Raw genomic sequence first — 288358 nt, 5'->3', positions numbered from 1 at the left:
CGCTCTGGAGAACAACCTCACTGTTGGCTTTAGAACTTTTCTGAGATTTCAGCATGTGACTGTAGCGTTAGCCATATTATAAACTGTAAAGAATAAAAACTTCTATTAAAATAAAACCTAGCACAGAATCTTTAATAGATTTTGGGAGTGACTTTCCACGGCCAGTATGTTTACAACTATGGTTAAGACTGAGAAACAGTTTTTTTTCAGACAAACCATTTAACAATAAAGAGACTGACAGCTAGTCATTACAAAATCAGGTTATACATGACAGAGAGAAAAGGCTTTATCCCTCAACCCTGACTACATACTCAGTCTTCAGATTACATGGCTGAGTGTACGCTTTTTCTTTTTCAATGCATACATTTTAAAACTTTTCATAGCACAGATTACCTTATAACATCTTTGAGTAACTCCCTTCCCATACGTGGTCATGTGAACTACTCTCATTTATGTTACATGAGAGTATGGCAATAATTTATTTAGCTAATAATTAACACCTCCTCATGATAGACCTGATTATTCCTAACATTACCTTTTGTTCTTTACTGTATCTGCCACCCATACACATAAGACTATCATACATTTTGGCAAGAAGGACCAAACTTGGTGCTGTTTCTCATCTGCCCATATGAGTTACCCAATAGTTGTTAACTTAGCTACATAGCTATTAACTTCTTCTCCCTTCCAAATACAGAAACGAGTACGGTGCCTCCTGCTTTCACTCTAGACACCATATACTAAAGCAGGCATGGCTGCACTGCCCAAACCTCAGGAGACCTCAGCCCACTACTCCAGGAAACCCAAAAGAACATGCACACAATCACAGTCACGTTCTTTGTGGAGTAGCATACAGTTCATAGGGCATGGAAATTAGTTTTCTGTTGTCAACAGTATCATCTAGGTGGAACATTTCTGCAAAGTACATCAGAGACCTCACAATAAACCTTTTTACATAGATCACAACGTGAAGGATCACGGGCAGAGGCCATTTTCAGCATACAAAAATATATCTGCCTAAAGTGTTCTTTGTGAAAAATACAGCACTCGGATGTACTGTGAGATCACTTTGCCTACCAGGTAAATTAACCTTTGTTCAAGGACCGCCGACATGAATTAGCCTTTTTTTTTTTTTTTTTTTTTTTTTTTTTTAAAACAGCGCTTAAAGGGCAAATGTCACAAAAGTGAACACACTCGTGTAAGTACTATACACAAAGTGGTGGGAAATAACAGAAAAAAAGAAACGTTCTGCAGCTGAATTATTTGAAAATGATACTGAAAGGAATTCCAGTATCCAAGTGAACATCAACAAAATAAAAATTAAGAACACTTCAGCATTTTTCTTTTTATATTGACATTACTCTTTAAGAAATAACTTTTGCTCTGATTCTATAGCACCTCTGGGAAAAAAAGGGTACCCCAGGATGAACCGGCCTATACAAATATCCTGAAACCATCAGCTATGTAAAATAACAACATTATCACCATGAGATAACCATCTATCTTTAATCCTGCTGATTACTGGAATCCACTGCAAGAGGCATCTTACACTACCTACACTATAGATGTGGAAAATCTGATACACTTCCAAACTGTTCTTCTATCATCCGACAGAGATCAGCATAAAATAGAACTCGCATAGTCACCATAGTTCCAAAATCTTCCTTTTCCAAACACACTTTTGGCCTTTCACAATTACCCAGCTCAAGAAGCACCGCAGATTCCAGGTTCTACTAAGCAGACGTTCTGAACAAGAGTAGCACTGCAGCTCACTGCATCTTCTCTACAAAGCAGCTAAGAATTCAACCAATTATAGTGACTGACCCATAATCTAATACAAATGGTTACTCTACACTTCTGTTCTTAAACTACAGACCACAACCCACTTGTGCACCAAGCTCAGAAGTCCAAACAAGTGAGGCTGCAAGCATAAGGGTTTGGAACCATGTTTAGGAACATTGTCTTAGAGCTGAAGAACAGGAAGGTGGGAGGGGAATAACATGTTCAAGCGACATACACTTATATGGAGAAAGATTCTGAGGCAACAGTTCTGTCAGCCCAGCACATTTGTCCACACTAAACACAAATTTCATCTGTGAATAAGGGTTACAGAGCATGAAAAGGCATGGTGTAGCCATATTGTAATTGGGTACCAGCTCTAAAAATATATAAACTCCAAATGCCTTTGCTGTTCACTTTGTGCTCCAGAATCCTGCAGAATTCAAAGTCACAATCTATGTTTTCAGTCAGACTATATGAGCTGCATTTATTCCATAACTTGCACCCTTACTAGGCCTGTGTTGTTTCTCTGTGATTAGTATTTTGTAAAGAAACAAAACACAAGATTGACAGGCTCAGTAGGCATTTACCCAAATCAACCATGCTGTTCTTATAACATTACTGTCAAACTCTGGCAAAAGATAAGCATGTTTATGCAATTACAGAACAATCAAGCTAAGCTTACACTTTTGTGGCAATTGTATCTTTCTGTCATTTACAACTCTTAGCATTCCAATTTGGAGACAAAAATGGTGAAAGCTCAGATGCTTGCAAGATAGAGAACACTGCACTTCACTGGATCCTCTTAATCATACCTTGGAATATAGATACATGTTATCTTTCTAAAGCAGGTGGCAGACAACGGAAAAGCTTGCATGCTACAATATCTCCAGACACATCTCATCTCCCTAAACAGGACACAATAACATACTATGGTTCAGCAGACATGGAAATCTCTGCAGCTTGGATTATGGACTGATACACAAAACCTCCTTGCTGATGAGCCCTGCACAGAAGGGTGAAGCACCTTAATTTACAAGCAAGCAGCATAAGACACCCAGGCTATATCTTCAAAGGTATTTCTCTACTGCCATCTGCTGCTCAAGCAAAAGAAAATTTAAGAAAAAGTGGAAGAGTATTCATTTATACAGGGTAGGATGAGGGAAGTGCACATTTTGCTACCAGGGCAAAAAAAGGTATTACTATAAAAAAAACTTCAATAAATAAATCAAACAACAGAAAACAAAGGATTACAAAGGCATTTAGGGACCCCTTTTACTTACAAGCATCATTTTTAATTAGCCAGTACATTAATTAATTATATCGTGAAAAATACTTTTTAGTGACAAACATCAGTAAAGTTGTGTGAAACAGGGATTTCCTAAAGAAATTGAATGATACAAGGCTTTTTCTCTTTTTTAATTTCAGTTGGCCATTTTTGAAAATATCCAAAGCTAGGAAGTAGCAGCTCCCCCACCACTTCCCTCCAGTTATAAAATATCTAACACTTTTTTTTGTGGATGGATAACCTAACAAAACCTTTTTTTTTTTTTTTTTTTAGAGATTCAGATCTGCATAGAACTTAGCTCTGGTTTATAGAGAACTTAAAAAGACGGAGTCTACGTTTTCACCAAACTGTTTCCTTTAACATTTTAACACTCCTAGGTATTTAGTTCCTTAGTCTAGGAAAATACTAACAAATCTGTAAACTGATACAAGCTGGGAGTACACTGAGAAGTTCTTTCTGGACTGTGCCTCAGATCTTTACAGTATCTTCAAAAAATCATTAGCTTAACACTTCATACAGCTGAACTGACACCAGGATTCTGAAATCTTTGGCAACAAAGCGCTATGAACATAGGCAAAACGTTCTATAGTTTAAGGTTCAGCTTTTATGATTGCTCTCTGATAGCTCATAGGAAACGAATAAATTTGTGTAATTCCCTAAATAGACTTAAGTTTGTTCAAGGCAGCGCAGAGAAGAACAATGAGCTTGGGGGATCCAAACATGTTACAGTAGTGACACAACCCATAAAGAGTGCACGAACAGTTTATGAACAGCCAGAACACTTCCCTCCAGCAACCGCAACTTCAAACACTGCCGACGGCAAAACTCAAGTTTGCAAACCCAAGCACTGACTTGTATTGCAACAATACTTGTATAAATATTAAGGATTAAATAGACCATGAAAACAAAACTTTCTTCTTCCTGTCAAAAGCGGTTGCCTCAGGGTTGATGTGGTTAGTTCCCTGTTGACAGAGTTCAGGGCAGCTCACGCTAGAGATGAACTATATCACATCAGGCTAGGCCTGGGAGAATCCAGCAGCAGCTATCAATCCCTGTGCACAGAAGGGGCAGCATCCACTCAGCCTATTCTGTCCTGCATGGTCACACCTAAATAAATGTGAATATACCCTCCAGCACAGGTCAGAATTTTGCCCCGTTGCCGCACAGAATTTAAAGCGTTCTTCTACAATATTTAGAGTAGGACTAACTTCTGCTCTGATGGAAGTCATCAGAAGCAAGCTAGGCCTATACTAAGTATTTTGCCAAACTATTCTTAATGCAGTAATTTGTAGTGACATATTATTTGTCACTATTTGCCACATATGATTTGTATATCACTACATATTTGTAGTGATATAGCTTCTTTCATCCACGGGCTACCAAGTGCTTTATCGTTACTGTACAGAAAAGTGCCCCTTCCTCAAACAGAAAAAGGCTAAGGCAGATAAAGGATTACCAAATTGCCCAAGGTCACATAGCATTTTATGGGACAGAATCCAGGTCTCTTATGCTCTTGCTTCAACCAATAGCCAATACCACCTTCCAGTCCTCTCTTTTTCAACCTCCACTTTACACAATATTAGCATAACTACCATTACTACTAGAAGGTATAATATAAAGTGTAAATGGAGATGCATTGTAGGACTCTTTAAAGGAAAAAGTATTATTAAAAATTGTAACTATCGAAGTTTAAAGTTTTTCTTCTTCAGGAAGCATAGTACTTGTACATTACCTGTCTCCTCCAGAGAGCTCTTCAACACTTCCAAACCCAGGAGTCGGCATAGGACAACCCATATGCTTGAAGTGAGCGATGCGAGGTCTGGGAGCTGGAAATTTCCCACGAGACTTTTTGTGCTCCTGCTCCTCTTTGACTCGGGTATTCTCGCTGTCACAGATGAAACACTCAAAGCCATTCAGGTAATTGGGCAAAGTCATGTCATTCACACCCCACTCCCGCCTCTCCAAGCTCTCTAGCAAGAACTGGTTTTTGATTCCATCAGGTTTTTTATACTCTAGATATTTCATATATTCCTCTCCGTTCTTGTCCAGGAAGTCAAGATACTTTGCTAGCTCTTGAGGGCTGTCAAAGTCATCAATGAGAATGATGGAGAGGTTGTTTGGCATCCAGTCCCGCACAGCTGGGGAGCCTCGGTATACAGGGACAGCACCCAAATGCATTGGACGCCACAGTTTCTCTGTCATGTAGTCGTTACATATGGCGTTTTCCAAGGCCAGGTGAAACTTGTACCTGGCAATGAAGGTCATGAATTCAGAATCTTCTGTAGTGGCTGTAGAAGTGTCTTTCAGTCGCTCACTGGGAAGCTCACGGTTATGCAGGCATTTCCCATAGGAGTCAACCTAAAATAACAATAGTTATCTTTACAAAAGGGATTTATGTTTGCTTGGAGCTTGTTTTCAGAGCCTCTAGTTCTCTTAAAGCTCCTAGTTTTGAGCAGTTCCTAGTTATCCTAGGTTAGCCTCACTTTCACTCAGACCTCTTCTCATTTTGACAGTCAAATAAAAAAACTGTAGTATTTCTCAAATTAACCAGCACATTTTACTACATCATCATCTAAGCCTCAACCATTCCTCACTCCTCCTCAAGCCCCAGGTCTTCCTCAACAACTTTAGGGGAAACTGAATAGTCAGTGTCAAAACCGGCATAAACTATACAGACAAGGGGGGAAAAAAAGCATGGAGAAAGGAAGATTTCATAAAGAAATATATTTACTAGAGGACAACTCAGGAACAGACAGGTGAGGAAGGATATGAAATTCTGTTGATGTTAATTTATCTTTATACTTAATAGAGATTCAGTACTTTCCCAAACAGTGATTCTACACAGCTCCCTCCAATGTCAGCAGGCTGGCAAAGATATTTTCCTTTTTTTTTTGGGGGGGGGGGGGAGGGAGGGGGAAGATGCAGGGAGCTAAAAGAATACTGTCTAAAAATGAAAGGCGGTACACTTGATCCTGAGCCTGTTTCACACTTTTACAATATACAGCCACAATTTTAAAATGATTTTGTCTTAACTTCGTTACTGAGTATATGATGAACCCTCACAGAAATAGACTACTACAACGACAAAGAAAAGGAAGTTTTAGCTGCAGATTAAGAACAAATCACTTTTTCTCCCTCTACTGTCCTTCAGAGTTTTTAAGGAAAAAAGCATTAGATGTTTTTCCGCTTAAAAGACAATGTGTTATTTCAGCCTATGGGCTCTATCCATCAGCTGAGAGACATAGCAGTACCACCATGAAAGCAACACAGCCCTACTGCAACACAAGTAAGGAGTGGATTCTCAATAGAACACAGTAATTCATCTTTTTTTTTTTTTTTTTGCACACCCATGCTTATAAGCAGCAGTAAGGCTTATAAGCGGGCAGCTTTCCTTTACACTAAGTTACAAGGCTCCAGAGATTTCAGCAACTTGGTCCAGGAGATCAAGTCTATTGGGGTGTAGCCCAATCTCTGACTGATCCTGCAGTTTGGTCAACTCCATGACTAACAGCTACTGTGGGGCCTACCTACTGGCGTGCGGTGTAGTCTAGACCACGCTTTTGGAAGGAATGCAACTAGTTTTGCTGTCCAGCTTGTAGTCGATGCGCTTCCCGTTACAACTCTTGCCTTGGCTAAAAATAAGGACAAACAAACCCCGTTAAAAGGAGGACCTGCAGGTGGCAGGGGGGGCCAAGCAGGCCCGGCTCCCACCACTTCACAGCTTCCCCGCGCACCACACCCACCTGGATGTATTTCATGAGCTCCCGCACATATCGGTCCCTGTCCGAGGGGACATCGCAGTGGGACTGCATGTAGAGCACCGGGGCGTAGCCCTGCCGCCGCCACGCATCCTTCTCGGCCAGGGGCACCGCCGGGCCCCGCAGATACCCGGCGCCGGGCAGCCACTGCAGCGTGAGGGGGTAGTCGGACTCTCGGCGGAAGGTGGCCGTGTAGTTGAAGAGCCGGATGCCGGGCGAGTGCGAGAGCACGTAGTTGTTCATGGGGGACTCCTCGTGGAAGAGGGCCCAAGTCTGGTGCGGCAGGCGGGGCAGCGGCGCCTCGTAGGCCCTGAAGTCGGTGCCGTAGAAGATGAGGGCCTTGGTGCGGCGGTGCCGCGCCACCCGCCGGCTCCGGGTGGCCAGGCAGGAGCCGCGCGGGCAGTCGATGCGCTCCGTGTCGCCGGGGAAGTGCGGGAAGAGGCTGCCGCTCCACCACAGCAGGATGGGCAGCGCCTTGTTGGCCCGCGTGTCGTTGTTGCCGGGGCCGCGGTAGGACGCCGCGGCGACGGCGCCGAAGGCCGCGGCCGGCGGGACGGGAGCGTGCGGCCACCCCTCCGCCTCGGCCGCGCACGGCGCCTCCGCGCCCGCCAGCCCGGCCGCCCCCTCCGCCTCCCGCTGCCCCTCGGCGGCCGCCGCCGCCCCCCACGCCAGCGCCAGCGTCACCCAGAGGCGCGCGGGCCACAGCCCGCCGCCCCCCATGCCCGGCTCCTGCGCCGGCCCCGCCCGCCCGCGCGCACCGCCCCCCGAGAAACGCAACGCGCCGTCAACGGCCGCCCCGCCCCACCCCGCCCCGCGCGGCCAACGGCCCCAACGGCCGCAGCGGGGCCGCCCGCCTCGGCCTCGGGCGGGAGCCGGCTGAGTCTTACCGAGGGTGGGGGCGCGGGCGCGGCCAAACGCCGGTCGAGACTCGCTGGCTTGCCGCGGACGGAAGACTTCAGAGGAGAACAAAATACATGGAAAAGAGCATTGCCGGCGCTGGTGCAGTAAAGACACTGCCTTTTTCTCCCGTGCTGAGACGGAAGAGCAAACAGCACTTCTTAACCTCAGCCTAGATTAAAAGCAACTGATAGCGGCAGCGAACATAGCAGGGATTTGTTAAGACAAAAAACTGCACTTCCACTAGTTGCGCAGGCTTAAAACTGGTTTCAGTCTTCTCCCTGCCCCTGACACGCACACATTCACCTGCGAAGCCAATACAGCCAATTAACCTGCAACAGGACTGCCAAAAGCTAACAAAAGCAAATTATTTCACTGAGGTGTCGCATACCAAAAGCAAATACATTTGCAGATACACTGTTCCCCTTCCAAGCAAGCATTCTAGATAGGGCACGAAAACACACCAAGCGTATCCCCTGCCAAAGTCCACAACAAGAGGGAACAGAAAACATCTCTTAGTAGCTCAGCTTTGGTTTTTGTAGATCTACATGTAGGGTTAAAGTTCCCACCGGAGCTGCTTTTCTGTGCCAGCTTGCAGCAACTCCTCGGCTGTTGAAGCATTCTGTAAATGGGACGGATGTCTGCAAAGCGAGTTGGCGTTTCATTGCACAACTCTAACAGAAGAATTACCACTCAGTTACGGAATTGCTACAAACTTCAAATTCATGCCCTTGAGGGATAATTTAATCCCACAATACTTCCACTGCTTCATAATACATGAAGTAACATGGCCACAAGCAAAGTGCTCTCTATCCGTATAAGGAACAGGTTAAAATAGCAGAGGCTTTTTTTTTTTTTTTTTTTTTGCATTCCTTCAAGAAGGAAAGCCCAAGCCACCGCTCGGTCACGATGTGGAGCACAGTACAGATGTTGAAGGTACCCACGTGTCACTCCACTCACTCAACAGATCCCCAAATCCCAGCACAACACTGACACGCACCAGCTGGGCAAGGCAATTCCCACACACACGGAAAGGGGCACTACCACAGAAATTCCTGCAAGCACAATTTACTCCACACGATTAACATACAAGATGCACAAGGCCCATCATTATCGCAATGTATCAGTTCAGTAGTGGATTTTGGACATAACATAGGAACATTCTGTAGAAGAGATTCATCTCAAAAATATTCCATAGCAAACTAAATATTGTTGGATATTTAGCAATGATTGTCTTGTGCTTTCATACAGACCATTGTAAAGGTTATCAGTAAATCGTACAACAGCAATCTTCTAAGCTACAGTTAAGTAAATAACGGGATTTAAGTGCAAGACAAATTATGATTTTAACCTAGACTGGCCGAGTTACACTGCCGATAGCCACGTTCATTCTGAACTTTAATTTCGCAGTTAGCAAAAGACAGAGAGGGGAAAAAACAAAACACCTTTCCCTGCCACTTTAACTCTGAAATAGTATTCTATTTCTCTGAAAAATTAAAACTGCAAAAGTCTCTTTAGTCTAGATTTAACATTGCCTCAAGATAACTAGAACGCTTTTCAAAGCAGACAAAAAAGCAGTCAATTTGACCCAAGCTGTGTTAAAGAAAAGGGAAAAGCTCTTCGCAAAATCAAAGTTCAGCTGGGGCAGGAAGTTAAAAACGCTTAGCTAAACAAAATTAACACTGAGACTAAACAGCACCTTTTGTCTGTTGACACTTATTGAATTTCTTACCACCTCTCACTAAGAAAAAAGACTGAACTTAATCAGTAGAAGACTGGATTGTAAAGGATCACTCAAGCTAGGCTCCAGCCCTTCCCATTTCCTCCCTCCCGCAAAATACAGTGTTTGGAAAAATAAGCAGTGTTTATTTACTAGCAATGACATAAAATACATCTTAATATATTTTTATTTCTTTACAAATTAAAAGATGCATTGGAATAAACAAATGAAGAAAATGCAAGGTTCATTTATGATCTCATTTCCACCTCCCAATATTAATACTAGAAATTAGTATTGTGGAAGTCTCTGGTTGCCGAGCCTTATATTCCCGGGAAGCTGTTTTTTCTCTGGTTAAAAATCCTCTAGATTTTTTGGTTGGAGGCAGTCTATGGAGTAAAAAGTCAGCCACATTCATACAAAAACACAGAAGGTTCTGTCAACTACATCTTGAAAGAGTTTCTCCATTACAGTTTTCATAATCCCCTTTCTATGTAGTGATGGGAGGGAAGACAAACTAGCAGCATTAGAAGAAAAATGGATTTATATACACGCTACAAGATATGGGACTAAAACCACAGCCAGATATTTTTCTGAACTCAACAAGGACCTTCTTCTGAAATGCCAAGCCCAGATAACATGTTCTCTAATCCATCCACATTCTTCCTCCCACTTTAATGCCATCTCCAGCTCAAACTCCCAGGTATTGTAAGAACACTTGTTAAGTGTTCAAGCCAAAATATAAACCTCCTTTCGAAAGTGAATAAACAAAGCCCTTAGAATTCTGAATTTGATTTACACTCACTCCCTCTGTGCAGGAGTCTTCTCATCCACCCTTACAGAACAGAGCGGCAGAGTGGCCAAAGCAGATGGATTAATCTGTCTGAGGTATTTTAGTTTAACAAACAGGCTTATAAAAAGGTTTTGTGCAGGCTGATCAGTAAGTATAATGGGGGAGGGTATAAACATCCAGTGATGAAACTCTTCACCATATCCCAGATCCTTTCTAACAACTGAAACCAGGTACTAGCAATACCTAGCTACAGTGCAGTCTAAACCTTAGTTTTTTGTTTCCCCTGCTTGTATTCCAGGGTGCAAAGCAGCCTCAAATTTGCAACAGTAAAGCTCAGTTCTTGTTTCTTTGCTATGATTCGCGATGGTATGGTTGAAAATGGACACTTCCTTATCATCCATTTCCCATATAGCCCCACATTGCCTTGTTAAAAGTACTTTCCGCTTAACCTTAAGAGGCTTTTGTTCCCACCACCATCTGGATAGATAGGTAAGCTCTGCAGAAAAAGAGAGGCCATGAGACATGGACTGGGTAGGACAAAGTCACAGAGCTGTGCAATGAGAAGGAAAACAGTCACCACTCACGGCAACAGGAAGCACTGACCCTACCTCTATGCTATTCTGAAGCCACTGATTGTTGCTCACTGAGCAATTACTCCAGTACAGATCTGCACAGCAACACTTAATACAGAGAAGATAGCAGAAGGGAATTTGCCCTGCTACCTCCTGGCTTAACACTTATCTTTTTTTTAAGAATTTCTGGTCCAGAGGGCCATGCGATGTACTTGTGCTCTGCAACGTCATGTTTCCTGCTGAAAAAGAGAAGGAGGGAAACCATTTGGCTGCTCCAGCTCCCATCACCTGACCTGCTTATTGTCCTCCCCATCTGTGTCCTCTTCACACTTGGAGCATGCACACGCGCCCATACAAACACACAGCAACTACCAGAAGTTTTGAAGAGTTATCGCTTTTTCACCCAATGTTGAATCATGTACAGTGAACCGGAGGGAAAAAAAAAAAAAAAAAAAAGAAAACCCTACATTCATTATGACAGGATTAGCGAGCATGGGAGGGGAGGTGAACTCCTGCCAAGCACAGGAAACAATTTGGATACAAGTAAAAGACCTGGTATCAAAGGCCTTTTTCCAGCCCTCACCAGGAAAAATTTTCATCTCTCAAATGGGGCTGGGAGAGGTTGAAAGGATTTCTGCTTATGCAACGTGTATTAAAAATTATGGAATTGTACAGATTTCTATGTTGTCCTTTCAGAGGGCGCTGGGCCTTCTGATCAGGTGGTTAGCGGAGACCGAAATGTCACTGTTGAGTGTCAGCACCACTCTCCTCTAGCTCAGTAGCTGCCGAATCTCCTTGTGCATGTGACACAGGAAGTCCACATATGAAGCCCCCCCACAGAGGCTCTTGTCCTCCACAAGAAAGTGTTTGAACAGCATCTCCAGTTTATCTTCTTGCTTCACAATTATTAACTAAAAGAAAAAAAATATCAGTGAGTTAATATTAATTTTCTTGGAAAAATAAAGATCACAGCATAGTTTATGTACTTTCACTTCTATAACTATTCACCAGAAAAATACTAATGCACAAACCTTGGATATGGTATGTTACAATAGGTCTGAAAAATTCTATTTTTAGGCAAATGAGCAGAGTTATTGCACTCTCAGTCAACAGTGAACAGAAACATAAGTCTGGAGATTAGGGATCTGCCCCAGCTACTTTATGCCTAATTTCAAGTTGCATATTTAACATTACACCTTCTGTTTCCCCTTCTGGAAGGGCAAAAATGAACATCTGTTTTACTTCTGTGAAGCCCTGGGTCTAGAAGAAACAGGCAGTATGAGAAAAAATATAATAAAGGGAATTTATATTAGTTATCATGTGACTAAAAGTCCAAAAGTACACTAGATCATCTAAAAATCACAGAATCACAGAATCATTTAGGTTGGAAGGGACCTCTGGAGATCATCTAGTCCAAGCTCCCTGCTCAAGCAGGGTCACCTAGAGCAGATTGCCCAGGATCACATCCAGACGGGTTTTGAATATCTCCAGGGAAGGAGACTCCACTACCTCTCTGGGCAACCTGTTCCAGTGCCCAGTCACCCTCACAGTGAAGAAGTTTTTTCTCAGGTTTAGGTGGAACTTCCTGTGGTTCAGTTTCTGCCCGTTGCCTCTTGTCCTGTTGCTGGGCACCACGGAGAAGAGGCTGGCCTCATCCTCTTGACACTCCCCCTTCAGATACTTGTACACGTTGATGAGATCAATGTTCTCTCTGAACATTTTAAGGTCCTAATCAGCTAACCTGACAGCATCCATTACAGTGCTTTCCTAATACTGCAGAGATACTCTGCAAACCAGTCCTCTTCAGAGCATCTTTGCACCAATAGCTCATGTTTAGCTGTGTCATCAAAAACAGGTCCAGAGTGCTAATGCCCAAGAATAGTCTTAATACCACCTACTGCAACTTTCTGGTTTGAGAAATATGCGTTTGGTTTTCAAAAAGCTTTTAAAAAGCTTGCTGAGGCAAGGTTAGTTCATGAAGCCCCCAAACCACAATCTTAGCAGTAGGGGGTGCTAAGACCCCCTCACTAAGGGGGGGAGGCACACTGACCAACAGGAAAGCCTGTTTAATTTGCCCAAATTATCCTTTATGATACCCTCCCCTCTATTTTTCATCTTGAAAGTAGAGAAAAAATCTCTAGAATAGCTGAAAGTGCCCCGGCTGTGTCTAAATTGATGGTAGAAATTATGGTCCCCCCCTCCCCGCCAATGTGTAACTGTTATCCCTTCTCCAACTGCATAGCTTCAGAGGAATCATTGCTTCACTTATTCCACTCCTACCAGATGCATCCCAAAAACTTTCCTGAGAATTACAGGCATCGGAGCCATGTACCAGTTCTTTAAGTCTCATGGCACTGGGTAACAGGTCCTAGTCATGCTTGATTGGGAGCTGGTACAGGTGTTAAGAAAAAGATCCAGTCTACAGTGGCCATCTATAAATCCCTTCTGTCAATGGAAAAAAGCAACATTTATGCACAATAACAGCAACAAGAGTACTAAGCTAGGCATTGCAAAAAACACCCTGGAAAGACAAACGTGCTGAGGTAAGCACAGAAATCCAAGACTAGTAACTGAAGTCATTTCTGATCCTTAAAAACTTATAATATGTTTGAACCACAGTGACGAGATCAGGGAGAACAAGTTCAACATTACAGTTTATGAGTAAGACCACATTTATACCTTCATGTAGCGGGATCTCTGCACTTGAAGCATGTCAACAATAGATCGTACTTTCTTTGAAAAAGGGTTTTCCAAGACAGGCAGAGTACTCTAGAATGCAAGATAGCCAACCCTCATTACTCTCATAAACAAATAGAGCACCATTAAACGAAAAATTCAGTTTTGCTATATTACATACATTAAAAAATACATCTATCTCACTAGCAATCTCTTTGATGACCTCAACTAATTAAAACAGAAGATTACAAAACCGATCAGAATTACACACCAACTGTTAGTTCCATTTAAACATCAGGTGTTCTCCTTACTGTCAGTGAAATATGGCTTGTTGAATAAGCTAGGCAAAAGTGTGCCCAGCATGCCCAGATGAGGGGTGTTTGCACTTCAGAACGCTGCACAGAGTTCACCAGAAAATTAATTCTTTTATCGGCTTCTCCACTGTTCGTAGTATGAAAGTTTTAAAACCATTTTCTGAACTTGGTTTCTTATTCCTTTAAGCATTGGGTGACTATCACAGACATTAGCTCCTGCACTGCCATCCAGCTCACCAAAGCATTGCTGATCTGGCTGAAGGATGACACTCCAAAGAGGTTCTGGATCAGGCCTTGCTGCACATTCACTCCCACCCACACAAAGATGTTCAGCCCATTTTCCAGCAGATATATGTCACCCTTGGAGAGGCGTTCCTCTGAGTTCCGGATTGCTGCTGGCAAGGAGTCACTGTCAACATCTGCTTTGGTCTGTTTCACAGTGAAATTAAAAAATAAAAATAAAAGTCACAGTTATAAAGCAAGAGCATCTGAGGAAGTGAGGAAAACTTCTGCCTCTAAGACTCCAATGGACTACTGATTTGTAAGACTCACAGCTAGCTGCTAGCATGTTTTTTTGTAAACTGCAGAATCTGTAACGCTGCATTAGCTGTGACTGAAATATTGTTTTCCTTCGCTTACTTTTCCTATTTAACACAACATTAAAACAGATTGGAGAATATTTAGCAAAGGAGAACAGAAGGCTGTTGTGAAAGCATTCTGCAGTTCCAATACTGGCTCCTGGAGCAGCAATGTAATTAGCAGTCTGTGTTATTCGAGTAATCATGGTACTGAAAAGTCAGAATAGTAAGTGGAGTTTCCATGTGATTTAAATTATCACATAACATTACAAGAAGCTTTAGGATTTTTAAGATTACCAAAGAATCAAAAAAGTCTTCTTCACCACTGGTCACATGGAATAGGTCAGGGAAAATCCCCCAGCAAATTCACAAGATGCACTAATGCATCTGTCTCTAAGTGAAATTAAATGGAGCACCCAGATAGACGGCAGGTCCCAAATCCTTCTCAAATAGCTTTCCCTTGATGAGATATGAATATCAGTCCTTAGGGTAAGGCAAGACAACAGCAAGTCTCAAGTGGCAAGTGTATCCTGAATTACTCACCAGGGGCAAAAGCCTGGGATAAAAGAAAACGTTTGTTTCTGCCACATCCATGGATGTAACTAACTGACGAATGTAGGCGCGGTCATCTGTTGTGACCTCCGGACCAGGCTGAAGGACATCACTCTTCAACACACAGTTCAAGTACACAGGAAGCAGCTTCATGCATTCAGGGAGGATCAGCTACAAATCACAAGCAGAGCAAGCAGACAGAAGTTGATCACCTGTCTTGTTAAATAAAGCAATATTGCCTATGCTTAACAAAACAAGGCTTGCATGAGTCAACAAAGCGCAAGACAGATGTGAGGAGCGAACCCCGATACTCTAATTATATTTTGGACTTGCAGAAATAACATAAAAAGTTTCCCTGGAAGAGGTAACGATTTCTGGGCTCCCGATAGATGTCCAGGAAGCCATCCTCAGCTATGGTTTTACTTGCAGGCTCTCTACTTCCCTGAATCTTCTCTTTGCAAGTCTCTGCTGAACAACGCAATTCACTTATTTGAACAGGTTGGAAGTGATGAGAGCTTCCTCCTTCCTCTTTTAACACCTGAACCTGAAATTCAAATCAAAGCTGAATTTACCTGGCCAGCAGAGGAGGGACTAGCACAGTTCTTCCGATAGCAGGCCAGGATCTGGGCACACTGGTTAATCAGCGCATCTCGTACAGTCTTTACTGGACTGTTCAGAACTCCACGATATGCTGCAGAGAGGTGAACAGTTATCAACTTATTTATGCAACACTGCTCAAACAGGAAAAACAACAAAATTCCCACCACTTCCACAAATTAAACGACTATTATTTATGAAAGCTTGTTTTTCCTTCAAACTTCTGTGGGAAACATACATTCCTACTGAAGATCCAAAGAAGCTTCTCTCTCCTGTTTTACTACCTTTTCTTCAACTCTCTCTCCCATATACTTTAAAGTACAGTTAGCTGTACTTGAAAGCACAGGGTACTAGAAAAACTCCTTTTAGAGTCTGGCCACCTTTCTTTAATGATAAGGGATGTTTCTTAAGCTTTTCACCTATCTGTAGCTCTTGTCCTAAGCAACCATATTATCATTACAACTTTGCGCTCTTTCCTGGAAAGGACTGAATTATCAGGATTGCCACCTGACATTTGATACAAAGAGACTAAACAAGTGACACTTGAATTACAACAGGTATTTTAACAACAGTAAAAGGCTAGGACTCTTCACCATATTTAACCTTACCATATTTAGCCAAGTAATTGATGAGGGTGTCTGTCTCACAGTTTCGATAGAGGTCAGCCAGTTGCGTGCAACAGTTTAAGGAGAGGTTGTGAATGCGGAGTCGTCGCTGTCCTGCGCAACTTGTATATAATAGAGCACACTGTAGGAGACAAAAATGCCAAGATACAGAAGAATGAAGCCCTGGAACAATAAGAAAGCCTAGACTTGAATACACTTCCTTCAAAGGTAGGACTCAGTTGCCTAAGCAAATAAGAATTTTTAAAGGTTTTACACAATAAGCTAGCAGCATATGCTAAGAATTAGAGTTGATGAAAGATAACAAGCAGCAATGTCAGCAGTTTATAAAAAGGGAGCTGGTCTATGCGAGAAAGATTGCGGCTTGAAGCAGTCTCTGTCACCCTGAGAACGTGTTCCTGAAAGTTTACGGCCATAGTAAAGGGCAGGAGGGGAAAAAAACAGCAACAAAAAAACCACCACAATAAACCGCTCCCTATGGGAGCGTACAATTCAGCTTCAGAGCAACAGCTCCTTTCAGCTCTTTTGCAACTGGTGTTCTCTCCAGTTAAGATTTGGTTCACTTTGCACGTTTTTGTCTACAGTTCTGACAGCTTGCTTCTTCCTTCTGCAAAACTTCCCCCCTCTCACCTGAAGGAGTGCACCGCTGTCTTCACTCAGTTTGTCATCGTGCTTGAATTCCACTGTGATGGTTTTATCGCAGTCCAAACCTGCCATCTCCACATCAGTTGTGTTGCTCATATAGAAAGCTCCAAAAAAGTCAGTGGCTCGAATACCTACAAGAGAAAAAACGACCTCATTTTTCACCTAAAAGACCGCCTCGAGAGCCCCAAAAATCCTATCATCAGGGACACTTAATTATCTTGACAAATTCTCAGCAGGGATCTTTGTTCAGTCTTGACAAAATCCTTGCAATTTCAAAGCTTTAAGATAGCTTTTTGTATAGCCTTGCCTCAGGATGTTCTAGATTATGGAAACATCTGTTACTTCCCATATGCTATACTTGAAGTGGTCAGTTCATTAAGACTCAGGTCATGCTAAGACCCACCTGTGCTGGTACGCACTCTCATCACAGCATCAAACCCCACTTCTTTCTGGACATCTCTTCTCAAGTCATTCAGGAACCTATCCTGGTCTGTCTCCAGCTAAAACACAAGCAATAATTCAAATTTCACACTCCATAAGTCAGAGCTGTTCTACAGGCCATCAAGTAATTTAAAAACAAATATTTCCTGAAGCTTTACTCTAAAATCAGTTGCCATACAGGGCTCAGTGCCCTACTAATTCAATATCATACAAAAAGTTAACAGCATAGCATATTTTTTGTTAATAGTCATTTTGTCTAAAGACATAAAGCTAGCAGTTTAGTTTCAAAGGATTTGCTCGCTATGGTTCACACTATATGACAGACCTGGTAACTAAACAATAAGCCTTATTCAGATCAAACAACAGTCTAACTCCACGAGGCTCTTACCTGGAAATAAGCATACTTATAAATGGAGCCTCCTGTCTGGTAAGTTACTACCCCTAGCGTCGCCACATCCAAGTACTGGTTTGGAAATAGGAACAGATCCACACAGCAGCCCTGGGCCACGCAGTCCTTGGCCAAGTTGTTGTAGAAGCTTGTCTGGGGTTGAAACAAAGTCTGAAAAAGGAAGCCCGAGATCAGATCAAAAGTTGGTGGTAGGAAAAGGAAAGCAAGACCCAAGTAACAATCATAGTCAATACACTTTTATACGTTGAGTCTGCCTTCAAGGTATGTAGTCACTGAAATTCTTCCTGACCCTGCCTTTAAAGAACTGTGTAATGTCCTGAAAACTAAAATGCATTTTACTTTAATTACAAGCAAGTTCTGCATATTCATTTTGCAGATTTCTCCCATGTAAGACTCTTCACTTTCCTTGCTCTCCCATCAGAGCTGTCCTTACCATGTCATGCCTACTCAGCTTTGCTTGAGAGCAGAAGATAAATATGCAATATAAAAAATGACTATTAGCCACGATGGTTACATTACATACTACCTTTCTCGTTCTTTTGAGGTTATTTCAGAGTTATTTTATCCTATAAGGAGTATAACAAAGACCTGTACTATAAGCACTACACAAATCATTATTACCTTCTCCTTGTCTGTGTTGATTAGTTTCTTGTCATCCCTGTTCTTCAGCTTCCCTGGGGCCTCCGCAATGGGCAGAGAGGTGTGGAAAATGAAGAGCTTGCCAGCACACTCAGCTGCCTGCAGGAGAGGGAGTGAAATTGTTCAGATTAGAAACACTTATAAAAAATTTAAGGGAAACGGGAAATCAACAGCATCTGCATTTTCATTGCTTCATTTCTTTATGTCAGGCATAGAAGGCATTCTATCGCAGACACGTAGGCTCAGTAGCCACTTTGTTATATCAGTGGTACTCAACACGTGGAAGCACAGCTTACTGGTCAGTTACGGAGAAGCAAGTTTCAGTTCTACTGGACCTTTGCTAGTTCCATGGCAAAGAGAAAGGGCCTGGCTCCAAGGGGACACAAGGCAGTCAATTTTCCGAAGCAGGACTCAGCTACAAGAATTTTTGCACAAATGAGCTAAGGATTACTTTCTTCTCTGAATTACAGCTACTGAGTTTGTGGAAAAGGAAAACTCAAACACCAAAGGATTTTGGGACCTGAGCTTCAGCAGATAATTAAATCAACAACCTATGCGAATGCTAGTCAATATTTAGTAGGTTATTTTCTCTGACACATACACAGTGAACAAATGAAGTGATGAATTACTATTATTTCTTGATGTAACTGAACAGAAGGGACATCTGTCACAAGAACTAGGATTAAGAGAGCCTTCTAAGAACTCCTAGGACAGACAGACAAAGCAATACAAACAGGCTTGGGTAGCATCATACAGACAATGAATTCAATCAGCACATACAAGTTTTAGTTGGATCACACATGCAATTGCAATGATCTGTATGAAGTATTGGAATGGAAGACCCTTAGGAAAGATTTACTTGGTTAGCACATTGGTGTGGAGAACTTCAGATTGCATCTTCTCCTTTTATTTAAGTTTATACCAGAGCTCAAGCACAGGCCTAGAAATACACTGTTACAGTATTCTCTCAATGAGACGCAACAGAGTACAGCACCTGGGTTTAATGCCAGAGGGTCTTTTTTTGTAGATTCTGTAAACCGTCCAAAACAAAGTACAGCCAGGTCATTGAGATTAAATCATATGCCTTGTACTTTGAGTGAAAACGATTAAGCAAGTGGGTAGAGAACAGATAGCCAGCTACAAAGAATCAGAGGTACGTGCACTTGAAGAAATGGACCAAGTATTCCCTACATGTAAGCGCATCTACCACAAGGAGACTTATGAAATGCTTTAAAATTCTTATTGGTGTGTGTTGACAGAACATGAAATTCGGAGTACTCAGACTTCTAAAACAACTTGCCATGACAATGCATTTACAAACCTTCAGTGCCTCCAACCCTGCTTGGATCACAGGTGCAAAAACGGTTTCTGTTTCTCTTGTGTCTGCAAACATTTCTGGGATCTGGTCCAGCAAACTAGCAAAGAACAAGAAAAAGAAGGCAGTCAATAAGATTCAACTCCATTGGTAAACCCAGAGTTGCAGTCAGTGACCTATGAGACTGAGGTGGCTTAATCAGAAGCCCTTAATGCATCTGCTCATTCCATGGATTTCCACAATTTCTACAGTATATGGAATCTTTTTGCTTATCTATAAAAAAAATTGATGCTTTGTCATCCTTCACTGACTTCCCCCGTTTGCATTGACTTCTTCAGTGCTTATGTATAGGCTCAACTGATGCCTACTCTAATAGCTATTCTGTATTGTTTTTAATATATTTCAATGAACTGGTAAATAAACTCTTAGGGAAGACGAGTAACACTTTGCCTCTGTTTGCCAAACGCCCTGTGTACTACTCACAGACTAATGTCTTTAACCTACAATTTTGTATTTGTGCTTGTTAATGGATTATAAAATAGTCAAGAAACTTTCTTTAAAAACATGCTTTGCCCAGTCTAGTTCTCAAAACCTAGTTAGCTACACACCATGGTTTAGTTCCCGTTCAAGTATCCTGTTAAATAGTTAGCTCAAACCCTATGGATTTCTTCCCTTTCCTTCCAGATTTTATCTACTTTATCCCATTCAGTTAAGTTTCTTCACAGAACTAAAATTAGACACCATTGCTTTCTCAGTGTACAGTTATTTAGGCAGCTGCCCTAGAGACAATGATTCAGCACTCTTACAACTTCTGCTCTGCAAAAACATTCTAGATGTTTTTCTTTATCCAGAAAGGCCCTTCCTCACTAAATCATTTTATATACCCTTCCGCCAAGCTGGGCTGCCAAACACCCTTACCCATGAATGTTCCTATCTTCTTTTGCCAGTACCATCTCAAAACAGCAGAGGAAGTTAAAATACATGGAGTGACTTCTAGACATGTAACATGACAAATATACATGGATTGACTTCTAGACATGTAACATGACAAATAATCAACTAAGCACGTTACTTTTTAAACACAGCATTTGAATCTATCAAACGAGAACTTTACTGCATATGGCTTAATTCACTTCCTGTTACCTGGCAATAACTGTCCTGGACTCGTTCACATTCACAAGAAAACCATCAAGGAGTGGCACAAACATATCTGCCACATCTGAGACAACCATCATTTGCGGCTGGGCCAGTGAGCTCTTCACGTTATAGAAGTGTAACACTTTGTTGTAAGTGACAAATCCTACTCGAATGGCTGATTCTTCCATGTTGCCTTCCCTGTAAGAGACATACTTACACTTCGCATACAAGTGGACAGTGAAATCAGAGGCCCTCTTTGGGGCCAAAAGCCTGAGAGGGTCAAATAACTTAAATTTTTGGCACTTTAAAGGACAAAGTGACAGTCTTCCCCATTTTGACTAGCTACAACAACACACAATAAACCTACCTGGGCAGATAATCTAGAAGTGACTTTAATTCTTCACATATTAGCCTCACTAAGCCACTCTTCACAGCATTATAGGACACATCAATCATGAAAATGAAAGCAGGTGGACTGGGAAATTTGTTATTCTGTGGAAAGGGGGAAAAAAGTTATATTATGGCAACATGCAGCCCACAACAGCTCTGTAACATGGACAAAATGAATGCTGTTCAAAACTCTAATAGCCTGCATGCAGTTTCCACTCACAAGTCTCCACAAGGTCAGGTAACTTTCCCATTCCTGCCTAGCTAAAACAGGCACACAAAGCACACTAGGCTTGAAATGGATCAGTGCTAATGTGCCCCAGCTGCATTTTGGCATTGCTCAGTGAAGACAATGGCATCAACCATTTCTATGACTAGGCCAGACAGGGAAAGTAGAGAGGGAGGTTTCCTCACAGCTCTCAAGACTCTGGAATCTGACCAGACTTGTTTTACATGGTTTCTTGAATACAAAGCAAAAGATTTTCCTCTCTGAAAGATACCACCTTTTACTTCTCCCTAAATCTCAGGTTTGCTTTTGGGGGGCGGGGGAGGGGGAAGGGGAAGCTTCAGTCAACAGCTCTCTCTGCAGTCATATTGGAAGGACCGCACAGGACAAAAGCAAAACTGAAGAACTTCCAAAAACCTGGGAAGATCACATCTCATTTGTCTTAAAATGGATCTTAAGCTGTTATAATTGAGATGGTGGTTTTACCTTTACCTTAAACTAAACCTGAGGTGTCAGAAGGTAACTAGGATAAAGCTGCAACATTAGTCATCTATTTTCCCAGGGTGTATTTCAGCAAAGATATGAGTACTGATACACACTTTGTATCTATTTTTCCATTCCTCAGAAGTTCCATAGGATCTAAGTCTTCAATTTAAAGGTGAGCCAGCTCTGACAATACATATTTCCAGACTATTCCTGTAGTTTTAATCAGCATGGTTGTATCTGAAATTCAGTTTTGATACATAAAGCTTGTCTTATCCACCATATTATTTAGTCAGGATTGTAAACAAAGAGCTTTTTCCTTTTTTTTTTTTTTTTTTTTTTTTTTTTAACTCTGAACAATTAAAAACAATTAGAGGCAACTGAATCAAAGCAATATTGTGTGATGTGGGGTCAAGACTTCCTTTACTTTGATGAAGAAAACATGTAAGACAATGTCATTAATTATCTGCCAGCTAGAAGGCAGTCCCACAAAATTCACCCTGGTCTTACTTTAGGAAAGAGATTCTTTGTATTTAAAAAAACCAAAACAAATAAAATACAATCCAGTAATAAATGCACACTACTGTACCTTGCAGTAGTCTACTGTTGCCAGAAACTCATAAGACCCCAGTGATAATTCAGGGCGATCATAGAAGTCTACTCGCTTACCAGTATGATCCAAATGCTGGAAATAGTGAGGAGGTACTGAAGAAAGACAGACATCAAGTTCAGGGACACATCCACTATTAATACTTTCACTGTCTCTAGAGAGACAACATGACAACAGCTGGTTCAAATAAAACTGCAGGAAAGCTAGCTAGCGCTCTGTGCTATCACGCAAGCATTACCAAAAAAAAAAAAGGTCAAGCAAACTAAGAGTATCATTAAATCTAACAAATACAGACAAACTTCTTCCATTGCAAAGGTCACTGCAACATGCTCTTAGGATTCTTTAAGGATTTAGTCCAAAGGAAAGTAACTTAATCTTGTAAAAGTATTATCAAATGACCTACAGTGGAATTTGAGGTAAACTACTTGTTTCACCCTACATTCAGGCTTACCAAAAGATTAAGCTCCTCATTTTGCCAGTCAGGTGCTATAGGAGCTAGCTTTTTCTTTTCCTTCCTGTGCTGCGCAAGAGAGAAGCCTACTAAGAAATCTCAGGTGCAGAGGCTGCCATAGCCCTTTTGTCAGAATAGAGAGGGTACTTCGTGTAGCACATTAAGGAGGAGGACTTGAACTTATAACCACATGCCCTGCTCCCAGTACTGTTGTGCTTGTCCCAGCCATCAGTAGGTTATATAGGAGTTTTCAAATAAACTGCAGATATGCCAGTAAAGATGTCAGCAACACTGAGTTTTAAAGTTCAGGTGCGCAGGCAGAAGTGCTTGCCTGGATCCATATACACTTTTTAATAAGAATGAGAGTTAAACTAAGTTTTTGCCTACAAAAGTCAGTTGCAGAAACAAAGAAAACATTTGCCTTCTGCCCCAAGAACTATCATGAGAGTCCCTGCTTCAGAATTGCCAAGGTGGCAAAGTATATTCCAGAGTATAGCTACCCATATAGCTTCAGAAGAGTAGGTTAATCTGTAATAACAGGTTTTATGACCTTAAAACTATTCTAAACATTCAACAGTTCAAAAGAAAGGAAACAAAGCTATATTATTGAGACTATACAAGCAGTTATCACTCTCTTCTCTGAATACACATCCAGTAAAAGAAATTACCTTATTTTTTCTTTTCCCCACAGAAAACAGAAGTTGTTCTTTAGCATTGCATACAACTACACTCTAGTTTCACAAGCATTTCTTTCATCAGCAGTCCCTCAGAATCCCTCCTTTTTCCCTGCCTGCTGAGTTGTGCTGGCATAACCATTTGTACTGCTGCTCAGTGAGCATATATAGGGAATGCATGCAGGCTGGAAAAAAAAAAATCACTAAACAAGCAAACAAAAAAGTTCAAACAAACTGGTCATTTCTCACCCAGATCAGTTTCTCATTTTCATTTGTCATGGACTTATAAAAACTGCTGTGCAGCATAACTGAGGTGATGAGACTAAACAGTCCACAGGCAGCTGGCTATTTAAAAAACATCAGCACTGCCAAATGAAACACTCAAAACATCACCTGTAGTTTTTTGTACCTTGCATTGCTCTGTGCATGAAAAACAAATCCACGGATGACGTGACATGAGCAGCACAGTGAATAGTACTTGTGCTTAGGAGGGAGCGTGTTTTATACTGATTCAGAAGAGCAAATAAACTGGTATTATACTGAACATTACTGTTCAACTGTAGCTAATTTAGCTGTGATATCATCCCATCCCTTTGCAGCATCTAAGCAGGCCTTGTAAGCTGAAAAAAAATCTTAACTCGTGCTGCTGAGTAGATGTTCATTTATCACAGCCTATCACAGAAAGACATAAATCTGAAATACTCCAAGAAAGTAGCACAAATAATTTCTCAAAATACCATATTATGCTATGAGTACCTCACGTTAAAAATTGTTCAGTATGAGAACACTGCAATGCATAAGCACCTAAAAAACTTGAACATCACCATCTCAGAACTGAGCACTGAACATGTTTTATAGCAGTATTTTTAGAAAAACAAGCATACATTGAAGCACAGTGTATGCTATACATTACTTTCACGCGATTAAGTTAATTCCCTTGCATCTTGTTCAAAGATCATTCCAATGCCTACAAGCCAACTTCCAGGAGAAGCCTTACCCTCAGTGACGCAGCTGCAGAAACAACACTGGAACCTCCTTCCACCCTCAATGAACTGCATAAAAGGGCACATGTAGGCCTTGCACCTATTACACCGGACAGGACCAGATTCCCCATGGTCTACCAAATAAGGAAGGGCCTGTGGAAGCAGGAGGAAAAAAGAAAACAAAGGTCATGTGATGATGAAGAAATGACCACACATATTGCAGAGCTAAAAACTATCTCCTTGTACACTACACAGGACTTAGCATTTTGGAAGCTAGGGGGTGAGAGGGGAGAGGAAATCTGAACAAACATTTCATAGATGCTTTTCAATTCAAGCTCTTAACACAGGTGTTCTTCTGTGGGCTGCAGACATTAACAGGCTATCCTGTATAGATCCAAACAAGTATTCCTGGCATGGTGTTGCACTATCTTATTTAGCAGCCTGCTTGAGGAGTACAAGCTCTCGTAGGAGTACCATATTGCACAGATGCATCCCAAGGGAACTCAAAAGACTGAAGCCATGCAAAGAATGGCTGTGAGAGCCTGACGGGAGCAAATATATAGTTTGCATTTCATTACAGCTTTTTTTTTTTTTTTTAAAGCAGTTCTTTACCTCTTATATTTTCTCTTTGTACAAGCTTTTGACAAAATAATAAAAACTAGTCATTGCATTCCATATATTCAAGAACTTAAATCCAGATTGTCTTAAATTTCTACTGGTAAGTTTTACTTTTTAAAGCCCATCATGAAACAGAGTACATGCACAAGTTCTGCTTGTCTTGATCCGATAGTATAGCAAGGCCTCAAAACTGATATGTAGTTATATCATTTTTAAACTGTATACTAATAATACACTGACAGAACAGAATAGAGATGCTTAGCAACTTCTGCATTTTCTCAAACTCAGAAGGAGCAGGATGCAGTTTAGAATGATTAAGACAGAACTTTTGCAAGCTACAAGCTGTATTAATAGTTCAAAGCACCTTTTGTAACTGTAAGAACCTAGCTCAAAAGGAAATTCAACTACTGCTTTTAAACCTTCTCACATTAGAGATGTCAGATCATAATTCTCTCAGTAACCCTAAACTTCTGATCATGCTTAAGAGACAGCATATTCCTTGAGCAGGAGCTGAACAAGTGCCCCAGCCACTTTTTTCCCCCCTTTCTGCCCACAGATGTATCAAATCTTTCATTTGACCCCACTAGTCACTTACTGCAGTATAATGGTTTCATGGCCAATGTTTTTTCAGCTCCTACGCCATGCTGACCTGGTCCAAGGCAACAGAATTTCAGGTTTTCTGACCGTTAGGTGATGTTGGTATAGTGCTTTCACAGAATAAGCCTTTTTTCCTCTCAGCCTTTCCCCCAGTAGCATTCATGCAAACAAACTACCAGAGGTGCTGTAAACACGCACAGTACTACACATAACCTGTTACTAACCACTTACTCCCCGGTGGGGGTTCAAGTAAGAAGTATTACTGTGCCAAAGTTTGCTTTCTGAACTGTGCATTAACACAGAACAAAGGTCCTATATCTGGTCAGCAGGTGCTGAATTTTACAGATTCTAGATTTATCTTAATGTTGTATTTTCACCAGTCACATTTATCCTCTCATTTCTGATATTTTAAGCTTTAGCTCTACTTACAGAGTCGTACGGTTCTGAACAGCTGAGCCATCACCTGTTAGATGGCCCCTTACAAAGGGAGTTTACCCTTGCTATAGGGAACTTTCCAGTGCTGGAAGCTTACTGGTCTCCAGGACAGTTTTCTGATCTACCCTTGTTTGTACTGGCTATCAACAGTGTTTGTTCAATGCATAAACACACCAGGAGAGCTAACAACTAGATGTTTGTAACATTTCCTCTCTATGGATTTGCAGCTTACAAGCCTCCAAGTTTCTAAACTGAGACCACATTCTCTTGTTGTGCTCCTTTTAGACTCTAGCCACAACACAGGAACTAACTGCACAACTCAGTTTTATCACAATCAGATTCTCAAAATCCAAACTATAGTTTAGGGACATTAATAAAACATAAGAAACTTAAAAATCCAAACAGTCCCTTCCTCAGCAGATGCTAACGTTAAGTGTAACAGGGCACAGAGCACTGCCAGCGCACATATTCAAATTTCACAACAAGCACATTTGTCTTTTTGTCACTGCAGCAAGCAGGCCAGCCGTAAACTATAACCAGACTCTATTCAAAATACTTTTTATAGAATTTCTAGCTCTGTAGTACTCCAGAAGCTTTCATCTTCAACAACTAGATAGAGTATGTAAAAGACCAGCCACACATTCCACTCTGAAGGAAGTGCTGTACGCAGAAAGGGCAGAAACATAACAATAGTTCAGCAGTGCCTCGTACTCAGTCTTGTGCTCTCGCTCATCCCACACAGCGCTCTGCATGCGCATGCACGTTAGACAGCTTAACCAGAGCTGCCTGGTACAGTCTCATCTAATTCCACAGCTTGACCTCCTAAGAAAGATTTCATTTCAATGTTTAGTAACCATTTAAATACTGTAGGGTGAAAAAGAAAACAAGATGAACTGGAAGTACATGCCTTTGTTATCATTCCAGTACTTGGGTCATTTGGTCAGACTGCTTGACAAAGACCTCAAATGCAAGGGCTTACATTATCATAGCGATAAAATCTTAGGTATTTTGAACGCTATATTCTTCTGCCTAACAGATCTCTAACACCACGTGTGTCAGAACTAACGTTTGCTCAGTCTTCATTAGCTAAGCGTTTCTTCTGTCAAAATTCAAATGGTTTGTCTGCTAAATGCGGACATTTAACAGCATTCTCCTGAGGAGTTCAGTGCTTTAACTCCACATACAGTTCTTACCTCCTCTGGGGGTAGAGTAGCCAATGGTTTTATGACAGCAGCTAGGGGAACTTGGGATTGTTTGGCCATATCTGAGGTGCAGGGAATATTGTAAGATGTGCATCTTATGTAGCGGGGGCTTGCGTTACCTGGGGGGGGGGTGGGGGGAGAGGAGGGGAAAGAAAACAAAAACCAACAAAAATAACACATGCATTTCAGCACAAGTTAAGTTCATACGCAAGACAAAATAACTGAGGATACCTTTAATTCTATTAAAGCTGTAGATACTAAGTCATAAAGACAATCAGTTAATGTCAATCTAAGTAAAACTTGAATTCCATACAGAATATCGTCTCACGATTAACTACAGATAATCCAAAACAAGTCAACCTGCCCGACTCCATATAAGCTCAATCCTCTATAAGGCACGCGTGTTCCATTCTTTTTGCAGACTAAAACATACCACAGGCAGCAATCTGAACTCAAATGTTTCTAATGTTGGAGCACGTAATTCTAGTTGAAAAGAATAGGATTCTAAGGTTTTAAGGGAGCTTAAATTCACGGTAAATTGAGGCCGTGATTTTAGTAAATACTGACGCGATACAAAAAAAAAGATGAAATCCCCCTTTTCTTTGAAACCCATAGACCAAATGACATCTCACTCATGATTCAACAAAACACTATGTTTCCAGTCCAACATGATATTGCTAGTACATTTCAGTCCAAAACTATTGCAATGCAGCAATACACAAGAAGCTTCATTTATTGCTTCCCAATATCCCTGCTAATGTTGGTCCCAAGTACCTGCCTTAGAACACATCAGTTGTCTTTACTTGCTAATTGGTTACTAGTTGCCATTCAACAGAACCTAAGTTGAGATCAGATTAACAGAGGACTTGAAAATAAATTTCTCTTGGTAAACCACACATCCCCAGCCCCTGAAAACATTTCCCAAACTTTTCCAATTCCCCTTTTCCTTCTTTTTTTTTTTTTTTTAAACTAAAGATATAGACAGTTCTGTCACTGAGTCTTTGGGGTTTGCGTTTCATTTATTCACAAAAGGAACAATGTTTTACCTTGATCCTTGACCAAGAAATTTGTAGTAACAAGAGGTGGGACCTGCCCTCTCACTCCAGTGACAAATGGTTCTGATCCACGGTTACTTCTGTCATCTTCAATCACTTGAATCTATGATGGAAAATACCATGTTAACCTTTCAAGTCCTGGTTTCAAAGTACTGTAGAATACAAAATGTGTATCTATAAGGTAGTGAAAAAGGGACCTGAGACAAACATTACTAGCTCTAAAAACGAGAAGCCTAAAGCAATTAAGTTTTGCCAAGCAGTCACCTCTCAGTTTGATTTGGAATAATACAGAATGATTTTAACAATAAAAAAACCACAAGTCACAAATAGTAGTTTTTCCAAATATTTTGAGTAGTAACATATTCTGTTTTTTAAGGTCTGATCTGGATTCATAAAAGCTGAATTCAGATGAGGAAAAGAATTTTTGATAGTATTCCTCTGTTTACTGGCCCCCTGCTAAGTTAAAATCAGAAGCTTCTGTAAGCCTTAGGGCCTTCTGTAAGCCTGGACATGACATCTTTTCTTTTCCCTGCTTTTCCTCTGTTATGTTCCCAGAGTTTTCATATGCTGTCCAATGCAGCTTTGGCCTAAAGACATATGCCTGCAAGCTCAAGTGAAAGTGATCATTGCTTCCCAACGCCCAAGAGTTCATGCTTTTAAATCTGGGGATGTGAAAAGTGAAGCTGCAGCAGACTTAATGATTCAAGTTTAAACCTCACAAAACTAGTAAAAATATCTTAAATTTCTTAGTATTTCAACTTCTTCACTAACACAGACGTACTCAAGATCATTGAAATACATTAAACTGTTTTACTTGACTAAAATATCCACTGAACTTTGCATAAGAAGAGATTGTTGTTATACACTGTTTTAAACTACCTTTTCCATACCAATGCCCGAGTCAAAGCATTAAAGCTTGCAACCACTCTACTGATCGTATTTTGCTATCAAACATGCATGCCTTTACTCACAGTGTACTCTGAAACGCACGAGTTTGTATGGCAGAGTTTTTATCTTTCACATTACAAATTCCAAGTTGCCAGTAGAAAGCCTGCCACGGCATTGGATAGTTACCACTCTAAAATAAATGTAGTCCCATCTCAAAAATCTACACATTGACTGATGCTGGCACCACCACTACTGGTATCTGTAATGTGACCAACTCTGGCCAACTAAATGAGGAAGAAGTGATATGCAGGTAACAATTCTAATCCATTTTTCCCTTCCAACCCAAAAGGTAGCTGCTTTTTCCTTCTTTATTCTCTAGACATAACCATTATGTTTTCAAGTTCAAAATTTAATGATTATGTATGAGCACAGATAATGAAAGAATGTTTATAGCTTCCCATACCTCATATTAATCTACCAAAAAATTGGAACAGGAATTAACATCAAAACAAAATAGTTTCTTCTCATGTTGAGAACTTCAAAGCGTTAGCCTAGTACTGGCACATCAACAAGAACAGTAATCAAATTTTGCTCAAAATTGGTAGAACACATGACTACAAAAGTTCATGCTGTGCATATGTTAACACAGGACACATTGTATGGACAATTATATGATGGCTTACACTCTGAAAACGCCAATTGAAATTTGATGAAGGAGATACTTTAAGGATCAGACAAAGTGAAAGGGAAACATTCTTCATGATCTGTTTTTGAAACTATCTGCTTTATATTGCCCCACCATTCATCACAGAAGAGAAGACTTAACCTCTTGTGATGTTACGTTACACACTTTGATAAGGCAAGCAGAAGACAGCAAGGAAAGGAAAAAGGATTAATGATGAGGGTTAGTGAGGTGAGGTTTAGGTTTCAGGCATGCACAGATGGTCACCAACACAGACTACAGCAGACACATATATACAGCACTTACTGGACTAGGAATTGCATCTGGATCTATTCTGTGCCTGGGTTTCTGCTGAGGTGGCAGCTCATTAAGTTGCTTTTTTTTAAAAAAAAAAAAAAAAAAAAGAGTGCCACAAAAAAAAAGAGAGAGAATAATAAAACAAGAAGTAACAGTGTTACTTTTCTCTACCCAAATCCATAGCACTGGAATTAGATATCTACATTGGACATTGGTTCATGCAACAAAAGGAAAAGAAACACACCTGCTTCTGCAGCATACACTGATCCCAAAAATCAGTCTTGTCATAGTATTGGGCCTGGGATCTGAACACGTTGCTAACAGATGTAGTGGCTCACGTGCTTGTTTGTTAGAAATTGGAGATTTATGCTTCAAGAGCATGTTAAAACGAAGGCAAATGATACAAGCCATTTGAGATCTCATTTAGTGGAAGAGAAAAGAAGCAGCCAAGCATTTTAAAGATTTCTTATATTCCTTTAAAAAATAAGGTCATAAACATTATATAAACTTGGAGTCTAAAAATATAATCAATGAGTTTTTGAATCGCGCCAATTAAGATCTAAGTAATAATTCAAAACTAAATTATTTTTATGTAGTTTTACAGTGAACTGATTGTAAGCATTACCCTTGAAAAGTTTTATTGACATCAAATGATTGTGGCCTTTTGAAACGATGACAGAACAGCACTGGGATTAGCAGAAGGAGCAACGCAGCAGACTAGTAGCAATAATTCCACCAGTCTTAATATTACTCATCATGACTAACCATTACATATAACTACTTGTCCTTTCTCACAACCCTGCTTCAGAATAACCCCAATTTGAGGAGGTGTCCATATTTGTCTGAATTAGTAACATAATTTTAATGGCCCCAAAGCTAGCTAGCTTTTTGACAGATTATAAGATGAATAAGGGAAAGGAAAGGCAATAAAAGGAACCCTACTTTGAACTTATTCATAGATCATCCCCTCAAAACCAGAAATAAGTTCACTTTGGAAAGTCATGAAGCAAGAATCTGGAAATGGTGAAGCAAGCTTAATTAAAGCCCTCAAGGATTCCCAAAACATAAGGCAATACAGAAAAAAACCTGATGAATTAGAGCAGTAATTTGCATATGCAGTGCCTTTCTTTAGTCAAAAAACCCCAAAAACCAAAAAACCAAACCATCACACCCACACCAACACCCTGCTTCTTGAAGCAGGATACACAGAAAGGAAAACAATAAGGCAGACTGATGTTCCTTGGAAAAAGAAACTTACTTTCAGCTTTGATCTTTGTCAATTCTATTTTATGCAAAGATACTACGGAAGAGTTTACACTGGTAAGAGCAAAGTAAGCTTACAGGGCTAGGAATGGAATCTGGATCCAAGCGTTTTGGTGGAGGTGGTGGTCCAGGCTGGCTTCCATAATTTGGACTTCCTGGATAGGCTCCTCCATAGCTTGGTTGTGGACCCCTTGCCTGTCCAAAGGAACCTTACAAGAAAGGGACACTAGAATTAAGCAATGGCTAATACTAGGCATTTCCTCATTAGGCATTTCTCATTTTTTCCGGAAATCATCAAGAACACGAAATAGAAAGCTACTTGCTTTCGAGTTAATTAGGATTAAATAGATTTATCACAATGCTTAGCTTAGACCTGTATATCTCTATCAATGGTCCAATAAATAACTGACAGACACAATCCTCCTTAAAACCAGGCTTGAGAAATACTTATTTCAGGGAGGTATATATTTTTAGACTAATGTAACTATTTTTAGAATAATGTAACTAAAATTTGCATTAAGATCATGTGTAAATTGCACTATGAACATTCAGTTTAAATTGCAGAACTGCTTAACAAAGTGGAAACAAAACAGCCAAATAGCCAATAAATGGCTCAATTTCTTGAACTACATGCAAAGAGGTCTCTTGGGCAGTTTCGACTTATCTGAAATCACAGCAATAGTTTAATTTGTGATCATTTCTTTTGTTTTGTAATGGCCTGAAATTATTTCCTTCACACAATGTTAGTCTGTTATGGAATAACGGCATCATTCATCACACCAGTGTTTTTACAGTTTGTATTAATACGGACAGATGTTTTAAACAAGTAGTTCACCTGGCCGGTTGTGCTAAGCTGCATCAGGGACAGGATTCTTATTCCTGATCTTTATGGGTGATTATTTTCTCCTAGCTATTTATAAATATTGCTGATGAAAAACAGTCAAAACTGTTTATAATCCAGAAAGTTTAACTAGTATTCATTACTTTCACACATGAAGTGTGAAAGGTTCTACAAGGAGAAAAATGTACAGTTTTGTGATTTGTCTTGTTTTGTGAATTAAAGGAGAAGCAGCAACTCCTTTGCAATGTATCACAACTCCTTTCATTCGCATCGTACACACACGCCAGTCACAAATTAAAGAACAACAGAGATTGATGCTTTCAGGATTTCAAATCTCTACTCTTGAATAGATGAGATTGCAGATACCAAATTCATCGAAGTTCATACTACAATTCTGATCACAAATTCTTGTAGTATTATGGTACTAAATATCAAAAAACTTATTGATCAAGTAAGCTAGGATTCTTTTAGTTACATTGGTCCGATTAAAACCTATATAACAAGTAGCTTAGAATGACACATCCTACTGCTTGTTTTAGATTTGTCCTTTAGACAAAAGCAGAGCAAAGCTTAAATTGCAGCCAGGAGCCTACAAGGTACAAACCTGAACTATAGTTCTCAATCTGCAGCACACAAACATCTGACTTACAACCCCTATACTGAGAATACTCACCATTCTGCTGCATTTGGTATCCTGGCTGAGGAGGATGTGTGGGAGGAGGTGGTCCATGGAGGCCACTCATGGGAGGAGGCCCTGGGTGAGGCCCTGACATAGTTGAGGGAGGTGGTGGCGAGGATACATGATTAGGCTGGGATGCTGGTGGTCCAGCAACTGTCTGCCCAGGCAGTGGTGGGCCTTGCATGGGAGAAGGCCTTGGGGCGCCTGTGGTAGGAGGGTACAAGGAAGGTCCAATCCCTGTAGAAGAGGGAGGTGGGGCAAAACCAGGGACTTGAGTAGGAAGGCGCTGAGTTGACGTTGGCTGACCAGAAAAAGGAGGCTGTGCCAAAGGAAGACCCTGAGACACACTGGTAGGAGGGGGTCCTTGGCTCGAAGTGTAAGGTGTGTAGAGACCAGATCCTGTTGCAGTAAAGCTTCCTGAGACTGGGGGAACCGATGTTGGGGGACCTGATAAGAAGAAAAGAAGTTATTACTATCATTTGCTTCTATCCTCAAGACAGTTATTCCCAAACATGGTTCGGAAGACACAAAACCCATTTGCTCTAGAGCATCTAAACTAGCTCTACCACCTTCTCATCTTCAGATGGACATTCCAGTTTTCATAAAGACAAACCTTAAGTGAATGTTCCCTTAAATTGATTAGAGGGAACTGAACCTCCTACAAAGGATCTGGAACTTGATAGTTCCTTCGTCATTCCCTCCCAAACTCAGAGCGTCTTATTTTACATAAGCATGATAGATTTCAGGATTGAAGGCCAGAATAAAGAGGTAAAGCCAGAAGTATGCAAAACAAGAACAATCACATGACTGTCTAGTGATTTCTTGAACCAAACTAAGTTTAAATCTCAAACTCCACAATGAATTGGAGCCTGTAGTTCAACAACAGTTTTGAACTTTATGGCTTTAATACCATGGAATTATCATCTAGTATATTTACTCTGAACTGCTTCTGAGAAGAATTTTAGATAAATATATTGCTAAAGGCTGGAAAAATCTACATCTCCTACTCCTAATTTTCCTATAAATATAAAGTGTCTATGTTAGACAATGACAGATGCTTTTAAAAACTGTTTTAATAAAACAGTTCAAAAAAAATTAGAGTGTAGTAAGACTAGTTTACACACACTAAAGACAAATCTCTGGTCCTCACATTAAAAAAAAAAAAAAACATGTAATCTACAGTAGAGGGATTAGAACTAACCAAAGAGAACGAAGGGCCCAAATTCAGCTTATAATTGTATAAGCATGTTTCTTCCCAACTTCCAGCGAAACTCTCCACTGAATCATTCACAATTTCAACCCTTTGTGAATTACTGAACTCCTTTCCCTTTATTTGACTGGGCTGTTGCTGATACCTTACTTCAGGATAGACTGCTTCTGTGCTTCATGTAAAGATTAATCTAGTCAACTAATGAAAGAGTATATCAATATGCCTCCTTGGTACTGCCTGCATTACCCCCTACAAAAGTCTCAGTTCGGTTTCCCAGTGATGACCCTATTAGTCAAACAAAACTACCATTTACTACAGCAGATGTCAGTGTCCAGAGAATTACCATCACCATATGAAAAAGAGCAACTGCCCACCAAGAGCCGCTCTCTTATGAGATTACTAGCACAGATGAAAAGCAATAGCGTATCTATATAGCCAGAAAATCTCACCATAGCCCAGTCCAGCTGGGGGAGGAGCAGAAGTTGAAGTACTGCCAATTGTCATCCCTGCCATGTGATTGCTGAGCTGTTGTGCACTGGCTGGGGGGGGACCATATTGCTGGAACGTAGATGGCTGGCTGACAGGCGTGGGTGCTGAGCTGGGCAGAAATGGCTGAGAAGCAGGCGGCCTGCAAGGGAAGATGCGAAACTTCTCTGGATTCCTCGTTACACAAGCAGTTACAATTCTCCATGCCACTTAAATGCTAGCTGGGTAACAATTACTCACGTGAGATAAAAACTAAGCACCATAGCTCAGCTTCCGAAAAATAATTACACAAATCTGATTCTCTGTCATCAAAAAAGCCATTTGTTCTACAAGCACTGTATTTATAGCATGTTTTTTGTTAACTCTATTTTAGCGACTGCAACAAGTCAGAACTACTGCAGCAGAGACTAGAGGGTGAGAGCAACAGTCCAGCTTGCACAGTGATACAAGTCATCTCTCTTCCTCAAAGAATTCAGACACTCCACTTGATAGCGCTAAGCTTAGTCAAGAGGAAACAAGAGACAACCACTTTCCTCCCAGTCAAAGGGATAAGCACTATGCAACAAGGACTGCTGCCTCTTCCACCCCACTGGTCATGGCTGCGTCTTTCTGGAGAAGATGCCCAAGAGCTTTAGACGAAGACAACTCAGGGATCACTAGGGACAGACAAGAACGAAGGAGTTACTGAGTAACGACAGATAGTAACATGTTCCAAACAGAGACAGATTCACACTCCCAAGAAACCGAACACAACCACTACATGCACACGAATGTATTAAAACAAGACAGATTATCGAGTCTGGAAGTTCCGTACGGGAAAACGACCACTGCGAAGGAAAGCCAAGCCTTTGAAGGAGAAGTGGCTTTGATCAACCACAGTCACTAAAATCTGCTCACATCCTTCCATCTGCAGAGATCCATGTTTTCTAAAAGATATCCCTATGGCTAGGGATCCCTATCCCTGTTTCAAAACAGTAAGCAAGCAATAAAGAAACTTAACATCCACCACAGGAAAAACGAAGTATTTAGTTTTCTTAGATCCCCAGCGTATCAATGAACTTTTAACATTCAAAAACACAAAAACAGGCCATGAAAGTCCAGGGTTTATTGTATTTTACTAGTAATGTTCCTCAAATGGTAAAAATGACTGTTCAATAAGGCTGGCAAAGGGAACGGCATATCTGTAGCGACTAGTTTTCCATACTACTCTTGGACTGTCTATAACTGTGGATGGTAAGGTTCAAATGAGGTTGTCTGTAGGCAGTGACTGCATATAGCAATTGCCATTTTACAAAATAAAAATATTTAAGCAGAGTCAATGATGTACAGAACCTCCTTCAAATTTTGACAACTAATTATTAACATTTAAGACTGAACATTTAAGCAACCATGTTTTCAACTGGATGATTTCAGGTGGATCACCCGTCTAAGATAGCTTTATTCTAACCATATTCGTTTTATTTACTATGCACTGCAAACGCTCACCAGAAATAAAAGAGAGTTGAATTACCTATTAAGTTTGTCTTCATGAGCAACTCAGAACCCTCAGATGGATGGGACAGTAAGATATTCTGATAAGCAAGATTAGATTTTCAAAAAGCAGTATTACGATGGCATTAATAATTTGTGTTTCTGACAAACTTATCAAAAAGATCCCAGCTCATACCTAAGCAAGTAGAACTGACAAGGCTCACCATCTTTAAAACTATGATTGCTATTATTTCAACAGCTTCTTTTTGAAGCCTTTTTACAACCTGTGATAAAGGAGTCCAGAAAAAACAAAACAAAACAAAAAACTTAAAAAATAGAACAAGAAACCAAACAGATTTAAACTCCTTTACCCTTCTCCACGTCATGCTAATAGGGTAGGTCTACCAAGCTAGGCCTGTGTTACGGTTTGTTCTTTTTTTATGCACCTGTGCATCTGGGCTGCTGAGGCTGGAATCCCATTCTGCACATCTCCTTGTCCAAACTGACTGTATACTGGGTGTCCAGAAGAAAGAGATGCTCCAGAGGCTGGAGGGAGAGCTCCAGAGGCTGGAGGAGCTCTTAACAAACCTAGGAACATTAAAAAAAAAAAAATCATAATTACACTCAAAAGGCTTGAACTAGCAACCATGAAAAATTAAGGGAGGGGAAAAAAGCGTTCAAGAAGTTTAGCGATGGCCAAATCAACATATCAATACTCCACCAGTAGCAAATCATCCGTACAACTATATTATTAGTAGCAAAATTGAAAGTAAAAATATTTTTGGACAGCATCATTGGTCACATCTCCACAAAGATCAAGCAGAAAATAAGCATTGTGGAGGATCTTCAAAAGGCATTTTTATGTGAGCCTTTATCCCACTGTCAGTAAGATATTAAATGCCCCTCCTCACCAAGAGTGCAATTATTTTTAATCCAAAGCAAGGAAAGTATTCACATGGAATCTAATGTTCCTGGCAGGTCAGTTTTCACCACCTGCAGAGCAAGTAGGTTTTGCAAGTAGATACATAGTATTTTAGATTGCTTTCTACTACCTGATTCTGAACAATACGTAATGGGGGCCAATACAGACTTTTCCCCCCCAACCTCTCAAGGCTGGGGATTAACAGGAATATTTTCTCATTTTTCAGACTGAACTGGTTCAGTCACAGCACAGACATGTTTGCCTCGGAATCAAGTCTCTTCTCTTCCCAGAGGCTGCACAACATAATGCCAGCAGAGCAACTGCAGCATCTACTTCCAGAGTACAAACTACTATTTAAACATGATCATGTTAAAAAACACTGATAATTACAACCATACAACCATGCCATCTAACCACAAAGGAACATATTTGGTGTACGGGGTACAGTTAAATGCAGATGACTCCAGACATCGCAAGCCACCATATGAGATCCAGGCAGCATTCGGTGGCCTCTCTGAGGGAGGCCTGTGTATGACAAGTTTACGGGGGTCTCTGAAACTTTCTTGGGAGGAGCCATTACAAAATAGGAAGCACATAAGAGAAACCACTTCTCAATTCTACAGCACAATTTATACACGAGAACATCAGGCTTCAGCTTATGTATGTTTTTATCTTTTCTGCTATATTTAAGCCTTAGCAAGCTCACGGAAGTAAATTCAAAAAAGTAACTACACCCTGTGTGGATATCCAGTATTTCCTATTTCTTTTTAAAAAGTCCTTCTGAAACTCCTTTTGTTCTCTTCATGGAGACTTAGGACTTAATCATGTCCAAATAAATTTATTATTTTTTATATACCATCATCTTTTCACATCTTATCTTTTCTAAATTATTGTTATAACATCTTCTTGTTCCTGTGGCCAAGCATTTCCTCTTCTCTAACCATTTGTGTATTGTCTCTGTGGTATTTCTATTTCCGAATGTCTTTTGTGATTTTTTTTAAAGCTAATTTGATATACTTTCCTATTTTGGAATATTTTTCCTTTGATGGTACATATAAACTGTTTGGAATTGTTACCTTTTGAGTTTGAAAGCACTTTTAATCCAATTTCTGGAGGATTCCTAAATTTTTTTTTTTTTGTTTGTTTAACATTAAGTTTCTATAATTGTTTCAGCTTTAACAGGCATACAATTTACATCTGAAGAACATGGTCAATTCAGAAAAGGCTTCAGTAGTCTTTTTCTAGTCCTTATCACAAATATTTCTTTAATCATTTCCACAAATTGCTCAAAAAGTCATTGAAGAAATTCACTTGATCTAGTGGCTTATTATCTCAAGATTCATTACCCTTGAGGAATACTGAAGTTCCCCTTCAACGCCTTCAAGATACTGTTCTTACTCACGACAGACCTCAAAATGGAGGCAGATTACAGCATACTTGGAAACACCTGTGACTTTACTCAAAGCCTTGAGACTATCTCATCCACCATTAAACATGGACTTGGCCCAATTTTGACTCCCAACTGTTCTAAATGAACAGACACTACTGTAAACAGCTCTTGCAAAACACCACTACTTGGAAGGAAGGAAAAATACAATATGATTTCTTGCAGTGTTTCTAATTCTTGCATCTTAATTGCTAACTTCGCAAAAAAGATTTCCTCCTTCAAGCCACAGCTTCTGTAATCATAAATATTCCAAACATATACTGGGTTTCTATGCTCTATGCAAGAAAGCTAAAAAGTTTTTTTCTTTAAATGAAAACTAGAGTTAGCAAAACGTCATGACTTTCAAGACCAAAATCCTGGTACTTTGGAAGATTTTTCATTTCTTTGTTGCAATGCTTTAGAGAACGTTACAATTGTGTCAAACTTTGCATTCCAGTTCTCTCTCAGATGAGAGACTGCTTGCTTTTAAACTAGGGCTTCCCCCTGACAGAACCTGAATGGGCCAATTCAGGTTTTGAAATCAACGTTCGGAATACATTAGTCACAAATCAGTTTATCTACGAATCTGCAGGCATAAGGGTTTTCTACTAGGATTGTTTCTTCATATCCTATTTATGTTTTTGGAGCGCTGCCTACAGAGTGAGAAGTGTGCCACCCGCCTCCTCTGCCTGAATAATCAGGTACCCACACCTTTGAGATAAATATCCGTATTGAATGGTCACTTAGCACAAAAGCTGCTTAACACAACCACCCTCTTCCCCACAGCAGGAGCAGCACAGCACAAACACTCCCACAGAAAGGACACTATTTACCTACGAAATTAGGTGCAAGAGAAGAAGTGTCAGAGTTGAGAGAAACAGGAGAGCCCTTCGAAGGGAACCCCAAGGAAGGAAAGTAACCTGGAAAGACAGAATACACCAGTATATCAACCCTGAGAGATGGCATCAAGAGACAGTGTTCCCAGTGATGAGGGCATTCCACACAGCACAGAAAATACCATGTATGTACAAATCCATGTCACATTTGCTATTTATTCTTGATGCTCTACTCTCTCTCACTGTCCTACCACCCATAACATACGCTACCAATATACCAATACAACTGCATATTCTAACATGAACACAACTAGTATCATAAACTGAGTCTACATAAAATACACCAGAAGCAACTTTAGAGTCACTGGCATTCAGACAATTGCATAGTAGCACTTTCAACTGCAATGACCTTGTTAGAAGGAGAGCTGTCTCCTATAAAAGGATGGTAAAAAATCATCCAAATTCTTTTAACCTTTTGCTAGCAAGTAGCAGCTACTTTCAGCTAAGCACAGCACTCCACTTCTGTTCCCGAGTGAGGCTATTGTCACTGGCACAGCACTTTCACATTTCCATCAATTAGAAGTAAAGGTTTATCACCTAAGTCACATGTGAAAGCTGGACTTCTCCCTGCCTGAGGATGGTATCTGCTCCCAACACTTCTCCACTCAGGCCTCAAAGCCCTCTTTACTGTTATTTTTAAAATATGCCCCTAAGACAACTACTTTGAGGTCACAGAGTAGCATTGACCGCTCTCTCTTTAGCCCTCTGTGCTCATAAAATTCCTGTCAAACTCTGGTGCCTCTGGAATTAATTCTCTTCCCTCTACATCATGCAACCATAAGAAAGTCTCACTACAATAACCTGAAAAAAAAAACAAGAAGTGTTAGAGGGGTAGAAAGGATAACTGGCTTTGAAAAAAGGCAGGAACTCATCATCACCCAAGGAACATATGCACAACAGAGGGAAAAAGAAATCTCTGGGAGTCCCTTTCCATTCTTGACTCTTCTTTAGAGCTGCTTCCACCAAGAAAGCAATACTTGATCAGGTTTATGAGGTTCTTGATAATGGAACGCTTGTCAAAAGATTATATATAAAGACCTATTTTATGTTCCAGTAAAAGTTAAAATGCAGATCTGTACTAATTATAGTGCTTTCATGGTCCTTAAGTTCTCACTATCACTTCTCTGCTCTCTTTGGTAACGCGTTGCTTGTCTTCCACTCTTTCCCACCCAGATCTCATATTCAACAGTTACCAACAGATCAACTTCTGACTGCTGTACGCTAGTGCTCTGCATTTTATATTTCATTCTTCTAAAGACAAGGATCTTGAGTGTACAAGAACAACAGGTATGAAATGAGCAACATGGCAACTGAGATTTCCTCAGTACAGTCTACTAACAGAGCTTCTACTGCTAAGAAGGATGATCTCAGAAGAAAAGACGGAAGAGGAACCTCCTGCACAAACTATGACCAGCCTTTGCCTGACACATCAATAAAGTAAAAGAGATGTTTACAGCTAGTACAACACACTCCTGTTGCGATCCATCATGGCACCAGTGTGATACCAGCTTTTTCTTTTAGTTGCTATCGCCATGAACAAGATGTGAGTTTGCAATCCACTAACGTTTGTAGGTTTATGTGCCAGGCTAGCTACTGTCCTTACTCAACTGTCATTAATTAAATTTCTGTTGTTCTGAAACCTAAAAAAAGTCAAAATAGAAGAGTCAAAAAAAACATTTACTTCTCTTAAAAAGAAATGCCCTTTAGACTTGCAGACCACTTTTGAACTATCAGACAGAAAACGTTTAGCTATGCTTCTTTTCACAAACATCCTAAACAGTCACTAGAAGTTCTTCACGCTGATGACAGCTAGAAATCAAGTTGTTCTGTAAATAACAGCACTGATGAAAATTTTCCAACAAATCTGTAGTAATCTTTATCCTCCTTGAATCTCCTTCACTCCCTCAATGAAGTAAGTCCAGTTCCTCCCTGTTCCTTCCACGAACACGGAACACCAATCAGTCGGGCTATAGAAGCACTTGGCTGGCTGGGCCCGCAGCCAAATAGAGCACTCCATTACTGAGCTCTGCCTGCCTCTTCTACAGAAGCAAGGTTTCTTTCATCTGCCCAGTACTGATTTTCATTACTTCTATAAGAATTTAAAACCTCTGAAATTAGTTCAAAATTCACAGATTAAAAGTGCTGTTGGATGAAATTTATTGGGGGAAGGGAAGGAAGAGATTAAGGAAAGAAGAGGGAGACAGACAACTGAATAACCCATTCTTTAGTACACCACACTAACCCCTCTTCCACTCCACTCCTTTACCTGCTAACCCAAGATGGGGGGGGGGGGGGGGGGGGAACCCACACACAGCAGGATAACTGTTCAGCTCCTATTGGAATCTCTTTCTCAGGGACACAGATTTCAATCTCTCCCTTCTGCTAGTTTCAAGATAACTGTAGGTACTTCGCTTTTTCTACCGTTCTCATCAAGTTTGGTTTAAATTTCAAAAAGTTGCAAAAAAAAAATCAAAATTTACTTGGAGGGGGAAATGACACAGAGACCATCAGCATGATTAGCACATTTCTCATTGCCTTAGAAAACCAATCTGAAATCTAAACAAATATCTCAGAGTGAAAGTTTGTGTTCTTAACTCAGTCGCACTGAATTCATACAGATATTACCTACAAGGCAGAAACACTTCTACTCAGAACAACAGTATTCTCTCCTATACAATATTTCGGATATCGTCTTCCATCTCCCAAAACAATACAGGTATTCAAAAAACAGACTCCTCAGAGTTGCTTAGTAATGTTAAATAAGCCTTTATTTTGAAAGACATTAAAACAAAAATTGAATTACTTTGCAAAGAAAGAGATACAAGCTTAAACCTATTTTGCCTTTACAAAAGTGATATAACTGTGTAAAACTGAGAAAATTCTGAAACATACTAGCATGCCGCACATGTGTCTACACACTTTTTATTGGATTTAAAGACTTCAGAGAAACTAGCTCCACCAAACACGCTTTCCAGCTAGAGCTGTCTCTCTTAGTGTTTAGGACAGAGTGCGAGTCTTTCTATACATTAGTGTAACAGGTTTGTAACTGAGACTGCTTTACAAGTCCCTAACTGCCGTCCCTCAATACAACTTAATTAGGAAAATTGTTTTATTCAGGTTCTTCAGTACCACAGGGGCAGTGAAATACAGGAATAAAGAACGCTGTGCTTCTCAATATGTTAATTCTATAAGCTACAGAAGAAAAATAAACCATACAAAAATGGACAAATGACAGAGCAATACCCTCAGAACGTACAGAAAGAACATACTTTTTAACACCATGCATGCTATATACAAGAGCAAAGAGAAATACTACCACAAAATAAAAATTAGCAATAGGAGTCATCGCAAAAAACATTCTGTGAACGCAACAATTCACAGGTTATTAAATACAAAGTTTTGTGAAGTACCTTGTGGAGGGACTGGCTGTTGGTATCCTGGCATCGGACCGTTATAAGCTCCATATTGCGAGTGAGGAACCCCTGGCAATGGTTGTCCTCCATAGCCAGGCTGCTGGTATCCCTGATATCCAGGTTGAGGTTGCCCGTAAGGAGGCCCTGCGTGAGCTTGCTGGTTTACACTCATTGTATTCACATCCCCAAACTAATCTCACCTGCAAAAGAGGAGGAAAAATGGCTTTTAGCAGACATAAAACCAAACGGGCCAACTTCTCTACTGTTTTCACAGAAAAAGACCCTGAGATACTAGGGGAGATAATAGATTAGTAGTAAGTTACTCTTGCACAACAATTTTCCCAGTAAGATTAAAAAAATGCTTTAGAAAAGCTAGTTAAGGAACAATATGTACATAAACTATGCCTAACAATCAACTGACCAACTCTTCAGTACCGGTTAGACTTGTGATCACTTTCTTAGGAAAAAGAAATACACTCATAATTTGCCATTCTAAAACAGGTAGTTATCAAGCTTCCCAAAACGCCTTAAGAACTACTTCCAGCTCACAGATCAACAGACCAACGGAAAACAGATTTCATGACTCAGATGCAAGATTTCTTAACACTTCAGTAACACTCAACAAATTCAGCTTCCTGCTCTATGTTCTGTCTACTAGATCATGCATCCTTGCTAAAAGCAACACACTTTAGCATCCACAAAGGCTGCTTCTTGAAGCCTCCAGAAGATTCTAAACAAGGTCAAAACAGATTTTTTTTTTTTTTTTAAATAGTGGACACTTTAAAGTTCTCATTATCACAGAATGGCCAAGAATGGCTGGACATCATCTAGTCCAACCTCTCTGCTCCAGCAGGGTCACCTAGAGCACATTACTCAGGACCCTGTCGAGACGGCTTCTGAATATCTCCAAGGAAGGAGACTCCACAACCTCTCTGGGCAACCTGGTTCAGCACTCTGTCATCCTCACAATAAGGAAGTTTTTCCTTATGTTTAGATGCAACTGCCTGTGTTTCAGTTTGTGCTCATTGCCTCTTGTCCTGTTGCTGAGTGCCACTGAGAAGAGCCTGGCCCCTTCCTCTGACACCCTCCCTTCAGATACTTATACACACTGATCAGATTCCCCTTTCAGTCTTGTCTTCGCCAGGCTAAACAGGCCCAGCTCTCTCAGCTTTTCCTCAAATAAGAGGAAAAGAGGCTCCAGTCCCTTCAGCATCTTAGTAGCCCTATGCTGGACTCGCTCCAGGAGCTCCATGTCTCTCTTGTGCTGGGGAGCCCAGCACTGGACACAGTACTCCAGATGAGGCCTCACCAGAACTCAATAGAAGGGCAGGATCACCTCCCTTGACCTGCTGGAAACGCTCTTCCGAATGCAGCTCAGGATACCATTGACCTTCTTGGCCACAAGAGCACATTGCTGCCTCATGCTTAACTTGTTCTCCACCAGGACTCCCAGGTCCTTCTCTGCAGAGCTGCTCTCCAGCAAGATAGCCCCCAGCCTGTACTGGGGCATGGGGTTATTCCTCCTCAGATGCAGGACCCTGCACTTCCCTGTATTGAACTTCATGAAGTTCCTCTCCACCCAACTCTGCCCTCCCAGTTTTGGATCATCAGCAAACTTGCTGAGGGTGCACTCTGTCCCTTCATCCAGGTCACTGATGAATAAATTGAACAATATTGGACCCAGTCACCCTGGGGTCACTGCTAGCTACAGGCCTCCAACTAGACTTTGTGCCACTGATCACAATCCTCTGAGCTCTGCCATTCAGCCAGCTCTCAGTCCACCTCACTGTCCACTCATCCAGCCCACACTTCCTGAGCTTACCTATGAGGACGTTACAGGACACAGTGTTGAAAGCCTTGCTGAAATCAAGGTAGACAATTATACGCATAATTGTTTCAGGAAATTGAAAGATTCCAAATGCAGCAAGCTCACCCAAGAAAGATGTTAAAAAAAAGAAAAGCATCCCAGGCAAAGATGTCACCAACAGATTTATACAGAAGAAGGAGACGTGTCAGAGACAGGAGGAAAGTTTTCTGGAAAAGCCAAACACAAAGTGTTGCTTAACAGATGAATTCCTAATTCTTCTCTTTTGTACATATTACAGATTGACTAACTTTATAGAGAGAAAAATAAAAAAGACCATGGGAGACCCCAAAGCAAGCTGCCACTTCTTACAATATCACGGTCCCTAGCAGGCAGATATACCACAGACACCTCTCTAGCTGTGGAGAACCAAGGAGATCAGTTCAAGGGCAGGAGACTCCCTCATGGTCTATTTCTCAACCACACCCTGCATCCCCTGTTGTACTCCTTTAACTACATATAGCATTGTTTCCCTCCAACACAGCTCAGTCTGTATCTGTAGTAACATTGTAAACAAATGTGTGTTTGGAGAGCAAAAAAAACCTAAAGGCTGAGGTTTACATAAAAATACAGAGTTAAAATAAAGCAAATAACTTTAATTCTGCCCTCATATTTTGCGCCAAACCCTATGATGAACTTGTGCATTACAGAGATGCAGTAAATCCTAGCACAAACATGACAAACATTGCTGCAACAGCCATCAGCCTGTTGAGGTAAATACCAGCAAGGAATCTACACCTTAACTCAAGCAGTAACAAACGCATAAACTGTTTTGCCTATTCACTGATTTCAGTATGCCAACCAATGCTAATGTTTCTTATGCTATCAAAAACATAACCTCAAAGAATTATTTCAGCAATGGACACAACAGCTGTACAGAAAGGGTACTAAAATAACTATAGTTCTTTAAGAACCATCTACATAAAGACATTCTTGCAGAGCCATATATACATATTTTCCCTTGATATATCATAACAGAACAATCTAATAGCTTACAGAAGACAGTTTCCATTACATTAAGTTTCCATAGCTAATAAATACAACAAATGTGAATATAAAGCATGATAAAGCTTATTCAAAAATATCTAATTTTTAGATCTGAAGTAGGACTTAAAAGATTTTTGATGTGTATGTCACATTTTTTCAATCTTCATCTGCAGGTGACAACTCACATCAACATCAGCTCTACCACACATCTTTTAAACTTAATCTGAAAGGGAAAAAAAGCTTTGTATTTATTTTCTGCATGTTCTATTAAGGTAATGATAGGGATTTTGTTTCAAAATAAGAACTGTTCTATTAAATATTTAAAGTTAATTTACCCTTGGAAGTAACACAATGTTATTTGCAACAGCTTACAACAGTGTGACAGTGTGAATTTTTGATCAGCCTGTATTGTTTTAGAACACCTTCATACTGAGCCCGAGGGTCATTGCTAAAAATTTAGGTTTCCCACTCCACCTCTGACTTAATTCTGCAGAACAGTCTAACCTGGGCAGCCATGGGACCAAGAAATCTGGACTTTGGGAGCTGCTCCCCGCCCAGGTTCTCTTAAAGATTAACCTCTTTCTCCCCAGCTAGGCACTACCATCACATCGCAATCACAGACTTACCCCCTCCACTTTTCATTCAGTGCAAACAGCAAAGCAGGATAGTTCCTCCTGCAAGGTAGGAGCAAAGAGAAGGGAGAACATGGCAAGAGGACTGCTATATCTGAGCATCATGGGACATACAGGCAGCCGTTGCTGCTGAGGAAGAACTGCTGCTCGCTCGTTTCTTTTTTCTAAGTGCTGACTGCTGCTTATTAGACTGTGCACCCAAGGAGTTTGTTGGAGCAGTGACTAGAAGCCAAATAGCTCTCTTCCAGAAGAGCTGTAGACTAAGCAGGAGCATCCAGGAGGACACCTCCAGGACTACAATCATTAAGAGACTTCACAATTTACACCTACAAAATTCTACAGGAGTCACTGGAGATATCCCTGAACAGACCTGCTGTTTGCAGAAACAATTACTACAGGGCTAGAAAAGACCAATCAAGCCTTTTTTTTTTTTTTTAAATGGCAAGATGAGGGGGAAAAACCCTCAAAAGTATCCCTTGCAAACCATTTTTGACTTACTGATGAGCGTATATTTAGCTGGTGACCTTACCTGATGATCTTTTACTATTCTCTTTGTAGCCTTCACCTTCCCTCCCATGAATGTTATTCCCCACCTGAGTGGGTAGTAGCTGTTTGCTCCTCTTTCTCTCCTTAGCAATACTGAAACCAAGAGGCAAGCCTATTTAAGGCAAATCTAGAAGAACAAAGTTCTGAGAAAATAATTTCCTATGCTTTCTAGGTAAAAGTAGCTACATGAAGGAGATGTAGATAACAGAGAGAAGAGATAACTTAGCGCCCCCACTGAGAGAAAGTCAGGCCTTCACACATGCCATGTAGCAAGCAGCACACGCTAACCTCCAGCACAGCACAGGCTGATGCTTCCTCCAAAGTGGCGGAGGGTGAAAGAGGGAGGTGGAAAGGAGGAGGAAACACCTGAGATACCCAAGAAGCAGCCTGTGTCAAAGTTGGGGGAAAGGTTACTTTATTAGTTCAGTTGCTCAACTTGCTCTAAATGTAAAGCTAATGGCATGCTTGCTCATTACTGTTGCGGAGTATCACCGGGGCAAGACCAGAAGTATCCACATCAGAAGGCAAAAAACAGTTGTCACTGAATGAGTATCTGTTCCTTCTCCCTCAGGGAAGATAATTTTTAATCAAACAGCATTGAATTTTATTTGCCAAAAAAGATGCATTGAACTAGAAATTAGAACATGGTCATTTGAAGAGATATGGGAAGAAGAGAGATTTTATGCCCTATTTGCAATAACAAAAAAAAAAAAAAAAACAAGAACAGAAAGAACGTAATACGTATACTGGATAGGGAGAGGAGGAGTAAACGGTCACTTCTGCTTGATCAAAGTACTGAGGATATTTATTTGTAGGTGGTAACATGTTATTAAAACTGAGCTAAATGTAATATTAAAACATGCTGTTGAACATCACATTACTACACTCATCAGTTACAAAGTGTCAACAAATAAACAAAGCTCAAGTAAGTAGGACTGATACTAGTGTGAAAATATTATTACAACAAGCAGTCATCACTATAAATAACTGAAATCAGTTTCTGGCAAAACGTGAAGCAGTCACTCTCTACAGTTTTCTATTTCTCTGTACAAAAGGCAGTTGACCATGAAGGTTTTGTTCAAAATTGTGTTAGTGCAAATAGTTAAAATTTATACCAGGACACAGGTATGCAAGGCAGATAACTAGCGCTGATCAACACCAAACTGAAGGGGAAAAAAAAAGTTTATCGCTGGGACTAAATCTTTCACTTAGAATCTTTATAGGTTTTAGATTCCTCAGTACCCACACAAAAACAGACTGCAGTTCAGTTTTCATGCCCTGTTTTAAAAAACAGCAATTCATATGAATTTTTTCAATCAGATCTCCCAAATCACTAAAAATTGCATAGTCCTCACTTTTCTGGTTTGCATTCACTGTTAATTCCCTTTTGAAACTGAAAAGCTTGATCTCATCAGCTCTTGATCAGTTTCTGAAGGAAAAGCATACAGGAAAATGACTTTCCTTCAGAAGGATGCTAAATCTTTACTGGTCCCATAGAAATTAAAAGCCTTTTTTGTTTCAATTTTTTAGGAGAGCTATCCTTGGAAAAAAGCTGAGGACAGCATGGTCTGCTCTATTTTGCTGGAACTAAAGGAAATACATCTGTTTAATTTCTGAATACGGAAATCAAAGTCATTTCCAAAAGACGGGACAGAAGGGGATGATCAGCATCCTCAAAGACCGACTTAGCACATTACTTATAGTGCCTTTAATGTGCCTATTCTGCAATTCTATGTAGAAGTACCAAAATAACACCATTCTCATAAAGACCTAAATTCTGGAGCCAAGAACACTCTCCTGTTAGATGTCCTTGCCTTTGCTTCAGATACAGCATGGCAAAGTCTGCTACAACCATTCACAGAACACCTGGCTCTCTTTAGAGGCAAGAGGCTACTGTTTCACTTTTTTAAACAGAAATCCTGGAAGAGATGCTCATATCCTGAAAGTCAAAGACTGACAACTGATCTGGAACAGTTCAGGTCATTACAGCTGCATGCCTCCCATATATTTGTCCAAATTATTCCAAGTGACACCACTGGAACTGCCCTCCCCACCTGACAAATCCAGTTGTATTTTTGTGGAGCCCTGTCCTTCCAGCTGGGCAGATTCTCAGAACTTCTTATACCATAGGTAATATTTTCTTCATCTATGCATTTTGAGTCCAAAAGGATCTGTTCTAATGGTTCATCCAGAGCAAGACACCTACTTTTCAAAATGTAACTTCGCAATTTAACACCAATGAAGCCACAGTATTTGCACTAAAGACTTTTAGGAAAAGAAACGTTAGATTAACTGCTAAAACATCTTCTCTGGAGCAGAGTTTTGCTTTCATCATTTCTATATTCTTCTAAAGAAGGACCACTTTAAACCCTGTTTTGTTAGGCTGATCCATCAACTTGGGCAACGTCCAACACAACATACAAGTTGTAACAGTGTGAAAATGGTAAAAAATTGAATACAAAAGCCTTAGTCCGGACCTAACCTCAAACCTCCCATTATTTCCAGCCGCCTGCCCCATCCACTAGATTTTTGCTCTAACTCTAACAAAATACAGGCATCCCTCGGTGGACAACTATTTGACCAAAAGATTTCAAAACCACTCAGTTATGAGCACCGCTCCTGGAGGACAATCCTGTGGAGGCCAAGGTCAGAAAATATGACATCAACAAAATGACAGCGAAAGATTTTTCTCCTCCTTAGCTGCACCTGCAAATACCTGTTACAACCAGTGAAACCATCTGACTCACTTCAGTGAACTCTGCACAAGTATAATTGATTAGGAACAGTTACAAAGTAGTTTAAAGTTTAGAAAAGAGGCCAGAAGGAAGAACAGATAAGTAAGAATATGTGGAATAAGACTTGAAACTGTATTATAATGCTACACAAACTTTGTGCGCATACATTGTAACACTGCCCATCTTTCCTTCAAGATTTATGCTCTGCCTTCAAAAAATATGCATTATACAGTTTCCATCACTCACAAAAAATAAAGAAGCACAGAGTTAGTTTTTCCTAATGCAGCCCATCCAGTTTATACCGTTTATTCCGTTCCTAATAAAAATTTTCAAACCTAAAGAACCAGACATGTCCACCTTTTCTCTTTTGTGGAAACTGTTGTTGATTATTTTTAGTCAATCTTTGTACCTTGCCCTTCCTTAGCCAACCATCAATTATTTCTTGGATTTTTGACCCTGCTTCTGATAATAAGTGTTACAGGAAGAAAATACAATCCTACGGTATCAGAAGAAAACAACTGAAGGAGTACAACCATCAAATAACTCACTAAAGAAATAGTCCTTTAAACAGCTTTCACTGCTAGAGCTAGAACCCAGCTTTCAGCCAAGAAATTAGAACCTGTAGTGAATGTCCTACACATTAGGAAGAACTACTTCTTATATCCCTCTTCAGCTAGCATTCTGCCAAAATAATAAAGAGCTGAATGGTATATCTTCAAGCAGAGAGGTTCTTACTTAGGGAACTAGCCCTCTTTCACCCAAAAACGGATAGAAGCATTTGTATTTGCCGACAGTACACAATATGATTTAAGACAAGTTTCTTCTAAAGAGAGAGGCTCTGGGTTCTAAGCCACACAGTGCTGTGCCCTTCTCTCAATTAAAATAGCTATTCTATGACAAACAGGAACAAGTCAGAGTCAGAATTACTCAAATCCATCCAGGACAATTCCATATTAATGAACAGTAAAGACTTCAAGAGTAAATTCAGCAGCAAATCAAATTACTTTCTAGTGGTATGATTTTAACCTGTTCTTTAAAAAAAAAAAAAGAGAGAGAGAGAGAGAGAGAGAGAGAGAGAGAGAGAGAGAGAGCGCGCGCGCGCTCGTGCGCACGTGCAGCTTCTCTCCCTCTAACACGTGATGCTGGTGTAAACTAACCTATGTTCTAGCAACCACTTTCATCAGTCATGGCTACTGTAAGTTTAAATGGAGCTGAAACTACTATGAGACAGTTACCAGTGAGGCCCAGGTTGGATGTTTTTGCAAAATTTCCCTGTCAAAGACACAATTTCAGAGCTGACCAAGACAATACACAGGCTTTTCTGTGGTGGTACTGAAAAATGCTCAGGTACCTCTGTAGTATAAAAACAAGTGAAGTTAACTTTCTCCCTGTTCCAGAGGGTTTACCTCAGAAACAGTGAAAGTGAACTCCAGCCACACTAAACAAACAATTAAAGCACTACCTGCATGGAAATCATGATTTCATCTCACACGTTTACTATTTCAAGTCCACAGTCATGTATTGGTCATGCCATCTCCTTCCCTTTTTCCCATGCATTTCCCAAGTGAGCCATAGACAGCCAACTGCTAAATAAACTACTAAATCCAGAAATACACTGTCACCATGTCTCTGCATGGCATGACCGTCCTGTACAAGCTTTGAATGAATGCAAGCTTAAACAGCACAACACAGAACACTGGAGACCAGCACACGAGGATTACAAGACACCAGGGCTATTTCAGAGACCATCTCCCCTCACACACGCCTCGGGCAGAAAAAAGGCCCTCGGCTCTCCGGGAGGGAGCGACGGTCCCGCTGGGGGCAGCCCACGTCTCAGAGGAGAAGGCCCCGGCGCCAGGCAGGCCCGGGCCCGGCGGCTGCCACCCACCGGCCCGGCCGGGCGCGGCGCCGGGCGCTGCCGCCCGGACACGTTACCGGGGCCGGTCGCCGGCGAGGGCGCGACCGAGACGACGCCCTGCTCGGCGCCACCGCAGAGCCGCCGTCGCCAGGCCCCGGCCCCCGCGGCGGGGAGGGAGGCGGTGGCGCTGCCTCGGGCCCAGCCGGCCGAGCGGGTGGGAGCGGTGGCAGCCGCCCGCCGGCCCGGGGCGCCCGCTCGACCCCGCCGGGAAGCCCGACGCCCCCCGGAGCCGCCGCTCGGCCTCACTCACCGCGGCCACCGCTGCCCGCCGCCCCCGGCTCTGCTGCCGGGCCCGCTTCCGGTTCCCGGGCCTGCCGCTCCCACCGGAAGCGCCCCTCCCCCGCCGCTCTCTGCCACGTCCGCACTCCCCGCCAACCCCCGGCCGCCGCGCCGCCCCGATCCGCCCCGCCCGGGAGGGCCCGGATGCCGCGCAGGCGCCCTGTGGCGGGCAACGCGCCCCCGCCTCGCTCGTGGCGCTGACGTCAGCGCGGCGGGGATTGCGTGCCACGCCTGGGTGGGCTGGGGCAGGACCGTGACGTCGCCGGGGCGGTTGCCAGGAAGCGCGAGGACGCATAGCAACGGGGCGGGGGGGGCGGCTGCGGTGCGGCCTAGGCGGGCGGCAGCGCGGCGGCGGCGGCGGCGGCGGCGGCGTCGTCGTCCCCCGCCCCCTGCGGGGACAGCGGAGCCGTGAGCCGCGCAGCGGTGTGGCTGCAGGGCTGCGTCCGCTGGGGTGCCCGGTATGGGGGCTCCTGCCCGTCACGGAGCCGCAGCAAAGAGACGAGTTCTTCCTGGGCTCTGAACGGCAAATTACCTCCGAAGCCCTGTAGCAAGGGGAAACATGGAATTTCTCTCTTGTGTATATTGTATATGTTTCTTGTCTATACTTCTCGCGTGACGCCGAGGGATCGGGGTGCTTTGGGATAGCCGGAGGGCCCCGTCTGTCCGGCTCCTAGGCAGGAGGCAGCCAAGGACCTGGGTGCAGGGCCCTTCCCTCAGCCAGGGAGCTGCCCAGGCCCCCAGGGACCCCGCAGAGCAGCGTGAGATCCCGTCTGCGCGGCTGATCCCAGTTGTTCTCAGCCCCGTGTCAGGCAGGAGCGGCTGCGGGTTTTCGGGGCAGACTGAGGTAGTGCTGCTGTGTAGTAACACTAGCTGCACAGAGAAACGCAGCAAGCGGAGAGCGAGCGGCTTCCACGCTGATGGCGTTCAGTTTCTCAGGGCAAGGGTGCTATCGCCTGGTCTTGGTGCCTGTGTCATGTCCTTGCTCGAAACTGTCACGCTAGCGAATCCTGAGTGCTGGGTGACTGCAGGATTTGCAACTGGAATGGGAAGTGGAAATAAAATTTTTACTGAAATGCTTCCAGCTTTAAGGGGGGTCGGACAAAGCTGTGGAGAGACAGGAGGTGAGCTATTTTCAGCCACGCTTCAGTGAGAGATCCATGGTGGGTGTGTGTGCGGGGGGGTCACCGAGGGTGAGATTGACATGACACGTGTGCTGGACAACTCTGGCCCCTTACCAAGAGCAGAATCAAATGTCTAATTGTGGGCAGAGCAGCAGCTGAGAGTCCAGAAGAGCAGGGAAGGCTAGGCTTGACAGTCTCAACTCTCCTCTTGCGTGTGTGAACTTGAAGGAGAAAGTGAGAAGAGGGCCCTTTTGGGGACTCTGGAGTCGTGACGTGAATGTGAAGATGGGAATGGAAGACGCTGCCCCTTAAGAACTGGAGTTTATTTTGAAGTTGGGAAGAAGGTGCCACAGAAGACAAAATATCCAAAGCACAGAAATCATGGGAGCTGAAGAAGAAATGCTCATCACTCTGTCTGGAGGTGCCCCTTGGGGCTTCCGGCTGCAAGGGGGCTCTGAGCAGAAGAGACCCCTCCAGGTGTCGAAGGTAGGACCTCAGGATATGAACTGTGAGGGCAGGGTTGTTCCACTGAACTGAGATATCCCTAGTGAGTCAGGCATCTTCCGCTACTGTTAAGGAATGCAGGAACGCCTTACCAAGATAGCAGATCTGAAAAGGAAAACTTGGGTGGAATGGTCAGGCAGGGTCCTGGGGGGGATATGGATCCTGAAATGCATGCTATTGTGGTGGAAATAGATACACAAGCGTCAGGCGAAGACCTGCTTGCTTTCTCAGTGCAGGTTTGTGTATTTCACACCCTTTATAAATTGTACAGCTCTCCACTTATCAGCAGAGCTATAACATAGTGACAGTGCAGGAATAAGGGCTCGCAGTAGTTGCATAAGACATCCAACTAAATCAAAATTAATTAAAACCAAAGCAACAAAAGCCACTTCTCCAGTTAACATTTCATTACTACATTCCAGCTTTCAAAATAGATACACATTTCCTAGGATCTCTCCTGCTGGTGAAGCTTTGTGAATACTATCTGAAGTGAATATTTTGGATGCTCTAAGCAGCAAACACTGGTTTCATTTCAAGAAATGAAGAGAAGTAGAGATTGTTTGGGTGGGTGATGAAACAAGAAGGGAATAAACATGAACCTCGAGTTCCATTACTTTTGACCAGCAGCTGGTACAGTCCTCCTTTCAAAAAGATCATTGAGCAGGTTAAAAAGTAGGAAAAAAGCCTACTCTGTTGATTAAGCTCCTAACAGCTGCGTTAGCCTTGACGTAGTGATATCCAGGGATATCTCGCTGGAAAACACCCCGGGCAGCAGGAATGAACAAAAGCTCTGCCAAACTCCTCCTGTTTCCTTAAGAAGATTGTGCCTCTGACACAGAATTGTAAAATGAAATGTTCTGTGTCATTTGGCTCTTCCCACATCAAAGAGTGTTTGCCTGTAACTGTGGCCAAATGGTTTGGAATCCCATAGCTTCTTCCCAAAGTGGAGGTTTCTTACATGGAGAAAGATTATTTTTCTCCGGGAAAATAACTTCTGCACATATTCTTGGGCTTTAAAGAATCCATACCCGTGACACAAATATCTGGAATCAGTGGTTGCTAGCAAAATAGGATTTTCCATGGTCACATAAACTCTGCAGAGTCTAGAATTATTTTGACTCATTTTTATCCCCCAGTAGATAGGAAATTGGGATTGAAGAGGGAGGAGACACTATAACGATTACTCAGGAATGAACAGTAACAAGAACTAACCATTATCCAAGCTAAGTCGCACCTTAAGGTGAATAGAATATTGCTCAGGGATTAGTGACACTTCCAGAAAGGTATTAGTTAGAAGTAGCTCTCACTGAGAAGTGGGTGCCATTCCTTAGGACTAGCAATAAAAAAAAAATTTTTGGAGTACAATACTTGGCTTCTGCATACAAAAATAATTATGTAAAATATAATTGATACAAATGCATTAGAGGCTCAAAATATAAAGCATTGTTCAAGCAGGAATTTGATTTTATGATTATCACTTTGGGCTATTATTGTCCAGAATTTAATTGCAGTTTGGAATACAGGTGACCCCTCAATAGTCACTGTCTTAAATGCAACACTGTTTAAATAGCCTCCAAGCGAAGGATTTATGGATTCTTTCTGGGAACCTGAGAAGATCGTATCTGAATGTTAAATTTGAATGCTTAGAAGAGAATGAATCTCCAGGAGTCATGAAGTAATTTAATTGTCCTCCTCTGTTACCATGTAGGAGAGTAGAAGCTTGAAGTTTTGGGCTTTTTGTGATGGAAGATAAACTCTTCATTCTTCTGTAGTTAGGATTCTGCTACTGACATCAGTAGGATGAGGTCTGGGCCAAAATGCTGCCTGCAAAACATATGCCAAAACTCTAATATCGTTATCACTGTCTGTTTGGATATTTTAGGCTCCAAAGATGGGAATAGCCCCATTGCTAATAAGCCTGGCCAGGGATTATGGCCGCATGATATTGCACAGAGAAAGATGGCACTGTTGTGTGTTTCTCTGTTAGTTTCTTAGAGCTGGGACTCTTGCGGTGTAGATGAGTGATTTACTGTGTTTTGCCTCCATCGATGAGATCAGTGCCAACGGGCAGCACTGGGAAGTGTGGTCAGAGAGGGGGGTGTCACTGAGATCGAGCCTGGCTAGCAGAGGTAAGGTCAAACAACATGATGTTCGTTAGTACAGTGAAGAATGTGGTGCGCAAGCATGAAAAGACAGATTAGATAAATGAGAAGAGTCTATTAGTAAGCTGTCAAATACAGGACTCTGGGGAAGAAAGAGAAGTGTTTACACGAGACAAGGAAAAGTTGGCTTAACACAACAGAAATATTATTAGTGCTTGGGCTCTTAACAGCAAGTTCTATTCAAACAGAAAGGGGAAGGACAGAGTATGGATGAATCTGGAGAAGATGCTATAGGAAATACAGACATGAATATCCTACAGGCACCAGCAAATATTTGCGGTCTCAGGGGATTCCAGTGCTGTCATTTCAGGCAATTTCAACTTTCAGACTAGAAAAGTCTTAGTGGGAACACTAGAGAAAATATACATATCCTTGGATGTTGCATCAAATTGTTTCTATATACTATTCTTGGTAAAAAGAAGAGCTGAGCAGATAAAAAGCTAATTTGGGACTAATAAATGTAAGTGAATCAAGTATAACAAATAAGTTATGTATAAATGGTATACATTGTACTTATGGAGGGATGTTGGAATTGTCAGAAAAGACTAGGCTGATGATCAGTCCATCTCCTGCTTCCTGTTTCCTCCATGTTCCCTGCAAGGTTAATGTTTCAGAGGAAGTTGTAACCTTCAGCAACGCATCTAATTTGCTAGCACTGCAGTATGGAGGGAAATTCTTGCACTCCAGCATCAGCATGATCTATGAAGTAAATGAGAATTTACAGTCCTGGTATTTTCCCATATACATAGGCAGATGATGATTTGTGAACAGCTAGTGCTTTGCTTGTCTGACTAGAACCTAATACGGTTTCAATGAAGATTTGATGGCATCATGCAGCCAGGAGTTCCAAAGACTAAACATTGCATAAAGTAGGATTTCCTGCTCGAGTTGCACATACTGAATATTTTGTTCCATCCAATCACCTGCAGTGTCTATGTGCTAAAAATGTCTTGATGTGTACATGGAAGATTGGCAGTACCACAATTCAGTCTCAGAAAAACAGATATCATAGGAGCGGAGGGTGAGCAAAAAAAAAAAAGCAGCAGAGAATTTATTGGTGTCTGAGGTGATTTTTAACTTAGGGTTGTATTAAAAAATCAATTCAGTAATGAATAAGCTGAAAGGACAACAGACATTGATATGCTCAGCAGGCAAATACACAGCAGGATTAAAGATGAACAGAGGACATGAATAATTCTATAGAAATTAGGAAGAACTGGAATAGGGAGAGCTAGAGGAACAAAGGGAAAAATAAGATGGAAGAACCAAAAAGGAAAGGAAGCTCTCAATTTTATTCTTAGTTACAGCAATGTCCTTTTTGCTGAAAACAGTGGAACTACTGTGTGTTCACACTTGGCTTATTATCATTTGCAATGAGTCTTTTAACTCTTACCCAGTGAAGCAGATAAAGGATAGTGGGAATTTATGCTACCCCTTACCAAAATAAAGGTGTCTGTTGGTATAGCTCAGTAGCACACAGCAACATAGCAAATCTTTGGCCCAGAACAAATCAGCAGGAAAGACAGAAAACAAGCTTAAAAACAAGAAACGAAAAAGATCCGTAGATAGCAAGATTTTAATTTTAGAAAGACTAAGGGAAACATACATGGCCCTGATGCGTATAGCATTCCTCGCAAGAAGCTATAAATGATTAGAAGGCTCACCCATTCTAATGAGAGAGTACAATAAGGAGAATAATACCAACAGATTTCTGGAGGATTTCTTTGCAATAAGGACAGGGGCACCAAATATATTTGAAACCAAACAAAATGTAAAACAGCTAGTCTCAGAAAAGTCATAAGACAAGACGTAAGCATTAAGTGCACAATCAGCCAAACTAGAAACATAATGTGGAGCTATACTACAGAAATACTTTTTACCAAGATTAGCAGGACAGCTTTAAAGATGGTACAAGCTCATGCAAAGCTGTCTTTAGGGAGTCATTTGCAAAACAAGATTTATTCCACCAAAGAGAAACCCAGTTACTTTACAAACCAAGGAAGGCATTTGTACCTCCAGCATAGTCTGGTCCCACAACTAACAGTAAAAAAAATTAGTGGAAATTAGAGGCTCTTCAGCTGACTGTGATAGTGGAGGAGAAAGACTTGGGCATATTGATGTATCACAGGAGGATTATGAGCCAGCAAAATGATGCACCTCTGAAAAAAAGGCAAACAAACAAATGAGCTTCACTTGAACTGTTTCTGATAAAGAGAGAAGGCACTGATGTTACTATGTAATGCAAAAGTGAGAATTCTTTGGAAATACTCATACCTATGGATTCAGCTACATTTAAGAAAAATTAATTTAAGGTAGAGCTGCTATAGAAAAGGAGGGGAGAAGAGAAGCCTCATTTCACCTAGCGCAAAGGTTGAGAGGTACGATTGCTGTCCACAAATAGATGTTGGGCAAACAACAGCAGCACAGTTCAAATACAGGATAGATTTGTCACCAAACAAGCGTGCACAGAAAGGCCAGGAGTAACTAACCAGGGAAGTTCTGCAACAATTTTCCAATCTAGACAAACAACTGAAAACCTTTTAAAATCAGTTTATGAACAGGTGTAAATGTAGCATATGAAACAACTGGGGATTAGCCCTGATAACTCAAGAGGCTCTTTTCAGTCCCCTCTTCTGTACATCTACCCTGCAGCAACCAATGGATGTGTGGGGGGAAGCAGCGACACACAAGGATTATATAGCTACTTGCTTTTAAAAGCAAGAACTATTTTGTCGTTTAAGAACAGTTTGCCATCGTTTTTACCTCTTTCTTACGTATCTCCCCTTTCTCCTGTGTGTTTCTCCGCTGGCAGTCCACTGCTTCTCCTGTCCCCTCTGCCAGATTTCCCTGCCACCTGGACACCAGGCCATGCTGGTCCCTGCAACCTATGGCCTAGCTGCTCTGTCCTGTGCACCTTTGCTCGTGTGACTCTGTTCCTGCTGGAGGCTGCCAGCTCTAACCCAAACAAATATGATGGCTTGCAGATTTGCAAGCACTGCCTCTTCCTCTCCCCTTTCAGTGAAAGGCAGACGGGCTGCTCTTTTATCTGTTTTCACAGATGTCTAAAGTCCCACCTGAGAAAGTGCTGCTGGCGGCCTTGCATATAGCAGTCACTAGCGGTAGTCTCGCAGGTCCAAGTGTGCATTGGCCCTGTGGAAGGAGTGCCTCGAGCAGCTTTTGTAGCCTTCTTGGTCATGCTTTATGCCCTGTTAGTGCTCAGACAGGTGCCACAGTCAGGTTGTGGCGAGGGTACGCAGGATGCAGAGCTGGGGGAACTTTCTAAGAAGCAGCTGGGCCCTGCGGTTGCGGTGTGTTCGGAGGCTGCAAGCGCAGCCCAGCACAGGGACAGCAGTGAGTGAGGGGCACAGCTGGGAAGGTTGGCTCTCCTCCTCCCTGAGGAGATGTGTGGGTAGGACCTCCAGGACAACAATAAGCAGGGGGCCTAAACAGAAAATCATCTCCTCGCTGTTGCAAATCACCATTGCTGATTTGTAACAGCTAATGATCTGGTTCACAAGTTCTTGAGCGTCACCAGGGCTTTAAGCTAACTGCAAGAGAAGTAGCCTTACATAGGCACTGCTTCCCAAAACAAATGAGGAGAGCAGACTGTGTGGACAAACTGGATCAGTGGTTATGCCCTTCCCTCTAAACCGTCTTTCCTGTCAAGTTAGGGTCAGACCAAATAGGCTTTTATTCAGTGAAAGGACACAGTAAATGATAAATGGGAGTAGTAGTTCACTCTAAAACAGGACTAGAAGGACATCACAAATTGATCAAGTTCTACCAAGTAAGTGGATCTTTTTGTCACCGTAATGCTAATTGAAAGATTGCTCTAGATTCTGACTGGGAAGTCACTAATAGTTAGATACTTGATTTATAGTCTATGTTTACCCTTGGCTAATCTTTAACCATTTGTTAAACTACTCCTTTCTCACTGTCCAAGCCATTTCATTCTGTGTTTATTCCTTTTTCCCTGCCTGCCTTCCCTCCAAATGACACGAGGCAATCGTGCCCATGACAAAATGAGATTGTTGGCTCTTGGTCTCTCAGATATCATTGTCCTGAATGTTTTCTGCTCCCTCGTGTGACCACAACCATGCTGCCTCTTGCTTTTTCCTTTTACAAGTTGTCTAAAACTTCTTTACAAAGGACATTGCTAGAAAAGCTTCCCCTCTTGTTCCTGCAGAGGTGCAGAGTCTGGACAGTAGCTTGTTTATATTCTATTTGGCCATTAGCAGTCCTGGAAGCATCTCGGACAGATGACTACCAGCAGCTATGGTGAAACCGCACAAACTGCATCTACACCTAGCATATTAGCTGTGCCTGGGACCATTCTCTGGCACTGAGGCCAGTGCTGCAGAGAGGAGCCAAGCCCAACAGTTAAATTTTTCGGTTCTCCCAGATAGCATGGCCACATGCAAACTGCCCACTGGCAGTGGCTCTGGGAATGGCCTGTTCTAGCTCCCAAACCATGCCTGGGAATTGTTCAGGGGAGCATTAGCTAGCCTGGGATGAAGGTGTGCCAAGGACCATTTTAACAGTTTAACGCTACAGCCAATGGAGGTCCAGAGCCCAGGAACGTTTCCTTGCGTTATTCAACTTACTACTTACTAGAACTACTGAACAAAGCTGTAACAGCTGAGCCGCTTTCTCTTGTACAGTCATATACAGATGCCTAGAAAGAGGCTGCAAGGCCCATGAAGAGACATGTACCACTGTGAGGTGCGTGTGCCTGTACTGAAGCTCCCTGCAATCTTGCAGGTGTATGGGGTGTTTATCTATCTAAGTCATACCAGTGACGGATCCTATGCTTGCCCCGGTGCCACAGACCAACAGTGCGTATACTCCTCAGAAGGTTTCTAAGAGGCTCTCTTAGGGTTAATGGGTGCTATGTTTTGGTACAGTAACCCACACTTGCAGGTATGATGAATACTGTGTACAATGACTTTTTGTAAACATAAGTGCTTTTTGTCCTGGATTGTATCCTCATTCTATCAATAGACTAGTCATTCTATCAATGACTAGTAGTCCATAGTAGAGAGTCTTTGTTCTGAGCAAGGGTTTCACTCAAAGCTTGCTGCATTTTACAGTGTAGCATCAGGGTGTAGTGCTGAAGCTGAGAGTACCTTGTTCTGGGGGACTGAAATCATACTTCTGGATGACTCTGCCTTGTGTGCAAGGCTCCCCTCACTCCTGCCCCAGCTCAATGCTTCTCCCTGTTAAGAGACATTTTGGTGGTTAGATTTGCTTATGAGCTCTAATTGCCTTTGTTTTTGATCCTAAAACCTTTGATGTCAGAGAGAGCAAGGCTGAGCCTCTAGAAAGGGATCCACGTGGCATATGTATGGGCATGTTTCTTCTGAATATTCAATCTCTTTTGTCCTAGAAGCTAGATGTGGGCACAGGAGCTCTTGTTTTTTCACATATATGTCTGTTTCTTCTGAATCCTTGCTTCATAGAAAAAAGCGCTTGATATCTTGCTGTTTCATTCTGTTGAGAGTCCAACGCTTACCAAGTACTGTTATATCTATTCCAGTATATGTGGCATTATTCCTTGTCAATGGTATTGCCCTTCACTCACTCGCAGCTACTCTCACACCAAGTAATAAAAGGCCATGGAGATAAAGCCTCTTTTTACATACCTACAGCCAGCAGCAAGCTTTGTGCTAAGCTTTTTGCTTAGGCAAAGAAGGTGAATAGTTTGGGGTTGTTTTTCTTTTTTCCCTCCTTGTATTATCACTGCAAAATGCTCTTTTTAAGGTGTTTGGTTTCAACAGACAGAGAAAACTAACAACCCCTGATTGCTTGCATTTGTTTTATATAGTTTATACCCCCGGTACAAATTGAAATTAGGTCCAGTATACTGAATAAGTTGTTCTCCTGTCTTGCCAACACTGGGTTAGCAGCATCCCCCTTGCCAGTATGCTTGAGGTGTTTATGGATTACAGGAGTCTTTTATGCACTTAGCAGACTGACCAGCACCAGCATCTTCTGCCACTACCAGGTTTCATCTCCAGGCCTCCTCACCCAGAAGCCATGCAAATCTTCCCTTTTACTCAAGATTTTTTCTTTCACCACCCTTCCCTTGCTCCATTTACTGTCCCAGAAAATTTCTGTTCTCTCTCCTCTTTCTCTGTCTAGATGAGCACCCCCTAATTAGCTTTCACTGTGGAAAGCACAGACCTGTGAAATAGGTCCACAGGAACACTGGACTTAACTTTACCAAGAAACCAGTCACCCAGTGGCATTTCTTAAATGAGAATAAGGTGTTTGGGCAGGAAGTTACTGGAACAAAATAGATAAGTGTACTTGTAATGTGTGTAGTGTAATTATAATATATGAGAGTAAATATCTCATGTAAAATTGCCATGACATGTGACATTGTTCACATCCTTAATAGACAAGGCACAGAAAAAGTATCTTACTGGATCTCTGTGTTCAGGTGGGCAGCTGAGATATACAAAATTTAAGAGTCAGAGCAAAAGGCTGCTGAAAAACTTCCCGATTTTGTGGCTCCTGCCATCTGTGGCTCACAGTTTGAATGTTTTCTCCCAGGTCACGCAAAAGATCCAGGTCTCCTGAATCGCACTCTAGTGTTTTAACCACAAGGGCATCTTCCTTGCACAAGTGCAGATTAGGCGTTAACCAAAATGATGTGAACAGATGTTCAGAGAGAAGAGATGGTGAGGTTTGCTCCTGCTCTGGCAGCTAACAACTACTGCATTTGTGGTGTGGCTGAGCAGAAAGTCCTGGAAGAAGCAGACCCAAATGTTGCTTGGCTCTTGAGGTCCTACCTGAGTTCATTCCCTTTTGCTAATGCTTTATACTGCTTTATACTACACTGAGGCAATTCTTTTTTCTCTGAGGGAACTCTGTGGTAGGACTACATTTCACATAAGGCTGTGAATGAAACTTAAACACCCGCAGGTTACCATGAAGCAAATGCACCCCATGCCCTTGTAGCTGCTGAGAGAAGGGGGGAAGCTGTGTGATTTGACAGAGTCAGAGAGTAGAAGTGGGGATTGGATGGCAAGACCAATCGACCCACAACTCTGGCTTGGCCTGAGTTTGCTATGTTGCTGCTGGAAAGATGCGTTAGGTGGTTAGGGGAAAGCAGATAATGTAATTTGCCTTCCTACCTTGATTGAGCTCTGCTGATGAAAGAGAGGAGGTGTGAGGTACCTTGGGGAGGCAGTGGGGAAGAAAGCATGACCCTACTACAGCTTTTTCCTGAAAGGCACTGAAAGCCACTTCTAATTACCCACAAGATATTTCCTTTCTTAGGAAGAAGGAGTGCTGGCCAGCAGGGATGGTGGTTGCAAAGTTTCAAGATGGGTTCCCTGAGCTGTGCTCAGGCAAGACATGAAGCTACTGAGTTATAATCAGGATTACTCTATTCTTAGCATCCCAGTGTGCGTTCACCCCCCACATACCACTGTCTAAATATAGTGCATACTAAAGGACAGATGCTGCCAAATCGCATCTGACCCCTTCCTCCCTTGCATTCTGTTCCCAAAAGCTAGGCCGAAATCCCCCAAGACACGTCCAATAACCACCGCATCCTTTTGTCTCCCCAGGACTTTATAGGGAAAATTCTGTTAATGCCTCTTCCCAGGCCTGGCCTTCCTGGCCTCTCCTAGCACTGGCCTTCCCTTCAACACCTTTTCTGCTTCCTTTCCTCTTCATTTGTTGCCCTCAACCTTTTCCCCCTGTGCCAAATCCAGGGCTACCCCTTCTCAGCATCCTTCCGCCCTGCTTCTGACTCACACAAGAAAGTGCTCCAAGGATTTGCTACAGGAAGCAGAAGGGACTTCTCTTTAAAATGCTGCTTTTCCCATCCTTTCCTATCTCTTCAGAAGAGCTGCCAGGTGATACCTTTCTTCTTGTCTGCAGCCTAAGCAAAAGCTCCCTGTTAGCAACGCTGCGCGAGGCTTGCCAGGTGCCCAGGAGAGGGCATCTTTTGGGTATGGGGAGCAAGTGGTTGAGGTGAGGTCAGCCTGACCTTCAGGGTGGGCAGCGAGCCTGCCTGGCCCATGGCCTCAGAGTGCTCAGTGCTGCCCTCACTGCGAGTGAGACATGCAGGCCGTGGTTCCTCTTTAAAGGTCTCCATAGCCCTGTGCTGGGAGTCATACAAACTGGCAGGCTTGTACTGGTCTCCATCCAGAGGCTGTCCAGTCTCTGGCTGGCAGCACCCTGCTAACAGGGCTGTGGATTAACTCCTGTCCTTTCTGTGCAATATGCTTTTCCCCCCTCTCTCCCTGCAGAATCCTCTTCTGCCTTTAACCTCTTTGCTCTCCTCCCCTGGCAAATTCATTGGGGTTGGGATTTGTCATTAAAATGAAGCTGTGAATAGTGTGTTTCCCTCTGCCCCAGGAAGCAGATTTATAAATTCCTGGGGAGGGATTTATAAACCGGGGGGAGCTGAATGCCAGGAATACTTACATGCTATTTTCAGACTCTCTAGGTCTTTCCTGGGCTGGCCGCTGGTCCTCTTTTTGCAAGGAGGAGTGGAGACAGGGAGAAGCCCTTTCTTGTATCACCGGACTAGTTTGCGGGCTCCTGCAACAGCACTGAAGTAACTCTAGTTGCTTTAGAGCACAGGCCTTTTGCCTCCCTAGTAAAATCTGAGCACAGACCAGGCCAGAGTTGCTGGGTTGGCATCTTTGCCAACCACAGAAGAAATGTGTTGCCAGCTCATGTTACTGAGCCTGCGTGGGGCAGCTATCATGGTCCCACCAGCCTCCTCTGATGTGCAGGTCCCTGGAGCGGCAGCGGGCAGTGCATAAGCACAGCCTGGCCCTCCCTGCCTGGGAATCCCGATGCTTGCCAGCAGGGTCCTGCAGCGCCGAAGGACCAGCAGATCATAAGAAACCAGCTAGGCTTACTGCTGCTGGTCTGGGCCAGTTGGTTTCAGCTAGCACGGAGGAGTACGCTGTGATGTGAGGAACGCTCTGAGCACCTGCTGCCAACTTTTAATCCCCAGTTCCCTTGCTCCGTAATTGAGAGAGGTACTCAGCAAACATGTTCCCATCCAGGGCTGAGCACTGAGCACTTAGCCATGCAGCAGCTGTTGGCCTTTCAGGGAATACCATGGGGACACCTTCCTTTTAAACCACGCTTCAGCGTTCTCCCTCTGCGTTAGCTGCTATGTCAGTGGGTAGCAGTGCAAGATGTTTCTGCTTTTTCTTCTCGGTTAACAGCTATCCCCTTCCGAGTATCGGGAAGGAGCATTTGTACTATAACAGCAGCAAAGTGGTTCTTCACTGTTAGTTTATTGCAGCCCCACTGTTCTCATTTTAGGCTGCTTATATTAACAAGGAGGGAGATAAAGGGCTAAGATGACAGGGGCTGATGGATATGGCAGCTGGGATGAGCCAGGCCCTATTTTAAGCATGCTGGCAAAATCTGGGGGCAAGCTGGAGAGGCTACAAAGTGATAAAGCGCCAGTGAACACACAAACAACTCATAGGATAACCCACCCTCTTTCCACCCCAACACCTCTCAGCCCTGCTGGCAGGCTGACTAGGGAAGTATGCTGCTCCTGCCTGCTCAACTCTGGCCAGCAGGGTCGAGCCCTGGGCACACACACCACACAAGTGCCAAGTGCCTGGGCCCTCAGACCAGCCTGCTGTGCCAAAGGACCACCTCGGGGCTCCAGCTCTCTCCTTCCCTCCTTCCTGCCTGCCCTGCGGCAATGCTGATGGGATAGAAATATTCTCACTTCTGCTTCCCTTCCTGGGGCTGCTGTAGGGTGCAGGGCAAAGTGACTTGTGCGATTTCCCATATACTTGCACAGAATTATGGCCAAGCCTGGTCACTTGAGCAGCAAGACTAGAAGATATGGGTGAAGGTGTCCTGCTATGCATTACCTCTCTGCAGGGATCTGCCACAGTTGGTTTACTGGACACTGTTAAATACCTTGGCACTGATTTGTCTCTCACTCAGCAACACTGCAAGAGCTGAAGAAATTTGCCAGAAGCATTTACAAATGCACTGTATTACTACCTTGGGCCTGATTTGCTCTGGCCCTGTATTTTTGTCTGGCTACTCTTGCCTGTGCAAAATGAGTGCATTATGGGTCCTAAACTGTCCTACAAGAAGACTGTCCCATTGCTTATCTACATGGGAGAGGTCTCTGCTTTGGGCTGAGCTGGCATTTGCTTTGCTTGCTTGAGCTAACTGACAGAAAGGCTAGGCTGGGTCTCAGATACAGCAATGCATTTCCAGCACAGCTCCTGTTACGGCTAAAGATTTACTCCACGTTTACACTGGTGTAACAGGACACCATATAGCCTGACTCAGATGTCCAGAAATATAGTGGCCAAAGCCACGAGAGCAGGAATGCTTGACAGCAGGAAGTGCTGTGGAGCCCCCATCTCTTCCCAAGGTCGACTCCCCCGAGGAAGGTGCCTGCAGGGGCTCTGCCTGCATGTTGGGGGTCACGCCAAGGACACGCAGTAGGGGCAGACAGCAGGAAACGCTCATATACAGCCAGGTACGTGGATCATTTCCACATTCCATCATTCGTGGAAAGAGGTCCCGTTCCTTTTCAAAAACACAGACTCCCTTTGCAACTTAGGGGACAGGAAAAGAGCATGTAAATGCTCATTGCACTGAAAGACTCATCTGCACCAGATGGCGCTCAAGTCAGGCCTACACTTACCATTGTGACCCTTGGAATAACCAGGGATGCAGAGGCCCAGCAGCACAGCCAGGACTCATGCAAGAGCACTGGTGCTTCACTGGCAGCACAGTGGTCTTAGGCCTTATTTGGTTCCTTCAGGGATGGAGGAGTAATTGGGCCAGCAGAGAACAAGCAACTGAACTAAATAGTTGCCCTTCCTCCCTTCATCCCTGTCCTCTCTTTTCTGCTTTTCCAGATCCGAAAGAGAAGCAAAGCATGCCGTGGAGGCTTGTGGGAAAATGACGTGCTAGTATCCATCAATGGGAAGTCATGTGCTGGCCTCTCCCACGCTACTGCCATGCAGATCATTGACTCCTCCAATGGCACACTCAACATCCAGGTGAAAAGGTAATAACCGCTCCCAGTCGCCGGTGCTGGGGCAGCACAGGCAGCAGGGTAGATTCATCCAGCACAGCAGTTACCCACACCTAGCAGAGAGAAGGCAGGCAGGAAGCCTTTGGTTTCTCCATACTCTGATGCATACTAGGAGGAGTTCCCTATGGCTAATTTGTGGTCATCCAAAATTTCTGGACTGTCTCTGTGCTGCTCTCCAGAGTGAACTGACCCAAGATCTCCCTGCCCCTTAGGCTGTAGGAAAATCTGTTTCCAGTGTGAGGAATATGCTGCAAAGAATGTAGTCTCCTACCAAGTAGTTGCCATAGGGCAGTTCATCTCAGCAATTATTAGAGACTTCAGTTCATTATGGATAAATGATTATTCTGTAAAAATGGATTTGACTACACATTGGATAACTGAGCCAAGACAAAGAGTGAAGGAAAGATTACCCAGAACATTTGCTACAGCAGGTCATGGTAGTCTGTCCAGTGGGGTGTGAAAAGAGTTCCACAAAACTAAGAGATAGGTAGGTGAGTCCCTTTTTCCAGGAAGAATTATCTCTAGCAAAGTTTCTAGTCTACCAGAATATTGGACACGAGGCTCAGCTTTAAGCATGCAAACGGTCCCAGTGACTTCTCTGGTTCTACCTTTGCTGAAGTTAATCCTGTGCCTCAGTGCATGTTGGATGAGGCCCAAGCTGTAAATTAATCCTGTAAAGACAAGGGCAGCAAAGCTCTGTGAGGCCCCAGCTAATGCACACTACTCCCAAAACAGAAGTCGTTCTCAGGAAATAAGGCCTTGGAGAAGGGGCCTGGGAGATAAGATTTCTGCAGACCTGAGGAGACAGAGCAGTGGGTGAACAGTGGTGAGGGAGAGCCACCCTGGTTGATGGTGTCTCTAAAGCAGGGATGGAGGTGGGCAGCGCTCAGAGAAGGAAGGAAAATGCCAGTGTGAAGGATCCTTCCCCTCAGCTTCAGGGAACGTGTCCTTGTGTGTTCTGATGTGCTTATCCCATACCCGAGCTGCGATTAAGTGTGATGAGTGAGCCCTGCAGAAGATGGCCAAAATAGCACCTGGTCTCATGCCAAGGCCTTATCTCACCACATTGGAGCCTATCTGCAGCCAACAGGTGCCAGGGCAAATTCCACTGGGCCAAAATCAGCACACTTTGAATTAGCAAAGTGACAAAGGCAGGCCAAGGAGCCAATATCAGATGGCTTGGGAATAACATAACTAGTTGGTTTCATCTTGGGGTAGTGGAGGACTCATCAAATATTGCTCTCCGATCACAACTCTATTCCCACTTCATATTTATATTCCCAGGGAAAACAGCAATCAGTCCCCTTCAGATAGAAGAAGTAGCTGGATGACTCTGCAGTATCTAAGGTCATATGTGTATTTCCATTTGGGGTGGGATGTGTGTGAAAAGAGAGAGAGAGAGAGAGAGAGAGAGAGAGAGAGATTGTGATCTGAATGGACACAAATAGGCTTACAAGCAGTAATGCTTTTTTAATCTGGTCTAGTATTTAAAGAAAAGGAAGGACTTCTGTTTTGTTTGGGGAGCTTTGAGCTTGCTCCCCAGTGAGAGTCCATAATAGTAAACATTACTAAAAAAACAAACTGACCAAAAAAATGTACCCAGCCCTTAGTTTCCAACAAGGTTTGCATTTTTCATGAGCATGAGTTTTTCACACTTCATAGGCTAGATAAAAACAAATTGGGATCCAAGTCATGAACTCCATGGCTTTCCAGAGGCAGCACTCTGCCTGGCTCTGCAGCAGGCATGTTCAGAAAGCAATACTGGGGCTCCTTTATAACAACAAGCCTTGGTGGCTCTGGCAAGGGAAAGAAGTTCTCTGGCCTATCTGTATGGTCCAGGGTCAAACTGCCTTTGACATCCAGATTAGCTCCTGAGGAGGAGCAGAGCAGAGCTGGCTCTTTTTTGCTAGTGTAGCCAGTTCTCTCTCCGGCAGTCAGCAATGGGACTGACTGCCCATAGTCAGCCCTGCCCCAATGCTGGCACATCCTTCCTGCTGGCTTCTGGGCTAGAAGCTGTCTAAGCCAAGGGCAAGTGCCACCATGGAGCTACCTGGCTGGCATGAATGCAGTACAGACATCAAAACCCTGGCACTCTTGTAGCTCGCTTGTGAAGCAGTGCTGCAGTGAGCAGGCCAGCAGAGTCCTACTCCCAAAACCAGGTTGGGCCTTTTTCTCCTAAGTATTTCCTAGAATATAGAGGAAATGTAGATGGCAGGGCAAACACACAGCACCGACTCCTGCCTTTGGAGCCCACTGTAAACTAAGGCAGTTTTGGGGATGTCATGACCTGCACAGCTGACACAACTCTAAGATGCAATTCCAGCTGCCAGGAACATCTGGAGTGTGGTGTGATGGCTAAGACACCATCTCCCTGACATGCCTGGCAAGCTGCAGGCTGTGGCCCGGAGCAGCATGGTGCTCTGTACTGGAAGATGTTTGCTATGCAGAAATTCACCTCCTGAGGAGAAAGGCCTGGGGAGCTGATTAAGCTGGCTCTGTAGATTTTTATGCTCTCAAGGCATTCTGGTTTTCATGTGTTTTAACACCTGGTTCTCGAAGAGGTCATGAAGCAGAAAATCATTATGAAAGCATGTAGTTGATACCAGAGATGAATCTGGCCTTGGCCTCTGCACTTTAGGTACGTGTCCCCGACAGACTCCTAAAACTCTGGCTCAGAGTCCTTATCTCTCCCTCGCTGGTGGGCTCTCGCCTCACTTTCAGGGATTTCCTTCCAGCCCCCCATCATCCAGACCTCACTTGCCACTTTTCCTTCTCCCCACAGAATAGTTGGCGGTGACCAGACGGGCCCCCGGCTCCAGCGCTCCCCTTCCCCCGGGCAGCGAGTGCTCTCCCCACCATCCCCGCTCAGTCCCCCGGCACAGCTGCTCAGCCCCGAGCCAGAGGGAGCTGTGGCCCCAGCGCAGCCCCCGCAGCCACGGAGGCCACAGAGGCGCCTGGAGAGCCTGACCTCCCCCCCGGACAGTGAAGCCTACTATGGCGAGACAGACAGCGATGCCGACAACGTGGCTCAGGAGAAGCACCGCCGGGCCCGCAAGAAGAGCCCACGCTCCCCACCGGGCAGCACCACCAGCAAGGTGGAGGCACCTCAGGATGAGGTGTCCCTGTCTGAGCAGAGTGGCTATGAGAGCACCCCAGAGGCTGTCATGCAGGAGGGAGCCGAGGCGGCCGGCTCCGGTGGGGTAGCCAAGAGGGAGATTGCCTATTCGCCTGGCAGCCGTGCAGACACCCCATTCTCAGATAGTGAGGGGCAGCTGCGGCCATCCTCACTGGAGGGACAGGAGCTTTCTCCAGAGGCCCTGCTGCTGCCCCATGCCACTAAGGCTATCCGAGCGGAGCGCCATCTCATCCCCATGGTGGGGCCTGTGGAGCACCCCGTCGATGAAGACCTAACCACCACATATGCGGAGAAAGCCAAGCAGGCCAGTAAGTCCTCGGCATCCCGCCACTCACCCCTGCCTTCTTCCAGTGCAGGATCTCCTTCCAAAAGCCCCATTCCTGCAAGTGTCAAGGGGTTTATTTCCTCTAGCGTGGGACGAAGCCAAGCCAGGTCAGCCCCGTAGGGACTGGGGTTTCCAACTGCAGCTTTGGCACTGGGCCAAAAGCTAGTTCACCTAAGATGTCCCACACAACAAGTAAGAGAAAGGGTTCAGGGTCTAGGATTCTCTTTAGGCTGAAGAATATGCAGGAGAAATGATGCGGTCAGGGAAGAAATTGGGGTTTAAATTTCTTAGGCCTGGCCATTCAGTGATCTCAGTGACCTCCATTTGCTCTTTAGCTATCTGTCTCCATGCAGAGGGCCCAATCAGAGGGACCTCAGAGGAGCCCTGGTTCCTCTCATCCCTCCCTGGGCACAGAGGCTTACGGTGTTATACATAACTAAGGACCAAGTAAGGAGATGCTCTGCAGTCAGCCTAGTCCTACAGGAGTGCTGGCAGTAGCTCATTTATTTCTTTGGGACTGGTTCACTCTGTCAAGCTCAAGGAGGGGCTTGTCTACATCCACATTTGGAGGACGTTTTCTGCAGTCATTTGCTGCAGCAAGGGTGGTTATGTGTGGCAGCAGCAGTAGCTGCTGAGCTCTGGTACAACTGGTCTCTTTTAAGGTATCAGTAGCAGGAGGCTGCCAGCAAGGACAAGTAGGAGCAGGTAAATCAGTTAATTCTGACAGTTCCTTTCGGTGGGACCCCCGTTACCTGAGACCTTTCCAAGTGGAATAAAGCACTGAAAAATACTCTGTGGTACATGAGTCATGGACCTGAAGTGTCCTTAACTGTGAATATGTTTTCTGCTTTCTGCTACACGTGAGTTATTTCAAACCCAAACAAAAAGGCAGAGCATGACCCTATTTGATTTCACAGCTGTGATCTATCTGACCCTATTAAAAACAAGGTCATCAATAATTTATTTCATGAGTACCTCAGTGCACAGTATGATTGACTGTTTTACACTTCCCTGAGCCTAGAAATGAAGCAAATTTAAAAAAACTGACTTTACTGGGGAACTGAACTTGGAGGATCACTTGTGGGAGCCCCCATTACAGACTGGGAAACTCAGATACAGATAAGTTAATAGACATAATTAGAAATAAAATGCACAGACTCTAACTCTAGTTCTCTGCTCTAAATGCTAGACACGTTTTTCCAGAGCAAATAACATTGCAAGACAATTGTTAAGCCTCTCTTTTCTCTTTTCATTGGGCTGAACATTCCTCTATCTACTTTGCTTAAGGGATCCTTTGGAGGTTACTTTCAAATCTAGGTTCCTTCCTTCCTTCAGGTAAGGCACTGGCTTACTGCTCTGCCCTGTGCTGAGAGGACACACTCAGCTGGTTCCCGTAAATCAGGCCCTGCTAGGCAGTACAACTGACTTGGTGCCTCATGCTGTTCCCCAGCCTGTTTAGCATTCACTTCCCTTAGGAGAGCAAAGAAAGTAGCAATTTCAGCCTCCCTGAGGATGAAGCTATTTTTTCTCCTGCAAATAATGTACAAGCATGAGGCGAATGTTGAGAAAGGCATGTTCAGCTGCTTGCTGCCACCTGATAGTCCTAGCAGTGGATGAGCAATTGCTTTACCTCAAAGCTTATTTCCATGGACAGCGTCAGAAGAGAAGGCTCCCAGGAGAGCCACGTATTTAATGCAGAGCATTTCTAATGGCAAAGTAATATCCCATGGCAGAAGGTGATGCAACTCTATTGCCAGCTAGAGGGAGGGTTCCTAGAAGCATTGCAGAGTGAGATAATATTTTATTTTTCCTAATACCCTCCCCTCCTTTTGGATTATGTTTGACCATGGGTATTCTTATGTAAGAGTCATGGCATAGCTCTGCCATGGATGGACCTTCATGGCTATTCACATACCAGCTTGGCCTTTTCTTGGATTAGTAAGTAATGTCAAGGCAGATCTTTATGTCTTGGTTATGCTGGAGCACAGTAGCCATTACCAAAAAAAAAAAAAAAAGTCATGGTCATTAGCCACTAACTCTGGGAAGGAAGCAAACAAGCAAGAACAGAAAGAAGCGGAATGGAAGGCATTCATTATGGGGTGAGCACCCACCCTCCCACAGGCGGATGGGGGACTCCTGAGCTGCCTTGACTCCCAAGGGGAGGCTGCCTGCAGAGGAGTTATAGGCAAGGGAGGTGCATGGTGCTGCCTCTGGTGTGAGGAAGCTGTAGCCTTGGAAGGATATTTGGACACGCATTGATTTGGCTCCTCCAAGTTGCTTCAGGCTCTTTGGAGCCAGCAGAGTTTAAAGCTCTGCTTCCCTGCCTTTCCTTAGCAATACCCAAAGTACAATAGTCCCCACTGGGACAGGGGGACTCCTGGGCTTTGGTAAATGTGGAGGCAAAATCAAGCTTATGGTTTAGAAACTACGCAAGTTTTAAAAAACTGACTTAACTAGGGTAGAGGACTTGGAGGATCAGTGACAGGAGCCCAGAACTTGATGTATAGGCAGCAGGCACTTAGGGACCGTTCTTACTACCTAATCAAATCTCTGCCTTTTGCAGCACTACCTACCTCTCTAAACATATTCCCAGTGTACCTGCTCAGCAAACCCTCCTTACCACAGCCTTCATTACGGCGCCTGCCATTGCACCGTAAGAATGTGAATAACTTTTTTTTGTTGTTGGGACTGTTACCCAGATGGTTCCTTGCCTCTGCTTCCTAGAATGTATTCCTCCAGCTTTCTCATGCCTGCTGTGATGTTTGCTCTGAGTTTTGGAGAATTTTCCTTATCCTTTGTATTCATTCTAACTTTTCACTGTCATTCTTAAGTAACAGAGACCTTCTCCCTTTCCCATCTGCCCCTGCACCTCAAGCAAAGAGAATCACAGGTATAGTAGAGTTTCCCAGAAGCAACATTAAATCTACAGATGAACAGGTGAAATTGCTGTGCAGGAACAGAAATGCAGAAATACAGAAAAGTTCTTTTGTGCACCACCAAGAAGAGCAACTGACATCTTTTATAGTTCCATTGCCCTGCAAGGATCACAGTAAGACTGCTAGAGATTGTCAGCTCTTGGGCTTTCTCAGACTTCAGATCTGTAGCTCTGCTCTTTATTTTCTATCCCTAGAGCTTTTGTAGACCTTTCCTTTCTCAACATTCAGCTCATCGAATACTTTCCAGAGCTCTGAGCTTTCCAGATGATTTGTAAGTTGATGCCTCTTCTTTTTTGTATTACTTTCCTTCAGTTCTGGTGGTGTTAGCAAATCTGATCTGGGCTGATTGTATACTATCCTCAAGATCATCAATGAAACTATGAAATGCTTTTCATACTCCCCTGACGCTCTTTCCTACCTGCACCCTGATGGATGATCAGTCCTTATGATGTGATTGCTACTGATTCATCTTCTGGTAGTTTTCATCTTATTGACCCCTTTCAGTACACTTTTTTTTTTGGCATCAAAGCCACCATTTCCTGACAACTGCAGCTGCTTTCCCTGCCTTTGCTAAATCACACAGCAATTGCTAGGGGTAACACCTAACTGTTACACTGCCTAACACCTGCTTTGAACAGCGGTAACACTGGAGTGAACAGAACTCACTTACATTAGTCAAGGATTTGACTTCAGGAGCAGAACAGGGCAGGTGCATCCACTGTGTGGTGGCAAGTACAAGCAGCCCAGGAGGCAGCAGATTTGGCAAGATTTGGCAGCAGATGGGATGGAACAAAAGCAGCACAGGGAGGAGGGAGCACCCGCTGATGCCCTCTGGGCAGTCAGCTGCTGTGATGTGCCTCTCCTTCCCCAGCAAACACACAAGGGCTTAGAGCTCCTTAGAGAGGCAACAGCCCTTGCAGGGGGGTTTGGGCCTGTCTCCTCCAAAGTTCCCACCCTATCAGAGGTTGCGCATTGGTGCTGGCTCATCTCTCCAGCCTGTGGGATGAGCTCCTCCATCTGCCTGACCCTCCACAACTGCCAGAAGCTTGCTGGGATATGGCAGCTCAAACACGACTCAGGATCATTGCTAGGGCAGACTAGCAGGGCAGCGAGGAGCCACTCACCATCCAAGTATGAACTTGGGGAACAAGTAATAGGGACTTCAGTCTTCCTTGCTACCCAGTGGCTACTGTGCACGCTGTTGTTTTGCTCAGTGGGGCAAGAGAACAGCCAGCATACAGGGACTTTCTGCTCTATTTTAAATAAACTTCAGGAGGGCATTCATACCTGTGAATAGCCAGTATTTTAATAGTCAGTATTTTGCCTAGTTGTAAGAAACAAAAGTACAAACTCATTTCCTTTCCACTGTAACAGTCACTTGCTCTGTTTAAGGAGGTAATTTAATTCTTGGGGAAGGTGGGGGGCTTCAGGTTCCTAATTCATCATCACTGACAAGGGTCAAGCCATGTCCTCCCCAGCAGTGACTTTTGTGCTGCCTGGACAGTGCAGCAGGGAAGTAACAGGTAACAAGATGGAAAACAGAAATAAAAGAATCTGGCTGGGTTGCAGGAGGTTAGCAGAAAGCAGGGGCTTGTGGCAGGGAAAATCAGCCTATACCTGATACAAGTAATTGCTGTTGAGGTTCTCTGATTCCCCATAGCTCCATGATTGCTCTTGTGGTGTCCCCCCTCTGCACAAATGCTCACCCCACCCTGGGAGGCTTGGGATCCATCCGTAGCCAGGGCTGCTTCTCCTTAGCCGCGTGGGCACTCTAAGGTGTGCTGTAATTTCACCCCCATTCTAAATTGTCTCACATGTGGAATGGGATCAGGCTTTTTCACCAATTGGAAATACCAATTGCTGGCAGAAGAAAGGCATACCAGGACAGCAGTCTAGTCTTAACTTGCTATCACACTGTAGGAATTTGTGTCACTGCAAGAAGTGCTTCAAAATATCTCATTTTAAACTTATCCACTGGACTATTTTTAGTTCCTAGGACTCAAGAGCCTTTCCATGTATGGTGGGGGAAGGGAGCAAAAAATGGGTGGGGAAATTTCCTCCTCTGCTTTATATGGGCCTGGCTGCCTGTGCAGATTCATCAAAGTTACTACATTCCATATCAGAAAAGGAAATCCTTCTTGTTTAAAGCGGATGTACAGCAGCATCACTTGACGAGATAGGACGCTTATAAATAAGTGGCCTATTCATTAGAGGGTCATACAGATTTCCTCTTCCAAGAGTGACTGCAATCACACTTCTCTGCAAAGAGGGTGAGTGTAACAAGCCAACTATCAGCTTATTACAATAGGTGTAGGCCATAGTAGTTGTGAAGAAGATAAAGTACCTGAATGGCAGTTTGAACTTACTGTACCACATTTTTTACTTGGCTTTCAGCTTTGACAGCTGTGACTCTAATGATGAGTGTTAGGCTAGCTTAATGGTTTTGCCATCCTCTGCAGTCTAGAAGACCAAAGGGTTGAGGATAGTAGTCAAGTGTCCCCATCCTACCTGCTTTAAGGTAGAATAGAAAGGCATTCTGCATAGACCAGGAGGAGATCAAGATTCATCGCCTGAACTACTGATCTTATAGGAGGTCTGTTTTTAGCAGTATGAAGCAATGCTGAATAATCCTTGACCCTTGCTACTCAGTGAGCAGCCAACCACTAGGAGAACAAGGTGGTTGAATCACAGATGGAGAGTCTGATCTCACTTCAGCTCACATTGAAGTGGGAATTGCCTCCACCTGGGAAATGAAGAAAACTACATCAGTGTATGCAATCGAGTTGTACATCTTTGCTTAAGAATCTGCCACTTAGTATTAACAGTTTTGAATTCTCTGCAGCTTGGAAGGCATTAGTAATGAAGATAACAGTGAGATAAACACAGTGCATCTGGAGCACTCTCAGTCCAGTTTTAGGCTTGAATACAGTATACCTTTTGTCCTTATGCCTTTGGTTTATATTCTTCCTCTATTCAAAGCACAGGGGTGATATTTTCTGGCTGATGCTTGGGCAGACAGAGACTGTAGTATGGTAGTGTTGACTCTCTTGGTTAGTGTAGATTAATTTTTCCTTCTTTCTTGAGCAGTCTCAGAAATCGTCACAGCAACTGACTGTCCTCCTCAGGCGTTCTTGCTGGAGACACCCAGCATCCTTCCCTTTGGGCATCGCTCTTGCCCAGCATTTCAATGGAAGATGCTGTGGGTTGCAGCACTGTAAGTAAAGCTGATAGAGCTTTGCTCTGCTTCTCTCTGCTCAGTAACTCACCGCTGTCTTGCTGCCCAGAGCCTGACAGAGACAGGGTTTTAGGTGAACACGCGCTCACTCAACAAATCCGGTTGGATATAATGTTCTCAGGGAGGGAAAGATCTTTAGTATCTGAAGATGTTTGGAGGAGAGCTGTATCTGATACCTGAAGTGAAGAGGTATAATCACTTTTGTCCTAGTATTTCCAACTCTAGATGTTTTTTAGTGCTTTTTTAAATTATCAGTTAGCTCAGACATCACTTCTCTGTGCTGTTATTATCAGGGCAGGGACTCTGACTCTGCAGCGCAGTTCCTTAGATATAGCCAGATCTTGCTGATGGTGAAATGGTGACAGCAGCTCTTTCTCCTGAGATCACACTTCCATGGTCCTTGGAGGGCCCAGGTTAGAGATTTTTCAGAGTATGCTGCCATACACATTTAGCTAGCTTAGCCTGTCTCAATGTGTGCACTTGTGGAGTGACTTTGGTTAGCTAATGGCTGACAGGATGCATAAGGCTGATGGAGAGTAATAGCATTAAGCCAAATTGTTGCCAATAATTGGCAACATTCATGTGTATTTTAATTATGCAATGTGCTCAGATCTCAAGGTGATTAGAGCAATGAACACACAGAAACAATTATATAAAAAAACCCCAAAGGCTGTCTCGGCCAACCTGGTAGTTTCTAGGTTCCAGCATTTTCAGAGTTGAGCTGAAAGAAATCATAATGCAAATAGGCAACAGGAATCCCTCTCCCTGTCCAGAGCTGTTTCCATCAGGTCTGAAAGTGATATGGGACTTGCTGAAAAGGTTGGGATAAGTAGGCAAAACTACACAGAGACAACACTGAAATGATGAGACAAAGTGATAGTGACAGGGGAGGGAGAAACATAAAAAGGTGAGGCATAAAAGGACTTTGGCAAAGGGTAATTAAACAGCAGGGTCATTGCTCAACAAGAATGAGAGAAAATTGTGGCTAGGAAAGAGGAAATTGTCAACCTGACAAAAATAATTCTTCAGTTTCCATTCAATCCATCATAGGAAGAGAGATCAGTTTGTTGTGAAATCCGTAAATTTCACTGTTGTCAGGCTATCTACTGCTTATGTTAACCAAGGATTTGATCCTTAGCGTATAAGAAATAGGAGCAGGCACAGGGGTAAGTAGATTCAGCATGTCTGAATATACATGTACATGGACTATACTAAAAAGAAAAGGCTGAATCATATTCTCTCTAGAGGTTTAACGGAGGGAATTAGTGGAAATTTTGTCAGAACAGCCCTCAGTCATTGATAAATACTGTGGCATGATGGGAAGGGTCTCAGTGGAAAGAGACCAAGAATAGCACAGACACTGGCTCTGGGCATCACAAAAAAGTACGTTTAGCTTCAGTTAGGTGAATGAAATAGTTACTTTGAATGTACTTCATGAAAAGCAAGAAGATCGTGAAAACCAATATGGATTAATCAGAACTAAAATAAGAGACGCTTACTGACCTGTTTGATAAAATAACAGGCTTAGTAGCTAAAGAAATAAGGTGGACACAATATATGCTGACTTCTGTAAGATATCTGATATGGTTCCACATGACTTTTCCAACTAGAAAAATATGGATGAGGTGGGACTACTGTAAGGTGAGTGCACAATTAGCTAAGAATAGAACAGAGAACATAACTATTAATATCTCATGATGTCAAGTTAGCTAGTTGGCTAAGTTGGTAGTAGTGTTTCACTGTGCTTCTGAATCCAACAGGACTACCTCTATATTTTCACCATGGAGCTTTAAACACTAACATATGTCAATCAAATGTCCTCTCCACCTCAATGTTATGTGACTGGAGAAGAGACTAAAAATCCCAACCCTCCTCTCTTCTGTCAGTGGGTCTTGTGCTCTCGCTGCATCTAGACAGAGCAGGGAGTATGTGCTGTGGGGCACCCCACTGCCCCGAAACGGCTGTTGTTCAGAACTGGGACCTGGCTGGGACACCTTGCAGCTTCTTTCTGATCTTTCTTCCCACAGAAAACAAGGTGTGTGGGGGCATGGGGGAGGGAGGTGGGTTACCTGCACTGAGGAGCTCAGAAGCATTCCCAGGTCCACCATCATTGTCTTTTTATCTGCTTTTTCGATTGCACATTCCTCCTAGTGAACCTTTAAAATATTTTTATTTCTCTTGAGTGTGTTCTACCTAATGAGCAGTAACAGGAAACAATAATAATACAATTTTCAATGAATGGCCTGAGGATGCAGTGGAGATTGCAGTATGTTAATCAACAGATGACATAAAGCATGGAAGGTGCACACAGTTGTCTCGTGGAAGGCTGGGTTTTTAAAATGTAGTGGGAGCTTGGTAGGTTGCGGAAAGGGACTAAAATCAATCAGGTAACAAGGATAAATGGAAAACGCTGCAGGATTAACCAAATGCACAGACAAAGATGGTGAACATATGCTTACCAGAGAGTGGATGCTCAAAACCCTGAAAGACAAAGAGAAGATGAATCAGTAGGACCCTGGTGACACAGATCAAGCAGTTTTGTGAGCAGCAGAATTAACAGAACCTGGTGTCCTTTTAATTTGTCTTCTGCTTGATATCTCATTCTCTCATGTCTAGTAAAAGGCAAATCCGTCTGGTGCCTCTCACATTCAAAATGGGAGCTCATAAACTCTTTTCTCTGCGTTCTTCTGTTTTTGGTGCCTAATTAAGACTGCATTCAGGCTTTCCATTTCCTATGGTGGGGCCCATCTCCTCTGTCCAGCCACCTATTTTAATGTAAAGTTGTAGGAGCTTAGTATCTTTGTGACTTCATACTCTTAAAATTAGCAAATGGGCTCAAAAGCTATTAGGGTGAAACAGAGAGACTGAAAAACATAAAGCATGACTGCATAAGCCTTTCTTAGGAAATCAGGCTGAAAACGCAAAAGACAGATTCACTAGGAGACTCAGCAGGTGCTGCCCTGGCAAAAGAACAACTCTGCTTTGGCAGTCTTGTCACAGAAGACTATGTAGGGATCATCTAGGGCCTGAGTTTGAGCTGGCAGCACAGGAAAGCTGGCCATGTGGGCTACCTTTCGCACTGAGCACACATTTCCACCCAGTTCACGAAGAAACACAAACTCTCATTAAACTGAAGGAGATTTTTTTGAGTGAACAAGCTATCTGAGTCTGCAGCAGAATACTGTGAGACTAATACACTGCAGCCATACACAGAAATGTCTCCTCTCCCTCTCTGCCTGGTAGGACTCTTCAGTAGTAGTGCAGAAGTCTAAGAATGGCTAAGAATGGTCAAAAAACTGCAAAGTGAGTGGGTGTTTTGCTTCCACAGGCTGTAGATATGCCAGCAGATAAGCTTGATTTGTAGCTGATATCCATTTCTCTCAAACCAAGAGGTCACAGTGGGGCAGTGTCTCAGTGGGAGCTCTTAAAATCACTAGCCATTTACAAAAATGTTGATATTTCACTAAGTACTTAAATATATATTTAAATTTAGATACATGCTTAAGTGTTGCAGACTTCAGTAGGACCAAAGCATGTGCTTGTAGCCTGCTGAATCAGAGCTGAAGTTAGTAGCTACATTTTATATTATGCACAGATTACATGATAGAAGTTTGCAAATATCCAGGAATGCAAAATAAGCTTTCTGTCCCAGGAGTTATATTTTAAGTTTAAGAATATATACTACTCTACCTTATGGTTTCCAATTCCAGCATTGGTTGTAGCTTGGAAGGCTGGCTTACAACAGGGAAATACTTGGAAGGCCAACAGAACCTATTCAAATCTTATTTTGAAAGGGCTCCAGATATGAAAAACATGAGAAGTCTATAGCCTGTAATGACATACTGAGATATTTGCAACATTAGCTATGGAAAAATGACCTTGTCTAACATAAATAGCTGGAAAAACAAAATTCTAGTTGATCCCATGTAAAAAAAAATAAAACAGTGGACAAGTAGTATTTCATCACATAGGAACAGGTTCTCTAGGTGTGAAATTAGCAATATGTTTATTTTCAATGGCAATAGCTTTTTGGAATTTGGTCTTCAGTAATGAAATTTATCATTGTTTTTTCCTAGTGAACACGAACGGTTTCTGACATTATCTAAGCCTGCTTGTTCTGTAGTTTTTCTAAGCATACATTAAAATGCTTTCCTGTAACAGGTCCTGATCTTGAAAAGATGTATACTTCTTATGCTTCTCTTTACTGCATTTAGTAACTTAATTCACTTCACTTTAGTGAAATTTAGTTAAAGTAAGTACATGAAAAAGTTTTTGTAGGCTTCGCTTAATAGCAAATATTATTTTTCATTGCTTATTTCAATAGAATTTAGTGAAGCAAAAAATTGAGCGCTATAAAAGTTAACAAAGAGGTTTCTATAGAAATTTTCCATCATACCAGCAGAATTTAGGAGAGTATTATAAATCTTCTATTCTTCTGTTTACTCTTTTATGTATTCCATCTGAATGCTCTTAATAGAGAAAAGTTTCTGTACTACAGAACAATTTTTAGTTTCCAATTGCATACTGCAGATATCAGATTCTATAAGGTTTTTCCAAAGAGACTGTTTCACTGTGCGTATAAATATTAATCAAAGAAGAAGAAAAAACTGAACTACGTCCATTTCTCTTGCTCTAAGAGCATCTGCATGAGGCATGACAAGTCTCTTACAGCAATGTTGCCTGTAGAATTTGTCTTCCTTGGAGGGCAGGAATGGCAAATGGATTTCAAGAGGGATGGTCAGACCTTCACTTTTCTAGACCCACTAACACTGGAGATGGTCTGCTCGAGTCCTTAGTGATGGTGTCACTAAGGCTGGGACTGCTCTGCAGGGAGAACCACTGGGCAGTGTCACTCAGCCATGGTTCTGGGTTTTCCTCACAGGCGGCACCTATTGCTCCTGTAGAGAATGAGCCAATAGGACGAGCCCTAGCCAAAGTGCAAGGAGACGCTGAGCAGGTCCTGGCTGTGGAGATTTGCAGTTCCCCAGCACCCTCCGCTCTTCTCTTCCCCATCCACCCAAGTCCTCAATAAACAGCACGTCGTCTTTCAGCACTTCTCAGTCTCTAGCACAAGAGTTCTGAGCGGCACTGCCAAAGCACCACTCGTCAGCCTCCAAACCCTTCATCACCCTCCATGGGCACAGCCACACTCTTCAGGGTTGTAGTAACAGCTTCTGCCATTGCAATTCAACTAAACCACTACACTGCCGGCATCCAGGATGCTAATGCTCTTCTATTAAATGTTCTTCAGTCCTGATACAAGAATCTGTTTCACAGACCGGTTCTCCTGACATGTAGAAGGAAATTGATATATACAGAAAAAGAAAGCCTCTCCTCCCCACTTCTCTTCTCCATATATTTACTTGGAGTTGGGTGCTTTCTTGGGTTTTAGAGAAGGAAAGTTCCCTTCCTCCTGGGTGGGTTTCTCTGCGTCTCTCTGCTGGGACACAGGAGCTGTGTTAGCCTCATCTGTTTGAGGGTTCTTTAGCATGAAGTGCTGGATGTTGAGGTACTGGAAACAGTTTCTTCCCTGAAGCGTGCACCACAGTTGCAGTGAGAGTAGGGAGCATATTTTCTTATTTTTAAATAAAAAAGAGGAGTTTCTCTTCCAGGGAGTGGAAGTTGGAGGAAAGAAGGAGGGTGTTTAAGTGCCAGGTGACAATGTCCATCACACTGCTCAGTGATGAAGCTAGGAAGATAAAAATAGACAGAGTGACCTCATGGCTTTCGGCAGCAATGCCTATGAGACAAAAGAGAGGCTTTAAAAGGCTTGTGGAGCTGATAGCAAAGGACTTGGACACTTCAGAGTTTTGATTCTGCTCCAGCAGGGAGCTGCTTTGCTTCTCTCTCATTGCCTCTCTCTCTGTTTATGGGGAGTTGTGACTTAAACGGGCTTTGTGACATGCCCAGCTCTCCAGGCCTGGACTCTGCCATCTCAAGCCTGGATCAGCCCTATGCAGGTACACATCTTCTTTTCTTTTCCTTTCCTTTTTGATTCTGTTCTCTTCTCTGTTCTCTTCTTTTCTTTTCTCTTTTCTTCTTTTCCTTTCTCTTCTCTTTTCTCTTCTCTTTTCCTCTTCCCTTCCCTTCCCTTCCCTTTCCCTCTTTTGCTTTTCTTTTCACTCTTTTGTTCTCTTTCTTACTTCCCTTCTCTTCAGCAAGTCATCTCAGGAAATTTCTCTTTCCCAGCTTTCTTAAACTGTTGTAGGAGATTGTGGCTTGCATATTGCGATCATTTTTCTGGTAGGAGAATGGGGATAATTAGTTATGTGCTTTAGCCTTTGATGAGAAGGAAAAGAAGAAGAAGAGAACAGGGAGGCAAGTGTCAGGTCCCAGAGGGGCTTAGTTGTCAGCTGCTGAGGGCCAGCAGACTTTAAAGCACAGGGCACTTCAGAACAACTTCCTAGGGGAGCTGCATACGGATATTAGTGTTCAACCAGGACCAAGAGTTGGTGGAATCACAGCCAAGACTAGCTGCTGTTAAATTTTCTCTATCAATATTTGCTAGTCCAACACTCTAGAAGTGAGTCCTTTCATGGTGTTCTGCTGGCAGAAGGGGCTGCACAGACACTCTGGAAGGTGTAGTTCCTTAGCTGTTGGCTCCCGATGCCAGAAATCTGCCCAATCTGAATCACTCATGCCCAAAGTTCACATATTCTGGGCTTGATTTAGATTCTGTAGCGCTACTTCTTCTCTTTGTAAATTTAGAAGCAGAAGATGAGCCGAGTAAGGTTCTTCTAAGCGGGAGGTGTAATGGCTGGATGCTTATAGCGAGAGGGAAAGCTCTCCTAATTCCTCCACTGTGAACACTTCTGCATAGACACAGACATGCAGATTTCTAAGCGGAGTGGGCTTGTAGGAACTGTAGCTCACCTCCATCATGGAGAGCAGGTCTTTTTGGGACAAGCCCATCCATGTCCACGAATAGCAGTGAGTGTCAGTGAAAGCCTGGGCTCTACCAGTCTTGGTTCAGCAAGGCTGAGTCATTCGGTAAGGAGACCTTTGCAGAGCCTTAACTCAGCAAGTGCCAGCACAAATTGTAAGCCCTTTCTTCAGCCCAGACCTGATTTTGCTCTATTTCCAGTTTTCTGGGTGCAAAGGAGAGGAATAGATTAAACATCCAAGTGAGGTGATCTCAAACTGCAGAGCTCCTCTTGTTGAAATCCCATGGCAGCAGCATATGCTTTAGAATGGCTGCATACCTGAAGAGTCTTTCCTTTCACGATTGTAAGCTTCCTGGAAGGATGACTGCTCTGCAAATCAATACCTTATTTTCAGCATGGGGTGAGCTGCTTCTGGTGTGGTTACACTGGTACCGGAGTGAACAATGATACCTGGCACAACTGTACAGCCTAGCCAGGTTTTGGTGGACATCTGAAGCCCTCAAGGAAACCAGTATCCTTGCTTGTCCCCTGCTGTCCCCCACTGCTGGTTACTTTGCCACATCAGCTGTTCCCTGTTGAATTAATGCTCTGTGATGAAGTGGTCCAAAGTTACATCCTGAGAGGACTGAGCAGCTTCCATCCTCTCCTGAATGAACACCAACCCCCAGCACTGCCTGCAGCGTCCTCTCCTCTCCTCTCCTCTCCTCTCCTCTCCTCTCCTCTCCTCTCCTCTCCTCTCCTCTCCTCTCCTCTCCTCTCCTCTCCTCTCCTCTCCTCTCCTCTCCTCTCCTCTCCTCTCCTCTCCCTCTCCTCTCCCCTCCTGTCACTTCACCAGGACATAATACAGTCCCTCCTTCTAGAGAATGTCAGGGCAGGACAAGATGTTACACAGTTTTTTAAGAAATGAATAGAGGCAGACAGTAGCTGGACATCTCTTCTGTCATGCTGGGAAACAGACAATGGGAATAAGGCAAAGGATGAAGTGAAAGAACAGACTAGGGGTTGGCTTTGTTCTTTTCCATCTGAGCAAGGTTGGTGTTGATTTCTGTCATTCGAACATTGATTCTAGATGTGGCCATACCTTCTCTCTGGACAACTGAGCTTTGTTTTTCTATTGGTGCTTGCTCCCCTGCTGCTTGCCCTGCGCAGAGGCAGAGAACACAGCGTTCCTCCCTGGGGCTTTACTGCCCGCTGGGCTGGCAGAACAGGTGGAAAATGATTATCCTGCACTTTCATGTCAGCGTCCCAACAGGTGTTGGCTTTTCCAAGCAAGCCCTGTAAGTGCATTCCTTCTGGTTTGGCAGATAGTTCTGGAGGTCTGGGATTCTTGCTCAGGAGCAAATGCTCTTCTTCCTTGCGGGGCATTGCGCACAGGCAAGGCACTGTAGCAAGGATGAAAACATGCCTCCTGTTGCTGCAGGCCCACTGCATTGCTTCCAGAGAGCAGTGAACAGCCCTGCACACAGTGCTGCTGTGGCCCACACGGACTCTGCAGCTGGCACTGCAGGGCCTGGACTTGGAGTAGCCCAGCTATGCCTGTAGGGCAGTCACCCAAGAAGCACCTCTCCTATGGCACAGCACATGTGGGTGCTAAGAGCAGCAGTGGCTGCCTCCCAAACTCTCAGGGACAGAGAGACTGCTTCTCCAGGGAATCCTCCATGCGGTAGGAGGAAGATCCGCACAAAGCAGCATTCCAATTTCAGGGTCATAAGTCAGAGTTCCCAGGAGCAAGGGCATGCACTGCAAAAACACCATGAGATACAGCCTGGGACTCTTGGCCACCTTCTGCAGGAATAGGAAATCTCAGTCTGATCAGGAATCAGAGACCAGTTTTGGAGTAAGGAGGTTCCCTCCCTGCACCTGCACAGACTTCTTCTGTCATGCTTACAGGGAAAGAGAAAACTGCAACTAGGTTTGAATCAGCAGTTCCTAAAGCCACTACCAGCAAAAGTAGGAAGGATAGGGAGGGCAGGGGGTGATGGGTGTCTCCTCAAATGAGCTCTAGGAAACCTACAGCCAGATCACCGCTCATCTTTGCCAACGCAGCCTATTGCTGAGCCCTGAGCTTGTCTCTTCTTGTCTCTTGCAGAGCTCCACCGCCATGAGAGCACCCAAGAGAAGAATGTGAAAGAAGCCAAAACCAAGTGCAGAACCATTGCATCCCTGCTGACGGATGCACCCAACCCCCACTCCAAGGGGGTGCTGATGTTCAAGAAGCGCAGGCAGAGGGCTAAGAAGTATACGTTGGTCAGCTTTGGGAGCGTTGATGAAGACCGCTGCTACGAGGAGGAAGACGGAGTTTTCCCAACCAGTGAGTCTGAATTTGATGAGGAAGGTTTCTCTGATGCCCGAAGCTTAACTAATCACTCAGACTGGGACAACACCTACCTGGACATTGAAAAGTCCAAGTCAGACTCTGGGCAGAAGGAAGAGAAGCAGAAAGGTTTGAGTGAGGCCTCAGGTAAAGGAGCACGATTATTTGAGCAGCAGAGGGAACGGGCTGGGAAGTACACGGTGGAGCGAGTTCCTGCACAGAAGAGCCCCCAGCCTGCCCCAGCTGCCCAGCCACAGCAGGGCATGGTGAATGGAGACATGCCTGTGCCACAGAAAGTAGACAGTGTGCCCCTCAGCATCCACTTGGAAGGTGTGCAAGTGCCTGGCAAGCAGCCAGCCACCCTCCCTGCTCAGGGCCTGCCTGCCCTCAGCCCCACTGCCTTCCCGCCTGCCCCAGGCACCCCCAGCCCGTTCTCTGCAAGCACTGCAAGTTTGTTCAACAGGTCTGCGCGGCCCTTTACTCCTGGCTTCTCTGGCCAACGCCCAGTGACATCCTCTGTTACCTTCAGGCCATCTGCACCCAAAAAACCTAGTGAAAGCCTGGGAGGGCAAAGTACAGTGGTTCCCCCTTTCTCGCCTGTGCCTCCAGGAGCACCTGCCAGTGCACCAGTTCCAGTGCATCGTGGCGCAGTCAGCTCCTCCACATCTCTGTATATTCCTGCACCAGGAAGGCCAGCCCCACCACTGGAGTTGCAGCCAGGAGGGGGAAGAAGTGCTTCAGAGACTAAGCCTTCTGCCAACACTGCCCGGACATCCACTGCCTCCATATTTCTGTCTACTCCCTTGAAGCAAGGAGGAGAGGCAGCCTCTGCAGCATCCCAACCACGAGTCCCTGGAACAGCTTCTTCTTCTTTGTATATTAGCCCAGCACCATCACAGCCCACAGGAAGCAGCTCCCCACTGCCAAGGCAGCCATGTCCTGCCACCTCACCAGCAACAGCAAGACCTCCTTCTGAGCCCTTAACCTCGAGGGAGCAGAGGATTGCCATGCCAGCTCCCCGGACAGGCATCCTGCAGGAGGCTCGCCGGCGGGGCAACAAGAAACCCATGTTCAGTCGCGTTGAGGAGAAGAAGAAGAATTCACCCAACCCCGAGCTCCTGTCTCTGGTGCAGAACCTGGATGAGAAGCCAAAAGGCGACCACCCTGGGGCAGGCTTTGAGTCTGGGCCTGAGGAGGATTTCCTCAGCCTGGGCGCTGAGGCCTGCAATTTCATGCAGTCCTCTGGCCGCAAGTTCAAGACGCCACCTCCAGTGGCTCCAAAGCCACAGCAGCAAGATGCTGGACTGGTAAATGGGGCCCATGACATGCCTCAGCTTAAAGGCAAGGGGGCAGAGCTTTTTGCCAAACGCCAGAGCCGCATGGACAAATTTGTGGTGGAGACAACACCAAAGTCAGACTCCAAGCCCAGGACCCCCTCTCCTTCCCCTTCTCTACCCTCATCCTGGAAATATTCCCCCAACATCCGAGCTCCCCCTCCAATAGCTTACAACCCAATGCATTCCCCTTTCTATCCCCTGGCAGCCAGCAAGTCTCAGGCTAGCAAAGCAGAGAGCAAAGTGAAAAAGGCACCTGGTCAGAAATCAGGGATCAAGGTCATTGATTTCCTGCGCCACCAGCCCTATCAGTTAAAGTCAGCCATGTTCTGTTTTGGGGAGCCCCCAAGCCCCAGCATGCAGGAGGCTCCCAGTCAGCCAGGCCAGCATGCCAGCTCATCCTTCACTGCAACCAAGCAGGTCCCTGTGAAAACAGCTAAGACCCAGGAGATCCGGCGGTTTTCCACCCCGGCTCCCATGCCAGCCTCGAGCAGCCTGGCACCCACCGTGCTTGCGCCCCGCTCGGCCACCACATTGGATGAGCCGGTGTGGAGGACAGAAATGGCCTCCTCTGCCCCCACCACACCAGCTCCCTTCCAGGTGGAGCTCAGCCAGTCCCCTAAGCCATACCAGAGCTCCCCAGAGCTCAGTCAGGTGTGCCGAGGGCCTTCCCCAAACCCATCCTCAGCTTCTCGGTTTCAGGTGGCCAGGCCCAAGTTCTCAGCAGCCAGAACAGGGATGCAGGCCAATGTGTGGAGGCCAAGCTTCGGACACCACTGAGGCAGGTGCTGCTCCCATCCCATCCATGGCCCCGCAGAGATAGTGCTCGTTTTGTCTTTCATGCTCAATACAGTGGGGTGAGTGACACAAAATGAAGAAAAGAAAAAAAAAATTACTCCTCTTCTGCACCACCCTCTCCCTCAGCCTCCCCTTGGTCTCAGATGGGCAGCTTCATGGCAAGGCTTAGCGGCTGTGGCTAGAGCAGGAGGAATGACATGGAGAGAGGGCGTTTGTGTGGTACGCACAGCCTGGGGACTCACATGCAGCTGCAAAAGCCGCCTCTTGAGGGGTGAATAGCAAGGGTGTCTCACACAAGCACTTGTAGGTGGTAGTGCTTTTCCTCTCCTGAGGGCTTTACAGAGAATATTACACTGATCCTTTCAGTGCTCCTGTGAGGATGGAGTCACCCCTTGAATGGAAGAGCCCTGGGGGCAAAAGCCTCACAGGAAGGAAGGGGCAAAGAGAGGACGTCAGTACAGAAGTCCTAGTTTCCCCATTAGTTCAGTGCTTTTTGCTGAGCCTGCCAGTCTGTACGCATGCACTTGTGTGTGCACGCACAAACATGCACACACACATACACACAGATGCAATGAATGCAATGAGAGGTGAGGCTCTGCCTTGGACATTTCTCCCCAGACTGCCCTTGGGAGGGACAAGGGAAAGAAGGCAAGAGAGCAGTGTGAGAGGGAGTGTTTGCCTGTTTGCACGTGGGCAACATGTCCTGCCTAGGAGGACGGTGATGCATGCCCGTTCTTCCAGTCGCCAGGGTTGGGGTTGAAAGGGAGAGTCATCCAAGCTGGTGCCAAACACAGCTATCCAGGCTGGTGGCTGTTTGCTGGGAGAGGGGCACTGAATAGACTTGGTGGGGCTATCACAAGCTGGAGGAACCAGAGAAGGAAGCAACCATTTTTAGAGACACACAAAGGGCAAAGTTAAGCTCAGGCAGCGGCTGGTTAGCTCCAGGCAAGCCATGCACCATTAGCTCCACTGGAACAGGATATAGACGCTGTAAGTGTAAGGGAGGATTGTGTGGGAGAAAGTAAAGATGGCTTTAAAAGGAGGCAGGACCGAATATGCATTTGCACATCAGCTTTTTGTTCAGTTTAAGACAGGAGTGTGGCTAGATGGGAAAGGGGTCATGACATAAAACTTCCTGAAAACTCTCAACTGAGCTGGAAAATGGAGCCCTTTTACAGATGGACTCAGCAGAGGAACAAGGGAAAGGGAAACAGGAAGTCACTAGTGGAATTTCATACTAAATGATTTAGGTATCCTCAGAACTATTTGATGAGAAGTGAAGTGCTCTGAGGTTCCCAGAGGATCTACATTCTCACACATGCACGCAGAGTTCAGTTTGTGGGCAATGCTGGGAAAAGAGGGCTGGTTGCTCCTAGAATGTCTGAGGCTAGCCTCAGGCTTCTTCCCTACACCAGAAGCATATGACAAGTAAGCATTCCCTTTCCTAAGAAAGAAGTCAGGGTATTAGCAGGGTCTGTGCATATGTGTGTGCATGTCGGCAGTGCTCTGGTTTGTGCACACCCCTGCCATTTGCTTTCCTGCTCTTGCTCCCCCTTTTGCAACAGCCACTTTCACAGCATGATCCCACAGGCACACCAAGAAAGCATTACTCCTGAAGCACTGTCTCCCTGAACACAGTAGATGCCCCTGGTGTGGGGAAGGGCTTTGACACCTCTTTCTGGGCAGGGGTTGCCCAGCCTTCTGCTGGATCCTAAGTCTAAGGAATGAGTCGCAGAGCAGGATGAGGCTCTCATAGTCCTGCTCATATGTCTCCTTCTCATTAGATCTGCTCCTTTCCTTCAAGCAGAATCCATTCTCTGACTGGACTGAGCAGAAGCTTTGGATCTACAAAACTGTGGGTTCTGGGGAAAGAAAAGCATCCCCAGCTGGCTCCGATGCCAGGTCTCTAAGCACGTGGTTTCACGCTAAGCCCAAGCCAACCTTCCACAGCGTGGTTGGAGCCTACGATGTGCAGCTCTTCTCAAGGAGGCTCAGGGCTCTAGTTTGCCTCTCTTCTTTGTGAGCTGCTAGGGATTTTACATGTGTGCTCTCTCTCAGCAAGAAAGAGAGGGCTGGAGAACCTAGCTAGCAACTCTAGCCCTGGACAAGCTTGAGAGAGAGAAAGAGAAACAAGAAAAAGTAATGCAAAATCCTGCCTTTGAATCCTTCAGTCTGGCTGGGCTTGCTCTACAGGCCTGTGCTTGCAGCACACATTCCTGGGGGGGGCTCTGAAACAAGGGTGAGTGTGCTGGGGAGGGAGGAGGACAGCACTCATACCTCACTTGGCAGACTGGCAGCCATGGGAGAGGATGGAGGGAAAACCGTCAGAAATGCCCTGAATTAATGAGCAAAGGGCTGCCCAAGCCAGGTGAGGTGTTGCACCTGATTGTATGACAAAGGAGCAGCCAGCCTGAACTAATGAGGTACTGGTACATGCTCCTGGAAAGGCCCAGAGCTGAGGTCTTAGGGCAAGTCGTCATTGCAGTGTTAGCTTAGATCACCAGAATCTGCTTAGCTCTGGCAGGGGGCAGAAGCCATGCTACAAAACCTGACCTGGAAAATTGCATTCTCACTCGTCCTGTCCTGCCTTGCATGGCCTGTGATCCTGGAAGAAAATCACATATGTTGCCGCAAACTGAATCTCTTTGATTTTTCCCAAAGAACAGCAGGAGGAGTCATTTATTTTTCTAGGAAAACTGTGGGAAAGAACCAAAGGACTAGCAGTGCTCCAAAAGCTTCATCTCGAGTCTCACTGCAGAGTGCTGATTATCCATCAATGATTTTAGCCAGTAGCCTTAGGTGGACCAGCTTGTCCAGACTGAAAGCATCACTGAACTTGTGTCAAGCAGGGTTGTGTGGACCAGAGAAGTATGCTCAGGCTAATTCTGCAGTGAAAAAATAACCTCAAAAAGTCTGAATCTTACTCCAGTATCTCTAACAGGGACATAAAGCAGGTGAAGTGCTCTCAGGGCCTGAGTGTCTCAGGAACTTCATTTTGCCACTGGAGAAAAAAGGAGGTTTGGCATTAACATGGGCCTGCATCTAGTTAGTACTTGGATGGGGCCACTCCAGATTTCTGGGATGCAAGCCAAGCAGTTATGGCCAAGCGCTGTTGGATGTTAGATTGCAGGACTCAAGTGAGTGGAATACCTGCATTTGGCCTATGATTTCTGATAATGTAATGGGCAGAAGATGAAAAAAAAGTTAGGTTTGACTAGAGAAACACTATTAAACATCAGAGCAAGGAAAAGATTTAGGAGTCTGGGGATCCTGCATTTCACTCCTAACATCCTTGGCTCAAATTTATGTTTAGAAGCAAAGCCAAAGTAGTTTGATGGCTCTAAGCCTCTCCCAGTCTTTCCTGGATCCTCTGCTGAGGATAGGACAGGATCTGCAGAAGCAGAGGGTGCTGCAGATAAGACCTACAGTGCTTCTGGAGTATCCCAAATAGGGCCTGAGGCTGCAAGAAGCATGAGGTGAGAACTAACACTGAGATGCATCTGCTAAACTATAGGAAAGAAACTTGAACTATTGCTGGCTTCAAGCAGCTCTGCTAACATCTGCTCACGAAAATAATGTGGCTGGCCTGTTAGGAAGGTCACAGGCGAGGTTACAAAGAAGACTGTGGAAGCATATAAGCTTGCCTTGAGCCTCCCCAAATTTCTAATTCCTCCGCTGTTGAACAACACAGACTTAAGCAGTTGTTCAACAATTTTTAGCTCGCTCCTTGCTATGTTACAGGCTGCAGTGGTATGCCAAACCCAGTATCCCCTTGTTAAGCATTTAAAGATGTCTGCATGGGCTCTGATTTAAAACTGCTTATCATCCCTCCTCTCTAGCATGCTGCAGATTATGTGTTGCAGCTATAGCAATTCTAGGGGTTTATCTTGGCTTCAGAAGTGTCAATCTCTTCCCTCTGTGTCTATGGGAACACTTGCTAGAGATAACCTCGAGTTATGGCAGCAGCTGAGAGGAAGAATCTCAGAAAAGATTGGTGTGAAGAGAAGCCACTGATCACCAGATGCTAGCCTAGTACAGCCCCGGTTTGTTCCTCAGACTGAATTTGCTTTCTTTCTGCTACAATATCCAGCACCCCCTCCCAGGCCTTCTTCCTAGAAAATACTTGTCAGTGCTCTGAAAATGGGAGCCCAGCAGCAGTGCTGTGGCTGGCAGAAGATGTGACCCCAGAGGGGGAACAGAATTGGCCTCTTTGCGTATGGAGATAATTTTGTTTTCCTTTTCTGTTTGTTTTTGTTTTTTCAATTTAAAGTCACTTTCTATTTGTTTGTGCAGAAGAATAAACTTGTGATATGCACTTTATATGCTACCTTTTGTCACTTGCTTTGCTTAGCACCCAAAAGGAACTGCTGTGTGTACAGTACATAGAGTTATCACTACCTCCACAAGCTATTAGGGCCAAAAGAATATAAGGAGTCCAAAAGAGGATGGGATGTCTTGGCAATAGAAACAGGAAGACTTAAGTTGGACTTAAAATCACTACACATTAAAAAAACTCCACAAAAAAAGTTAAGTGAGATAAAAACTTTGGTACTACAGGATATAAAACACCCATTTGTTACTGGGGTTGAAGAAGAAATTCTTTATGGACAGTGTCACAGCATGGTACTTTGGGCAGAGCTAATTTTAGCTCTGTCTGCCTGTTAACTCTCAGTATAATCATCCATTGCTCTGTTCTGCTCTAGCCCAGTCATCTCTGTTTACTAAAAAGGAAAATCCAGATAGAAAGTTCATAGCGGTGCCAGCTGTAAGCCTACGTCACCTACCTCTTCTTTTCCCAGTTATAGTGTAGACAGGAAGTGTCAGCATGAGATCGAGTACACAATATCTTCTTGTCTTAAACTGTAGGACCGTAACAGTCCCAGTCCTAGCAAACATTATCCATCCTAACCTTAACACTGAAAGGAAGGGAAACAACACCTGACACAACCTAAAACTAATTTAGTCACTTTTTCTAGTCTCAGCCTTAATCCTTGTTTCCTGGTTCCTGCCAGCCTTAACTGCTTGTTAGAGGAATCCTCAACTTTAGCCTTTGTCCTAGAGCAGCAAATACCACTGAACCTGACAGGAAGAGCTTGGTAGCATAACCCAGTTGTGGCCCGGCAGCCTCTTCTATTCCCAGCCCCAACCACATCCAGTCCAGGCCAGCTGGAAAGTACTTTACTGTAATCCAAACTCGTGTCCAGGGATCACTATGAACGCCACCTCTTAAACAAAAAAATTAGGCCTCTTTTGGCAATAGCTCTTAAACTAATTCACCAGTTCCTGCTCGGCTAAACTCTAACCACAGTCTTGCTCCCACCTTAACCTTAGGCAAGAGCCCCAGTCAACTTCTGTTCCAGAAACAGTCTGACGGTCCTTGCTGTCACCAGGTAAAACTTCGCAAGGTGGCCATTTCCACTTGCAGAATAAACAGCACCTAACCAGTCCCTGTCACCTGAATCCCAACCCCAACCATCACCTTTATCACTGTCCTCGTTCTTATCCTTTTCAGGCAACCTCTGACTGCCCCAGCCCTAGCCTCAGCTTACTGGTCTGTTCTAACTCAAACCCTGCCCTCTGCTTGTAAATCCGATATTAATGGCAGTTTGTCAGCTCCTGTAAGATCAAATACAAACTCTCACTGTATGACTTAAATTATTCTTAACAGTAATCAAGAAATCCTTATCATTCAAAAAACTAAATACATCCCCCTGCATCCTGAGGTTCCAACCCTAACCCTAACCCTAACCCTAACCCTAACCCTAACCCTAACCCTAACCCAATTCATGTTAAAGTCTACTAAATTTCTGGGTCCTGAGAGGTTCCTTGCCCTCAGTGCAGGACAAATGTTAGCAGACCTTCCTTCTGAGGTACTTGTGACTCACAGCCAGCAGTTCCCGAGCTCTGCAGAGGAGGTGGGGGTCAGCTGTAAAATGAGATTGCAGACCTTGGAAACTTGTCCAGGGATCATTTTGTGGATGTTTCTCAGACTAATTACTAAGAGGGGTCCCTTACGCTGTGGGTTTTGGGACTATCCAGCATATTTCTGATTAATTTGTGGACAGGGAACACGCAGAGAGGCGGTGACGCGTGTCAATGCCAAGCCAGAGCTTCAAGTCCTCCCAGAAGCACAGTTCCCAAAGGAAAGAGTCTATAGATACACAGGCTGCAGATTAGGACTGCATCTTGTTTTTCTTAATAAAGCTGACAGTAGGATTATGAGCTACTCCAGATGGTTTGACACACTGCAGTACAGCTGCTATGTCCAGGGCTCGGATTAAACTCCCTGTTAACCTCTACAACCTTCTCAAGTGAGAGTCATTTGCTCTCATAGCAGATCATGTCAGAAGGAGCCAGACAACCAGACTTTCGAAGGTGGCAGAGGCGGTCAGTCCTGAGGTTGCTTGCTCAAAGCAAAGTCGAAGGATTACTGAACAGCTACGCAGAAGGGTAGGGGAGAACTTGAACTCCACGGCGCTACCCAGCGAGTAGTTTAAAATCAGAAAATGGTAAGGTGCCCAGTGAAGGTATCTACCTCCAAGCAACCTTACCCTAAAGAAGTGTCTAGCAGAGTGCAAAGCAGGGCTAGTAGTATATGGCATGTGTAAAGAAAAAGGATATTCCCGGGCAGTACAGACCTGTAACTTCAATGGCCACTAGGTGTTGCCACTGTTCTTCTCTGTTATCTGGAGTTTCACCATTCACTTGGTGTGGAGTGAAGTCTGGAGAGTTTAAAACCTTAGGAAATCTTCCCCTCCTAATCTATCCTCTTTCGGCGTTCACATATCGCATTGCTCAGCACCACATTCTGGAGGAGAAAGGCAACTCCATACCGGGGAGTTTTGGCAGTGGGAGGTTTGCAGCAGCTTGGAGGGGATTCCTGGGTGGTGGAGTGTGGGGCATGCAGGCAAAGAGGCCGTCCAGTGAGGAACATGCCTGAGGCACACCAGCTGTTTCAACATCTGCCCCCCCCCAGCTCTGTGATCAAATCCTACACGTTTCTGCCCAAGCCCTACATCTCACTGTGCATTAAGCGCCCTTAGCAGCAGGGGAGAGCCTGGTGTTAACTGTCTACTTCTCCCCTTGTGTCGCTACAACAAATTACTGACAAATCTTCTTCATGTCTTCGTAAAGGTGGAAGAAATTAAAACATATATGAACTATTTCAAAATAATAAAGCCCTTCTAGCATCTTCCCCTCCTTTTTTCTCCCCCTCCCCACTCTCTTCCTGAGGGGGAAAAAAGCCAAAGCAGGAGTTTTGCAACTTTTTTTCAGAACAGATCCAATTGGTGTGGAGATCTGCAGCCTGTGAATACTTTCAGCTTGTGCTAGTCCTGGGCTCCAGGGAAAACAGGGAACAGGGTCAAGGTTTAACTCTGTACCTTTGGAAAATGAAATTATTTGCCAGACTGACTCTGTTTGCCTGATTTTCACGTGATCAAAGAGTGCTCAGGAAACACCCATACTGAGGACTCCCTGTCTTAGCTACTATTTATGTCCACCCAGCACTGTGTGACAAGACAGATCTCATCTGCTGCTCTTAAAATGATTTTGGAAACATCAATTATTTGAAATTGTATATTTTGAATTGAAATTAGGTGCCCTGAGAGTCAGGAAAAAAATTGTGAAAACACAGGTCAGAGAAAGCAAAGCTTTGTGCAGGCTGTTCCTAAGGCCATTTAAGTGAAGGGTATATTTGGAAAGAGGAAGGTTGGCACAGTGAGATAGAGTTCCTTGTATGATTAAACCTCCTCCCTGAAGTGCTGAAATGTCCTGCAGGCAGCACATGTACTATCCTTGCTGACCTAAGTGGGAACTCCATGTACTCAAGCATGGATTGAATTTAGCCCTTAAAATCTCACTAGAGTCCAGGAAGGAAAAAAAAAAAAAAAAGAAAGGGCAGCTCAACAAGCCAGGCTTGTAATGATTTCAAACCCTGAGTAGCATGAGTGGGTGCGATAATAGTAAGAGCCCTCCATTACCTCTTTTCCATGCTGATTTCATCCTACTACAGAAGGCAGAGACATCAAATGGGAACAATATTCCCAGTGGTAAAAGCCATTGAGCTGCTAAGCCTGGCATTGTGGCAGGATATTTATAAATGAAATCAGTCTTTCTCTGCTAGACACACAAGCGACATTTCTAGATTATTGAACTGCACTTTTCTATCTCTCAGGAGAAACCGCCCATAGAGAGGAGAAAGGAGCAGGATTTAGTTCTTAAACAGGCAACTGAAAATGGAGACATCATTTTGTTTGAAGATAGAGAAGGAGGTGAAAGTCTCACCAGGACACCCAGGTCCTTCTCTGCAGAGCTGCTTTCCAGCAGGTCAGCCCCCAGCCTGTCCTGGTGCACAGGGTTATTCCTCCCTAGGTGCAAGACTCTGCACTTGCCTTTGTTGAACTTCATGAGGTTCCTCTCCGCCCAACTCTCCAGCCTGCCCAGGTCTCTCTGCATGGCAGCACAGCCCTTGGGTGTATCAGCCACTCCTCCCAGTTTAGTATCATCAGCAAACTTGCTGAGGGTGCACTCTGTCCCTTCATCCAGACCATCAATGCAGCTCACCCTGTGTATGGATATATGCACATGCAGATAGAAATAACCTCGAGGATCAGGGTTGCAAGGACAGAATGGGATTTCACATAGCACAGAATGAGAGCTACATATCACCTTTCAAATTGGAGCTGGCCACAGTTTCTCCAGGGATCAGAGCCTGACAACAGCCACAGGCACAACAACAACACTGAAAAGCCAGGACAACGGACTGGCCTAGACCTTGTATTTTGCTACTGCAGTTTCTGAGGAATCCAATGACTGGCCTAGGGACCTAAATGCTATCCATCAGCATCTAAGCAATAAAAGTCTCCTCGCTCGATCTTTTCCGCCTCAATCTCCTGTTCCTGAGCTCTGGATAAAGACTTTGCCCTGTGGTCTCTACTCCCAGTTTCTTCTTTCCTCTCCCTGCTCAGCCTGGCTCTTGCTTCCAGTTCCTCACCACCCTGTCCGCCTCTCACTCAAGACCTTGACTTGGCATACAAGGGGAGTACCTCATTAGGAGAGCATCACGGGGTATGAACAGCATCCCAAAGAGCACCACTGGATTTCCAAAGCAGGCACTGGTCACCTTGAGCAAATACCCAGCATGGTCCTCAATCACCCCAAGAGAAATAAATGTGGTGAAAAAATATTCCTTGGCCTGCAGTGAGGAGGATTTGGCCAACACTGAGAGCTTATTCTTCTGTGACCACCTGCACTTGCGCAGAGTGCGTGTGAAGTGCGGACAGATGATCAGCTGCGATGGTATTTGACACCCACCAGTTTTGTGCAGATGTAAATGCCCTCACCAGGCGTGAGGCTCTGTGATGGTGCCCACCGCGGAGAGTAGGTATTTACAGTTCAGTTGTGCCATCCCCCACACCTGTTTTACACTGGCACAGCTCCATGGGGCTACTCCCAGATTACCAGCTTCCAGCAAATTGCTACAGTGGTAGGAAGAGGGGAGAATAAGGGCTATGCCATAGGCACAATGTAATGTATATGCAGTGACCATGTGGATGGAAGCAAGAAGGAAACAGGAAACTTGAGGCCAGGAGATTGCCATACATTCCCTAGCTCCAAGTCACAGGGATAAAAGATGATTATTATCCATAGCTCTCCACCTCCTATCCACAGCTACAGGTTATAGCACTCTTATAAAGGACTATCCAAACAGCACTGGGGGGGTTAATGCCTTGTGATTGCAACGCACCAGTCAGACTGGGAAGTTTTATACTCTGCTGGTGCAGGCAAACACAACTGTGCAAAGTATACGAGAAAGGGAAAGTGACTGTTTCCCGATGATCCTTTATATCAAGTGTACTTGCAAGCCTCTGTGCAGATGATTCTCTGCTACAATCACAGCTTTGTTTTTTTTCCCACTAGACTCTATGTTTACTCAGTAGACAGCTTGGTTGGGCTCTGATGTGAAATAGGAAAGGACATGATTCTCTGTAGGATTCCTGCTGTATGTAGAAGCTTAAAAGTTTGTGCATCTTAGAGTATTTCAGTAAAATGAGTTAACTTTCCTTCCTCCTAGAAGCAGAACCCAGTTTGGTACGGGGAGAAAAACAGGTAGCGTCGCTTCAGAATGAGCAGTGGCTAAAGTAGAGGAATCATTTACACGCACAAAGCTACACTAAATGCAGTCAATCAACCCTATTTCTGCCATGAATCAGGAAATGAGTCTCCTTGCTGCTTGATTCTGTTGGGTTTCTTACCCACATTACACAGCTACTTCCTATAACTCTGTAAATGTGTTTTTCCTACTAGTTCTTGTTTCATGGGTGTGATTATTTTTATTCTGTGCTCTCTGACGTATTTTTTGAATCCCTGGCATTTTAGGAATTAATATGAGAGCTTGGAGGAAGTTGGGTTGAATGATGGAGTGAGGAGGAGGCGGAGGGAGGGTGTAGAAAAGAGCAAGACCTGAGAGAGTTCTTGAGGCATTACTGAGAAATAGGAGATTGAGGAGGTATTACTGAAGTGCAATAGGAGGAGGGAGAGGAACGGCAAGTTGATTGGAACAGAAGGGAAGGAGCAATGCACTTATGCAGAAAAGGGTGCCCAGTCTTCCTGGGAACGGAGGCGGTGACTGCAGGAGGCCTGAGGTGCAACCTTTTCCTCTCCCCTTTCCTCCGGGCTGGTGGTGGTGCTATCTGAGACCCTGCTCTCTGGGCTGTCAGCTATTAATAACTGCAGGATGCCTGTGCGAGCAGCCTTCAGGAGTCAAATTCACAGCACTCCACATCAGCACTTTGCGCCGGGCAGAGCCTGCCTGCACCCCGGCACCCTGGGTGAGCGGGGCTGCTGGACAAGCCTCCCCGCAGCGCCCAAAGGTGGGCTGGGAGGACGCTGCCCACACACTGCCAGCCTGCTGCCGAGCCCTGGGGCAGGCGCGTGAGCTGGTCTGAGCCTGGCACTACAAGCCTAAGGTAAGCTGACCTGGCAGCAAAACAGTTTGGAGCAGGGGCTGAAGAGGGTAAAGATTGGTTTGGTTTGCAGCAAAGCCAACGAAATGACTGCTGCAAAGACTGAAGCAGAAAAAGACAGAGGAATTACACCAAGGGATAGAGCTGATGGGAGAAAAGGGGAATTGTGGTCCTGGTCCTATGCACGAGAGAGTGGGGAGCAAGGGGACTGAGGCTCCAGCAGCCTCGCTGCTGTGGGGTGACAGATCGAACAGCGGTCCAACCGTGGCTCTGAGCCCCATCCATAGTGAAAGGCTGCTGCCCCACTCCTTATGCTAGACTGATTACGTGTGCTCCCTGATCCTGCTGGAGCAGCAAAGGACAGCAGAGCGGGACAAACCCGCCCTCGCTGCTCCTTGGGAATGAGCGTGCTGGAGGGGCACAGCTCCCTAACTGGGCCAGCCCGCCCTGCCTGCCCCAGGGAGTCCATGTCTGGGGGCGCAGACGTTTTCCCTCCATCTGCCACTCTTATGACCCATCAAATGAGCCATAAACTCCCTGAAACTCCTTCCCCCCATGTCTCCTGGCAGCATTGCCCTTTTCCTGTCAAGCAGGGCCTGCTTCTTTTATATAGCCAAGCAGATGTCCGGCTGCTCGAGGAGAATGCATGGCGTGTGCTTTATGGCTGCACCTGCTCACACTTGCTTTGGGAATACACCAGGATGAGCTCTTTTATGATGTGAACCACATAGGCAGCATCTCAATAAAAAATCAAACTTGGAAATCAGAAAGAAAGTCTTATCCAAGAGAATATCTGCCAATGTAATTGGGTCTGGTTTCATCTGGCCAGGCTGCTTTCAGCAGCTGTCACCATCTCTCAAAATCATGTTCTAAAAGGAGCAATGGTGGAAGAAAACTGTAGAATATTTGGAAAATAAAAACGTCTTGATCACAACAAGGGCAGCGTACACAGTCCTAGAGCCAGTTTGCCTGCTAGTTTTAAAAAATAACTCACAGCTAATAACATCTGTTTTGAAGCTCTGAGCAACTAAAGGTGTAAAGAGGCACAGCGACAGAGATGGTTAGTTACTCTCTGCTATTGCTGAACCCAATGGAAGTTTGGTCATTTATTAGGTGAGGATCTGTCTCCTTACATACTGTCATTTGGCAAGGACAGTGCAAAAATGAAGACATCAGCCCGACTTGCATTATGTGTGATAACCCCCAAGAAGGACTACGAGAACCTGCCCGAAGTAAAATTGCTGGGATTTCTCCTAACTTTTCCCAACTTAGCAGTACAGGTCTCTCATCCTACCTGGGGATAGAGATGGGAAACAGTGTAAGAGAAGAAATCTCCCTCTTCCTCTCCTTCTCCCTCCAAAATGACATGCAATAGGATGAATACATAAAATGCAGGTGTAAGTGACTTCAAACAACTTGCACCAACAACTCTAACAGGCCTGTGCCTTCTTCCTCCAGCCCTTTGTAATATATCATCAACAGTCATAAAAGAGAATGACATAGGGTTTTGTTTTTTGCATAACTTGCAGTCTGATAGGTTTCTGAGAAGCAATTCCAGTTCTAACAGAACTATCCAAATATCCAAACCAAGTATGGACATTATTCAAAATGTTCCCACATAGCTCGTGGGCAGACCCAACATCTTTATGTAAGAATATGTATTACTACCTAACGATATCCAAATGGCATTACAATGATGTTAAGTCATGACCGAGGAATTTTTCAAACTGACATTCTGCACTGCAGCACAACATGACAACATAGTACCATCATGGCATACACAGGTGCCGGGAGGCTGCAGTGCTGCAATTATACTGTCTATTCTGGGTGGCAACGCTATGTGGTAGTGAAGCAATGCTTCTTCTGTAATCTGTTACCATATTTTGTGCCTTAACACGAAGTCTCCACAGAGCCCCACAACGGCCTAATGCTGATATTCTGTCTGAGATGATACTGTTTACTAGCTCCTTTATGTGAGAGAGATGGAAAAGAATCTGCATGTGAAATGAAGATCCTGTGTCTCTTAACTGTAGAGGGAAACTAAAAGAGGGGCAAGAGACCTTTCCAGTGTTTCATTCTCCATTTCCTTCTGTGTGTTTAGAGCAAAGCAGAGAACCCTTTGTGGGAATGCCCCTAGCAGGGACTCCTGCTCCTGTTAAAAGAAAAAAGTCCACTAAACTCATTGGGAAGCTGACACACGAAGGTAAGATATGTAAACTGCATATATGAGAACTGTTTGGATTTCAACCTGAATTTCAGCCTTTAAAATCTCACACCCTATCCAGCTGAGCTCCCAGAGAAAGGTATGCAGTGAACACACCAGGAGGCAGGGCCACCATTGCAAAAGCTCAGCCTCTAACGACATCATATGTCATAATTTTCTTTTCAAAAGTGTTGCATACACACTCAAGTCAAATTCTAGTCTGGATTACACTTTCTAAACCCACTGTCTCCTGTGGCATTAATCTGGATGCATACCAGTGTGAATGGAAAGATAATACGATAATTTATAGATATCAATATTGCTGCGTCTAGTTATGCTCTGTGCTGATCTTTTCTCTCATCACCTTTGTCCTTCATTTGGTTTTCCTCTGTGTGAGAGCATTCCTTTGATTCCAGCACTCACTAGTGGGAAAAGTCAAATTTTCTCAGTGGGGCTAATACAGCAGGAGGGATGTAACATGGGACCCTTTTCCTTCTACAGAGTACATGCATATAGGGTGAGCTTTAATCAGCCGTGACAGCCTCATCTTCTCCCTTTGACAGCATGGCACATACTTGCAGCAATTTTGAACAGTAACAATTCAGTGCTGTCACTTTCTTCAGTGCCCCAAAAGGGCTGTAGAAACTTCTTTATTAGCGTATATGTCACTAAATCCTGTATTCAAGTAAACAAGCAAGTTAAAATTGAATAATCAGTAAAAGAGCATTTCCTCCTGTACTGGAGAATACTGCTATACAGAATTGGCTTGCTAAAAGAAAGAGTTTCTTCGGGGGGAAGGGGGAGAGAGAAAATGAATGTGCTAATACCAATTTCATACTAGATGAAGGACGGAGATTCATCCTCTTGTAAATGAGAAGTAGAGGTAGGTAAGTGGTCTTATCCTTGCTTGATATGGAAAAAAGAAGGTCTAAGAAAAGCTGCTTGTTTCTGAATAATGAAAAACTCAGACTTCATTTTTACACTGAAAATATCTGAATGCCTTGTTGCGATGGTGAATTGGTGGGATCAAATTATATGGAAAGGGACTTGTCCAATCACAGGAGTATTAAGAATCGAAGGGAACTCCGACCCCTTTTCCCTTTAAAAAGTCCCCTCAAAACAAACAAACAAACAAACAAAAAAACAACATTACATTTCGCTATGGTTTCAGGATAATATTTAAACCATAGTGCCTTGGGGTTCTCTTTGCTTATTATTTGTCAGCACCATCCAGAGAGCTGACTGCCACTCATTTAACTCCAGAAGAGGGGAGTACAGGATGGTAACCAGACAAGCTAGTGGTGCTTTTTTAGGCAATACTAAGCAATCCTACTGCTCTGACTGAGGTATTTCAGAGGTAGGATTCCTGCATCCAGCTTCAACCTTACAGAACTGCTATCTGTGCAGATTTGTCTCGATTGCAATCCAGAGTAAAATGCACCTAACTATATCCAAAGTGTCATCAGTGCAAGAAATTTGGTGCATAGGTTACGTCCTAAAAAATTTTAATTTAGAAGAGAATTTGGCTGCTTTGAAGGCCCTGATGCTGGGAAGCGATGGGAAAGAGATCTGGACCACAGCACTTCCTGAAGTGTCCCATCTGATATGTTTTATAGCCATGCCACAAGAGGTGTCCAAGCTGAATCTGGGGAAGAAGATCAGCATCCCCCGAGATGTGATGCTAGAAGAGCTTTCTCTCCTCACTAACAAAGGATCCAAGATGTTCAAATTACGTCAGCTGAGGGTGGAGAAGTTCATTTATGAGAATAACCCTGACGCCTTCGTCGACAATTCTGTGGTAGGTTGGAGGTTAAAACTGAAAAGCTGCTCCATACAGCCAGGGGGAGCAGGAATGAAGGGTGCCTAAGCTCTCCCCTGGCCTTGGAGAGAGGAGGACACTGTGAGTGTGTTTGTGTGTGTGTGTGTGTGTGTGTGTGTGCTGAGGATCCATTGGCGAAGCAATGCAGGGAAAAGACAAGATTTCATGAGTTTAATTTCTGTTTGGCAGCAGCATTAGTTTCCTCTGGGGAACACTTGGTATCACTGATGGAGAAGCATTAGAAAATCCAATACTGAGTGAAGAGGGAGGACTGTATGATCTGCAGGTGTTGAGAGCCGCGCAGGGCATGACTAATTGTTGTTGTACCAGTTCCATTTCTTTTACAAGGAAATGATCCGTTCAGATTTGACTTCAGCTCCAGTGGACACAGTTCTGTTTTTAGCCTAGGATACACTTTTATTCTTTATTATGAGCACAGTCCTCTCTGCTCATTTCTGCAAGAAGTTCCATAAACGAAAATTTGGACAAAAACCTCTACTGACACTGCAATACCTTCAGTTTATTTGCTAGAAGTCATGTTTGTTTTTTGCTAGTGTATTTGCCTATCAAAATATCGTGTTTAAAGTCAGATTTCATTTTTTCTCCCTTTCCCACCAGTAAATTTTGTTATTTAACCTTTGAATTAAGGCTTCTCTCTTCAGTTAGGTAATTGGAGTAAGGTCTTTTGAAGATATTTACATTTTTAAAAACAAAACTTTCCTTTTACATGATTGTCAGGAGTTCAGTAAAACAAACAGGAAAGGTCTCAGGATTGTAGGTGTTCTAACTCAACATCTTCTCTTTCGTTTGTTCTTTAAACTTTATTTGCTGCCATTTTATCCTTTTATGACATCTATTTCCCAGTCCAAGACAATTCAAGAAAACAAAGTCAAGCTGAAGAAAATGTTCTGCCAAACAAAAACACCCTAGTGAAATGCAAATCATCCTAGTGAAATGCAAATGTTATTATAAATCCTCAGCAATCTTAGAGCTCCCAAAAGGTATGAAGCCCAAGTTTGTATGTCAGAAATCTGAAGACTGCAGTGGGGATCATAGGCAGAGTGAGAAAATAAAGGAAATAAAAAGGCTGAAGTCCAAACTTCCAAAAATGTGAAAGTGTCACTTAAGGGTGTCCAACCAGAGACATACAAAGTGAACAAATTGTGACAAACAGGCTCAAAACTGGATTTGCAGAAACAGAGGCCCCAAAGTCCTAACCGAAACACTGGGTCTCCAAAACAGATTACAAAGGCTGGTAACAATCATTTCTTTTCTCAAGCTGTCTTTCCTACTTTATTGTGTTTTATTCATCAAAACCTGACGTTTGCTCCATACCCTTTCTGCAGTGAATCTCTCCCTTTATTCCAGAAGGTCACTCCTGTTCGAGCAAGACTGCAGGATGCTTTGCTGTGAAGAAACATATTTGGGGGTTGAGAGAGGCCCTAACAAATGTAGCATTTTCTTTGTGGCTTTGCTTTATGGTAATGATGGCGGCAGGGTCTCCAAACAGCAGCTCATACTCTGCTTTAAAATGCTGCATGGCTCACTTGCAGATCTATCTTTTCCCCACGTTCGTGGAACAGATAACATTCGCTAATGCAGGCTCTCCACTGGTTAATGCAGGAAGAGTTTGGTCTGCTGTACTGCCCTTGCTTGGGGCCAGTTTAGCAGGACCACAGACATAATTGTTACTGCCTGCTGGCTGCCCGGTGTGCTCTGTCCAAAGACTCTTCCGGGCTGCATCCACTGCCTCTGTGAATAACTGTTCTTGTCACCGCAGCCGGCACGAATTAGCACTTTTGCTGGCAGCCAGAGCAGTGAGAAGAGCAGCTGAGCGACTGCAGCAACCGAGCCGTTCTCTTGGAGAGCTGGTTGTTCTTGAGCAGACAATGGCAGCAGATCGGTGGCCTTACTGTTATCTTCCAAACTGTCAGGACAGCACTTGAGTCTAGCACAAAATCAACTTCATCAAAAAAGCCTTCTGATTGCAATATTTGCTTAGCTCTCTGTTCCTTTCCATCCTTCTCCCTGGCTTTGCTCAAAGGATGATGCAGAAAGGGGGAGGCTTAAACGAAAGGGAAGTGGAGGAAGAAGCTAATGGCAAAGCAGAAAATTCCTGCTGCTATTTTCAGTTACTTGCTCCTTCCAGTTAATTTTCACATCCTTTGCTGCCCATCCCAAAGAAGCGCTTGTGCCTTTGAGGCTGTGGGACCCTGGAGGGATTTAAAGCTGGTGGGGTGTTTTCTGCTTTTACATCATGGATTTCTTAGCTGTCTTAGAAAATTCTCAAGACAAACTTAGCAAAAGAGGGCAAGAAAGGCCTGGGATGGAGTACGGATAGATCTTTTTTTTTCCGAACCAAAAAAAGTGGAATAGCAAGGTAATGGAATATAAAAACAGGACAAAGAGAAAGGTTATTAAAAATAAATCCAAACTAGATAACAGCTCCCAGAATAGCCTGTGCTGGAGCCATAAACCTTCCACAAAAGGAAGATCTCAGCAGTCCCATGTCATCGATCTGCTCTCCTGCTTCCCTCCTACTCTCCCCTCTCCCAAACAACCACACTGAACGATCAGATCACTCTCCTTACTTCTAGCAGAGAAAACCTATACACTGGGTGTGCATGAATGAGATGGCCCCACGCAAAAGAGTGAACCTGTGACTCTCTCTTATTACTACTATGGCTCCATCTATCCAGTTAAAGGCAAAGAAGAGCTAAACCCAGAGTCAAAAGGACTGAACATTCGCAACCGGAGCACAATGAAATGTACTACTCGCTGTCTACTGGTCTTCAGTATTGTCTCTCTTCCCTTGCAAATATACAGTACAAGGGGACGTTTTCAGGGAGGGCTGAGTTTGACACTTTTAGCACACCAATAACCTGCCAAATGAGAGTGCATGAGATGTCCTCCCTGTCTGGTGTCACGCTGGAGAAGGTGGGCTCTGCTGGACTCTGGCTAGTGAGAGTAAATCATAAAAAGGATCTCTTCTCCCTACCCCAGCGTGTGCCACCCAGCTGCAGGAACTGTGGTACTCTACACGTCTCAGAGGGTATTATCAACCTTACTGGGGAGCTGTGGGGTGCAATTTATTGCTGTCTAAAGACTATTATGAAATCCTATCTGCTATGTGCTGTATTACTGTAGCATCTGATCAACCAGAGCAGGAAGGAAATCACTACATTCTTTTTACAGAGCGGAACTGAACCATGCAGATCAATTAATTATCCAATACCACAGAGAGGGTATGGGTATTATCTCTGGCTCTCTGAAATCCTGCTTTGCTGTTCAGCAATTAGATCAGTAGTTCACAGACCTGTTCTCCACTCAATAACAATACATTTGTTTGGCCTGAAATATGTCAAGATCATGTGAAACCAAGTTTTTCTTAGCTTTACAACCCCCCTCGTTATTCCCATAACTCCACTCATTGTCCAACCTCTGCTTTGGGAAACCTCTGTGCAAGACCTCCCAGCCTATCATTACGTAATGAAAGTGCTCAAAAACAAAAACATGGTTATGCTTTTTGTTGCTGCTGTTACGCTGGTTTTCTTCCAATGAGAATCCTTAAAAATAAATAGTCTGTTCTGATGGTCAAAATCTGTGGCCTGATTTGAGTCACATGCAGGAAACAGTTTACAGAAAGACTTGATTTCCTTCTATCTTTTTTTTTTTTTCTTTCTGCCTTACCTACTAGATTTTAAATTAAAACCATTAGGAAGGTGGAATAGCTGATATCTGAGAAGATAGTTATTAGCAGAACTACAGAGAAAAGCTTGATACATTCCCAGATTAGCCAACAAGTTAAAATAAATGCAGTTCCCATGTCCTGGCAATGCTTGTATGAAAACAAGCTGCATTTGTGTTGGCAAGCAATTTCTGCTGGACTTCAGGTCAGGCGGACTCTTCAGATCAGAATGAGAGACCAAATGTGAACTAAAGCATAAGAAGTAAAGAGGGGTTAAAGAACTGGATTACTGTTCCTCTGGACAACGGCAGGAGTAAACCGTTATTTCTTTTGCTGCTGAACAAGAAGAGACATGGAAGAATGGGCAGAGGTGGAAGGAAGCAAATGGAAGTGGTTATGTTACAATGCCAAAACCGGTGCTTCATACCAGACAGAAGCACACAAACATCCTGCCTCAGAGTTCTTACTCGCTAAATAGCCAGACATGATACAGTGTATGCAGGAAAGCATAACGATGGAGGAGTGGAAGATCTCATCATTTAGTTTATGGCACAGGCGTGCACTGATGGCTCTGTATGTCCCTTAACGTACCCAGCAGAAGGAAAATGAAGATCACTGGAGACAGGGTTAACGGGCAAATGTTAAGTACTATTCCTAGAAAGTCTGTTCTGCAGAAAGTCTGTTCTGCAGGAAAGATTAAACCTCTTGCACCTCTTGAACAGGACGCCCACAAGCTGAAATATGGAAGACTCTTAGGTTGTGACCTACGTGGAGTTAGCCAGCTGAGATGAAAACCTTCTAAAGAAATAAGCCCTGCTGTGCTCGAGCTGGATTGCTGTAGAAGAGCTAGAGTCTCACCTATACCCAAAACAATCTAGAAATGAAGATGAAGTCTGATGCTTTCCTGCTCAAGAAGTGATTGGTGTGGAAACAGGAATGACAGAGAAGGGCCATTGTTTCTCCACAGCAGTTTTGATGGAGCACTGTGAGAAAACTTTGGACTGAACGGAGGCAGAGATTCAATTTCTTCCATCAAAAAGAGAATGCTACAAGGATGATATAAAGTATACAAATAAGATAAATAATTTTTGTGTGGTATTAGATGAAAATTCTCATTTAGACTGGTAAATTCAGGCATAGGGGTGGAAAATGATTTGCCCAAGATTAAATAACAAGTCAGGAATAGAACTAGGAATAGAAAACAGGAGCTCAAACCATTAAACTATGGGACCATCCCCCTTGTGGAAGAACGATAGAAAAAAAATCCATTAGCACAAGATGTCTTAAAACCTAAGGTCACTTTTTATTTTCATTCTTTTTTATTAAAGTGAATCATGAGTTTAAGGCTGTGCAACTTCAAGTGAAGGAGCCAGGGGCACCCCTTTACCCTATTTCTTTGATAAAAAGAACAGGTAGTCTTACGCAGTCATCTTTCTTCTCCCATATCTTAGTGTTTCCAATTTTAAATCTCCCATGCCACCATTAAGGAGTATTTGAGTGGCTGCTGTTGAGGGGAGGGAGTCACAGTAACTTCAGAAGTGTTCGTAACCACACAGGCATCAAGCTTTTGGGAAGTTCTTCATCAGTGAGGTGGAAATAGAAACACATTTGGTGGTCTCAATCATTCTCTTCAGGGCACAGCAAGGAGCAGAGGGGGAGCACACAGTGTCTCCTCCTGGGTACTGCCTGCAGTGATGCCAGGGCCTTGAGATACTTAAGAGATCCCAGCTCCATTAGTGGATCATCTTTCATCATCTATTTTTCATGTGACATGTACAGCAGCCCTAGAAAATTCAGAATTCATCCAATCTAGGCTTCTAATTTGTGGGATCAAGCTCTTGCGAGGGCTAAGGACTTTCAAAGATACATGAACCCAATTTGTTTAGTCAACCCAGAGGACTATGCATCATATGAACTTGCCACAATTGTTCTCTTGTTAGAGTGGATATAGGGATGCCCAGGGACTGAGAGCCTCCACTGCCTCCCGCAACATGCATACAGGGCAGACCCTACCCTGGAGGGGCTGTGGGAACTGCTGCCAGGGGCAAGAGGAGAAAGCAATCTGCGTCCTCAGTTGACACTCCTGGGCTTCTTTCCTGGGACTGCAAATAGGAGGGTCAATCAAAACCAAATGGGATGGTGGGTTTTGTGATGTGAATATGCGTATAAGTAAAAGCTCCACATTTTGTTAGCAACGGCCCAGGTGACACGTTCCCTGCAGGTATATACCATATTTCACTTTAAACACCCTGAACACAGGCCTCCTCTAAGTACAAGAGAGGTGGCTGCACTCATCCAGCTTTGGCTACATCCAGACTTCTGCTTGAGGCTGCCCTTCCTGAGCTCTGCTCTCTTGGAGTGAGCTGGTTCAAATCCAGCAAGGTTCAATATTTCAAAAAGATGAACCAGCCTTTGCCTCCTGTTACAGAAAAAGGAGATTCCCATGTAAGTTTGAGCTCAGATGATCTCTTGTGGCATTTAAAACGAATGAAAAAGAGATTCTTATTCTGGCAGGTGAGTGGACCAGTGGTATTGTACAGAAAATGGCTCTTAATATCTGAATGAAGAGGTCTGCTGATGTTTTCTCAGTAGGTCTGTGAAGAGCCATGAACTCGGCTGAGATCCATCAAGCTAATTTCACTTCTATCTAAATGGGATTTCAGTCTGGCTTTCCTGAGGCAAACCTTATGTTTCAGAGAAACTTCACTCCTAGTTAGTGATAATATCACAATTTAAAATAACATGGCAAGACAATGATGCCCCTTCCTGGCGACATCAAATACTGCTGTGCACAAAATCAAACCAGCCCTTTTTACTGTAGCTCATGTTATGCTTATGTGTCGTGACATTATTTAAGGGAGAGTGCATGTTAGTAAGCAGAGGAAAAGGGAAATAAGCATTTGATTTGCAGGAAGGGCACACAGCGTGGGTGAAACTTGAAGGAAAACATGCAAATTCTGTTTTGAAAATACAGAGCTGTGGAGAGGCAAATAAGTAGACGCATTAACCTCGCATATACAGTAACCTTTTGAGATGACCTCATTCTGACCCCTATACCCCAAAAAACCTTCAGTTTGCTTTTCTACAGTTACATAGCTTCTGACGCCTAACTGAAAAAACCGCCCTGCTAGCTCCTGTGTACAGCTTAAGCTTCATGCCCACGATCGTCTCCCTTCTCAGTGCTTCCTGACATTCAGGGGAACATGATCTCCCTGTTCCTAAAAAGGGAATTCCCTTCAGCCAGAAGGACAGACAGTCCCCAATGGCCCTGGGGGCACCAGCTCTGCCACTTCAGCCTGCAGCTGGCTCCAAGCCTGGGCTGCAGCCTGCTGACCTGCTGTGAAACCCTGGACACTGTTGCTGGAGACACACGGAGCGGAGAGTTAGATAATTCTGCCTTGAGCCTTGTGGGGTTTTCACTTCTCGTCTATTTTTAGCTGACCAAACAGCTGGCCTTGGAAGCCTGTTTACAGCCTGGAAATCTTCTTACTGCTAAACTGCAATAGGTGTAAGAGCCCTGAGAAAGCCTTAACCCTTTGAGGGCCCTGTGATTGGTACTCTGGTCTCCCACTGACTGCAGGAGAGGAATTTACACGAGCAGAATTGCAGCATGAGAAACCACAGATGCATTCAGCTTCAGCTGTATTTCTCTGCTACTTTTTCATGTACCTAACCAATCATCCAGTCCAACAGGAAAGACTATATGTGATACATGCACCACGTGACTTGTGTTATACAGCCATGTGGGCTGTAATGCGTGAGACGTTTTTATCCTTGATAGGAGTTCGCTGGTGCCCAACACATAAAACATTTTCCCACACATATTATATTGTTTTCTGTTCCACAGAAATATTTATTAAAATTGCTTTGTGCAAAGATATGCCCTTGTGCTGGCACCACAGAGTCTGTAAACTCAGCACAGACGATTTGCTCTTCCACTATGTACTGCAGGGACTGCACCCTCCAGCCTGGACTAGAGAGGACAGACAGCCTGGACAGTAAGACCAGCTTTATTTCTCTGATGGATACAGCTTTCTGTCTTGCCTTGTTAGTGGTTAGATAGATGGGCTATCTTAACCCTGACATGAAACACTTCCTGGTTTCTTGTCCGCTTGCTTTCCCACAGCTTAGCTAATGTATCTCAATTTGGACCTCTACCTGTTCTGGCAAGCACAGTACTTCCCTTCCCTGCCTCCTGTACTTCACACTGATCACTGCTGGGGACAGTACACAGACCCCCCTCTTCCCAGCCTGATCATATAAAATGACTATGAGGTGCCCATTAAAAAGTGACCTTCAGTTGCCCTTGCTGCTTTTCCGTAAGCACTCCTATATTGAATATAGAGATTAACCTATACTAAGTTCTGCCACTGATTTTGTAATTGAGACATAAGTCTGCTAAGACCTTGAGGACTCAGCAGTTTACGTTCTGAGACCTATGCCTGTAAATGTAAATGGATTAGTGATTCCTCCTTTCTGTTCTCCTGCTCTAGGATCACTTTCAGAAGTTCATCCCTTCAGGAGGGCATTACGGAGGAGATGCTCATGGCTATGCCCAAGGGCGAATGGTAGGAGGAGTAACAGCAGGGCAGCACGGCTCCAGTAAGCAGCAGTATCCCCCAGTTCCTCCTAGGCCTGGAAGCAAAGGAGGGCCTGGGGACAGTGAAGGGGATCATGCCGGGGAATCGGCTGGAAGTGGTGGAGGAGGCGGCGACGGTACAGAGAAAGGCAAGTATATCTCTGCAAGAATAAGAAATAGATAAGGCTATCAGAGCTTGGGCCAATCTTACTCTAAGGGACAGGTAAATGAATTTGGTTAAAACCTCAATTCTTCCAAACTAAGCTCAGCTGCAAAATTTAGAAAAGTTAAATCTCCTTTTGCTTGACAGTTTTATTTGCATGTTTGTGTGGCTTATTCACAGGCAAGAAGCAGAAATACCTGCCTTGGCTAAACCAAAGAAATTCTGGGAATTTTTGAGAACTCTTGAGCTCTTAGGGCTGATATAACAGCGTGCTAGTATTGCACGTTATACAACATGGGGCTCTACCTTTTCTTCCAAAATGTTCCACACTGACCACTGCTACATACAGCAGTTGTAGCAGCTCTTCCATTAGTCTGATCTGACACATCAGTCTGAGTATATGGGCCCTAATTTCAAATCAAAATTTTCACCTAAAGGAACATCACTTCTTGGATAATCTTCAGAAATGAATAGCAATATTTCTAAACATTATCTGGTAATCATCACCAATCTATTGAAGCAATATCTTTATGAGGCATAGTATTTTTCTTGAAATTTAGTCCTTGCTTACTTTTATCCTCCATTTACTTTGGCCAGAAACCTCTGGAACCAAACCCCTTGTAATAAGATCAGCCTGACATCCTCTTTTTTGGCATAATTTTAGGCCTATGATACTGGATTATAAATCTCTTCCTGAGCATACAGAATAGTCATTTTAATGGTTCCTATGGGATAAAAAAAAAAAAAGGCAAATTTGCATGGGCACTGGGCAGAACTACATTAAATGAACAGCTACTTTAAATGACTTGTAAAATCCAAGATTTTTCATTTACACTCTGGACGAATATACATTTTGTATCAAAATCATTGTTAACATTTCTGAATATCACTGTGAAAAAGAAATTTGTGTAGCCTATCTTCTTACAGGTGATTTTTCTCTATTGTTATCCTACTTCTGTGTGCAGGGAGAAGGAGGATTAACATCATCCCACAGTACTTACTGCAGAGATGGATCACAACTGCTTTATCTTTCAACTCTAGCAATCAATTTACTTCTGAAGTACTTAGTTTATGTCCTTCGCACAGAAAGGGTAGAAAGGTAGAAAGGTAGTTTTGCTTGTTTTTTTTTTTAATGAAAATGAGATTCTTTTGTATGTCTATAATTTTCTGAAACCAGGAAGGCAAGGTTTGAAGAAAATATGCAAGTCCAAGAAAGAAGTAACCAACCTAAAATTTCTGGCAATCAAGTATTTGATTGAATATCAAATTAACAAAGTGCAGCTCTATCATTGACACCACTTTAACTTGCACAGAGATACCCCATGAGATTTTCAAACAACTTTTAGCCACCCTGAGGTGTTTGAGCCAGACTTCCCTCTAGCATCCTGGCTCAGGAGAGGAAAATATGAGTGTCTACTCATGTAACTACAAAGAAAATACCAACTTATAAAAATATTCACACAAGAGAGATGGTAACTTTAAAACATTCAAGAATAGACTCCTGAGAAAATAAAGATGGTTGTGGGCTGCAAAGATCCCAAAATATGACAGTTAGAGTTTTTAGTTGGAACAGTTAGAAAAGAGTCAACTGCAAAGTTTGAGTCTACTTCTGGAGTGTTTACAATCAGGACTCGCTTTGACCTATCTGATGACAAGGTTTTGGGGGGAGGGAGGGCTTACGTCTGCTATGACCAGACAGGAAAGGAAGAAGTTAATTCTGAAATTAGGGAGCATTTTAGCTTGCATAAAAGCTTTCCCTGAGGTAATGGAAGAGATGATAGCGTAAGGACATTTCTTCTTGGGGGAAGAGGTTTCTATTTGAGCAACCAGATGGAACAATGAAAAATTAGCTTTCAGATATGTGCTCTAACGCAAATTCATGGATCAGTAGCTCTCAGACTGCGGTACACATGCTTTGTGGATGAGCATGGAAGTGGCCCATAACACAGTCTCTTTTAAGAAAAAGCTAACTGTAAATACTAGGATTTGATTTTGAAGTTGCAGGATCAGGAGACAAAGCTGTTGTTGCCTCAGCCTCAGTAGCACAATATAGAAAGGTGATGTATTTGGAGTAAGCGTTGTCTGAGCAGAGTGTTTTTCTTTCCTTTTTTTACAGATGGCAAGTCAGGAGGGAAAAAAGTCACAATCTTTAAAACTTACATATCCCCCTGGGAACGAGCAATGGGTATCAGCCCTCAGGACAAATGTCAGTTCACGATTGACTTACTGTCATATGGTCCCAAAGCTGATCTCCCCCATTACAAGTCTTTTAATAGGTAAGCCTACTTGGACACTTAATTCAATTTACTTTGCATAAGAAATATAACCCTAGACATCACCCTCCTATCTTCTGTTTAAAGCAGTGTACCTAAGTTTGATATGATAGTGATATGTCATTCTACTTATCAGTCTCCTATGGATTCAAAGTTTGGGGGCCTACAAAAAGAAACTACATTAAGAGCTAGAGATTTGAATCCAGCTTATAGATAAAAAACGTATATAGCAGGATAACATGACTTTAATCCTATTTCCCCTTCCTTTCCCCCTATCTGATCAAGGAAGATTTGGCTTGCCACTGTTTATTACTGCAGCCATTTCAAGTTAAAGAGTTCAAGAAAAATACTTGAGAACAGAAGCCATATATTTCACATTACTTCAGATAAGAAGCAGGTTCTTCCTGACCCTTCTGATAAAAAATGAGTTATACAGATATTTCTTGTGCAGCAACAACGTTCTGTTAACCTCTGTACTTTGTTACCCATCTCCACGGCCTCAGAACGTTAGAACCCAAATCCCACTCCTTTCTGCAATAACACAGCTTCTGCCTCCTACGTGTATGGGGTAGTGATAGGTGTGGAAGGTGAATGGTTTGATGGAGGTTCATGCAGCAGGCTGACGGAAGTGCATAGGAGCAGAGAGTTGGTTTATCTTTTTTAGTGCATAGACAACATAGGTGCGTATGTTCTAGGGCAGAATCTGTTGGCCAATGACATGGCAACACTGGTAAAATTTAGAATCTTGACAGCTTTCATTTTTTATTTAGTTTCTAAATTGCATTCTTTACCTATGTCCTGTGTGCTAACTCCATTTGTTCCCCTGTGCCAGGACTGCCATGCCTTATGGGGGTTATGAGAAAGCAGCCAAACGGATGACCTTCAAAGTGCCTCAGTTTGAGATTGGCCCTTTGCTTCCAGAATCCATCATGTTATATAATCAAAATTTCAGCAACAGACCCTCCTTCAACAGAACCCCAATACCTTGGATGCCTTCAGGAGAATCCTCTGAGTACCATATTGAGGTCAACGTGCCGAGGAGTGGTGAAACAGAAGAGCTATAAATCCCCAGCCCCCAGGTCTTTCTTTTTTCTCAGCCCTGTCTATTTGCAAGTTAATGGTAGGGAGCTGAAAAATGCAACTCTAGTCCTTCCTTTATTTTGCTCTTAACTCAGACAAGTTCCTAGTAGGTTCTAAACTTATCTTTGCTGTGGTGTTAATCCATATCACAAACAGTTTGAGGGAAAGGAGCTTTTTATTCACGAGGGCAAAAAAGGGCAAAACTGGGAAGTGTTTTTCTGTTTAGAGATGCTAAATGCTGCCTGTCTGCTCAATAATAAATCTGTTTTGTCATATATTAACAAGTAATAAAGCACCAAGAGGAAAAAAGTCTGATTTTCTCTTTTAAAGAAAGTGCTGCTGAATCAGTTTGGGCATTAGTAATAACAAAAGTTCCAATCTCACAAGCACGCTCTTAGCTTGGGAACAAAGATCTGGGACCGATAGGGATGGTCATAAGATAAGCAAGTATAAATCAAGGTGGCCTGGATAAAGACTTCAAAGCTGATGGTGAGGAATGATGACTTCGAGAGGAATAACATATGCACTTAAAGGGGATCAAAGGTGTTACAAGAGATAAAATAGCAAGGCAGCCTGTCAATATAATAGACATTAAACTATTTCACTGTCACTTGAGATTCCCCAGTTCTCCAGAATGGGATACACATGATAGCTCAAGCATTTTTTTTCATATAGACAAACCAGGAAGGCAAAAAGTTGGGAGGGAACTGAAGCGCACTCAAGTGATATGATTTGCACATAGCTACAGAGCAAGAAAGACAGAAAGCCATATTTACAACAAAAGTACTCCCATATCCACCCCAGTGCATTATTTATTCAAATATACAGGCCCAGAAATCTATTTTATTTCTTGCTAACAGTTGCATCAGCACCAGTTAAGAAGAAAGGCAGGTTCTGCAGAAAATAAATAAAGAATTTTATTTTTCTTCATGAAATGCCTCTGTTTCATGGGTATTTGCACCCTGATGCATGACATACGAGACTGCCACTTCACCAGTTTATCCTAGCTTGGCCTGCACAGAGACTGCTTGGAATTCTCAGTCCTGGTGTCTTCTTCAGGTCTACATTTCCTCTTATAAAGAAGGCTAAATAATTTACGTGCAGGGGCAGCTTGCATTGACGTACTTCTTTTAAATTAGGAGATTTTCCTCCTTCCTTGTCCAGAAATCCCTGCAACCATGTAGTTGACTTATATTCTGTTTGTAAAGTTATGAGAATGGATTTATTACATTCCTTTAGAAAGCTATTGCTGGGGCTACCCCCAGTAGCAAAGGCGAGATTTCTAAAACAATGAGCTGCAGAAGTAATGAATGAAGTAACTTCCTAACCATTCTACTGAAATAGCTCAAGAACACTTATTATATGTCCTACTTGACGATTTGTAGGTATCCATAGCTCAGTTCTGTGACTAACCTAAAAACATTATGATTACGTTTGATCTGCTGAAGAAAATTAGAAAAATATAGTCTTTTTGGATGTTTTCCTACAAAATTTGAAGTTTTAATTGGAAATAAATCCTCAGAAAAACTTCAGTTGCTTCTTTGGATAAGACCTGCAAATTAGTTGAAAACACGTTTCTGACAGTGATTTCCAGTTTGGTGCCTTTATAAACAACCGATGCAAATTTCACTGGAAAAACATTTAAATACAAAATCCTCACATTCTACCAAACCATGAGTGTACTCAGTATTTGATCTCTGTTTGGAGTTAAGATTGCTGTGGGTTTTCCAACATTTTCCATCTAATTGTTCCAATTGCACTGAAATTAAGGGAAAACAAAAGAAAAATCATTCATTTTCCAGTTGCAGAAGTAGTCTAACTACAATACAGGAATCCAGGCTACAGTGACAATGTCAGAAGCCCCCCCAAAAAAACAGAGGAAACCTCAGAGAAAATTTGGTGTTACTAAGCAAAATATACCAAATATATCAAATATGCACGTTATCATCTCCCCTTTCCTAAGTGATTTTAGGCTGTTCTGATATAGACGAACATGATTTGTTAGACAAATGCATGATGTTCTCATAGTAAATACATCAGGAGCAGCAGAAACAAAACATTTTGGTACCTGGATGACTCTGTTCTCAGCAGTGGCTCTTCCAAGATGTGGGCCAGTTCCACTTGCCAGGGCGCAGTGAGGGCCGGCTGCAAAGAGGGAGGAAGAGCCAGGGGTGACAGTGCAGTGGTTGTCCTCACCAGTCAGGCAAAGTCCCACAGCATCCAAACACAGCGGGCAGAGCAGGTACTGGTAACAGGATCCATTGAAAGTCCCAGACGGTCAAGGGGATGCATCATGTCCAGGGGCCATCCAGGGAGGCTGGTGAGGAGCAAAAGGAAACAGGGCTGGAGACAAGCTACAACGCGGGTCCATAGTCCATCCAGGAGATAAGCTACCGACAGCCCTGGTCTCAGGTTCACCCAGGAGACAGGGCTGCAGACAGGCCCACCTACAGCACAGCTTGGGGACAACCAAAGGCCGAGGGCTGAGCTGAAATGGGGTTCCTGGGCCTCAGGCAGGGTGTGGTGGAGTCTCCAGGGGAGCCTGGTCAGGATCATTAAGGACTGCTGGTGCCCTCACGAACCTGAGATCAAAATGTTTGGGAATGCCAATCATTTATAACCACAGCAAGCACTTCAATCCCTTTAAGAAAAAAAAGACAAACTTAAATAAGCCCTTAAACATACAGAGAAAGCTAAGCATTGCTAGAGTAGCTCTCTGGTGGTGTAGTTCCAGAGTTCCTGTACACAAGGAAGGTGGGCCCTTGGCACGACTGTGTTAATTGCAGTGAGGCTTGCAGCTACTGTAATCAGGGCATAAGTTTGTCCATCAGCCAGCAAGTAGGTCAGAGGACTAGGTTTAGTCCCAGAGCTATTACTGGTAAAATGTACTGTTGGACAAGCTGTTTCATCTGTGTGCCTGAGTGTCCCACTCTCTACATGGCAATAAGAAGTTGCAATGTGTTTGGAATATTTGCTAGTATTACATCATTGCAAATTATTATTAATATTGCAATAGTTCATACTTGTAAGCTAGAAGGATCTTTCAATTTTGGTAATTCTGCTTAATGAGGCATAGAGCTCTTCTTTTGCCAGTGCACTTTCAATCTCAAAGCCTGTCATGTGGGATTTATGTGCTTTTACTTCTAGTACAAAATGGAAAATCCAGCAGTACATTTTGCAGAACAATTCATAATATTGTCTTGCTGTTTATATAGCCTATATATGCTAGTTTAGTCACTATTCAAATTAATGTTAATAGTGAGAAAAATCAGTAATCCAAACTCTGTCTTGAAAGCACTTGGCACAACTCTGTTAACAATTCCATTGAGGCTTGCAGCTACTGTAATCAGGGCATAAGTTTGTCCAAAATGATCAAATATTTAAGAGGAAGTAAATAATCACTCCTGCTCTTTGTTTTCCTCGGGCTATGATGTAGGCTCAGGGGAATCTCCTACAACAGAGAATTATTTATTTTGGGAACAAGAGGATTTTATAAGATTTAATTACAGTGGATTTCCCCCACATACCAGCATACTGGGAACAACAGATTGGAGACCCAGTTAACTGTTTTTAGTAGGATCATGGTAGTTAGAGATGAAAAAGACTTACTAGATTATTAAGTCCATCCTCTTGTAAAGGCAGGATATAATCCCCTTACAGAGGAGGTACTGGATATTAAACTTATATACTACTAAGCAGTAGTCAATAATGTATTTAATTGAATACAAGGAAATGTCCAAGAAAAACAGATTGGACAGGATTTTGTGACATCCAGATTTCCCATTTAGAACAAAATTTGCTTTATCTTGTGATTTTTACAGTGTTATTTTAAGGAATATTATCTTACAATTTCTAGGCTTTGAAACATTTCTCCTTTCTTTTACATTAAAAAGTAGGCACTACTTTTTCACACATTTTCAAATGTAAGGCAACTTATGTGATGAAGAATCCAAGCCATACTGAAAATGTGTGAAAAAGTAGTGCCTACTTTCTAATGTAAAAGAAAGGTGTTTAACAAATCTCACCAATACTATCCATAAATATTGATTCATGTGTTTAAAAATCTTCTTGAACTTACAGCTGAGGGCATAAGATATTTCATGGCTAACGACACAACTGGGATGCTTTTCTGTGTTATGCAGAAAATCTTTTCCTTCTAGCTGTAATATATTCCCTAATCAAAAGTTTGGCATCTCATAATCATCCCTCTCATGTGAGCAGCTTGCCATTAGGTGATGATGATATAATTCATAAAACTAACATCTGGGAATTATATTTGATGCTGCTATTGACAGAGCATTTAGAGGAGACTGCTTTGTCATTAGGATTAGTGACTCTCTGACATACAATTTGGAACAGTTTCAGGCTACTAGCAGAATATGGGCTTTTTCCCGCTTGATTTTTTCATCATACTGTGGACACACAAAATGTATTTATCCCTCTTATACAAGATGGCACCAGTCAGACAGCCAGAGCCTGAATGCGCTTATTCTATCATGGAGCAAAGAGGACTAAACGCGGCACTATCTGCCTCTGAAGTAGTGACTCAGCTTGCAAGGCTTGAACATTCAGTCCATTGACTTTTTTTCCTGCCTAGCTTGTCTGCAAGTATATGTTCTCCTCCACAGAATGCTGACTGTCACAGGTGCCTGGCAAATGCCCCACTTTCAAAAGACTGCCCCGTGGCACAAAAAGCTGGAGCAAGCACTTCTACGGAGACGTAGAGGGTCCATAGCTGTCCATCAGCACTTATGGTAACTTATCTTGAATGTACGTTAGCAAAGTCTGCAAGCCGGATTCTTGGCTCACAGCACATAAATACATTTATATGCAATCTCATCTATGCCAAAAACCCACAAATTGCAGGTTATAAACTAGTTCAGACAAGTTGCCAGCTCTGTCTTGGAGTTTTGCTAGACTAAGACTACAGATAATCAACCAGAATTTGCCAACAAATGCAGAAGCATTGTTTCACACATTTTGTGGAACCCTGACAACTTTGTGAACTGCTGAGTATGTGGGATTTGAGACAGAGTTAATTATATTCATGGCATCACAAATCTTACTAGTAAAAGTGTCTTCACCTAATGTAATTAATTAGCAGTGCCTTTGTGCAGCACCTTTTGCTCTGCACGTATTTAACATACGATGAGCGTCATCTCTGTAATGATAATCTGCTTGCGGTACAGTTTACGTGATGCTGTGATGAGTCCAAGTACTTGCTCAAATATATACATTGTGTAAATTAACACATGCAGTAAAGGGTATAGAACTACATAAAATACTCTGAAAGGGTGGTCTTAAGGGAAACCTAAACCCCAACCAGGTTAATAAACATATTCTCAAATACAAATGTCTGCCAGAAACATTTGACAGGTTCTGCATACACTCTTATGCCATATAATTTTAGCAACGGAGAACCTCTGTTTCAGTGCCCGTTCTTGTTTGCTACTCCCTTGAGGAAACTGCATTACTTAAAGAAACAAACCCTCCTTCACAACAAGAAATGCAAGTCTGGCTTCCCACAATTACAATGAATTAGTCTGTCAAGGCATTTCTAAACAATAGCCTACAGGTGAGGTGGCTAGAAAAAGGAAGCATTTTCAATTAAACTTTTAAGAAACACAAGATTTTATATCAAAACCTTTAATGCACTTTTCCCAACTTTTTTAAAAAACAAAAATTGCAGGCTCATTTTTTTAGGTTCTCACTTTTACATTTCATTTCATGAAAAAAATCAAAACATCTTGTGGAAAGATTTTTCATTTTTAAAAGTGTGTTTTCATATAAAGAAAGTGCCATCTGATCCCCTTTCAGGGAGAACTGACACAAATAAATTTGCAGGTAGGGACAACTGCACTTACAAAAAAAAAAAAAAGTATAGCTCCAGTCAGAGTTACAATAAGCTTTCCTTTCAAAAATTACAGTGAACAAATGAATGCATATAATAGGGACAGATCAATTTATGGTTAGTAGTTCTTCTTCTAGTGCAAACTCAAAATAGTTATTCTTTATTGCTCTTCTAACATAGCTTTCTGAGAATGCTTCTATTTTGGACATTTGAACAGGTGCAAGGAAGACACAACCCTACTATGAAAGCCTGACAAAGATCTAAACTCTTCCCTGGCAAAGACACGTGCCAAGGGCAGCATCACTGTTTCACTCCAGGTTCCTGGACTTGAGGCTGGGGAGAGGAAACAGTACAAGGAGAGCATTAATAGCAGTGAAAAAGGCTACCCACTAAGCAGTGCTTTGTTTGTACTCCAAAACATTTGGTGGATAATCTCTCTCTACGCAAAAGGGTAAATAAGGACTCTGTAGACTCCTCCTTTTTAATGGGGGGAAGCTCCTGCCTTGAGCAACAATATCATTGTGCATCACTCACTGCAGGGAAAACAAGGTGGCCCCTGGAAGGGGAAGGAGCAAAGAAAATTTGCACTGGCCAGCCTAAGGACAGACACTCTATCGGCTATATCGCACAGACCCTCTCCTGCTCACAGACGCTATACAGATTCAATTACGCTGAAGAGCGCTTCAGTCAAACTCCTCAGTGCCTGTCTCATATGAGTAATTACTTCCATATTCTATTATAAAAACAGCCATATTTGAATGGGCTTGAAGCTAGCATGGATTCAGGGCTTCATTATATCTACTGTCTCTAAATGTTTCTCTTAATTATTTTTGGTCCCTAAGAGAGACTTGAGGCCTCCCTTATTTGCTCTCTCTTCTAATATGGTTGGCCTAATTTCCAAAGTAAAAGATTGAAAAGGGGTGGGAAGTCACATGTAAACAAGCCTTCTTCCAAATGCACAGACGTTTCCTTCTGTATTATTTTAGTGTTGCTAAAGATGCCATATTGACAGCTGTGGAAAGAAAAGCCTGCTATTCACACAAGCACAAGAAAAGCAGGACTGCAGATACCCTCTACCTTCCAACAGTTCTAGTATGCCTAAGTGTTAGCATTGGACAGAGGAAAGAGTAGGAGGCTGCCCCTATCCTCCAGCCACAGCCTATGCCTCTGGCACACCACTGTAGGTATACCTAACTACCAGAAGCTGGTAATTCCGGTATGCAGAGGTAGATCTTTTAGATATACAACATTATGCATCAACTCACTCACTTCATATATGCCCCCCCCCAAAAAAAAAAAAAAGGGCTCAACAACTGGATACAAATTTCTTCCACAACTTACAGAATTGGTGGTACTCCCTCAAAAGGTTGTTACAAAAAGATAAATCTCAGACTTCATGAACACTGAAATATAAGGGCACAAAAGAAAGGGCATTAGCCCCCTGTTTTCATGCTTCAGTGTGAGTAACTAATTATATTGTTTATCCAGGTTGCAGCAACTGCCGTGCTGAGATCCTGAATGCTCATACAATGGCAGACCCCCGTCATAGTCTGTCTCTCTACGTGCATGACCCAGAATTGAATGAAAAAAGTTTCAGTAGGCTTGACACGTGTTTCTTTATAATACCAAAACCACTAGTACCTGAGAGTTAATACTGCCAGCACTCTGCACCCGTAACAGGAAAATGACGTAATATGTGGCTAATGCAATTCAGGGAACATGAGTTTAATATTAATTTTGCACGTTGTCTCGGATTCCCAAATCTCCAAATAAATTTTATACAAGCAGTTATTCAAATTCTCCTAGGCCTTGCACTAGTCTAATTTATGCCGGCAGTACTGCAATGGACGGTGTTGAATAGGTAAGGTCTCAGGTCTAACCGTTGGTACATCCAACTCCATTAACATGAACTACAAGTAGACTTCTGCGAGACGTGAGCAAATTACCTTTGGCTATGGCTGTATTTCACCATACATTCCAGTTCCTAGAAATTATATATACCCTACAAGGACATTTTGGTTTTTCCAAACACGCTTTGTCTCTGGGAGAGACATTTATATCCACAGGGCTCCGTCCAGCAAGCGCCGCCGCAGCAGGTGAAGGCCTCGGCCCTGCAGTAAGCCGCCGCGGGCGAGATGGGCCTCGCTCCCTCGTCCCCGAGACAACCCCGGGGCTCCTTCCCTGACAGAAAGTTACTGGGAAAGGCCGAAACCCTCCCACCCCCGACGGCGAGGGAGAAGCGGCGACGCGCAGCGCCCCTCAGCGCCTGACCGAGAACCGGTCGGGACCGGTTCGGACCGAGCGAGGCGCCACCGCCGCCCTCTCGCGAGAGGCTACCCCGGAGGGAAGGAAGATGGCGGCGTCTCGCGAGAGGCGGTTGCGGCGGCTGCCGGTAGCTATAGCAGCGGCGCCGCGGGGCGGGCAGGCTGCGGGCTGTGGCGGGACTCGGCTGCGGCAGGTAGGGACGTGCCGCGCCGCGCCGGCTCCGCGGCGGGGGCTGTGCGGAGCCCTCCTGCCGCCGGCTCCGCGCCCCGCGGCACCGCCTGTCCCGCTTGCGGCGGCGGTTTGTGAGGAACCGGTGAATTTTGCAGCTCTGTGAAACCGCCGCCCCGTGCGGCCGCGGCCGTCAGCCGGGGCGGCAGGGGGCGGCGGCCGGCGGCCTGCTGCGCGCCGGGTCCGGCCTGCGGCCGTGGTAGCGGCGGCGCCGCCGGTGCCGGCCGGGAGCTGCGGGGAGGCAAGGGGGAGCTGGGGAGGGGGCGGCAGGCGGGAGAGGGCCTTTATGGGCAGGGAACCTTGAAAGTAATAGCACCGATACTGCATTGTAGTGCTTAATAACTCAGTCGTGGCTAGTTACTGTAAATAAAACTTATGTGGAAGTTCTTGATTGGAAGGTACTGCTTCGTTGCAGTTCGTCTTTATTATGCTGGTTCGAGGTAGGCAAACTTTTTTTTTTCTTCAAAAGACAAAAAAAAAAGTGGAATTTGCTTGCTTTGCAGTGTCTGATTTACTTTGCAACCTGTTCTTCAGGAGGAGGATTATGGATCAGTGGGGGTTACAGCCCTAAAAGTAAATGGAAACAAAATACGCCTGTTTCCAGAAAGTTGCAGGCATGACTGCTTTCTGGTCTTTCAGCTGAGTAAAGTTGCTGTGGGTGTTTTAGTGGCTGATACGTGTGTGACAAGAATTCAAAACACTTTTTAAATGTCAGAACAAATTCTAAGAGTTATAATCATGGAAAAAAACCGCATGTGAAATGGAACCCCCCCCATCCTATAATCTCTTTCGCAATTTGAAAGAAGCATGCACTGAAACAAACCTCTTGGAGCCTGTGCTACTGTTCAGACTTCAAAAAGAATTGAAGACCAAAAGATTCTGTGCTGCAATACACTTGAAGTTGAATAGCAATTTTGGAAAACAATAGCAGTTGCTACAATAGCAAGATAGAGAGTCTTGTATTTATTTCTAGAAGGAGAGAAAGTGCTGCTCTGCTGAAAGCGAAACTGGTGAGGTAATACATAACTTGAACATGACAATTTTTAAAAATATTTGCCAAAAAAGTGTTATGGGCTTAAAAAAAAAAAGCCTGTTGAAATCTGTTCTGATTTAGGAACTGAAACAAATAATGGCAGTTTCACTAGACAGCGTACTTAAAGTCTCTTCCAACACCTAATCCAGCATATATCTAATCAGGCATGCTGCACATTGTTCATACTGAACTAAATCGGAGCCTTTCTTTGCCAACCTCTGTGATGCCAGTGCAGAAGGCTTTTGCAACAGTGTTCCCTGGGGGTGGTGGTATGTGTTTGGTTTGTCCCGTAGGGACAAATTTACTTACATCTATCCCAGAGAATTGAATAATTTTGCGTTCTTTATGCTACTGACATCTGTAATAGCATTTTAGTTCATTTTCTTCAGTCAATGTGAATATAATTATGTCAGTTCTTCTCTCTTTTCTGGGTTAATAGTCTATTTTGGGACTGTAGTCACGAGCTCATTAAAAAGGATAATAGGAGTTTAAATCCTTCTTTATCCGGTCCTGGTGATGTTATTAGGCATTAAACTTTCTTATGTGAATTTTCATGGAAAGTACATAGAAGAGAAAGTATTTTTTTTTCCCCAGCTCGTGAAGCTTCAAAAACATTGTTACCTAGAGATGACAGAATAGTAGCAGAGCTCTTCGGTATCGCTTTATTGTAGTTACAGTAGATTCTATCCACTACAGTCAGAATTCAAACTCCTTTGTGTTCGAGTGCTGTATAAACATATCTATATAAAGAACAGGCACTGCTGTCGTCAATAACTTACAGTCTAACTACGCAAAATGCAGCAGATGATACAAAAAGGGAAATGGAGGTAAAAGGATGAGATAAATGTATAAAAATATAAATAGTCACAGCTGTTTTATGTGCTTTATGATTCAGAAATAATGAAGTATATCTTACAGTAAACTTGCCTATTAGCACCTGTACAACTCATTACTCTGACCTTGCTAGCTTTTTCAGTTTTCTCTTCCAGCCTTCTGAAACTTAATTTCTATCCATCTAAATTCCCTACATACTCTCCAGCTTCTAACATATGTTCCACCCACGTTTATTCAAACAGTTTATGTTGATTTGCTCTCTGTTGAGATTCTCCCATTCTTGCCTTTGTATAAAGTTTGTCTTTGAATTTCTTTCTTTTCTATCAATAGCAGCTGCAGTCACCATTCCAAAGTTACTGTGTATTTCCATCTTTGAAGGCTGTTCCCTAGCACAGATAAGCAGCGCTTGATGGCAGGGAGAAGAGGCAAGCAATCTTGCTATTGACTTTCTTGGAATTTCAGTAGTCTTGCACAGATATCTCTGTTGCTCCTGTTACTGCAAGTCAAGTAACAGACAGTCCTTATTCTTTAAGACTTAGCCTTCCTCTATAGGCGCTCCCCTTTCCCAGGCTGGCACGCTATGTGCAAGACTGTGCAAGAAGGAACTTGTCCAGGCTGCAGCCTTATGTTTACTCCTGAACGCTACTTTCTAACTCACATGATGTATTATATAGGTCTCTCACTGTGTAACCTGACACGCAGCTTTAGCATACAATTTATTCCTTCCCCATCTTTTCCTCATGTTGTGGTGTCACTTGATGGATGGGGTCCTGTGACCTGAGAAAGTTAAGAGGTTTGGGTGGATCTTACCAGCTGTGAGCTCTGGGTCACAGGAGTAGTGCTTGGCTGAACTAATATACCACTGGGCTATGCTAATTCGATTTTACAGCAATGTACTACTTGCCAGCTCAAACATTCAGCTTACCAGGCACAGTCATTCAGTTGGGAAGTTAACCTGTCGTGGTTCTCCTAAAGTTACGGTGTGAGTTTTGTTTCTGGAGCTGCTGGAAAAGAAAGACTGCAGTATGTTACCAGCAACTTAATAGAAAATATGGAAGTTGTAAGGAACACAGGAGGACCTGTTTTATGTTTATTTTTCCACGCTTCTGAAATTTGTGAGTTGGGTATGTTCTGTTGCAGTCTTAACTGTTACAAGTAATATTTTGTGCCCATAGAATGTGAAACTTCCAGTAGATTTTTTGTGTCTAATGTCGTAATAGTGTGAAGTTGATCTTAAAGGTGTTGTATTAGAACTTGATGTCTCACTTCTGTAGTTGTTATTATCTGATAAAATGGAGAGCTGTAATACCTGCAGGAGACTTGGTGCGGTTGTTGCCAACCTATTAAAAGGCAATGGAACTCTGATGAGCTAGATATAGGGTTTTGATGCTTAAAGCCATTTTTGTTCAAATTGTGAAAACATGTGGAAAGTTGTGTGCTGTTGTGGACAAATCCTTACATTTCCTGTCCAGTATAGCCGTAAAGTAGTACCTTAAAAACTTGATTTCTTTAGTGTCATTTGTGGTAACTTGTAAATAAAGCCATTTCTGAATTGAACTTGTCTGCAGGAAATAGTTTTAAGTGTTGCTGCTGCAAGCATTGTTTAAACGTTTTTGGCTTGGTATAAATACATCATAACAAAATAGATGATAAATTTGATATTCCTTTTAGAGAGGACTGTGACCATTTTCTCCAAAATCTTCAGCTTTATGAAATGCATCTTTGAACAAGATATTCCAAGAAATATCTGTAAGCAACACTGTGAAATTTCAAAACCACCATATTGTTGTCTTTTCTTCCTTTCCTTCTTTATTAATATAAAAACTCAAAATACTTACTACTGATAAAGAGGTAATTATAACTGGGAATCTGGGAAGTGGGAGTCATCTTTATCCATGGAATGATGTGTTGTGTATTGGTGGTATGATTTTCACCATTGCTCTGGCACTGTCTCCTCATCTATAGACAGTGCCTGAGGAGGAAGTGATTAGTTCTGTTTCTGTTCAGTTTTTAGTTACTTTGCTGGGATGAAACTATCTGCAGGAATGTAAATTATGATGGTGAATTTTGTGTTTGATGGGAACTGGACCGAGCCTGACAAATCAATTTGCAAAGGCCAGAGCTATCAGACAATAATAGCTTGCCTTCGTTTACTAGCCAGTCTAGATTTGAACCAATGACCTAGAGGTGAAAAGCTCAGTACTCCATTATCAATCCTCTGATCTATCCATATGTTCTCTTGTTTAAAATCCCTGTAGTCCTCTTAAACAGAACATGCAGTAAATACTGAGCATCGTTTGCACTTGTAAATACTAGAACACTGTCCTTTCTAATTGTCTGCCGTGCATGTGAGGACACTGAAGCTAAATATAGCAACAATTTCTTACACTCTCTGGCTTTTCATGAGAAACCCTCATAGAAATCCAACCATATGGCAAAATCCAGCATTATCTTAAGACCATTAACTAAGAAACTATTGCTGCCATTACCTGGGAAATGAATCCACAGCTCTAAGTAGCATACTGGGAGTTATTAATAGCCTCAGGCTGCTGCTAAGAAAATTTAAATGAAATATGATTAGGAGTCATCCCACCAACATTTCTTCTGCATGTCGTATCCATGTTTATATTTACCTATGGAGGCTTTTTCAGAGTATATTATCCTTATTGCATGTCTACCTATTTTTTTCCTCACTGAATTATCTTCACTGTGTTCAATGTTGTAAAAGCATAGTGGAAAATAATTTCTTTTCCAGAGATTTCATAAAATAGGCTAGACAAAATATTTGGAGTAGACAGATAAGAGAGCATAATCCATTTTGCCATTCATTCGGAGGTAGAATGTTTCTAGGCAACCTACACAACAGGAGGAGGTCAAGAAATGTAAATACTTGTCTGTCTTATTCTCAGGTTGTAAGGCTATTAAAACAAGTTAATACCTGCAGATCATAATTTCTGTGAGCTGCAGAAATAACAACACTTGCATTGCTATGGATTTAGATTTGTCTTTTTATCTCCTTATCCCTTTTCCTCCAGTCCATAACCCCATTCTCTTCCATAACAAGAGACAGTGTTGTGCCTAATCTGTACTGATTGACATACTGCCAAATGGAATATATGAGAGATGAATTTTGCCTACTTCTCCATCACCAAATGTGCAAATTGTCTTTTTTTCTCTGCCTGACCATCCGTTTTCATGTAACCTGTAGGACCATAATTATTTTTGACACCTCTACCTTCTTGTGCCAATGCATTCAAAAAGTTTCGTGAGGAAACCAGTTCTGGTCACATGCTTCTGCAGGCAATAATAAAGATAATTTGCTGTCTAGCTTACTAATGAAATGAAGCTTATATGATCATGTTGTTTATTATATCAGTGGCCCCATTTCTTTTCTCTCCCACTTTTGGCTCCGAGTACTCCACTTAGAGCAGTGTCCTCCTTTTATGCATAGCATTTCTGGTCTACAGGAGATGATGAGTATTTGTTTTGTCATTTTTTCCCCACCCCTGTTATTGCACTGCACATGTTTTCCCAGGGTTCTCTTATTACAAGCAAAAAGTCTGAACTTCTGCTTTTTTAAGAATTCGAGGAATCGATTTTTAAAAACAATTTAAAACAATTTCTTGAATTATGAATGGTGCCTTCTTCTGAATGTTTTTCCAAGCCTGAAACTATACCATTTCGTGTTCTTATTTCTGTGATGGATATAAGCATGTAAGCCTTACCTGCATTATGCCTCTTTATAGATGGGTTTATTTTGGTCTAAACTGTTTGATTTCCACTGCTGTTTAAGTTAGCACCAACCAGCTTCCATTAGATGCTCGGGTGAAGTTGTACTTGACAATTTTTTGTCAGCATGACGCAGTGATGCGGCTGTCAGAAGGCAGAAGAAGCTGCTTGTCAGTGGAGTGGGTTGTACAATATTCTTGAGTTGCGACCTTTAATATTTCTAAATTCAGTATGCGCTCCTAGAGCCTTTTCCAGAGAATACAATTCAAAAAGCATACAGTGAAAGTTAAGCGGTAGTGGAGATGTCCTCAGACTTCTTGTGAATGATGAAGGTAAAAATTGGTTGGAAAAGAATTGCAGATAAGGCTTCAGTGAGTTGTTGTTGGCTGCAGAAGTGTGACAAGACATGACTCCTGGTGATCTTTTGCTTAAATATTTTTTGGTAGGCCCTGGCTTGTTACATTCTGCCATGACAGATTTGATGTGTAGATTCGGTCAAGCTTATCCCCAAACTTGAAGGCTAAAAGCCTTAATTTTAGAATTGTTTTTCTCTGTGATCTTGAACCATCTGAATTTTCTGAGCTGTAAAGCTCAACTGCTTTCCGATCCCTTTGAAATTGGAGCAGTGAATGTGGGTTTATTGTAAACATTCCATTTTAAAATGTAGTCAAGCCTATGAAACTGTGTGAACACTTCCTGGCACACGTGTGGGTTTTTTTTATGAGTGTGTATATATATTGCAAATAACCAGTAAGTAAATGCTAGTCCGAAGATTAATAGTGGAAACAGCAGAAGCAGGTAGGATGGTCTGTAGTAAATGCACAATAATCACAATTTGTCTAGAATTCTTTTTCTGTAGTACAGTTCGGGTTTTAGAAGATTTTTGAGATGAGAAGCATTAAAGCTCAATATATGCTTAAAGGGAAGCTCACCCAAACTTATACCGAAGTACGCAAGGGCTTGAGGGGGGAAGGAAGGCAGTTCACAGATGAGAAGCCTTCAGGGAAGCAAGGGGAAAGTGGCCTTACTTTGTATCTCTGCTTCAACCTTGGATTGGCATTTTACGCTCTTGAGCAAAGACCAGCTAGCTTGTTAATTTCTAAATCTTTGTAGAATCTGTTTTGTAGCGGATCACGTTTGGCGCATGTGCTTTTTATATGTTTATTTTTTCTTTTAAAATTTGGTGTGTAATTTGTTGCGTTTCCACTTTGAAAATAATGAATGAACTAAAAATATACACGAGTGATTCAGACATGTGGGAGACTGCTTGAAGAGGAGGGTTCTTCCGTAAGTATTTTCCTAAAATGTTAAAATAAATGTATTCCGGGAAATAGTTAGCCAGTAAAGTGTGTCATAAAGCATAGGATAGCAAAGGACTTTCTGATCTTCCTGCTGATATTCCCAGTACAATGAATTATAAATGGATCAATAAACAACAGCTAATGCATCTCTTAGCACATTGGTACACGAGCTGTTACTATGGTATGGAAACCGGTTAGTGCCCTCAGTAGATCTACGTATTATTCAAGAAAATAGGTCAGGGGAGGGGCAGAAAAAGGGGGGAAAAAATACAAGAAAAGTGTTGGTTATGTACTCTAACTGTTCCTTAAAACTTTTTTTTGTTACTGTACCTGAGGTGTGCTAATAAATACACAGCAAAGCTTCACAAAACATAATGGCTAAAATGCGACATTCTCTGCAATGTCCATTATGGACATCATTATGCCCAACTAATCTATTCAGCACTTAAATAATATTGTAATGGATGATATCTGGAGAGTTGCTGTGAATATTCTGGACGTATGTCAAAAAAGGAGTTGCCAACAAAAACTTTAGGATCCTTTGGTTTCGGCTGCTTTATAGATTTGAAGTACATGCATTTTGCTTGAAAGAGAACTAAGAAAGAACGTTGCGGTGTGAGCTTGACGGTACTGCAGGGTGTGCAAGAGTTTTCACTGAAAGTGCTGGCTTAAGTTGCTCCTAATTTGTTTAACTTCTTTAGACTAAACTTCCTCAGATGGACTTTTCAGACAAGCTTTTTTTAAAAACAAAATCATTTCGGCCTTTTTATTTAAAATTTGCTGTTTTAGGAGGGAATAGCTAAGTAGAGAATATCATTTTCCTGTTAGCAAAACATATTTATATTATTTTCTTATTTTAAGTAGCTGTATTTAAAACTTTGAGTTTGATATGAAAACAGCCCTCTTTCAAGAAGTACCAGCTTTTATTTTGCAAATGTGTTTTCTTAAAGCAAAGATCTCTTCTTAGGTAGAAAGGTAGTTCAGTTAATCTCTCAGTCCATTACTATTACTCATAATTGTAGCAGTCTTATTCAGCACTATAATTATCTCATAAATTAAGCAATTTGCCACTTCGCCATCCTCTTTTTCTCTGTTTATTTTTTGCTTATAATCAGTTCTCCTCTGCCTGTTTGTCTAGTATTGCAGCTGCAGATGGGAAAGGGTACCTGGGCAATTTCACTATATTCGGTTCTTGCTCCAGTAGGATCTGGCTGTGTTCATAGGCAAAAGATGATGGAGCCTTGTCATCTCTACCAGAACAAACAGATTTCCTGTATTAAGGATAGAGAGTGAAATTTTCCTGTTGAAATTGCTTTTTCTGCTGGCGTAGTGCTGCAAATGTTTCTAGGCAGAAGCAGCAGTACCAGCGAGATCTTCTCTTTCAGGCTTACTCTGCAGAGGAATATGTGAGGTTTTGGAGAGAGGAGGTGGAAAATGCATGATGCTTGCTGCGCCATGCCCAACTGAATTAGTTAATTTTGCTGTGAAAAGTATTAGTTCAAGTATCACTTATAAAACCATATCACTTTTTTCCTCGGATAAGTAGCATATGTCCTGTTTGTACAGGAATTAGGATCGATATGTCATTCATCAATAAACTTTAAGTAAGCTTTGACTTTTTTTCTCATCTGTACATAATGAATCAAAAATTTTAGTTGAATAGGAATCTGAAGTCTAAAACAAAAGACTTTTAATTAGGTATAAATTCTTTCACTTAATTGTTGGATTTTTTCATTTGGAGTTTTATGGCAGGAAGCATTTAATATCAGTCTAACTTATTTTGCTTTGAATTTAGCTGGGTCTCTGGCTGGTGTGAAAGTGATTATGCGGGCTATAGTGCTTTTTTCCTCGTGTCTCTACCCTTCCACTTTATTTTGATGATATCAATAAAAAAGTGTGCAATAATCTTACAAATGCCTATTCATGGACTTCCCTTCTTATTCCAACTTGTCTGAAACTAATTTGAGTAATCGCATGAATGCTAAATGCAGGGGTGCATAAATTATGATATTCATGTTGTGTATAGTTGCATAGGCAGCTATGCTTATGGTTTTGGTGGCCTTGACTATTTAGTACACAGAAATTTGTATGTTTACTTTACTATAACAATGGAAATGTTGTTCCTGAGGTGAGCACTGAGAATTTTCAACTGCATTTCCTGATTTTCTGTGTTGTAAGTTCTCATTACTTCTGTGTGATCCCTGCCTATCGAGTACGGATCATTTGATTTTATGAAAATTACTCATAAAGAAGTGGTGGGAAGTTTCATCAGGAAGCATGCAAAATATGCCATGAATTTATGGACATGTACTGAAATAAGTGAAGTTTCCTTATAATCAACTAGTTATAAGGAAAAGCTTTCTCACTATTAGGACAGTCAAGCATTGAAATGAGACGCTGTACAGTCTCTATCCTTGGAGGTTTTCAGGGCCCAACTTGGATAAAGCCCTGAGCAACCTGATCTGACCTTGTGGTCACGGTGTGGGATAAGAGTTAGGACTAGAGAGCTCCTCTGTGGTCTGTAGCCTGAATTATTCTGTGATTCCAATTTGCTTGTTCATCAACCTCCTCTTCTTTAGCGTTCCTTATTCTTTACAACATGAGCTGATCATTTTGTGGGGTCAGTAAATTCCTTCAGTAAGATTGGGATTGCATGAGACTAAGAATTAGAGGCACTGTCTCAAGAAAGAAAAAGAGTGCACAGAAATTGCTGCCCACCTGACCTGAGAAGCTGCTAAGGCCGTTGACAGATTAACTCATGCTTTGAAGAATACTTCTGTGAAGATTTAGCAAGGATCGAGCTATTTTCCTCAGAAGACTTAACCAACCTATGAGATTATAAGTTCTAATTTTTTAAGAAATTGTTAATTTTCTTACTTGGGTAAGCAGGCATTTTTTTTGTACAAGAAAGAGAAATACTTTTCAGAACAAATTCTAGCCATTGGCAAGGCTTAGCATAACTTAAATATAATGCACACAAGAAAAATTAAAACAAAAGAAGCACTACATTCTTTTTCCTAATAAAAATGAAACAAATGGTCAAGCCTATCTTAGAGGTTTAGCATGGCTTTTAAGCAAGAAGTGCTGTATATATGTGCTGTTGCTGAGTATGTTGCTTCCACTAAACTCGTGTTTTGTTGCTTTTTAATTGCTTTTGGTATAACAAAAGCAGAAGGCCAAAAATAATTTCCGCTTAATGGCAGCCAGTTTTTGAGGAGACTTAACTGTATAAATGTTTTGAAAGGAATAGCACCTGTACTTTCTTTTTTGTTTTTTTGTTTTTTTTAGAAGAAAATAAGATGCATTTAGATTAACAAAAACCAAAGACAGTTCAGCAGAATTACTTTTGTGAGACTTTCTAAAAATAATGTCCTTTTGTCTTCATAGTTATACCACAAGAAGAACGAAATTACAGAAACTAAAATAATGTATGCCTTTCTAGTATAATTAGTACAGCTTTATGAAGAGGTTATCACCTATTTAAAATTGCAGAGGGTCTGGAGAGGAAGAAATCTTGTTTCTCTGCTTGATTTTACTATTTTCTTGATGAAACTGGTGATGGACTGAACTGAGGTCAGTTTAGTTTTAAATACCCATTTTATATTTCAGTGTTACCCTTTGGAAGTGGAGGAGGATCAAATGGCTGATTTTTATTTATGTATTTTTAAGGACAACTCGAGTGTTAAGGGCCTGACTGTGTTAGCAGAACCTCTGCTACTACATAGTGGTGTTCTCCTAGCCGAGACTCTCTAGTCTGCTGAATTACATTGCTATGAGGTAGGTGCTGGCAACGCTTTCTGGTGTGAATGCCCGAGTGAGATCCAGTGGCTTGGTTTGGAGGGTATACAGTTGGGAACAATTGAGAAGTAGTTCAAGAAATAGTTTGTGCCTCACTTTCCAAAAAAGTGATCTTATATCCACTAGCCTTGAAGACTGTGGTCAGGTAGGCTCTATGTAGAATTTTAGCACTGAAATTAACGATCGAATTTTCTTTCCCTCTGCTCCTTCCAGTTGCTTAGGCAGCTTAGTCAAGCAGTTTTAATAGCTCTGCAATCAGGCCTTGTTCTTAAGGCAAAACAAAAAAAATCTTGTGAGTACAAGTGAAAGCGATCTTAAACTAAAAGAAGGGTCTTCCACTCACCTTTTTGCTTAGCATCTTTATGGTATGAGTATTGACCTTTTTTTTTTTTTTCCCCATTTTTTTTCTTTGGGGAGGTGGAGAGAAGTTGTATTAGCTGCATTAACAGGGGAATTCCTGTTCACAGATCAGATAATCAAATTGATCAGAAGCAGTGATGATGATTTTCAGTCATTCAAGAACTGATGACGGCCAATTTTGGGCTCCTCTAAAGAGGTTGTGAAAAGCTCTTGATCTTCTTGAGAAGAATGATAAACTCTCAATCCCTTTTAACAAAAGACAGGATTTTCCCTTCTCATTCATAGGTGCCCTAGATGAAGGCTTCCGCTTACAAAGACTAGCTCGGTCTTCAGTACTAATCTCACAAGCAGCTTGCTTCTTCAGCAGGAAAAGAAATAGTAGCACAGTGTACCCCTTGAACAAAAAGTATGTCTGCAACAATGACTGACGTGTAGAACTTTATATTTTTCTCCAGAGGAATTTTCCACTGTCCCTACACTTCTGGAAAGCTGTTCTTTGTATTGTGCCAGTCAGCTTTCAGTGATGATTTTCTTATTGATCTTGTGAAAACGTAATAAGGTTAATGGAGCAATACAAATACAAGTCTCGACAAAGCTAAAGTTTTGGAACGTGTACATTTGTATACCTATAGGATCCTCCTGAAAGAAATAATGGTCAAATAGATGCATGCTTCAATTTTTGTTTGTCATGTCTGGGCTTTCCAAACAAATGACACACCTGCAGAGTCTAATTACTTAATGGTTCCTTTCAGTGTTCAGCACTTTTTGCATGCTATAATTATCCAAATCACTCGAGAAGGGAAAAACAATAACCTTTTTCCATAATACCGTTCACTGCACTTTTAACTTTTAACATTTCACTTTACCGTTAAATGCACTTTTGATTTCTGTAGTTGGAAAAAAAAGAATTCCCCCAAACCAACAAAAGCTGTATATCTGTTTGCCTGTCATCTGCATGCTCCTTAAGAAATTCAGTGCCAAATCCTGTGCCTTTCTGTAAGCTTATTTGGACTTAATGTCACAACTTGTTTATCTTCCTGCCCTGTTGGCAGATTGATGTCTCTTGAAATTGAGGTTTTGAAAATTGGAAGTTGGAATAAGCAACTTATACTACTGCCAAAAACCCACCTGACACATTTTATAAAGAAACATATCTTCCTGGAGGAAATACCAGTATCTTTGTGTAGTTTCAGGGCGAAGTTGCTTTGCAGATTCTTTGTGTTTAGTCATGAGGGAAAATTTTCCTCTGTTGCCCGAGGTTTCTATCAGCGTATGCTGCTCTTGCAGAGGTTTGGAATTTGGGCTAGCAGCGTTTGGTTCCCTGCTGCTTTAATGATAACAGTTCTCCTGCTTGTACAAGTGGAGTAGCCTCCCCGTTACAGCCACAAGTTTCTCTCTGGGGTGAATTTCTGTGATTTAGATGGCTGATGCAGCCTTGGGTGGCAACCCAAGATTGGAAATATAGACATTTTTACAGTTGAAATCAGCCTTGTTTTCGTATGTTGTTCACAATTCAGATTTACAAATCTGATATTCCCACTGAATGAAGTAACAGGAAAACATCTGAGTGCACTGAAAACTTCTGATTTCCAGATGCAGCCAGGGTGCAGCATTAAAAGCATCGTGTTCGCAGTAACGTGGGGTTCTGCATGTCACTTGACTGCATATTTACCCATTATGCTCCATTAAGTGGAGTTACATTTCTGAATAAAAAAGATAAGCATGTAGAATTGCTAGGCAGAGAATTAGCATGTGTTTTCAAACTGGCATAAACTTGCAAGAGGTACTAAGAAAACTCAATAATATCTATTATGTAAGTAATTGGGAGGTAACTTGCTGCACTTGCATATTTAATCTTTTATGTAAGACCTGACTCTTTTATGAAATTCCGAGAGGTAGCTAGCTTACTCAGCCCTTTCAGATCCTTTGAAGTAAGGAGGAGAAAAATGTGGAGAAAACACAGTAATCAGTAGGGGAATGCTCTCGTTGGGGTTCTCCCCCAGTTCACTCATTGTACTTCTCTGAATCTCTGAACTTCCGCTATCTCCTTTTTTCTGTTTTCTTTTTCTTCCATTGGTTGTTCCCCAGAATAAACCGGTTTTTCATTTTTGTGGGGTTCTCCTCCTTTTTGCCCTCAATTTTATGAAGGGGATAGGAAGTCATTTTTCTGAGCCCGTATATTTGGACTTAATGTCGTACCACCTTTCTTGTCTTTTTGCGTTGGTAGACTGGTAGTTGAAAACAGGGAGAGTGAGAGTTGTGCTTTAGGAGCATCATGGATTTATGCACGTAATACTTGTAAATTTTCTGTGGCCACAGATAAGTCTCTTTTTCTGATGTATGTGTACAGGACGATGTGGTCTACAGCCTGTGATACATACATATTTTTAGCATCTTTATCCCACGTCTTTGGCATAGTGTTGTTTTTTTGTTTTGTTTGTTTTGTTTAGATTGCTTGTGGAAGGTGGGTTTTGGTGAGAGAGCAAATTATCTAAATTCTTCTGGTTTTGTCCTGGCTCTAGATTAATTCTTGCTGTGTCTTATATAAGCAGAGATAACAAATGTCTATGTCTGCAAAAGTAATATGTTGGCAAAAATTCTGTTTGCTCAATACTGTATAAGCACACTTTAAAATGAAGCTGGGTCTGATTTTTTTAAAAATGTAATCAGTTTAACTTCAATTTCAAAACAGCCAAGTTTTAAGCTGGAAAACTATTGACCCATCAAAAGGGAAGTAAATAAACAGGAGAGCAGGTTGGCACGTTGTGTTTGTTGGTGAAAGCAGGCTCTCGCTTAAGAAAGGAACGCACGCCTTTTCTTTTTTATTTTCTTTCTTTTTTCTTTGGTAATGTCGTTAGGTTTAGCTCATCCTTTCAAATAGTAACTGTGGGTGGGATGATGTTATGGAAAAGATGACAGAGCTTAAAACGGTAGAGGAATGAGAACTGGGCCACTATGGCGTTAGTTTCCACTGTGTTGCATCAGCCTCCGTTCCAGCCTTCCGCGAAGGACTGCGCGTAGCTGGGGTGCGGGCCTTGCGCTGCGGGCGGCAGCGAGCGTCAGCCGCTTTCCGCGGCAGCGCTCCCTTGTCTGCTGGGAGGGACGTCTCGAAACAAGGGTTTCTCTGACAAGGGGTGGAGGATTTACTCGTTGTGTTTGCTCCATAAGCAGGCAATGTTCCTCTTGCTGTTTGAAATTTGAAATTAATCTAGGTGACCTCAGTTCTCGCAGTGTTTTTCACCTTTTGCTGTTTTGGTTTAAAAAAACAAAAAACAAAACAAGTTTGAGTCTTTAAGTGCAGAGATTTCAACTATTAAGTTTTGCCCTTAGTAGGGTATATTATAGGTAGAGAGAACTGAAGAACACGGAGGCTTTGCTTGTCGGAGGTTGTTAGCACAGAACTAGGGACAGGATTTAGGAGTTTTGGTTCCCGTTCTCGCTGAACTGTGCATGTGACAGCACTGGAACAACTAGATCCTACTCTGTCTCGTCTTTTTACAGAAATCGTTCTAAAATATGTTCGTTTCGTCTTATGGAAAAAAAAATGTTCTTGGAGGATATGCAAAGTACCACAGTTATACCACGTTACAGTGAATATATTGTTATGAGTTAGCAGATGATCTTGCACATGTTGCCTCTGTGCTTATCCATATACAAATGATGGAAATTACATCTAATTTAGTAGCTCTACTGCATATTTCAGTCTTTCTCTGGACATAGATTAATCAGCAGTAACCATTTCTTGTTGTGGGTTCTGACCTTACAGAAGACGAAATTGAGCTTGCAGCTAAAATTAGGTGTTAACAAGCATTGTGAATACAGCTGGTTCCTGACTGTACTAACCATTCAAATTCTGCTAGAGACTGGTTAATGTGAATGTGTATTTGAATTAAATTCCAGCATGGCTGTGGGTATAGCACAGAAGCTAATCATGTAGCAGATAATGAACTAGATATAAAAGAGCTCTTACTTTTCTCTAAGGATGACGTTAGAATCCTGCATCAATGTCTTTTTTTATTATTATTTTTCTTTTATCCACAGATATAATTGTGACATATGAAGCAGCAGTGCAAATCATGTCTACAGTCTTCCTGCAAGGTATGCCAGTTACCAGGTTAATATTCCTGAACACATTAAGTTCTTGAACTCTCAATTGAAATGATTAAGTTATAAGGGCTCTAGTAATTAGATGACAACTTTTTTTTTAAATGAAGTAGATTAACGTCTGTTTCAAATTTTACTGATTTCCAGCCCACTTGATATTGGACAGTGAAGTGCTATCTAATGGTGATTAGTCAGTATTCAATATTGGTAAGAGGATCAATAAGTAGATGAATTTGTAACATTCTTACAAGTTCCAAAACACTGACCTTTTAGTCTAAATGTTTCTATTTATTTTTGGCATGCTTACTTTTTTTTAAGAGTGCCTATAGCCAAAAAAAAAAAAAAAGTTTGAAGCCTGAATATTTGTTGTTGTAGATTACTTTGTTTCATCAGGAAAAACAGGATGATCTGCAAATTAGCTACTGAACAGCTGCAATGTAAATTTTCTTTTGTTAGTATATTATCTGTGATTTCCCTTATATTTATATAGCTAATTCACCAGGTTTATACTAACATGTTTTACTTTGCAGTGTAATTGGACTAGGCGTGCATTAGTCAGTTAGTGCAGGTCAGCTGATGATCATTATCTTGTTAAGTCAGGAAAAATCAGTCCTTTATCATTGTTCCTCTGTGATGGACAAAGCAGGGTATATCTGGAATGGTATTTTTTCTTTTAAAAGCATTGCTATTTGTCATATTAAGTAGATACAGTCAGGGAATCCCCAAAAGGTCAATACTACTTTACCATCTTAGTCTACACAGGTCATATTTTCATTTTCTTCCCTTTAATGTTAAACTCATTAGATTTTTCTCTGCTATTTATAAAGTACAGTCATAACATTATACAATGTGTCAGATGAATTTTGGACAGATGATTTTTGCTTAGTGAACGCAGAAGAAAACGAACAGTTTTCTGTTTTGTGCAATCATTGCGTAATGTCGCTGAAAAGGAAATTGGGTGTGCCGTAAATACCCTACTATACACTTAAGAATGCTTAGGTACCTACTCTATTATCTGGCCAAAATCAGCATGGCTGCACTAGAGCTGCTGATGTCTTTAAAAATTTTTTTCCTGCTTTTTATTGGTATTTTTAGATAATCAAATCAAACATTTACATCTTAAGCTGCCACTTCCACATACGCATGTACTATGATGAGACTCTCTTATTACGTAGTTTCATTCTGGGCCATGACAGCAAGTAATTAACGTTTGTGAATGTAATGACGTAACAATGTAGGAATGTACCGCAAGTTCTTGTTTTGTGCACAGGGCTGTCAGAATCAATACATCCCTAGAGTCACAATATCTGCAATATCATCAGTGTCAGGCTTTATCTAGATTTTATTTTGCAGTCCCTTATTCACTGTATGTATATGTACATGTGGACAAAGTACCCACATTCACTCAGCTAGCCTTGCTATATCAGCCTAGTTGGGTGTACAGAATCAGATTTTATAATTAACATAAAAGCTGCACTAATATGCTGCAGAAGGTCCGCTGGTTGGTCTAGCCCTAGCTAGTGGGATGGCAAGTCTGGATTACAAAGTTCTGGTTCTGTCCTATTACGGCCTTCTCTGTATTGCTTCTGAACTAGAAATTACCACTCAGTTTAGAAATACCTGTTTCTTGTTAAACCTTTAATTTTCTGAGGTGTCTGTGCAGCCTGCAAACAGCACTGCAGCACTGATGCCCAGTGAGGTATCCCCACCACAGTGTTTCTAGCTGCCTGAAAATGCATGTCGTTGTTCTGTAATGTGATTTTTTGATGGGCAATTTTGTAAGATGTACTTGAAATCACTACTATGCAAATATCCTCAAAACAGAAGCAGAAGAGAAATTTAAGCGAACAGCAGTTAGCGCAAGAAGAAAATAAAAAGCATAAAGTACACACGAGATTGAGGGCAAATCTGAAGCTAGGAGTTTGCTTACTACTTAGTACTTAGATAACTTATTTCTTAGGCTGCACCTGATGAAATTAATACTTCAACATTTAAAAAAAAAAAAAAAAAAGACTGAAGCTGTTTCAGTACCACTAGCAATTACCTGAGATACTGGAAGACTAGAAAAGAAAAACGGTAGGGAGGAAGGAACCAGGAAATAATAGGCCAGTCCTCTTATCTTCAGTGTTTTGAACAAATTCTTGCACAAAGTATAAGCCTCTGGGAGAAAACAAGAAAATGACTCACAACCACCATGAATTTAGAAAGAATAAATTGTCATTCCAGTTTAATTTTTGTCTGCAACATGATAATAAAGCCTGTGAATTCACAAGAGAACAGTGAATGTTAACATGTTAGTGAGGTCTTTGGCACTGTTTGATGTGATACTGTTATAAACATTTGAAGAAACTTGTCCTAAAAGAGACTGTTGTAGAGTAGGTGCAAAACTTGTTGACGACTGTGCCTAGTAGGTGGTTATTAACGATTGGCTGTCAAAATGAAATGGATGTATTGAATGTCCACGGTCTGTTGAGTCTGTACTAATTCTAGTTCACTTCAACGTTTTTCATTAGTGGCCTTGATGATAGAATAGGGAGTGCGCTTAAAGAACTGACAGATTAAAAATGCCCCCAAAACTTGGAGGCGCTGCAGGTATATTGGAAGACAAGTTTAAAAGTCCCAAATTATTTTGAAAAGTTTGAGGAAAATATTAGGAAATAAATACAGAGAAGCTGAAGTTCTACACTTAAGTAGAAATCATTAAATATACAAATATAGGGTAAGGAGCAAGTAATTAGGTGACAATTCTCCAGAAATCCTGCTGTTGTAAAAGGGCAAGCATTATATTGAGAGAGAGAGAGAGAAAAATATGAACATATATTATAAGTTCATATAATATAAAGTATATAAAATAATATTTATTATGTATACTATAAATAGTTCTGCACATATAAATATGCATATTATGAATATATGTATATTATAAATATAAGTACACATTTTTGTTTATGTACGGTGTAGGTTTACATATATATGTAATAATAAATTATATAAACATGCACATATAAATATATAAAAGTATATATCTACAGGTAAGTCCTCAGCTGAGTATTGTATCCAGTTTGAGCACATGCTTCAAGAAAATGTAATTCAGTGGGATGAAGGCCATGGGACGACTAATCAAATGATTTGGGGTCTGGAAGCCAGGACCTCAGAGGAAAGACTGAAGGAATCTGAGGTGGGGTGAGGAGGGGAGGATGCAAGCCCGAAAAGGAGAGGACTTGAAGGCATAATATTTTTTTCTATATATAGTAGGCTATTTCAAGAAGGTAGGAGGTTGTCAAATGTAAGTCTGTGATAGGTAGGACAAGACAAGCGAACTTAAATTGTGGCAAAAAATGCAAATTTGCAGAGCAAAAGGATTAGTTTCTGAAATAGTTGACAGTTGCTTCTCACAAGGCATTTTATTCATTTAACTGTAGTTTGAATAACATTGTTTTAAAACTAATGAGCAATATCTAGAAAAGTATAAAGTAATTTAGTGTTTTTCATGTTACTGATTAAAAAAGCAGCAGTTTGCACACAGAGACGATCTACCCTGAGAAAGTATCCACTAGTCAAAGTCATGATGCAGACAGGCCCCATGTTGCCGGTCTCTTCACTTTAAAGTCTTCTAACTCAATAGCCTTTATTTTGGTTTTGTTGGTTCCTCGTTATGTAAGCACTAGGTACGTCATATAGGATTTTCGGCTCTGTTCCTGGTTTATGCCCTTGACAGGCCTGTCAATAGCCAGGTTTTATTTCTTTCTCATTTTCATAGCAACTTCAATTGTCAGTCCAGCTCTTTGGGGACTCAACATGTTATTATCATAAAAAGAGAAGTGTCCTGTTGCTAATTGTTTTGTTTATAAAATCTTTCCCAATTTCCACTGTGCATTTCTCCAATGAGAAATGAGTGAATGTTGAGTTGCCTGAGGCTGTAACATGTGTTGTTAGCCTACTTCAAGTCGGTATTTGCATTACTATACCCTAGAATACACTGCTTTAATCATCACACTTGGAAATTGCCTTGGTTAGCAATTTTAGTTTCTATTTTCTCAAAGAGGCATAAGTGATTGCGTTAGTTGAAGCCATCAGCCTGTGTACAGCATAGCAAGCAAAACTTAAATTCTGTGCCTGAGAGTGGAATTTGTGACAGCCTCAGGCACTTTTTAATGGGGCTTTTTGTTTAAATAAATATGAAGAAAATGCCATCATTTCGGTTTTCCTTCTTTCTAATAACTTACTTGGTGCTGCTTGCAATTTGCATATTTGGCATGGATTTCTGTATTACTTCATTGCCATTTTCAGATGTTTCTGTGAGGGAACCTGGAAGTTCTGACAGCTGGACGCGAGGGAGTGAGCAGCCTTTCAACACAAGGCAAGAGGTCTGATTTGGAAGCTTTAGGGGCCCTACATCCTGCTGGGAAACATCCTGAAGCTTTCAATACAGGCAGAGCTTTCTTGCATATCATGGAAAGGCTCAGAGGTGATGTGAAAGATATGTTTGTTAATGGTTTTGATCTAGAGGGGATGACTTGAGCTCCTATTTATCTTCTGCTAGACCATTGGTTGATCATATCCTACTATTTTGCTGCGGCATCCAGCAGTGCATTTGGGCTAAATTCTGCAAATTCTAATTTTTTTCATCATCACATAACTTGCTTTTGTAGTTGGATGGTGTTGTTCATAGTACCTGCAAAAAAATGATTACTAACATTGATTGTTTAGATGCTGATTATTAGCTTTCAAGTTTACAGATAGATACATGTGGAAGAATTCACAGGTTTGTGCTTGTTTGGGCTTTGATTGTATTTACATGGTATTCTTTTTAACCCTACTAGCCAGAAATTCTTATTTTTAAATAGAAAATTTAGAGCTACCTGTATGAATTTAGCAAATGGTGTAGATATTTGGAATACATGGGACCCTTACAGTAATGGAATGCAAAGAAGCACTATTTATTGCTGATGAATACCCAGAGATAAAATGGTATTTGAAAAATATGCCAAAAAATGCTAACACCTCTCAGAGGATGCCAATAGTATGTGCCACTGGTGTTGCAAGGATGAAACAACTATGTAGGAGGAATGTATAATAAGGACACACCATGGTATAGAAATTGCAAGATGTAGCAATCTCTCATCAACCACCTCTAAGCAGTAGTGATGCTTCCGGGTGTATGAGGGGGAAAAACAGAATTTGGTGCAATTCAGATGATCAGGTTCAGAGTGGCTGGGGGCTTGGGAGTGCTGCGACTGATGGAGCTGCTTTTCCTCTGGGCAGGTGGGTAGCCATGAAGTCTGCAGCCGCAGGGGGCTTAGTCAGTGCACAGCCTTTCTAGTGTTGGAAATCTGTGGCAGGGATAGTTGTCACTGAGCTAGGTAGGATGTGACTTAAATAATGTCATATGGCACTGTCAGTCTGGGCAACATGCAGGAGCTAATGGAAGAATTTGAAAGAACTGTGAAGGGTTGGGGGGGGCGGCAAAAGCGCGTTCCCTATGCTCTGCTCTTCCAAGTATGTAACCTGAAGGTAAGTTTCTATGCTTATGCAAGGTCTGATGGATCAGTGGGGCTATTAGAAGGGCTAGTTGGTCAGAAAACATACAACGGTCATATTGTAGAATATCAACCTACTGGAAGAAATTTTTGTCCAGTACTTGGAATCCCCACCAAGGGAAAAGTCCTTAAAAGTACAAGTCCAAAATTAATTTTGGGAAGCCCAGCCTGTATTTCCTGAAGCCATATGCTGGAGACAAGACAGCAAATAATGTTTGAGTAGCCTGCAGAACACGTACATGGGAAATCGGTGCTTTTTCATTACCATGAAAATTTAAGTTAGACAAACATTACTGTCTCATGCTGTATCTTATCTGTTTTTTTTTTTGTTTAAAGCAGGAAAAATGTTTTCAGTAGCCATAGGTAGATCAGAAAATTCATAGCTTTTTTTTTTTTTAATTAGATGGAGTATGGTTGCCTTAATCATTTAGTTTTTCATGGAATTGAACTTCCACCTTGCTTATGTGTTTTTTGAAAATCCACTGAGTAAGCACAGATCATCTGCTTTGTTTATGGTGTGCCATGTTGTACTTTTTGTGTTTGACCTAATAAAAGGAAGATAATTATTAACTTACTCTTGAATGACAAATTACTTATGCCTTATTTTATCCTGTAAAGGAAGGATACTTCTCACAGTGGAATGCTGCATTAGGCTGTTGGATGTCCTCCTCTTAAAATGTGTAGTATTTGTCTGTCTTTTTTGTAGAATTATCACTTACAGTTAAAAATAAAACTTATAACTCTTAATGTTGAAGTATGGTGCTGTGGTGACTCTTAGCAGAATTGCAATCTGAACTTGCAACTTAGTGATGGATCAATAAATCTAAAGTTTGAGTAGTACATTTCAGTTCTGAAGAAAGCGGAAGAACAAAAGGTCCATTCCTAACACAACAATGGGTGCTGATATAGTTCTGAAATGGGATGTGGCTCATTTTTATTATAAGATCTCTGCTGTTTGAAACTCTTACAAGTCTGATGTGAAAATAAAGGAAGACTAAGACATTTACAATCGTGTACATTTTTTAAACACTTCTAATTCTCTAATTCTCATTTTTTCTTTAGCGCAGACCATCATGTGAAGCTGCATTAATCTGTTCAGCTGAATTTCCTTGCGAGTTTTTTTTAAATGTGTATAAACATGGATTATGAGACAGATGCCATTTTCATTTTCACCATAAAGTGGAGTTTGAACTGTCCCCTTACACTAAAATTAAATGGCATTTGCCTCATGTTAGAAACATAGCAGCTAGAGCTCCTTTTTAAAAAACAAAAAAACAAACAAACAAAAAAACCCCAAACCCCAAAACAGTTAGGTGTCATTTTAGCAGCCTAAATAAAAAAGGTGCTTATTTAGGTTACTGACTTTTGGAAAAAAAAATCCAGTGGTCTTTACATAAAACTGGAATAGAGCGTAGACATGATTTTGTTGAGATTTCACTGTGCAAAACAAAACTGAGCTGTAATTTTAATTAGTATGACTTGAATATTAACACTGTCACTGGATGGCTATGTTGGATTATAATTTGCATAAATATATTGGTTCAGTTTAATAATTGGTTCTAGAGGAACAGGAAGGCAACACAATAGTCTAGAGAAGCAATAGCACTGCAAACATGCTAGAGACAATAGTTGAGTTATCGGCTGTGAAGAGCCGACTTCCAGGCTCCCACTGAAGTTGCACAGCTGTCTCTGTAAGGGTCAGAGCTCAGTGATCAAAAGGACACCGCACAGGATGGATAACAATCAGCTGGGGCTTTTCACTGTAACTTCTTAAAATAATTTAAAATTTTTTGAATAAAAATATTTTTATTGAGGGAAAAGTATATTTAAACCTATTTAAATTTCATAATCAAAGGTCATCTGTTCTAAATATATTTAAAAAAACAAAAAACCTGCTTGTTTGCTACCAGAATTTTAGAGAATGAGATGCTGAACTGGTAGAAATTCTTCATTTAACAACTGAAACTAGCACTATTGAATTGCCAGCCTAGCTTTTCGCCAGGCTTTTTTTCAATTTGTAGTGTAGATGCAACTATTTAGTTTCTTCAGCTAGTTCAGTCACTGATTATTTCATTCTAAGCTGAGAAACAATGTGGAAGATGAAAATGCAATAAATTTTTTTTTTTACTCTCGGAGTTACAGCCTAGGAAGCTGAAAGGTTGATAAGCCCTGTTTCTAGAGGTGTTAAACAGTGGTGTTTACCATCAATGTCAATTTAATTCAGATGATTTTATTTAACTAACAACTATTATAAAACTATTGTAGCATATTACCGGGTAATTTCTGTCCATATGCAGTGTATTTCAGAAACTACGTGATACGATATTTACCGTTTGCTGAAAGGTAGTCCTGATACGTACAGTAAGGTGGGGTAACCTGGGTAAAGCCAAACTGCAGATACAACAAATATTTAGAAAATTAGACTCTTCATATTTGAGATAAATTTTAGGAAGAGAATTGCTTTAGACAGAATGTCACAGCAAAATGATTAATCTCTGTAGGGGAAAATGAGAGTTGACTGTAACTCAGGTACTTGAATAACTGTGTTTTCTGGGGTATCTTCCTCACTACAAAAACAAGAAGCAAAATTTGTGATGGGAGGATTCAAAAGATTGTCTCAAAGCAAAACTCAGCCTGTACCTAAATGCAGACCAGAACGCTCGCTTTCTTTCATCTGCTCTGAACGCTGCACTTCCAGAGGCCGCTGCTGGTTTTGATGAGTGCTGAGGTAATTGATGTTGGAATCCCTGCACAGGAGTCAATACAAAGGAGGACTTCCCTGGAGGGAAATAATTGTCTGGAAATGTCGGTAGAAGGTTAAGTAAAACCTTTACGATGTTGCTTGCAGAATGGGTGGCATTTTCTTTTATTATGATTTCTTTTTTGATACCAGGAAGTAAGACTGAAAGTAGCACTGAAACCATGGATGAGAACTGGGAAAGTAACTATCATGTGGTGACGCTTTACAGATGAGCAATTGGAGCAGAACGAGAGGAATTGATTTGCTCAAAGTTATCCTGAAAGTTAGCAGACAGAATGATTAAACCTGGTAGCCAGTCTAGACTAGTGGATTTATGCTGGCAGTAGTGAAAGAAATAAGCAGGTGCTTGAACGGCTGCACCTTGAGGATTTTCAGCAGTCTCTTCTAGGTTTAAAAGAAGCCGATATGTTTTTTGTGACTGGGTGTAGTGTAGTACAATGTTTTCCCATGTAGTTTAGATATAGGAAGAATGATGCAGAATATGAACCTACTGTGTTAATGTTCAAGTGTGATTCGTGAGTGGGAAACTTAAGTGTTGCTGATTTCCATTTATTTCCTCTCTCTTCCATGTGAGCGGATCCTTGCCCAGCTGAGTGGAAGTGCTATAGATCACAATTAAGAGGTTTCTTGTCCTCCAGCACATTTCTTTAGCGGAGAGGATCACTGAGCTAGGGTAGAAGGACTATTGATTTTAATTAGGGAAGAGAAAAGTGATAATTATTTGATTTGATCCAGTTACATTTTGAGCAGATCTCATTTGTAAGCCCTGCTGGTACAAACCAAATGGTTATTGGTTTTTGTACCACGCTGAATTGGGTTGTTTCCTGTGGCACAACTGTAGTATCTCAGTCTAAAAGAAAGTGTTGATGTGTGTGTATCTGCTGAGACCGGGCATGCCTCTCTTAGCCAGTGCACAAACAGGCACTGCATTTTAGGGGTGAAAGAAGAGGAAAGTCACGGTCTTCAGAAGCATAAGCATAAGCATGGCTGCTGATTGGATCCTTGGATGGTAAATACATCAGAGAAGCGGTACCTAGTTGTGGCAATGTTTCTTTATTCTTAAAGAAACAAATTTTTAAAAAGGGAGGACATCTATTAAAGTCTTTGTAGTTTACTGCTAAAGTCTACCAGGAGAGACTTTGGTATTTTGCTTGCCTACATGCTTTACATAAGTAGCCTGTCCGAAATGCGTCTTTTTCTGGCAGAGAGCAGCAGGCGCCTGGTGCAGCAGCAGAGGAGGGCAAAGCCGGGTGGCTCCCACAGCTCCCGTGACACGTGCAGTAGGTGAAGGAAACGGACCCGCGTGGCCCCGCACTTGCAGCGGCCGCTAAGCCGGCCGGCCCCGCGCGTGGCCGGGCTTGGCCCGGCTCGGTTACTAGACCGATGTCAGCCCTGCCGCGGCGAGGGAAGCTGCCGATGCTTTGCCTGCTCTTTCCGACCCCCTTGGCAACGAGGAGGATGGATGGATGGTTGGTTCTGCAGAGCGCAGTTGCCGCCGGCAGTCTCGCTTGGGGCACTTCATGCTCCCGCGCTGGTGCTGGGCCGTGATCAGCGGCTGGCGTTTGCCGGCGTTCCCCGCCTTGAGGAGGGGGCGCGGGGTCGGCGCGGGGCGCTGCCCCTTTAAGGCGCCACCCGCCGGCCGAGGGTCAGGTGCGCGCCCGGGCGGTGACGTCACCGGGGGCGGGGCCGCGGCGCCTCCCGCCGCCGCCGTGGCCGGGCTGCCCGCGCTGCGCCCGGGGGCGCGGACCGGTGCGCGCGCGCGTCTCTGTCTGTCTGTCTGTGTGTGTGTGCGCGTGCTCGCTCGCGCGCGCGCCGGGGCAGGTAGCGCGCGTGGGGGCTGCGGCGGCAGCGCGTCCCGGAGGGAGCGGGAAGGCGCGGGGACCTCTGTGCTGCAGGTGGGCAGGGCGGCGCGGCGCGCGGGTTATGCTCCCGCTGTCGACGGGCATCGCCGGTGCGTGCGACATGGAGGGTCGTGTGGGAAAGTCGTTGGAAATGTAGCTGCGTGCTGGTGTCGTCGGAGGGGGAGAAGGGATGCTTAGCGCGAGTCTAGCGCAGCGTGTGCTGGTTTATTTTGTGAGCGTTTTTTTGTGACAGGACAGCTTTGGACTTGCTGCTGCAGAAGCAAGTGAAAGATTATTTTCTTTCTCCTTCAGAAAACTGCATTGGAAGAATATGCTTTGTGCACTGTTTCATCCTTGCAATTAATTTCTTTTTCTAGCACTTTCTGAACAGGCACACGCTGACACACTTCATCTGTATGTACTTGTTTAAGCCACTGCTGAGTTAGTAAATGTGCACTAGATACCGCTGTAGTTGTTTCTATTTCTCACGGTGCTGAATTGTGCTTAGTACTTACCGGCCTTAGTAGAAGGTGCCAACTTAAATTTAACTTGTGATGTTTTGGTAGATGAAGAAAGACCAAAACGCAGACGTCTGGAGGACAAGGAGGGATGTAGGGTGTCTTCCAGCTGCCGCCTCCCCATGGCGGTTGCCCATGGGGAGGTTATAGCCCACTTGTGTGAAGGAGAGTAACGACTAAACCCTTTGCCCGTTAGGTGGGAGTGCTGTACAAAGCCGTCCTGAATTTACCCCCCTGAAGCCTTCCTAAAGGCAGCAAGTGCGTTTGCTAGTTCTGGTGGAGAGGGGCAAAGTATTGTTATGGCCTTGCTGTGTGTGTGTGGGGGGGGGGTTGTTTTGGTTTTGTTTTGATAGAGTAGACATTGAAACCTTTCTTTGAGCATTCATGTAATCATCCTAAATATGCTTACATACTTGCTATTCTAATTTCTGGCCTAATATGTTCACTTTACATCAAATAAATTAAAACTGGCTGAAATTAGTCCTGGAGAGTTTCCCTGAGGCTCAAGGGAAATATTAGATGAAGATAAAGTTAGCAGGCAGGTCTCTTGTCTTTTCCTCATAGCAGAAGGATGTGATAGTGAAGCAAGGCTTCATCAGTCTTGAGTCTTGACGAGAGGAAGGTCTCTCTGGTATTGTTACGCTAAAAAGGTAGGCTAAGACTTCGCTTTGAAGCCATAATTGCTGAGGCCAGGGTCGGTTCCTCATCTCCACCGCATCCAGTTTCTGCGTTGGATTCCAAGGCAGACTGAGATGCTAAACCTGGCGTCTGGAATTACTGCTCTTTGTAGTAGAGCAAAATACTTATATATCTGGCCATATGTTTTTGTTATGATACATGCTATTTTTAGTTTTGGTTGCACACCTGTGAATCTGTCTTTTCTACAGGTTTCTCTCCTCTATTGCCTTGACAATGTTTCGGTCTAATCAGTATGCAACAGAAGATGATTTTACTATCTAAATGTAGCTGCTGATGTTCATGTTCTGCTTGATATTCTGCTCTTTATAGGGAGCTTCCTACATGGCTGGACGGGCCTCAAAGGCCTTCATCCTGTAATCTGCAGTGGGCCAACTGACTTTTATGAACCGTGGGCTTTTTTGTAGGGGCTAAGTATGTTACCCCATCACAGTTTAAGACCTACAGATTCTTTATATTTAGGTACATTAATACATAGTTGTGCATTGTGTGCTCCTCACGTTTGGGGTAGAGGAACTTCTGAATGTATGTTACGTTACTTTCATCTTTCGTTAGTACTACTTTTTTTCTTCTTCTTTTTTACCATGCTTATGCAGAGAGTACCAATGTTCTGTCAGAAGCGGATTTGCAGTCCAGAAGGGTGATGCGGATTTAGGATGCCGGGCTAAGGTGAACAAATGAGTAATCCAGGACATAGTAGGATTAGACTGCAGAGCAAAATCAGGTAAATTACTTTTCTACCTGGAAAATCTCTTTAATTGCAAAGTGTGTGGTTGGTTGGTTTGCTTGTTTGTTTGATAATAGCACTGTATACTGTGATGGATGTAACTTTCCATAGATTTTTGGTAAGTGGCTCGATGTTGCTTCTAGAAGTCCTCTCCTTCTCTTCCTGCACCAATTGAAAATGCTACTTTAGAGCTTGCTGATATTTTGGCATCTTGAGCAAATTTTGTTTCACTAGCTGTGAAACAAGCAATAAATCTAACATGTATGATTGTATATATATATTTATTTCCAACAAGTCAGCAGATTGAAAATGTTGCTGGATTTTGAGTATCTGCAACAGCTTTTACAGGTGCTTGCAAATTTTTAAAAAATAGTAGCTGTTTTAATGAGACACATAGAAGAAAGAAAACATTTCAAGGTGGAAATAAAGATAATTTAAGAAATGCTGTCACTTCCCCTTGTTTTAAAAATGGCAGATTTTCATAGAGGAAATTACTTTTTTGAAAAGCAAATTAAAATTTGTTTTGAAATACTGTTTTTTTTTCTGTAGTTGGGTTGATCCCTGGGGTTACCTGTGTCACTGACTTGCTTTCATCTCTCCAGTATTGTAGCGTGGATTTAAATGCTTTTGGGAGCTCTGTGCCATATATCCTGGTTGTGTGTCAGTCTGCCAAGGTTCAATCATAGGACAAATACTAAAAATAAGACACAAAGGAAAATAATTAGTGCAAGATGTTTAAAATGACGTAGGGTAAAATTTGATGAGTCTCATTACGTTGTTCGTAACCTTAACTTTGTGTTTTTTGTTTTTTTTCTGTTGTTAAATTGATACAAAAGTGAGCTAATAAAGCTGACGAGCTAGAATATGGAAGGGGACAACTTTTTATTGTTAGGGAAAATTTGCTTTTGAGCCTGCTTTCATTTTGGGGTCATACTGATGCAAGTAAATTTCCAAAGTGAATCTTCCACCTCCAACCTGTCATCTCCTTTTTTATGTCATATAAAAGCCTGAAAAGCATCAATTTTAGTTGGTGCAGGCACTGAAATAATCTTTCATAATCTTCCTTCTCAAGACTTTCTTGCAAGGCTTCAGTCAGGCCCACAGCATTGCAGAGATCCTGATCTATCAAGGTTTACAGGTTTAGTGCCACAATTTACGCTCACAAAATTATCTAAGGACTGGATGACATTGGGAAAAGTGGATATGAATATATCGCTCTGGGTATATTCGCCCTGATCCAATGTCATGTGCATATTCTACATAGGGAAAGTTATTTTCTGATTCCAGACTTAGTCAGGCTATAAATTAATTCCTGGATGTCTTTGGGTCAGGATTAAACCGCAGGAGATCCCTTCTCCTACAAGGTTGCAAATTTTGTGGCCTGTCTTTTAGGCCATAAAATAGTGTTCTTATCTGACTCACCTGTGATAGTCGGAGCCCACCACTTCTCCGCTAAAAGTAACTGCCTCCTGTTCAAGCCATTCTTGTGAAAAATCCTAAAACTTTGTGTCAGTGGAAAACACAGGCAAGGTTAGAAGAGACAGCCTCAATAGTATATCTTTGTTAATCCAAGTCATTTCTTCTTAAATGGATTGGGAAACTCTGAGGTAATGGATCCAAGAGGATAATAACCTCTTGTAGTGGTGATGGTGAAATGTGACAAGCGGGTAGGAGTGATAACTCTGTAACAGCCAGTGACAGGGGACTTGTATGTGGCTTTGGACGTGACATAGAATCATGCTCATTCAAAGAATTTGCTTTGACCAAGAAGTTTAATTTGGTGGCTGACTGACATCTATAACCCAATGTGTTCAAGAAGACTAACCTGATGTGTTTGAGAAGACCTTTTACCATCTCTTACTGATAGGATATTTGCAACATGTCCTTCTGGCTTTCCTCGTATTGATATGGAAGTCATGAAACCCAGTATGGATTAAATACCATGTACTGTATTTTGCAGTCACTTGGAAAGAACATGCAATGCACTTGCTCTTTTTTCATTTTATTTTAAGATTGTAGTAGCAACAAAAAATGTAGCTGTTTGCAGTATTTGTGGGGTTCCGCATTTGCTGAAGAGTGGCGTTTCTGTGCCTAGCTGCGTTTCTGTAGCCTTTTAACCTTGGCCGTTTTGTAGACTCCCATTCCTTCCAGTGCTATAGTTGGAATTAGTGCAGAGCACTGGGTAAGAGTTCCTAGATTTAAAAAGTGGCAGAACTGCTGGCAAGGTATGTTCATAATGATGTGCTCAGGTTACTAATGCTTTGTTTTTCTCCTAGTATTTCTTTTTGTTTTGAGTCATCTGCCATAGAAAGACTTGTATCAGTGAGGGGCTACGTGCTTTCTAGTATGTAGACACAAGGCAGAAAAAAGGCAGCTTTTTCAGTTCGGTGAAAATACTGAAGTTCTCTGTTAGTTTTTATATACACTAAGAGTTATAAATGGGCTGCCTTCACTTTTCAAACCATAAGATTCTGAAGGGGAATTACAGAGATAGTGGTCCTGATAGCAAGGACAGAACTTTATACACTAGTGAATCCTAAATTTATTTTTAAAGTTACTTAAAATTTTGTTTTAGACTACAGGCCATAGTTTCTCAAATAACGGGCACTGCTACCCCTAGCCGTCCTACCCAAATATTTATGGGGCTACACAGGGAACAGGTTGAGGAACTGATCTGAGCTAAACTGCCCTGCCTGTCTTCCCCCACACACGCGCTGTCTTCTCTGACCTGCTTCGCTGTCTGGCCACACAAATGCTTGTGTGAGCCCACTGGAAAGGGTTGCTCACAGATGAGAATGAGCAGTTGGGAAGCAGGAGGAAAGCAGAAGGGCATAAAAACTGTGGCCTAACATTAACTAGTCTTTGAATACAGTCTTAAACTATTTCTCATTCTCTGTTGATAACTACCAAAACAATAGTATGTTTGATTATCCTTAAGAAATATTGAGAAAAGGCAAAAAAAGCTTTTCTCTCATGTTGTAATTTACAAGCTGCTTTACTAGCTCTGGGTAACCTGATTGTAATAAAAGAGTAGCTCAGACCGCAGAGGGCAAAGCAATATTGGCTTTTCTGTCAGTTTTCGTTATGTGGCCACGTTGAACTTTAAGGCTTTGTCTGCACTACCAAGGCAAGCCGTGTCTGACAAAGAGTAAAATTAAGATTTTTGCCATGCATTTTTTTCCGCCAGTGTTGAAACAGTTGTCCTGCCATGTGGAGAGGGTCAGCTGAGTGCAGCATATACGTTCACTTAATATTTTTGAATATTTTTTGAACATCTTCCTGAAGTTTGTTAGACTAGTGCTAGATTTTTATTGGCTTTTTCCCCTCTGCTCTTGAAAAATACCCTGCTGATGTGGGAACATGAGCTTGTCTTCCTTGGCGTGTCCGCCTCCAGCCCCCTCCCCAAAATAGTTGTTAGTCATTGCTTTGTGTACGCTTTGCAGAATGAGTTTTTTTGATCTCAGGAAATTTTTCAGTGAAGGGGGCAAACATCTGTATGACTAAGTTTGCTCTTTTTTTTGGTTGTTGTTGCTGCTGTTACTTTTCAGACTTGTTAGAAGTCCAGAGAATGCAGACTGTATGCTTAAAAACCACTATCCTAGATGAAAGGACTTATTTATAAGACAAGTAGACTAGAAAAGGTTAACCAGGGGTTTTAATTTATGTTAACTGTTTTGCACTGATCTGTCCTTGAGTGCAGTTTGATGTTAACCTCATGCAGTTTCATTGTGGCTGCTATGGGAAAGGGCTGATCCTGTCACTCAGTGTAAGCTCCGTCCTCCTGCTCCTCCTCGCTCCCTGTTCAGCTGTGTGGTATGCTGGTGCTCTGTCAGGGAGGCTCACAGAACCGGCTCGCGGCTCTGCGTTCGCCCGGTGCAATACGCTGAAGCAGTGGGAGCATGAGACCAGGGAAAGTAAACAGTGACGCGCTCTAGGAGTTTCCCACAGTTGCATGAAACCGCACCTTTAGCCTGTGTTAATCATGGCCACACAGGCATCTGTGTGCAGGTGGAGGGGGCAGGTTTTTTTTTTTTAGCTGGGTAAGAAAATATAACTCCTAGCTGTTGTCAAAAGACGTTGCTCACCAGGCCTCCTTTTCTGATCCCTGAGTGAGCTAGCTTGCGAAAAGCTATCGTTTTTATTCCAGCGACAGGGTTAGTGCAAAGGGAGCAGAAGCAGCATGCGATGGGGAGAGCATCCACCCTGGCAGCAGCTGTCAGACTGATGTAGCTGTATCGTAAAACTACAGCGTAAGTACGTGCACAGGGAATTAGTGCATCTGCACCATATCTTGGCTTTGGGAATGCTGATCAGAGAAGCTGCCCTAACTACTGTTTCTCTACCCCCGTACTCCTGGCAGTTTGCTGGTGCCTCTGTTGTGCCACTTGAAACTGCTTACTGTAGGACTCCTCTGTAATCTGAATAACTGAAATAGTTAAAAAAAAGTCCCCTTCATTTTTGTATAGGAGGGTTGTTCTTAACCTAGATTATTTTAGTGATACAGTTTGCAGTGTGGTTCCACACAGGCTGCAGTTTGCAGAACAGTGTGTCAAACGAGAACAGGAGTGAGTGACCTGTAAAAGGTAGATGGGAACTTCTGAAACAGGCTTCGCTGCAGGGAGCCAGTCATGCAACTACATCTTTGGTTTGAATAAAGTAGAGTTCACAGCACAGCAGTTACTCCTAACAAACTTCTCCATATAGACCAACTTACGATATTTTATGTGCTGACGTTTACAGGTCTACGAGTGGGAGTGCTATGGTGGAAAATAATTTAGAGGTGAGAGGAATGGCTAGCATAGTCGTTGCCTGGTAGGAAGCTACATGATCTGCAATGGCAGAAGCTCAAAGCATATGACTTTGCAGACATGGGGGAAAAGAACTGTTTTCAGTATTAGAAGAACAGTTATTGCTGCTCTCTGTCAACTACACTTTGTTTCTTCAGATTTTTTAACGTATATTTTTGTCATTTTCTTAGACAATAGTTCTTTATCTTGCCACAGTGAATGCGTGTTGTGGGCATACATGCTTCTAATAGGTAGGATTGCCTGCAGAGACGGTTGTTTCTCAGATTTCTGCTCCTTAAACCAGAACAGAAAAGTAAGGAGGAGAGAGATATTCCAGGCTTACTTCTGTTGCTTCATCTTGCTGGATTGTCCTGGCTCATTTCAGTCTGAGGCAGCTACGTGGATGGTTGTATGATTACTAGCTTTGCTGTCAGGTCCAGGTAGCTTTAGGGCTGCAGTACTTGACTGGAGTTGTTTGATGGTTGCCTTATTGTCCTCATTTAAGTGAAAGGATGTTGGAAGAGTGCAAACACGCTGTCTTTTTTTTGTTTTGGTTTTTCCCCCCTTCCTGTTTTATGCAGAAACGCAAAAATTGCTATGAATTTTTAGTTGGATTTTGTAGCAGTGGGTCAGGTGCTTAGCTGATGTGTTTGGCCAAGCTCTCTTAAACTGAGCAGTGCTGTTGTGCTTTGGCTAGGGATGTGTCCCTTGCTTCTGCCCAAGGAATGGGACCCTGCTTGCTCTATGAATGGTTTGACTTTTGGCAGTAGGGAGTGAAGTATTTGCTGCCTGATGCAGACGTGTTTCTTTTAACTGTACCCTTACTTGCCCTTTGCTACCTGGTTTTGAATAGTTTGATTTTAATTTTAGGTATAATGGAAGCAGAATTGATCTTGCATTAAAGAGATGCTCTAGAAATGCTTTTCATGTGTGTTTTTTTTTTTTTTTTCTTCCACACACTGCAGTATGAGGATTGGGATGCAGTTTAGATGGTTAACTGAGTTCCCACTACCCACATGCTGGGGGACTGTGAGAGAAAATGGTGTCAAGCAGGTATTTGAAAAAGTCCACACTTTGATCCATATTTTTAGCTGTTACTCAAGCATGTTTGGTTACCTGAAGCATTTCAATAAAAAGCTGAGAAGTAGGTGGTCCAAAATGGTGAAAACTGAGGCTGAAGCAAATTGGAATTGCAAAGACTGGTACAGCTTAGTAACAGCCACAAAACCCTTGGTGATACCGATAGCGGTACTGACTGCTGCCATTTCATGAATGTTGGCCCACATCATCTCAGTGAGGAAATCAGTGGATTGTGAGCTTACCGAATGTCTTTGTGTCTGAGAAAGAATAGTCAGTGTCTCCTCTTGGGGAACGAGGAGATGGAAAGGCGCTTGGAGACTAGCGTTTTGTTTAAATGTGTGTTTGGCAACTTAAGGTCATTGAACCCAGTGCATAACAGCAGCAAAACAAATAGACTTTGCTGACTCTTGGTGAGACTCATACTGGTATTTGAAAGGAAACCTGCAGATCTAAGTAATGGTGTGAGACACCCGAAAGCCTGAGCCAGTCTTTCTGTATGACAAAAACGAGGATTGGCGTATTGCTTTTGCCTGGAAAGAACTGCGTTGGCGCTGGATACGCACTTACAGGTGGTTTGGCTTCCTTGAAAGAAGCTGTTTGAGGAAGGAGAGCCACAGAGTTAACATGCTGTTTTAACCATAGGCAGCTGTAGAACATATTTTGAGCCCAGCATGGTTACTGGATATTTTCCTATTTTTTGTTCCGAATTCTGCCAGTATTAGGATACTTTTTTTGAAATATGTGATTTGAAATTTGCACACACGAATTGAAATCTTGAAAGATATATAGCAGTATCACAAGGTAAAGCATGGCTAAGAGTATTGTGCCATTGCTATATATCTTTCCCTTCTTGCTACTCCTGTTGTTGTCTGACCAAAACTACATCGTTAATGGAACGACAGAGTTAAAACTTGGCTCAACGCCTTCTATCCGGCAAGACTGGATTGTTTTTTAAGGCAAAATGGCTTAATTGTATTGTAACTGCTTCCTTTTTATGTTGTTTGTTTCTGTTAAGTAAATGATCCCGGTGGGGATAGTATCTTCAATACCTTGTATGATCCAAAACGTTATTATATTTCAATCTGATTCCATTAGCATTACATTGTACTAGGACAGAAAGACAATGGTGTGCATTGTTTTTCCTAACATACCCAAAGTTTTCTTTTAAGTTATTTTAGTTTTGGATATGCACTGTGATGTTCCCTCTCTGAGTCATGAATGTGACCATGTTAGAAGAACAAATTGATGCTGAATGTGGATGGCACCAGTAATCCCTGGAGCTGTACTGTAATAGAGTCGGAGCATAGTCATGTAGTAACGCTGCTTTTAACATAAAACAACTGAGCCTATGGTAGTTTTGAGGGGGAGGAAGCTACTTTTCTTGACAGGTTCCTTTTTTTTCCTGTTTGGTATCACTGTCTTTGAAAGATATGTGATCATTCCAGCAATTGTCCTGGAATAATTGTTCTTTGGAAAAAAAAAAAAAAAAAACACAACAGCAGTTAAACGCCTACATTGCAACCATGGCTTTCTAAACTGAGGGATCAAAACTGATGTGATCTTTGTTTCCTTCTTAATTGGTCTGTTAAATGGTTATATGTCACTTAGGTGGTTATGGGCCTCTGCTATGAGAAAACACCTTTCATATTTAACTAAACAATTTGCAGGAACCTGGCCAGTTTGCTTGGCATACTCAGCTGAGATGAGCACTGCCTTGCAAAACGTGCTGTAAAAAGGTAATCTGTTACAGCATGTCTGCCTGTCTTTATTTTTCTTTCTTCCCCCCCCCCTTTTTTTTTTTCCTTCCCCTCCTCTCTTCTCCTCTCGCCTTGTCTGATGCCTTTTATAAAGGCTTTGTGAAACTTTGCTCCCGGTTTCAGGACAAGCTGGTTGTTCCTCAGCAGGGGCTGGGCCTCCAGCCTTATCTCTCTTGTCAGAGCTGCATTCCTGGTAGGTGGCAGTGGGGGCAAGGCTTTTCAAATTAGACTTCCCTGTGCTGAGGGAGGCCCTCGGTTTTTGTTTTAACAGCTTCCTATTGTTTGAAACTGCAGGTTGTCCCCTCCCACGCTATTCTAGCTCTTTCCTCTTCCCTTAAATAATTTTTCCATGCAAGTATTACTCAGAGCAGTTACTCTAATAGTGGGTCCTCTGTGAACGTTTTCAGCCTGCTCTGGTCTGCAGCTTTGGTTGCGGGGCCGGTATGGAACTTACCCGGTAGAACGTGGCTTCGGAAGGTAGGTCTGCGGAGGCTTAAAATCTGTTGCGACTATTGATGTGTCTGTGCTTGAATCCAAGCATTCCCAGGAATTCTCAACTGTATAGCGTACTAAAGAGTAGAAACGTTACTTTTCGTTGTGGATTGTCGTTGTTTCTAGGATGCAAAGAAAAAATGTTGATTCACTTTATTAGTATCCTTTTCAATATTCTAATACTACTGGCTAATGCTGTGTGTGTTTTATTTGTTTCTGCTGCCCGTTTGAAATACACTTGCTAAGCCCAAAAATGCCTCTGCTCCATCATACCATAGCTTCTAATGACTGATAGTATTCCTAGTAAACCCGAAGGTGAAGACAGTCTGAATCTTTTCTCACCTTAATGTTTGTCAAAACTGGAATGGATTTTGGCAGTTCATTTACCGTCCTAGTTGTTTTATAGCATGACTGTACCTAGTCAGAAGCGTTAAAGACTACTTTTTTCATACTTCAGATGTAGTTTTGCTTCCCTCTGCTTGCTACTCTTGAATTTTGTCTTTGAAAGAAAACTCTTAGTGAAATAAGGTATTAAATATATGTGGGACTTTTTTTTTTTCTTGTAATGTGTTGATTTTTGAAAGCAAAGACTTGCTTTGGCTGCTTTCCTGATCTCCTTCCTTCCGTAAAATGCCTCACTTCCAAAATAAATAGTAGTAATTCTGTGAATTTTGAAAGTCTCTCAGCCACTATACTTTTCTCTGTTTCAGCTTGGCATTAAGTACAAGTACATCTTTGTTTAAATTTATAGATTAAAAATATATGTTTTCATACATTTGGTGATGGTAAACAGAAGCTGTGATTCCACAAAATGATAGAGATTCAGTTTTAGAATTCCTATCACCAGAAAAAAAAAATGCATGTACATTTCTGCTGCTTATCATTTTTTATAATAAAAACAGACTTATTCTGCCTTCTCCAATGTATTTCAATTTTTTTGGAAGAAATAACTTTTTTTTTTTTTAAATTGTAGTATAGGTTTATGCTATCTCATGTATTGATTGTAGTGTGCCAGGGTAGAACTCAGTAAGGTGGGCTGGGCTGATGGAAAACTGAAACAGCAAGTCCTGCTCCTGCACGCCTTGTTTTTGTTCCCCTTGCCCCAGCTCCTAACTTCTCCGGGAGTTAATCCAGCTCACTGAACTGATGGGAAATAGTGCAGCCTCTCTCCTCCTCCCCCCCCTCCCCCCCAGCGTACTGATTTCTTGGGCTGAATTTGCTTCTGGGGTCCCTCAGTGAGCCAAAGGGAGGAGGAGTTGGCTGCCTGCCCAGGGCTTGGTGTGGCAAGGGGGGCGCAGGAATGCCCCAATGCCCCCCTTTGGGGGCACTGGCACCTTTGGGTCCTTTGTGCCTACAGAATTTCTCGGAAATGGCCTGTCCGCCCACAGACAGCATAGGCTGCATCACACCCTCCGGCTGGTTGGGCAGAACGGTATTCAAGAAGTTACACTTGATATGAGCTGAGGTTTGTATTGCTGGGTGAGCTATTAAATGTGGAGTCAGCCTGAAGGGAGGATAGAGGGACTGCCCACCTGACAATTTACAGGCTGAAACATCAGGAAGCTTTTTTCTTTTATTTTTCTTCTTCTTTTTTAATTAAAACATTCATGGGTGTTTGTTCTTAGCACGTTGTACTTTGTGGGAGTTGCAGAAGTCTTAGGAACTCGGTCATCACTAGTCTGTATTTTTTTTTTTCTTAGCTGGCTATTGGAATCTCTTATTTTTCTTAGCAAAACAGACGAGCATTATGCTAGATATACAGGATCTTATGTCTTATCTGAAGTTGTCCGCCTGCAATGTAATTCTACGTACAGGTTCTAGTCAGTATCTCAGTATTTTAGGTGTCTTTCGAAAACAAAATAGAGTGATTTCAGTTTAGAGAGTTGCCAGCTGAGACCAGAGAAACGTGATAAACGGCTAGAGAAGTGAAGGAAACAGACTGTGGTGGCTGCCGTGATGAACAATGGTTTTGGCACACCTGCTGCCTAACTGCTGAGCTTTTACTATGCTTGGCAGGAGAGCAATGATTTCGAAGAGGATAACAGGATAGGTTTGTAGATATTTTGGGTGCATTTGCATCCTCTCTGGGGGAGAGAGCACAGCAGTGCTTGCTTGAAAAAGCAACAAATGGCTGGTAATGGCTGGCCTCACCAACTATTGTGGCAGGATTTAATAGCATGCTTAAAAATAGAAAAGTTAAGGGTCTTCAGGTCTGGCATAATCTTAGCAGGTGGAGGTAGGGAGGCAGATGTTGCTTTGACCATACCACATGAATATTTGCTCTTCCTGTGCTACAAGTTAGAGAAAATAGTGCTTTGTACTGCCTTTCTGAATAGATATAAGCAGAGGAAAATTACTTTTTTTCCAAGACCAGGAAAGAAAAAGTTATTTTATTGTTTTGGTTGGTTGGTTTGTTTGTTTAGTAATCAAGATACAAAATGAAGAGAGCTGGAACAAACGCATGTGTAGGAAAGTTTTTCAGTATGCCACAGAGTGTTCAACTCCACCAAGAGCCAAGCGATGTTAGTTGCTGTTACTCCTGGGAGTCCTCACAGATGTGAGCTATGGTACGAGATTGCTTCTTCCAGCGAACGGTGTGCCACAGCTAAGTCATTTCATCCATTGTTCAGTTGCCTTATTTCAGGTTCTGAGGTCTTGGATCATAATAAAAGACTTGTAATGGATGTACTGAAATTCCACAAGTGGTCTTTAAGTTTCTAATATACATTGTTCCACGAGAGGACATGTATTACTATTCCTGCCCTAAGTGGTGGGTTCCCATGTACCCGTCCATCTATTGGGACTGGAGAACTTGATGGAACTGGAAAGAAATGAAAATGTTAAAAAGCCAGAAAAAAATTGATTCTCAGCAAACAAAGAAAAGACATCTGACACAGTACCTTTTGGCTCAAGCTCAGAGCCATATAGTTTCAAATGGAGTAACTTCAGTCCTGATCAACCAGAAATGTAAGACTGTTATAGTTTAGCCATTTGATTGTGTGCGCACATGCACTGTGTATGTGTGTGTATATATGTTTGTGTGTGTGTGTGTGTGTGTGTGTATGGGTGGGTTTTTTTTCCTTAATCATGAAGTATATACAGTATCTCAATCTGGATAGAATATTTTGATTTTTTTTTTCTCTCCCTTAAAGGAAGTGGTAGATGCTGACCAGCAATGGATGGTAATAATAACAATGCATCTGAATGCTGCTTTTCTGCTATTGAAGGAAAATTTCATGTTGTGATTCCTCAACAAAACATTTATTATGATGTAAAGTGGTGACTGAAGATATTAGTCATTGTATGGTAATTCTTCTTGATAAGTATAGTTTTTACTGATGTTGCTTTTCAAGATGTCAGAGGACCATTCTTCAGTTTGCAGGTTGGTTATTCTGAAGGAGAAGACTCTTAAACAGGATAATAAATGTTTTTGTTCTCTCATTGAGTTGCTGGTGCTGTGGCTTTGCACTTGTTTCTGTACCAAGCTTCCTCAGACCCCGCTCTGTCCAAATGCAAGAGTTCCAACCAGGTACAAGAGTTGTGTCTCTTCAGGAACTTTGTGTTGACAGTGCACTGTCTAGGGAATTCTGGGTAAAAATAAGTTATATTGTGGGACGTAACAGTGCTTGGAGACATGAGCCTGGAGCATATCAGCTAGTATTGTTGTACCAGGATTTAGCGTAGAGTAGATGTGGGCAACACGTGGCACATAACTCTGCTGTTGGACTGCAACTGCAAGGTGAAGGCTCTGTCCCGTGGTGACTGGCCCCAGGAGGGTGCAGGTGCTGGGGCTACTGCATAATCCAGACCCGGGGCTGTGGGAAGAAGCAAGCTACAGAGACTATTATGGGTTGCTGTAGCAGGACACAGAGTCCACTGCAGCTGAGGTGGGTGTGCGTAACCATTCTCAGGGGTGACTTTTTCAAAGATCAAAAAGATTTTAAAATCAAAAAACCCAAAATTTTATTTAAAAAGAACTAGAAATTTAGTTTTTTAAAAAGAAAATTCAAAGAAACTAGGGAAGACAGAACAGAAATATGCTTGTGTAGAGAGCTCCTGTTGCCTACTGTATCTTTGCTTCCCAGGCTGTCAGTGACTTGTTGGCCACAAATGTCTGTAAGAAATCTTTCTCCTGTGCCTAGGGCCAGCTCAGGCATCTCTTCAGCCTGCCATACCCTGCAGTCCTTGGAGGCCTGTCCCTTGAGCATCCTTGGCCCCTTCCTGAGGGGGTTGGGGGTTTATCTCTGCCCCCAAAGGCTCCCCTTGGCACAGCCTCGCTCTTAAAGGATCATGCATATAGTTAGAAGCAAGAAAGTAAATGCTGTCATAGATGATGTCATCCTGCGAGCCAGTTTGTGTCCTTCCCCCCACCTCACTCTGCTGTGAGCAGTGGAGCAGGAAAGCCTGCAGAGCTGTCCTCACTTCTTGTCGGGGACCTTTCCCCAAAGCTCCTCCTCTGCTTCACCCTTCAAGCCCCATTCCCTGAGATACCTATTTTAAGGAATGAGAAACACCAGTTTGGTTGGGTACTGTGTCTCTCTGCAGAAAATAATGAAGAATTCAGTATGTAAAATACGTATCAATCTAGGACTCGGCCCTCTAAATTTCACATGGGCTGGGCTGAGCTGGATGACAGAAGTGCATAGTAAGCTGGAAGCTGCATAATCCTTTGTGCTTAACCTTGCAGCATTGACAGTAATTGCACTGTTGGAAAGCTGTGTGATTTGGGCTAGATGGGTATTGTCTTTAGTTTCGTGTGTGTGTGTGTGTGTGTGTTTGGTTTTTGTTGTTGCCTGCTGGTGCAGGATTAGGTTGGTAAAGTAACAGAAATAACTGCTTGCTTATCAGTGGAACGCAACCCTACAGTAACACTGAAATGGTTGCCGAAAGAAATTAAATGAAATCTCTAAAGTAAGCATCCTTTTATTTACAGCTGAAATCCTGTTGTCTGAAGTTGAGCAAGGCTGCTGTTTGCTCTAGTGACTATTGCAGTGTTGAAGTGAGTGACTTTAAAATTTGTCGCAGGCTGGATACGTGTCAGTGCTGTCAGGTCAGGCCTCGTTTTTTGTGTATGCATGCATGCGTGCATACACTCAAGCTCGCTTTTCTCTTTCTGTTTTAAAATTAAAAAAAGAAAAAACCTAGTTCCATGAGGGTGCTTTCCTCTCTAAACATACTGGTTGGTTAAATGTATTTATGACTTGCCTGCGCCTCTACAGAATTCTGTTTCAGTTTCATATTTAACATGCTCATTTCAGTTGCAAAGACAGCAGCTCTTTTGGAAACTACCTCTCTGTACTCCTTCTTTCACCTCTCCGCACTCTTTCTTTCTGCCACATGAGCCGTCCCCAAATAAAGTGTAAGTACCCCTTTCATAATATATACTTCCTTTCCAGCACTTTCTGTTTTTTTTTTTTTGTGAGGAGCTTCTGGTGCCACTCAGTAATGTCATTTCATCTCTAAGCAGAAAAAAAATAAATCAAAGCTGTTGACTTTTTTTTTTTTTTAACCGCAACACCCAACTAGCCTGTTCAGCTTGTATTATACTACATTTGCACTGCTTCTGCTTCTGTGACCCGTTAGAGACAGAGCCTGCTTGTACTTAACAAGAGTCTCTTTCATGCTCTGTGGATCTCTCCAGGCCACAGCAGGACACAAAATAATCCTTTTGCATTCAGTAGTTTCACAGTATTTCTCTGGTGAATATAAAATAAACTTTTCTGAATGAAAGTGACAATATCTTCGTAAATCTGTTTTTGATACAAAGTAATTGTATCATCACTTCTTTTTATGCACTCAGTAACAACTTCTTTTCCAGCAATTCCCATGAAGAATGAGCGACGTTTTCATAGAATTAAGACGTTAAAATGTGTAAAGAGAGGAGTTGTTTAAGATGTTAGAAACAGTATGGAAGGAGTTGCCTAATGGTAGCATCTCATAAGGTTTATATAAGAAATCTGTTTGAAAAATAAAGCTTTTAAAATTACGTAAGAAATTTGACTTCAGACTTCATGTTCAGAGAGCGGAGAGTTTTGAGAAAATTCATGTACCAATGTTACGTTTTCACCTTACTTCTAACTGAAAATGAAGGATCTGTATTTCATAAAATTGGTTTATAGAATACAAGCTGCATTTCACACAGGAAATTTTCCTCTGTATATGCTACATGTTTTATGTAATGTTTTAGTTTCTGGAATGTAATTCTGACAAATATGCTCTGTATGAAAATCAAGGAGAACATCTTTCACCCGTTTTAGTGGTGTACTCCACATCTCAAACAGTAAAACAGGCTGAAATAGATTTGAAAACTTTCTTTACATCTACTTGAGAAAAAGATATTTTCTTTCCCCCGTTCTCCAAAATATTTAATCTGGTACATCTTTCAGAATGTCTTATACCAGCGCAAAAATGTTTGTTACAAGAACAAAACTCTATAGGTGGTTTGGTTGAAATTGGTCCTTTGTTAGGAGAATGGTTGTGCTTTAAATGTGCTGTTATGATTTTGTGTATAGAAAAAGATGGCAAGAATTTTAAGGTGAGGTTTTAACGACTGCTCATTTAAATTGACAGAATAGCATGGTTTAGGCAGAATAGATTGTCGGTTGGTAAGGGACTTCCCAATGAAAGTAAAATTTCAGGTAAGGTAGGTTACCTGCATGTCCTGTTATGCAGGAGCTCCTTTTCTCTGTTTGCAGGAATCGCTGTATGACCTTCATTGTATTTGATATTTAGCTGAGAGTTAGGGCTGTTCGTTGTTCTCTGTACATTCACTTGTCATTATCCCCCCTTTAAAACACACAGAGCCGTGTGAAGTGGACGCTTACTTTATGAGATCCCACAATGGGTTGGGGCTCCAGGTGAGGAGAGGTACAGTATGTCCGTGACTCTCTGCTCAGTTAGCAGTGGTCCAGTCAGCTAGGTCTGTCCCTGGGCTGCAGAAGCCATAAAGAGACCATAGCAAAATGCTACAAATGCTCTATTTGCTAGGGAGAGACAAGAGACCTATCTGCAGCCTTTGAACATAAAGTTGCAAGGTTTTGTTATGTCTCTCTGCTTCCTGTTTCAAAAAAAACCCAACCAACCAAACAAAAAACTAGGCACCAGTTTGCACAGAGAATGTTTTCCTCTGTGATTTCCTTAAATCCACTGGTCAGATTTTTTTTTTTTTCCCTACTGGTCTCCTAATTTTATAGAAAACAATAAAACAGGCTTTGATTTCTATTCCCTCTGCTTGCCTACTCCAGATTGTTTGTAAGGTATAGGATATCACAGTATATTTTCCTGCCTTGTTTGTTTGTTTTACTCTTCCCATATGCTGTTAGCCACTGTTGGAGACAGGATGTTTTGCTTCGGTAAGCTTGTTCTTGTGTTATGTTTAAATGTTGCTCTTGCTTAGGTTCTGAAGTTTTCAGTGAGTTTTGTAGAAAAATACTTCTATATACAAAATCAAATTAAGCAAAAATGAGTTTCCCTATTCATGTTAGTTATATTTATTCTTCCAAACTGCATAATAACGATCTTAAAACTGAATTGAGATTAAACGCTTATGCATGTGTGTGCACACTCGTGATTCTGTTGAAGTGTTATTTATAGCTATACAGCACAGATGACTGCTTTAAAAAAAAAAAAAAGAGGAATAATCACCATGTTGTGGATGCTGGGTGCATGGTTTTATGTCTTTATGTAGAATTATAAATCTCTATAATGCTCTAAAGTACAGGAGCAGTCCTTCTGCTTGTCAGCTGTAGCAGGGCAGAAGACAATGGTTTAGACATTTATTTAACCCTGGGACCCAGCATAGACACCCTAAACCAGTCTCTTTCTTTACCCTGCATATACTTTTTCTTCTGTGCAGCTTCCACTTTTTTGCTTTAGTTTTGCACCTTGGTGCATTACTAGTCTGGCCAGAACATTGATGTTGCAAGCCATCTTGGTAAGTGGTAATGGGTGGTATAAACCAAACAGAAGATAACGGTGTATTGGTAGGTTGAGGACTAGCAAAGTACCATTTATTAGCTTTTGGCCCTTTAATATCAAAAACTATCCTGTGTCCAAGGGAAAATAGGAGGACGACTCATTCCTTAAATGTGGGTCTAGTGTCGTTTTTAGGTACTGTAGAGTATAGTTGTCTGGCCCCTAGCTGCTGATCATGGAAGGCGCAGGAGTCCTGTAGCTGTGCATCACAGCTGCCCTCCCTGGGTGCGTGTTTTGGATAGCTAGGGGTGCCGAAAGGTCAGCTATGTGCCTGTGTTGAGGAAGCTGCGTTCTGCCCTAGGTGTAGGGTTTCCCCTTGAGCACTGCCTGGAGAGGATAGTGTATCCTGGTGTTTAACTTTGAGATACTTAACGCACCATTGGAAAGACTATTTTCTACCCCTTGGTCATCCATCTGTTTGGTCAAAGTCTTTTGCTACTCTCAACATGCTGCTGCCTTTGCCTTTTCTGAGTTGTCTTTCCTTTGAAGTTGAAGTACTTGTGGTGCCGGGATTTTTATTTGTTTGTTTTCCTTGCCAAAATAAGTTTGTATGTGGATATTTGTGTATTAAGGTATTCAGTTGTTTCAAACATTACCTCCACTTCTTTAGCCAGAACAGTATACGTCATGGTGTAATGTAAACAGCATATGATTCGGGAGTTGTTTGCTACTGACTCCTTTAAGGAAGGAGAGGGATGTGAAGATTGCAAGCAGACTTCATAGTTATAACAAGGTAGCTGTTTTAGAAGAGGCTGAATATTTCTTGAAAAAAAACTGTGATGCCGTTTATCAGCCAAAAACTGCAAGGTGAGGAAAAGAGTGGCAGCAAGGTTTTGGGATTTAAAAGTTGTCAGTCCTTAAGCGTTATGTTGGTGAATACTGCTGAATGTTATTGAAAGCTTCTGGGTAGCTCCTCAGTCGTCGTTGGGATAGAATTTGCAAGCCAAAGTAGGAAATATTTGTTTTCTGGGGTCAGTAATATTACTGGAAAAAAGGAGAGATTATTTGCACAGGAAAAAAAAAAAAGAAAAAGAGGGCCTCAATCTTTTTGCTATAGCTGACAGTTGTGAAATGCAGAATTTTCGATTAGAAATGTTTGTTTATACCTAGAGTTTGAATCGACCACTGAATTAATCTTGAAGCTCTCCTTTGGAGAGCTTGGGTGAAGGTTTGGGAAGCAAGTAATGAGCCGCAGGAGGCTGTCTGGGCGTTTGCTAGAACAGGGCTAGAATGCTCCGTCTCACCATATGGTTGACAGCTGCCCTATTCGTGTTTGCCATGGTTTTCTGCATTACACAACACTGAGTGGTAATGTTGAGTGGAAATTGCTTTTGAGCACTTGCGTAATGTTTGAGGCTGCCATATTTTTCCCATTTATCCTAACTCCAAAAATTCCATATGGAATAGGATTAAAAACAGATTTAACCCCCTCCTCCTTCCACATTTCATAAATGTTCGGCATCAAACCCCGTACAGATAGAGTAGGGGTTTTTAAATACAGTCTTTGGAAAGTAAATTGAGATTTCATGTAGAAAGTAATACAAAACTTTGTACTAACTGCTTCAGAAGTCCTTCTCCACCTAGGTGTGTTAAAATGTTTGCTTTTACTATTGTGTAAGATTTTGAAATTTTCTTTTAATTTATTTCTATCTAGATAAACTTTCCTATTTCTGTATAATCCTCCCCACTTCAACTATCAGAGCAAAGCTGCTGAGATAGCAAATCCTTCTAGATAAATTTATTATATCGATATAACTGAAAGGTGAACAAGCAGATCCTGAAAGGCTTTTACCTAGGACACCGACTCATGGGGTTTTCTGCCTCTGATGACCTCCATGGCAAATACATGTACTGAAACTATCCGGGATGCATGAGATCAGTGGTTATTAATACAGTGTTTTTGATATGAGTAAAAGGTTTTATCTGGGGAGTGAAGTGTTTTTTGGCGATAAGCACCACAGAAAGTAAATAACGTGGCCTTTACATCTCTAGTTATGACCTCATATGTCTCACTGTTTGTCTTCTCACAGAAGGCTCTATTGTTCAATTATTCAACATTACGCTCTTGAAAAAAATCGCGCTCTCTAACAAGAGATGCTTTCCTCCAGAAATTTCGAGATCATCTTGAAGGTTAAGTTGTTAGTTTTGAGTAGAAAAGGCTGTAATGCTATTCCCTTTTAGATACTCAGAGCAGTGTTTTGTTAAAATTATAATCTGCCTTTGAATGGTTGTCATGTTGTATAACAGCTCTTGACTGGATATTTTTTTAATAGTTTTACCAATTATTCAAGAGCCAACCGCATACAGCGGGTCTGCTTAACTGCATTAGGAAAATCTGTGTATGGCTATCCTACTTCTCCCTGTTGTGGCTATATGGGATAAGTGACACACCTTTTCTCTATTTTGACCATGTGGTCTATGTGGTATTAAGTTTGAACAGGAGACAAGTGATCATCAGCTGACTTACTGCTTTTGGGAAGGACTGTAGAAGTGACAACTAAGCCTTTGCTAGCTCCCCAGAAGCATCTGCAGTAAGTTGGGAAGCCTCCTAGAATGATTCCCTCGGAGCTGGAGTAGGTGGAAATTTCCAGCCCGCCACCATCACTCAACCTTCTGGAGTTCAAAACCAATGGCTTTCTGCTGCTTTTTTTACTGTGAGAGATGCTCTTTAAAAAGACTTGGCTGGCTGTCAAGCTTAAAATCAAATGGTTCAGATTAGATAAATCTTCACAGTGTTTCATTAGGCTGTTTTAAGACGCAGTTCACTATGCTTTTATAAAATGCATGTGAGCGTTTTGGATGAAGAAGTTAAAGAAATGCTTCCTACTGTAAAGAATGAACAAACTTCTTACATTATAAAGCAACTTGACTTCAGCAGCTTGCAGAATCTCACTTTGGGGTGTTTCTGCAAAATGTTGTCTCCCCCCACCCCTTTTTGGACTGAGCAGTTAACAGGAACATAGAGTGGTGGTGGTGGTGGTGGTGGTGTTTATTTTTTTTCCTAGGTTATTTGCTTATTTGAAAAGTCAGTATAAAAACATATATTTTTCTTCATAAAAAATATACTCCGAATTTCTCTCCCTGAACACTGTAGAAACAGTAAGCTGTTTACTAGTTCAGAAATGCCAGTGTTGCCACTTAAGGGAGCTGTATTCCCCAGAAGCTTTTTGTCCCCTTCAGTGTCCTGCTTGCAGTTTATTATAGTGGTTTGTAGGCTATGCAAACACAAGCAGGAGTGATGGAAATTACTGCAGTTTTAGTCAAGGACACGTGTTAGCCTGGCTTACTCCTTGTTCTGTCTAGTCCCTTCAGTATTAGTTTCCGTTACCTTGAGGTAGTCTCTCACAGAAAGAGCCTTCGTTATCTCTTCTGTGAAACCTGAAGTGTCTGTCATGGCTTGTCATACTCTTACGCTGTGAAGGAATCTAGCTGTAGTTTGAGGGGATTTTTTTTTCTTCGATCTTCACTCCAAGATCATTCTGATGATGCTCATTAGCAACTTTTAACCTAACATTTGGATAATTACCTTGTATGTGGTAAGTGGAAACATTTCCCTAGTGTCTAAAAGACCATTTATCGTAACTCAGACAAATGCTGAGTGTGTTCTTTCATGCAGTTCTGGGGAGTTAGCTCTGTGTTGTTGCTGCTCAGAGCTTTGTCATATCTTTACAGCATTTTGCCAATTAGTAACTGTGCAGTAGGGGAAATAAAAATTAGTAAGACTAGTATGATCCTGCCGTAGACATCAGTAGAGCTATCGCATATTGTCGAGTCCGTGTTCCACCCAGTAAACAGAAGGTAGCATTTGGCCTGATAAGCTATTGAAGAGGAGGACTGAAAGGAAAAATGGGTGCAAGCTTAACAGCAGAAGCATCACAGGCATTCTTTCCTCTCCCTCTCAGCATAGCAATCCAGTCTGAGAAAATGCATACATACAGCATTTGCCCTATCAAAAAAATTCTTCCCAGAGAAAGAGGTGAATGGAAATAATTATACCTTTCATTAATTACGCTGTATCCTCTAGGTGCACAAAGAAGCCTGCCCGGCATTTCTAGCTAGAGGATGATGATAATCCCCCAAAGGTGAAATGTTCTGAAAACATAATATTTCCTCCTTTGGTAGCGAGGTAGCTGACTTCTGTTAAGGTTATTGACCTTTAAGAGGACACTGTTCTCAGTCCGTCCCTCCCACACTGAAGTGTTTAATTGGTTCTGTATTTTGAAAGTGTCCTCACAAATAGAAGTCATTAAACACGTTCTGGACTTCTGTTCTTATTTAATGATGAGATAACAAACCCAAACGGTCTTTTCAGCCATACCTAGTGATAAACAGAAGTACCTGTCTTCTGGATGTGGCTGTTTCTAGTTCAGTCATGTTTCTAGGATAGTTCCTCAAGTAATAGCCTAAAATTGAGAAAAGCATGAGACTGAAATAAGAGAGGGGGGAGCATTACAAATTTTTCCCTTAACGTGAACAGTAATGGCGAGTGACCTCACCAGACAAAGAAGGATGCATCTTGAGGTATTAAGTTTCTTGGTATGGGCTGGCATGTTTCTTCAGACTAGAAGCCCAGGGTGAGCCATGGCCTCCTTTGCTTGGCAGGTGGACCGCCGAGGATGTGGTGGGAATGGTGCTCCTTGAATGCTTTGCCCTGGTCCATGCAGCTGGTCTCCTTGGCTGGGAGCACTCCCACCCCTCAGATCACTGTTGACAAACAGTGTGAAAGCTAGATTAATTTGAGGGAAGGTCTAGAACTCTGAATTTTCACCTTTATTATATTTCTTTAATATCCTTCCTATTATAATCTGTGCAATTTTTCGGGGACATAGTTAACTCTTTTTTTTTTAATTAGCTCTTTTTTAATCATGCTGACTAGATTAATCTTTGTACCTTATTCCAGTGGATAGTGTTGTTACTGTGATTCAAGTACGTTAAAACTTAGACTATCTACCTCAGTTCACTGTGTCTCTAAGGTAATGTTTTGAGCAACAAACCAGAAGCACTGTTTATGCTTTTGCTTCTGGTGCTCCTCCTATTTTGGTCATATTTCTGTATTAATAAAATTTCCAGCAATAAGGATTATATCTGTTTATTTTCTGTGAGAACAGTTTTATCAGGTCTGGTAATGCAGTTCTCTTTCATGTAAAATTCGGTTATCTGGAGCACCAAGGTGCCACTGGCTCATATAGTAGCTACAGCTTTTGAGTTGGTCACCTGATTTTTGGCTTAATTTTTTTTTTTTTTGTTGATTTTAAGATATGAAAGCTGCATGGAACTACAGTTGTTGTGAACTAACATTGAAATGCTACAGAAGGCTGGGAAATGCCATCAGCAATTAAATTGTAGGGATTTTCTTTACAGAACTGTTGCCTTTTGTATGTCCTTAATAAGGAAACAGTCTTGCAAGAACTTTAATCAGAAATAATACATGAAAATGTTTCCTACTCACTTCAAAATGTAATTCTCTAGAGTTTGTGATGTATATCATCAAAGTCTTACTGTGACTTTGTTTCAGGAAGTATATCTGTTTTTCTTTTCTTTGGTTGTGTGATTGGGACTGTTTAAAAGCTAACATGGTATCTGGGAGAAATAGCATGTTTGGAGAACCCCTGCTTCTGCTGAAAGGCTTGCACAGCAGGGCCCTTCTTGTTCCCTTACAAGTCATTGTCATTTTTTGGAGTTGTATTTTGTGTTTATGGGTATGCTTTATGAGATTATATAATCATACTTGTTTTATATAAAATACAGAAGGGTTAACTTTTTTTCTGTTGATGGTTCTGCCAGAGGTGGCAGAAGCAAAGCGGATTATTTTAATGATGATTGTAGCTTTTTGCGTAGATCTTTTTATTTCCCCCTTGTTTTCTGTTTGTTTTACCATAAGAATCATAAAAAGGATGAGAGCCTAAGTGATTCTGTAAATAATCTGTATGAATATTGTCTTAACATATATATTTCAAATTAATTAGGATTCAATTTTGCAGCTATTGTATAACATTGTTTTTTAGTGCTTGGTGGAATGAAAAACTGGCATTTATCTCCAGGGATCTGTGTGTTGTCATAACCAGTTCTTGACCAGAATAAATATTTTTCACTTATTGTCTTAATTCTGTGAAGGCTGTATAGCTAAATGAGAAGACTGAACTTACTCCTGGGCAAGAGATTAGAGAATGTAGGATGAATAAGTCAATTCTACCAAGCTTGTGCAAATCCAATGGCGATAGCAAGGTTGCCGGAGTCCTGCCAGGCACCTGGCCAGCCTGCAGTAGTCTCACTGTGATGACGTGCAAAATACGAAGCCCCTGATCAGTTTCTAATCCCAAGATAAGAAAAATCAACAGAGAAATATATTAACTTTGTATTAAGTGAGGGAGCTTGACTTGAAAAATACCTTAGAGACGCTTTTGAGAGCAGAATCTTGTTCTAAATTTGAATATATCCTCGATGCTGCTCACACCTGTTCATCTCTGGCTGTGTTTTGGATCGTATTTTCCATATTTTCATAGCTGTCGTGGAAAGGAGAAGAAATAGTCCTCGACTTGGGCTTTTTTGTGAGTAACAACCCAGTGTGCTTGCCTCAGCTCCTTCCAAATAGCATTCCGCTCTCTTCTCTTGCTTCTCAAGCCTGGCCACTGCACCTATTGCAAGTAGTGTTGGTTGTTACAGCAGCCCTTAAATGGGTGCTTGAAGCTAAATTACCTCACACAAGTATGTTTGACTGGTCGCTCATTAAGGGACTGAGCAAAGAGAGGGGAGTTGAGGCTGAAGTTGCTTTGAAATGAGTCCTGTGTACATTCAGCACTCGGGAATGTTGCATGACTGGCATGACAGCGCTCTGTGTCTGCAGGCTTGCAAGCGCATCTGAAAACTGTAGGTGTTGCGCTGGGAACCAAGAAGAATATTCATCTGTAAACAGAGATTTGCCTGCCTCACAGCAATGCTGCAACTTCATTAATACTTGTGGAATGAATTTAATAGAAATGCAAAAAAACATGTTACTGGAAGGGAATGGATTTGGCTGCTATAGCACATTCTTAGATGCTGGGGAAACTCCGTCTATGTTTTGACAGAAGATGAAGAGTTTATAATTGCACAGAGGGTGAATAATGTACTTTCACAAATACTCAGAATATCTTTGTTTGGGATTCTTCTCTAGGTTGATTTTTGCTGATACGTGGATTCTACCTGTATCTACTTTGTAGGGACTTTTTGTTGCCATTGCTTCTTCAAAGCAGGAATAGTATCTTCTTGTTCATGCCAGTCATAACAGGTATTTTCGATTGTTATTTTGTATATCAATAATGAGATAGTCCCAAACGTCACTGGGAATGAGAAAATATTGTGTGATTGTCTGTAAAGCAAGGACAGGTGGGCTGCTCTTGCAAGAACTTTTTTTTAAATTTTACCATAAATTCTTGGAGTTCCTGTTTCTACAGGAGTTTTGCTACTCCTGTAGAGAGTACAGGAAAGAGTAGAGGAGTACAGTTCCCAGGTGGGTGAAAATGGAATTTGTTGGATGAAATTCTTTTCTTACATTTCCTGTAAAATAAGGGCAAAAACAAATGATAAAGTTCACTTGTGATTGGAAGGGCAGTTTCTGTTGATTGATTCTTTTGGTTTCTTCAGAAGCATCAATGTCTTTTGGAAGACGTTATACTTTCCCTGTACCTAGATTAAGTAACTTTTGATATAGATAAGCACCTTCTCTGAATTTGGAAAGTATTTTGTTGTGATGAGAGCTCTGGGCTTCTAAGTCAGCGGCGAATCTTGTAACTTTCCCTTCAGTGTTCCAGGTTCAGGGCTGCTGCAAAATCCCAGTTAGGGAATGGACGATTCAGATTTTGATTGACATGTATTCACAGAATTACAAAGCCTCCTACTGTTTTTTTAAAATAGCGGGAGAGCTTGAAGAAATTTAATACTTTAGGATTGCAAAGGGTACATATGAAAACTGGCATGAAGTTCATGTAAATGTTGTTTGTGGGTTTTAGGGTGTTTTTTTTGTTTTATGTTTTGTTAATCTGAATGCCTTCTTAACCCTTCCACCATACTTCAGCCCTCTAACATACTTGTTCTCAGAATTCTGTTTTCTTTTCCTTGTTATTCATTTTTTGGGTGGGGGAAGGTTTGTGCTTTTTTTGCTTTGTCTTGGAGATTCTGTGTATTGTGGGAGGTGAGGCAACACTGATCTTGGCAGAACACCACAAAACCAAGAGAGTAATTAAATGACGCAAGCCTTTGATTATGTTTCTCTCTCAAGCTTTCTGGCACGACTGGACATTCCAATTGCAAAAGAAGGATCAAGGAGAAGAAACTTCTGAAGATTGCACGCAGAACTAGAAACACTGTACCAGAGACGCTTTGCTGTTTTCAAGCTCTTCGCTCTCAAGTTCTGGAGTTGCTTCTGTTTCCCTGAGAGTATAATGTCCTTTTCATCACCCAGGTTAGAAGTGACTGAACGGGAGCTGCAAAGGTTTTATTTTGGACTCAGTTTCTCTGCTGTCTTACTAATTGGATTTTTTCCATCTTCTGCAGGAGGATTATAAAAGGATTAGAAAAGGTGTTTTTCTGGGGAGAGGTGGGTAGGGAGCAGAAGTAGCTGTTATTTTTCCCCCTTTTGGTACTGGGACCAGTGACTTGCCATTTCTTCCCTGAAGACACTGCCTGTTTAGAAAAGGGAGAAATAGCATAACAGATGAACTTGTAAGACCATGGATTCCTTCCCTCCGCAAACTTTGTATGTGGCTGCTTGTAAAGGAGATTTTTGCATACATAAGCATCAGCTGAAGAATAGCATCCCGGGCTGGATTTAGAAAAAACAAGCTGCTTGTGTCCTGATGAAAGGATAAATTCTGTTTAAACTGTAATTGAAAGATGAGTGGATGTTGTTCCTGTTTTCAATTTTGGTGAAAGAAAGGAAGGGCCTGAGCCCCTGAAGTACTCTGCCAGCCAAAACCTGCATGTTCTACAGCTAAAATTGGAAAATGTCTTGGAAGAGAAATTATTTTTCTGTAGGTCGGGGGAACGTACAGGGTATGTTTACCCCACGAAATACAACCTCGATAGCACCCAGTAAAGGTCTCAGCAATGAACCAGGACAGAACAGTTGCTTCCTGAATAGCGCGTTACAGGTAAGAGCACAGAATACGAAACGTTTCTGTCTTCGTCATCTCTTTCTGTCTAGTGCAATATTTTCTTAAGCTCAGCTGTACAGCAGCCAGGCTTGACTGCATAATTGTGTGCAGGCCTAGATAGAATAAAGCTACGTTTGGAAACACAGGTTAGTTGTGGTGTGTTATAGAATGAAGCTCAAGTCCTGCGCTGCTTTAGTTTGGGTTACGTTAAAGGAAAAGTGTCTGCTTGCTTTTTTTTTTTTTTTTTTTTTTTTTTTTGGTGTTACTGTAGCTGATAGCCATAGGGGGAAAAACAGCTTTTTTGATTTTCCTTCTATTTTGTGGTGAAACCAACAGCATTTGAGTAGTCACCATTTAATGTACTTGCATGTTTTCTGTTTATGTGAACTTTTAATATGTTATCCGCAGATGAAAATATATCAATTTTATGTAGAAAATTTGTGTTTTAAAATAGTTAAACGTTGCACAGCTTGCAGTATGTCTACTACTTAAATGTTTGTTGATGGGCCAATCACACTCAAGGGCTGATGGTATCTATTCAAAATCTGTTTTATATAGTCCAAACAGTTTTCTCTCTCGCTGCTGATGTGCAGTTTAGTTAGGATAACTGAGTCCTTACCTTTTGATTTAGAAGAACGGCCCTTTCCTGTGTCAGAACTTCAAGTGGAGTGGTATGACTCCTACATTTGTATTGTCACCATTTACATCTTTTGAATGAGTGTCCTTTGAGTTTCAGTTCTTCTGGCTGAAGAGTTTCAAGTCCTTTCTCCATTTCAGCTTCCTTCTCTTTGTATGTCTTGTCTGTTTAGCACAGGCTGTGTCACTGAGTTTATTTGCAGGCACAATTAGGTTCTCAACTAATGTCAGGCTTCAAGATGCTCTTGTGTAGCAAATGATACAAACAGAAGCGCTAGTGACCCTCAGTAGGATTAATATGCCATGAAATACAGGATTGGGAACAAAGGGAACTTGGTACAAGAAAAGTGGGGTTTCCAGTGATGTATGCTATTAATCACTTTTGTTAAGTTGTGAGGTGTAATTACTGGCTGCCTCCTAATATTGAGTTGGTCAGTGCTAAGTAGAGACTAACAGCAGCAGCATACCTTACACAAAGGGGAACGCATAGGAACCCAGCCTTCAAGTAGTGTTCTGTATTAACTGTTTCCTTCTAAAGCATAAGAAAGTTAGGATACCTAAGATATTTTGTAGTCAAAGCTGAATTAAAAAAATGAGATGCTAATCATATTTCATAAAATAGGTATTTCCATATTTTTCATCTTAACTTTTAACAGTAAGTGTTAGTCTGAGAGGTTCTGGACTGTTTGCTGCTCCTTACTACTAAATATTTCTATAAACGTTCAAGGTAAACTCTGAAGTTAATTACACTGAAAAAATTGGACTCTTTCCTAACTATGTTATTTTTCTCTTTTTGTGCAGCATGCAGTAGCTCTTCAGGAGTGTTCTGTATAGCCAGATGGTTCAAAGGCTCACGTAGCCTCACAGACCCTTAAGTATAGGCAGAGTTTGAGCATAAACATTACCCTGACAATTTTGAAGTTTTGGAGGAAAAAGTTCATTTAACTGATTGAATAGTCAGTACACGTGGGGGTCTTTTTTTTGAATACAGTTTCAGGTGACATCCGTGCTCTGCACTTCGCTTGTTAACAAACAAACTGCTGCAGCTAGAAACGATTCCTAAAACCAGTGCAAATGTTTTTCAGAACGCTTTTTTCTAGTCAGTTGTTATGGACAAATTAACCAGAAATGAAACGTTCAGTCCCTCTGTTTGCGCTAAGGAAGCGTTTAGTCAATCAAAGGCCAGGCTGGACGTTGCCGTTCTCTCTGGAACCTGGCACAGTGCAATTTAGGTCAGGATTTCTTTCAGTGCAAGTTTCTGCCTTCCCAAAGACTGGTGGGTATTGAGCGCTGGACTTACAGGAAAGCCCAGTTCTTGTTAGCTGAATTGGGTAGCAGCAAGCATGCATAAATATAAGTAGCTGATTGTGAAACGCCTCAGGTGTCAGTATTATCACTATTTTATAGATGAAACGACAGATACGAATTTAGAGAACTTAGGGAGGTTGCCCAGATTCAGTGGTAAAGCTAGGAAGAAGACTTGGTGCTATGAGAGCCAGCTTTGCCTCTAGCTGTTGCTGGCAGAGCATATACAATGTTTTTTTGCATTGCGATGTTTACCACAATACTTATCCAAAGAGAAAAGGGTAACTGTCCACACCGGTTAAGGCTAGAAGTCTGTCCGTGATCATGGTATGTAAATGTACCTCTAATAGTATCAGGCATAGCGGATTTCAGGAATTTACTGTTTTCACTTGCAAGAGCTTGTTAAGGTACGTGCTTTTGGCCTTCTGTTGCTGATGCTTGGCCGTTCCGGTCAGAATATTGAGGCTGCTGATGAGGTGCCTCTGAGTCCACTAACGAGCCCTAGGTCCTTCTGGATATCTTTGACAGCAGCGCTCAGGTTCACAGTGTGGCCACACAAGTACTTGTCATGGCACAAGTGCGCAGTGAGCACCTGGGGTAAGTGATGTTGAATCTGGCACTGCCATGCATAAAATGAACCATACTTTTTATCTAATAGTGTGCAGGAAGAAGTTCAGAGGGAGGTCCTATTGTAAATTAATGTATATGAATGCTACCGTTTTTGAGGAGGGAAGATGAAAATGTCAACTTGCAAGTAGATAAAAGGCATACTTCATTAAAAGTGGTTTCATTGACATTAATATACTTTTAGATTTATTTAGCTTGTGTAAATTTAGTCAAAGGTGTATGCAATATTTTATTCTACATATTCCTTAAAAAGTTGTGCTGCTTTTATGTTGCAGGTTCTCTGGCACCTGGACATTTTTCGCCGCAGTTTCCGACAAATCACAACACACAAATGTATGGGTGATTCTTGCATCTTCTGTGCTCTCAAGGTAAAAAAAAGTTTTAGAATAAATGAAAAATAAGAAAGATTGAGCAAACAGAAATATTTCCAGTATTTAATTAACATCTGTATTTGAACTTGCATCTGGAAATTGGTGAGAGCAAAGGTAAATCTGATTATATATCAGCTGCAGACCCTCATAAGCTAGTGCTGTTTTTTCAGTATGATCATTTAATAAATTATGAAAGTATTGTAAGCAAAACTTAGATAAAAGAAGTCTCATCAATTGGGTGTGGATCACCATGAGCTTCTGTGTTGTCTGTTGTCTTTTTTTTTTTTTAATTATCTTTTGGTTTATAAATATTACTCCATATACAGTCAGTGTGCTCTCCAGATTTTATCTTTACTTAAGAGCTGCTTTTAATGTCAACACAGAAAGCCAGTCAACTTTAAGCCTTTCTGTTCAAAACTTTTGATTATGCAAGACTAGGAGGTATTTTACACTGTAAATATTGATGTTTGCATTAAACGGACAGCTCTTTGTGGCACCTCTTTTAGAAAAGGCCAACTCTGTCTTTAGATGCAGATACAATAACTAACTGTCGTAGATACTGCCTGGACAGAAAGACCTAGATGCTAGCTCAGCTCTGATTCTGAGCTGACTTTATATACTTGGGTAAATTGTGCAATCCTACATCTTCATTTGTCTCCTTGCATTGATTTTGAGTGCCTCAGTTTTTTGTGCCTTCCTCTTTAAATTCATCTGCTGCAAACCCACAGCTCCATCTAATCTGGTAGGAGAAATGGACGTGATCCAAACCTGTTGAAAATACTGGCTTTATTTTCACCTCACAGAATCACCTGAGCAGTGATTGTTTTTTTTTTTTTTTTTCCTCTCTGAAATTGGAACTGAAACATTTTCTTTGATCACAAATGGGTTGTAAAATCCAAGCAAAATATTTAAATGCATTGTGAGAGAATTTATTGTGCTTTGCATTCTATGTGCAGCAATAAAAAAGACAGACGGCATGTTTTATAAATAGGACAAAATAAAGAGGGAGAGTGTAAGGATTAACATCTGAAGGCAGTATTTATAGTATGCTAGCTGTCTTGCTACTGTTAAGTGACTTTAAGGTGTTCTGCCAGAGACAGGCTTGAAATGAGAGTTATCTAGTGAGTATTTGGACTGTCATTGAGGGATTTTCCCTTGCAAAAGAACAGCAAAGAAGAGACTATTAAGATAAGACATGCAAGAAGGTAAGTAATTTTCTTCTGAAGGGGAATCTACCTGGATCTATCTGTTGAGATGATGAGGCAGGACGGTTTCTACAGTAGTATTGTCGGAAGAGCACATTACAGTAGTTTAAGAGCAAGATAGCACAGCTTAAGTGAGAAGCACATCTATTTAGGCAAAGGAAAGATGGAATATAAAGTATATCCCTTTTTTTCCTTATAGGGAAGCAGCAGGACTTAGGCACGATCTGGTTTGAGTGCGTTAAGTTCAGTGAGGTAAATGAGTTTAAGCTAATTCTTAGATCATGCCCTTGAGTATCACAAGGTGACTGCTGACGTTCTTTAGTAAATGAGAAGAAGATAGAGAGAAAATGATTTGGGAAATTATCGTGAAAATAAGTTTCGACTATTTTAGGGTTTAACGTAGCAGCAAGATATGGCAAGGAGATACCAGGAGATCAGACAGGTCCTGCCTCTTCAATGAAAGTAGATTGGATTCTGAGGCAGAGTTGTGAAGTTTTAGTATAAAGGTAATAGTTAAAGACTTGTTTTAAATGACAGCACTGAAAAAGAGGAGAGGGGAGAAAAAAGGAAAAGGGAGAGGATGAAACTTTGTGGAACTAGTACTGAAAGGTAGACTGGGCAAAGATGCATCTGGAGTAGCAGTACTAGAATGAGAGAGGAAAGCACTGCAGTAAGATCAGAAGATGACAGGGTCTTGGGAGTAGATGCATTAAAAGCAGACATTGGGTCAAAGAGGATGAGGATATTTGGTTTAGTTAATAAAATCCTTGCTTTTGATGTCTTGGTGAAGCGTGCAATATATTATTATAAACTTGTAAGCGACAGGTAGAATGGCAGAATTCACAAATTGTATGCCTGCAGCCATATGCTCACTTTTAAATTATGCAGCCTTTGAAAAACTGCTCTGTCCTCTTGCTCCCAAGGATCTGCAAGGGTGTTTTTTGATTTGTTTCCTATTTGAAGATCTTCGTAATGACACGTTTAGCCAGAAGGTGCTACAGCCCATAATTTTCTGCAAAGCTATTGCATTGCACCAGATCCCTCAAGTTCTTCTGCATAGTTTAGAAAACATTCATCTGGTTGTATGTAGAATTCCTATATCTCACAAAACTAAGAGTGTATGATAAAATAACCTCAAGTAATGCATAAACAAGTTAAGAATTATCTGTAGAAGTGTTTCTGAATATAGACAGTAACCCGTACTTGACAAAGTGAATACATAAATTCAAACTGACTTTAATCCAAGCCGTAATTGTTAATGTTTTCACTATCTACAGTCTGTTCTTCCTGAGAAATTTCAGTGTGTTCTATCCAAGCCTATTCCAGAACCTCCAGAAAGTTTTCAGGCATCTATTGTCAAACTGTGTAAGAGCAAAAAATATATAGAAAACTGTTTGTTAGAAGTCATAGGACTATTTTGATCCTGATTCCTCTGTGCTTGTTAACTTCACCTAAAGCGTCTCTCAGTTCTGGGTTGTTCTCTGGCTGATGCAGTGACAAGTTTCCACCTTTATTAATGTATGTGAAATATTGGTGTGTGTGCACATAAATATTTGAGAATTTTCCCCATTTCCATGTTGTTACCAAGTAAAATATTATTATAAAGATATGTGATAAGGAATGTCAGTTACCTCTTAGTGAAATTGGGGGTTCGACCCCGCCCCCAAAAAGTCACTGCACACAGCTGAAAAGGTGGGATTCCAAATCACAGAGGTATTCACAGGGGATAGCTCCCAACTACGATGGCGTTCCTCTTCATGAACTCCTTTAGCAGGCAGCAGAGAAAAAAGGTTGTTGAAGATAACTTACTTGCTCTCAGTTGCCCTGGGGTGGATCAGTGGTTCTGGGAACTGCTGTCTTTTGTTTCTTTAAAAGTCTGGGCTATCTGGCAGGCACTATGTATAACCTTGTATAAGACAGATGGAATAATGTCTTAATATATACCCATTACCACAGACCTCACCAGGAGCATGTTTCGTGCCCCAGTGCAGCAGGATAATCCCTTCCCTTCCCTCTTTGTTCTCCTCCATCTGCTCTGCAAGCCTGTAACTATTGTCCTGCCAGGGTAATATCTAGCTTCTCCTCCCAGCCTTGGACCACATTTGTGTTTTTTCAGCATCCTCTTTCTCCTGAATATTGCCATAGGCTTTGCTAGGACAAGAGAGAAGACTTGGCTGGAGGCAGCGAGGACCAAGAATGTGGAGCTCTCTACCAAGCAAAAAACTCCTGTTAGGGTCTGGGGAGAGGTAATTACCCTTGTGTCCTGTCAGGTGGATCTGCCTGAGATGCCTGTCCAGATCAAGCAAGGATGAGGCAAGACAGGCTTACTCTTCTTCCAAAATCTGCCAGCACGTTCAGATCCCAGTCTAGCCTTGGAAGGGACAAGGCTTGGGATGAAGGGTTTGCTTCCCCGCCCCCGGTTCCCCTCGCAGGATGCCGTGTCTGGCACAGAGAGGGTTTGTGCTCTTTCCCTACTTTAAACCATTGCTCCAGAGGAGGTGCTCTCTTCCCGTTGACTTTAGAGGAAGATAGCTTTCACTGGACTAAATTTAGCCTTTGCGAATAGCTCACTAAGTGGTGTTTTGTTTTGTTTTTCCCCCACGCTTCCTTGACTTGCTGCAACAGTTTCTAGGGATTCTGATGTCATACGCAGTATTTAGTGTATATGCTCAGCTACCTCTATAAATAGTATTTATAATTTTAATTACCTTTATTTATATAATGAGGGATCATGGGACAGTAACATATCTGATATCAAATCAAGTATTAGTGAAGATATTTGTGGCACAAATTTCTGAAGTGAGATAATTTTAAAACTTGCCATGGTACCTGGCTATGTTTGTTTGGCTGTAGACTGAACCTTGAAATCATTCCAGACATACATTTGTTAGCTATTTTGAAGGAGTCTTGCATCAACACCTGTAAAAAGACAAAGAAAAACTGCAGACTTTGTGCTGGAATCCCAAACACTGCCGTTTAAGATGCTGTGGCATTATTCAAGTTTTTTTTCAGTATACTAGCTGTCTTTACCAGTATGTGGAATGCCTGGCTTAGCGCTAAAACAGTTTTTTGATTTATTATTAATGTTGAAGTCTACTGTGTTCTGTTTTATTTTCATTTTCTAGAGCATTACTTTGCTTTGCTGTTTGTTTATCACAGCTGGAGGGGGGCAGGAAGGGGGAAATCCGTCCACTGTGCTGAGCATGCCACAGAGAGTTTGTTCTCCTTCCAGGGATTGTACTGGGAGCTCTGTAGTGCCAGGATATAGGACAGAGTGTGTTTTGTTGTTCACAAAGAAGAATGCTCTATTGATTGATAGAGTCCAGTAAGGCTGTTCTTCTTGCAGTTTTGTCATGTGCAACAAAAGCAGGAAGAATGTGAATTTTCTGTGTAGAAAAGATGTTTTCTAAGGTGAAAACTGAGAACAATAGGATATTAGAATGCTTCAAAGACTAGGAATGACTCTAATTCATGGTTCTGATTAGACCCTTATTCGAAATGGAGAGATTTGTTATGAAAAGTTCGTGAAATGGTTGAAAGAACAAGTAATAGGTTAGTTGCAAAGATTTCATCCTTGTGTCTTGTGCTCTTTGCAAATCAGGACAGTATTTCAGGGTAAAACAATAGCAAAACTATGTAAAGTAGCGTCTGCTGCTGTGTCAGGCCAGCTGCCTGACAAATAAATTAACAGAAAGCACCATTTCCGGAGTTAACAAACTGGTAACTATAGATTCCAAACAATGATTGCCATTTGATTCCCACCCCCCTATCTTGGTCGAGGGGTTAATAAATTGTCACCTAACTGATGTGTAGACTCTATGGGCTTTTTACCTTTTTTCCTCCCTGTGGCACCCTCCCGCCTAAAACTCAGATAAACTATATTTTATTTTATTTTGATGGTAGTGAGGGGATGCCTGACTTTACAGCCCGTATTAGGGGGAGGGCGTGTTAATGTTTAGGGCACAGTGTGAGAGAAAATGCAAAAAAGGCTATGAAAGAAAGGAGTAAGTGGAGTATCTAGGTTTACTGTTATCAGACTTGGAGGTTCAGAAAAGGATCCAAAGATACAAAAGCATATAAGGCCAGAATTATTTGGGCCCTTGAACACAAATATGACATGAGGAAATGTGAGGACGAAATGAGAGTTAGTGGAAGTACTGTGGGTGGAGGTTGATGTGGTTGGATGGGAGAAAAATAATCTTAGCAGCCAGAATTTTTATTGAAACAGGTTGTTGTACTGAATAGGAAGCTGCATCAGGAGAGGAGAGTGTGATGTTCTGGATGAAAGATGAAGTACTGTAAACAAGGAAAAAAATATTCAGATGAATGTAATGGAGTAAGGAGAACATGCTTTTCAAGTTGAAGAGAAAGTTTAAAAAAAAGTTTAAACTGCTGTCTCAGTTGAGTGACAGCAAGAACAATATTGGTACATTGACCAGTGAGAGAAGGATGAGGATTAGTCATGTTAATATTTGTAACTTTTGCTAAAATGCAGAAGCTGTTAAAATAGGGACTAGTAAGCTTTTTTGGAGAAACACGTATTTTTTTCTTTGAGAAAGAAACTTGACGCTACTAGGGCTGCCGCAGTATCCCCTCCAGAAGGAACTTCTACACGGCACTGGAAGAGGGGGAATTAGTCCTCAGAAAGTTGCCAAGAACGGAACTCAGACTCACAGTATGCAGACACTGATCTGATTCACTGATCTGTTGCCTGTTGTCTTCAGCCATCCACATATTCTTACGCCAGTCTGCTTGTACATGCTTGATTAAGGAGTCGTATGTGCATATGATCAAGTCTGAGGTTGTTCCATCAGTCTAGTTAGATACACGTTACAGAAGTCAGTTTATCCCAGATAATTTGAATACCTCTTTCCTAGAGAGACAGGGCATTGCAAACATTGTTAGAGATCAGTTTGGAGCAGATCTTGTAGAGTATGGGGGGGATTCGGAGATATTTGAACTTCCAAATATTTAAAAATAAAATATAAGGACTCTAAAACGTTGATTGTTCAAATTACCCCAAATGATAATTACTATCTTAATCCTCTAAAAAAATGAAGCACAGCTCATCTTACGGTCATGCATGTGAATTTTAGCAATTTGAAGTAGGAAGCCAGGTTTCAACTTGAATAGCTGAATAGCTGAATAGATAGAACAAGAAGATTCCAGTTAGAAACGAGGAAAAAACCTTCTGCATGGTAATAAAGAAGTGAGGCCCTGGAGTAGGTTGTCTGGGATGGTTAAGGAATTTCCAGATTTGGATGCCTCTGAGGGCAGGTTGACATACGATCGACTATGTGAGTAGGTATAGTGATCCTCAGTTAGTACTTGGGGATTGAGTAGATGGCATCCTTTGTAATTTATATTTCTATTAAAGAATGCTTATGCCTCCTAATTCTGCTGGCTCTGCTACCGTTTTAAGATCTGTAGAGAAGGAGATATGGAGAGAGACAGGCTTCTTCATAGACATCAGGAATGCAGTATAACTAGAAGGCATACTTCACATTCAGGCAGAGAAGTTTTTGAAAGAGAATGAAGTTTGAATGTTTCATATATAAAGTTCTCATTAAGTTCCATAAACTCTTGCAATGCAGGTGGCATGAAAACTCCTGGGGCAGAAGCAGCAACACTTTCCTGGGCTGCTCCCAGCTGGCTTTCAGACCTGGGTATAGAGCAAAAGTTAGTAATTAACAGTATAGCTTGAGGGCAAGATCTGAAATTAAGGAGAGAGATTCAACTTAGATAACTTAAAATGATGAAACTGCAGGAAATGCCACACCTTTCCGTGTAAGACAAGAAAGACCTGTTCTGAAGAAAAGGTGAGCAAGGAACCTATCCTGAAAAATAAAGGGGTGAAGACGGGAAGAACAGCACAGAAAGACTGTGTTCGAAGTGGTTTTAACTCCATTTGAGATGCTTTTCTTGGGTTTCCTATAAGCTAAAAATATTATGTTCCGAGAAGTGCTCCAAACTGCAGTGTGCAATGACATGATAGGGTTTGATCCTTCTTAGATTAAACTGCATGATTTCTAGCTGGTTTTAAGACACTTTTTTTTACCCCCTTAACCTAAAGAAGAGTATACCATCGTGTTCTATGCCATCATACATTTTAAGAAAATTCTTCTATGTAATATTGGGATCTTTTACTGCTTTTTTTTTTTTTTTTGCATATTAAAATTCTTCCCAGAATTCTCTGTTGTTTCTGAATCATTTATATGCTTTGGTTATGGTAACAGGTTTCATAATTTTCTGTTCCGTTTATATTTATTGAAAGTTTTTTTTTTTTTTAATTGTGATGGCTGTGATTATTTTGTGATACAAAAATAATTAAATTGTGAAAGAAAATGTAGGATCTTCTAAAAAGCTCAAAAACAACTACCTAAAATTACCAAGGTCTCTTTTTCCTTGCTGAATCTCTTTATATTAACTGTTAGGTGTGTAAAAGGTCAAAGTAAAGTATACTCTTTCTGCAAAGATGGAAATTAGCGTTTTAGTGTGCTTGCATTTTTTTTTTTTTCCCCCTACTTAGTTGATTGTTCAAAAGTGCAAAGCCATTTCAGAGCTCTCAGTGAAGCAAGCTGGGTCCTGGCCACAGTCAGTCCCCTCTGGTTAGGTTGCTTGCACGTCACTTGACAAGTGCCTCAGTTTCCAGATCTATGAAGTGACACTGATAACCAGAGTTAACATATTTCTAAAGCACAATCATGAATATTTTCAAAAATTCTTAAATTATTTGATGAAAAGTGCTGAAGTAGGATAGAATTATGATTTTTTTTTTCTCTTGTCCATTGAGAAAGATTTACAAATGAAGCATGAAACTTACTTTATCAGAGTAACAGAAATTGGAGTCAGGATCATTAGGAAGAGTGTCATTGTTTCCATTTTATATACATATGTGTGTTTGTCTGCATATATATATCGATAGATAGTAAATGAGGAGAAGCATTGTCTGAAATTTGAAGTGCGAGATTTATTGCCCTGCAGCCTTCTTTTAATTAGCACTTTCCCCGTCATTGTTTGATACTGTAATAAATGCAGTATTAGAATTACTGTGGTCTTTAGCACAGTGGGCCCTCACTTGTGAGTGAGCGCCGTAGGCACAACCACACTACAAATAAAAATAGCAGTAAAGAGAAATGGGCCTTTTGTGTGTATGTTATCTAATCTGTCAACACTATAAATTCTGCTGTTTCTACAGCCAGAAACTGAGCAGACACTGAGGTTTGTTTGTTGGCTCTGTAACGACAGCTGCGTTCTGTGTTTTTTCAGCTTCTTCAAAGCTGCCGAGACTTCAGAGTGTGACAAACCTTCTCTCAGTTTACCTGTTCATTTCCTGATAAAAGAAACAAATAAGAATTGATAAAGGAGAAGATTATTTATTTCCAATGGCTGCAGATTCTAAGAACGCTAGTGAGAAGCCTTTAATAATTAAGGGCAAGAAGTGATACAGAGATGAACGTCACTGCAGATTCTCGTTATAGAGTTGGAAGAAAACCAAACCAGCAAACCAGTTTGAGACTAGCTTTCACCCTCTTGTGAGACTAGTTTAGAAGACAGAAAAGCCAAGTGATGTACAGTTGAGGATTATAAATAATTTTTTTTCTTTTGCAGCAAGAATTGAGTTTTTCCCCAGCCTTCTGGGATGATGTGAGAAATTGGGAGGAAAGGTTTATAGGAAGAGACGAGCAGAATTTTGAGACAGACTATGATGAAGATAGTTGCTTATCATACGAAGCAAGGTAGAAAGTAGAGTGGAGTTGTAGAGGGGACAGTATGGACTTGTATGAAAATAAGGACCAGAAGTTTTTACTTGAACTAAGAGCTTGCATAGGGTGGTGTTCCTGTTTTTATAGGAGGGCACAGTGAAAATTAAGAAAGTAAATAACTCTATTCAGAAAATTTTCTTTTGCTGTGTATTCATGTCAGAAAGCAGGTTTAAATCAGTGGGGAATATGTACTGGACTGTCATGCATATAACCCATGCTTCAGGTGATTTGTATCTGTATGGAAACATTGTTCCTTGCAAGCGAATATCCAGATAATCTGAGAGTTACAGGTGTGAAAATGCAGGCTTATGGCAGCAAGTGAACAGCTGGCCATATATAGGAGGTACTGTTCATGTCCTGCCTTATTTTCTCTGGCCTGCTGACCCAGACAGCATCTGATTCTTGGGCTTTATGAAATATTGCAAGCAGCAGGTTGTGGCTATTAAAGACCAAGCAGCCTGGAAAGAGTTGATTGGAAGAGGAAAGAATGCATGTATAAGAAGGCTACTGGGACGGGAGTGAAAAAGTGATCTGGTGAGGGGCACGTAGAAATAATAAGTGAGGAATAGTTTTGGTGTCCGTTGTATTTGCATCAGGAATCAAATTTAGGGGAAGACCCAAGAGCGATAACGTAGAAGAAAATTTACCCTAGACTCCATGTGTGCCCTTTCAACGGAAAGGAAGGAAAATGCCACAAAGAGGGTATGGTCTCAATGAGGAACCTTTAGGATTTTCTCTTATATTCGCTGTACAATACAATTATTCCTTTGTGTATTGCTTGATTAAAATGAGTTAAGGTTTTCTTGTTTGTTTTCAGATAACTTATGGGTCGTGTGTGGGAAAATACAGTAACTAAACCTCTTTAATCTTTTCCTTTTTCTCCTAGGGTATCTTCAACCAGTTCCAATGTAGCAGTGAAAAGGTATTGCCTTCTGATGCCCTGCGCACTGCTCTTGCAAAGACATTTCAGGATGAGCAACGCTTCCAGCTGGGCATCATGGATGATGCTGCTGAGTGTTTTGTGAGTATGATTGAAGGATGGTCTGACAGGCATAGGTGTAAACCCCTACTAGACAATGTTGCCTTCTTTTTTTTCTCCTCTCCTCTCAAATTCCAACAGACTCTGCACATGTGGCCTGTAAAAGTGAGAGATTCCCCCACTTGAAGTGTTCCAGTGGGGAACCAGCGTTTGGTTTGAGAGATGTTTCGAGTGAATTGGAAATAAAAACCCCAGTGTTATCCATTTTTCAGTTAAATATTTGCATACATACTGCTTGCAGTCTCAAGTGTAGCTAGGAATTGTATTAAAAAAGAATCTCCATGCTTTGCAAAATTCTGGTATAGGGTGTGATGCTGAAACCTCACAAGCATTATGTCCTTGGTCAAAGGAAGCAATACAGTTTTCTTTTGTGAAAACACTGAAGGGTAGTCGTTACCAAAAAGACTTTGTCATTACCAGCAAAATTGTTAACAGTTGCAAATTGCTTGCTAGCTTCTATAACCTTCATATAGATAAAGATATAGATGGAGATTCTTCCCTCCCTTGTTACCTTTTGGATACTCTTGGTGATTGTACTGATAGGCTAGGCACTGCAAGAATGATGCAGGATTCTAGTTTTATGGATAGCCTCAAAGGGGTGAAAGGGCATTTTGTTTGCTAGTTCACTCATAAACTATGGCTAAGGGAGAAGTCAAAATAAATAAATAGACCACATACAACCCCTTCAACCTGTATTTATAAAATCCAAGTACAGACAGCACAATTGTTTGTAAATGGAGATGAGCAACAACAAAAGATTTGGCTCCAGTTATTTCTCTCGCTCTGTTTGTAAACCATCTGACAATTTTATTTAGTCTGATTATCTCATCTGTGTGGTTGGGAGATGGCTTTTAAACAAATGCAGCGTCCTTAGGTTTTCCCTCCTGCTTCCTTACTGTACTAAAATTCTTTCTTGGCATCCATTATGTTCAGATCTTATCCTTACCCCCACTTCCTCCTTTTCCTTTTTCAGTCTAATAAATTTCCTTAACTTAATTGGTAGGTAGTTTTGTCTTGCTGATTCCCCCTCCTGGTAATGATTGTGTCCCTGGTGTGGCCAAGGGTGTTTGTATGCTATGTGGATGTTAAGAAAGATGTTAATTCTTTGAACCAAAGTACAAATAGATAGGTTTTACTACTGCAAGGTAAAACTTCTCTCAGGCAAAGCACCGTTCAGAGTGGAGTCTTTTCTATACAAAGAATCTTTTATTTCCTATACCTACCCAATTTGGCAGTTGTGCTATAAGAAATCGTATAAATGGGAGAAATACAAGTTTTGCAGTTTCTCTCTGAGACTAAATGGACAGATAATGAGCTTGTGATACCCCAAGCTACCCTGTGTTTGGATTACACCATGACAGAGAAGAGTAGTAGTATGAAGAATAGTATCGTTTATTGTGCGAGTCTAAAATGGAAATAGATCATACCAACAAAGCTGCAAAGTGAAACAAATTGGATCAACCTACATAGCCCCTGTCAGCCCAGTTCTGTGAAATATTTGTAGGCAGCCCAGCCCAGAACAGAGAGGTCTGTATGTAGTAGAGTATGGAACTTCTGGTTTAGTTTTGTTTTTCAGAAAGTTGATCCAAATAGCCCATCTAATACTGCAGTAAGAGTCCCCACAAGCATGATTAGGTTAACCATGTTGGCACAATGACAGTTACAACTGGGAAAAGTTTTCTTTTGAGGTTAAGCTTCAAGGCAGAGATAATTCCATAGCTTTTCACTTAGTTAACCTTTTCAGCCCTAAAGGCAGAGATTTATTTCAAATAGCAGAAGAAGAGCTTAGATTCTGAAGTTCATGGAAAATTGTACTGGGGCAGAGCTATTTCGCCTAATAATTAATCTTGACCTGGTTATTCCAGACCTGAGAACCATCCGGGTATCTCAAGTTGACAGTGAAAACTCTGCTGCTGGAAGAGGCGGCAGTAAACTTCTGGCGCCCTCAGATTTATGTTGGCAACGACGGGAGGAAAGGAGGTCTTAGAACAAGAGCTCCTGGGAACGTGAAAACAGATGGAGTTGTCTGAAATAATATCTAGAAAATGTTTAATGCTTTTTCTTTCTTCCAGACAATGATCTGCTTCTTCGTTTATTAAGTGTCCCCAGCCTCCCTTGCTAGAATGTAGATTATTTACCATATTTTAAATTCCTTGCAGTATATAAAAATTGATTGGGATTACTTTGTGTAGATGAGGAATAATTAGGCAGTTAATTAGGCTAGCTAATGGCCACCCACTGTTTTTAAAACTACAGAGCTGCGCTGCCTATTGCGCTTTGTCAAACCCATTGATATTTGAGAATTGATCAGAACAATTCATGATAGATTCTTCAGCTAAACTGGTAAATCAAATAAATGGTTTGTTGGTGTAGCATTTCAAATCAGAGCGATGGCATTTCTTTGATATAAAATGGCTACCAACTTATTTGTTTCCTAAGCAACTCCAAAGTTTACGAGAGCATTCTATCTCTGTAAAGAACAGTTCTACTACAACATTATTTGTTGCATCTGAGATGCTCTTGTGATTTATACTTAGTTAACTTTTGTCTACACTTCAATTGATTTTAATGCTTTTTCGCTTTTTCTTCTCTCTTGGGACTAGGAAAACCTGTTAATGCGAATTCACTTCCACATTGCAGATGAGACAAAAGAAGATATTTGCACTGCACCACATTGTGTTTCACATCAGAAGTTTGCAATGACCTTGTTTGAACAGGTGAGGTAATAGTATCTGCTTTACACAGATCACCAATTCTCAGTGTCAAATTTTCATTCCTGAGACATACGTTATCATGGTTAAAAAAAAAAAAAAAAAAAAAAAAGTAAAGCAGAAGTTGTGCTGTGGAAATACCGGTTTAACCTTGTCAATATATTGCTTTCTCCTTAGTGTGTTTGTACTAGCTGTGGTGCCACCTCTGACCCGCTGCCTTTCATCCAGATGGTACATTACATCTCTACAACCTCACTTTGGTAAGTTGAGATTTTTACAGGGAAGAGAACTTGCCTTATTTATACTGGCATTGTAGTATGAAGATTCAGTGTACAGAGCGTGGTTTGTTTATAGTTGGTGGAGGTTTGGTAACTATGATAGAGAGCATGAGGGTTTAGTGGAGCAGAAGTTACCAGTTTAGCCATGGATCAGTGCACCTAGTTGTTAATGTTTCTGAGACTGTTAACTATGATGGCAAGGACTCGTCCACATTTAAAAAGATCTTAATACCGGATTCAGTGAGTTAAGAAGCAAGATAAAAGAGAAAAAACACAGAATAATTTATACTGCAAGGGACCTTTGGTGGATATCTAATCCATCTCTTGCTCAAAGCAGGGCGAACTTCAGAGCTAGATCAGGTTGCTCGGGACTTTGTCCAGTTGTATTTTGAAAACCTGCAAGGATGGAGATTCTGTCACATCTCTGGTCCGCCTCTTCCGGTGCTTAACTACTCTGTGTGAATTTTTTGTCCTGATATCCAGTCAGAATTTCCCTTCCTGCAGCTTTTGACTGTTGCCTCTTGTCCTTTCTCTTTGCCCCTCTATGAAGAGTCTGATGCCATCTCTCTATAGCCCCCATTATTTAGCTGAAGACAGCAGTTGGGTCTCCCCTGGTTTAGCCTGCTTTTTTCCAGATTAAACAAACAAACAATTTCTTCAGCTTTTCCTTGCAAGTCATCTGCTCCAGCCTGCTAATTGTTTTTCATGGTCCTCTATTGGATTTGTTCCAGTTATCCATATCTCTTTTGTACTGGAAAGGAGGTGGAGGGGTGCAAAACTTGTCACAGTATTTTAGATGAGGCCTCATGATTGCTGAGTAGAGGGAAGTGATCGCTTCAAGCTGTGCGTTAAAGTCTGATGTTCGGTTAGCGTTCGTCACTGTGAGCGCACGCTACAGACTTACATTTGACCTCTTGTCCACCAGCTTTCTGGGAAGTTACTCCTTAGACATTCAGTGCCCAGCCAGTACTGCTGTGCTGAGCATACTTTGTTCCAAGTGCAAGACTGTATTTTCCTTTATTGATCTTCACGAGGTTCCCGAGAGCCTATTCCTCCAGCCTGTCACAGTCCTTCTGAATAGCAGCCCTGCCCTCCGGTTTGGTGTCATCAGTAAACTTGATAAGGTTACGTTCTGTTTCATTTTCCAGATTGTTCAAAAAAAAAAAAATTAAATAGCATCAGCCCCTGAGGAGCACTGCTCATAACAGACTGCTGGTTGTGCTTCGATCCTGTAAGCCTGAAGGTCTAGCTAGACTTTTGTCTGCCTTGTGTTCCTCCTGTCCAGTCCACATCTCACAGTTTGGCCACAAAAATGCTGTAGGACACTGTCAAAAACCTTACTAAAGACAGAGTGATATTTGTCGTGCTTTCCCTGCTCCACAGAGCCAGTCATTTCATGGTAGGAGATAATCAAGTTGCTCAGGCGGTTTGTCCTTGGTAAATCTGTGTTCGCTGCTCCCAGTCACCTTCTTGTCCAGCATCTCGCCAGCCTGCAGTTTCTCGACTCCTCCTTCTTGTCTGTGTTGAAGATGGATGTGATGCTTGCTTTTTCCAGTCATTGGGGGACTCCCCTAGTCACTATGACCTTTCTCTAAAGGAGGCAGCGCACAAAACAATAGCTCTAGCCCTATAATAGTTCTGCTACCTGTATTCTAGAGGAGAGAAGTGTAACTCTGTTTTAGTAGATGGCTGTTCATTTAAAAGCTGCCTAAATCTGATAAAGGCAGAAGTCAGTTGTTCGTTTGTTCTTGAAGTTTTTGTTGAGATGAGAAATTCTCTTCCCTTTTTTGTCCTGGATGAAAAGCATGTAGTAACAGAGCTGAAAAAGGTTGTCTTGGAAACTGCTAGTTGCTCTTATCTTGCAAATCTCTGTCAACAATGGCAACACTTGACCAGTTTATCAAGAGCACTGAAACCCGGGTTGCATTCCCCCTTGTGGCTGCTACCTTTCATCTTGTTCCAGTTTTTCTTTAGGTTACCAGCAGACATTGCATATCAGAGTCTTATTTATTAGAAGAACAGGAAAATGGTGAAAATATCTGATAATTAATCAGTTTTGCTCTGCGTATTTTAAGCTTCACTGTCATAAAATTTAAGTGAAGTTTAAATATTCTTAGTTGATGTGTTTTTTTTGTGTGTGTTTTTATTTTATTTTGTTACTAAATTTTGTTATTAAACTTGCATTTTCTATGCTTTCTCTTTACTGAAGCAATCAAGCTATATGTATGCTGGAGAGACGAGAGAAACCCACTCCAGATATGTTTGGAGAGCTACTACAGAACGCCAGCACTATGGGAGACTTACGAAACTGTCCGGTTAGTATGCTTAGCTTTCTTATAGTGAGGGGAAAAAAAGACAGAAGAGGATTAATTAAAGGTATACATTTATCTCATGAGTATTTTCAAAATTTAGCTCACAATAATTTTAAAAGGTGTCAATAAGATAGTTTTCTTTGGATTTGAATTTTGTAAATCAGTTATTTAATGTAGGAAGGGGAAAAACTGGGTGCTATGAGTGCCTCGCTGATGACTGGACACAAAAGTGGTAAGAACAGGAATGGGTATAGTGATAGGATGAAGGCTCTGGGTGGGACCTCATCTAAAAAAACGCAAAATGGCCGTATTTGGAGGCTGTCTCTTTTTATAGAAAATCTCTGTTTGCTGGTAGTGGTTTTGATTGTTAGGTTTTTTAGAACGATGTTCCCACTATTTACCTAGTTTCTCCAGTAATTATCTTTGCGAAGTAGTCAGTTGAGGGTCATCTGCTTTATCTATAATAATAGCATGTAAAAAGAAGTGCTTGTTTCTGGTAGAATCTTTCCAGTAGTACCGTTCTGTGGCACAGACAGCAGAGCTTTTACAGTAGTCACTGTAACCTCATGTCCAAGATCCATTGTTTTGCCCAGGTAAGCTTCCATTCGACCTTGTTACTACCTTTCAGTTGAAATGAATGAAAGTGTGGACCAAACTGCTGTACTACACCGTATAGTCAAACCATTCCTCAGTGAGGAAGAGAAAAGAACTGCCAATTCTCACTGCCAGAGAATGTCCCAGGAGGTAGGGGTTTGGATGAGGGCTTGTAGGCTACATGGTGAATCTCCAAGAGCTATATCACAGGCAACAATCATCACAGATAATTTGCGGGAGTATTGTTTTGGGATTTCTGAGTCAGGTATGCTGTCCAGAGTATGGAAGATAATGACCAGAAAGCATGGGCTGTGGTCGTTATGAGTGATAAAGTGGCATTTAACCTCTTCGGAACAGTTATTGCATATGTCCAGTTGCTAGTCATGGGGTGCTGCTCTTTAAAAAATATTCCGTTCTGCTATGCAGTAAAAGTCTGACACAGTTCAAGCCAATTAAATCTGTACATCAATTGATGTAATTTCTAATGCAAACACAAATGAGTGATTTTTTTTTTTGTTCTTGTTTTTTAGTCAGAAGAGCTTGATTTCTAAAGCAAGGGTTTGTCTTGTTCCACCTTTTAATTTGAGTATGTTCAGATTCAGGGCCTTCTGTAAGAGGAAGGAGAGTGATGATCAAACTTTCTGTGTATTGGGGAAGAGAGCAGGAAACGGCTGCATAATTGCTGCTTCATGTAAGGGTGGTATTAGAGGCCTCACCAATCCTCAGTGAAGTTGAACGGTGAGCATATGATAGGTACTTCTGGCAGTAATACAGGCTCTTAACAGGAATGGCTTGCGTACCCGTTCCCTGGGGGTCCTGTATGCGTTTCTGTTTTTGGAATATTGGGCTAATAGCGGTCCACTTATCTGAGTAAAGGAAATAAGAAGATACTGGATTTTGTTCAAAAGATTCATGTGACCCTTGCTATTTCATAATCAAAGTATGGGGAAAATTCAATATAAAGACAGTCTTTTTCAAGTTGAACTGCTATTTAACTGTGAAATAATCAGTTAGATAAAATTGCTTGCCAGTCCTCACTGCCTATTTCTTTGAGAGCCTTTTGCTTATTTGGTAAATTTTTCTGTTGAGGCTTAGCTAAAAGTGGCCTAAAAGTCGTGCAAGAGAGGCTTTTTATCAGGATTCTGTATTTCTTCTGTCTTGCAGAAAGTGCTAGTTAGCTAGTTGGAGCAAAGGAGAAGAGAATTTTCAAGTGAGATGGGTTTGTTGTTATGAGGTAATCCACAAGACCGCTTGTACTTTGAATGACGCTTGTACCTTGAAAACATGTGAATATAGGCATCTTAATATTAAAGCCTCACGTCTGCATTTAAACATCACATTCCTGTAGCTGTAAAAATGTTTTTGTCTTTTTTTTTTTTTTTTCCACTGCCTTATGGTCAACAAACTCAAGCTTCTCCCTCTGCCTCTGCCTCTGCCTCTGCCTCTGCCTCTGCCTCTGCCTCTGCCTCTGCCTCTGCCTCTGCCTCTGCCTCTGCCTCTGCCTCTGCCTCTGCCTCTGCCTCTGCCTCTGCCTCTGCCTCTGCCTCTGCCTCTGCCTCTGCCTCTGCCTCTGCCTCTGCCTCTGCCTCTGCCTCTGCCTCTCCCTCTCCCTCTCCCTCTCCCTCTCCCTCTCCCTCTCCCTCTCCCTCTCCCTCTCCCTCTCCCTCTCCCTCTCCCTCTCCCTCTCCCTCTCCCTCTCCCTCTCCCTCTATCTCTTTTCCCCCCCTCTTTTAGGTTATTGGTCTTGACATTCTGATTAATTTTATAGATTGTTGCTGGGGGGAAAAGTCCTTTATGATCTCTTCCCAGGTTTCAGTGTCAGGAATGATTAGATCCAATTGTGAAACTAGTCTCTGTAGAGATGAGAGGCTATTCTAGAAAAACCAGTTTCACACTGAGAATCTTTTTGCAGAGGTGCATATGTGACCTGCCACAGGGGGTGAGTGAGTGTTCTACAGGGACTTTGGCATAGTTGTCCTAACAGAAAAAAAAAAAAAAAATTACAGTGATAATCTCTTGACTTGGTGAATTTTTTCCATGACACTTTAAAGATGCCCTCCATCCCAGCATGTAATGGGTTGGAAGGACCACTGTAAGTCTGTTAGCCTCACAAGCAAGCTTATCTCTGAAAAGTACTTTGCCTGGAGAGCGAGGGAAACTGGCCAGTCAGTAAGCATTGGTGCTTATTTAAACAATTAAAAATAATTAAAAAAAAAAAAAAGTGGGGAGGAAAGAAATGGGAAATCAAGAACTGATATGGGGTAGGGAAGCAATTCTTTTTCTCCTGATCGTTTAGCTATTGCTCCTCAGATCTGTTTGAATACCGTCGTAACCGGGCTCCTATCTCCAAAAGCCATCCTGTCTAAATGAGATAATCGAGGTACCTTGTAGAGCAACCACCCAGCTTTCAGAGCAGGCAGCATCTTGAAGTATTTTCTGACACAACCATTTAAAGCATCAATCACTGTAAACATCATTTTTAATCACAGATTCTGATCAAAAGAAAGTGAGCTTTCTCTCTAATTTGTAAGAATGTCTTTAGGATATTCATGTATGTTTGTTTATAAGCCTCTTTTGTTGCTATTCCTTTTAATCATCATCAGTAGCATGAAGAAGAATCCACAGTGTTCACTTTAAAGCTCGTGAATGCCAGGCACCCTTGGTATCACTCCTCGTCTGGCGTAAGGCTGCTCTCCTGACACTGAGTATGTTGTATCTGCTGCATTATGTCACCTTCTCTTTGGAAACAGTACTTTTGAAATATGGGCCGGCCTTGAACTAACATCAAAATAAATGGAAAACAAATATGTTCAATGTTTTGTTTTATTTAAATCTTCAGAGTAACTGTGGGGAAAAGATCCGTATTCGTCGTGTGCTGATGAACTCCCCACAGATTATCACCATTGGCTTGGTTTGGGACTCAGACCACTCTGATCTCGCTGAGGATGTTATTCACAGCCTGGGCACTTGCCTTAAACTGGGAGATGTGAGTCTGTCTCTTTCTTTCTTTCTTTCTTTCAGCTGTGAAAGTATTGATACAATTGGATATTATCAATTTGCTGAAAGTGTAAGGTGCTTGAAATCAAAAATGACTCCAGAAAACAAAGTTTCTATCTGCATCCAAAAATATTTGCAAGTGCAAGGGAATTTTGGATTGCAGTTTGTACTATTTCTATTAAAATACTTATATTTCTATTATTATTTTGAAGAACAAGAATGTGTTTTCATTTCTTCTGAAGACAGAAAATGTAGTTTTGTTTTGGTTTTTAACTTGTTTAAATCCTCCCTTTGTTTGAAGATATGGTCGTAACACTTAGTAGTTATAAATAACTGAGCAGTCTCTGAGAGGTGGTGGCTGGCATTGTAGAACTGAATGATAGGTTAAATTTAATAGTCTTTGGGTTCCAGAGGTCTGTCTCCTGGAGAGTTCACTCATTCTGCATTAGCTGAATTCTGAGGGCTAGATTATTGGCATACCATGTTGCGACTGTTTTATTATTGTAACACTGAGTTATTATATTTCAAAAAAAAAAAAAACAACTATGCACTAGTGCATAGTGAAATGAAATCAGTGCAAGCTAATGGAAACATGGCTACAAAACAGAACGTAATCCTTATATAGTAAAGCAGTAATGCACTAAAATATGAGTGTATTTTAAAATAAAACATGGTCAATTAAAAAGAAAATAATGTCTCTGTATGCCAAGTTCTGTGGACTTTCTTGTGTCTTCAGTTCATTTTTTTAATGTGGCTGTTGTCTTAAATTTATCTTTGCTAAAATCAGAATGAATGTCTGCTGTTTGCTGTATCAGAACTGTGTTGTTTCTGCAAAGCAAAGAGGAATGAAGAATAGTTTTAAATCATATTTGATATAATTGGCAAGCGTAACACAGAGAATAGGTAGGGAAGTTCTTGCAGCGCGAAATGCTGCTTCTAAAATTTTCAGAGTATAACCATGCTTCAGATTCTAAAAAGGGATCATGTCATTGTTGTAAATGTCTTCCTTAAAAGACAGCCACAGTCTCCAAGACTGACTCTGTTCTTGGGCATCTGGTGAGTTGGCACAAAACTGTTCCTGGTCTATGTCACTGGTTTTGCTTTAACATTGGTTAATTAAGTATTTATTACCTTGCGCTCTCTGCCTCTTGAAGTAAGACACCTGACCCATTTTACAGTCTTCTGAGGTCTTCAAGAACGAAGCAGCGTGTAAAATGCTGGGCATTTTATTAATTTCTTCTTTAATTTTTCTTATCTTTCATCTTGAAGCTCTTTTTCAGGGTAACAGATGACAGAGCAAAGCACTCAGAGCTGTATTTGGTGGGAATGATCTGTTACTACGGTAAACACTATTCTACCTTCTTCTTCCAAACTAAAATCCGCAAGTGGATGTACTTTGATGATGCTCATGTCAAAGAGGTGAGAAAATAATGTTTAAAAAAATAATCTATTAGGAACTTGTTGACTACTTGTGTGGATCCGTACTGTTTTCTGCAGATTTCCAGAAATACTGTGTATTTGCCCACTCAAAATTCATAACTCTGCTCCTTTTTCTGAGGAAAGTAAAGCATTCTGGAAGAAGCATACCAGAAATCTCAGGAGCTCTCTCCTTAGTTCTCTTCTCTTAGCTGCCAGGCTTGCCTTTATGCTGTTGTTTGAAACCCTGCTTTATGCGTGTGGCTAATCTACCTCTCTTTCCCTTGCTGGCAAGCATGCCTGCTTTTCACGTTCTTTGTTGAAATACCTAGACCCTACTCTTCTGTAGCAATTGCTCCCTATAACGCGTTCTCCTCCTCTTCTGTTAGTGCCTTTTTTTCCCCACCAAGGATGAGATCCTTGACATTAAAGACACCAGTGCTGGGATCTTAGCACATCATTCTTATATCCCATTAGTTTGTTTGACTTTATTTCACCCGTCTCTCCCTTTATTCCATCTTGTATCAGAGGAACAAACATGAGAAAGGAAAATTTTCTCCTGTAGTCCTGCCAAGCAGAGTCTCAAACGGAGAGGTCTGATCCTTCCATTTGTTCAAAGTCACATCTCTCTGCAGCAAAACCTTGCCAAAGATAGGTACTACAGTGCTTTAGTAGGATATCTATGTGTGGAACAAATTTGTTGGAATAGTTTTAGTGTTTTAGATGAAACCTGTCCTAATGCGTGGCAAAGATTTTTTCAGGTAAATATATGGCTACAAGAATTATTGCCTAACCTATCAAAATGGAAAATATGATTGCAGCGGTTCTATAATAGCAGAAAAGGTCGCACTCCAAAGTGATTAGCTTTGACTTGAGTTTGCCCTGATCCTTGAAATCTGCTAAGATGCTTTTTATTGTTAATTTTGTTAATGCTCATGGATTGATTGATTAAGAAGTTTTTGTGTTTTTTTTTTTTTTTTTTTTACCAAATCCTTTTTTTTTGACTGACGAAAAATTAAAATATTTCAGAAGATGAAAAGCTTTTTATGGGGAAAAAAAGGTCCATGAAAGGGGAGGAGTATTATTGTAGATGTACCTTTAGCAGAAATTGTAATTCATTGTAAGATGGTGAATATCTTGATTTTTAGTTAAACTGTCTCCAGTTTGTTCTAAGATTGTGTCCTTGACCAACTGGTGTCACAAATGATATCCTTTTTCTTAAATAAAACTTTTCTCAGACGTGAAAATGCTATCTTAAGAGACAGTTGTACTTTCAGTTACATTTTAGATTTTATATGCATCTTGAAGTGATTTCTAACATGTGACCAACAGTCAGAGTTTTCTTGGTGAGTCCTGTTCAATGCTGGATTTGGAAGGAATTAAGAAAGAACATCAGTCTAAAATCAATCTCTGTAAAAGAAATAGGAGAAAAAGACGACTTCATTATAGAAAGTTATGACAAAGTCTTGTTTTTCTTGTGCATGTTTTTGTTGTTAATTCAGATTGGTCCAAAATGGAAAGATGTTGTGACAAAGTGCATTAAGGGTCATTATCAGCCTTTACTGCTGCTATATGCAGATCCAAGAGGAACTCCAGTGTCAACACAGGACTTGCCCCCTCAAGTGGATTTACAGCAATATAGCAGGATCTGCTATGATAGTGAAGACTCGGGTGAGCAGTCTGACCTACATGCCTTATACTTTATAGTGTAATGCTATGTGTGAAAAGTTTTTTCTTCAGTTTTGGACATGTTTTTGGTAGCAGGGGTCTTTGTCACTTGTCAAAGCTGATCTAGCATTTTGGGCAAGAATTTCAATACTTCAACTTTGAACCTCTCTCTTTCAATCCAAGGCTCTGTTGATTGTCTGGGTAGTAAACTTTTTTCCACAAAAGTTTGGAAAAAGAAGAGAAGGACCTGTTGTGGTCCTTGCTGAGAAGAAAACAACTGGTGACTCCAGGGACTAAGTTCATAAATCCATCAGCAGTTTTAACAGGAAGGGAACAGCAGCAGAGATGCATGAACACATAAAAATTAAAGGAAGTTGCAGATTTAAATTCAGGAGGGAAGTTAGGGAAAGGAAACATGAAGGCCGCATCATAAATGCATCCTTTGCTGGGGTGGTCAAAGGATGTGTTGAGGGAAGGGGGGAGAAATACTACTTTTAAAAACCTGAGAGAAAACCATTCCAAGTAATCTTTAGACTTTCACTTGTCTTTCACTCAGGTAAAGTAACAGAACAGATAAGGACTCGTTTGCTGAAGACTGATGGGAAAGGGGTTGGCAAGGGCTTATGCTTTCAGTTCATGTTTGCCTGTTAATTCTGCATGGCCTCTTTTGCATCATAAAACATGTATGGCTGTAAGACGTGTAGCTCTTAACATCTAAGAGGCCTTCAACATATTAATACTTCCTGAATTCTGTGCGTTTTAGGCAATTCATTGAACTGGAAGGGTATGTCCAAATTAGGTGCTTCAGAGGTTAGAAATTATTCTGCTCAAGATACCAGTAGTGATCTGAAGAGTCTATTGTTTTATTGAAGTTTGGATAATTTTGGACATTGGTCACACCATCTGAGGTTGTGGCGTCATTTAAAGAGGGATAGATACATTCTGATAAAAAGATTTAATTGCAGTTCACATAGATGGAAGAACAGAAACTGGGTGTGAGTTTATATTGTAATGGCTTTGCAAAAGAAGATTTTTTTTTTCTATTTTTGGATGTTTGCAGAAAATATCCTGTATAAAAGATGGTTTTATAGGCCGCCAAGAAAAACAAGGCAAGATTAAAACCATAAATACAACACCTTTCTTCCAGGAATTTAGCCTATTTATACAACTGTAATTCCCAGAGTATTTTATGGTTTTCCTGGCCACAGCCAACTGTCCTATCCTTCTGTTTCCTGGTTGATGAATCTGTAAAGAACATCTGCTGTCTCCTTAGTTATGTGTTGACAGTCTGCTAATAATGTAAGAAATCTGCAACCCCTCTTAAAATAAATGCAAACAGAAACAGTAGTAAGAAGACCTTCACTTGTCACTTGAAAAAGATGCTTTGCAATTTATGAACTTATTTTCCTGTTCAGAAGGAAACTCGGAAGTCTGGAGTGGGGAGAGGAGGGCCTTCTGTGTTATCCAGCAGTAGTGAGCACTTCTGCAGCCTTCAGGTCTATATATGCTGTTAACTGGCCTTGCTGCTCTGCTGGTTGGCCTGCAGGAAATACATAGATAAACCCTTCTGCTCGACATCACTGCAGTATCTAATATTATTTGTGTCCTGAAATGACTTCAGGCAGCTTTGAGGATGAATGTATACTTTAAAAAAAAAAAAAAAAAAGTTAAAATATCAAAGAGGTGTTTCCTTTCAGATGAAACTCAGAAGGTTGTAATGAGTAACTTGCTCTTTCATCTCAAAAATAGACTTGGTGAGTCCCTTAAGGCTTACTCATGTTGTCTGCAGTGTTCAACACTGATACAAAGCTGATGAGAGAATTTATAAGATGCTATAGGTTGAAGTGCCAAGAGAAAACTAACTATACACATCTTCCTATGAAATATAAATGGAATTTATTTTCTAGCCTTGTTGATATCCGGCTGACATCAGCACGTGAGTGGAAAAGCATGGGTGAAAGCTGAATCCAGGCAGCCTAATAACAGTATTGGAAGAAAGTGCTTCAAGGAACTTTCTACCCTAATTCATCTCTTTAAAATGGCCTTTTTGCCTTTCACTAAGTGCAGCTGCAGCTTCTTCTGGTCTCTTCAGTGTTACCAGATAGCCTCAGCGCATAATTCAGAAGTGAATAAAACTTGCTTATTTTTAAGTTGTTAATCACAGTCTTGTTTCTGAACTTATATGAAGGAGATCTAATAAATGAATCTCATCACACCAAGATCTGATACCACAAGCTATAGAGGAAAGCTTGTCAAAGCTGCTGTGAAGCAAAGTGCAAACAACTCTTCTTAATATTAGTGGTGCTCTGTTGACTAGAGAGTTCAGTTTACAAATTGTTTTCTGGTAGCCAGACAGTTCCACAGCACTAATTCCTGTTGTCTGCGTTCCCCTTTCTTTCTGTGACTGCCATCTCCTCTAACAGCTGTATTCTATATTTCACTAGACCAGTAAGACTTTTAACCAGGAAGGAGCCATTATGTTTCCTGAAATAGGACATCAACTACAAGACTTGCTTCCACAGAAAATGGGAAGCACTATCAAGCTGAGTGTTTTCAAAATAAAAAAAAAAATTCTTCTTTAATTTCTTCTTTTTTTTTTTTCCTTCCCTGAGACACAAGTAGAAAATGAACAGCTTGTATATTCAGGGGTGTATGCATCACATACATAAAACATTCATTTTAAAACTATTCAGGTTTTTATTTGTAGGGACTGAAAGTGGGGGGAGGAGGTTGTATTTTTCTCCTATTTTAATGAGTTTAGGAAGAGCTGTACGGGGATTGAATCATGATGGTTGATCTGTTTCAGTATCCCACTAGTGTAGTGGACCAGCACTGGCTCCTTGAAGAAGGAACATGTTACTTTGCCTTAGACCGATAAAATTTCAGTGTGAAGTTATATTAGGTAGCCTTTTGATTCGTAATAGTTAAAGTGTTACTAACTATTGTAACTTAGGATGTTCTTATTATCCTTATATCTTGAACTTGCCTAATCTTTTTATACTTGGTTGACCTGTGGGGTAGGGAATTTCATATTTTAATTACATTGGACAGACTTAGGAGTTAATAAGAAATAACATGAGTATGATACTAAAGTGTACTTTGACAGTCTGATGGACATGGTTTAGTTTTGCATAATAAAGGGGTTTGATAAATTTCATAAATCTGGAGTCAGCAGAGAGGAAAAAATAAATGCTTACAGAAAGTTTTTGTTTTTTGTTTGGGCTTGGGGGTTTTAGTTTTTTTGGTTTTGAGTTTTTTTGTTTTCTTGTTTTTTGGGGGTGTTTTTTTTGTTTTAGTGTGTGGTTTCCTTTTATTTTTTCTTAACCATCTCCAAGTAAAGGACCTTTCCCATAAGCTCTAGCCTTCTTGAATGTGAGTTTGTATGGGTTTGATATGTTTTTCTGTTAGACTTCTACTGAGTTTCCTGTATTCCATTCTTGATTTCTTTTTTCAGTCTCTCCTGACTTGTAGGCCAAAGAGAGACTAAAATTTGACATTACTTCCTTCATTAGGGAGAGAACCTTCCATCTCGAGTGACACCAGGACAGATTCCTCTACAGACAGCTATCCTTATAAACAGGCGCACCATGAGTCTGTGGTCAGTCGCTTCTCTTCTGACTCGCAGGGGACAGTCATCTACAATGTGGAGAATGACGCAGCTTCACAGAGCAGCAGGGACACAGGTAGCAGATACCATTATATTGATGTAATCATTGTCATTGTATGATTACAGATTAACTCAGTGAAAAATTTCTTTACATACAACCCAGAACAGAATAGTAAACAGTTTTTATTATCCTAAATGTTTTTGGTTTAGTTTGTAATGAACCATAGTATTCACAAAGGTAGGTGTAATTTTAATTGTCTTTTGGGCTTTTGTAGACTTGTATCTAGCCAGGCAAAAATATAAATAGGTGCATTTCCTCGGGTCTTTACTGTATCTCTCACTATTGTTAGCCACCATCCCACCTGTTCTTTGAAATTCTGGCACCTAAAATTCTGTAGCTTGGAATCTGTTGTATGGTGCCATTGTAGTTTGCTGTCAGTACGTGTTGTGTGGGCTACTTGCTCTTCTATGGGCAGTTACTTCATTTCAGGAGTTGTGGCCATCTGGGAAAGGTGCTCTCATCACCTGCGTCTCCCTTACTTGGGCACTAAGGACTTTGTATGTAAGTGGGTGCTAGTAGTATTTACTGCACTAGTGGGGAGCATAAGATGATTTCCTGCCTGTGCTGTGGAGACAAATTAAATGAGACTCTGTAATGGGAAGAGAATTTATCTATTTATGTTCCTTCAGGCAACTGAACAGTCTACCCAAAGACTTTGTAGTTGAAAAGAGGTTAACTGGCAATCTGAAGGTTTAGGTCTGCTCTATTATTCATGTCCAATGACTCCAGTCAGCCTGTTTATACATTCAGTGCTATCTTACACCATTACTTTTGAAAAAGTAGTGTACCAGTTAAGATCAAAACTTTCTAAGCACCAGAAATCTGACTTGCTAAATTTAGTCAAAAATTTGCTTTGTTGATCCTTAAAAAGACTTTCTAAGAGGACAACTGCTTGCTGAAGCAGAGCGTCTCCAGCTGTCGCACCGCGTTGTTGTCCTTCTGCTTGGAAAATATTTGCTCTCTTGTCTTGTAACAGTATGTCCATCTCTGGTTCATTGGAAACAATCAATAGTACAAATATTTTTCATATTGAAACCTGGAAAAAAGCAGTTTCAAATAGGTTTTCTTCAGCATTCTTTCATTCTTCATCAGAGGTCCGAGTAACTGATAATCCATGGCTTTAGGTAGCCTGAAGATAATTTTAATGTTTTATCAATATTTAGCTTCCAGTCATAGCTCTAGATAGAGCACGAGAAAGAAGAGAAAGTTGGAGCAGAATTTGAGAGTGATGAAGAAACAAAATTTATGTTGATCTTAAGAGCACTGAGAAGACAAAATTGAAAATGCTGGTGAATTATTATTTATGTAGTCTGGAAAAGTGCAAGAAACATTACTGGATTACGTCCCTCCCTGCAAAACTTGCCATGCAGAAGACAGCAGAAAAGAGGGTTGAGGGATGGTTGCTAGCATGTATGCAGGTGACGTTCAGCATGTAACTTTTTGTTCCATTATATTTCTAGTGACTTTCTCCTTTTCTTTTTCTTTCTCCTCCTGCTGATTCTATCATATCTTATTCCCTTCAGCTCTAGCCCATCTTTCACCACCTAACTTCAGTAAACCTCATCTTCCCTGATTCAGCCTTAGCTGTAGTTGGTCCGTGCCCATTAGCTAGCCACCTGTCTGAGCATTTCCCCTTTTCTTCACCTACCCTTTTTTCACCTTTCCGAAGAAGTCAGTCTGCCAACTCTTACAACTGCTCAGTCATCAAATGCTAATCCATGGGGCTGTTTTAAAAAACAAAACAACAAAAAAAAAAAAGCCATCCACACTGAGCACTGTCAACTGTTGCTGCTATTAAATCATTCTGGGCAAGAGCAGGTTTCTTCATTTAATGGCCATTTACCCCGCTCCTCCAGCCCAGAATTGTATGGACCCTATCCCATCACATCATGCTCCTGGGAAGGACCACCGTTGGGTTGTATGACCTCAGGCACCTGGGTACTTCAGGATGGGGGCATTAAGAGTGGCTGCATAAGCCCTCTCTTGCTCCTACCAACCTCTGCTGCTGAGAAAAATGTGCGTATTCTGGCTGCCTTACTTATACATCTGAGATCTCAGTGGGAGGGGCAGGGGACTTTTGTCTTAACCTGTTTGATTTCATTCCCTTTTCTGACATGTTCTCCCACCCTATCCGCTCCTGCAAAAAAACCTCACAAAACCAAACCTTTCCTTTGAATATTACTGTTTGCTCATGAAGCCATCCCACCCCTGGAGTGTGAGGTACTTAGTAATGCATTCAGCAATGGATGCATTGTATGTGTGTGGTTAGGCACTCAGAGAGAAATCCTGGCTTGTTATTTTAGTCAATCCAACAAAATGAGTAAAATTGTTAGCTAATGTTTCTGGAGATTTAATTCCTCTATTCGTGCGTTACCTGGGATTAGACTTTATTCCAGAGGGGTCCAGCTAAAAACAGCATAGCCTGTGTTCTGCAGGCTTTTAATTCTTGGCGTCTTGTCTATGGCTATTAAATGTTCAGCAACATATATGACAAAATTTGCAGATTATGGAAGGAGGAGAAAACACTAACAAAGCTAGCAGCCTTCATTCCACAGGGTTATGTTGAGTTTTTTAACCAGTGTATGTAGAGTGCCTTAGCTCCAGCCGAAGTAAATATCTTTAAACAGCTTCTGTTAGAGTACTTGAAAGATGCTAACCAAGCACTCCTTTCAGGATGAAAGAACTGTGGGGAGGGGAAAAAGTTTAACTAGAGAAGTTTTACACTCTTAAGTGAAACATAAGCTCCCTTTCCCATGATGGGAACTGCTACAAGGTACAAGATATCGATGTTCTTTCAGTCCATGAAAGATACGTGACAGTCTGTGTTGTGGAAGTGTTTCTCCCAAAGTACTGACTGACTCATGCCCAATCATCTAAATGCGTTACGTCTTCCTATCTTTACTGCCAACGTTTCTCTTGCTATTTCCTTAGTTTCTTTACTTTCATATAGTCTATTTGTTCCTAAGGAGTCTGAACTACAAAATCACTCTCCATTTCAAAAATGAATAGAAACGCAAGTCTTGTGTTGCTTGCTTGCTTCTTGTTTATTGGATTCCTTCCCACTTGTGTATTGTATCTTTGTAGCAACCATAGTTGAAGTGAATTATTCCTTACTTTTTTATATACCTCAAAGTTAGAATTTTATTTGTAAAAATCTACTTTAAATATTGTTGTGTTTTATGTTATTTTTATGATATGGCCTTCCTAGAGAAGGGGGCAGGCTCAGAACAACCAACATTGTAGTCTGGGGGCTGTTCATCAGCTACTGGGTAGTAAAGATTTTCACTTGTTACCATCCTATGCAAGGTAAAAGCTGGTGGTATAAATGATAGTCTTTGTAGCTTATTCATAAATTCCCTTCTTATCCTGCATCTCTGCTTTGGACTGCTCACGTGAGTAAAGTCATGAATGTGTTTGTGCTTGCAGGTTAAGGATTGTGAATGTGTGAGAGCCATAAAATTAAGGAAAGAAATGGTAATACAGAAAATTTGTCATACCTGTCTAAATACTCTTTATCAATTGTCATTCGATGCATGGAAAAAGGGAATAAATTCTGTGCAAGGGAAAATATTAGGACCTGGGCCTATGAGCTATAGTAAGGGAACGTGGTTGAGTGTCAGCTGGTCCATGCTGATGGTTTGTGTGTATGCTCTTAGCTTGTGGCAGAGTTGAGTTGGCTGGCTTAGCCCTCGAGAGCCAACTGAGGCTCTTTCACTGTAGACTAAGCTACCTTGAATTACTTAGTATTTGCTACAGGCAAAGAGAGTGCAGATGGAGAGTGCAGAGCAACTGATGATGTGCAGTAATATATTATTACATGGTAACTTGTTTGTGTGTCTGAGCCCTCACTGAACAAAACAGTGTCAAGGAAACTGTGCTCGGGAGGTTTGTGTCCATGGCGGTTAAAACGGTAAGAGCGTTCAGACAGCAAGAAAATGCTGTTCTTAGAGCGCTAGAAGACAAGGCACAGTCTACTTTTTCTCCCTGTGAATGACCTCTCTCATTAATCGGAGTCCTTGGAGGGGCCTTATTGCTCTTTTATGACTTAAAACAAACAAACAAAATCTGAAAACAAAACCAAAAACTTTTGGATATACATTATTTAAAGCAAAAGGTTCATTTACCAAAAACTGGCAGTTAGCACTGGAGTGTCTGCAGCTCCTGAGAAGCAGGAGAGCCCAACTATTCTTAGCGCACAGAACACTCAGTCCAAGGGCTCTCGTCGTCTAAACTGTGTTCTTCTATCCTTTCAGGACACCTGACTGACAGTGAGTGTAATCAGAGGCATATTTCTAAAAAGGGCTCTCTGGCAGAGCGCAAAAGGAGTTCTAGCCGGTCTCGGCGAAAAGGGGATGAGGCGCAGTCGTCAGGATACCATAGTGAAGGCAAGGGATTTTGTTTTTTAAGTTTCAAATATCAGTATCTCTTTTTGCTTGCTTTTCGGATCGTCAGTGTTTATGTGCATTTCTCTCCTTATTTCATGTTTCTGTGTCTGTGTTTTGGTCTATTTTTTGCTTGTATTACTTCTCTAAGTCTGCAGAAAGATGCTGTAAATAGGTCTGCTAGTTTAATCTGAAGTTATTTTTGTTGCTTTGCTATCTGTTTTATAATCTGCAGGAGAAACCTTGAAGGAGAAACAAGCCCCCAGAACTGCCCCCAAACCATCCAGCAGCACCAGCAGACTGAGGGAATTTAAAGAGACAGTCAGCAATATGATCCACAGCAGACCACAGCAGGTTTCTCAAACCAACCAGAATTCTCCTCGTGGAGGGAGTGGTATGGATCAGGCAGAACCACGACCCTCAAAAAGCCTGTCTGCACGTTCTCGAGACTGGGAAATGGAGAGTACCAGCAGTGAATCTAAATCTAGTTCATGTAGCAGGTACCGGCCAACCTGGAGACCCAAAAGAGAGTCTCTGAACATAGACAGCATCTTCAGTAAGGATAAGAGGAAACATTGTGGCTACACCCAGCTTAGCCCCTTCTCTGAAGATGCAGGTAAGAGGTTGAGAAAAAGATTTATTTCAGAGTATTTTAATGTGTGGAATTTATAACTTTCCCACTCTCTCCTTTTGTTTAAGTGAAATAGGAAAGTGACGTTTTGAACATAGCATTTAGGTCAGTGATGAATCGTGTCCTTGAGGGGTAGTTTCTGTGCCGGATATTCATGTTGCAGGTGTATTTCTGTTTGTTTTCCTATTTGTTAAATTCCTCACTTAAGGAAATAGTAGGAGAAACATTACTGTCTGTACTACTTAAATAGACCCTGGGCTAGGCTGCTCAGTATCTACAAGTTCATCGCTTGGAGTGGTCTTTTGTTTGGTATCAAGTTCTTCTGGCTCATCATAGTGTCTGTTGCATGACGTCTCAGACTGTGGGGAGATGAGTACCTTGTGTGTTAGTGGCGAGTGCTTCTCGTGAGGATAAGAGCCTGGCAGCGAATGATAATTTATCTGGGACCATTTTGCACCGCAGCAGCTATGCGACTTGTATGTAGAGACTTTGTCCTCAGTTTTGCAGTTTTTGAAGGTACTGAAATCTTTTGTGAACAACTTTGGGCATCTTTGTCTCCCCTGCCACAGCCCCCTCACTTCCCTTCCTCTGATCTGCAAAATGTATAGTGGTATTTTGCTCCCTGTCAAGAGGAGGTTTACTCCTGAAACTGTAAAGGGTATAGAGAGCAGATATTTCCCAATTCACGTCATACACGTTGTTATGCTGTTGGAGTTGCTATGCTCCTTTCCTGTGGTGCTTGGACAGGGTGCGGATGAGAAAGAAGAGGTTTATGTGACTGGCAGTAGGTTTGTGGTTAATGGGGGTGTAGCTGCAGAAATTTGGGGGCCTAGAGAGAGGGAAGGGCAAGTGATGACTGACTGGAAGGAGGTAAAGGTTGAAGAGAATTGAGAAGTGTAAAGAAATACGCGTAGGGAAGATGAGTGGAGGAGAGAACACAGCTCCAGGAAAGTAAGCAAGGGGAGTAAAGCAGAAAGAGACAAGTAGGAACACATTAAAATCAGCAAGGGTAGAAGGGGACAAAAACCACTTTTCCTGACTTATATGAGCTAATGTTATGTGAACCTCATCAAATTGTAAATGGCAAACTAAACGATGTAAAAAGTACAACGTCTGAAGTAGTTATGGCAGAGTACAATAACAAATATAAACCAAGAAGACTATTGGTACAGTTGAGTTATACTATAAAATGATCTTGCACAAATACAAATTGTTATGGAGAGGAAGGGATTTCTTTTCCTTTCCAGATTTGATTCTTACTCTTCTGCATAAATGAAATATGGCAAGTTATTTTTTATTTTTTTATACTAAATGGGAGAGATTCAGAAATAAATTTGTTGAATAGGTTATTGCTTAATGTTGTCAGGAATGCTATCAAAGCCCCCCCCACCCCCCGCTGCTTCTAAGTTCAGGTAAAATTAGCAAAAGGCAGCACTTCGGGTGTAAGCATAATTGAGAAGCTAAAGTGTGAGTAAATAATTTGCTGGAATGAAGTTTGGATCTTCTACTGAGCTGTGTTCTTTTATCTTGACAGGTAAAGAGCTTATGGAGAATGAGGTGAAGGAACGTGCTATTCAAGAAACGAGACCAAGCCAGTCAAACGTCAGATATAAGCGTGGTGTGCTTGGCCGAGGCACGCAACATACGGTGGATCAGCATCCTCATCTGATACAGAGGATGGAGTCTGGCTATGAGAGCAGCGAACGCAACAGCAACAGCCCAGTTAGTCTGGACACGCCCTTGTCTGAAATCTCAAGCACCCACAGGTAGATTTTAGCAAATTTCATTTGTGAAAGTTTTGTTTCTTTGTTGTTGCTATGTAATGCTGTTGAGTGCTTTAAAAAAAACCAAAACCACAATGATCCTAGGTTGTGATGCAGGATTTTTTTGGGCAGGGGAAAAATAGAAAGGTAGTAGGAATCTGAGCAACTTTGACTCCTTTTCTTATTACTGTATTGACAGTGAGAAGAAAAAGAAATGGAATTTGATTGAATGAGAAATGTTAGCTAAAATGATGCATCTAAAACAGAGTTGTACCTTTAGACTATGATTTAAAAAAATCAACTTTGATATCAAACTTCACTTCTCATCTGAACAGCTGACTGTTCTTTTGTTTCATTTAAGTCTTTGCTAGTAGAATCCTTGTACAAAATCAGAAATGGGTGGCGTTGTAGGGAAATCTTTGACCTTTTCAGTTTGACAGCTTCACTGAAGACTTGCAAGGCTTTTGCAGTATTTAGTATGCAAAAATAAATAGATAGCACAATGTGTTTCTCACCTTGGCTCTGGCAGCTGTGACTGTCGTAATCTAAAACTATTTAAGGCTGGAGCAGGTACAAGAATCTGTTGATAACAGCTGTTAGAATATATCTTTAATATTCACTACTTCCCATGTCCTCCCAAGGAAATCAAAGTGCTCTGTTTAGTAGGGACTTTCCATCAAGTTCCAAAATTGTCAACTGTGAGGATTTTAAGCAAATGGTATGTGTGGTAAATAGCAAAGAGTAGCATACCTGCAAACACTGTTCTGAAGGGGGAGCATGCTTACCAGGCTTCTTTTCTTCATGACTTCTCATACTCTTGTGTGATTAAGGTATGTAGCAAATGAACAAGAAAAGCTAGATGTTTGGGAGACTTTGCAATTTTTATTACCTCTTTTGTATCGGGTATATGACTGAAGATCACACTTTGTGTTGAAGAAAAGGAAGGTGCTTGTAGGGACTTGCAGAGATTGCAGTATCAAAAGAGAATAAAATACGGAAAATTCAACATATGGAGGGGATTAGATTCTTCCTCCTCTTCCCTGTTTTTTTTCTCTTCCTCTTTCTCCCAAGGTTTTCCCGTGGTAGCCTTTAATTTTTTTTCCATGAAGCTGTGATAGTTAAATCAAATATTTTTGTGCTGCTCAGAAATGTAGAGTTCACTTCTCCGGAAAAGATTAATAAGATGATGAACTGTAATTACTCTCTTTTTGGAGGGATGGCCATATGAAGCGAGCTGGCGGATTGGTTCCTGCCTGGCGTAACATCCCAAAGTCTCACAGTAGTAGCATCTTGGAAGTGGAGTCTACTTCATCAACTGGGAGTTGGGCAAACAGCCAGCAGCCCATTGGAAATGGTAAAATGTATTTTCTCACTTCAGCGGTGGTGGTTCTGCAAGATAAATTGTGTTGGAGGAGTTTTTTACTTTCTGCATGCTTATCTTCACAGTGAAATTATAGGAAAGGGAAAATAAGCATTAAGGAATATAATGCAACTTTGCAAGATATGACTTCAGTTTACCAGAAGAATTTGGAAAAACTTTATTGGAATTTTCCTTTGGTCATGTTGCTCTAGCATCTTGTTTTGAACATTGGCTTAACTGATACAGTGAAGTTGTCTTTCCCATAATTCAGTATTCTACCATCAGTGGAAAATATCTTCCCAAACATAACTCATGATAACTTAGTAGGACAAAGCTTGAAAAGAAGCTCATAATGGCTTACAAAATTCAAAAGTGTCAGAAATGAGAGTGGATAAGTTACGAGACGATTGAGCTGAAGCTGAGCTTTTCTGCAGATATGCATTCTGGTTGTTTATCTTTCTGAGGAAATATTTTATTCCAGAGGTGGTGTGGCAGAAGGGAAAGGGCAGGAAGGGGAGGAGGGGAGATACTTTTTTGAATACATGCCATAGTTGAAGCACTAAAACTGCTTTTTGCTGCATCGGGGAAACTGATAAGGGATTATTTTCTTTCCTTTTCATCGGCTTACGCAGATTCAATTGGAATCCCTTTTACTTACCAAAGCTAATGATCTGCTAACTTGGCGCATAACATTATTTACAAATTACAAACACTGTAAGAAGCCTCAAGGTTTTGGCATCAATGTAGGGTTCTCTCTTCAGATGATTCTCTCTGTTCCATTCTCTGTTTCTTGGGTCAGTGGATTCAGGGACAGGCTGTGCTGCAGGGGAGCTGTGAGCAATACTGCAGCATTTCTACCAGAGTCGGTAATACAGAGGAGGCAAGTGGAGACCAGATTGCTTGGGGCAGGGAGAAGGGGAGATTCTGGCACAGTGTTGTAAAATTTGTATCAAAGTGTGCAAGATACAACTAGTAATTGAGTAAAAGTTTTGGAGAAGGGGGAAAAAATCTTTTCTTGAGCATAATAAATTGGGATTTTCTAACTATAACTATTCAATTTTGTTTTGCATTGCTTATTAATATGCTTTAAAAAATTCAACCTTGAGGTGCACTTGGAGCACTTCTTTGTATATTTAAGCTAACCGTGTATTTATAATACAGGAAGATGCTGTATGCTGTTCACAATAGCTCTGAGCTGTAAAAGGTGGACAGTGTCGTTTCTCTGCTGAGCGTTCCAGTGAGGTTTAATGATAAAACCAGCATCAACATTTATCAATAGGAATTCTGGATGTACTGATATCAAGACTGTATCCTAGATGATACTCAAGCTCATAGTTGAAGTTTGTGAGTTAGCATACAGATGGTCTTGATTGTTTATAAAAGCTATTTGTACTTACATTCATATTTGTCGTCTTCTGGGTTTTTAAAGTAAAATTTAACAAAGCAGAATTTATGATCTGAAATTCCATGGTCTTTGCTCTGTCAACCTGCTGTTTTCTAGTGTATTCTTCCCAATTATTGTTACTTTTTATTTTGTTGGATATGCACAGCTCTTTTCATCCATTTGCTGCTATCAGGTAGAGACCAGTGCAGGTGAAACAATATAGCTCCCTAATATGGGTCCAGTTTAGTGTTAGAAACAAAACAAACCAACCTCCCCACGCTTTTAACCTAGTCCCGTATAACCTTGTTTGTTTTTACCAGGTTGATATAAAATACACATCTAACTAAACCGTTTGAGAGCACTTGAACTGTCTCGTCCAAGTCTGAAGTACATAGAGGGAGATCTTTAAAACCACAAATTGGAGTAAAAGACTTAATTCCATGAATATTGCTAAGTCAGCATAAGGCTTTCCCTTGCTACTCACGTGTGCTGTTTTTTCCATCTTTTTTGTTGTGTCAAAATAGGGGTTTCTGTAGCCACTGACTGAATGACACTGGAGCGCTATCCTGCTCCCTCAGAAAAACCTTAACCCACATACGGTGAATAAAATAAGTATACTCTAGTCATTGTTTTGCTAGTTTGTATGTTCTTCAGGTGCTATTTAGTCAGTCTTGTGTTTCTTTTTATTCTCTTTCTAAAATAAGCTTACAGAAAAGTTGAAAAGTGATGTAAAAAAAAAAAAAAAGTACCATTATAGAAGAACTACATATTTAAAAAACAAACTTTAAGAGTTTTGCTATTTTTTGCTATCAAATATAACCTTTTTTTTGTTTGTTTTAAGGTGGTGAGATGCTTGTCCCATTAAAGAGTGAACTGGATGAATTACAAGAGGAGGTGGCAAGGAGAGCGCAGGAGCAAGAACTACGTAGGAAGCGAGAAAAGGAAATGGAGGCGGCAATGGGCTTTAATCCCCGTCCCAGCAGGTTTATGGATCTAGATGAACTACAGAATCAGGGTAATTTTTTGAATGGAGTATGTTTTGCAGGATTGTAATGCTGAAGTTTTTTGAAACTTTGAACTTCTATTTTTCTATTGCAGCTGTCTGTCTGCCTCTGCATGTCTGTCCCTCTCTTCCCCCTCCCCCCCCCCCCCAAGTACAATTTTGTATCTTTGATTAGTGAAAAACATCCATTTCAACCCTGTAGTATGCAGAAAACTGTATTTGAGGACTGGAGACTATGTTATATTTTGACCAGCTTATGTCTTAAATGAGACAGCAAAGTAAAACTGCCTTTTGCAGAGGTATTTCTACTATATTTGCACCTCTTCATTTTTATGTGGTGATGTGCACTGTTACCAATGTTGACATCAAGATTTTGCTGTAAGGCTCCGACCAGCCTCTTGAGAAGAGTAGGGCAGTTTGTCCTTTTCAGACTCTCTAGGTCCACCCACAGCAGAGCTTGTCTGATTAGACTGTGGTTTTATTTCTCTTTCTTTCTGGCAGTATCCTGGCCTAATCAATTCTACTTGTTCCTGCCCTTGTAATTCCCACTGCTGGGACTAATGTCAGAAGTCAGGACAGGGTTTAGCGTATGCATCTTTCCTAAGGGACCAGAATAGAAAAAAGGAAATAAAAGGCAAACATTAAGAGGATCTGTCTCTTTCCCTGGCTTTTCACAACACTGGCAGGGAGCAGCGGCAGAAAAGGAGGTGTAATTGGAAGAAGGAAGCGGAGGCAGAAGGACCTTGATGACAGGATTCACATGTAGTGCCTTCATTGTAGCCCTCGGTCTCCCAGGTGCTGTCGGCCAGTAAGGGAGTCTCAGCAGAGGTTGGGTGAAGTACGTTGCCAGAGCTGAGCGTGGAGCCTGAAGCCTGGCAGAGAATTGAACGCTGGGGCTCTTGGTGGGTCAGCAGAGGCAAGGCAAGTGCTGTGAACGCCCAGACTCTGTTGTCACGAATGCATGAAAAGGAGTGGGGCAAACCTGTGGAGTCACTGTGGCCTGGGCGCTGCTGTGTTACTAGGCCTCCTGGGGTCCTGCTACTTGGTCCTACCTGCTGCGGTAGGGGAGGACCTTAGGAGCTGAGGGGCCTGCGTGCTACAGGGCCGAGGGAGGATTGAGAGTGGTACGTACCCACAGCAACGCCAGCTCGAGGTCATTCCCGATCACACCAGCGCTCTGGAGCCTACAGCCCTGCCAGCTGCTCAGCAGCTGCAATGCCACTGTATCAATGGCTGCTGAAAAATGTGATCTCCATGGGAACGTGCGGCTCTGGAGATGTTTTTATAACTTCTGCTGGCTGTCAGTGAGCTGCTTGGTTATCTCTTATGGTCCTGCTGTGACCTGCAAGTAACCAGTTGAAAAGTTCTGATCTACCAAAGTGGACAGATACCTTTTAATTAGTAGTTATGTTTGTTTTTGTGGCATAAATGTTAATGATTTAAAAATTGAAAATTTAACCTCCGTTCTTGAGCGCAAGGGCATTGTCTTCCCCACTCCCCCTGGCCACGAGATAGCAGCATAGTTCTCTCAGACATTCCCCTTTGAGCTCATGTTGAGCTAATTGGTAGAAGCAAAGATTGGTTAGCTCTTCCTCATTAAAAAGCAAATGAACTAGAATAATGCTTAAAATTCAATAAGATTTTAATAGAAGGTTTGACGAGTTTATTAGTCATTGACTTGGGAGTGGGGAAGGTCTTCATTTGTTCCTGCTAAGCCTCTCCACGCCCCAGTCAGATATAATAGCTTAACATTATCAGACTGCTAGGCTGCCTGGAAGGCTTGCTTGTACACAGAACTCCAGAACATTTCTGACTCATTTCCTTCAAGTAAATTGCTAAATTCATGCAAAGCTAACTTTAGTTATACTTGTCTTGATTATGAGCCTCGGTAGTCTTGATTTTGAAACTGGAGGTACTGCTTAATTGACTCACTGCTCTAACAACTCTCATTTCTCTCTGCAGTAAATGCTTTTCATAAGAGTTCTTCGGGGTTCATGGAATAAGAGTTTGTATTTGTGTATGTGCATGAGGGGTTGGGGAGCAGACTAGGGCATAGCATATGTGTTATGCAAGTTGAAAAAGCATACTTTCTTTTTGACTGAGAAGATTATTCATGTTCTCTACTATAACAGCAGAGAACTTAGAAAATAAAGCTTTTTTTTTTTTTTAAACGAGCTCTGCCTCGTTTGAGCTCATACGTTTTACTCTATGACTTGTGTAGTGCCTAATAAGTGACACAAGACTGGGCATTTTCTTTGTCTCAAAATGGGAATGTTCTTATGCCAGGGCATAAGATGATTTATCCTTTTCTCCAGCACTATTTTCTAAATTGTTGACCAAAGAATTCTTGACTGTGTTAACCCTTTCTTCTCAGCTCCTTCCCCTTGCGTTTTTCCTCCGAAAGCTGCAAGACCATTGTGCTTTCATATTCTGTAATGCCTCGTTCAGCAGTGAGTGTATGCACTTAATACATGTTTGTAGAAGAGTGTCTTGCAGCCGTTTATACTCACGCTCAAATCTGAGTATTGTCCCCTGGGCATCTCAGGTGTTTCAAATGGAAGACCTTTGGTACGGAAGTAATTGGATAGCTGGAGAGGAGACAGATGATTTTTGGCAGAGGACTTGTAATAGTGCAGTTCCAGGAAAGACCTGACCTGCTATATTTCTTTTACTAATTCATTTTGGTTTGGATATCATTATAACTTCAGGCTAACTTGTATTTGACAGAAGTAAAGTAATCTGAATCGAGTCAGTGGTATGTCCATACCATCTTTATGTACCAGTTTAGATTGTTGAAAACAACATATTAAGCCAGTACCACCCTCTCAAGTAAACAAAGTTTGAGGAAAAAATCTCGTTCACATATCAGCTCATACTGTGTGCTTGTGTGACTTAAGCATGTCAGGGTGCTCTATTTGCACTTCTATTTAGTGAAGTGTAGATGTTGCCGTAGGGGGTCTGGGATATATGCAGCCTCTGTGGGAGGCCTCCATCAGTGACTCAATTTGTGGAAGAATTTGGTGCACACAAATGGGGATGAGGGTTCTACGAAGAATGCAAACAAAATGAAGGGTGCTGCCTGTTGCAGGGAGGACTGAAGGCTTTGAGAAGTCCATGCAGGAGGCAGACTCAATCTTTGAAGAGTCGCTGAATCAGGAGCAGAAGGGGGATTGTGCTGCAGCTTTGGCTCTCTGTAACGAAGCTATATGTAAGTAACCCTAACCGCCTAAGCTATTGCGCTTCTGACAGTTTACTAATATCACAGGAAAAAAGTCTGTAACGTTGAATCACCTTAAAGTGTCAGGTGGTAACATGGGGATCCTGCTAATCTTTAGGAAAGTGCTGGGAGACAGACTCTTTCCTTTTTCAAGTGTTCCCTTTTGGGGATTTTAGTCCCATTTCCCTTCATCCTCTTTCTTTTTTGTATTAGCGTTCCTTTATGTCGCTTACTTCAGCGCTATGATAGCGACAGCACTGGGTTGCTGATGTGTCCTTTGATGCAAATAGGTGCATTTCAGTAAGTACCTGGTAGGTAACTCTTTCTGCCGCTGTGCCCTCAATTCACAATTGTTTCCAGTCTTTAGGCTGAGTTACAAATGGGACTAAGTTCCGCTGTCCTCTTGGAGGGTGTAGCATAGGAAGAAAAGGGTAGGTAGCCCTCTCTTGAGTCTTCCAGAGTGAGAGGAATGAGCTATGCTGTACCTAAATCTCTGGAAAAAAAGAAAATCAGGATGCTGAAGTGCTAAGTGCATTCTTTGACTTTTGGGAATGTGTGCTATGTGATTTCATTTTATTTTCAGTTTTTTCCGTTAAGATTGGCTGGCTATCTCACCCCATGCTCCTCCCTGTCTGTACAGATTAGAAATAGTTGCAGACAGAGTGGGTAGTTACTGTGTGCATTTGCATTTAGAAATTGGCTCTCACGAGCTGCAGATTAAGGGACAATGTGTAGCTATTGTGAAAGCTATATTAGCTTCTGTTCCAACAAGATACATGCTGGATTTCAGATCCCAACTGGATACCCTTACATGTAAAGGAAGTCCCAGATACAGGAGGAAGATGGATGAAGAATAAGGTAGCATTGTGGTAGGATTGGAAAGAGCCTGTGTAAGAGGGATGAAAAGTTTGGCTAAAACATAAATAATTTTTTGCAACTTCATTTTGGTTTAGTTTCAATTAACTTATTTGGACACATGGCTAAGCTGAATGTGCATTAATGGAAACAATAGCATCTTTGTGAACTCTTTCATGGCAATATTTGCATGGTCCATGTTTTATGTTCTTGCTGCATCTTTTTTCTTTTTTTTCCCCAATTTTATTCCTTTTTTTCTTTTTGTTTTGTTTGTTTGTTTCTGCTATGTTTTCTTTTGCATTTTAGCTAAACTAAGACTTGCCATGCATGATGCCAGCTCTAGCACTCACAGCAGAGCCCTAGTCGATAAGAAGCTGCAAATCAGTATCCGAAAAGCCCGGAGCCTCCAGGATCGCATGCAGCACCAACAGCCATCGCAGCCGCTGCCGCCGCCTACCTGCCACCCACCACAGGGTGGCACCATGGCCCAGTCTACAAGGTAGTCCAAGTATATCACCTAGACCAGACCTGAGCCGCATCTATGAGCGGTGCAGTCTGGAAAGAAATAGTGAACTCTGTATATTCCCCTGGATAGTCCAAATCCTGTGGTGTTACTCCTTGTTTCTTTCTTCCTTAAGTTAAATCACATTATAGGGGGATCAGCTACCTCTTCTTTTTAATTTTTGTAGAAAAGTTCACTGTGCATGTGTTCAGAATGTGGTCTGTGACAGCAAATTCTAGCAGGCAGTTCCTGTGTCAGCACCAACACTTTGTGCATTGAGGGAAAGCATACAGTAGATAATAGCCTGGCTACAAGAGGGTGTGTGTGTTAAGATGAAACGTGTAACTTTAAAATCAGGAGTAATTTCAGGACTCGGTCAGTAAAAGATAGTATTGTAGTGAACATCTTGGTATAACAGCTCTTATGTTAGGGACGACAATCAACATGTGTGTTAGCGCTCTGTAGTCTGAAAGGTGTCAAATACGTTGATCTCTTTATAGTCCACTTCTCTAGTGGTGTGTTGGTACAGCTCTTGGATCCAGACTCTGATCATCTTGACTACTTTCACTGATTCTGTGTCGTTCCCCATTTTCTTTCTGTGCTTCCCAGCTGCCTGTAGTCTGGCTTTAGCAGCCTCTTCAGCATCTCTTCATGATTCTTTCTTCCATATTGATTTTAACTATAGCATAATGAACACTTTGCTCTAACTGATCCTCTGTTCCTACCCTCTTTAGCATGCATCTTAATCTTCCTTTCTTCCTCTGTCCTTCCCTCCAAACACTAGACTATCCCTACCCAATTTCTAGGCTGCTTCTTGTTACTTTTCTTTCCTCTCCCCTTTCTGTGCAACCAGATGCTTTGATGACATCTCATGTGAGAATCCTTTTTCTTTTCCTTTTTTTTTTTTTTTTTGAAATGCCATATACAGTTACATACTGCAATTCAGTTAATTTGCACACCTGCCAGGCTATAGTTCAAAATGTTCTTTTCCTGCAGTAGTTGAATTATATGTAATGAGGGTTGATCTTTTTGTCAATCAGGGATCCATTACATCCTCTTTTACAGGAGAAATGCAGAGCCCCAATTACGCAGTTTGGCAGATTCTAAGAAAATGAAAGGAACTTTCTAAACTAATTTTGTTAATGCTGAACTTGCTCACTGCTGCTCTGTGAAAAGAACCTTGTTTTTGCAAAAAGTTCTGTTGAAACAAATGTTAATGTTACAGTCGATGGAGAGATAATCTGTTCCTACCCAGAGTTTTGAACTCTTGCTTTGATATAAATAACACTGTAAACAGTGCAAAGTTTGCAATAACTCACAGAAAAGATCATTCTGCTATGCATATCAACTAGGTCTTCATGATAACTTTCGTCCTGTGCATCTCAAGGAGGACACAAAGCAAAGAGGTTATAGTTACAAGAGAGTCCTTTTATCCTTTGAAAGTAATTGCACTAAGTTTTTTGAGTGCAGTATTGATTCTGCAAACCCAGATTTTTTTTTTAATGTGTTTAGTAAACAATAAACAGCGCTCTGAGTAGCAGAAGTTTTCAGTTTGGTTGCCTTTAAACTGGACTGATTTCCTTAAGTCCTCTGTCAGAGCTATTTGTATCCCTCCATTTTTTCCACAGGCACTTGTATTTGATCTGGTTTTTTTTCTGTCCACACATTAAAATGACAACTAAATGCAGAAAAATGTCAAGGGCAAGTGTGACCCAAGGACATGACATAATTGTCTTACATTTGTACATAAGATGAGTACAAAATATTCTGTAGAAATATGTTTAGAATATAAATTATTAGAAAGTAATAGTTATGTATTTAACTTGAACTTTATCTAACTTTAACTTATTGGATAAATATTTCAAAGCTGAGAACACAAAGATAATAGGAGAGAGATTTCAACCTGTTTCTTCCATTTCTGAAGTCACTCTTCACAGAGTTACCTGAAGAGAAAGGACCTTAGGGGACATACTGTCAGTTCATGTTCAGATCATGAACTTGCCCTGAATATTTACAAAAATACCTAAGATGTCAACGCTGGAAAGGGTAGTTTTATTTTATATAAATGCTGTTTTTATTATTCTTAAGATTATTACTGTCCACACACTCAGGCTGCTGGTTAAAGTGCCTAGGGTGCTATACAGGAATACTGGAAGTTTATAAAGAGCGTGTTTATAATGTACTCTTTATACTCTTAAAAAAAAAATAAGAAATAGATTCAACAGATCAGTTATAGTAGAAAATTAGACTTGGACACAAAGGAATAACATGTATGTATCTGTTAAATTAATACAAAGTCCTCCAGAATCCAATTAGATGAAGGAAAGTGTGTTGAGGTGTAGGTCACATAGTGGAAGTTCTGCATCCTAGGGGTAAATGTAAGCAATGCCTACCTCTAATCATTTACCCTTCTGTGTGTTTTAGTGAACAGACTGGCCCGCTCCAAGTACTGCTGAGCCAGGAGGTACCACTGGAACCCAACAAAGAAGTGGAATTTGGGTCCAGTTCTTTCTTCCACCCATCTGCTTCCTGCCATGAATTGCACTCATCATTATATCCAGAGTCTTCTTCCTTGCCCCCTTCTGAAAGCAGTCCATCCAACAGGACCTCTCCAAAGTTCCAGTCTGCTTCTGCCGATTTTCATGACCAAGTTCCCTCTTTTCCCTATAGGCAAGGGTTGGCAGAGAGGTCTGCGAGAACTGAGAATGATGCCCACCATAGTGTGGAGTTCGTTGAGACTGCAGCCACAGGGCCAAAAGACTATAGGGAGTGCTGCACTAGCAGCAAGTTAGAAGAGGTTCATAACATAACAGCTATTCTCACACCGCAGTTCAAACCCAAGGCTAACACAGGAAACTCTGGGTCTTTGCCTACTCTGTCTCCCTGTCCACATCCACCACAAGCAGCATCTCCTGAAAAAGATGGCCAGCACAGTCCTTGTTCCAAACTTTCAAGCTCTCCAGTACGGGCCAGCATTGATCATTTAGGGGGCTATCACGCAATGACCCCTACAACTTCATCCCCTTCACTGCAGTGCTCCCTGGATCCTTTACAGAAAACAAATCAGTACTCCAGAGCAAACAGCCATGAGATTTTATTACCTTCACAGGATGAATATGGCACAGCAAAAGGCTGCAAATCTGAGGCTTTTAGTACAAAGGGACATGTTCGCTCCTTGGCAGAGCAGTTTCAGAAAATGCATGCAGGCTCCCAGAGGAAAGGTACTCATGGAAAAGGCTGGATCGCTGCAGTGTGTCAGGAAGAGAAGTCTGCAAATCTCATACAAAAATCTTTCATCAACCCTTCACCCCCTGGTTACAGACAACTAATCCATCAAGGCCAAGAGAACAGAAACCAGTCTTCTGAAAAATTGCACTCTTCTGTGGATATTAGGGACGAGGTAGTTTCTTTGGAGGGTTTTAGTGCCCATCTCGTTGCTTCTAAGAGTCTTTGTCCTCACAGTGAAGAGCTGTGTAGAAGAGGTGGACAGAATATAGCGGACCCTGCACCCTACATGGAAAGGCACTATCATGATGGAGGAATGAAAGAGGGGGATGATGGAGCTACTAGTAGCATGGTTGCCTCTATGCCTGTGGACCGTTGGGTGAATAACGTTACTAGGTATTACAGTTCTCAGAAGGATAATAAGAATACTGAATGGCTTCCTGTACCTGGGAGGACTCCATCCCTTTCTGATCAGAGAGCAGCTGGAGATGACTTGAGCAGGATCCCAGTACACCTGCATCCACAGTGGAATCAAGACACAGAACAGGAGCTCTCAGAACTGGAATCCCTCTATCAGACTAGTCTGCAGGCATCTCAGGCCGCTAGGCCTCTCTTGGGAAGACAGGACAGTGCTAGGTATCCGTTTGACCAATCAGGTAAGAATTCTGCAGCTGTTTTTCTTGGTTGCCCTGCCTGCATACACCACGATTAGGTGAAGGTATATTTTCCAATCAGTTTAGTTAAACGGGCATGAATTTGTACACAGATGCAGAAAGATGCAGGTGGCAGATTCTGAAAACTTTCTGACCATAAAGATAGAGAAGCACTTGTCATAGTACAGGCTATAGGGAGGCTGCAGAGTAGTCACTGATCTTAGCAAACAGAAAATATCTGTAGAATGGCAAAGGAATAATTGATCCTATTTTTGAGCAGGGAACTAGCTGTTTAGACCAAGACTACTGAATTTTGGCTGAAGGTCCTACATCACCTCTGGAATTTATTAAGCTATTATGTCCAAAATGAATGTTCTCCAAATTTGTGAATTTTAACCGATTAATATGTGAGAATTTGATCTCTGCCTAGAATAACTTTTGAAGCGTTTCCAGATCTGTTAGAGCTGAACCTGTTTTTTTGCTACTTTTACTTCTGGAAAATTCCATTGCTCTTGGTGAGAACAGCTCTGACACTGCTGGAGCCACCCAGTCGGTCAGAGCCTGATGCTAGCGGTCTGGTTCCGCTTAAGCTGACCTAATCTGCTGCCTGAGGTAGGACAACATTGATTCTCTGCTCAGCACAAGTGAAACAAAAGTTCTCTAGGCTCCATGCCATTGCATTAGAGCTACAGATTTTCTGGTCAAGTACAAGGCTGCCCAAAATTGTATGGGTACCAAACTGATGTATGTATTACAATATACATACAAGGCAGGTTTTCCCCTGCCCTGCACCCCGGGGGGTGGAGCCTCCATCTTTTCTGACAGATGAAGCTAGGCTGTGACCAGAGGGAATATTGGCAGTAAGCTCTTTTTGAACAGGTTTTATTCAGCAGCTCTAATACTCTATGAAATTCTCTTGTCTTACGCTATCCTGGCAGAGCAGATAACACATCCTAAGAAGGTCATTTTCCATTCTGGATCTTTGGTTTCCTTTCAGGATTAGGCAAGATCTGACATCACTGGGACTCTCTTGTATGGGCTTGGATCAGAAAGTCTCTAGGTGTTCCTCCTTAGCATACTGATTTTGGACCTCTTTCTAGAAATCTAACAGGATAAAGTGCAGTTGCTTTAGTGTTAACTGAAGCTAAAGAGTTCTGTCATCAAATTCTGTATTTCTTACGTTAACGCTTCTCTCTCCTGTTGTCCCACCTCATATCTGAGGGATGAGATACAGATACTCTGCTAAAGTTAAGTTCTGTGTGAGTTCTTTACTTCTGGTTTGGTGTGACTTTATTAAAAATTTGATTGGATCTTGATTTGATCCAATTCATCTGCTGTAATGAACTGGATGAAATTTACCTGAGTGGATCTGGGACAGCTCTTTCTCACTTTTGTCTTGGATTAGCTGTTGATGTGCAAACGTCTCTTAAGCTTTCTGCCCCATAGCAACTATTTTTGTCGGACCTTTGTATTCAAAATCACGGTGAAAATGCCACCGTTCTGTTACTGGAGATTTACGCCAGGGGATAAAGGCCCAAAGAGATGGTCCTCCAAACACCACCTCAATGCAGAAAATGTACTATCAGCACCTCAACTTTTCTTTATTTGTAGATAGATTCCCTGTGACGAATTTTTTTTTTTTTTTTTTAATTTTAAGGCCACTGATCTGCCTGTATATTCCCTGAGACTTGTCAGGTTTAATACTGGCTGTGGGATTGCACTGAAATGAAGTAACTGTAGTCATCTTCATTAAAAATAACACTTTCACATAGGTAACCAGCCCAACAAATGGCTGATAAACTGCAGCATTGGATGGGAAGAAGCAGATGAGTTTGTGGCGGGGTGAGACTTAAAGATGGTGTCTTGTTTACCCCAAGTAGCTTACCTCTGTTATAAGTTCAGTAACTATTCCGTAGAATCCTGCATAGAGGGGAGTGAGATGAGAGTGAGTATCCTGAGGGACTTCCCCTGCTAGGGGATTCTGGGAGTTAGCTTGTGTGTTGATGTTAAAAGAATCTCTAATTACTGCTCATTTTGTGTATATAGTCTTTCTTTACCTGAATCAGACCTAAGACAGATAAAATTGTAATCATAATATGCTTTCAGGCCTGGAATTTAACCATACCATTTTATTTCTTTCCCAGTCTCTGCAAACCTAAACGTGAAGAAGCTGCATGCTGGGGCTGGCATGGGTCTTTCGAAAACCCCAACAGCAGAGATCGAGCGCAGTCTGTATGGATCCAGTGTCTCCTCTGTCTCCGAGGTGACAACACTTCACTAAGGCGTGCTAGGGAGGGAAGGGCTTAGACTGTGCAAGTGAAAGAATTTACAATGGGAGAAGTGGGATACGTTGTAAAAAGGCAGTAGGGCCATTGATGTTAATTTCAGAGAGATTTTTAAGTGCGGTCTAGCTCAGGATTAATTAGCTAAAACATGAGTGACTCATGCTACATACAACTTGCATGCAATAAAATTATCCAAGTTCTGACTTTAATGTCATGCACCCCTGAAAACTTTAAGGTCTAAGTCTTTTCAAACGTATTATCATGAACTGTTATGCATTGCAACTTTTAAACTACTTGATATTACTACCACCTGCAGTGGAACTGGTATTTTCTTTTTCTTTTGTTGACCATGTCACTACATTTTTTTGAAGGACTAGGATTTAATTTGCTGGAGTCTGTAGTTGGATGGTAGTATTCCTTGGTCAGAAAAAACAAAAAGTTTCTAGCTACTGCTAGTTTCTCTCGCTCTGAGCTAAGACCTGAAGGAAGGGCTTCAGAAAAGAAGAGGTCGTAGAATTTCGCTGCAGCCTAAATAGTTCATTAGATTTATGTTGCTCTCTTCTTGATGGTTACTATACAGAATTGATATTACCGAGAGACCTTTTCTGAAATGTTTGATTTTTGTCTGCAGGTCATGTATACCAGAGAACATAGAAAACCAGAAGAGGAGGAGATGTATAGTGCAGAGAATTTCCGTCGCATCGCTCGCAGTCTCAGTGGGACAGTCATCACAAACAGAGAAGAGACCTTGGTCTCTTCTCACAGTTTTGTAAGTAGAATGATAAGCGGTTTTCCAGAGAGCCATCAGGTGCATCTAGCATTCCTGTTTTCTCTGCCTGCCTTTAGTATAGTAGCTAATAAATAAACAAGACAGCAGACAACAGGATAATAAGCAAGATAATGGAAGATGATGACATCTTTGTGGATTTTTTGCTCTCTTTTTGGAAGAACAACAAGCTTTTATTTAAATAACGTCTCCTTCAGGAGTCATTGCAGAGTTGTACCAGTTGCAGCTAATGAGCATGCAAGCTACTATTACTTGCCAGCATACAAAGACATCCAGTAAAAACTTTTTTTTTCAGTTGACTTAGTTATTTTTCCTAATATACCTGTAACCTTAAAAAGAGATTACAGTAGTCCTGTGAAAGTTTCTGCTCTCTTGCGGGTATAGTCGGCAAGTGACATTTTTAGCAAGGAAAAGTAAGCATAAAGGGAAGATACGTTAAGTAATGAGACATGATGCTGCCAATTACATACAGGAAGCAACTAAAGACAGAGAAATGGATTTTCCTGTGTTATCTTTGTTAAGCGGTTTTAGGTGTAAGTTAAAACTGCCAGTGAGGAAAATAGTAATGGATTATTGTTGGTGTTTAGCAACGTAACCAGATCTTAATACAAAGGCTTGCCTTGGATTTAGTCTTTTACTGTGCTTAAGATTTGATTCGAGACCAACTGCATAATAAACATAGAACGGTATGAGTTGCAAAATCAATTACTCATACTGGTTGATGAATTTCTAACTGTTCCGAGTGCCATGAGCCAGGAGTATGTAAACTTGAATATGTAATCTTTGCTCCTTTGTACACCTTCACTGAGGGGGCTTTGACCTGTGCTTGGAAGCAGGGGCAGAAGTAAGTTAAAACCTCTACCTGGGCACTGATCCCTCTGTGGAAGGTTTTTATCCCCACAGCAGAGACTACTGGTAGGATGGCTCTCTGTCGTTACCGTTCAAATTAGTCTCTGGGCTCACGTTTGTTTGTTTGACTTGTTTGTTAATGTGCCAACGTGAAGCAAACCTTCATGGCTTTCTTTTCCTTGGCATATTTCCAGTCAGTTGAAGTGATCCTTCTAAGTAGCTCACCACTGCAGTGAGAGCCTGATTGGAAGGCTAGAGCTGCTTGTTTTCTGATATCCAGATGCATGTTTTTGTTCCGGTGACTCATCCCTTTCCTTGTATCACCACTATCGTTGCTTGATTCAACCCAACTTTGTGTTTACTCATCATTTTATGTGTTTTTCTTCTCCTTTCTCATTTTGTAAAAGGAAGCACCAAACATGAGGAAAATGCCAGTGGAAACCAGCTACCGTTCTTCCAGCTCCACTTCCCTTCCTTTCCCCCATGATCCTCCTGTGTTTCCCTTTGATCCCCAGCACAACCCAAACCAGGTGCAACACCTACCCCATGATGTACTGATGCCCAGCATGGTGGGCAAGGCACGTAAACCCTCAGGTAATCACAGGTCTTTTCATCCTCCTTCGTGATCAGAAATATTGCCGAAATATGGCTCTACAGGTCTTGTCTTTCTTAATGATGTTTCATTATCTGCCTGAATTCCTCCAGAAATTTGGAAGGATGTATCATGTTCTCTTCCGCCTTCTCTGTCCCTTTTGAGATGTTCAGTGATGCTGTGCTAAGTGGACATAACAGAAGGGAACAATCTTTATGGAAACATGATTTTTTTTTTTTTATATAAAATCACGTTCATGTTTTTGAGGTTCTTTCTTCTGTGTACAAGTAGCAGTAAAACCCACTATGTAGTTATGTATAAGAATCCTTCTACAAGCGACTAATTCCAGCGAATCGCGCACATAGTTTACTGATAGAAATAACTAATTCCTGCATGAGAATTATTTTCCCTGTGAAAGCCGTCAAAACCAATTTGATCTACCAGCTTTGAATTATTTTGTTGTGTTCCTTCTTGATGACACAAGAAAGATTGCTACTAAAGAAATCTTTTGTCCTGTGAAGTCTGTGTCAGTAGCTGTAGCGTAGGGCAAGGAGGAAACGCAGAGAGAAAAATGAACGCTAGAATTGCATGTCAACCAGTCATTTGAAGTACTAGTGATTTAGTTTAGTTTTTTCTATTACCTGTGGGCCACAGTTGAAAGTTCTGAGAGGAAACAGCAATAAATAAAACATAGCTGAGCAAATCTTTTTCTTTTTCTTTTTTTTTTTTCTTTTTTTCCCCCTCCTTTCTCTCCCCCTCCCCCCTCCCTGAACCCAGGAGATCAGAAGAACATCATCCAGAAACTTTTGGTTGTGCCTGACAGGGGTGAAGCTTTCCAAGGTGAAGACTACCCAGGTGTGGCACTGAGCTATGGGAGTCTACCTTGTGCGCCCAAAGGCACCCTTTCCCATGGGCAAAGGCCTCTTGTTAATCCGCATTTAGGTGGTGGAGCATCAAGTGTCACTGGCCGCTGGCTGAACATGAGCTACACTGCCAGGCAAACAGCCACCTTGCCAGATAAACGAACGACGCTCTGGGCGGGGTACGCTGACCAGCCAGCCAAGAGTTTACAGGAAGGCTTCCTCCAGCAGCCCTCACAACGTCAGATGCATGAATCTTATACTGTCAGTTGCAGGCCGCCACCCAGCACAGACTACAGCACTTTAAGAATACCACGTGAGCCTTCTTGGGATCCTGGTGCCCCTCAAGGTTGTCCTGTGCCCCCCTCTTGTACTAAGGCTCCAGGTCCAAGGAGAGTTGACATGCCCCCAGAGGAAGACTGGCGACAGAACAGCTATACCCCTCAGCCTGGCAGAAGGCGAACACTGCCAGTTCATAGGATGGATGGGACTTTTTCTTCTGCTTCAGAGGCACACAGAAATATGCTGGCCCGAGCGGCAGCTGCTGGCACCATGCAGAACAACGGCTGGTGAGATCCCTCCTATCAGGATCCACGCACCCTGGTAAATCCCCCTGTGAACAGACTTTAGCTGTTGCCTGGGTGTAGATGGTTAGGAGACAGCAAACTTCGTCAGTTGTTATCTGTGCCGGTTTTGTCTTAAAATGTAGCTATATAGTATGTGGAAACTAATTGCACTGTATTTCTTTCTGACACTACTAAACTGCTGTCTGGATGGGGAATCTTAGCTATACTAATCCCAGCCTCTCTTAGCAAAAAAGTGCTAGAGGAAAGATAAGGTTAAGGGGCATTGGTTACGGGTAAGTTCAGAAGTATGCACACATTTTGAAGGAGGATGGCCAAAAGGACATTTTTAAGGACTCTTTCGTGAAATGTAGCTTTGGTAAATTCTTTGTATACAAAGCCAGTCCTTTTTTTTTTTCTTTCTCTCCTTCCTCCCTTCTGTTCCTTACTAGGGGAAAAAAACTGACCTGCCTTCTAGGTTCTGATAAATGTACATTTGCCAGGCTGGCAGTGAGTGAGGTGAACCTAATTTTCAGTGTGCTGAGATCTTGGGCAGAGATCACAGCTGTAGTTGCTACTGAGGAAGTGGTAGGGAGACACTGTTCATCAGTAAACCAGAAATTTCCCCACTTCCTTAAGGCAACCTAACAATGCTTCAAACAGAAAAGACTGTTAATGCTGCACGCTTAATTATACCCATGTAAACACAGAATAAGTTTAACTATTTTAGTGTCAAACATACTTGCTTTTGTAAGTATTTTTCAAATAAATCTATGAAAATAGTTCTATTTACCTGTCTGTGTATGAGCTTTCTTTGCTATTTGGCTTTACTTACCAGTTGGCCTGAAATTACTGGTTTATTTTTTATACCGTAACTAAACTGAGTAAGTTGCTTGTTATAGTCCATTGACAAAGTTTATATAATAAATACTTAGATTGAAGGATGTGATGAGGAGTTGTATAATTCTGCTACCGGTTTTGCATTTTCCTGTGTTTCATCACTACTCTGGGCTTAACTTCCCCCTCTTAAAGAGCAATAATAAACAATGTCTCTTAGAAAATATTTTGTGATGTTGCGGTTGGGGGAGAAAGCCACAAAACATATGCAAGGTGGTGTACGCGTTTAGGAGTTTTAATCTCATAGAAAAGGGTCTTTAGAAATGACTGCTGTAGTGAGAAATGTGGTGTTATTAAGAGCTGCGCTCCTGGTCTTGCTGATGCGTTCACGTGTGGCGTTTGGAGTTGTTACAAGTAGAGGAGGGTGGAAGTCGAGGTTAGCATTGAGAGTGGGACTGCGAATTTGGTTCTCCTAGCCCAACCAGCCGGTGGAAGGTCTAGGCTGCCCTCTAGTGCTTGGCCCTACGTACTAATTTGGTCTCACTATTGTTCTCTGTGTATTAATTTTAACTTCCAGTTAATTTCAGGATAGTGCACCTCAGTGCTTGATGGAATTTTATCATTTTTTGCTGTTGAGTCTGAGATTGAGTCACATTTATTATAATAAATGTCTTCTCTAAGTTTCTTGTTTCAAAATAATTGCTATTATGTCTATTATTGTAGCAATCTTCTGCAACTGCATGGTGTTGTGTTACACGTTTTTTTGTACGTAACTTCTGCCCACCAGCTCAGGTTACCAGAACAAAAACATCCTTTTCTTCCACCCCTCCCTTTCCAAAAAAAAAAAAAAAAAAAAAAAGTACTACCTAATTCTGACTCTTTCACTTAATGCTTTTGCCAGTTTAATAACAGGAAAGTTTCAGCAGTACTACGAAGGTATTTTCAAGGACTCCTGATGCGATTTTCTAAATATAAAGGAGTGGAACGTTATTTTACTGAAGCAATTGTTTGATTTTAGGTTTGAGTTTCAAATAGATATGGACTTGTCAGTCTCTCTGGCTCCATTTGGACACGCTGTAATAAAATGATAAGTTTTTAGCTGTAGAAGTTACAAGTCTGTTTGTAGGAAGTGACTCCAATGCAGAGATGGATCTTTGTGCAGCGTAGAACTGACAGAAATGTTCCTCTTCCTGGTCTCTCTCTCTGTCTCATTGGTAGAATAACGTGGTTACAGTAGAGGGAATCTGGGCAGAAGGAGTCCCTGTTTGCTTTCAGTACTTGGTCATCTGTAGCAGTTGGAGAAAGTTATGGTAGCCCCAGGATCCAAATGAGGACATAAGTAAGTATTTAATGCTTTGCTTAACTACAGCGCCATAAAATGCAAATGGCAGAATGAGGCTTAAGTATTCTGGAACTCGATTATCCAAAAAAATCTACCAAAATAAAGCACAAAGTCAAGTCACCTCTTCACGGAGCCATATGTAGTATGCCGCATTTGCAAATAAAGCAAATGTGTACACTTAGTTTTTTTTATTTTAAGCCTAGCTATTAGGAAGCAGGAAGTACACTTCTATAAAGCTATAGAGAGCAAGCCTGAGCTGATGCAACTCATTTTAATCCTACTAATACTGACAGCATCTACTTTTTGTTTTTTCCTTATAAAGGGAGCTGTTTTTTCACACCTCCATTATAATTTAATCTACCAGGCTTCAAAATTCATTTGCAAATCTTATATATATATGCATATGTTTTTTGTGTGTGTGTGTGTATATGTGTATGTATGTATATTGTTTACTGTGAAATTTACTGGACTAGAGGTCTGAAATGAACACAACCTCTGAAGTGTCTGCTACTCAGCATTATGATAGTATGTCAAAATAGAAGCCGAATAAAGCGGATTCAATAATATATGTATCGTGAGAGAAAATGTGCACCTGAAAAAAAAAACCTCACTTCATCTGCAACTCATGCCTGGAAGTCTTAGTGACTCATAAGTTAATACTTATGTTATAGTTCATTTGACTTACTGATAACTTGTGAATCTCTTCAGTGGTATATATTGGTTATTAACAGACTTGTAACTTCTATAGCCAATAAAAAATCAGTTGTATATTAGTTTAGTAGCCCATTAAAGCTCACTGTTGCCTATAAGAAAGGTGAGGAGGGCAGCTTTCCCTACGAGTTCAACAATTGTTTTGGAACAGTCTTTCTTAGTCTATAAAGTATGTAAGCTTTGATGTAACGTAGTCAGGGTTTTCTTCCTAAAATATCCCTTTGTCTATTACCAGCTGCAGGGTAGGTTAATGGATGGAATTTTTAAGTGAAATTAAAATTCTTTAAATTTACATTTTAAAATAATTTAATTGCAGCTCTCCTAAAATAAAGCGTTATCGTTCACTGAATCTGTCTGATCTCTAATGTGTTTTTCATATGAGTTTGGAGCCAGTTATATAGGGGAAAAAACACACTAATAAAATGAGGAGTAACTTGGGTGTTCTTAGCAGTAGCAAACGTGTGTAAATATGATCTCTATGTATATGGAAGAGCAACTCCCAAGCACAGTTCTTTCCCTTGAAGGAGACAGAGCTTGCGCAGACTGTTTATGGAAATCATACCAACAGCTGCTGAGCACCAGGTTTGTTCAAATGGAATATGTGCTAGCGTACAACACTCAGTTAATCAAAATTAACTCTATTTTAGGGAAGTGAGCCACAAAAATGCAAGGTAAGTGCCTAGTTCTTCCTAAATGAAGGCCACTGTGCCCACATGACAACGTGTGGAATTTGGGAAGAGGGAGGGAATCGTCTTGCTGGTATTTTGTGTGAACGCTAAGATTGTTGGAATTGCATTGATTTAACAGTTTTGCATTTAATGTCATTTCATGTATTTACCTATTTTGGCGGTGTTGGGGGAACCCTTCACCTGGGTCAAGACTGAGTAACCTGAGCTATGCACTGAAATGAAAGATGGACAGGTCTGAGCATCTTTTTTTTTTTTTTGGGGGGGGGGGAGGGGGCATGGAGGAGAGCGAAGAGAAGCCAAATAAAAAGAGGGAAAGTGAATTGGAAAGTGGGGGGAACAGATGGATAGGTGAAATAGATGAGCTAATTGAATGTTTGAGTTGCATCTCTTCCCTCAAATGTCTCCATCTTTCTGAAGAACACTTACAAACTGATCTGTCTGAATTTTCTTTCCTTCTTTTAATGAATAGATTCCTGGGCAGAGAGGGTCCTCAGCATCAGTCTGCCTGCTGAAGCCTTTGAGGAGGGAAGATTGACTCGTGTGTTCTGGAAAATAGGCAATATATAGGACTCTAATAATAATGTTCATGCCACTGTAAATGAAACTGCACAGAAACACATGCCACTGATACATGTATAAACAGAGACAGACATATGGCAAACAGTATAAAGATCAAGTAAGTGTTTATACCAGCTGGGGCAAAGATAAAAATATGCTTAGGTTTTACAAGTACCTCATTTACGTTAGATGCATCCTGGAGTCTCCTACCGCTGTGCTGTCTCCTGTTGAGAACTATGGGTGGCAGAAAGCAAAAGTATGAGATCTTTAGCTGTTTGTTTGCTGCCACTAGCATTTTATCACAGCATGGTTCAGAACCTTTTCAAGCCAACTTGGACATCTGTAATGTTCCTTTTATGCTAGTTCTTTCACAGTTACTGTCATTCATGGAGTTTCCTTTAATGCTTCAGAACATGTTTTAGCAAAAGCATACTAGACCAACTTCTTGTCCTGCTTCGTTACTTTGCACCGTGCTTGCATGCTGAAATTTATTTCCATCTGCGTCGTTCTTCTAACTTAATGGAAAAAAATATACCCTTTAAAACCAAGAAAATGTAATTTAAGAAATTTTTCTAAGATTACTGTTCGATTAATGGACAAAATGCTAGCTAAGACCAACCCTATTGTCACTTCAGAACACTGATTGCGTTTGCTAGCATGTTTATGGCAGTGAATGCAAATGGATGCGAGTTCAGCTGAAGCAACCTGAACTTCTTTATGTGGTGTCACAGCATTGTTTTAGTATTCGCTCTTGAGGGAACGCTGAATCTGCTCATGAGAGATGAGAAGATCGAGTGTCCCTTTGTGAACTAACTTAAACTAGGTTAATTAAGGGAGATATATCTTGATTTTTTTGGGATGGCTTAATTCTAGATGACTCATCCATGAATGATAGGCTTGAGAAGCATTATATGTGCACGTATTAAAATATTAAATATGAATGCATGAGAAAAGTGAGTATAAATGAAGCTGCATTTTAGTAATAGTTTAAATCTAAGAATGATTTCATACTGTTAAATTTTATTTTATTGTTTTACCTTTCTGGCAAAGTGATTTTGATAGCAGTTATCTATACTTTCTTTAAAGTTTCAGGTTTCTTCACTCAGGGTTTGTACCAATTTTTACGGGACTGTCCGTTAAGGGAATTCCAAACATAGAGCTACTGCTACTTACTGGAAAATGAGTCTATTTAAGATTGTCTTAAGTACATATCTTAAAGCGCATTAAAGCACAAACATATTAACGTGAAGTATCTATGTGAGGATTAAAGAGTAAATAGTAGCAGAACGCAAGTAAGTTGTTTTGAATTGCAAGATCTTGAATTAGTGTCCTTGAGTTAGTTGGCTGAAAAGTTGCACATAAGGCCAGTTCAACTAATGAATGCACATTTCTACCTCTCTTGTTTGACAAGGTGTTGACTGTGATATATATGATTATAGAAGTTATCATCATATGTTACATGCTTTTTGAAAAATCTCTAGGTTCTGTTTGCTGCAGAGCTCCATGGTTTATTGCTTGAAAATACTTTGCTTTCAAATTCCTGTAGTTCCAACACAGCATACTAAACTTCAGCTTCTCATACTGCTTCAGACTGATTTTTTCTTTTTTAATGTAAAAAGTGTCAGTCAAATGCAACTCATACTCAAATGCAAATCATGCAACTAAGCCAGTTAAAAGTTTTAAAAGTCAGGTATGTACTTTTAAGTGTATTTAACAAGAAATAACTAATTGTTCATGACCTCCATGTATTAATTGTTCCTAGTCAAGTGAAACCATATGTGAACAGATTTTGCATTCATTTTGGCAGCTCACAATTAGTTTCTCCAGATAGTTCTCTAACATCTATTTCAGCTATTTACTGGTTTTGGTGTAGTTGCGGACTCCCCTTAGAGGCTTAGGAGAGGTAATCATATAGCAGGCATAGCAGTCAGGTATTTATGACAATCATCCGAACAGGAGAGAGAAAGGTATGTATGTGGGAGTGTGTCTCAACTGACCTTTCACAACAAACTGCTTTGAACATAAGGATATAATTAATATGAAGTTCTCGGGACAAAACACAGAAGCATCCTCATGAGGGTTATCTTTGGGATATCCTCTTTTGCCTTTTTTAACACCTTATCCATGACTTCAGGCTTGTCCACCTCTGAGGGTCATTTTTGGCTCAACCCTTTCTTAAGCTATCCAGTTCCAATGGATCACTTGCTTCCTATTAAATTGCATTAATGCTTGATGGTGTTTGGTTTCGGTAGCTTGGTAGAGGGATGCAGAGGGGTAGGTTGAAGGCATACACTTTCGCCACTCAGTAATGGTGGCCTGATGTGTTTATGAAAGAAGAGTAGAATAGCATGTACTCTTCAGTAACTGAGTCATCCTGTCTCCTTTGGTTGGTTTGTTCCCACCATTGTTTACTTTTAAAATGCTTAATGGGATTTCTGATTTACAGGCCGTTTTGTCCATAGATCAACATACCTCATCAAAATAAAAATTCATTGTTATACATCATGGCTTCAGTTTTATAGCAACAAGATCATTGGTTATATTGATAAGATCCTGCACGTAGGCCTGCTTACCTTGAATACTTTGTCAGTTAAGTCTTTTTTTTGCTTGTGGAGGCTGTAAGAAAACTAGAAAGAACACAAAGGAGGACAGCAAAAAGCAGAGTGAACTCAATTTTAGAGCGCGTAGAGGTGACTGGATCGTAGTCTATTAATACCATCAAGGTAGTAAGATAAATGAAGGGAGGGAATTGCTTGGTCTCAGATGGTAGGAGAAGGATCAATAGCTTAAGGCTAAGGAAGGAAAAGTTTGAACTAGATAATAAGGGAGGGGGAAGGAATCCTTTAAGCAGAGCAAGTGAGCAATATTTTGAGCAACCTGGGGTACAGCTTCAGGTACCATCACTCCAGAGGTACAAGATTGAAATTAGCGGTGTGGCTGATAGATACTGGTAAGAGGAAATCACCTAAAATTCTAGGGCCAGGCTGAGAGGCGCAGGCTGAATGGCCTTATCCTATTTTTCACAATTGTGACATGATACAAAGAACTACTGGGGCAATGACTAACTTTTTAAATATAGCCTGCATATCTGCAGCCTGTTGATAGATAAACAGAGGCTATCAAGGAAATGAGCACAGGAAAGGAGTGTAATGGGATGGAACAGTAATAGAAAGTAGCTTGTAGTTTTCACCAGCAGCTATCTGATATTTTTGTGTTTTGCTATTGAAGTCAGTGCAGCTTTTCAATAGTGGATGAACAACCATGAAGCCTTGTGACATTCCTCTGCGTATGTGCCAAACAAACAGAGGGCTGGCCAAAAGGCTTTCCTTTTCCTTGCTGACATACCTTAATGTCTTGGAGAGGCCAAAAGAATAATTTGCTCCCCATTCCAATTCACCAGTTTGACATCTGACATTGACAACTGGAGGTTATATTGCAGTGATATCTATGTTTTTTGTGATGCTGGAGAAACTGGCCTAAGACTATGTTTTCAGTCTTTCTGAATGATGTCCTGCTGTTATGCGTAATAAGGTTCTCCATAAAAACCTGGCATGGGATAGCAGAAAAATCATGTGTCCTAAAAGAAAACATTCAAGTGTTCATACTGAAACTCGGTGCGGCAATATGTCAAAATCCATTAATAAAACTGTGGTTTGTTCTGAGGCAGTCTCACAGTTTGTACCCACTGTGATACCATTTCTGGAAATCCAGAAAGAGTTTCAAGCATACACTAGTGAGAATCCATGAAATGGAACAGCCTCTTAAAGTTTTGTCTCTCTCATCTTATTCTCCTGCTTATAGCATGTCTTCCCCTCTCAGACCTGGTTTATCTCTGCAAGATTTGCTCTATGTATCTTTCTCTTGGGATCTGGAACATATCTCTCTCTCTCTCGTGATTCAATTTCCTTCTCAGAGTTTTCAGAAAGTCCTCATTTGATAATTAGATGATTCTGGAACACTGGATTGTGCTAGTTTTAAAGATACGTAGCTTTTGCAGTCAGATGGGACCACTCTGATCATCCGGCCTCCTGCATGAGATAGTTACAGAATTTCACGCAGTCAATTCTATGTCTAACTTTTGTATGAACTAAACTGCACTTGTCCGAGGTGACTGTTTATTGGAATATATTTACTACTGTATCTTGATATTTACGACTGTATCTTGAACTGCTCAGTCAGGGGAGAGTGTCACAAAAGTTGAGGATTTAACATGGCACTTCTCAGTTTAAACCTCTTTTCACACAGCTCCAGTATGTGAGATGGAGTAGGAGTAAGAGAGGGATCATGTGTGTCCCATGTGGGCCCGTTCCCCGTCGTGTGGCTTGATGATTGCATCTTGCTGAATTTTTTCTCTGATGTGAAAGCAGTTGTTCAAATAGCAATCCAGTGGTATGAAAGGTTTAGTTATACTAATCAGAATAGGAATCAGACTTTTCTTTTTTTCTACTTAGATATTAAAATGTGTGGAATGGAATGGCCACTTGGTGGCAAAGCTGATCAGGAAGCAAAATGTGATTCTGCTTTTCAGAAATGCTTTCATTTGCCTTGCACTTGTGTGAGGCTTGTGGTAAGCTGTCAGGACCCTGCAGGCAGGCACGCTGACTTCTGCCTGCAGGGCCACGTTTCTGTTTGTAACCGTATCTTAAGTTCCTGCAATCCTAACACTTGTGGGTCTAGTGAAAATTGTTTCATTCCTTGAACACAAGATGTACCGAATCAATCAGCTTTGCTTTCACTGTGATGTTACAGTAGGTATGGGGGGGCAATGTGAATGCCACTTCCAGAGTCTCTAGTAGATTTAGAGACAATATTGCATGAAAAAGCTTCAGTGAGAGGCTAAAAGGCTTAAATGTAGTTCTGCACTCTATTTCTCTCTCTCCTTGATATAAGTTCTGTTACAGTCCTAACGACAAAGGCAAATGATGTATGTTTTATTGAGCCAAAGTGGAAAATAGGTTTTTATTGTTGGTAATTTTTTTTAGCAAGTTAACTGTGCTAGCTAACTTCTCTTTATAGCTATTGTTATCCAAAAGGTAGTCATTCAAAATATCATTTTTAATGTTTAAAAGGAGGTGTGATGTGTAGGGGAAGATAACACCTTTTATCACCTCATTCTGATGTATTTATGGGTAAAGAACAGCAAGCTTTTGGCAGTATGAGGTTTTTCTTCAGGTGATGCCTGGATATGACTAGAAGCATTTTGGTGCGCAGGCGTTAGGTATGCTATCTAGAAGCTGATGATGTCTCTCCTTCTATCACAGTATCACCACAAAATGAAAGTATGTTATACTTTCTCCCCAACCAGAGCTCTATCTGTGTCAGCCCCTTTCACTTCATGCCCCAGGGAGACAAGACACATGTTGGCTGTGGGCTCATGAGAGGGGTGAGTGGCTGAAAAAACCTCAGAGGCGTTTCTCTTGCAGCTGCAGCTCAGGTGAGGTAAAGAGGTAATTCCTGACAACACTCAACAAGGCTTCAGGCTCCCTGTGTGCTTTGGAATATACAGACAAATGAATTCCTGCATAATATGAGAATCTCTCTGGTGTTTCATGCTGTCCAACATTCAAACGGCATTTATTATTGAACTTCTCTTAATTCTGAAGAAGAGTTGGAATTCATTTTCCCCTTGTTCAAGCAGACTGACTTTAAACTAATGCTAAGTGAATATGAGCAACATTTATTTACCTGTCCTTCCTATCCCATGCTCTCACTGCATATTCTGAAATGCCTGGTACACATGCATGCTATGGAAGCAGCAGTTCCTACTGCTGGAAAGCTTAGTGATTGTGTGAAATAGTTTGCACAACTAAATACAAAAAATGTGTAAAACTTGTATTATTAGCTGAAATGTAAAGCAGCAACTATAGATACACATACGAGCATATTCATACAAATTCAGTGTATGCGCTGAGATGTTTGCTGGATCTGACATTGGCAAATATTTGAAAGATGCTCCTAGTGTGTTTTTAATGTAGCAACTGGCTATTTCTTGTAGCCAGTCATACTGTGAGGGTAGCTGGTGGTGCTGTTTTTTCTCAAGGTGATCTCTGTGAGCTGAATTCCTTTGCCGTCCTCTAGGCAACCTGCGTTGGTGCAGCTGGGAATACACTAAACTGCAGGAGCGAGGTCAGAGTTGACAGCTGGTGCAAAGGAGAGCAGGCACTACTTACGCTTCTTTTTTTCTTTTTTTTTTTCCCCCTTTAGTAAAGCTAATCTAATAGGGAATAGATTTAAAACACAAACACACCCGCGCGACTAGCTGCCTGCCCTTGGGCCCGTGCCCCTGCCCCGCTTTGCCGGCGGTGGCCGGGCCGGGACTGCCGCCTTTGCCAAGAGCAGCTCCCGTCTGCGGCCGGGCCGGGCCACCCGGCCCGCTGCGGCCCGCTCCTGGCCGCCTCCTTTGTCCCGCGTGGAGCCGAGGCCCCGGCGGCGCCGGGAGCGGAGGGCAGCGCCCGGGCTGCCCGCGGAGCTCTCCATGGTGGCCGCCGCCCTCCCGGGCCGCCGCGCCGCGGGGGGGGCGGGCGCTGCCCGGCTCCCCGCTGCCGCCGCCGGCCCCCGCGCGGAGGCGCCGCCCCGCGGGGAGCGGAGTTTCGCCACGCTCCCTAACGGCCGCGCTGGCGGAGCGAGGAGTTTCGCCACGCTCCCGTAGTCCCCTCGTGGGGTGGCGGCGCGGTGCATGCCGGGCCCGAGGCGGACTGTCCCCTTCGCCGTGTGAGGAGCTGGGCGCCTCGCCTGCCGCCATGTTCCTGCGGGCCGCCGCCGCCGCCGCCGCCCGGGGCCTCTAGCGGCCCCCGCTCGCCGCCGCCCGCCTCGCGCGCGCCCGTCCCCGCCAGCCCGGGGGGCGCCGCCGGCGGACGAAGGCTCCGCCGCGCCCAGCCGCCGCCGCCGCCGCCGCCGGAGCCCGGCAGCGCCCAGCGATGTCCGCCAAGGAGGGGAGCAGGGTGCTGCTGCTGCCGCCTCACAGCACCAGCGAGCGGGCCGTCAAGGGTGAGCCTCCCCCCGCGCCGCTCCCCGGCCCCCGCCGCCGCCGCTCCCGGCGCTGCGGCTGCGCGGGCGGCGCGGCCCCCGGCGGCGCCGCGGGAACATGGCTGCCGGGGCACGGCGGGGCGGCGGCGGCGGCCGCGCTGCGAGAGCCGCGCCGGGCCCTCCGCGGGCGCGGCCGGGGCGGCGGGAGGCGCGCGGGGCCGTGACGCGGGTGTGGGAGCGGCGGCGCCGCTCGGCGCAGAGGTGCGGGCTGCCGCGGCGGGCGGCCGGGCCCGGGGGCACCGGGGCTGCGCGCCTGGGCGGCGGCGGCGGTGGCCCGGCCCGGCCCGGCCCGGCCCGGCCGCCCGGCTGCGCTGGCCGGGGGCTCGCGCCCAGCAGCGTCCCTGCCGGGGGTGCCTGCGCCTTCCCCGGTGCAGCCTCTGCCCGCACGCAGGAGATCCCGGTAACGGCAGGAACCGACGGCGCCGAGGGGCAGGCAGTGGGGAGCTGCCGCCTCCTTTCTGGCGGCTCTTGGTCTCAGGTTTCCAGTCCCGACGAGAAAATTCACCTTGAGCCGTTTCTTCGTGGCCTTTCATGAGTGTCATAGTCTCATGGGAAGGCTTTAAAGTCAAGTGTCACGCTTCTTAGGAGAAACGGTCGCATATGCTTAAGTAGCTATGGCTGTATAGACCTAAGATGGTCTTGTGACCAGAATGCTGTAAGACGCGAAGATCCTTGCTTTAGAGCGCATCGAGACTGTCTTTTCAGCATTTGTGGGGAAAATAAGCCTTGCAAAGACGTTATTCTAAAATATGGTAATCAGATCTAAATTGTTAACTGAAAGGATAGCGTAGGTAATGCTTTAGAGGATCATCTAGTTCTTATTTACTCAAATTACAAATAATAAAGATTTTATTTTATTCCTGAAGGCTGTATTTGGCAGTGGCAGTATGGGTATTGATTTGTAATCGCCCACCTGCGTAACTTGAAATTTGTGAATTTCGTATACAAAGCAGTTTGTTTTTATGGTTGACGTTTGTAGGAACACATGGTCTAACTGATTTCAAAGGAATGGGGATGTGTTCATCCAGTTTCTTATAGAATAAGGAATCTTGAGAAATGAAAAGGATATCTTTGTCTTCAGCAGGTCTTAATTAAAGCTTTGGAACCCCATAGTATGTTTTGGAAATCAGCATGTTTTCCAGTTTACTGGAAACCTTTACTCACAGTAAGTTCTTATTCATTTTGGATTGCTTAACCTGTTGATTTATTTGAACAAATTGCAAGAGCAGAAGTAGCAAATGTTACAACTAGTGTCTTAGGAGTTTGTGTGAATTCGTGCTGTTGATGTAAAGATTATGAAATAAATAATACATCGTGCTTAGTCTTGCTGTATTTTTTTTACTTTTATAGCAATTAAAAAAATCATTTTAAGTTCTTCAACAGTGCAAGAGAACTAATAGCAAGTGATTAGTTACTTTAGAGAGCCCTGGAGAACCTGCTGATTTCCAAATGCTTAATAATTCAGCTAGTTAATTGTGACCTATTCATCTGGTTGTTAAAAATCATACTTAAGACTTCATTTTAACAAGATTACAGCCTGGGGTTACGTTATTTCTCTGAACGTGGGTATGCAGGATACGGAACTATTGTAACAGTAATCAGGCTTTGATATCTTCATCGAGCATAATTGCAACTAATTATTAAAGCTGGTTAAACGTTCATACAGCAGCATTTTGCTGTTCATTCTGTTGATCTGTCCTTTCCATACTTATCGTGCTGAATCCCTGGTTTCTGTAGAAAGCCTGGACAGCTATGCCAAGCTGCCTCTGCTCTTGGTATAAAGAACAATCTTTTTTCCCCGTGAGGTACAATGCAGTTTGAAATATTTTTCTAGACAGCTACCCTGGGGCGCAAGATTGCAGGTTATGCCAGTGCTGAGTAGGAGTATCTATGCAACGCAAATACATTTCTGGAAACCATATTAAAATGTGACAGCTATGTTATGTCTCACGTACCAAAAATGTTTGTTGTGCTCTTAAGTTTTGTGTGATGTTGCAGACATGGTGATACAGATATGATATTTTATCTTCAGATATGGAGAGATTACAGATGTGATACTCTCTTAAAATAGCTGGGCCTTCTGCTTTTGACTGGACGTGCGTAGACTAGATGTGCTGATGAAACAGTAAGAAAACAATTTAAATGGTTGAGTAATGTTCTTATAACTTCTATAGTGCTAATGAATTACACTACGAATCGCTGCTTTTTTCTTAAATATCAGGTTATTTATTAATAATAGTGGACTCATTTACTGGAGTAAATTGCTGAGATTCTTTTTAAGAGATTAATTTTTTGTCTTTATTTTGTTTAATGTGATCTACTATAGGAAAAAAAGTGGGGTGGGTTGGTTGGTTGGTTGGTTGGTTTTTTTGTGCTGCTGCACCTGTTCCAGGGCACCCAGGCTTTCTGTCTCTCCTTGCTGAGCTCTTCCTTTTGTGATGTCTAAGGTCCTTGAGATAGCCACAGAAGTTAGATGCAGAACGCAGTACGTTATCGTTATGTGGTGCATCCATGTAGAGTAGTGGCTTTGTATTGTTTCATCTGTGGCCTTTTTTACAACTGTTTTCTTCTTCTTTATTTCTTGGAAGAAGGGAAAAATAACAGAGATCATGAGAAATGAGAGGCCATGGGACATGATATCTTTCACCATTCATAATAATATATGTTGGCAGAAATGGGCAAGAAATAGTCACCCAAGAAAAAGTAGTTAAATTATCGTATCATCAGTAACTGATCTTTTCTAATAAGGTGGGATAACAATTAGGATATGTCTCCATTATATTTTGACCTGTGTATTTAGCTGTTAACAGGAGATGTATATATCTAGAAAAATATCTGAAACATTATCAAATGTAATGATCACATTACACATAAAGATAATATAGTACACATAAAGCACATAATGATGGCTTTAAATATGCAGTGTGTACAGTCTAGATGTGTTAGTCTGGCATGCTTTCCCAAATATGTATTGTGTCATCGTGGATCATGGATTGCTTTTATTAAAGTACATGAAAAGAGAAAATCTGAGCTTTTTACGGCTCAGCTAAATTGTGTCCAATTAATTTGTACTTGTGGAGTTTCCTATAAATTAATACTTAGCTACTAAATTGCGACATCTGAAGGTAATGTGCAGCATTCAGTTCCTGAAGTGTCTTGTGGCAGGGCTTTTGTTACTGTATTTTTTAACCGAGATAAGGAATTGTACCTGTCCTCTTGATTCACTGTTTTCTAAGGTGACCTATTCATCTCTGAACAATGATGCTTAGTGTTTTACTGTCTTACAAAATATAGCATTTTCCTCTATTATGTTCTGTCAGAATTGCAGAAGAAAAGCTCTTTTTTGACTGCCAGTGGTATTTAACTGTCGTATCTGATTCTTTTGACTTTTTTTCGTGATAACTGACTGACTTGAATCAGTTTACTTGACCTTTGAGTGCACGCGTGATTTTCATACTTTAAATTTGTCAGTATATTGTATCTTGTCTGCTGAAGCAACTGTTCCACTAGCTTGCAGCAAAGTACTTTTCACTGATGTGGAGGAGAAAGCGCTTGTAAGCTCAGACTGTTTGTTGGGATGATCCTGGGAAGGCCAGGGATGAGCCCTCCCTGGCTTTAGTTTGAGTGAAAAGCACCTGGGCTTGTCAGATGTAGCCGTGAGTAGCTACACTGCAAAGATGTGCTTGAAGTAGCGTCCTTCCTGGCATTGCACTTTTGCCCACTGTGAACGTTACTAGGCTTTGGGACGTAATCTATGGTATTTTGTCCTACTGAGCTAATGGACATTTTTTGATGAATTCTGAAAGTAATGTCTTGTTCTTTTGGACATAGGGGACTTCAACATCCCTTGCTTTTTTGGCTAGAAGTCATGGTAAGGTGTGATTGGCAAGCAGTGGTTTTACATGTTAAAAAATAGCTTCTTGTTGTTTCAACTATTGAGAGAATCCTGAAGAGAAGCAAGTCATCATTTATCCTTGAGCAGGATCTTAAGTTAAGATACTCATAGCTACTCCCTAACAGTGACATACATGTAGGAGAAAAATACATCATTGTAGTATTTAATTTTAAAACATGGAATCTAATTAAACGAAACAGCTAGAAGGATAAATGTGTACAGGCAACATGAAGATTATTTTAAAAATATGATGGACTTGGAGTGCATTTATGCTAATGATCAGAAATGATTTTAAAATGATGTAAAAAAGCAACAGGGTAAAGAGAATGTTAAAAGGTTCAATGCTTCCAAAAAAAGTCACAGTTTTGTTTTGGGAAGGAAGATGGAAAGGACTGGATTCTGACAAGTTAGTGTTTGGCCTTGTACTTTTAAAACTTTTTTTTGAGAGGATGGTGAGAGGGAGTGAAAATAAAAAACCCCTAACCCAAGCCTTTGTCAGTTTCAGTGGGGTTGATTGGCAGTGAAAGTTTGGGAAGGTAAAGGCAGAGCAGAAAAAGCTGGCAAGTACTTGCATGTGTGTTCACTGTATAAGAGAACTCTTTCACACAGGAGTCAAGTTTTTTGCTGAATGGGACTGAGGAACTGTCTCATTGAAGTGTAAGTGGTTGTAGAACGTATCAACACAATGAATGTTTAAAAAAAAATCTCAAGACTGGAAGATCCTTGTCTAGTGCCTGTAAAGGAATTCTTTGGCTTTTTTGGGTGCAAAATTGCTGATCTGTTTTCCATAGCCTGTGGCTTAACTCATCTTCTGAGTTTGAGAAATGGAGCATAGCAGCATGTAAAAAAAAAGCTCCGGATTAAACTGGAGAGCTGTAAGTTTCACTTAAGCAGACTCATAGTAGTTGTAAGAAAGAGTGGACTAAATACGTCCCTGGAGGAATATAGTACATAAAAGCTGGTACAGTTTTCATAGAAGGAAGCCAACAGAAGCTGTAAGAATTCTTTGGAGGAGTCGGTGAGCTGGCTGATCCAGACAAAACTTTGTTTATCAGGTTCCCTCATCAGAGCTGCGAACTAAGCGGTCATGCTAAAAGAGGAAAGGTCTTTTGGATCAAAATTGGTTAGGAAAGAAAGAATTTGAATAAGTAATAAACCTTCTGTGGTTGAGGGAGGTTGATAATTGGAATCTGTGCTCTTTAAATATATTCATAAATTATTTAGAAAATAGAGTGAATAGTGAAATAGTAAGCCTTACTCAGGGTAGTAAACTTGCAGGGCCGTTTCCGAAGGGTTTTATTGAACTGAGTGACTGGGCAATGAAGCTGTAGGAGACACTGTGCTGATAAAGGCAGAACAGTAAGACGCTGCAAGGGCTTCCTTAAACCTTGCCCTTGCTTAAATATACAGAGTGGTGGGAACAGGAAAGAAAGATTAGGGTCAATTTGGATAGTATTCTGAAGATGTTAGCTCAGTGAGTGTCAAACAGGCTGATAGAAACTTGGACATTATTAGAAGACCAATTTAGAATAAAAGAGAAAGCCATCATGCCTTTATTTATGTCTTGTGTTGTATGTGCATCTTGAACAGCAGCGTGTAATTCTGGTCCACTTCCTGATATTCTTCATCTATGATGTACAGTACCTTAGAACTAGAAACAGTACAGAAAAGACATGCTTGGAGGCACGGAGTTGCTTCCATGCAAGATGAAACTGAAAAGGTTAGGACTCTGTGACTTACAAAAGTGGTAGTTGAGTAGGGGTAGAGTTAGATGCATCACGAAGAGTATCTGATGGAAAAGATGAACAGGAAACAACTGCTCTTTTTATCTCCCTGTGAGAAAGGAGAAAAGCAGCACTAAATTAATTTTTGCACAAGTGAATATAAAAGTGAAGTACTTCATGTAGTAATAGGGTAATGAAAATTCTGGAATTCATAGCAACAGGAGGTAGTGGAGGCAAAAAGTACAAAAGCATCTAGTGCAGTTCTGGACAAATTAGTGAAAGATAGTTCCATCAGTGATCATAAACATAATGGTCTGAATGAAACTTACAGCTCCAGAGGAAATCCTGAAACCACTGAGTTTTGGGAAACAGGGAGTATACTGAGGGAAAGACCTGTATACCACCTGTACCCAAGAGGTACTAAATAGTCTTTTGGTGTAACCCACTGTGACCGTTTTAACGGGATGAGCATCCTTAAGTACTTTTTGAACGAGTACTTAACGTTTTTCTGGAGAGAACCTTGCAAAAACATCAACCAAGTTAATAGAAAAATCACATGCACAGCATAAAAGATGAGCACAATATGGCATACCAGGCATAACAGCATTTTCATTTGAGATTTTTTCCTTACTTTTAGAATGTTGGACGTTGCAGCAAGTGTCATGCATTTAAATAAATTTGAGTAAAGGAATAATATTTGCAGCATTTTGAGAAAATGCCATAATTTGCAGGAAACTGCATTTGCAGGATCTGTGCTGTTTTGTTTGGTGTGAATAGGGCAGCCCATACCTTTTGACAACTGCTGATTCTAGCTTTCTCATTCAACTAGTATTTTCAAGGTTGCTAGGTTGCTGGTCCATAGACCGTCTGTGATGTCTTTATGGAATTTCTTCTCAAATCTGTCTTGCCAAACTCAAAAGGATAATTTGACATACTCTGTCTTCGTAGCAGTCACGGATGCTACGTTTCCTTGTTCTTTATAGATGTTGGCATAGAGAGGTGAAAAGGCGGGGAACAGACCTAAAGGATTTGCTAGGAGTTAGGGTTTTTGTTTCTACTGAGTGCCAATAAATAGTCAAAAGTGCATTTAAAATGAAAACCAAACCCCTCCACCTTTCAAACCCAACCAACCAACCAAACCCGCAACATTTTGGGGGCTGTTGTGGAAAGAGACCTGCTGACAAAATGACTGATAATAGCCTGTCTTTTTACAGAACACTGTCCTTGTATTAATATATGATATCATTTTGCGGAGACAAACGTTATACCTATCCCCCAAACAGAAGAGTTCTTTGCTTTTGTTAATTTGGGAAATTCATTATAAATACAATGTCTGTGTTTAGTAGCCGTGGTAATGTGAACTGAGACTATGTCTGTGAAACCAAAACCACTCATAAAACAGAGAATGAAAACTGGGACGTTGAGTGCAGTTTTGCAGCCAAAGCGGAGTTCATGGAACATGTCATGGGGTCCTGATCGTAGACGAAAATGGCCAATTTTCTTTCAGCGAGAGAGAAAAAAGAATTATTTAAATTTTGAGGTCTTGAGAGCAGAAAATACCTTGTTTGTGGAAGCAAAGTACCTTAAACGATGGTTCCCTGATACTCTTTCCTACTGTTAGTCTAGCAGTTTTGGTCTCATCTTATTTCAGGAACCTGTTCAATAGGGTATCTCTGAAACAAGCCAGATTTAACCAAGGTTATTAAAATAGGCATGTATGTCAGTGTGGTTTACCTTTACGCTATCTACATTTTGTATTTTATTAACAGCTACTGTTGCACTCAGTTACTAGGCACTGTGAGATCTGCTTTGGGTCTGGAAGTAGTGTGTTTGTGTTAGTTGCCACACTGCAGTTCTCAGATGGGATTATTATATTGGGTAAGGTGCCATGCTAATGCAGTTTTTCTGCTTCTGAACCTTATTGCAACAAACTGTGAATGTATTCATTCAGATTGATGCTAACTTTTGGATCTACATAACATGTTTTATTGTAAAGTATAAAAGTACTCGGAGGCTCGTAGGAAGTCTGTGGGTAGAATTAGGTTTCTAGGTTTTGATATTCCTGTTTTAAGTAGTGCTGCAGTAGAGGGGAAAGATCTATTTTTCCCTCTTCACAAAAGCGTATGAATAGTAATAAAAACCATGACAACCTTTTTGTTAACAAAACCCAAAAGCATCTCACAGGTTTTTCCAGCATTAGTGTTTAAAATTTTGAATCAATATACTTGAAATACCTATAGGTGACATAAGCAACAGTTTTAATTTTTTAAAATTAATTTTGACTAGTAAACAGCAGTTTGTTTTAGAAAAGCCTGTATGTTGTTGTAAATTATGATGCATGTTATCTTTGTTAATAAGATCCATTCCTTTACTAATAGGATATAGTCTCTATCATTTTGTGTTGTAGTGTGTACTGCTTTAGAGATTCATCTCCAAATGCTTGTCTATTGCTCGTCTTTATTGGGAGTGGAAGAAGGGAATCCTTTAGTGACCAATATCATATTATTTCCTTGGGGTAATTCCTCTTAATTACCATTCCATTAAAGTCCCCAGAGCCCAGGTTTTGCACAAAAATTTTGAAACATGGATTATATTTCTGTCTTGGAACACATCATGCTGCAATTCTTTTTCCTTAGGCTATACCATTCTATTACTACTTCATCAAATGTGTAATTAAACCCATTACTTTGCAGAAATTGTCTGCATGCTTCAAAAATTATCATCCTTAACCTATTAAATGACATTATTTGTAATATTTTCCAATGATACGAACTTTAATGCAGTGCCAACTATTGTTGAGACAAAAATTAAAGTATAGAATACAAAGTAACAGTTTTTATAGTAAGTGTTGCTGTTTCATTCCAATTCAGTGCTGCAGTCTAAATCCTTAGGGGTGTTTTATGGTGACTTCTCTGAAGATTATTATGAAAAAAAAAAAAAAACCCTTCTTGAGCAGTAGGAAAATACATGTATAACATAAAAAGGATTTTATTAAACTTAACTCATTTTAAAACTTCAGATTTTCCATGAGACTGATGTAACTTTACAGGTGCTTGGCTGTTTTTGATACTACCACTGGTGATTTTGGGACGTTATGGATAACCCCTGAAAATACAGAATTTTTTTTTCATTTAATGTATAATCTTCCTAACTATATTAATTCAAAGAATTTGATACAGTTCTTTGCAGACAGTGGATGGAAACATCTGTTTTTATAGCCTTACAGAAGATGTAACTTGTTAGATGCACTCAAAGCTCTAGCTAGTTAAAATAGGCAGACTTCAGTTTTGTAAGAATCTGATCAGAAATAGATTACTTGGGTATAAGAGCTTTACTAAAGGAAGGAAATTTAATCTACTGTATGTTTAGAAACCTTTCAGTATTTCCAAAATCTCAGGAAATCAGCACCATCTTTCTGAATTCTGCAGCCATCAGTAACCATATAGTTTATCAGTAACGATTAGCAAATAAGAGAGGGAAGATCACTTGGTCACCTCCACGGACCGTTCTCTACCTCATCCCCTATCTCCCCAAAAAATCTTCTCCAAAAAGAAAAAAAGGGTCATCTTTCATTTAAGATCATTATCTAGGAATAATACTAGAACTAACGAAGCACAATTCCTACAAAACTGTGTCTTGTGTTGATTGACTTTAGTTCTGGGCAGGTATGATCTCTAATGCTTGGAGATCTCCCTCATGAATTGTCTGGTGTATCATAAAAAATGAGTTCAGCTTTGCATTGCTGAAGGCAGTTGTGGGCCCATCTCCTCAAAGCAGGCGCTGCCTGCTTTTAGAAGCTTGTGTGAACTTGATTGCTTTAGAGACCTCTACCTCTGTCAATCAGCCAGTGAGTTAAGTTATTGATAGGAAAAGAATGAGATGTGGAGGACACACAGATATGTACAGACAGTACATTTTACCTTTTATTTACTTAAGAAATTTCCTTAAGAAATCAAGCTAACCACCCCTCCCCCAAGTTTAGGTTCAGTGGTATCTTCCAGTCCTGATAAGAGCATAAAAATAAATGATAGCGCTTGAGCATAAGACTTGGGAAGTTTGTGGGATGACGAGTGAGGAGGCTGGATGTGCAATTGCCTGGCAACCTGATTGATATCTTTACTAAATGGAGCCTCTGGTGAAGATGTGACCAAGGAGCAGTAGCAGGCAGGAATGGGGTAAATTTCATACAAGAGGCTAATTTTGTATAAAACAAGGTTCTAGAATATGGCCACATTCTAAAAAGACTAATCAAAATTGTGCTCCAAAATGAGCAATGCCAGCCATAGCAATTAGAGAATTGATCTTCCTTGTAACTATTTCTGAGCTCCTTCATTTCCAGTGTGCCCACACAGGCAACTTTCCCTTCAAGTTCTTTGGCCTAATGAAACAAATAGGGCTTGACAAATCAGTGGTGCTTGTGATTAATCCAGAGAAAATAAACAGAAGAATTTTATGCAACAGGAAGAGCCTCATCCTGCTTCGTAGGGCACTTAGGAGTCTCAAGTCCTGGACGGTTTGACGTCTGCAAACAGACCTGACTTCCCTGTTCTTTTCTTGCTGACTTTCTCACCCGTCAACTCACTTTGTGAGTTGTGTGCATTCGTACAGGTACGCTCATAACAAGTACTCACATGTGAGTTCTTGGGCCTGCCAGGTTTGGTACTGACTTACAAGGATAGCTTTTCTGTGAGACTTTGTAACTGTTGTGTCTTGTGGCCTTTGTCAGGTTTACTTCTCTAGTTTTTTATCTCTCAGTTTCCCGTCTGTAGGTTGGAAGTGGGCACTGTTCCTCTCTCAGGTGCTTTGAGAACTATTGAAAGCATCGCTCTAATTCTCCAGGCTGTTAAACAGTAGCAGGCTCAGGTTAGTAACCCAGCACTAATGCAGTATTCAGTCATCAAATCCATTCCTATCAAAACATGTCAAGAAAAGAAGCAAAGGCACTTGTCTAGATAATATTTAATTAATTGCAGCTTGTTATGTGGAGTGGGTTTATTCCTTGTGGTAGAAATACTATCTGTTAAGAAAGGAAAAAGAAAGAAATTGTCTAAAAATAAATTATGTGCGGATTAATGTAAATTTCCAAATAATGCAAAAAATACCATTTAGAGAATATGAAGGCTGGAAAGTCAAGTTCAAAAAATAGTAACTGCTAGAATTAAGGCTTGTGTGGTCATAATTAAATTCTCCTAAAAATTCAATAGATAAATTGTCTTGTTGGAACAGTGCTTTGTCTTTTAAGAGTTGGATTTATGTTTTTAAATAATTGTTTTGCATGGAATGAAGGTAGTTGTTTCTGATTTCTTAAATAAACTGAATTGGACTACATGGGATGTTAACACTTCCAAATGAAACCTGACTGGTTACTACAGAAGACTGGAAGGAAAGGCATGCCATCTCTTTTCGATGTTAGTAAAATATTTTATAACCAAAAACAAAATGCCAAATTTGTTTGACAACTGTTTAATGTCAAGTTTTTCAGGTTCTTTCTATTTATGAGCATTTATAAGACAATTCTGCAGCCTATATTCTGTAGAGCGTCTTTGTATTCGAATGGAATTTTATTTCCGTCAATATTTGTACGTGACTTATGCATGAGTTGCTTACTTGATATATTTCTATTCTTGCATAAGGCGGAAGGATAGCAATGTGTTGCTACTGATCCAGAAACCAAGTGAAATGAAGTCAGTGCAAATGTTGTAGTGTTTAAGCATTAATTTTGGCATGTAAATGTAACTTTAGAGAGTAAGAAAATACAGTGTGAATAAACTAGCCACAGCTGTATTCATACGACTAGCTGTTCTTATCTCTAAGTAAATATGTTTCTCCCCAGTGTTTTTTTTTTTTTTTGGGGGGGGGGACATTTTAAAATAATATTTAAGTGGAGAGAAATGGAATGGTTTCAATTCTTCTACTCTTTTATTTCATTATTTTGATACCAGTTTGTATATATTTTTTCAAATAAGTTTTATTTCCTGTAATCATGTATGAGCATGATGATATTTTGATGCACTGCTATGTGGGAATTTGCTGCATCCTCTTCTCCCATGTCCTGCATATGTATTTCATCTGTGCAGCAATTGGGTTGCCACTGTTTGCGTTCGTGTAGGCTGCAGTCAGATGTGCTGTCTTGGCAGCTGCTGAGCCTGGTTAGGAGGTTAGCAGTCCCGTTTTGCCAAAGGTTACAGCCCTCCCAGGTCTTTCAGCATAACTGTATGTGTACATCATTCCCTAAGGCACTTTGGTCAAAATGATCTTGGCTAAAAAGCAAGCACTCACCTTTTAACAGCAGCAAGTGAGGTCTGTGTAAGAGCAGGTGCTCCCCAGCCCCAGACCTCTTGCCTGCTCTGCCGCTACTGGAAGTGGGAGCCGTGGGCAGCTTCTGGCCCCAGGCCAGGCTCCGCGGGTTTCTGATACTGCTCGTCAGTTCCTAGGCGGTGTCCAGCCTATGGACAGCCTTTGCGCGTAGCTTAACTTTTGGAGACAGTGCAACAGGAAAATAAGGTGAACAAGCTTAACGAAGGAATCTCTGCCCAGAATGGCGATGTTGTAGGCTCACAAAACGTACAGAGTCTTCTGCTGGTATGGATTTGTTCTCCTGCTTAATCTGTGGTTTGACAGGACTTCAAACCGGCAGAATCCATCCTGCCCCCTTTCTGTGCTTCGAGGGGGTGTTTGTGTGTGTGTGTTTGTGTGTGTGTGGCAGTATTTGACATCTTGCACAAAGTAGGATCATTAAAGAGTGGGTTGAGCCCCACTTTTCGAGGCCTCCTGTGTAAAGAGATCCTCTTTTTCTGCTCGGTAGTAGGAGTTAATAATTGCAGAGCAAAAGCTAATGACCTTGTACTTATTAGTTTTAATTGATGATGCCTACTTTATCAGAAGAGAGAGTGAACAGTTGCCCTCCTTTCATCTTCCCCATTAATGCTGTCATAGACCTCTGTTATAATCCCCCTTTAGTTATCATGTTTTTAGGCTGGAGAATCCTAGTTTATTTGGTAATTCTTGTAGCAGAAGCCATTCTAACTTTTCAATTTTCTTTTTTATTCTTCTCTGAATATTTTTTTTAACTGTTCTTTCCCCCTTATAAGATTTGGGAACCAGAATTGCAGTGGACTTATGCAGCAGCATAATTATATCTTCTTTTGTTTTCTATTCTTTTGCTAATAATTCTTAACATTCAATTTTCTGGATTTTTTTGGGTTTTTTTGGGTTTTTTTGTTTTTACTTAAGAATATTGTCTGTTTTTCTAGAACTGCATGAAAGATCTTACTTCTGAGTCTGTGATTTTTATATGTAACTTTCCTTAACTGCATTAATTTACATTTATCAATATTTAATTTGTCTTGTTTTGCTGAGCCATTCAGTAGTATGGAGTTCTTCTGTAGCTCTTCATAGTCTATCTCATTCTTCAACATACAGAACACTTACGGCCATCAGCAAACTGCATCGCTCCACACCTTACCTCCTTTTCAATATAATTTATGAATACGTTGAATAGCACAGGTCCTTGTGGGGCTACCCAGGTGACCTTCTTCCTCTTCAGATGCTGGCCATTGCCTCCTTTTTATTTCTTGTCCTTTAATGTGTTGTTTATCCTTTCCCTGCTTACTTTGTTTTTTGTTTGTTTGTTTTAAGAGCCTTTGATGATGAACTTTTTCAAATATCCACTCAGACTTGCAAAAGGTGCTAAATCCTGTGTCCCCATGCTTGTCCTTCAGAGAACCCCTGTGTATTTGAGAGGTGTGACATCTCTGTGCAAAAGTAGTTTTGACTCTTCCAAATGGTATTGCATCTTCTAACTCTGTTTTATCATTTCTACAAATTTGCATATTACAGATAGTAGTTTGTTCAGTACTTATAGTACGAGGTAGAATTCCATCCAGTTACTATTGATGCCATCAAACTTGTGGATTGAAAGATAAGTTTGGTAGTCTTTCTGCTACTTTGGGTAGCACTTATTCCATGATAGATCAGTTCTCCTTTTAGATGGAGTGTATTTTTAAAATAACATGGTTGCATTTTGTGTGTTTCTTTTTAAATTTCAGCTGTCCCTTTTCCACCAACTCATCGCTTAACATCTGAAGAAGTATTTGACACAGATGGAAAACCCAGGGTTGACATTTTGAAGAACCATTTGATAAAGGAAGGTCGAGTGGATGAAGAAATTGCACTTAGAATCATCAATGAGGGTGCTGCAATATTACGGAGGGAGAAAACTATGATAGAAGTTGAAGCTCCAATTACAGGTAATATTTCTAGTTAATTTCACTGACAGCTAAATTTTAAAAAGCAGATTTTTTCAGTTGTCAAGTTTGTCTTAAATTGCTAAAATAAAATTTCTGTATAAACTGACCGAACTTTCCCTGAAAACTGCATTTGTTTAACACTACTCAAATGGTCTGGAAAATATGCTGCACAGTATTGTACATAACAAAGACATTAAACTTGTTTGGAAAAATTAGTAGGATTGGTATTGTAATGACAAAAGGGCAAGTAGTTAACTGCAGATTAATTATGGATTTCTAATTCCTATAATGTGATAAGTGGGAATAAAGGTAGCTACCAGGAATAGAAATATGAGCTCAGAAGGGAAGATTTAATAATTCTGAAATTTGAATATGTGAAGAGAAGATAGTTGCTATTCTTTGCAGCAAATAACTTTAAGCTGGAATTCTGAGTGAAAAGTACCCTTTATAGTTCCTTTGCAGGTGACACTAGCATTTGCAGGTAAAACAGCATTCTTTTGAGGGTGGTAGTACTCGCAAGTAACATACTTTTTTTTTTTTGTTTTTTTTGGGGGGGGAGGGTTGCATGTTTAAAGCAATAGGACAAGATTCATTTTGATATAAAACTGACAATTAGGGGCTTTTTAGAGTATTTTCATGGTCAAACTAGTTCTATTTCTGCTCCGCTTGCAGAAAGATGAAATTGATGTCCTTTTTTACTTTCACTTGTAAACACCAGACTCAAAGAAAATATTTTACATTGCTTCTCTGTCCTTGATATGAAGAAAGATCTGATTTTTGTATTCAAATCAATCTTTAATTTGAATATTTTCTTCCTTAGAATGGACCCCTATAAAATTAGTATCTTATAAGTTTATTTTAGGGCATCAGCTTGCTTTAATCTTTTAACATTGTGTAAATGAAAGCGTTTAAATGGTACATGATTATTATTGGCGTTTTAAAGAAAATTAAACCGTTGAAATGATGGAAACCATAAAGTGACTGTCAGAACTTAGAGTTTTTTGAAGCTCCAGCAGGCTCAAAACAGCAGTTTTGTCTGTGTGTTTAGAATTTTTTATTTCAGTTTATTCAGATAGTTACCCTGAGTTACTGGTTAATTGGAAGCTGAAAAAGAAGGAAAGTTCGTGCAGTGTTTGAGTAGAGATCTGAAGGAAAGTGACATGCAAGAGGACAAATTGTACTAGGCCTAATATTTTATAGGCCTTGATGATTAAATATCCTGCTCCAATGGAATGACAACCTTTAAAGTGTGGTGTGCCATATCCACCATTTCTTTCAAAAAAAAAAGAAAAATTTTATATTCATGCAGAAACAAGAAAGCAGCTCCTGATTTCCACTGAACTGGGGGCTCCTGTGGGATTGAGGAGCTGGGAGCAGTTGTCTCTTCCATATGCTTTTCTTAAACCTGTGAGATCACCTGCCTTTGCTGCATGCCCTTCGAAGTCTTCCCATCTGCTGTCTTTGGCACTTCTGCCTCAGGTTGCTGACCACTGATCTTGTCCTGTCTCGTATTCTAAGAACACAAGAAAAAGCCAGGGTTGAAATATTGAACATGGTCCTTTGAAGGAGAAAAATAAGTGAGCAAAGAGAAGATACGATGATACTAAAAGGGATGTTAGTCTGACTCAGAAAAAAAGACCTGCTCCCTGCTTTTTTTCAGTCCCATATAGATGCAGCAAATTGTTGCAGGGCAGCATCGTAATGCCTTTCCAAGAATACATATCAAGGAAAATTTGCAAAGGTACATAAGGGATTAGGGTGAACCGTAAACAACTCCTGAGGACCTTCAAGACATCAGTGCTCAATCCTTTAGCAGCTTTTGAAAAATCTTCCACAGTCTGCCAGACATAAGTATGATCATTACCAGTATTGTCATAGGTAGAGAGAACAACATCTTAATGACAGAAGGGAAAGCTCCAAAAACTTGTGTTATTCCTGGCTTATACCTGCTTTTTTTTCTTTAGTGGAAATACTTTGTAGCTGTTTAATTAACTATAAATTTAGTAATTTTTCTGTTAGAGATTTTTTTTAAATTAATTTGAACAAAATTTTTGCTTGCAGTGTGTGGTGATATTCATGGCCAGTTCTTTGATCTAATGAAGCTGTTTGAAGTGGGAGGATCACCTGCTAACACAAGATACCTCTTCCTCGGTGACTATGTAGACAGAGGTTATTTTAGTATAGAGGTAACTGAATATATTAATCTCTTTTATCCTAAATTTTTATAAGCACACTTTCACAGACTTTTTTAAAAATGAAATCTTAGGTATACTTTAACACGTGACTATTTTCTTCCTTGCTGTACTTTCTCCTATTTCAAAGGCCTGCTTACAGGATGATGTTGACCAGCTATTCAGCCTGTCCTGTTGGAACCATGAGACTTGCTTATTTTTCCCCTTCTTTAGTTACTTTTGAAAAAGTTTGATTCTATAGCATTGCTCCATATAGTCTTGATTCTATTGTACTATTCAGTAGGGTGCATTTGTAGGTTTTTGGAGACCAGGTGAGTAATGCTTAGAGGTCTTTCCCATACCCTCTTTATGATAAATGTTAATCTGTTTAAATTAGACTCCTATTCATGTAATAAAGTATTTTTAAATATTTATTCATATTTTTCTTTACTAAAATTCTGAGGGCAATTACAGATATTCCCTAAGGATGACCTGTGCTTCTGCCATTAATTTTTCAGGTACTTTGAATTCAAATACTTTTTTTAAATTTTCAGCATGTTTATTATGTTACATTCGAGAGAGATGCAAATATTCATATCATCAGTTGGTTTCAGAGCTGTGATTTCTAAGTTATCTACTCTTTTGGAGCCAGCTTGGGAAATGCTTCAGCTTGGGATCTCTTCATAGATACCAAATCCAATAGAGTGGCTTACCATTTGAAAGCATATTGGAAGGCATGGTGTACGATACTTTATTTCAGTATTAGAGTTATGCTGTTCTAATATCACGTGAATGGATATATATACTGTTAAATGCATTTTGGGATTATAGGTTAAGCAGTCAAACTGAACATACAGCAGGAATGATTGCTTCAAAGTAATTTATGAAAAATAATTACAAGAAACATTCCCTATTTATTCATTCAATCTTCTATCTCATTTTTTTCTCACATGACTTCAATTTGGTTTTTAATTATAGTGCTTGGGATGCTAAATATACTCGTGGAATACTTAAAGATGTGCTAAACATATTCTTGAAAACCACTCCGAAATTCTTAAAAGGCTTGTCTTTCTGTATTATGATGATCTGCTCTCTTTTGCTCAGAGTACCTATAGAAACATCAGTAAAGTGCATGGCAGGTTATCTGAATGGCAGATTATCAAATTTCTGCAAGTGTATGATGGGCTCTGCTATATAATCCTGTTGAAAATTTTTTTTTTTTAAGTCTATTAAAATCACCCTTCTCCACTTTCTCCACTTTTCTTAGAAAATATCTCACTTTAGTTTTTGCTTGGCCGTCAGTAACTTTTAGGAAGTTCAACTTAACTTTCAGGAGTTTTCCTGTGGTCACTTTTAAATCTTCCTTACTGATTGGAAATGTAACATAGTAAAACTTCTGACTTGTCATAGAAAAGTGAAGGTGAAATTTTCTAGAAATGTACAAAGAGTGAAATGTGTTTGTTCACTAATAAATTCTTCATCAGTATATTCTGAAATCTCTTCAATTTTGTTGAAAACAGCATTGATATGTTGGTAGTAACCCACTTCCAATAAAACAGTTAGATGCCATCACTTCTGTTAAGAAGGATCATTGCGTATTATCATGATTAGGTATAATAAACTACTTGGGTCAAGATGAAGTTCTTCGTGTAAGGGCGTGTAAGTTCTTCCTTTCTGCACTGAAGTAATGTGACATAGAGAACTCTGACATTAGTCTGTCTTTGATTAGTAAAAAAAAGTGCCAGTACAGGAAAGGTACAAAACCATTTTCTTTTTATACTTAATAGGTGTCATGCTTAAGAATGTGTGAATCTCAGCAACTTATGTATCGTATCCATTTACTTAAAGGAGGGCACTGTTTTGACACTTCTTTTTGTAAAAATTGCCTTAATCAGTTCAAATTCATAAAATTCACCAGATTTATTCATGTATTCATAACAATTATTTTGTCACAAACCAGTTATGCTCTCTGCTAGGAAACAGTTTCAAATCGTCTGTGGACTTTGCAATATGTCAGGATATTTCAATTTTATACAAACATTGAAAATGAGGTATCTGTAGAAAAATGAAGATTAGTATTCTGCATGTTCTTACTAGGAAGATAAGAATTCAATAATTAATTCAGCTAAACTTCACAATAGAAGTCTTTGATGTATTTTTCCATATGTTTGTTGTTTTTTTAAATGTTTCTTTGTTTTGTTCCTTCCTTCCTTCATGTGCTTACTGTTCTATGCAAAATAAAAAACATGTTGAAGAATGAGCACTTCAGGGTTCTTGTATTGATTTAAAAAAAACCCAAACAAACAAACTTGAAAGTAACTTCAATCTAGTGCAAAACATCTGGGGTTTTTGTTTTTTCTGGGCTCAGTCAAAAATGCATGTAAGAATCAGGTTCGAGGTTTAAGTGAGAAACTTTGGGCGTTCAGGGATGCTGGACGGTAACATACCAGAGCTTGAAAAAAATCTTGTGACTTCTGTAGCTCTGCCCCCAACTCTGTTAACTACTAAGGTTACAATAATAACGATACATAGAAACTTAACTCTAATTATTTAAGTTTAATGTGTGAACACTGAATAAACAACTGGCTTTCCCAGTTCTGGGGGAAGAAAGATTTACTCTGTCCATTTTTAGTTCAAAAACAGTTCCCAAAAGATGCAGCTTTCTTTAATGTAAATAATTTTGTGTGATTTTTTTGCTTCAAACTCTATGAATAAATGTCTGCTTCGTTCTTATGCCAATCTTTACAATCATATTATGAAATGTCATTTTACATACTCGTACATGATCTGTCTAGCTTATCTAGAAGGTGTTCTGTAGTACAAATCTGTTGAGTTTATTTTACTATTGAGTGTCCAGTAAGTGTAAATATTTTTCCAGCGTTCTGTTCAGCTATTCTTATGGAAAGAATTAAACAATTTGCGTAGTTCAGGTCCAGAATAAGTATATTGAATCAGGGAAGCAGTGTTATGATGTATTTTTAAATGGCACACTAAGCTGTACTTGCGTTTGAAGCTGTAAGCATTCTTATTCAGCGGTTTTCAATAATCACAGTTGTTAAAGTTCTTGTTAACTTGTTTATTTTATTGAATATATTTGCTTTTCAACAGTGTGTGCTGTACTTATGGGTCCTGAAAATACTCTACCCAAACACATTATTTCTTTTGAGAGGCAACCATGAATGCAGACATCTAACAGAATATTTTACCTTTAAGCAAGAATGTAAGTACTGTCCAAGAACGTAAAATCAGCTTACTTCCAATCTGCTGATCTTTGTTCAGCTATCTTGTTTTGCTGCAGAGATTCTTTTCTCTATCTTTAATTAAGGTCTTGCAAACGTTTTGAACCCACTGACCTCTCTAGAATTGTTTGCAGCTGTTAAGTGTGGTGTTGGTGTGTAAGTGCATGGAAGACTGGTGTCAGTAAAGGTACATTTTGGAGTAAATTTTGATGTACCAATGGTATTTTTAAAATCTTCGAGAGGAGAAGGTTATTTTAAATAAAGCACAGACAAGGGCTAGGTCTGCACTTTCAATTTTTGCGGTCTTGACTGTTACCAGGAGCTTGAAGTAACTTATTGACAGCATTGCGAAGCTAGCAGGAGAACCCTACTGCTGCTGTAATTTTTTGATTTAGAGAAGTGATTTTAACTATACTAGAGTAAGATTGCTCTTTTGCTAATGGAAGCTGCTCCTCCATTTGGAGATTTGTAAATATAGATTCTTTGATCAGTGGTTCAGTTGTCCTAGTAAAACTTTCTTTGATGTAGATAAAAGTGATGTAATAGAATCTACAGGCTGTTCTTGACTTTTCATTCTAATGAGAACACCACAAACTTCACAGTGATATTTGATTTACTAAGGTATACTGTGTAATTGTATAACACAAAACAGTTCTCTGATTTTTTTTTAAAAAACAAAAATGCTTTCTCCGTACTTGAGACAACAGAAGAAGAAATGAAAAAAGTTTATAGTTTTGAAAGAGTATGTGTTGGAGTTATACTTATTGTGCTGTGTGGATATTTTCGCTTGTACGTATCTTTTGTTTAGGGTTGTTTTTTAAAGTACTCAGTTCATGAGATTGTCTCTTAAATTTAAGAACCGTTATATATTTTTTTCATCTAATGTGGTGTTCTTAATGTTTTTTTTTTTCCCCAGGTAAAATCAAATACTCAGAAAGAGTCTATGATGCTTGTATGGAAGCTTTTGATTGCCTCCCTCTTGCTGCCCTTTTAAATCAACAGTTTCTTTGTGTTCATGGTGGACTTTCACCAGAAATAAACACACTAGATGACATTAGGAGAGTGAGTATTTTATATATTTGAAAATAAGTGAGAATATGAAGATGCTATACAAAGTCATGTTTGTGAAATTGTCAGTGTACTGTTTTCTCATCTTGTCTCTTTTGGAAGTGTAATTCGGGAACTGAAAAATAGACTAGGAGTTTTTAGCTGTGATAATACTTAATCTATCTAGTGCATTTTTCATTAGGAGATTTCATTGGCACAGTTGGGATTGTTACAAAACACACACACAAAAATTATGAAGTCCACCAAGTTTCCTGAGACACGCAGATATGTGTAGGGAGCTTCATATTCAGTCTGTATAGCGCTTAGTATTTCTTACTAGATAAAAACTAGAACTCTCCTGGCTATCAGGACTGAGATGATAAAAGTTAACTGTAGTCTTAAAATCAGTTGATATATCAAACATCCTGTAAGTCCTATAAAATAAGTGGTAGGCTGTGGGTATTTTTAGTGAGCATTTTTAGTTTGGGTATTTTTATGTGACAGTGCACTTCCCTTAAACTGGTTTATTACTCTGCTGATCACGTGGAATTTTTTATTTTTGAAAGAGGCTGTGAAGTTGCAGCACTTACTAGAAATTCAGATTGTTATTTAAAATTGGAAATTTGGTAGGCATTTGATTAACAGCTGTGGAATGCTTCTCGTTGTAGTAAATGTGCTGAATGACTGTATCGGTAAGAAGGATGAAAACAAGTTTTAAAAATGGAACAATAGGAACTAAATATTCAGTAGCGTGCAATTTGAAGGGAAGGAGATTGTGATGACATCACGAATATCTGACTGTTTTTAATAAATTGATTTTAACTTGCATGGAATGCTGATGGCAAGTGAAGATCAGATGAAAATGTTCAAGCTTAAGTGCTTTTTTTGCACACTACTTTTTGACTTATTTCAGTTAACTTAGCTGACATCTTGACTACAATACTTGTCTCTTTTCAGAAAAGTAGTACTGATTACTTAAGTTTTAGGAAGCTAGCATGGAGTGTGACAGGAGTGATGTTTTAGTCTTGGAACTTATTTTCAAAATTTGGGTTATTCAGTATGGAATAAAAAAATCATCAGTTGCGTGAGAAATACAGCCACCCTCCGGTTACGTGGAATCTCTGTCTTCCCTTGGTCATCGCTAGTTATGTTGTGCCTCTGTAGGAGGGAAGGAGTGGGAGGGAAGAATGCTCTGTCTGGTGCTGAGCCAGCTGCACAAGTGACTTTCTTGTGGTTTTCAAAGCTTCCGGGTTTGCCTTTAGTCATATCTTTTGTCATTTCTGAAATTTTAGAAGAAACTGGTAATATCAAAGTAGTTCTACTGAGGAAACAACTTCTGAAGAGACAAAACATTTCCTTGTGCAAGGCTTCTTGAACAGATGGGTCTTACACAACTTAAGTAGTGCACCCCCTTCTACAAAGATCTAGCTGCTTTAAAATCTTGTATGGCTGAGAGCTTTTGCCAAGATATGCCAGTATTTCTTCCCCATGAAAGGTGATGTTATCTGTAATGGGTCAGTTGTCATCTCTGAGTCAGCGGTCATCCATGTACTATTTTCTCTACGCCTATGGAAAGAAGAAAACTGTGTGTATTTAGGTATCTTCTTCGTTAAAGGTGCAATAGCAAATATTTCAATGGGGTAAGAATAGATCATTGTTTTACGTGCAGTGGTGTAGTTAGTTACAGAACTTTTATGAGTATTCTGTTTTTAGATAATCAGAGCAAGATCTCTAGTAAAGTGGTCTTGGTATAATTGATTCCTTTGAATAAGATGACTTTTTTCCCATGTTTTGCAATTTCTTTCACAATCTAATGAAGGAAATGCTATTTTCAGTATACTTCTAATACCAGAAAAATATAGTGAAAAGGAGCTATTCTTTTGCATTGTAAATTTTTGTTCACAAAAGAGGTTGGTCTTCATTGTTTTTAACGATATGTAAAGGCAGAATCTTCTGAGGCATGTGTGTTCGGATTGCAGTCCACAAAATTCTGTTTGTTGTAATGATTCTTTCTGTCGTTAATGTGAATTCACATTATTATACTTCCTACAGTAAATTGTGATATTGGAGGCTATGAATGGAGAGAATGAGATAAAAGGTTGAGGCTCTACAGAAGTATTCTTTCACAGGAAATCTACTTGTTGCATTTGGCTTGGAATTGATTTAAGTATAAATTTTATGATCCCTGCAAGATTAGCTCTGCTAGTTTGATATTCATGATGAACTTAGACTACAGTGAATAGAGCTCATTATTAGTTTTTATTATTAGAGCTCATTACTAGTTTTTTAAATGGGCCTACTATAGAAGATTTAATGTACAAATTAAGAGCTATAAAAATCTTTAAAAACTAAAAAAAGTTGTGTTCCTATTGGCGAGTTGTGGAAGTTAAAAATTAAAATAGCGGCATTTGTTTTCACAATATGTATGTAGAAATATTTTAAAAGCGCCTCATCTGAAAGGATCAAAAACATTTTACAAACCCTCTACACGTAAGTTTGGAATCAGTTTCAGTTTGTTGAGTGAGAGTGTAACATGCGTGCTGTCCAGTAGCTCATACCAACATTTTGTAAATTTGAACAGGAAGTGAAATACAATTTTTGAAACTGAACTGGCAAACATAAATTCCTGCTTCAGTTATTTTCTTGGGAATTGTTTAATTAGGTGTGACTGATCAAATACAGGAGTTTCATCACCGTAACTGGGAGTCTTCTTACCTTTACTGCTCCTCTTATTTAGTGTGTGCAAATAACAGTGCTGCTCCATCACTAGAGGGTTTTGTTACCCATTGTGGATTTTCAAAAGCTGAAAGATAAAACAGAATCTGTGAGCATTGTTATAGAAACTTATACTTGTAGCGTAGTTTTGAATAAGCACTTTCCTGGTTCTCCTGTTCTTTGTTCCTTCTCTGAGAGGTGTGAATGTGTCCTCTGTGTTTTGCTAGGTGCATCTGGAAATCAAAGCCATTTCTGTTATGAGTAGTAACAGCTAAAGGATATTTGGTTTCAGCTTAAAAGGTAAATAGTTTGTTCAAAGAAAACTTGGAGATTTTAGGTGAGGCTGGAAGAAATAATAAGTTTATACATAAGTGGAACAAGGCATGTGGGGGCCTATTTCAAAAAAGAAGCTCTAGATGTCAGAGAGAAGGAAGAACTATGTCCTTAATTTGATTTTATAGTATATAAATATTGATGGCCCACTATGTTTTTTATCTTCTCTTACTGTATTTCTGGTTTTCTTACCATCTTTTCTATTATTTGAGTTCCATTTCTCTTTTTTTACCTCTCCCTCTCATCAGTTTTATTGGTTGCTGTCCTGTTGTATCCCTTTTCTGAATTTACCAGGTCTTTTGAACTGACTTGGACTGTTTCAAAGGCTGGAAGGTCAGCTTATTTCACTTACAAATATTACACTAAAGAGTAGAATGATGCGACAGGAGAAGAAAATGGTAGAAACGGAGATGGAGTGTGTTTACTAGTGCGATGATACAAATATGACACTGTAGTGAGGCACATTCCAGTTCTAGAGCAAATATTAACCTGTGCAAAATTCTGTGTACCTTGTGCAGAGCGAGAGAGAACTAAGAAGCATAAATTGAATAAAAGGTGCCACTGTGACAAGGCCTTAACTTGTATCACATTACAGATGAAAATAAACATATTCAAAGTTTTTTTGGGAAATAATGCGAAGGAATCAAACGTATTCTGGAAAAACACTTTGGAAAGCCACTTTGATAATTGGATTGTAGTTTTTGGTTTTTTGTTTCTTTGATCTCAGTCTTGGAGTGAATTTGAAAGGTTTGGAAGTCAGGTAAATTTAGTTAAGGGGTAATGCTGTCAGCCTGGCTTGTACTTTTACATATGTTTCTATCCGTGTAAGGCTACTTCAGGATGAAACATAAGCTTGTGTGTTTATATATATGAAATTCTGTATTGTATATCGCTTCTGATGAACGCAACATTTATAAATGTACGGCAGTGTTGTCAGAATTGGTCTTTGAACCTTTTTTGGTTGGTTGGTTGGTTTTAAAGAATCATCTGGTAACTTTTGGAAAAGGCGCTATTAGTGGCTTGGCAGCTGCTCCATAGCTGCATTAGAGCTTGGCCTATGCTGATAGTGCAAGATGTTTTCAAATTAAATAGGTGATATAAAATGTCCCTTTTATATGTTGGAGAATATTACCCACTTATACAAGTGTGATATATGAATCATAGCTTTTATAAACAGTCAAGGTAATTGTATAATTTTACAGGCCTTCCTGGTTTACTAACAAAAGTTCTTATTTAAGACAGGTGGTCTTTGCCAACACGTGGAGGCATAAGCATCTGGTGTAAGAAAGGAATCACAGCTCTAAACAGGATAGGCTGTCAACTCCAAGAAGAAATTCTGTGTAAATGCAATTTCTGCATCATGAAATCTTTTGTCAGTATTGTTGACATTCAGGAAGGTGATTTAAACCTACATGAATGAAATGATTATTTTTACTGGCATAAGCTCATTTCCAGTAGATGGCAGCTTTCATAGTAGCTGTATCAGTAAAACCTAACCAGAAAAATTACTGCAAGTTTGTCTCTAATTTCTGAGAAGCTGCAAGTTTGGGAAACCTTGAGTAATCTGATTTTTGTCCTCTGAAGCTCATTTACACAAATGTTATGATTGTGTGACACATGTCTATCAACTTAGAGAAGTTGCTTAGTTAATCTCATTTATCCTGCCAAGACACTTGCTGAAACAAAATCCTAAGAATGGTGATTCTAAGCTCAGTACTGAAGAAGGAGGGAAGGGTCCGGATAAGACTACAGAACTCTTAAGAGAGAGTGAGACTTGTGTTACTGATTTACAACAAACAGTCTTATTTAACTTGTTTGTGTTAAAACACACAGTTTTATTTACTTGTCTGTGATATTAGGGTTTCATTAGTAAAACACATTGAAATATATAATTTTCTGTTAAAAGATAAAATAAAATTGTGTATATTTAATAAAGGAGAAGTACCCTGTACTTGTTCCATTTTTGTCGGTGGCAATCCATCTCTTCCTACTCTTATGCATTCTAATGGGGGCACTACTGGAATTCTATCTTTATAATGCTTTACTTCCTTTCTGTGATTTGCTGAAATTTCCTTTTCTTTGGCTATATATATAAGATGACTGCCATTTTTCACTGGCCTGCACATGGTTTTTAGGGCTTTACTATGTAATAATACTCAGGAAAATTAGGACAGATTAGTTAAAACCATTGTCTGTAATTCAAGTATATGAAGCTTCTGTGAAGGTGCTTTTTCTTCGAATGTAAAGTAATTGTAATTTGCTATACCTTAATCTACCTCCAAGGCTTTGCTACTTCTGGATTTTGAGCATCCATGTGGAGGAATGGTGCAATTTCATTTAGTAGGCTTGACTTCGTAATGCATAGGAATTAATTTATATTTAAATATCTTAAGGTACGTATTAAAAAATATGCTACCTGTATCTGATAAACACCTTAAGTAGTGATTCTTAACCTAAAATAAAATTGTCTTGTTCTCAATTACCTTAATCTTGTTTAGAAATAAATTAAGCTAATTTGGATTGAGATTCTGTTTTGCCACAGTCACAGCCTATTCACAAATAGTTAATCAGTAACAAGTATTTTGAATTAACTTATGTGCTTTGTTAACTTTTGCTGGTATCCTTATGTAGAGAAACCCTTAAGTTTCTTGTTCTGATTTGATGTATGCAGTCTGGGTTGAATAGAATGTAGTGACATTTCCTTAAATTTTGAGATGTCTTGAGAAACGTGCCAGTTGGTAGTCTGATGTTCTGTCTAGTGAAGGAGACACTAATCTGATGTGTATGTAAGTATAATTACTTTTTGCAAGCAGACCTCCATACTTTGCTACATTACTGTTCTGAATGCTATGAGAAGGTAATTTGGGAGGGAGGTGTATAGCTTCCAGCAACTGAAAATTTTGATTTGTAACCTCTTCTTCTATTCCTTTGCCCAAAGTCATAAGGAAAATCCTTGAAGAATCAGTCAACAGAAAATTTCTTAGAAATGCTTTCTAGACTTTCAGCCTTCTATAATTGCAAGAAACATCAATCAGCAAACAATTGGATCTTCCTTGTATAAATGCTTCAGTTAGTTCCTGGGCCCAAATTTATTGCTGGAGGTTTAGAAACTTGATGGTTTAATCTACAGAAATTCAGGTACTTGCAGAAGTTGATGGACTGACTTCTTCAATCTGGAAGAAATATTCCGTGCTGGCTTTATCATCCAGTGTGGGAAATGTTAAACCACTGAATTTCTAATATGGAATAAATCCCAACAACACCTTCAGTTAATACCTGCCTTGCCATTACCTGGCAGGAATTTGTAAAGATCTGGACCTCTCCACTTATGTTACAGGTGGCAGCCTCGGGAGCTCTGATTTTCCAGGGCATGAGAGAGCTTGGCACTACTGCTGGTTCCATATTTGAATGGATTCCTATGGACCGTTAGACTCTAATTCACCAGGTGCTCACCAAACCTCCCTTCGAACCTGTCATGAAGAGTTAAGTGTTCTCTAGTACCATCAAAGTCATCTTCTTTGATATGGGAGGTAAAGTGAGATTAACGCACTGTCCATCAAAGAACTGTTCCTACATTTCTTGGATAAAATCATCTTGTGAAAAAACTCCAGCTACATAAAGGTCAAATAAACTTTACATTGAATTCGGGATATCTGATTTCGTTTTTGGAGCATCAGAGATTGATTGAATGTTACCTAAACAGGGTATTTTCCTTTTGCGTTACCAAATGCTCTCTCCTCCTTCCCTCTGTCCCTTTTTGCTGTGGTTCCTAGGAAAATAACAGGCTGCTAAAGCAAGTGTTTCCAAGTGGATATCTGTAAAGAAATATCTAGAGAAAAGAGAGAGGAGAAGGGAGGGGAAAAAAAAAAAGACATTTCTAAAAAGGCTTGTGGCCCATTCCACCAGGGCCATAGCTGAGAAATAAAGCCTATATGACAAATGTCTACGCACAGCTAAGTTAGTCATCTCTTCATTACATTGCTAAACAATCCATTATGGAGATGGGTGTTTTATTTTTTTGTTTTGTTTTGTTTTGTTTGATGGTGTATTTAGTCTGTTCTAATCAGTGCTAATTGTTCATGGTTTCTTTTATCAAACCTGTTTCCTATACCATTTCTCTTTGCTAATTCCTGGTAGTGACTCCAGATTGGTAGATATGGCATGTGCATGAAAAAAGGACCATTTTGTTCCTTGTCTGTAAACTGATCTTCTTAGATTATACATATCCATCAGTCTGGCATTCATCTGCCTTCTTCTTAGAACTAATAAATCTTACTGCTTTTGACAGGTTTAGTTCTTTTGGCTTCTGGCCAAAAGGAGGAGGATGGAAAGGAGGAATGAGGAGGAAAGGAAAAAAATACAGAACCAACTTCTCTTTGATATGGTTGGGATTTATTCTGTAAACACCTGGTATTGATGGATAAGTAATGTAACAAATATGTAAAATTTACTTATTTACTATTCAAATAATCTTTGTGCTGTTGCTTTTTCTCAAACAGTTAGATAGATTCAAAGAGCCTCCAGCATTTGGACCAATGTGTGATTTACTGTGGTCAGATCCTTCAGAAGATTTTGGAAATGAAAATTCGCAAGAGCACTTCAGTCACAATACAGTCAGAGGGTGCTCCTACTTTTATAGGTAGGAGTAGGCTAGGTTTCATTTGATGTTTTAATACTAAGCCTTGCTCCGTGTTTTTAGAGACTTTCTTTTACTCATAATTGTTTCCATTTCACAGCTATCCAGCAGTTTGTGAATTTTTGCAAAATAATAATTTGTTGTCAATCATTAGAGCACATGAAGCACAAGATGCAGGGTAAGTACTTTGTGTCCTTCAAGAGATTATTCAAAATGTAAAATAAAAATTAACTGTTTATTGCTGTATGATGTAAAATAATCTGTTTGGTTTTACAGTTATAGAATGTACAGGAAAAGTCAAACTACAGGGTTCCCGTCATTAATAACAATTTTTTCAGCACCTAATTACCTTGATGTCTACAATAATAAAGGTAAGAACTTGTTATTGAAAAAACCCTGCATATAATACTAAAATAAAAATGTGATATTAAAATAAAAACGTCTTGCTAAATAAGTCATATAGTATCAACAACTTGTTGCCAGGTAAGAAATTAGGGGACAAAAATTCCCTGAATAAAAGTTGTATTATTAAAAAGCACACATAACATAAATCATGATCTCTTATAAAAGTACCCTGCAGCAAAAGTATGGGCGAAAGGTGTCTTTGTAAAAACTGATGCTGTTCAGTATTTTTGAGTGTATCACCTGGTGTTTTCCAGTCAGGCAAGGCATTCATGTGCTGTGAGTAATTCACTTCTCTGATTGTCTTTAGTTTGTGAGCTAAGTAAGGAAGTGAGGCATTGTGGTGAGCGATCTGTGCACGACGTAGTTTGTGTTGTGCATTATGACATCTGAGAGTCTTTTAATTGTGGACGGAGAAAAGTACATGCTTACTGCTTGTTCTTTTGATGAAGAAAGTTAACAAACAAACAAAAAAAATCACAACAGGTCAACAGGTAGTCACTGGGAAGAAAATGAGATACGGGGAAGATGTCAAGTTTTGTGACATTACAAGGTTCATAATGGGTATGTTTAGGAAATCAGGGAAGAGCAAATGCTGATCTAGATACTGATCACCTTTGGAAATGCTGGTTGGGAGGTGTCAGACAGAAGGAATTCATTTTTGCCCGTACTCTGTTTAAGATAAAGCTATAGTGTAAGATTGCATAGGAGAAGCTTGCTTAATAGTGTGGAGAAGGAGTTACGAGTTAAAATTATAGAGGAGAGCTTAATGCGAATGGATGTCATCCGGAGATTAGAGCAGAAGTTCAAGAACAGAAATAATTGAGCAAAAATAAAGCCTGCTGAAATGCATGGCATTCAAGTATGCGATGAGTGAATGATCTCCAGGTGTTCAAATAGTGTTCCTTTGAAACCAAGACCTGTTTCCTAAATTCAGTATATTGTGTTTCCTCTTTCCCTTTCCTCCTTCCCTCGCCCACCCGTCTCCCAAGAGAAAAACCCCGTTCAACCCACACCACTTATGTAGAATGATAAACTGTATAGAGGGAAAGATGAGTTGCTGCTGCTATTTGTACTAGTTGTAAAGGAGAAAAAAAATAGCTTCAACTGACTTTTTCCTCTTTTTCATCGTCTCTATGGGTATTGATTTTTAGGAATCCTTTTTACCTATCAGATGTTCCCAGTGCAGTGCAAGTATAAGTATGGAAATATGTGGTCATCATCTATTTAGCTTTAGAATGCTGCTGTTTTTTCTACTTTGTTTCTCTGTGCTTCCCCTTCTAGATTTCCGTGGGTTTATTGCTCTCTGTACGAAAGGCAGTCGCACAATCCAGGCTTACAAGAAAGTAATTGTGGAAAGACATATAACAGGAATAAAACCTGAACCTGGTTATACTGCTGTTTTGAGTTAGGATTTTGTTAAAGTTGCTGAAACCACACCTTTTCATGACCTTTTTAAATCTGTGTTCATTAGTGCCCTATTTTAGAGTAGTACAAAACTATACTGGCACTTAACAGTACTTTAAACGTCAACATTTGCAATAAAATATAACCCAAAGTTCTCCATTAGAGATCTGTTCTGTAAATACCATGGAAAAAAAGAGAATGGCATATCTCTGGGTATATTTGTGGTACTTACTAGTTTTAAACGTTCTTTCTGAAATGTCTGAATTTTATTGTAGCTGCTGTATTAAAATATGAAAACAATGTGATGAATATTCGTCAGTTCAATTGTTCCCCTCATCCTTACTGGCTACCAAATTTTATGGATGTTTTCACGTGGTCATTGCCATTTGTTGGAGAAAAAGGTAGGCAATAGTTGTACGTCAGTGAATTTCTTTACTATTTCTCCCAGTTTGATGTTATTGGGAGGATTTTTAGTGAAAATGGGATCTGTTTGTCTTTACGAGGCAGGCTTCCTCGGACGCTTGATTACAAGAGGATTTGGTAGAATTATTGGATTGTGTTTTGGAGGTTTTTTGGCAAGTGAAGATGCCATTTCTGAGAAAGGATAGATTGAAGTACAACCTGTTCTTTAGCTTTTGGTTGTTTTGTTCACCCTTTTCAGTCGAGATAAAACTGCATCTAATAGAGGTGGTAATTGAAAGTATAATTCCCACTGAGAAGTTGTATCTGCATGATGAAGTCGAGCCTCAGTAGGATTTCTGAATTGGAACTTTATATAAAAACTGTCTATATTCTGCAAAATGCTATTTTGTATATTATGTTAATCTTGCATAGTTGTAGGTATTACATTTTTGGAATTATTAAACCTTCTCTCATTTTTTGAGAAGTTCCTGTAAAATTTTAACTTTTTTAGATAGTTATCTTTTCTGAAGGTCAATTTTTATAGCAGTTTGATATAAATATATATATATATATATATACACATGTATGGATGTATGGATGTATTTTTTTTTTAAAGATAATTTAGCACAGATCCTCATTTTTTTCCCCTCTGGAGCTGATATCTCTGAATCTAGGACACTAGGGCTCCAAGTAGTCTTCAGTTAAAAAAACATTGAGGTTAGAAGCTAAAAGGGTCTATTTAAAATCCCCCCACAGCAGGAACTGGTCTTTTCATAGAGGAGATCTGGAAAGCTCTTTAAATTTCTTTGTAAAGTACCCTTGAGATAATATATTTACTTCATATAAACAAATCTAGAATCCTGGATTTGTATTAGTTGATGAGCAGTTACAAGCAAATAATAAGTTACTTTTTAGTCTGGTTAACCCACTCAGCAATTTTTTTATGGTTTTCAAACCAAGGGAACTGATAGTTGGAAGGAGGTTTTTATTTTTCTCTCTTTTAAAAAAGATGATGCAGTAGATAACCCTTTGCTGTTGCAACTGTTAAAACTGTTTATTTTGATTTTGTTACTGCAGGCAGAAAAATTGCTTTCTGCTCCTCAACATGTATTTTTCTTGATACAAAAGATAAGGGTCATTAAACTATTTGGTAGTAAATTCCTTGCAAGCGAAAGGAGCTGATTCTTCACATGTGTGAATAAACTGTTGTTGAGTCATCCTTCAGGACAATTGTTATTCATGCAACTACTGGACATTGTCACAGAAGAACAGTCTAGAGGGCTCTTAAAGGAGTACCCTTTCTGACCTGGGAAGTCCCCGAGCATCAAAGTATTGAAAGCTGGGAAAGTGTCTCGTGGAAACACTGCTACCTGCTTACCCTGCTTTTATGCCATCCTTAGCCATCAGGTGTTAGGCACTGTCAGAGCCAAGGTACTGCGGCTAGATGAACGTTTGGTATGACTCAGTATAGCTGTCTTAAATCAACTTTGTTCCAGCGATTTGAATGTGATAGCTTGCCGCAGCTGCAAGGATTAGTTATGGGAAGAATTTCTAAGAGTGCCCAGTGTGTTCTGCACTGCGTTGTGCCACTCTGCCCTTCAGTGTCTCTGCCTCAGGAGCAGACTCCTAGTTACTGTGTGTCAGAAGGTCCGTAATTCTCCTTTCTCCCATTAGCCGCATGTTTGTGTGGGGCTACTAGAGAGTCCGTCCTTTTCCATGCTCTGAGCTCCTGAACAAGTGAGAAAGGCTATGTCGTCATGCTTTTCATTAGGTCGGGTACCTTTCACACTAGCAACTGATTTTTAGTTGTCAATGGTCACATTCCTGCCAGTTACCTAGTTACAGGTATGACTGTGAGTTACCAAGATCATACAGTTTTGAAAAGGCATAGCATGATTCTAGAGTGCATTAAGCAACAGATTTTCAGCTCAATAGAGAAAGAATCACTTCCACAGCATAATACTTGTCCACTTCATTCAAGAAAAATGAGTTTAAGTTGGCTTGGGTTAGTGAGGCTCTAATAGTATGATTAAGGGAAATGGAGAATGTGCTTTGCTGTGAGAGATTTAAAACCGCTGGCTTATTAAGTCTAGCAAAACAAAGGAAAACGAGTCAAAGCAGTGATTCTTTATGGATATGCTGCAGGAATACATATCAAGAAAGGAGAATAACTTAGCAGATAACACAGGGATTGCATGAATTAGTCATGAATAAGTTAGGGCGGGAAATTATAAGGTGTTTAGCTGTCTGCGTGAAGTTTTGGAATAGTTGCCTAAATACTTTAGGGGGAGGAAAAGCTCAACTGAGAGTCTGATATATGTGTGAAAGATTGACAAAATAGGAAGATTCACAGAATCACAGAATGGTTTAGGTTGGAAGGGACCTCTGGAGATCTTCTAGTCCAACCTCCCTGCTCAAGCAGGGTCCTCTAGAGCATATTGCCCAGGAGACAGAAAATTCGTGGAGGCAGAAAATACAAGCCTTTTGATACAAGTTTATCTATCCACTATATTGACATATTTAAGGGGAGTTTGAAAAGGCATGTAGGTTGCACCATATTTGTATCATAATATTTTTATGCTTCAGTGCTTCTGCTAGGTGCCTGCAGGTGCCAGGAATGGAATAGCTTTCTCCCTTTGTGCCTGAATTTGAGCAGTCAAAGTGTTTTCGTATTTAAATAAGTTTTCCGTAAGATCTAGTTCAAGTGAAGATGAATTGAAATGAATTTTCCTAGTGTAGAAATACTAATACACAAGAGAATAACTCCTATCTAAAAGAACTGCTTGTAAGATAGGAGAGAAAGTTCTGCTATGTTCTAGTATTTGATTGTGAGGCAATGTGATTTTTAGTTGCTAGTTTTTCTGACCTTTAATTTCTATAATAGTGCACATCAAGAAAAAAAGTGCACATTTTTGAGACAAGATTACTGAACAACAGTTATGATGTGAGAAGTTCATTTACTGCAGTTACAGGTGACTACTTGTATCTTGTGTGCATGAAAATATTTACAATTAGATAGGCAATTAATTAAGATTTATTCTTTCCTACACAGTAACAGAAATGTTGGTGAATGTTCTGAGCATTTGCTCTGATGATGAGCTGATGACAGAGGGAGAAGATCAATTTGACGGTAGGGTTCACTTTTAGGTGTAAAAAGTTGGGGTTTTTTTTGCCCCCCCCCCTTTTTTTTTAAATGCTTGCAGTACAGTAGTTGATACTTGGACTGGTAATACTACCTGGGATTGGAAGAAAATTGTCTTCAGATTGTTTTTAGATAACTGACACTTTTTGGGGGTGGGAACTATATCTTCATGTTTGTGATTCAGAAGCAGTAATGGTATCATTTGCAAATGTTCATTTATGACCTCTATTTGAAGCTGAAACCTTTTTGTGAAAAATTTTCAATTTATCAAAGCTTTAAAAGCAGAAACGTACTGAACATACTTGGCAGAAGTATGTCTCGTACAAGTTTAATAAAGATCTGAATAGTACAGTAGTAATTTAGAGTTGTAATTTAGAGTTGTTTTATTATAAGCTCTTACATTTCTTGATGTAATGTTTTTTCTTCAGTGTGGAGTCAATATAGGTAAAAGTCAGGAATAGTACTTACGGTGAAGTACTTCTTAAAATATGAAATACAAGTTTAAATTTTGGTGTTTGAGTTTAAAGCATAAAAGTTGGAGGTCTGTTACATGTATATTTTATAATACATATTTATATAACAAAAAATAACATCTTTCTATCTTGTAAACTGTGATACAGTGAATTGTTAAGGAGGTGTTTTTAGCAGTGTGATGATTTAAGAAGTAACAATAAGATGGTGATTAACATGTATGTAGCATTAAGACAACGTATCAGAGGTTTTTTTGGTTTTTTGTTTTGTTTTTTACAGTAATACTTATTATAACATCTGAAAGGTTCTCAGACTTGCTTCATTTTATCTAATAATAGACGAGATTTCCTGGATTGTCCTGATAGGGGAGGAGGAGGAGGAGATGTTTACAGCAGACTTTGAGAAGCACTAAAGATCCCATTAAAAAGATCTTAGAGACATCACCCCATTTTTTAGTGTTTGACAATTACTATGTTAAAATTCAGTAACAGAATCACACTGTTACGCAGCTGTATATTTTAGATTGGAATGCATTGATTATGAGCCACCTGAACTTTACTGGCAGTTAGGTTGTTGCTAGGACTCGAAAAATTAGAGATAGAGCTTCAAATGTGACCCTGCACATAGTTGATTTGTGCCTGTCATGCAAATAATCCTACTGACCTGGGCAGAGAACGATTAAACTGAACATTAGCAGGATTGGGCTTTGTGTTTTTCTGAGATGATAGGCTTTAGACTGTCCAGCGTAAATGCACTCATCAGTTGATTGCATATGCCCTGTCTTTAGTACAGTAGTTGCACAGTTTCCTAATTTGAATTATTTTATTCTTCTGTCTCCTTTAACAATTTCTTTGCTTGATGTATATCTCTTAATACCACCTAGGTACTGTCTGTGCTTTATCTTTCTGTGTGAATGGATTTTTTTTTTTTAACTATTGACAAGCTTTCACTTGTTTATCATCAAATTTTAAAATTTGCTCAACAATTCCACTTTTTATCCAATGAATGCATTTTTAAGTGTTGCAGTTTTCCATTTTCTTTTTTCACGTTTCTTTTCCATTCATTCTTTATTACCACTGCCAAGTTAAATATCTTTATTTTGTCTCACTCACCTTTTTCTCCATCGTTCACTTCCTTTTTTTCTGGACTCTCCATCTGAAGAGCGACTCATATATGGCAATAAAAAAGGTACAGACCAGACAGCGTAGGAATGTTTTGAAATATGACTTCCAAGAACCTAATGGTACAAGTATTCGTGCAGAAAATACCTGCTTGTGGAGAGACATATGTAGTTTTTTATTTTATTGCCCATTTTAATGGGATGTTTATAATGGTTTGTATATTTTGTTATCAGAAGTCATATTCCAAGACATCTGTCTTTCTGAGCATGATTTTTTTCTCCTTTCTTCCATTCCTTTTTTGTAGAATTTCATTCTTTTACCTATTTCTAATATTTTATCTCTGGTCCTGCATGTCTAGGGAGCATTCAGTTGTCTGTCTTACTCTTCAATAATCTTATTGTGAGCGTTTTTTCAAGATTGTGCATGGAATGTGTTTATAGACTGTTCCAAAACCTGGTTTGTATAGTAGTTTTAGTTTCCTTAAACTGAGATGTCAAAAAGATACTTCCTTATTGTATATGCAATTTTGTAGATGGATTGATACAAAATTTATAAAGACATCTGCTAACTTAAAATCTTAGTCTATCACCTTTTTTTTTTTTTTTAATCCCAGGGTAGATATTTCCATGCAAAAAAATTCTTCTGACGTTACTTATCTAATAACCGGTTTGTCGTCTGTATAAATTTGTCACTTCAAGACAATATTTTTAATACTTGGAAATGCATTAGATTATAAGGGTATTTTTGAAGGTTATGTGAATTTTTTGGAGCATAATAACGTGAATGTTTCGGACTTTCTTGCACGGGCATTAGGAATGGGGAACAGGAGAGTTCTTTGCTCTCTCCTATAATTTAAGGTATAATCAAGACATTCTTCTGCAAGGAGATGCCACCTTACTGTGCCTTTTCTCTGGACTAACCAGAGATTTAGTGGCCACATGAGTACAGTGTTGCAGCCTGAGGTTATATACATTTGGCCTTTTGGCTTGCCTTGGCTGCATTGCTTCCAGAGGACTTGGACAGTGAAAGCTCATGTAAAAGTATGCTAAACCAGCCCTTTCTAGGACTTAAACCTTTTAAGGTGTAGTGACCTTCCAGAGCTGAGATCTGGGCGCTAGCACTGCCTGAAAGCTTCTCAACCTGCATATTACAGCGCTGCAGCCGTGCAGCCCTCAGAAGGCAGGTGTAAGTAGGAGGAAAATTCTCTGTGGCTTGCAGTGGAAGATTTATTGTCCCTTATTCAACTCTGGCCTCTTCAAAAACTCTGAAAGAGCCCCCTTCTCATTCCAGATCTTCTCCATGTTATTTCGATAGTATTCAAAAACAGAAAGTAAAAACCTTTAGAATTTTACAAATTAAATTTTAACTTAAAAAATACATTTTTCTGTAACAATTGATTTTTTTCAGCCTGTCCTATTAGAAATTTTTCCTGGGCCTTCTGTTTTTTTCACTTCTTTTTTTCTTCTTTTTTCTTTCTTTCTTTTTTTTTTCTTTTTCATTTCATTTAATGGGATTGGCAGATATTTGTCATATCCTGGGACTCTTTCATCATGTTCATACTCAGGTCATCTGTTCTTCCCTTTTCTCGTTGTCTCCACTACACATTTTTCTTTTGTGTTACTATATTTGCCCTAGTATGCCTTTTTTTTTTCTTTTTGTATTTTGTTTGCTTTGGTGTTCAGGACGGGAAGTCCTCCCACTATTGTTCAACAGAAGGCCTTGGATTCTTGCAGCCGCGTTCTCAAAGTGGTGACTGTTGTGCTAGGGTGTATCTACTCTCAAGGAGAAGCTAAATACTACAGAACAGGGAAGAAAAATGGCTTCTGCTTTTTTTTTGAATGGAAATAGCCGAATTATAGAAAATGCAGCTTTCTGTGATGCACTTCCATGATTCTCCTACATTCTTGCTAATTTGTTTGGCAACATTTTAATGAGCACTTTTCTCCTGCATTGAAGAACAATGAAATAAGGAAGATCTGGATGCCTGACAGAGCTGTCTGAGTTTGTTCACTCTCTTTTGGCTACTTGCGGTTGAATTCAGAGCATGACCGGGTTCCTCTTTCCCTGGTGTGATAAAACTCTCCCTCCCCAATGACTGAAGAGAGTTTTGTATTGAATTTATTTTTGATGTCTTCCTGTCTGCCTGTGCTGTTTTGGGGGAATTGGGATGTCAGCAAAGGAAAGGAGGATGGAGAGAAGGGTGACTTTTACTTCTCTGTCCACACTGAACGAAACCAAAATTAATGTTGGAGAAAGGAGCTTCTGTTTTTTAGAATGTAAAGGCAGGCAAAGGTAGCTCTCCTTCCAAATCTCAAGCCTCTTTGCTGAATGATATCTTCACTTCTGTCTATCACAAATGATATTTCTCTGCTTGGTGAAATAGGCAGTATTTATTCCAGATCTCTGATATTTTTAAATTCTGCAAATGATGCAAAGCTACAATGATACAGAACATGGAATTAGGTAGTAAGGGAGGTAACACTGCAAGTATTTAGTATTTTATTTTGGGTGTTTTGTGTGTGTGTGTGTGTTTTGGGGAGTTCACATAAAAACAAGGAAACAAACAGCTGTTTTCTTGGATAACTGTCTGAGCATTAGCACCAAACCTTGTTTTTTTGTGTCTTTAATATCTTTTTGGCTTCTATATTGAGCGATATACCTACAACTTGATATACACAGATGTCAGTGAAGAATTTCAAAGGTAAAATTTAGGCGAATGAAATATGATAGTTGCTCCACTGTAGTGACAGTGATTTAGGTGTTTGCTAGCCTTAGGGAATCATTGTGAACATCCTGAACTTTTTTGTGTCTGTTTTGTGGACACAAAGGTGGTGATGATTTTGATGGCATTCTGAAGCCTTAATTTTGTAGCTCTGTGGGCCCTGACGTGTTTGAGTACTGGCATTCTGTCAAGAGTACTGAACTTAAAACAGTTGTGTTGAATTTGTAGAACGGCGGGCCGGTGAATACTCATGAGCTTGAGACTCTCTCTTATTCCATTGAAAGTAGGTACAGCTGCAGCACGGAAAGAAATAATCAGAAACAAAATCCGTGCAATTGGCAAGATGGCAAGAGTCTTCTCTGTTCTCAGGTAATTATATGACGTTTGTATTCCAAAAACACCTCTTGTTATGTATATGAAGGAAGAAAATAACTGTTTCAGGATATTAGATGCCAAGCATTCTTCATGGAGGCCAGTGTGCATCAGAATCTTGTTTTGCATATTGAGACACCCCATTGATGTTGAAATTTTTGGATGAAGAGTATTTTTAAGTTATCTTTGAGACATGTTTCAGGAGGTATAGTACCTGATCTTTAACTTAGAAGTTATTTGCCCCGTCCTTTAACTACAGGTCTCTGAAAGGCAATATCAAAATAGAGAGAGTGAAATCAGACTTGTAAAGGAGAAGGTCAGGACTGTCTACAAAAATTTTTGTCGTGTCAGAAAGTTGAAGACTTTTTTTTTTGGTTAAGTTTTAAAAAATGCCATTTTCTTGTACCTGTCTAGATCTAGAGATGTCATACTTGTATTTCATCAAAAGGTATAATTTTCCACAGACCGTAGTTGTTCAAACAGGGATTTTTTTTTTTAAGTTGATATTTCCCAAAGCATAGACGTTTTGGAGCCAATTGTGATTTTTTTCTCTGGCACTGAGACATGTTGAATACCTCATGAGTCATTCAGTACCAAGTTTAAAGCCTACAAGCCTGCATGTGAATAACTGCTTACAGTTTGGCCCAGAATTCGTCTGTGTTTATAAGTCCTAGACAGTGGAAAGATGGGTATGGAATAGAATTATCTTCTCCATTTTAATAGTTTAAACTTGAATTTGCATTCAGTCTTGGTATGCATAAAGCACAGCAAAAACAGACTTCCCCCACTAATTTTATTGTAATGCTTAATTTTTTTTCCATGCACAGATATTTAAGTTGCTGTTGTTGGTTTTTCTTATACCAGGGAGGAGAGTGAAAGTGTGCTGACACTCAAGGGTTTGACTCCCACTGGAATGTTACCTAGTGGAGTGTTGGCTGGAGGACGACAGACCCTGCAAAGTGGTAATGATGTTATGCAACTTGCTGTGCCTCAGATGGACTGGGGCACATCTCACTCTTTCGCTAACACTACACATAATGCATGCAGGGAATTTCTTATGCTTTTCAGTTCTTGTCTTAGCGGCTGATATAAGCATAGTGTTATGTGTTAATCAGGCAATGTGAAATGGATACTTAACCAGGGTATAAAACTAAAAGCAAATGAGTTCAGTAGCGTCAGGCCACATTTTTCAGACTTTGAGCTTCCTTAGTTTAGAAATTTTCAGGTGGTGTGGATGCCTCAGGTAGAGTGACCTTATAGATCTGATAATGGAATCTTAAGTTATTTGATCATTACAGATACAAATTTGCAATGTAATTTTGCATCCTTACTTGTCAGCCTTTCATTAAAATAGTTTTATTACAGATGTGTTAGTATTTTAATTGATAATGTCAAATACTTTTTGAAGTTAGTATTAACAAACAGCTACAGGCTGCAGAGTTCCGTATTACACTCCATTGGTAGATCGAAAAGTGCTACGTTTTGTACCCTGGTAATTAATGCCAAAGTTTGTTCTCTATGTTGTTTGTCAAATGTTCTATGTATAATTGACCTCCCTGAATTGTCCTTGTAACATGCTGTTTCCTTCCTCTGCAGATGTAGCTGCTTTCTTAGATCTGTCTGTCTCTCTCTAGGTATAGATGTATGTCTGTATAAGTGTTAAAATTAAACCACTATCCCAGACACTTGTCTGTCTCTTGATGTAGAAGCAATGTTGTAGCACCTTGTTTTTGAGGTTTGCTGCATTTGCTGCTGCACATTGTCCGTGCATTTTGAACAATAATGTACTTGAAAAATATTCAGTAATTGTTATAAAATCAGTTGAGAATAAAGGGATTGAATTTAAAACTTGTAAATAAATCAAAATAAAAGGGTGTTACTAAGTGTGCCTATATTTTTGCATGAAAATAAAAGAACTCTATACAAAATATACCTGTAATCTGGCTCATTGAATATTTTGTAAAAGTTTTTTTTTTTATTTTGTTGAATCATTGGATCCTTTTTTGCAGAAGACCCATAAATGATTAACTAGGCTTAGGGAGAATATTATGAGCTTGTACCAAACATATTAAAAGGATGAAGTCCAGGTTTGTGTGAACAGTGGTGAATAACTAAATTATACTAATTTGAAACTGGACTTCATATCACTCTGCAGCACTCTTTAACATAAGTTATTCAAGACTTTTTATTTGCCATTCTCAGGCTTTAATGGAAAGTAAAACGCTGTAATCTGACCACTGAATTTTATAACTGTTGACAGATTGTGATGTATTGATTAACTGAATACTATTTTTCACACAATCTGTTTCCCAAGAGTAGCTGCTTTTCTCATTTAGTGATTTAAACTGTTTATTTGAAATTTTTAAATCTTCTGTATAGGATTTTTAAAAACCTTTCACTACATTTTCTATTAAACTGTCAAAGCTGTTAATTAATGGCTTTGAAATATGAATGTCACATTTTAAGTCATTTTTCAGTGGACATATAATGTCTACAAGTAAGTTTATATGTCCAGTGTATGTATGTGATTGTTTTGTGAATGTCTATAACAAGAAATGGTGTATGTTTCTTAATCCATCCAACTATTCCAAAAGCATATGTTTTAGTTTTAATTTTCATTGTTTAATAAGATACTCTATTATGCTAAAAAAAAAAAAAAAAGTTTGTAATCCTCTCATTCATTTAACGAGATTTTATCCATGTTGCGTTACAAATATTAGAGAGGATCAAACTGACTAGAAATTTTTTTAACATAACACATACGACATTCTACTGTTATTGAAGATGTGGGACATTTAGAAAGTATGGAAAATGCTTTTTGGATTTTTGTGTTTTGGTTTTTTTCTTCACTAGAATTTTTGATGGCAATATTCCTTGATGCATTACATTAATATATCTCATTTGTTTTAGCCATGTTAATTGTTCAGAATAATTCATGCAAATGTTAGTTCTCCTTAAATTGCAGCAACTTCTTTCTTACTGATGAAAAATTTACTATCTCTGTCTTCAAAAAAATAAGTTTTTCCAATGATTATGCTATGCTCAATTGCAAAGGTAGAAATAAAACAAAAATAAAATAAAACTTCACTAGCTGATACTTTTCTAAACCACCACAATATCAGTGAACTCCTGTTCTTGGTAAAAACAGGGTCACTGATCGTATAGTAGGGTTTCTTATTAAAAATATTTAATTATTTTTGAAGTATATGGTAGTGTGTTGATCAATATGTTATTAATAATTTAAACTAGTCTAGATTTGAGAAGATAAAATAACAGTATTGATTGATGTAGCATTCTTGCTTTTCTAGTTGTTTTATTCACTTGAAATTCATAACATTCACAAGTATATCATGGTTTTTCCAAGTATTAGAGTGTTTGTTTTTCAGTGCTCTGTTGGGAAATGATCTCTTTGTACTGTGAAAGCTATAAGAAATGGAGAGTATATCTACGTTTTGCTAGAGAGCGGGGCTGAAAATTTATCAGTGAAAAGATATATGTAGGCATAAATGCGAAAATTGCATTTTCTTACGTGTATAATGGTGACTTACAGTTGCTTTGACTCTAAATTTAGGAAGTGTACTGTGGACCCAGTTTCACATTTTTGAACAGTAAAAATCAGAATTGCAAAGGAATTTTATTCGGAGATATCACTAAAGGAGTACAATTAATGCTTAATTCTTAGTGTCAATAATATATTTTGTGCTAGCTCTTAGCAAATACCGCTACCCTTCCAAGAATTTGTTCAGCCAAACCTCGTCTATATTATGAGGTACTGGCCGTTCTCATAGAAGGACCATGGATGCCTTGTTGGCACTGTCATAATTTAGAGCAGGGTACCAAAAGCATTAGTCAGTCAAATACAGCTACTTCATGGGAAATGATTGAATGGATTCCCACTGCAAAACAGGTGTCCGAGAGTAAAATAGAAATTCCAACTCTAGTGAAAGGCTTAAACAAAGACAAATAGATTTAAAACATTTTTTAAATAATGGAAAACTATATCCTATGGAAGAAGTCAGCTTATGAGTTGTTCAAGAAATATATAGAAATATTTCTGAAAAAGGAATCAAAGGTTATTTCTAGGTAGCTTTAGTGTGCTAGGATAAAACTAGACTTGCAGTCATGGCCTTTATATGTTTCTAATTTTTTTTTTAATGTGGATTTATGGCTTTCATTAATATGTTACTGGCATAAAAACAGCTAAAATATTGAAGACTGTACTAAGTACTGTTCTTTAAAGAAAAATTTCCTAGTGACTTATTCCTAGTGACTTATTCCATGGAATGAAACTGTCAACATTTGTTTAACAAGCCTAAATCCTGATTGAGCTACATACTAAATGCAAACCCAAATTTAAAATTGTAGTAAGTGCTTCCATGGAAGTCAGATGAACTAGCCAACTACTTTCTGTTGGCGCCTTTAATTGCTGCCCTTGCTATTAGTCAGAAGAGTAGTAAGATAGATTTTTGGGTTTTATTTTTTATATTGGCCAGGATTTTGCATCCGATCTGTTTGAGGAGGGCAAAGCCACGGAGTCATTTCCTTGGAACATTCTTGTTTAAAATGTGCTGCGAACATGAGAATCTTCTGAGCAAAGACTTCAGGAATCTTAGTTTTATTAATTCAGGATAGTGTTTACTCTAGGTTTATCAGGGTTTACAAAGGATAGAATTTTAATTTAGAGGTACCTACCAAAAAACCCAACAACATTATTTTCCAAAAACACTTTACAGTGTTTTTTCTTCTTTTTAATGCTTGTATTTTCCAGTCAGTTTGTTCTTTCATTGCAAGTTGAAAATTACCTTCTTCTTAACTGCAGTCTATATTGCAAGATCTTTCAGGAACAACAGTAGCGCAAGTAGAATGAATCGGGTGTGAATTCTAAAATTTGTGTTTATGACAAGGCTACATAATTTACAGAGATAAATCCGTATTCGTGATCTTCTCAAGAAACGATTGAAAACAAAGACCCCACACGTAACAGGAAATGGTGGAAAGAGGTGTTTTTAATGTAGTTTTGTATTTACGTGGCAAATTGGTTATGATAATTTACAGTATGAAAGTATGTATTTGGCCTTTTAAAATAGATCTAAAACTAATTTATTTTTACAATTTGAGAAAGGCTTTTTTCCCTTAATGTATTCATTCATTCAGGCAGCTTTTTGCTTGAATGTTGGGCTTGCCCTTGTCTCTTTAGAGTTAGATGCAGGAAAGTTCTTTTTTGTAACTCGGACCATGCGGTTTGTGAAAGTTAAAATACTGCATTAGGCATTTGTATTTTTACTGGGAATTAATGCAGTTATCTCTTTTTTAAGACTATCTGAGCAGGAATGATAGTTATGTGTAACAGTGAGGTTAAGTTTCTGTTTTATGTTTGAAAGGAAATGAGAAGTAATAAAGTTAATTCGCTTTGAGGAATTCTGTTCTGATCTAATCCCAAGTTTCTTACGTAACTAGTTTCCCCATCATTCACTTTATTACTCCTTTATGCTTTTGGTTGTTAACAATAGGTATCAAGCATCAAACAAGTAGGCTTAGCACTATGTATAGTATCTTCTGATAATAAATTATGGGATTAGAGGTATGGCAGACGATAGAGGAGGTAAAAAGTTGTTGCTATAACTGAAATTAACTGCAGTTTAAGTCTTAGTTGCACGTGGCTTATTTAGCAAGTCTGCACTAATAAAAGATTATTTTGGTAGTCTAAAACCTTACATTAAAGCTTTGCTTTTTGAGTTAACACAATTGAAAAATCTTATACCTAAGAAGTTACAGCTTTTGTCATGGTTACTTAATTGAGAAAATAAGTACTAAGCTAGATTTTTCTTCACATTCACATGAATTCATCCACCAAGGGTATGTTAGACTCCGACCTCTTCCTGCTGTAGACTTTGTCGTTGATCCACCTAAACACTTGATCTCACAAGGCTTTGTAAACATGACTTCTAGATTTGTCCTTTATGGTTTAAATTTCACAAGTTCAGTTTATCAGAGGTACTTGTTTTAGCTTAAAATGCAATGAGAAATTGAAGGACTAGTTTAACTTCAGAGAGAAAATATAAATAGAGATAGCGTTATTTGTGTAGCATCCTTATTGGTAGTTTAATGAAGCTCACGAATGCATTTTGATTCATCAGAGATACTAATTTCAAATAGTTCCTTTTTTTTTTTTTTTAAACCATACCACAACTTTAACATTAGTTCAAATTTTATGTCGCTGTCGTAAAAAAAAAAAAAAAAACCTTCTAGAAATGTATAGTTGAGTAAATGAAGTACCAGTTAATTAGTGTTGCTCTGGATAAACTTGTAGCTGATAAATTGTATTAATTAAAATATAGGAGAAGTTTCACGTAACCATAATAAAACAAAACCCAAAAATCTTAATTATAATTTAAAATAATTGTAATTTAAAATAATTGTAATCTAATCTGGCGTAGCATACTATATTAAATTGATCATTGCCTTTTCTGCTATGCGATATTACACTCTTCATCTTTCTCATTCATTTTGCATGCATCTGCTCACTTCTGTACAGCCACTGTAGAGGCAATTGAGGCTGAAAAAGGTATGATCAGAGTCTTTGCCGTTGGCAGAGATCTGTGGTGTCTGGGAGGGAATTCAAAAGTACTCTGTGTGGGTTTGTTTTACTTTCAACTTGCACAAGCAGAGATGAATCAACTATATTGATTCATCCCTTTTACATGTAACATTCATTTCTAGCTTTAGGATGGTGATTACCTGTATTAATATTTTAAGGAGATTGTTTTTTTTTCCGTTTTTTTCTTTTTCTTTTTTTTTTCAATACAAAATATGCAGTAGGTTTCTGTTTTTATTTGTATAATAGCATGTTGTGATATGTGGTGTTGTCTTGAAGTCCTTAAAAATGGTAGTATTTAATTTTTTTTCTGCATTCAACTGCAGGTGTTTGGTGGTTTTTTTTTTTTTTTTCCTTTTTGGGGGAACACACAGGGAAGGAGGGTTGTTTATGCATGCCTCTTCTCATAAAATTTATTTTTAATGGCTTCAAACATAGTTTTTTTAAACTTTCCATAAGACATCGGGCAGTGCAAGATGTATAAGTACAATGTTTGCTTTTCCTGTAGTTTTTGAACATAATTTGATGACTAAATTTGCTTCCAGTATATATGCCAACCTGCCAGTAAGAGGCGTATTAAATTCTATAGATCATCAGTGCTGCTGTGCTAAAAAAGTTGCTGTATATACATCTTTTGTTACTAGTGTTGTCTAGAATGCCATCAAATGATTTGGTATTCAGAGTATTGAACTTCAGGTTGTTGGTGAAATTTTTTCACAGATATTTTAATTTCCTGTTACTCAGTATTAAATGAAGTGAATGACAAACAGCATAGCAATTGAGAGAGCTACCTCAGTGTGTTTCCAGATTTGGTTGCAAAGCACTATTTAATGACTGTATTATTTGCTTTTTTTAATTAAGGAAGTCAGATCTCCAAAAGTATACCAAGGGCCATATTCTGTTCTCACACACATGTGCAAGAGGTTCCGTTGTAGTAAGTGGAAAGCTGTCTTAAATCTCCAAAGTTATTTTGTCCCAAAGACTTCAATCTTACAATGTGGTCAACCATTTTCAGGTCTAAATTCAGTTACAGACCTCATGCGTTAAAATAATACCTGTTTTCTATTCTTTAAATACATATGTATTTAAATGATACCATTTTTAAACGCAGTGCTAACCCAGTGACTGTGGTTGTGTCCATTTCAACCATCCACATGATTAGCACAGGCTGTGAACCATAGCCTGCAGTTTTGCCTGCATGAAAACTGCAGGTTCAGACCGTCAATGTGTATGCAGGATGTACCTCTATTGCTATTTTTGTAAGACTTTGCTGCTTTGCCTCCACTGCACTTGCTGTGCTGCTTAGATCTTACTGACATTCCACTGAGGACCACGGGGATGTTATGATCAGCCCGATGCACTCAGCAGCAAAAGCAATTGGAGTTTATAGCTGGCCACACCAGGGACATGCAGAAGCAATCAAGTGGGTTTAAGCCCCTTGATTCCTCCTTGCAGAATATTTGCCATACTCTGTCCTTTTTGTCATAAGTTGAAATCTGATTGCCACTGACCATTTCAGGAAAGCAGATTAGATAAGCTTTTACTAATACAGATACAGAGCCATAAGTTTCTTTGGCTGGTTTCTTATCTCTTTTTAAAAATCATTTATTAGAAAAAGTATATGCTTTCATCTTATTTTTCCATTACTGACATATCAAATTTGCATTTTGTTAAGCAATACGAGGATTCTCTCCGCAACATAAAATCTGCAGTTTTGAAGAGGCAAAAGGTTTGGATAGGATCAATGAGAGAATGCCACCAAGAAAAGATGCTCTTCAACAAGATGGTATTAATACTATAAACACAACAAATGCCAATGGAAACAATGGAACTGGCAACAACAATGCACAGTGACCATGTCAACTTCTAGTTTACTCACTTATGTCTTGCCTGAGAATTCCTCGATTACTGCTTTTTGATGTGACAACAGATGAAATAGCCAGGGGGATCAGTCATAGTGACTACTTAACGTGAGGTGGAAAACCATCTAACCTGACCCCACTGAAGAGAAACCATCCTGCTTTTGAGACAACAGCCCCTCTCTTTACGTGGTGACCTGACCTGCTGGGAGCGTCCTTCATGTATTTACAGAAAATCCATCACTGGCTGCTGAATCTTGAGATCTGGGGAAACACTTGGGCTGTTATCACTAAAGCACATCTAGACTAGCATCTTATGCTTATCGTTGTCAACACTTTTAAGTTTACAAATGGGATTTTTTTAGTAGCGGTAGTTTATTTGTTTTTGTTTTTTTTTTATCAGACTTTCAAATACAACCCTAAGAGCTAACTATTTATTAATGGACATTGGTTTCATGAAATGTCTTTAAAAACGATAGATTAGAATGGTCTTAAAATATCTGAGGCTGCAAAAACTGTATTTTAAATAGAAAAAAAAGCCAAAAAAAAACTCAGTTGGTCATTCTGTAAAGTGCTGACCTCAGGATTACTCCTTAGATGTTGCTAATTCTATATTGTATTCACTGTATTTTTTAGTTACGGCTTATCAGAAGATTTCTATGTAGGAATGTTTATTACTTGAACACAGATTTAAAAAAAAAATATTTAATTTAGAAACTTTTTGCCCAGCTTTTTCAAGACTCCTCCCAACCTTGAATTTTAAAAAAGAATATTATATATACTAATTTTAAAAGTAAGCAAAATATGGAAATGTTAATTTTAAGGTACTTTTAATTGAACTTTGTACATTATGTTTAAGTAAATTTTGATTCATATCAAAGTCTGTAAAGCTTGGCATTGTATTTTGTGTATGCATGTTTTCATTTTGCAAATATTTAATATATAGACCTATGATGTACATCTATAGGTTACGCAGATGTTATGGGTACTTTAGTTTATTGTGAGTATTGCAGTTGCATAAATAGCTAATAACCACTGGCCTGAATAGCTGCAAGCTTTTTATTATTTTTAAACCTGTAAAGGAAACTGAAACTGTATTGGACTTACTTTCTGTTTAGGCAAAGCAGCGCGTAAGCACTTGCTCTGTTAAACTGCTAAGGCATTAGTGAAAGTGTAAACTTGAGACTGCATGTATTTTGGTATCTACAGGACTGCTTGGTTAAAATAAAAATTGAAGCCCTGTGCTGATTTGTTCACAAATAATGGACTGTACTGATTGCCACTGTACTTTGTTATATATTTTGGCATTTGCTACGTGTCCTTCTCATCCCCTGGAACACAACTTGAAACTTAAGTCACTAGAGTTCATCTCCCTTTTTGGTTTGCCATAAAGTACAATCTGTACATACCCCTGTCTAAGTTGGAAATTTTATGCATGTTCTGAAATATTCAAGTATTTTATAAACAGTAGCACACAATAAATTTTGTGCATGGGCTGCGGCTCCTATCATTGCGTATTGGTTTTATTTGGAATACTTAGGTCTACTCTGACCTAGAAAATTAGTTAGAAATACTCTTCAAAATTTAAGCTATCAAAAAGGTAGTCTGAAAAGTCAGATGTAGCCTGCAGAGAATTATTAGTTTAATGTAAATGATATTCAATTAAGTTTGCTTTTCTTTTTTGCTTTTGAGTTCTTTCTCATGAATGAAACACGTAAGCATTGTGTGTCTGCTAAATTGGACATCCATTGTTGGTTTGAACAAACCTGGAAGGGCAGCGTCAGCTGATTCTACAGAAGGGCTGTTAACTGTAGCTGTGTTTTGTGTGTTGGTTTGAAATGAACGTTCAAGATACCAGCGAAAGGTGTTTAGGTTGCTTTTGGGGTTGGGGGTGACTGTTTTGATAGTCAGCATGGA

The 288358-nt window shown here is 40.9% G+C and overlaps 6 protein-coding genes across 31 annotated transcripts in view; 4 read left to right on the top strand and 2 right to left on the bottom strand.

Annotated features, from left to right (window-relative positions):
* Window positions 1-7545, bottom strand: part of FUT11 (fucosyltransferase 11) — a 17484-nt gene extending 9939 nt beyond the window's left edge. The window contains exons 1-2 of the mRNA XM_068951169.1: window positions 6811-7545; window positions 4800-5425 (exon numbers count right to left, since the gene is read on the bottom strand). Coding sequence (XP_068807270.1) covers window positions 4800-5425; window positions 6811-7545 — 1361 coding nt within the window. The remainder of the gene's footprint in view (window positions 1-4799; window positions 5426-6810) is intronic.
* Window positions 7546-9611: 2066 nt separating this feature from the next.
* SEC24C (SEC24 homolog C, COPII coat complex component) lies at window positions 9612-51963 on the bottom strand. Of its 6 annotated transcripts, XM_068950395.1 has the most exons (25): window positions 51857-51963; window positions 42922-43124; window positions 39449-39535; window positions 36714-36855; window positions 34761-34939; window positions 33096-33548; window positions 31660-31790; window positions 30328-30396; window positions 28443-28554; window positions 27388-27515; window positions 24559-24697; window positions 22416-22531; window positions 21098-21222; window positions 20737-20928; window positions 19600-19693; window positions 18261-18377; window positions 17619-17789; window positions 17193-17289; window positions 16775-16920; window positions 16130-16268; window positions 15497-15615; window positions 14916-15095; window positions 14032-14223; window positions 13484-13573; window positions 9612-11715 (listed from the first exon to the last, which is right to left on the bottom strand). In XM_068950395.1, the coding sequence occupies exons 2-25, from the start codon at window positions 43094-43096 to the stop codon at window positions 11575-11577; spliced, it is 3534 nt and encodes a 1177-aa protein (XP_068806496.1). In that variant the 5' UTR covers window positions 43097-43124; window positions 51857-51963; the 3' UTR covers window positions 9612-11574. The 6 variants fall into 6 exon arrangements, with proteins under 6 accessions (XP_068806496.1, XP_068806497.1, XP_068806498.1 ...); XM_068950396.1 differs by lacking the exon at window positions 30328-30396; XM_068950397.1 differs by lacking the exon at window positions 39449-39535.
* A 1236-nt stretch (window positions 51964-53199) lies between these two features.
* On the top strand, window positions 53200-92013 carry SYNPO2L (synaptopodin 2 like). Its single transcript, XM_009671245.2, has 4 exons — window positions 53200-53492; window positions 66553-66704; window positions 69514-70175; window positions 85337-92013. The coding sequence occupies exons 1-4, from the start codon at window positions 53388-53390 to the stop codon at window positions 87673-87675; spliced, it is 3258 nt and encodes a 1085-aa protein (XP_009669540.2). The 5' UTR covers window positions 53200-53387; the 3' UTR covers window positions 87676-92013.
* Window positions 92014-98445: 6432 nt separating this feature from the next.
* Window positions 98446-114768, top strand: MYOZ1 (myozenin 1). Its single transcript, XM_009671246.2, has 6 exons — window positions 98446-98663; window positions 100762-100863; window positions 102480-102661; window positions 110864-111098; window positions 113229-113388; window positions 114218-114768. The coding sequence occupies exons 2-6, from the start codon at window positions 100788-100790 to the stop codon at window positions 114447-114449; spliced, it is 885 nt and encodes a 294-aa protein (XP_009669541.1). The 5' UTR covers window positions 98446-98663; window positions 100762-100787; the 3' UTR covers window positions 114450-114768.
* Window positions 114769-122641: 7873 nt separating this feature from the next.
* USP54 (ubiquitin specific peptidase 54) lies at window positions 122642-229568 on the top strand. 17 transcript variants are annotated; one of them, XM_068950387.1, is made up of 27 exons: window positions 122646-122774; window positions 137906-137962; window positions 142259-142436; window positions 149921-150048; window positions 174399-174581; window positions 174674-175269; window positions 178116-178208; window positions 188069-188203; window positions 190825-190938; window positions 191110-191192; window positions 193420-193525; window positions 196956-197102; window positions 198383-198532; window positions 200032-200200; window positions 203710-203880; window positions 208119-208250; window positions 208483-208863; window positions 210413-210644; window positions 211856-211995; window positions 214227-214400; window positions 217477-217596; window positions 218767-218959; window positions 221387-222843; window positions 224985-225103; window positions 225757-225894; window positions 227169-227355; window positions 228131-229568. In XM_068950387.1, exons 6-27 carry the CDS (start codon window positions 175123-175125, stop codon window positions 228784-228786), a joined length of 5244 nt encoding a protein of 1747 aa, XP_068806488.1. In that variant the 5' UTR covers window positions 122646-122774; window positions 137906-137962; window positions 142259-142436; window positions 149921-150048; window positions 174399-174581; window positions 174674-175122; the 3' UTR covers window positions 228787-229568. The 17 variants fall into 17 exon arrangements, with proteins under 17 accessions (XP_068806490.1, XP_068806488.1, XP_068806484.1 ...); XM_068950383.1 differs by having other exon boundaries at window positions 122646-122708; window positions 174399-175269; XM_068950380.1 differs by lacking the exon at window positions 142259-142436.
* Window positions 229569-239685: 10117 nt separating this feature from the next.
* On the top strand, window positions 239686-287948 carry PPP3CB (protein phosphatase 3 catalytic subunit beta). 5 transcript variants are annotated; one of them, XM_068950368.1, is made up of 14 exons: window positions 239686-239900; window positions 253607-253807; window positions 255869-255993; window positions 259087-259198; window positions 260134-260279; window positions 267812-267951; window positions 268049-268126; window positions 268225-268319; window positions 270033-270158; window positions 273212-273289; window positions 277900-277984; window positions 278852-278949; window positions 284523-284552; window positions 286258-287948. In XM_068950368.1, the coding sequence occupies exons 1-14, from the start codon at window positions 239831-239833 to the stop codon at window positions 286434-286436; spliced, it is 1563 nt and encodes a 520-aa protein (XP_068806469.1). In that variant the 5' UTR covers window positions 239686-239830; the 3' UTR covers window positions 286437-287948. The 5 variants fall into 5 exon arrangements, with proteins under 5 accessions (XP_068806469.1, XP_068806472.1, XP_068806470.1 ...); XM_068950369.1 differs by having other exon boundaries at window positions 239761-239900; window positions 277903-277984; XM_009671255.2 differs by lacking the exon at window positions 239686-239900 and adding an exon at window positions 250313-250421.
* The last annotated feature ends 410 nt before the right edge of the window (window positions 287949-288358 follow it).

This window comes from Struthio camelus, chromosome 7 (genome assembly GCF_040807025.1).
Source record: "Struthio camelus isolate bStrCam1 chromosome 7, bStrCam1.hap1, whole genome shotgun sequence".
NCBI classification, from domain to species: Eukaryota; Metazoa; Chordata; class Aves; order Struthioniformes; family Struthionidae; genus Struthio; species Struthio camelus.
The sequence above is the reverse complement of the archived record's forward strand: the minus strand, read 5'-3'. Positions and strand labels throughout refer to the sequence as shown.

Bases quoted from the DNA above. Each gene is read 5' to 3' on its own strand.
- SEC24C (XM_068950395.1), bottom strand. From the start codon at position 43,096: ATGAGTGTAAACCAGCAAGCTCACGCAGGGCCTCCTTACGGGCAACCT. The intron at 21,223-22,415 runs GTACAGTAGTGT...CCCTTTCCACAG, and splicing joins CAACAGTAGACTACTGCAAG to AATAACAAATTTCCCAGTCC. The intron at 18,378-19,599 runs GTTTGTAAATGC...CCTCTCCTGCAG, and splicing joins CAGGGTTGGAGGCACTGAAG to GCAGCTGAGTGTGCTGGCAA.
- SYNPO2L (XM_009671245.2), top strand. From the start codon at position 53,388: ATGGGAGCTGAAGAAGAAATGCTCATCACTCTGTCTGGAGGTGCCCCT. The intron at 53,493-66,552 runs GTAGGACCTCAG...CTGCTTTTCCAG, and splicing joins GACCCCTCCAGGTGTCGAAG to ATCCGAAAGAGAAGCAAAGC. The intron at 66,705-69,513 runs GTAATAACCGCT...TTCTCCCCACAG, and splicing joins CTCAACATCCAGGTGAAAAG to AATAGTTGGCGGTGACCAGA.
- MYOZ1 (XM_009671246.2), top strand. From the start codon at position 100,788: ATGCCCCTAGCAGGGACTCCTGCTCCTGTTAAAAGAAAAAAGTCCACT. The intron at 100,864-102,479 runs GTAAGATATGTA...TATGTTTTATAG, and splicing joins TGGGAAGCTGACACACGAAG to CCATGCCACAAGAGGTGTCC. The intron at 102,662-110,863 runs GTAGGTTGGAGG...CTCCTGCTCTAG, and splicing joins CCTTCGTCGACAATTCTGTG to GATCACTTTCAGAAGTTCAT.
- USP54 (XM_068950389.1), top strand. From the start codon at position 175,123: ATGTCTTGGAAGAGAAATTATTTTTCTGTAGGTCGGGGGAACGTACAG. The intron at 188,204-190,824 runs GTGAGTATGATT...TCTTGGGACTAG, and splicing joins ATGATGCTGCTGAGTGTTTT to GAAAACCTGTTAATGCGAAT. The intron at 197,103-198,382 runs GTGAGTCTGTCT...TTCATCTTGAAG, and splicing joins CTTGCCTTAAACTGGGAGAT to CTCTTTTTCAGGGTAACAGA.
- PPP3CB (XM_068950368.1), top strand. From the start codon at position 239,831: ATGTCCGCCAAGGAGGGGAGCAGGGTGCTGCTGCTGCCGCCTCACAGC. The intron at 239,901-253,606 runs GTGAGCCTCCCC...TTTAAATTTCAG, and splicing joins CAGCGAGCGGGCCGTCAAGG to CTGTCCCTTTTCCACCAACT. The intron at 255,994-259,086 runs GTAACTGAATAT...GCTTTTCAACAG, and splicing joins GAGGTTATTTTAGTATAGAG to TGTGTGCTGTACTTATGGGT.